The 268193-nt window shown below is 43.3% G+C and overlaps 1 protein-coding gene across 1 annotated transcript; it reads right to left on the minus strand.

Annotated features, from left to right (window-relative positions):
• Positions 1–41563: 41563 nt before the first annotated feature.
• LOC148538282 (outer dynein arm-docking complex subunit 1-like) lies at positions 41564–148915 on the minus strand. The gene is made up of 15 exons (XM_088457405.1): positions 148760–148915; positions 143457–143531; positions 126853–126952; positions 103112–103301; positions 101706–101828; positions 99775–99888; positions 99605–99672; positions 98707–98894; positions 97629–97763; positions 91306–91388; positions 88780–88948; positions 83553–83716; positions 81171–81274; positions 69015–69108; positions 41564–44037 (listed from the first exon to the last, which is right to left on the minus strand). Exons 2-15 carry the CDS (start codon positions 143521–143523, stop codon positions 43951–43953), a joined length of 1686 nt encoding a protein of 561 aa, XP_088313531.1. The 5' UTR covers positions 143524–143531; positions 148760–148915; the 3' UTR covers positions 41564–43950.
• Between the last annotated feature and the right edge of the window lie 119278 nt (positions 148916–268193).

Raw genomic sequence — 268193 nt, forward strand, 5'->3', positions numbered from 1 at the left:
AATACTGCGAGTACACCCGGAGGTGTACAGAAAGGACGCGGAGGGTAAGTAAGTGCACCTGGGGGTTACGGGACACCGCCCCGCCAGACACTGCTTACAATACCTCGCGTATTGACATTTGTTTCTACACCATTCAGTCTGATACCATTCATCAACATACTAATTAGTATTGGACAATATTACATTTCCTGACTCAAATACACTAGTATCCACCTGGAACTTATCCACCCCCACTAAGTGGGACACCTCATTTAAAAACACCCGAGGTTATTATTACCATCATTTTAGAATGAACTAGAACTAGTTTCCATTTACGGATACACATAAATTTAACTTTGCAGGAGCAGTGTGACTCCTAATAACAAAAGTTACCACCAATACACACAGTGTGATTGTCATTTATATATGCAGTATTGCAAGTTCATACAAGCGCAGTACCCCTCCCCCCTCTTTCAGTTTATTGCATATAAAGGTTTGGGTGACCTTTAAGGTACCGCAGCTGCATGAATACACAACCCCTATCAATTTAGTGAGAGCGCAGGTAGACACCTATAATTATATTCTAAGAAGTCTTGGTTTGGAAGCTAAAATCACTTCCCGATCTTTGTATGTTATTGTAGCATTTAATGCTGACAATAGATCTGCCTATAAAAGATTGGGGTAGGCAGTCATCTGAGACTATTACACTATTATTTACAATAAACTGCAATGGATTTGTCTTTTGTAAATTCTGTATTTGACCATCCAGGCTAGTGGCCGAAACTACAGTGGAGGTCAAACGTTCTGGTGAGATTAATTTGAACTGAATAACATTCTTAGTAGCCCCAGATAGATTCAATATATTGCGGGACTCTATGACTGGTCACATTGAGAGGTAGATGATTCTGAGGGCTACAGTATCTTCCTATGATTGTTTGGCTATGCATGTTCTATTCTAATACACATACACATAGGTTTACTTATGCTGGCCATACACGCTACAATTATCGGGGCGATCCGCCTGATATCGGCGGATTGCCCCGATAATTGTAGCGTGCGTGCGGGTGACCGAGGGTTAAATATTGCTCGGTCGGGCATGCAGGATTGTCCAGCATGCCCGTCCGATGTGATATTTTCCCGGTAACTGTCGGCCGCATCGGGCAGTGTATGCCCAGCACGGCCGACAGACAGACATTTCCTGTGTCTCCTCCCCCGGGGGCGGAGCGCGGATGTCGGGCTATACACTGTGAGATTTCTCTCACAGTGTATGGCGGCGACATCTGCGGCTGGCAGCAGGCCAGATAAAATGTCTGTCGGTCTGACAGACATTTTATCTGGCTGTGTATGCCCAGCATTAGATGAGGACAATCCTTATGTTGTTAATGTTACCTTCTCAATAATTGTTACATTTCAACACTTGTTGTAAACACTTCAATGTTACAATCCAATTTACTCACTGTGGGTAACATAAATAACAATAACTTTATAATTCCTTTTACAGGATTAAGGAAAAGGTGGACAGCATTACTTACATTGTCCCCTTAATACCATGACCATACAACACTCATTCGTAGTGTCACTAAAACAAATGTCAATAGCAAAAATAAAAACACTTTTTGCAGCAAAACAAAGGCTCATATTAAAAGTAAAAAACAATTGTGATTTGCTCCCTGGAACGACAAAACTCAGCATACACAGAGATTTTTCACTGAGCTTTTTGTGAACAATTATGTCATACTTTCAAATCTTTGAATATCTCATTAACATCATATTTAAATGTCATTGAATATACAGCTTAATTTAAGTATCTTTTGCGTTAACTACTTCTTAAGATCATTAATTCTCATTTATGGATTTTAACATTTTGGCAAATCATCAGCCATTTTCATTCTGAAGGTCCTTTGCATTGCCAGCTCCGCACAAACCTCTAAACACTCACTCCCCCTCCCTTCAGAATGTCTTAAAGGGAGATTGTATGTCTGAGATCTGACAAGTAAAACTTCAGCATCTGATTCAAAACCAATTTCTTTTAAAATTCAGCTATAGTGTTACTTGTATGGGCGCCCCACACACGTAGGATTAAACTGAAATATTTTTTAACACATTTCTGAAATCTACATTTTGCAATTTGTACATACACTTATCTTTACATTTAAAATCATAAACAATTTGGCACTCTTCATAATTTAATTGAGGATGTTCACATTTCTATGTAATTTTCTTCTAATCTTTGGTATCTTTTCTGGGATCAGTATATTATACTGTACTGTACAATTTACAACATCACAATTCCAAATCATCACAAGCTGTACAGTCTATATTTGGCATACAGTAGCTACTTATTTTTAGCAATATTCTTTACTGAACAATTTAGACCTACTGTCCTTACAGATGTTACTTCAAAATAATCCATAAGGTACATACAATTAATTTATTATTCCCTTTTTTTTTGTGAATCTTTGGTTAACAAGTTCTGTTTTACCACTTTTATCCAATTTAAAAGTTTGCTTTCTTGTTTGTTAATGCAGGGGCCATGTAACTTATGTATCTGTTGTAATTAAAATCAGATCAAGTGTGCCATTTCCATTCCTTCGCTCACCCCAAGACCTGACACTGTACGTATAATATCCATGGGAGTTTGATAGCTAGACCGATGTTTACTGTCCGCAATACCCATTTCTGTGGGTTTTACAAAACCCTCTCTGTGGGTCTACCAACCTCTATTCTGAGTGCCTACCAAACCCTATTCTGAGGGCCTACCAAACCGTATTCTGAGGGCCTACCAAATTGTATTATCAGGGCCTACCAAACCCTATTGTGCACCTGGTAGGTTTTACCAAAACTCTACCCAGTATGCGGTATGTTTACCCAAACTATACCCAGTAGGTTTTACCAAAACTCTACTCTGTACTGTGAGGTACTTCTATTTACAGGAAGAAACCAGACACAGATTCCTTTGTATACTTTTTGTTATTAAAGTGGGTCTCCTTAGTAATTCTGTGCACACTATAACTGTACCTTTGGGATGTAAATTGATTGGTAAGTAGTTATAAACAAATCCCACAATTTTCCTAGTCTGGAGATAATCTCCACCAATATGGCAATCTACCAACAAACAAAAGGTGCCTCTATTTCTATGCACTCTGTCACCGGAGGTGTAAAGATCACAAGATGTACATTACTTATGCTAATCAGGGAAACAAATTATTAGACTGATAAACACAATAACACATTTGTTCATATTCAAATCTATAAGGATTATAATCTGTATACATTTTTAAAGATTCATTGGACATGTAATTTCATAAAATAAAGCCAAAAAAAAACAAACCAAAACTAGAGTCTGAGATACAGATTTCTGTACCTTAATCCTCAGGCAGACACAGGAGTTTCCCAAAAAAGTGCAGTCCAGTTTGAGCAAAATTACTCCACTGTCCCAGCCACTCCCGACGTGTCCGCCCTCAGATCAGTGCAGGAAATCTCGGCGGAAGCTCCAAGTGATAGATCGGAACCAATCTATTGTGATGAATCACCAGCCCAAGTTCATTAGTGTATGACAGACTCTTGCATTACCGAGGCCTCAGAAGACAGAATCCACACACACACACAGTCAGTTTGGTGTTCAAGACCCGTCTGGCTATATTTTCATGTAGACAATATTTAAAAACACAGTGTTCATACTATTGCAACATATGATTACATCTTAACACAGCAGTCTTTGTTAGCATTCTATCTGTACATGTAGGGATGTTAGGGGGAGTTAGGGATACACAGTCTTATTCATAATGTTATCTGCATGTTTATACATTCAAGGTTTTTCGGCTCATAGCTCAGCAGAAATCAGTCTTTGTAATAATTATACATTTAAAGCTTATGAATATCTTTACAGGCTCAGATCACCCATCTTGTTACAAAATGGAGTCTTATATGGATAACAGATTTATTATCAGTATACCAGCTGCCTGTGCAACAAGTCACCTGCTGCCGTGCGTCCAATATAATAGAATAGATGCAGCTGGTGGGCGGTGATAGGCAGTGACTCTGCCAGCCTCCCTCATCCCCTTCTCGTTGTGCTGGGAGCAATGAGATGACATGGTGATGTCATCGCACGTCTGTCTCTTCTGCCGCGCGAAGAGGACAGAGGAAAGGAGCCACCATGAGAGGAGTTAGAGGAAAGACCCTGACACTGATATCAGTGATAAGCAGCAGGGAGTGGTGAAGGAACAGTTCTGAAGACGGCATGAAGAGCGCAAGAGAAGGAAGTTGAGTTGCATGAGGGGGGAAGCCACATGAGGAGATATAAACTGCAGAAGACAAATAAACTTTGTGAGGAGGGCCCTGGGGAGATGGTGTGCCAGGGGAATATGATGTGCCAGGGGGAGATGGTGTGTCAGAGGGAGATGGTATGTCAGAGGGAGATGGTGTGTCAAGGGGAGATGGTGTGTCAGAGGGAGATGGTGCGTCAGGGGAAGCTTTGTGAGAGATATGGTGTCAGGGGAGAGATGTGTGAGGGAGATCATGTCAGGGGGAAATGGTGTGTCAGGGTTAGAGCTGTGTCAGGGGGAGATGGTCTGTCAGAGGGAGAGCTGTGTCAGGAGTAGATGATGTGTCAGGGGGAGATGGTGTGTCAGGGGGAGAGTTGTGTCAGCAGGGGGAGATGGTGTGTCAGGGGGAGAGTTGTGTCAGCAGGGGGAGATGGTGTGTCAGAGGAGATGGTGTGTCAGGGGGAGAGTTGTGTCAGCAGGGGGAGATGGTGTGTCAGGGGGAGATGGTGTGTCGGGGGAGAGTTGTGTCACAGGGGGAGATGGTGTGTCAGGGGAAGCTTTGTGAGGAATATGATATCAGGCAAGAGCTGTGTGAGGGATACGGTGTCAGGGGGAGATGGTGTGTGAGGGTGAGAGTTGTGTCAGGGGGAAATGGTGAGTCAGAGGGAGATGGTGTGTCAGAGGGAGATGGTGTGCCAGGGGAGCTTTGTGAGGGATATGGTGTCAGGGGAGAGCTGTGTGAGGAAGATGGTGTCAGAGGAATATGGCATGTCAGGGGGAGAGCTGTGTCAGGAGGAGATGATATGTCAGGAGGAGATGGTGTGTCCGGGGGACATGGTGTGTCCGGGGGAGAGCTTTGTGAGGGAGATGGTGTCAGGGGAGAGCTATGTGAGGGAGATGGTGTGTCAAGGGGAGATGGTGTGTCAGGGGAATATGGTGTGCCAGGGGGGAGGTGTGTCAGGGGGAGAGCTGTGTCAGGGAGACAAGGGGTGTCAGGGGGAGATGGGGTGTCAGAGGGAGAGCTTTGTGATGGAGATGGTTTGTCAGGGGGAGATGGTGTGTTGAGAGAGCTGTGTGAGGGAGATGGTGTCAGGGGGAGAGCTGTGTGAGGGAGATGGTGTCAGGGGGAGAGCCGTGTGAGGGAGATGGTATCAGGGGGACAGCCGTGTGAAGGAGATAATGTCAGGGGGAGAGCTGTGTGAGGGATAGGCTTTGGGCACTATGGCTTGGTTTGCTCACCACAGGTTTATATTCCCCCTCTATGTCCACATGGATAGTAACAAATGACATTGGACAGTAACTGATGATGTAAGGGTACATCTGCGGAAGGGGATTTATCCACTACCTTGAGGGTTATGGTGTCAGGGAGAGAGATCTGTGGCATACTTTGTTATAAAGGGCATTATTGTAAGGCATAATTTTTTATAAAGGGCACTACTGTGTGGTATGTGTTATAAGGAGTACTATTGTACTGTGTGGCATAACATGAATGGGATATGTGTGGCATAAAGGGAATAGGCTCTACTGTGTGGCGTAACGTGACTAAGGGACACAACTGTATGGTATAATTTGAATTAGGGACACAACTGTGTGGTCATGCCCACTTCCCAGTGAGAACACCTGTTTCTTTTCGACGCGCGCCTTTGGCTTCCACTCTCCCTGCTGCGGTTGTGGATGGCGTCACGAATGCTCTTTATGTGCATAGGGCACAAAATGTGTAGTTATGGCTCTGCTTTGGTGTGCACAGATGTATCATTCTCTCAGCACTGTTTCTTTGTGTGTGACCTGCCCCAATGAATAGCCAGTTTTACCTCACAGAACCAACCAAATATTTGACTATGGCACATGTTTGAATCCCCTGCAGGATTTGCTCTATTGCATGTATTTTAATGCAGAGAATGATGAACTTCTCTGTATGCTGCACCAAAACCTTTTCTGCATCTGCTGATACTTCTCTGTATGCTGCACCAAAAGCTTTTCTGCACCTGCTGATTCCTCTCTGTATGCGGTACCAAAACCTTTTCTGCACCTGCTAATTCCTCTGTGTATGCGGCACCTAAACCTTCTCTGCATCTGCTGATACTTCTCTGTATGCTACACCTAAACCTTTTCTGCACCTGCTGATTACTCTCTGTATGCGGGACACAAAAACCTTCTCTGCACCTGCTGATTACTCTCTGTATGCGGCACCTAAACCTTCTCTGCACCAACTGATATCTCTCTATATGCTGCACCTAAACCTTCTCTGCACCTGCTGATTTCTCTCTGTATGCTGCACCAAAACCTTTTCTGCATCTGCTGATACTTCTTTGTATGCGGCACCTAAACCTTCTCTGCACCGGCTGATTCCTCTCTATATGCTGCACCTAAACCTATTCATCATCTGCTGATTCCTCTCTGTATGCTGCACCAAAACCTTTTCTGCATCTGCTGATACTTCTCTGTATGCTGCACAAAAACCTTTTCTGCACCTGCTGATTCCTCTCTGTATGCGGCACCAAAACCTTTTCTGCACCTGCTGATTCCTCTCTGTATGCGGCACCTAAACCTTCTCTGCATCTGCTGATACTTCTCTGTATGCTGCACCTAAACCTTTTCTGCACCTGCTGATTACTCTCTGTATGCGGCGCCTAAACCTTTTCTGCACCTGCTGATTCCTCTCTGTATACTGCATCTAAACCTTTTCTGCACCTGCTGATTCCTCTCTGTATGCGGCACCAAAACCTTTTCTGCACCTGCTGATTCCTCTCTGTATGCGGCACCTAAACCTTTTCTGCACCTGCTGATTACTCTCTGTATGCTGCATCTAAACCTTTTCGGCACCTGCTGATTCCTCTCTGTATGCGGCACCTAAACCTTCTCTGCACCTGCTGCCTACTCTCTGTATGCGGCACCTAAACCTTCTCTGCACCTACTGATATCTCTCTATATGCTGCACCTAAACCTTCTCTGCACCTGCTGATTTCTCTCTGTATGCTGCATCTAAACCTTTTCTGCACCTGCTGATTCCTCTCTGTATGCGGCACCAAAACCTTTTCTGCACCTGCTGATTCCTCTCTGTATGCGGCACCTAAACCTTCTCTGCATCTGCTGATACTTCTCTGTATGCTGCACCTAAACCTTTTCTGCACCTGCTGATTACTCTCTGTATGCTGCATCTAAACCTTTTCTGCACCTGCTGATTCCTCTCTGTATGCGGCACCTAAACCTTCTCTGCACCTGCTGACTACTCTCTGTATGCGGCACCTAAACCTTCTCTGCACCTACTGATATCTCTCTATATGCTGCACCTAAACCTTCTCTGCACCTGCTGATTTCTCTCTGTATGCTGCACCAAAACCTTTTCTGCATCTGCTGATTCCACTCTGTATACAGCACCTAAACCTTCTCTGCACCAGCTGATTCCTCTCTGTATGCTGCACCGAAACCTTCTCTGCACCTGCTGACTCCTCTCTGTATGCTGCACCTAAACCTATTCTTCATCTGCTGATTCCTCTCTGTATGCTCCATTAAAACCTATTCTGCACCTGCTGATTCCTCTCTGTATGCTGCACCTAAACCTTCTCAGCACCTGCTGATACTTCTCTGTATGCTGCACCAAAACCTTCTCTGCACCTGCTTATCCCTCTCTGTATGCAGCACCAAAACCTTCTCTGCACCTGCTGATTCCTTTCTGTATGCTGCACCTAAACCTTCTATGCACCTGCTGATTCCTCTCTGTATATTGCACCTAAACCGTCTGTGCACCTGCTGATTCCTCTCTGTATGCTGCATCTAAACCTTCTCTGCACCTGCTGATTCCTCTCTGTATGCTGCACCTAAACCTTCTCTGCACCTGCTGATTCCTCTCTGTATGCTGCACCTAAACCTTCTCTGCACCTGCTGATTCCTTTCTGCATGGTGCATCAAAACCTTTTCTGCACCTGCTGATACTTCTCTCTATGCTGCACCTAAACCTTCTCTGCATCTGCTGATTCCTCTCTGTATGCTGCACCAAAACCTTTTCTGCATCTGCTGATTCCACTCTGTATGCTGCACCAAAACCATTTCTGCACCTGCTGATTCCTCTCTGTATATTGCACCTAAACAGTCTCTGCACCTGCTGATTCCTCTCTGTATGCTGCACCTAAACCTTCTCTGCACCTGCTGATTCCTCTCTGTATGCTGCACCAAAACCTTCTTTGCACCTGCTGATTCCTCTCTGTATGCTGCATCTAAACCTTCTCTGCACCTGCTGATTCCTCTCTCTATGCTGCACGTAAACCAATTCTGCACCTGCTGATTCCTCTCTGTATGCAGCACCTAAACCTTCTCTGCACCTGCTGATTCCACTCTGTATGCTGCACCAAAACCTTCTCTGCACCAGCTGATTCCTTTCTGTATGCTGCATCTAAACCTTCTCTGCACCTGCTGATTCCTCTCTGTATGCTGCACCAAAACCTTCTTTGCACCTGCTGATTCCTCTCTGTATGCTGCATCTAAACCTTCTCTGTACCTGCTGATTCCTCTCTGTATGCTGCACGTAAACCAATTCTGCACCTGCTGATTCCTCTCTGTATGCAGCACCTAAACCTTCTCTGCACCTGCTGATTCCACTCTGTATGCTGCACCAAAACCTTCTCTGCACCTGCTGATTCCTCTCTGTATGCTGCACCTAAACCTTCTCTGCACCTGCTGCTTCCTCTCTGTATGCTGCACCTAAACCTTCTCTGCACCTACTGTTTCCTCTCTGTATGCTGCACCAAAACCTTCTCTGCACCTGCTGATTCCTCTCTGTATGAAGCACCTAAACCTTCTCTGCACCTGCTGTTTCCTCTCTGTATGCTGCACCTAACCTTCTCTGCACCTACTGATTCCTCTCTGTATGTTGCACCTAAACCTTTTCTGCACCTACTGATTCCCCTCTGTATGCTGCACCTAAACCTTTTCTGCACCTGCTGATTCCTCTGTATGCTGCACCAAAACCTTCTCTGCACCTGCTGATTCCTCTCTGTATGCTGCACCTAAACCTTCTCTGCACCTGCTGTTTCCTTTCTGTATGCAGCACCTAAACTTTCTCTGCACCTGCTGATTCCTCTCTGTATGCAGCACCTAAACCTTCTCTGCACCTGCTGATTCCTCTCTGTATGCTGCACCTAAACCAATTCTAGACCTGCTGATTCCTCTCTGTATGCTGCACCTAAACCTTCTCTGCACCTGCTGATTCCTCTCTGTATGCTGCACCTAAACCTTCTCTGCACCTGCTGATTCCTTTCTGCATGCAGCACCTAAACCTTCTCTGCGCCTACTGATTCCGCTCTGTATGCTGCACCTAAACCTTCTCTGCACCTGCTGATTCCTCTCTGTATGCTGCACCTAAACCTTCTCTGCACCTGCTGATTCCTTTCTGCATGGTGCATCAAAACCTTTTCTGCACCTGCTGATACTTCTCTCTATGCTGCACCAAAACCTTCTCTGCACCTACTGATTCCTCTCTGTATGCTGCACCAAAACCTTTTCTGCATCTGCTGATTCCACTCTGTATGCTGCACCAAAACCATTTCTGCACCTGCTGATTCCTCTCTGTATGTTGCACCTAAACCGTCTCTGCACCTGCTGATTCCTCTCTGTATGCTGCACCTAAACCTTCTCTGCACCTGCTGATTCCTCTCTGTATGAAGCACCTAAACCTTCTCTGCACCTGCTGATTCCTTTCTGAATGCAGCACCTAAACCTTCTCTGCGCCTACTGATTCCTCTCTGTATGCTGCACCTAAACCTTTTCTGCACCTGCTGATACTTCTCTCTATGCTGCACCTAAACCAATTCTGCACCTGCTTATTCCTCTGTATGCTGCACCTAAACCTTCTCTGCGCCTGCTGATTCCTCTCTGTATGCTGCACCTAAACCTTCTCTGCACCTGCTGATTCCTCTCTGTATGCTGCACCTAAACCTTCTCTGCACATGCTGATTCCTTTCTGCATGGTGCATCAAAACCTTTTCTGCACCTGCTAATACTTCTCTGTATGCTGCACCAAAACTTTCTCTGCACCTACTGATTCCTCTCTGTATGCTGCACCAAAACCTTTTCTGCATCTGCTGATTCCACTCTGTATGTTCCACCTAAACCTTCTCTGCATCTGCTGATTCCTCTCTGTATGCTGCACCTAAACCTTCTCTGCACCTGCTGATTCCTCTCTGTATGCAGCACCTAAACCTGCTCTGCACCTGCTGATTCCTCTCTGTATGCTGCACCTAAACCAATTCTGCACCTGCTGATTCCTCTCTGTATGCAGCACCTAAACCTTCTCTGCACCTGCTGATTCCTCTCTGTATGCAGCACCTAAACCTTCTCTGCACCTGCTGATTCCTCTCTGTAAGCAGCACCTAAACCTTTTCTGCACCTGCTGATTCCTCTCTGTATGCTGCACCTAAACCTATTCTTCATCTGCTGATTCTTCTCTGTATGCTGCACCAAAACCAATTCTGCACCTGCTTATTCCTCTCTGTATGCAGCACCTAAACCGTCTCTGCACCTGCTGATTCCTCTCTGTATGCTGCACCAAAACCTTTTCTACACCTGCTGATTCCTCTCTGTATGCTGCACCTAAACCTTTTCTGCACCTGCTGATACTTCTCTGTATGCTGCACCAAAACCTTTTCTACATCTGCTGATACTTCTCTGTATGCTGCACTAAAACCTTTTCTGCATCTGCTGATTCCTCTCTGTATGTTGCACCTAAACCTTCTCTGCATCTGCTGATTCCTCTCTGTATGTTGCACCTAAACCTTCTCTGCATCTGCTGATTCCTCTCTGTATGTTGCACCAAAACCTTCTCTGCACCTGCTTATTCCTCTCTGTATGCAGCACTTAAACCTCTGCACCTGCTGATTCCTCTCTGTATGCTTCACCTAAACCTATTCTTCTTCTGCTGATTCCTCTCTGTATGCTGCACCTAAACCTTTTCTGCACCTGCCGATTGCTCTCTGTATGCAGCACCTAAACCTTCTCTGCACTTGCTGATTCCTCTCTGTATGCTGCACCTAAACCTTTTCTGCACCTGCCGATTGCTCTCTGTATGCTGCACCTAAACCTTCTCTGCACTTGCTGATTCCTCTCTGTATGCTGCACCTAAACCTTCTCTGCACCTGCTGATTCCTCTCTGTATGCAGCAACTAATCCTTCTCTGCTCCTGCTGATTCCTCTCTGTATGCAGCACCTAAACCTGCTCTGCACCTGCTAATTCATCTCTGTATGCTGCACCTAAACCTTCTCTGCACCTACTGATTCCTCTCTGTATGCTGCACCTAACCTTCTCTGCACCTGCTGATTCCTATCTGTATGCAGCACCTAAACCTTCTCTGCACCTGCTGATTCCTCTCTGTATGCTGCACTGAAACCTTTTCTGCACCTGCTGATTCCTCTCTGTATGCTGCACCAAAACCTTTTCTGCACTTGCTGATACTTCTCTGCATGCTGCACCAAAACCTTTTCTGCACCTGCTGATTCCTCTCTGTATGCAGCACCTAAACCTTTTCTGCACCTGCTGATACTTCTCTGTATGCTGCACCAAAACCTTTTCTGCCCCTGCTGATTCCTCTCTGTATGCTGCACCAAAACCTTTTCTGCACTTGCTGATACTTCTCTGCATGCTGCACAAAAACCTTTTCTGCACCTGCTGATTCCTCTCTGTATGCTGCACCTAAACCTTTTCTGCACCTGCTGATACTTCTCTGTATGCTACACCAAAATATTCTCTGCACCTGCTGATTCCTCTATGTATGCAGCACCTAAACCTTTTCTGCACCTGCTGATTCCTCTCTGTATGCTGCACCAAAACCTTCTCTGCACCTGCTGATTCCTCTCTGTATGCTGCACCTAAACCTACTCTGCACCTGCTGATTCCTCTCTGTATGCAGCACCTAAACCTTCTTGCACCTGCTGATTCCTCTCTGTATGCAGCAACTAAACCTTCTCTGCACCTGCTGATTCCTTTCTGTATGCTGCACCTAAACCTTTTCTACACCTGCTGATTCCTCTCTGTATGCTGCACCAAAACCTTCTCTGCACCTGCTGATTCCTCTCTGTATGCTGCACCTAAACCTTCTCTGCACCTGCTGATTCCTCTCTGTATACAGCAGCTAAATATTCTCTGCACCTGCTGATTCCTCTCTGTATGCTGCACCTAAACCTTTTCTGCACCTGCTGATACTTCTCTGTATGCTACACCAAAATATTCTCTGCACCTGCTGATTCCTCTATGTATGCAGCACCTAAACCTTTTCTGCACCTGCTGATTCCTTTCTGTATGCAGCACCTAAAATTTCTCTGCACCTGCTGATTCCTCTCTGTATGCTGCACCTAAACTAATTCTGCACCTCCTGATTCCTCTCTGTATGCTGCACCTAAACCTTCTCTACACCTGCTGATTCCTCTCTGTATGCTGCACCTAAACCTTCTCTGCACCTGCTGATTCCGTTCTGCATGCAGCACCTAAACCTTCTCTGCGCCTACTGATTCCTCTCTGTATGCTGCACCTAAACCTTCTCTGCACCTGCTGATTCCTCTCTGTATGCTGCACCTAAACCTTCTCTGCACCTGCTGATTCCTTTCTGCATGGTGCATCAAAACCTTTTCTGCACCTGCTGATACTTCTCTCTATGCTGCACCTAAACCTTCTCTGCATCTGCTGATTCCTCTCTGTATGCTGCACCAAAACCTTTTCTGCATCTGCTGATTCCACTCTGTATGCTGCACCAAAACCATTTCTGCACCTGCTGATTCCTCTCTGTATATTGCACCTAAACCGTCTGTGCACCTGCTGATTCCTCTCTGTATGCTGCACCTAAACCTTCTCTGCACCTGCTGATTCCTCTCTGTATGCTGCACCTAAACCTTCTCTGCACCTGCTGATTCCTCTCTGTATGCTGCACCTAAACCTTCTCTGCACCTGCTGTTTCCTTTCTGTATGCAGTACCTAAACTTTCTCTGCACCTGCTGATTCCTCTATGTATGCTGCACGAAAACCTTCTCTGCACCTGTTGATTACTCACTGTATGCTGCACCTAAACCAATTCTGCACCTGCTGATTCCTCTCTGTATGCTGCACCTAAACCTTCTCTGCACCTGCTGATTCCTCTCTGTATGCTGCACCTAAACCTTCTCTGCACCAGCTGATTCCTTTCTGTATGCTGCACCTAAACCTTCTCTGCACCTGCTGATTCCTCTCTGTATGCTGCACCAAAACCTTCTTTGCACCTGCTGATTCCTCTCTGTATGCTGCATCTAAACCTTCTCTGCACCTGCTGATTCCTCTCTGTATGCTGCACGTAAACCAATTCTGCACCTGCTGATTCCTCTCTGTATGCAGCACCTAAACCTTCTCTGCAACTGCTGATTCCACTCTGTATGCTGCACCAAAACCTTCTCTGCACCAGCTGATTCCTTTCTGTATGCTGCACCTAAACCTTCTCTGCACCTGCTGATTCCTCTCTGTATGCTGCACCAAAACCTTCTTTGCACCTGCTGATTCCTCTCTGTATGCTGCATCTAAACCTTCTCTGCACCTGCTGATTCCTCTCTGTATGCTGCACGTAAACCAATTCTGCACCTGCTGATTCCTCTCTGTATGCAGCACCTAAACCTTCTCTGCACCTGCTGATTCCTCTCTGTAAGCAGCACCTAAACCTTTTCTGCACCTGCTGATTCCTCTCTGTATGCTGCACCTAAACCTATTCTTCATCTGCTGATTCTTCTCTGTATGCTGCACCAAAACCAATTCTGCACCTGCTTATTCCTCTCTGTATGCAGCACCTAAACCGTCTCTGCACCTGCTGATTCCTCTCTGTATGCTGCACCAAAACCTTTTCTACACCTGCTGATTCCTCTCTGTATGCTGCACCTAAACCTTTTCTGCACCTGCTGATACTTCTCTGTATGCTGCACCAAAACCTTTTCTACATCTGCTGATACTTCTCTGTATGCTGCACTAAAACCTTTTCTGCATCTGCTGATTCCTCTCTGTATGTTGCACCTAAACCTTCTCTGCATCTGCTGATTCCTCTCTGTATGTTGCACCTAAACCTTCTCTGCATCTGCTGATTCCTCTCTGTATGTTGCACCAAAACCTTCTCTGCACCTGCTTATTCCTCTCTGTATGCAGCACTTAAACCTCTGCACCTGCTGATTCCTCTCTGTATGCTTCACCTAAACCTATTCTTCTTCTGCTGATTCCTCTCTGTATGCTGCACCTAAACCTTTTCTGCACCTGCCGATTGCTCTCTGTATGCAGCACCTAAACCTTCTCTGCACTTGCTGATTCCTCTCTGTATGCTGCACCTAAACCTTTTCTGCACCTGCCGATTGCTCTCTGTATGCTGCACCTAAACCTTCTCTGCACTTGCTGATTCCTCTCTGTATGCTGCACCTAAACCTTCTCTGCACCTGCTGATTCCTCTCTGTATGCAGCAACTAATCCTTCTCTGCTCCTGCTGATTCCTCTCTGTATGCAGCACCTAAACCTGCTCTGCACCTGCTAATTCATCTCTGTATGCTGCACCTAAACCTTCTCTGCACCTACTGATTCCTCTCTGTATGCAGCACCTAAACCTTCTCTGCACCTGCTGATTCCTCTCTGTATGCTGCACTGAAACCTTTTCTGCACCTGCTGATTCCTCTCTGTATGCTGGACCAAAACCTTTTCTGCACTTGCTGATACTTCTCTGCATGCTGCACCAAAACCTTTTCTGCACCTGCTGATTCCTCTCTGTATGCAGCACCTAAACCTTTTCTGCACCTGCTGATACTTCTCTGTATGCTGCACCAAAACCTTTTCTGCCCCTGCTGATTCCTCTCTGTATACTGCACCAAAACCTTTTCTGCACTTGCTGATACTTCTCTGCATGCTGCACAAAAACCTTTTCTGCACCTGCTGATTCCTCTCTGTATGCTGCACCTAAACCTTTTCTGCACCTGCTGATACTTCTCTGTATGCTACACCAAAATATTCTCTGCACCTGCTGATTCCTCTATGTATGCAGCACCTAAACCTTTTCTGCACCTGCTGATTCCTCTCTGTATGCTGCACCAAAACCTTCTCTGCACCTGCTGATTCCTCTCTGTATGCTGCACCTAAACCTACTCTGCACCTGCTGATTCCTCTCTGTATGCAGCACCTAAACCTTCTTGCACCTGCTGATTCCTCTCTGTATGCAGCAACTAAACCTTCTCTGCACCTGCTGATTCCTTTCTGTATGCTGCACCTAAACCTTTTCTACACCTGCTGATTCCTCTCTGTATGCTGCACCAAAACCTTCTCTGCACCTGCTGATTCCTCTCTGTATGCTGCACCTAAACCTTCTCTGCACCTGCTGATTCCTCTCTGTATACAGCAGCTAAATATTCTCTGCACCTGCTGATTCCTCTCTGTATGCTGCACCTAAACCTTTTCTGCACCTGCTGATACTTCTCTGTATGCTACACCAAAATATTCTCTGCACCTGCTGATTCCTCTATGTATGCAGCACCTAAACCTTTTCTGCACCTGCTGATTCCTTTCTGTATGCAGCACCTAAAATTTCTCTGCACCTGCTGATTCCTCTCTGTATGCTGCACCTAAACCAATTCTGCACCTGCTGATTCCTCTCTGTATGCTGCACCTAAACCTTCTCTACACCTGCTGATTCCTCTCTGTATGCTGCACCTAAACCTTCTCTGCACCTGCTGATTCCGTTCTGCATGCAGCACCTAAACCTTCTCTGCGCCTACTGATTCCTCTCTGTATGCTGCACCTAAACCTTCTCTGCACCTGCTGATTCCTCTCTGTATGCTGCACCTAAACCTTCTCTGCACCTGCTGATTCCTTTCTGCATGGTGCATCAAAACCTTTTCTGCACCTGCTGATACTTCTCTCTATGCTGCACCTAAACCTTCTCTGCATCTGCTGATTCCTCTCTGTATGCTGCACCAAAACCTTTTCTGCATCTGCTGATTCCACTCTGTATGCTGCACCAAAACCATTTCTGCACCTGCTGATTCCTCTCTGTATATTGCACCTAAACCGTCTGTGCACCTGCTGATTCCTCTCTGTATGCTGCACCTAAACCTTCTCTGCACCTGCTGATTCCTCTCTGTATGCTGCACCTAAACCTTCTCTGCACCTGCTGATTCCTCTCTGTATGCTGCACCTAAACCTTCTCTGCACCTGCTGTTTCCTTTCTGTATGCAGTACCTAAACTTTCTCTGCACCTGCTGATTCCTCTATGTATGCTGCACCAAAACCTTCTCTGCACCTGTTGATTCCTCACTGTATGCTGCACCTAAACCAATTCTGCACCTGCTGATTCCTCTCTGTATGCTGCACCTAAACCTTCTCTGCACCTGCTGATTCCTCTCTGTATGCTGCACCTAAACCTTCTCTGCACCAGCTGATTCCTTTCTGTATGCTGCACCTAAACCTTCTCTGCACCTGCTGATTCCTCTCTGTATGCTGCACCAAAACCTTCTTTGCACCTGCTGATTCCTCTCTGTATGCTGCATCTAAACCTTCTCTGCACCTGCTGATTCCTCTCTGTATGCTGCACGTAAACCAATTCTGCACCTGCTGATTCCTCTCTGTATGCAGCACCTAAACCTTCTCTGCAACTGCTGATTCCACTCTGTATGCTGCACCAAAACCTTCTCTGCACCAGCTGATTCCTTTCTGTATGCTGCACCTAAACCTTCTCTGCACCTGCTGATTCCTCTCGGTATGCTGCACCAAAACCTTCTTTGCACCTGCTGATTCCTCTCTGTATGCTGCATCTAAACCTTCTCTGCACCTGCTGATTCCTCTCTGTATGCTGCACGTAAACCAATTCTGCACCTGCTGATTCCTCTCTGTATGCAGCACCTAAACCTTCTCTGCACCTGCTGATTCCTCTCTGTAAGCAGCACCTAAACCTTTTCTGCACCTTCTGATTCCTCTCTGTATGCTGCACCTAAACCTATTCTTCATCTGCTGATTCTTCTCTGTATGCTGCACCAAAACCAATTCTGCACCTGCTTATTCCTCTCTGTATGCAGCACCTAAACCGTCTCTGCACCTGCTGATTCCTCTCTGTATGCTGCACCAAAACCTTTTCTACACCTGCTGATTCCTCTCTGTATGCTGCACCTAAACCTTTTCTGCACCTGCTGATACTTCTCTGTATGCTGCACCAAAACCTTTTCTACATCTGCTGATACTTCTCTGTATGCTGCACTAAAACCTTTTCTGCATCTGCTGATTCCTCTCTGTATGTTGCACCTAAACCTTCTCTGCATCTGCTGATTCCTCTCTGTATGTTGCACCTAAACCTTCTCTGCATCTGCTGATTCCTCTCTGTATGTTGCACCAAAACCTTCTCTGCACCTGCTTATTCCTCTCTGTATGCAGCACTTAAACCTCTGCACCTGCTGATTCCTCTCTGTATGCTTCACCTAAACCTATTCTTCTTCTGCTGATTCCTCTCTGTATGCTGCACCTAAACCTTTTCTGCACCTGCCGATTGCTCTCTGTATGCAGCACCTAAACCTTCTCTGCACTTGCTGATTCCTCTCTGTATGCTGCACCTAAACCTTTTCTGCACCTGCCGATTGCTCTCTGTATGCTGCACCTAAACCTTCTCTGCACTTGCTGATTCCTCTCTGTATGCTGCACCTAAACCTTCTCTGCACCTGCTGATTCCTCTCTGTATGCAGCAACTAATCCTTCTCTGCTCCTGCTGATTCCTCTCTGTATGCAGCACCTAAACCTGCTCTGCACCTGCTAATTCATCTCTGTATGCTGCACCTAAACCTTCTCTGCACCTACTGATTCCTCTCTGTATGCAGCACCTAAACCTTCTCTGCACCTGCTGATTCCTCTCTGTATGCTGCACTGAAACCTTTTCTGCACCTGCTGATTCCTCTCTGTATGCTGCACCAAAACCTTTTCTGCACTTGCTGATACTTCTCTGCATGCTGCACCAAAACCTTTTCTGCACCTGCTGATTCCTCTCTGTATGCAGCACCTAAACCTTTTCTGCACCTGCTGATACTTCTCTGTATGCTGCACCAAAACCTTTTCTGCCCCTGCTGATTCCTCTCTGTATGCTGCACCAAAACCTTTTCTGCACTTGCTGATACTTCTCTCCATGCTGCACAAAAACCTTTTCTGCACCTGCTGATTCCTCTCTGTATGCTGCACCTAAACCTTTTCTGCACCTGCTGATACTTCTCTGTATGCTACACCAAAATATTCTCTGCACCTGCTGATTCCTCTATGTATGCAGCACCTAAACCTTTTCTGCACCTGCTGATTCCTCTCTGTATGCTGCACCAAAACCTTCTCTGCACCTGCTGATTCCTCTCTGTATGCTGCACCTAAACCTACTCTGCACCTGCTGATTCCTCTCTGTATGCAGCACCTAAACCTTCTTGCACCTGCTGATTCCTCTCTGTATGCAGCAACTAAACCTTCTCTGCACCTGCTGATTCCTTTCTGTATGCTGCACCTAAACCTTTTCTACACCTGCTGATTCCTCTCTGTATGCTGCACCAAAACCTTCTCTGCACCTGCTGATTCCTCTCTGTATGCTGCACCTAAACCTTCTCTGCACCTGCTGATTCCTCTCTGTATACAGCAGCTAAATATTCTCTGCACCTGCTGATTCCTCTCTGTATGCTGCACCTAAACCTTTTCTGCACCTGCTGATACTTCTCTGTATGCTACACCAAAATATTCTCTGCACCTGCTGATTCCTCTATGTATGCAGCACCTAAACCTTTTCTGCACCTGCTGATTCCTTTCTGTATGCAGCACCTAAAATTTCTCTGCACCTGCTGATTCCTCTCTGTATGCTGCACCTAAACCAATTCTGCACCTGCTGATTCCTCTCTGTATGCTGCACCTAAACCTTCTCTACACCTGCTGATTCCTCTCTGTATGCTGCACCTAAACCTTCTCTGCACCTGCTGATTCCGTTCTGCATGCAGCACCTAAACCTTCTCTGCGCCTACTGATTCCTCTCTGTATGCTGCACCTAAACCTTCTCTGCACCTGCTGATTCCTCTCTGTATGCTGCACCTAAACCTTCTCTGCACCTGCTGATTCCTTTCTGCATGGTGCATCAAAACCTTTTCTGCACCTGCTGATACTTCTCTCTATGCTGCACCTAAACCTTCTCTGCATCTGCTGATTCCTCTCTGTATGCTGCACCAAAACCTTTTCTGCATCTGCTGATTCCACTCTGTATGCTGCACCAAAACCATTTCTGCACCTGCTGATTCCTCTCTGTATATTGCACCTAAACCGTCTGTGCACCTGCTGATTCCTCTCTGTATGCTGCACCTAAACCTTCTCTGCACCTGCTGATTCCTCTCTGTATGCTGCACCTAAACCTTCTCTGCACCTGCTGATTCCTCTCTGTATGCTGCACCTAAACCTTCTCTGCACCTGCTGTTTCCTTTCTGTATGCAGTACCTAAACTTTCTCTGCACCTGCTGATTCCTCTATGTATGCTGCACGAAAACCTTCTCTGCACCTGTTGATTCCTCACTGTATGCTGCACCTAAACCAATTCTGCACCTGCTGATTCCTCTCTGTATGCTGCACCTAAACCTTCTCTGCACCTGCTGATTCCTCTCTGTATGCTGCACCTAAACCTTCTCTGCACCAGCTGATTCCTTTCTGTATGCTGCACCTAAACCTTCTCTGCACCTGCTGATTCCTCTCTGTATGCTGCACCAAAACCTTCTTTGCACCTGCTGATTCCTCTCTGTATGCTGCATCTAAACCTTCTCTGCACCTGCTGATTCCTCTCTGTATGCTGCACGTAAACCAATTCTGCACCTGCTGATTCCTCTCTGTATGCAGCACCTAAACCTTCTCTGCAACTGCTGATTCCACTCTGTATGCTGCACCAAAACCTTCTCTGCACCAGCTGATTCCTTTCTGTATGCTGCACCTAAACCTTCTCTGCACCTGCTGATTCCTCTCTGTATGCTGCACCAAAACCTTCTTTGCACCTGCTGATTCCTCTCTGTATGCTGCATCTAAACCTTCTCTGCACCTGCTGATTCCTCTCTGTATGCTGCACATAAACCAATTCTGCACCTGCTGATTCCTCTCTGTATGCAGCACCTAAACCTTCTCTGCACCTGCTGATTCCACTCTGTATGCTGCACCAAAACCTTCTCTGCACCTGCTGATTCCTCTCTGTATGCTGCACCTAAACCTTCTCTGCACCTGCTGCTTCCTCTCTGTATGCTGCACCTAAACCTTCTCTGCACCTACTGATTCCTCTCTGTATGCTGCACCAAAACCTTCTTTGCACCTGCTGATTCCTCTCTGTATGAAGCACCTAAACCTTCTCTGCACCTGCTGTTTCCTCTCTGTATGCTGCACCTAACCTTCTCTGCACCTACTGATTCCTCTCTGTATGTTGCACCTTAACCTTTTCTGCACCTACTGATTCCACTCTGTATGCTGCACCAAAACCATTTCTGCACCTGCTGATTCCTCTCTGTATATTGCACCTAAACCGTCTGTGCACCTGCTGATTCCTTTCTGCATGGTGCATCAAAACCTTTTCTGCACCTGCTGATACTTCTCTCTATGCTGCACCTAAACCTTCTCTGCATCTGCTGATTCCTCTCTGTATGCTGCACCAAAACCATTTCTGCATCTGCTGATTCCACTCTGTATGCTGCACCAAAACCATTTCTGCACCTGCTGATTCCTCTCTGTATATTGCACCTAAACCGTCTGTGCACCTGCTGATTCCTCTCTGTATGCTGCACCTAAACCTTCTCTGCACCTGCTGATTCCTCTCTGTATGCTGCACCTAAACCTTCTCTGCACCTGCTGATTCCTCTCTGTATGCTGCACCTAAACCTTCTCTGCACCTGCTGTTTCCTTTCTGTATGCAGTACCTAAACTTTCTCTGCACCTGCTGATTCCTCTATGTATGCTGCACGAAAACCTTCTCTGCACCTGTTGATTCCTCACTATATGCTGCACCTAAACCAATTCTGCACCTGCTGATTCCTCTCTGTATGCTGCACCTAAACCTTCTCTGCACCTGCTGATTCCTCTCTGTATGCTGCACCTAAACCTTCTCTGCACCAGCTGATTCCTTTCTGTATGCTGCACCTAAACCTTCTCTGCACCTGCTGATTCCTCTCTGTATGCTGCACCAAAACCTTCTTTGCACCTGCTGATTCCTCTCTGTATGCTGCATCTAAACCTTCTCTGCACCTGCTGATTCCTCTCTGTATGCTGCACGTAAACCAATTCTGCACCTGCTGATTCCTCTCTGTATGCAGCACCTAAACCTTCTCTGCAACTGCTGATTCCACTCTGTATGCTGCACCAAAACCTTCTCTGCACCAGCTGATTCCTTTCTGTATGCTGCACCTAAACCTTCTCTGCACCTGCTGATTCCTCTCTGTATGCTGCACCAAAACCTTCTTTGCACCTGCTGATTCCTCTCTGTATGCTGCATCTAAACCTTCTCTGCACCTGCTGATTCCTCTCTGTATGCTGCACGTAAACCAATTCTGCACCTGCTGATTCCTCTCTGTATGCAGCACCTAAACCTTCTCTGCACCTGCTGATTCCACTCTGTATGCTGCACCAAAACCTTCTCTGCACCTGCTGATTCCTCTCTGTATGCTGCACCTAAACCTTCTCTGCACCTGCTGCTTCCTCTCTGTATACTGCACCTAAACCTTCTCTGCACCTACTGATTCCTCTCTGTATGCTGCACCAAAACCTTCTCTGCACCTGCTGATTCCTCTCTGTATGAAGCACCTAAACCTTCTCTGCACCTGCTGTTTCCTCTCTGTATGCTGCACCTAACCTTCTCTGCACCTACTGATTCCTCTCTGTATGTTGCACCTTAACCTTTTCTGCACCTACTGATTCCCCTCTGTATGCTGCACCTAAACCTTTTCTGCACCTGCTGATTCCTCTGTATGCTGCACGAAAACCTTCTCTGCACCTGCTGATTCCTCTCTGTATGCTGCACCTAAACCTTCTCTGCACCTGCTGTTTCCTTTCTGTATGCAGCACCTAAACTTTCTCTGCACCTGCTGATTCCTCTCTGTATGCAGCACCTAAACCTTCTCTGCACCTGCTGATTCCTCTCTGTATGCTGCACCTAAACCAATTCTAGACCTGCTGATTCCTCTCTGTATGCTGCACCTAAACCTTCTCTGCACCTGCTGATTCCTCTCTGTATGCTGCACCTAAACCTTCTCTGCACCTGCTGATTCCATTCTGCATGCAGCACCTAAACCTTCTCTGCGCCTACTGATTCCGCTCTGTATGCTGCACCTAAACCTTCTCTGCACCTGCTGATTCCTCTCTGTATGCTGCACCTAAACCTTCTCTGCACCTGCTGATTCCTTTCTGCATGGTGCATCAAAACCTTTTCTGCACCTGCTGATACTTCTCTCTATGCTGCACCAAAACCTTCTCTGCACCTACTGATTCCTCTCTGTATGCTGCACCAAAACCTTTTCTGCATCTGCTGATTTCACTCTGTATGCTGCACCAAAACCATTTCTGCACCTGCTGATTCCTCTCTGTATGTTGCACCTAAACCTTCTCTGCACCTGCTGATTCCTCTCTGTATGCTGCACCTAAACCTTCTCTGCACCTGCTGATTCCTCTCTGTATGATGCACCTAAACCTTCTCTGCACCTGCTGATTCCTTTCTGAATGCAGCACCTAAACCTTCTCTGCGCCTACTGATTCCTCTCTGTATGCTGCACCTAAACCTTTTCTGCACCTGCTGATACTTCTCTCTATGCTGCACCTAAACCAATTCTGCACCTGCTTATTCCTCTGTATGCTGCACCTAAACCTTCTCTGCACCTGCTGATTCCTCTCTGTATGCTGCACCTAAACCTTCTCTGCACCTGCTGATTCCTCTCTGTATGCTGCACCTAAACCTTCTCTGCACCTGCTGATTCCTTTCTGCATGGTGCATCAAAACCTTTTCTGCACCTGCTAATACTTCTCTGTATGCTGCACCAAAACTTTCTCTGCACCTACTGATTCCTCTCTGTATGCTGCACCAAAACCTTTTCTGCATCTGCTGATTCCACTCTGTATGTTCCACCTAAACCTTCTCTGCATCTGCTGATTCCTCTCTGTATGCTGCACCTAAACCTTCTCTGCACCTGCTGATTCCTCTCTGTATGCAGCACCTAAACCTGCTCTGCACCTGCTGATTCCTCTCTGTATGCTGCACCTAAACCAATTCTGCACCTGCTGATTCCTGTCTGTATGCAGCACCTATACCTTCTCTGCACCTGCTGATTACTCTCTGTATGCAGCACCTAAACCTTCTCTGCACCTGCTGATTCCTCTCTGTAAGCAGCACCTAAACCTTTTCTGCACCTGCTGATTCCTCTCTGTATGCTGCACCTAAACCTATTCTTCATCTGCTGATTCCTCTCTGTATGCTGCACCAAAACCAATTCTGCACCTGCTTATTCCTCTCTGTATGCAGCACCTAAACCGTCTCTGCACCTGCTGATTCCTCTCTGTATGCTGCACCAAAACCTTTTCTACACCTGCTGATTCCTCTCTGTATGCTGCACCTAAACCTTTTCTGCACCTGCTGATACTTCTCTGTATGCTGCACCAAAACCTTTTCTACATCTGCTGATACTTCTCTGTATGCTGCACTAAAACCTTTTCTGCATCTGCTGATTCCTCTCTGTATGTTGCACCTAAACCTTCTCTGCATCTGCTGATTCCTCTCTGTATGTTGCACCTAAACCTTCTCTGCACCTGCTGATTCCTCTCTGTAAGCTGCACCAAAACCTTCTCTGCACCTGCTTATTCCTCTCTGTATGCAGCACTTAAACCTCTGCACCTGCTGATTCCTCTCTGTATGCTTCACCTAAACCTATTCTTCTTCTGCTGATTCCTGTCTGTATGCTGCACCTAAACCTTTTCTGCACCTGCCGATTGCTCTCTGTATGCAGCACCTAAACCTTCTCTGCACTTGCTGATTCCTCTCTGTATACTGCACCTAAACCTTTTCTGCACCTGCCGATTGCTCTCTGTAAGCAGCACCTAAACCTTCTCTGCACTTGCTGATTCCTCTCTGTATGCTGCACCTAAACCTTCTCTGCACCTGCTGATTCCTCTCTGTATGCAGCAACTAATCCTTCTCTGCTCCTGCTGATTCCTCTCTGTATGCAGCACCTAAACCTGCTCTGCACCTGCTAATTCATCTCTGTATGCTGCACCTAAACCTTCTCTGCACCTACTGATTCCTCTCTGTATGCTGCACCTAACCTTCTCTGCACCTGCTGATTCCTATCTGTATGCAGCACCTAAACCTTCTCTGCACCTGCTGATTCCTCTCTGTATGCTGCACTGAAACCTTTTCTGCACCTGCTGATTCCTCTCTGTATGCTGCACCAAAACCTTTTCTGCACTTGCTGATACTTCTCTGCATGCTGCACCAAAACCTTTTCTGCACCTGCTGATTCCTCTCTGTATGCGGCACCTAAACCTTTTCTGCACCTGCTGATACTTCTCTGTATGCTGCACCAAAACCTTTTCTGCCCCTGCTGATTCCTCTCTGTATGCTGCACCAAAACCTTTTCTGCACTTGCTGATACTTCTCTGCATGCTGCACAAAAACCTTTTCTGCACCTGCTGATTCCTCTCTGTATGCTGCACCTAAACCTTTTCTGCACCTGCTGATACTTCTCTGTATGCTACACCAAAATATTCTCTGCACCTGCTGATTCCTCTATGTATGCAGCACCTAAACCTTTTCTGCACCTGCTGATTCCTCTCTGTATGCTGCACCAAAACCTTCTCTGCACCTGCTGATTCCTCTCTGTATGCTGCACCTAAACCTACTCTGCACCTGCTGATTCCTCTCTGTATGCAGCACCTAAACCTTCTTGCACCTGCTGATTCCTCTCTGTATGCAGCAACTAAACCTTCTCTGCACCTGCTGATTCCTTTCTGTATGCTGCACCTAAACCTTTTCTACACCTGCTGATTCCTCTCTGTATGCTGCACCAAAACCTTCTCTGCACCTGCTGATTCCTCTCTGTATGCTGCACCTAAACCTTCTCTGCACCTGCTGATTCCTCTCTGTATACAGCACCTAAATATTCTCTGCACCTGCTGATTCCTCTCTGTAAGGAGCACCTAAACTTTCCCTGTACCTGCTGATTCCTCTCTGTATGCAGCACCTAAACCATCTTGCACCTGCTGATTCCTCTCTGTATGCAGCACCTAAACCTCTGCACCTGCTTAGCCTTCTCTGCTGTTGCACCTAGACAGCGTCTGCTGCGAGGTCAGGCAGGGACACCACTGGAAGTGCATGGCAGGCGGCTCGGTTCTCCTTCGCACTACGGGAGCGTGACATCATGACATCAGCTTCATGCTCCTGGCAGCCCTTACTGCAGCCAGACAAAAATTGGAGCTGTGAAGCTGCAGGGCACTGTGACTTGCTCGGCAGTACAGTGTATGGCAGTGCCGCAGCAATAAGGTAGTCAGACATTATGGCATACTAGCCCCTAATTTCTCTATGGTATGCTGTACCAGCACATACTGCCTTACTTTAACTACTGATAGTAACTACCAAAAGTGGTCCAAAGAAAGACATCCAGTGAACTGGCAACAGGGTCATAGTCGCCCAAGGCTCATTTGCATGAGAAGCGAAGGCTAGCTCGCCTGGTATGAACCCACCGAATAGCTACTGTAGCACAAATTGCAGAAACAGTTAATACTGGCTATGGTAGAAAGTTGTCAGAACACACAGTGCATCGCAACTTGCTGCATATGGGACTGTGTCACCGCAGACTGGTCAGAGTCCCCATGCCAACCCATCCACCGCCGAAATGAGCATCAGAACTGGACCAATGGAAGAAGGTGGTCTGAGGAATTAAGTTTTCTTTTACATCATGTGGACAGCGTTATCCCGTGTGCGTGTGGGGAAGAGATAGCACAAGGAAAGGCAAGCTGGCATAGGCAGTGTGATGCTCTGGGCAATGTTCACACCTCCTTGAAGAAGGCACCTGTGCCGAAACGCGTTGGAGACCCTCACATCAAACCCGACACCGATCCAGGCTGACCTCCACTAAAGATCCCCATCCCCACCAGGGACCACTAGTGCAGAAAGCTCTCAGCCCACCCGCCTGCTGGTCCGCACCGCTCACACCTCCAGTGACCAGCTCCACCCCGGACCAGCCCCTCTCCCCCCCTGCTCCCAGGCGTGCTCAGCAACTCACTCCTGGCCAGGGGTGTCTCCACCGTCGATCCCCATTTCCACGAGGGACCGTCAGTGATAAGAGCATCCCGCACATCCGGCCGCAAGTCCGCCCAGCCAACATCGCCAGTGACCAGCTCCATCCCGGTCACACTTTCCACATCCCCCCTCCTCAGTGGCTTTTTTTGAATCAGTATCCCGGGCAGACCACCCCCCAGGGGTGGTCCCAGCACACACGCTGCAACCCAGCCTCCCAGCAGCTCACCCATCCACACCTCTGGCTCCGCACCACCAGCGGCACGACCAAGAGCCAATTTCAGCTGCATATTACGGTCGCTGACCTCCGCAGACCAATCAGAACAGCCGTGCACTTGCAGCACACCAGCAACACGCTGATCCAGCTCACCAACAAACCTGCAGCTTCCAACCAATCTGCAACGGCCGCAACGTCGACCTACATCACCACAACATAAAACCTACCGATAGGTAAGTACTGCCAAGACTCACACCAACACGCGGGACGCCGCACAGGTGTTCCAACCCACTCTGCAAATCCCCCCACCCCCCGAGACTTCCTAGACTGTCGACCATAGGTCCAGCAGGGGTGACGTGCAAGGTCACTGAACCGCACGGGAAGGAGCCCCCTAAAAGGGTCCACCTACCTCCCCAGTCTCATCACCACTCATCACTGAACCCCACCCACCTGCCCGGGATCTTAACAGAGCAGCATTGTGCCTACTCAATAAAAGATTTTGCCCAAAATTACTGTGTCTCGCTGGCCTCATTTTGATCCTATTCCATTCCCCTTTTCACATTACTCCAAACTACACTCCATACCCAATCACACCCTCCTCACTCCCAAAACATCACCACCACCAGAAGAAACATTCTAATTAACACCACTCACAAACACACACAAGTCATCACCAATACTAGCAGGAAGAGCGCACCTTACCCCCCCTACCTCCATACGTTTTCAGTGCGGGAAAGGTACTCCCACACAAAGGTGCAGCACCCCGAAACCACAACACACCACCCCCTGGTCAACGAGAGCGCAGTTCTACCGCCCATCTTCAAATGTTCTGCTGGAAACCTTGGGTCCTGACATTCATGTGGATGTTAGTTTGACATACCCCAACTACCTAAACATTGTTGCAGACCAAGTACTCCCCTTCATGGCAACGGTATTCCTTGATGGCAGTGGTCTTTTTCATCAGAATAATGCATCCTAACACACTGCAAAAAAAAAATATTATAAGATGTTGACTTGGCCTCCAAATTCCTCAGATCTCAGTTGAATATCTGTGAGATATGCTGGAAAAACAAGTTTGAGCCATGGAGGCCCCACCAAATGGCACAGGAACCTACAGAGGTCTTGAGAAGTCCATGCCTTAACAGGTCACAGCTGTATTGACGGCACAAGGGGGGCCTGCACAGTATTAGGCAGATTATATTAAGGTTATGGCTGTGTATATGGAACATCAAAAGTCTGTGGTGTTTCGTCACTTTGACTCAAGAGGTGGAAATAGGATTCCTGCTATAATATTGTTTACAATGGTTTTTTGTTGTAATCCTAAAAAGATTAAAAAAAATAGATTTGATAATGACGCATCATATCTGTGCATGCATAGGTGATATTATTAGCCCACTTCCTTGTGATCCAGGGTTACGCTATTTTTTGCCACTAAAGATCCACATGGAGTAAAAGAATATCAGTTGCAGAGTAAACAGTACAATGCACTACTGTATTACTTCATTGAGATTTCATCTAGGTGATATACTGCTGCTGTAGAGGATGACTAATCCCTTCTAGTTCTGATATGCTGAGGACATAATGTAAAGCAACTTTAGGATTTTCTGGTGTATAGTGGAGAACTGTTTGCTTGCAGTAATTTGTGCATCTGTGGTGTGCAATTGTTACTCCATTTATTTATTAATTAATAGTTTCTTATATAGCGCAGCATATTCCGTTGCGCTTTACAATTGGAAACATTATAGAACAAAACTGTATAATAACAGACAGATATATAGCTAGGAAGGCCCTGCTCACAAGCTTACAATCTATAGGGAAACAGCCATGGATAGGTGCTATATATTGCAATTTGGTCCAGCCAGAATGCAGAGTATCTTGGTGGGCTGCATGATCCAGTCACACAGGAATGTCAGCCAAATGTCAGGAGGATGTGAAGGAAAGACTATATGTGAGGTTATGTGCGGACTGTGAAAGGGGATGTTATTAGACATAGAAGCTATGAAGGTTATGTGGGTGGTTCTGGAATCTGATAAACTTGCCTGAAGAGGTGAGTTTTCAGGGAATGCGTGAAGGATTGGAGACTAGAGGTAAGTCTTATTGTGCATGGTAATACATTCCATGGAGTGGGTTCAGCACGAAGAAAGTCCTGTAACCGTGAATGGGAGCAAGTAATGCGTGGGGATGAGAGACGCAGATCTTGTGCTGAGCGGAGAGGTCGGGTTGGGAGATATTTTGAGATGAGTGAAGAGATGTATGTTGGTGTGGTTTGGTTAATGGCCTTACAGTATGTTTAAGTAAAAGTATTTTGTATTGAATACGGTAGAAAACCGGTGACCAATGGAGGGACTGACAGAGCAGGGCAGCAGACAATGAAAGTTTGGCAAGGAAGATAGGCCTCGCAGCTGCATTCATAATGGATTGTAATGGCGACAGCCTGTTTTTAGGAAGACCAGTAAGGAGAATATTGCAATAGTCAATGCGGGAAATAATGAGTGCATGGATTACAGTTTTTGCAGTGTCTTGTGTGAGATATGGTCGAATTTTGGATACGTTTTTTAGATGTATGTAACATGACTTTGAGGCAGATTGAATATGGGGAACAAAGGACTGTTCAGAGATAAGGATGACACCAAGGCAGCGAGCTTGTGGGGCAGGGTGGATTGTTGAGTTATCAACAGTGATAAGAGATCAGGTTGGGTAACTGTTATTGGCCGGTGAAATACAATTAATTCTGTTTTAGAAATATTAACATTCTGGTGGCAAGATGACATCCCAGATGAAATGGCATAAAGACATTCAGTGACACGGACCAATACAGATGGTGATAAATCTGGGGAGGATAGGTAGATTTGTGCATCATCGCATACAGATGGTACTGAAATCCAAAAACGTGGATTAGTTTTCCAAGAGAGGTGGAATAGATTGAGAATAGCAAAGGACCTAAGACAGAGCCTTGCGTTTCTCCAACTGATAAAGATAGCGAAGAGGAGGTAGAATCCGAAAAACGAACAGTAAAAGAGTGATCAGATAGGTAGGAAGAGAACCAAGAAAGAGCTGTGTCCTTAAGACCTAGGGATTGTAGTGTTTGTATGAGAAGAGAGTGGTCAACAGTGTCAAAAGCAGCAGAGAGATCTAGAAGAATTAGGAGTGAGTAATGGCCTTTAGCCTTGCAGTGACCAGATCATTTACTACCTTAGTCAGTGCTGTCAAAGTGAAATAATTGGTTATGTTCGTTGTACAATTATAATCTGACGATCTAATCGTCTATGGTCTGACGATGTGTTTCCACGGCACTACTTTGCGTTGCGCAATCCGATGCACTAAACTGCGTATTCACAAACATACATACACTGATGCACATAAAGCACACACATATAAATGTATATATACACTTATATACACGGACGCTCATATGCGTATGCACAGACTTACACATAGACGCTCATTTGTATATAATTGCTACTAAAACAATGGCATGGACAAACACTGGCGCACCCTGAAAATAAGCTGCCACAATGTGAGACCTACTGTTCCCACCAACAAGTTTAGAAAAGATCATACAATACAAAAGGGTTGGTCACACATTAACGGTGCTAATCAGGAAGCTCATACACACAATAGAGAGCACATATATCGTCTCTGTAATATTTCTGTCTTCTTATTTGTCATCCATGTATTCTTGTATCAATCCAAAGTTGTCTCTCTCCAGAGTGTATATAAATTAGAAAGAAAAAAAGCACCATATAGTGTAGTAGCTTTTTTATATAAAAAAGGAGTTTAATGACACAAAAATAAAAGACAATATAATCATAAAAAGAAAAAAAAGGAGGAAATTTCTTCACATATGATATGTTCTGAGTTCACTCAAAAAATGGAAGATATGAAAGGTTAGAACCGTACCGTAAATAGCACCAGATTCGGTGCGTCAAGAGAGTATGTATGGGGAGTCTCCAGATAAACTGCCCTGCTCCCTTCAAGCCTCTGGCTGGTTCAACTAAATGCACACCATCGGATTGTTCCACTAGCAAATGAATCCCAGTTGCCAACGTGTTTCGAGTAGTTGTTACTCTTCCTCAAGGCTATGTGGGATTCACTGCTGTGACATCTGCTATTTAAAGGTCCTATGACCCGGAAGTGGAACAACACACAATCCCCTTTTTAAAAAAATTCACAAATAATCCAAACAATAATAAAAACGCTCCAAAACCATTCATTTGTATATTAAAATCATAATATAAAACGTCCTCATTAAAATTCCATATATAAATAGTTTTCAAAATCTGTTGATTTACTGCATTGCAACGTGTTTATATCTAAATCGCCGGCTTCAGACTTCCGGTTGTACCCGGGAAGCCATAGAGCCGCTGTCCACCCTTACCAGAGTGGCACGCTGATGGCGTCCCATGGTGTCCTGTTGGACCCCATGTGGCCTATCTCCAAACACTCGCCGCCGGACATCCCTCACCATGATCAGGTCACGGCCGGCGAGTACTCACTTCCGGTCGGAAAAACAGAAATGACGAAAGCATCCATGTAATGCACACAATACAATTAAAAAACTTTATAAAAACGGCAGTGACAAAAGCGTCCATATGATCCGTGCAATAAGACTTAAAAACTTTATATAAAAAAATTGCGTTGAGGACCATTCCATATAATTTATTATCAAAAATCATATATACACAATTGTGGTGCGCTCAGAGATCTTCCTAATAAGTCTTGTGTATCCTACTGTATTATGGTGAGAAGAAATGTATGCACAAGTCCAAAAAAGTCAATCTGTAGGTAGGGTGTTATTAATAGGAATTGAATGTAAGTTCAGTTTGATCTTTTCCCTAACCCGGAAAGTGTCACTGTTTATATCCCAGAGTCCAAAAACACTCTTTGGGGAGCAATATATATATATATATATATATATATATAGCAATATATATATATATATATATATATATATATATATATAGTTTGTGAATAGTTCCAGAGTAATAGCTCGTGATGTCTGTAGGAAGGGTGTTCTGATATCAGTGCTATGCCTCTTCTTCCTCCTCTCCACCTCTAATATAATACATACGCACAGTATCAGGAACTTTGAAACACGATATTGCAGGATAGGTAAGTTATGGTGTGTACTTGCCAAATGCGTCATCTATTCCTGCTGTCCCAGTGCTTGCAGTGATGGATGGTATGGAGGTGATGCTATGTGGCTATGCACTATACAAGACTCAGAACTCTGGTCTCATACAACACTTGTTTAATATTGCAAATAATCACAAATGACCAGTTACAAACTACTGGTAATAACAACAATGTCCACAGTTGCCTTGCACAAATGTTCCCATTCATGGGTCTCTATGTTAAAAAAGGGGGCGTCGCCCAACGCGTTTCATCCGAATCTCGACTTTTTCAAGGTGCCCTCCCTTCTGTAATTCACTCTCGTATATACCCTCTGTTGTAGAAGTCTTTGCCGTTATGATCGGCGTTACCCGCACTTCCGGGTTCGTGGGCGCGTCATCTCCCTTGTGCTGTGTCGTGTCACATGCACTAGAGTGTGCATTCATGTCTCTAAGTCTGTTGTGCGCATGCGTCGTTCGGCGGCCATTTTGATAGAGGTTTTTTATGTGAAATGTCATGCGGCGGCCATTTTATTGGTTATTTAGAGTAATCTTAGTGTAGGGTATGGTGGAAATATGTCCCTCAGTGGTGAGCGGCCATTATGTAGGTTATATATTCTCGCAGATGGCACTCATCTCCCCACATTGATCTTATTGGACCTTCCTAACTATATCGTATTTTCTCATTGTGACTCTAATATTTCTATCAAGCTAAATTATTCCCATCTCTCTACAGGGGATCTGACTTATGATCAGAGGTTTAAGATAATTACATTTCTCCCTTCAGTGATGATCCTAATGATAAATGCCAAACAACAATGACATTATATTTAATAAATGCTGTACATATATTTGTTTAACCCCATCCTGTAAAACCTATGCACTCGCTGCATGTTCCCTGCATGGTCAGTAAATTATTAGGAAGAATTCATATATATATATATATATATATATATATATACACATATATATATAAACCGGGAATGGGAACATTTGTGCAAGGCACCTGTGGACATTGTTCTTTTATTACCAGTAGTTTGTAACTGGTCATTTGTGATTTTTTGCAATATTAAACAAGTGTTGTATGAGACCAGAGTTCTGAGTCTTATATAGTGCATAGCCACATAGCATCACCTCCATACCATCCATCACTGCAAGCACTGGGACTTTGGATACCAGGAGGAATCGATCACGCATTTGGTAAGTACACACCATAACTTACCTATCAGTGTTTCAAAGTTCCTGATACTGTGCGTATTATATTTGAGGTGGAGAGGAGGAAGAAGAGGCGTAGCACTGATATCAGAACACCCTTCCTACAGACATCACGAGCTATTACTCTGGAATTATTCACAAACTATATATATATATATATATATATATATATATATATATATTTATTGCTCCCCAAAGAGTGTTTTTGGACTCTGGGATATAAACAGTGAAACTTTCCCGGTTAGGGAAAAGATCAATCTGAACTTACATTCAATTCCTACAGATTGACTTTTTTGGACTTGTGCATACATTTCTTCTCACCATAATACAGTAGGATACACAAGACTTATTAGGAAGATCTCTGAGCGCACCACAATTGTGTATATATGATTTTTGTTCTTTAAAGGGATTGGGATATCTCTATAGGTGGAGCGGCTGGAGAGATTCTAACCAAAAGATTTAGAGCGCTGTAATTTCTACCTATAATATAATTTATGATAAAATGTAAAAAATCTAAATTAGAAAACACACAAATGAGTGGTATTTGTTTACAATATGCAATGAAAAACTGATCATAGTAATAACACCATTATCCAAAATACTCTCAAAAAATAAACATAAGTACAGCATATCAGGGTTCTGGATTTACAGTTCTCATATTTATCATAGACGCATAATATTAAAATAAATGAAAAAGTATTTATAGAAACCATTTTAGTTCAAAATATTTGTTCAAACCTGCTGGTATAATAGTATTAAGTCTAAAGATCCAGGACATTTCTGTCCTGGCCAGGATTCTCTCAGTGTCCCTATCCTTCCAAGAGGCTCTCACACTTTGAATTCCCAGGAATAGCTTAACACTAGTTACCTGACATTGATGTATTGTCCTAAAGTGGTTGGAGAGACTATGGATCTCTAAACCTTTTTTAATGTTCCTAGAATGTTCAGACAATCTTTTTTTGAGAGCTTTGGAAGTGCGTCCTATATAAAATAGACCGCAGGAACACTCTATTAGATATATCACATTGCTTGTATGGCAAGTAATGAAATTCTTTATTTTATATTCCTTTCCATTCACCATAAAGCTAGTGTACTTAGAGACTTGACTGGGTACTGTTCTACAGAAGATACAAGTGCTACATCTATGAAAACCATGTGTTCTTACAGGATTGGTCAGTTCATAGTGTAGGGCACTTCTAACCAAATGAGTTTTCAAATTAAGGGCTTTCTTGTATATGAACTTAGGCTTTTCAGGGATCAGATCCCTCAAAACCGGATCCATCCTTAGCATATCCCAATGTTTTTTTATGATATACTCTAATTTTCTGTAATTCGAGCAAAAGATCGTAATAAAATAGAAATCATAATTTTTTCCATCATTATCCTTACATTTCTTTGGTCCCAAGAGTAATTTTCTATCCATCATCGAGACATCTTTTATTGTTCTTTCTAATTCACACTTATCATACCCCTGTTGTATAAATATAGAGTTCATGTTCTCACTCTGTACCATAAAATCATTTTCATTGCTGCAGTTCCTTTTTAAACGTATAAATTGACTCTTAGGGATACTCTTCAACCGATTTTTATGGTGCAAGCTACTCTTATTAATATAATTTTGGGAATCAGTGGGTTTAATTTACCTCTTAGTTTCTATTTTACCTTCCTTGATATATACTGTCAAGTCCAGGAAATTTATACTTTCTCTACTAATATTAAAACTGAGAGCAATATTAGCATTATTGATATTACATCAACTATATATCTGTACCATAAGGCCAAGTTTGACGCCCAGCTACTTCCCCATATCAACATTCCCTCCCAATATGCCATGAAAAGGTTGGCGTAGCTGGGTGCGAACTTGGTCCCCATTGCCGTACCGAATCTCTGTAAATAATATGTTCCGTCAAAAAAGAAATAATTATTATTAAGTATAAAATCTATCCCTTCCATAATAAAACTCTTCAAGATTTCTCAATAATCTGTTTGATCCAGAAACCATTTTAAGGATTCCAAACCCTTTGTATGGGAGATAATAGTATATAAGGAGGTTACATCCCCCATTATTAGAACCATTGATTCCTCCCATACTACTTCATTTAACTTATTAATAATATCTGTGGTATCCTTAATATAGGTTGTTTTGTACCACTAAAGGTTGTAGATAGTGATCTATCATTTCTGATAGATTTGTTGTTAGTCCGCCTACTCCCACCAGGATTGGACGTCCTGGGGGTGCAGTGGTGCTTTTGTGGACCTTTGGCAAAACATACATAGTCGGGGGTTTTCGGGTGCTCTATAGAGAGAAAATCCTATTCTGATTTTGAAATTGCCCCATTATCCAAGTGCTTATCTAAAAGCTTAACAAAATTGGTTTTCATTCTCTGTATTGGATCATTATTTAATTTCTGATACGTAATACCAGATCTCCTTTGTATAGGATTCTTTATCCATGACAGTGATCCCCCCACCTTTATCACAGGGTTTAATAATTATTCCTTTATCCTGTTTTAAATCTCTGACTGCTTTCATCTCTTTCCTTGTCAAATTATATTTCTTCACTTTATCACCTTTTAGTTTGTTTATATCGTCTATAACTAATTTTTGAAAGCAGTCACTAAAATTTCCTTTAACATGTGAAGGGTAAAAGGAAGATTTTATTTTGTACATTTTTTCACCTCAGAACTTCCTACTTCACTTTCCTCATTTTTGGATGCAAAAAACTTTTTCAAAGTCAATTTGCGTACAAATTTATGTGTATCTATAAAGGTTTCAAAAGAGTCCTGGTTCGTAGTAGGCGCAAACTTCAAGCCTTTGTTCAATAAATTAATTTCCGGTGATGTGAGTATTCTTGTACTTGAATGAAAAATTTTTGTCCTTTGGACCATTGTGGTATTATCATTCATAGATGATCTTTCTACCAAATTTGTTGTTTTTTTCATTTTTTTGTTCCTATGGTTTCCCCCCCCCCCTTTTCCTCTAAATTTCCTATTCTCTGTCACCATGGGTGATGAGATCTGTTTTTTCTCCCAAAAAAATGAGGTTTGGGGGTATATTCTTCATTAAGTGGACTATATCTATTGAAATGTGGATAAATAGTTTCAAATTGACCTGTCCTCTGATAGGGATGATGTTTAAATGTTTTTTTTAGGATAAATCCATTGATTTCTAAAATAGGGTTCTGGTCGTCTATTATCCCTGAAATTCCGATTTAGTTTCCATGGGGTTTCAAAGATTGGGTGATCATAATATCCCTTAATTGGAGATAAAATTGAATTGCGTTTCATGGGAGTTTCCAGATATTCCCTAAAAGGGAGTTGCTGCTCCCTACTTCCCCTTTTGTTACATTTGTCATCACCATTGATACGTCGATCAAAATCTATGTCATTATACCTAGATTCTTCAATCATTGATTTTGAAATAGTCTTTTTCTTCTTTCGTTTTTGTTTCCCCTCATTTTTATAGTGGTTATAGTCCCTCATCAATTTCTTTTGTTTTTTGGCAACCAAATCCCTGGTATTTTTTACTTTATTTTTATTTCAATGTCCTTCTCTAAGATAATAAACTCAGGTATATCCTGAAATGGACTAACCAAAGATTGTAGTTCCTCTATTTTCTCATTAATTTCAACCTTTTGCTCGAATTACAGAAAATTAGAGTATATCATAAAAAAACATTGGTATTTGCTAAGGATGGATCCGGTTTTGAGGGATCTGATTCCTGAAAAGCCTAAGTTCATATACAGGAAAGCCCCTAATTTGAAAACTCATTTGGTTAGAAGTGCCCTACACTATGAACCGACCAATCCTGTAAGAACACATGGTTTTCATAGATGTGGCACTTGTATCTTCTATAGAACAGTATCCAGTTAAGTCTCTAAGTACACTAGCTTTATGGTGAATGGAAAGGAATATAAAATAAAGAATTTCATTACTTGCCATACAAGCAATGTGATATATCTAATAGAGTGTTCCTGCGGTCTATTTTATATAGGACGCACTTCCAGAGCTCTCAAAACAAGATTGAACATTCTAGGAACATTAAAAAAGGTTTAGAGACCCATAGTCTCTCCAACCACTTTAGGACAATACATCAATGTCAGGTAAATAGTGTTAAGCTATTCCTGGGAATTCAAAGTGTGAGATCCTCTTGGAAGGATTGGGACACTGAGAGAATCCTGGCCAGGACAGAAATGTCCTGGATCTTTAGACTTAATACTATTATACCTGCAGGTTTGAACAAAGATTTTGAACTAAAATGGTTTCTATAAATACTTTTTCATTTATTTTAATATTATGCGTCTATGATAAATATGAGAACTGTAAATCCAGAACCCTGATATGCTGTACTTATGTTTATTTTTTGAGAGTATTTTGGATAATGGTGTTATTACTATGATAATTTTTTCATTGCATATTGTAAACAAATACCACTCATTTGTGTGTTTTCTAATTTAGATTTTTTTAATTTTATCATAAATTATATGGAATGGTCCTTAACGCAATTTTTTTATATAAAGTTTTTTAATCTTATTGCACGGATCATATGGATGCTTTTGTCACTGCCATTTGTATAAAGTTTTTTAATTGTATTGTGTGCATTACATGGATGCTTTCGTCATTTCTGTTTTTCCGACCGGAAGTGAGTACTCGTCGGTCGTGACCTGATCACGGTGAGGGATATCCGGCAGCGAATGTTTGGAGATAGGCCACATGGGGTCCAACAGGACACCAGAGGACGCCATCAGCATGCCGCTCTGGTAAGGGAGGACAGCGGCTCTATGGCTTCCTTGTACAACCGGAAGTCTGAAGCCGGCGATTTAGATATAAACACGTGGCAATGCAGTAAATCAACAGATTTTGAAAATTATTTATATATGGAATTTTATTGAGGACGTTTTATATTATGAGTTTAATATACAAATGAATGGTTTTGGAGCGTTTTCATTATTGTTTGGATTATTTGTGACTTTTTTTAAAAAAGGGGATTGTGTGTTGTTCCACTTCCGGGTCAAAGGACCTTTAAATAGCAGATGTCACAGCAGTGAATCCCACATAGCCTTGAGGAAGAGTGACGACTACTCGAAACGCGTTGGCAACTGGGATTCATCTGCTAGTGGAACTATCCGATGGTGTGCATTTAGCTGAACCAGCCAGAGGCTTGAAGGGAGCAGGGCAGTTTATCCGGAGACTCCCCATACATACTCTCTTGAAGCACCGAATCGGGTGCTATTTACGGTACGGTTCTAACCTTTTCATATCTTCTATTTTTGAGTGAACTCAGAACATATCATATGTGAAGAAATTTCCTCCTTTTTTTTCTTTTTATGATTATATTGTCTTTTATTTTTGTGTCATTCAACTCCTTTTTTATAAAAAAGCTACTACATTATATGGTGCTTTTTTTCTTTCTTTTTTATATACACTCTGGAGAGAGACAACTTTGGATTGATACAAGAATACATGGATGACAAATAAGAAGACAGAAATATTACAGAGACGATATATGTGCTCTCTATTGTGTGTGAGCTTCCTGATTAGCGCTGTTAATGTGTGACCAACCCTTTTGTATTGTATATAGTTGCTATTTCAGCACACAGACACACATATGCGGAAGCATATGTGCAAGATGGTTCCCACAGATTATAGTTAATAACAAGTGTTATTAAAGGTATTTTCAGCTAATAATTATGATGAAATTATAATTATAATTACTTAAACGAGATCTAAGGTTTAGAATATAGTGGACATGTCATGTTTGGTATCATACTAAATCCCTGTTTAATTGCAGACATTTGTATCTATCGGTAAAGAAGTCACATCATGCGTCCGCTAGTTATGGATGATAGGGAGTTATTGGATAGAATGTTTATAACATGCATGTAGTGTTGTAGCCAGTATTAACTAGTTGTTCGGCGGGAAGCTAGACAAAGAGACCGTTGGAGAACTGAGCCATGCCCCTGATGACACCGTATGAATTGACCAATGACCAGATCATCCAAAAGCAAGAACCAATGGAACTTGTCAACTGGTCCCTTTGTTAACTCTGAACTCTGTAAGGTATATAAGCTGTGTGTCTGATTCCAGTGTACAGACATCCTCTTTGATGACCACAGGCTTGTGGATTGATGATGGTATGCTGGGACCAGTGCGCATGCATATGTATCAGCTTGTACTTTATTATTGCTTTTTACTCTGATTGTTAAAACTTTCATCATGTTACTTTTTCTTTACATAAATAACTTTTTGTGCTTTGGAACCACATGATTGGACTGGAAAGCAATTCTTTATTAAGCAACTTGCAGCACTAAATAGCGACTAGTGACTATTAGGAATCAATAGTGCTGCCTCTGTGGAGTGTTGGGAACAAAAGCCGGACTGAAGTGGGTTCAATAAGTTGTGGGTGTTAAGAAAGTGTGTGAGGCGAGTGTAGACAAGTCTCTCAAGTAGCTTGGAGGGGCATGGGAGCTGGGAGATAGGACAGTAATTTGAGAGAGTGTTAGGGTCAGAATTTTTTTTTTTCAGAATGGGAGTAATCACTGCATGCTTGAACAGTGATGGAAAGATGCCAGTAGAGAGAGATTACATATTTTAGTTAGGGTTGGGAAGAGCACAAGAGACAGAGCTTTACTGATTAGTGAGGGTTTAGGATCTAGAGGAAAGGTAATAGAGTAGGAGGATGAGAAGCGTGTAGATACTTCATCTTCATTTGTGAAGTCAAATGAAGAGGGTTCAGGTAGGAAATTGTTCAGGTAGCTAGCTGAGGAAGAGCATACCATTTCATTTCGGATATTATCAATCTTAAAATAGGAAGCAAGATCATGCACACATGTATTAAAAAGCCGCTTGGGGTTAGACGCTTGAACAAAGATAAGAGATTGGAAAGATGTTTGTTTGGCAGCATCCAGAGCAGTATGATAAGAGTTGTAGATAGTCTTATATGTGAGGAAGTCACATGCAGTACGAGACTTTCACCACTGACGTTCTACTTTACGTGAGAGTTTTTGTAGATGCCTTGCTAAGTAACAATGCCACGGTTGACGTCTAAGTCTACGTGGTGTGTGATGGGTAGCTGGAGCTACTTCATCGAGGACTTTTTCTAGAATCTGGTTTAGGTGTGATGCAGCAGTCTCAGGAGAAGTGAATGTAGAAATTGGTGAGAGTCGTTGTTGTAGATAGTTGTTGAAAGTTAATAGCATTAATATTTCTGCGGGTTTTAGGAAGTTTGGTTGCTTGCAATGACATTGAGCTTGATGTACAGTAATGGAGGAGAGTGTGCAGGTGATAAGGTTGTGATCTGAGAGAGGGAAAAGAGCATTAGTGAAATCAGAAACTGAGCATAGTCTGGTGACAGTGGCCCTCCTGATGAGTAGAGGAGTCAGTCCATTGGGAGAGGCCAAGAGAGGGTGTTAGAGAGAGTAGTTTGGAGGCATGAGGAGATTGTGGACTGTCAATGGGGATATTGAAATCACCCATAATGATGGTGGAGATGTCTGAGGATAGGAAGTGAGGGAGCCAGGCCGAAAAATGTTCCAGAAATTGTTGGGGGGTCCAGGTGGGCGATAGATAGAAGCAACTTGTAGAGAAAAAGGGGTGAAAGTCCTGATAGAATGTACTTCAAATGATGTAAATGTGAGTGAAGGTGCCAGGCTGTGGGAGAACTATGTATGTAAAATATTGGTACAGTAATATTCCTACTCCACCTCCTTTACAATTACCAGGCCTGGAGGTGTGTGAGAAGTGTAGGACACCATGTGAAAAGTGCAGCAGGGGAGACAGTGTCTAATTGTGTGAGCCATGTTTCTGTTATTGCCAGAAGGTTATTGTAAGTAGTTGCACATGCATACCTCCCTGCACTGGTTTGAGGGCTCTGTCCCACCATCTTGTGGTGAGAAAGTTTGGAAGTCTGTCCTGCTCACTGCTGCTCTACATATGGGCCATAAAATGTGCACATTTATTAGGGCTAAATTGCTACATTATTAAAATAGCAATATGACTTTTGTAAGATTGACTAAATAATTTCTATGAATTTGCTGATGTATCGAAGGTAACATTGTTTCTGCACTACTTCTATAAACTGTAATTGATTATAATAATAATAATTTGTTATATATACTATATAGTATTATAAATTATCACAGTACAGTACATGCAATGACTACCAAATGTAAGATACAATATATACACAATATACTATATTATGTATATATTGTATCTTACATTTGGTAGTGCACTAGATAAAATATTAATGACTACCAAATGTAAGATACAATATATACACAATATAGTTATTATGTATATATTGTATCTTACATTTGGTAGTCATTAATATTTTATCTAGTGCACAATCCTTAGAATACTATTCCTCAAAGAGGGGTAAGACTTTTCAGTTGAACATTTTACTTTTATTTTGGGTTACTTCACTAGTAAACACACTGTACCAAAATAATAATCAAAGGCATAAGTAACAGTATGATATACTTTTCTTACAAAGTAAAAATAAGGCTCGACTCCATCACAGTAAATAGTCTGCTTACAACCTTACTTCTCGTGCTAGTTATTTCAGTTAATTCAGTAACATTGTCAGGAATGGAACACCTCAGTATATACACTGGGTGTCACTGTTTCTCCGTGTATACTTGACAGCATGCAAATATTTTTCTTTGTTGTTTCATCCTAAAATCCTAGATCCTCAAAATTTAATTGTGCTGCTGGTCCTACAAAAATACAACAGGGATTATATTTCAGAATAAATCAAACTCAAGAGTGCATCAACGTTTTATTAATATGCAGCAAACTAGTTGTTTGATCTTCTGATTCACTGTGTATTCGAATAAATAGAATGCATTTTTACAGTTAGAAAATTTTAGTCTTATGATTCAAAGTTGCCTTTAATAAGTCACTGGAGTATTTTTTATCGCAATGCACTTTTATTCAGTATAAAACAGGGACATTACAGACAGTGGCATTTGTTTTCTTTTAATACTAAAATATGAAGGACCAATTAGTGTTACTAAATACGCTGATTGTATTTGTGAACATGAAGGGTCCACCAGCTTAGTTTTCAAAGTATTTTTAAATAAATGTTTTATTACTTCTGAACCGGTGACAGTATTACCCACCTTCAGATTTTTACTGTTCTTTACAAAAGGGATACAATTAAATTAAACATACTGGAAAGTCAATATAGAAGTGATTTAAAAGGAACATATATATCAAGAGCTTGGAGGTTAGTTTTCATCCTTTCCCATCAGGTATAAGGAATATACTTGCATATTCTTTTTCCAAAATTCTTGACTAGACAGGAAAAAGGCAAAGTCTGACCCACTATAAGCAGTCACAAATTATGTGCTTTAGTAAATCATGTACTTGGTTCTTTACATAGACTGGGGCTCATTGTTTTTTTTAGATTGTTTGATAGGGTAACAATCTTTGATCTATCAATCAGTCTGATATATGGGTAAGTGAATATTTTTATTTTATGCGTTTGTCTCAAAATGACCATATTAATCACATTTTCCAAAACAAATCCTGCTAATATTTCTTCTTGGTTCTTCCTTGTCTTCTGTTTCCATTGCAATATTCTATTAAAAACCCTCGGGGGCTCTTCAATTAGCCCTGAAGCCTGCAGTTACCAAGGCAGGTGAAATAAAGTTTCCAACATATAAAAACATATATAGGAATAGGCTGGGAGGAGATATATGTAACCCATCAGCGAAACATCATTATGGTGGATCTGAGACTTAACCACAATGGAAGTACAAAGAGCATGATGAATGTTATTGCAAAGATGATGGGTATAAAGACATGGGGTGGATACGGTGCTGTAGCTGCTAAGAGCCAGTGACATAGATCTTAGCATTTTAAATAGCTAAAGGTGTGTATCCACTAGCAGATTGTTGAACGACAGTATGATTACAACATTGTAATTGTACAGTCGTTCATCTTCCCCTGCAGTGCCTACACTGAACGATATGTCGTTCAGTGTAGGCACCCTCACTCATCCCTGTACATGGTTAATCTGTCGTTATCCGCAGACTGACCAGCATGTTCAGGCGATGATTGACCGGTGGGTCGTTTTCGACATTTCCATGCCCGATTCATGCCCAATTGATGAGCGATTGAACGATAACGATACCGCTATCGTTCAATCGCTCATTTTAATCGACAAGTGGATACACGGCTTAAGGCACACTATAGAACTTAACAACTTACATATTGATAGTATATGTTAATGCACCAGGGATATCTGGTTTCTGGAGATCTCTCTAACATTAAATATACAAAAATATGAAAAAAAATAAACTTCTGAATTTGAAATACAGCTGAAGTTCCTATCAACATATTATATAATACTATAATTAATCTAAGAATTGTAAGAGATGGTCCAGACTAAAACATTCTATAGTGCTATAAACTGCACCAGAAAAGACAGCCTATAAACCATAGTACTCAACGGCATCTGTTATACTATTGAAAGCCATGCTGCAATGGTGTAGCAGTCATCTCGTGTGCATTGGAAAATCATGATTGGAGACAAGAAAATAATAGCTTGTACTATGGTGGTAAGTGAGTTTCTTGGAGTGCAAGGTGTCCCATGCATTCATTAGAATTGCCCTAACCTTACTTACAGGTATAACCCTTTACACTCAATAAGATTACAAAAGACTGAACTCAGATTTCATTAACATTTTATTGGCATAGATTATGCCCGGGTAAGATTGTGTATACCTTTTATGAGTTTGGTCTGGTATTGCGCTAGATTGTTTGTGCTTCATATTGAGTCAATGACCACATACTAAGCTTGGGGCACTGCACCTGTGAAATAATGTTATGTTGTGTATGTCTCATTGTAGTGTTTCTGGTTATTCGCTTTTCCAATTACTGTGCTTGCAATCACTTCTTTGCCGTTGTCCCCATCTTAGCAAGAGCACTTCCATTCAGATTCCCCTTCCTGCTGGCTTTCTCCTCTCTTTTCAGGACCTAGGAATAACATAATAAATAATAGTTAATTAAGTGTTTGCCTGACTGTTGAGAGGATGCTCATTACTATATATCAGACTTTTACCAATGTCACTTACTCTCTCTCACCTTTTCCACACTTTCACAATACAATATATAATGATAATGTAAGAAAATACGTGATATTAGAGAGGAGATAATGGGGGCATATAAAAGTTTCCTTTAGTTAATCATCAATCTGCACATTAGATCCTCCATTAAGGCAGAAGCAGCACCTTCTAATATAAAGTCACAAACCTTAAATAAAACATTGCTGTATGCTATGATTACAATAACATTCATGAATATAAATATATACATTTGAAAAGAAGGCACTAGCCAGTTTTTATAGAGATCTTTATCAAGATATCCTATCAGGATCCAACTCCTATTGTGACTGTGATCTTGATATAATTTCTTGAAAAAGGTCTTTGAAAACACACAAACAGCGATATCTCTCTCTCTCTCTGGTATGTATGTATATAGGATTATACCCACATAAACATGGGGAGAGTGTACAAACTCCACACAGATAGTACATTGGTCAGGAAATGAACTCATGACCTCAGGGCTGTGGGGCAGTAATGGGGGGCATCCACTAGACGATTTTAGCCCTGTCCAACCTCAACGATTTTCCCTTGAAGTTTCCCTTGAAATATGATCTTCCACTCTGAACAATTTGCAAAAGATTTGCAAAAGATCTAACAATAAACTATGTTGTTTTAATCTGTGATTGAGAGCTTTCAGCTATAGTGGGCAGACAGTGGTTCATCGTTTGATCGTTCAGCGTGAACGATGTGTAAACGATTTGTAAGCAATCAAGTGAAATTGACCTGCATGTTCAGTCGATGGAGGAGACGATCAAATGACCAGCGGGAGCGCGCATCGTTAGAAACAATTACTGCACGATTTGCAAACGATGTTCGAACGATGCTTGAACGATTATCGAACGATTTTATCATTATCGTTCAATCTTATCGTCTATTGGATACCCCCCTTAAAGCTAACCACTACACCAACCCCAGTCAATGAAAGTTTTCTTCATCCCCCATAGTGGGAAAAAGATCCATATTCGGTTTAAACAATCTTGTACCATGGACCATATTGTATATATATTGAAATGCAATGTGTCCTGACCTATATGGGAAAAACTATTAGAATTTTTCAAGAAAGAAAGACCCAACACCATCTTCAATTCGCCATTCATACACTATTATAGTAACTGACTAATTGTGACTGTTGCTAAATACTTTTTTGAATTTGGACATCAAATTTCAGCTCTTCTGTATGTGATTATCGAATGGGTTCCCCGTCTGGAAATTGTAGGAGATCTATATACTGTATATTCTAGTGTTCACTCTAGCTCCGGTGGCAGGCAGGGCACGAAGCTAGAGAGGGCACTTCCCGAAAAGGGGGAGTGACCATTGAAAAGGGGGCGTGTCTATAAGACGCGTCCCCTTTGCGTCACTCTTGGGGGTGTGCCCGGCACTTACGGACATGCCTTGCAGCCCCCAAGCGATGCCGACAGGGAGAATAGATGCCGGGCGCCCGGCATCTATTCTCCAGCGGTGACCGGGTCACTGCACATTTCCCCACCCGCGGGACACTGCGACCCGCTGGTAAAGACGGCACCCATAGGCTGTGAGGGCAGGGCGCTTTTTGCCCTCCTTCTGGAGGGCAGGGTGCTTTTTGCCCTCCAGAAGGAGGGCAGGGCGCAGAGCCCCGCTAAAACAGCCTAGCGGGAACGCTACATATTCTATGGACCAAAGTAAAATGCCTTATGGTGGAAAATAAAGATGTAATTTAGATATTTTTTAATCAAAAAATACAATTTATAAGGGTTCCGTGCAAAATGTCGACAATGAAAAGATCGACAGTGATTTGGTTGACAGGCACAAAATGGTCAACCTTTTGGTGTAAACCTGTCAAACTCATTATTGACAACCTTTTGTATCACACCTATTTTATAAGTCCCCACTAGCGCATAACTCAGATGTTTCTGAAAAGTTATATTAGTCACACCTGCAGTGTTGAAATACCCCCACTTGGTTAGATACAGTATGGTTTTCAGCCCTATTTGAAGTATGTGTAGAACTAATAAGTTAAAGAAAGCAGATTCTTACAAACAGAAATCAGTAGTTTGTACAGTTGTGAAGAGTGTGGGAAGAAGATGATTGTACCTTGGCTAAACCGCTGTGGCAGAAGACATGCTCACAGCTATAAGTAGTAGAGTGGCTGCCTGTCCATGTCATGAATGTACAGTAAATATATGGGCTCCCTAACATAATGAGGTGTAACCATGGCCCTATCTGCAAGTAAAGAATAGTTATCTGGGCCACCCACCACAGTCCTAAGAATTCAAGGTCAACAGTGTTGAGGAATAAAAGCTGTTTAAGCGTAGGATTGTGTGTATAGGTGCTAATTGCTTTCCAATTCAGGGCTGCAGGTTATGGGGACCACTGTACAACATTGTAGGCATGCCAGGAAGAGGAACTCAATCTACATTTTTATGTTTGTCATTATAAGGGCAGTCAGTCTTGCAGCTGAGTTATGTGAGTAGCTCAATCAGTGTATCAAAGAGACATACTGGTGTGGGCAATATTCCCTTGCTTTATATGTAATATCTATGCAATCTTCTCATGCAAGAAAGAGCCCATGGACCATGACAAGAAATAACTGATGGCTGTAACTCATGAATGGAAAGCAGAATACCTGAGGTACAGTGGCAACATATTACATATCAGTAAGGCGCTGCATAATAACGTCTATTGTTTAGTAAACACATTATACAATTATTGTATTTCTGTCAGTGTAATACAACATAAGGCAGCACTAAAGTTCTGTAAAAAAGTGTGAACATTAAAATATTTGCACTGCCCGAGATTCTGGCTAAGAGTACACAGTGCCAGCCTAACAATCATTTATATGGCCATTCATATATTGTAATGATTCAGGTAAATGGAGCTGCTTTGGAAACTTCAAATAATAAATATAAAAACTAGTACTTGTTTTCTTAAGAAACAAATAAAATCAGATTTGTTTCTCTAAAATATATAAGGATAAATGGCACATTTAACTATATAATAATATAGATAGGAGAAAATAGAAGCGTTGAAGAGAATCCATTACCATTGTTCATATTTTAGCAAGAAATGAACCCATGCATTAAACAAGAACTGCACAGTAAGGCTGCGTACCCACTGGAGATAAAGTTACACACTAAACATGCATTTTTAATGCAATTTAAATGATTGTTAATAGGATGTGAAAATAAAAATTCTACCAAATGAGAACATATAAACGTGTTTCATTTCAGTTGTGCTAAGTTATTCAGAAAGCTTCCCGATTCATTTTAATGCCTTTGACATGTGACAAAAACACACATTCATCACTTAGTGCATAACAAAAATATATAGCGGTTTATGGGCCTGATTCAGCAAGGAACGCAGTTGCTAATACACATGCAGTTGGCCGATTGTTGCGTCCTGTGCATGTGTTTGCATCGCAGTGTGCGTCTGAGAACAAGCCACTGCAATCAGGTTTTTGATCGCAGTGACTACGCAGACCCATTGCAGAGTGATTGACAGGAAGTGCTGTTTGGGGGTGGTGACAGGGGGTGATCGGGCGAACGCAGACGTGCCAGTGCGTTTCAACATGGTTGCAGGGGCCTGCATATATTATCCACTGCAATGCCCTACGCAGACTGATAGCATGTGTGGAAATTAGCAAGGTCAGGGCGTGTGTGCGTGAGGCTGCGATGGTACTCGATTGTACCGATGGTTTCACAGTCCTGCTAAACATTACGGATGTGTGTAAAGTAAAATGGGCGTCCTTGTGTAGTGCAGCGGCGTATTAGCATTCTATCGCAGCTGACCTGCGTGCGCAATCGCTATTGTATTCGCAGCTACGTTCCTTGCTGAATCAGGCCCACTATGCCCTTTTACAAATGCATTGCAAATGCCTGTAAGTACATACCAAGCACTACATTGCACATTAAAAAAGCATTAACACCACACAACAAAAGTCCTATTAGAACTGCATATAAAACTTAGTATTGCCAGCATAAATGACAAATAGGATGACAATAAAATACATTTGCGTATCTTCCGAGAGAAGAAAGAGTCCTCTGTCAGCCTATTCCCTCATACACTGGGCTTCAAGAAATGCTTGGTAGGAAAAATATCCCTCCAGGTCATTTCCCTGTATCAATGATGTATCAGCTTTTGTCCCCTGCTATACAATGTTTCCCTCATGTCATGCTCTGTACCGATTCTCTTCCAGGTTATTCCTCCTGTATTAATTGTTCCCAAAATCAAGTACACAATAAATCAGCCCTCCAATTTCAATCTCCACAGATTACGGGATTTATATAATAGGGTGCGATCTGGTGCCACTGCGGATACTCCTGTAAGTCTTCCCATTTTTTTTAAAGCAGCAATCATTTTAAAGGCAAAACTGAGAGAAGTTACCATGGACCAAAAATGTGCAAGTGTCTGCCTAAAGGTCCATAAACATGTGGAAAAGAGCATCTGCTCCGGTGTATGTTATGCTGGGTAAAATGTGCACAGATGCATCAGAGAAAAATGACTTGTCCACTTTTATTTTTATCCATTTTAAATAGCTCCAAAAGGCACAAGAGTTACTGACAAAGCGATTTAGATTACCGTTTTAGGGGTATATTTACTAAAGTGCAGTGTGGAGCTGTTGTCCTTAGCAACCAATCAGATTCTAGCTATCATATTCTAGAAGGTACTAGATAAATAAGTAGAATCTGATTGGTTGCTATGGGCAACATCTCCACTCTGCACTTTAGTAAATATACCCCTTAAACTTAATATTTCAGTAAAAAAAATATATATACATACAGTATATATATATATATATATATATATATATAATATCACAAAAATATCCTAACTCGCGCTATCTAGATAAAATCAGCAGCTCCCTTCAGTAAGTCCTCTGTTAGTAGGACTAGTTCAAGAATTGTTTAAGATATTTACTGATGGGGCGCTTCAATTTTACCACACTTTACCAATCAAACTATAAACATATATTTGTTTGTAAAATACAATATAGTCTCTCCAGAGACTTATAGGTTCCAATATTGTTTGTCAACAGTCATTGTCTTTGCATAGCTCTGAATAATATGTTTTAGAGAAACATAGCTTGATCACTATGGTCTATGGCCCTGATTCAGAACCGGACGCTCTTTCAGAGCGCTCGCTCTGAATGAGGGCGTTTTTTTTTTAATGGAGCCAGCCTCCTGGCCGCTCGCTAAGCTGTGGGTGACTACCCATAGCTTTTGCGAGCGGCCAGGTGATGGTCGCGATGGTAGCGACCATTGCGGCTTGCGATGAGACCCTCGTGGTAGGGTCTCGTTCCCGCAAGCCCCAGTGAGCTTCCTGCTCTAAATAGAGCAGGAAGCTCACCACTGACATCACTGGTGATGTCAGTGGTGCCTCCCACAAACGGCAGGCGTTCCTTCAGGAACGCCTCCATTTGTGTCGCCACCCCCTCTGCCCACCTCTAAAACAGGGGGAGCTGTCAATCACAATCGACAGCCACCCCATTTTGGTGCTAGACCCGTAGCGATGGAGCGCCCGTCGCTGGCCGGGTCTCGCGCATGCACACGCCGAAGGCAGCGCATGCGCAGGGGGCAAACATCGACCTGCTTGCGAGCACTTAGAGCTTACGAGCGGGTCTGAATCAGCCCCTATAATTGCTGTATCCAATTAATAAGTTGGGCTTCTTGACTGTTCTCTCAATAATTAACAAACAAAACAGCAGAACAAAATATGTAACATGGCTTAACACTGGATGTTATTGGCACACCAAAAAGAGTCATGTGCTAAAACTTAATGACAAAATTATAACTGAGCACATAAATCATGCAGGAAAAAAAAACATGAAAGCCACCAAGAGCTATTCCGGGCTTCAAACACTATTTTACTTTGATGCTCTCTCCATAGTGGTCTGTGAAAATAATATAACTATAATATAATTATTTTAGTACATGGCTTCTGAGTCATGCTGTACAATTATTTTATATTAGGTGACAAAATGGTCAATAATCTAAATTGAACTGCAGTGTCATCAGGATCACATAATCAAGCTGCGGAAGAGTAATGCTGCGGGCTTTCCTCGGGCTACAAGGGAACAGATAGATAACTGTTATCAGCTAGCTCATCTGTGTCATTGTCACATTAATATCGTATGACAGGGTGAATTGTTAATATGAGCTACAAGGCTAAAAATGTTATGCTAGATAATCCCAGGGAATTTGGAGCTGGAAAAGAAAAATGCTAAATGATGTGTGATGTTCATCCCCTCTAAATTCTTAGTTTGCATAGCTCGACTGAAGAGGGCAAGGTGCTAGCTCATTATTATTTCAATTAAGCAGAAAGAACACAGCAGGATTCAATAACATTGCAGTTATTTTAGACATAACTCTTTTATCTCTTTTGCTGTTAATACAAATATGTGGCAGTGATATTCCAAAAATTAAATGAAAGACTCAAAGATGAATGGAATTACAACATCGGTGGGCAACTGCCCTATGCACATGTGTCCCAATGGTTCCCGCCAGGGGATGTATATTGGAATTGCATGGAGATATATGTAATTTTAAAGGGCGTTCTTGGGTGGTGACTGGGTGGGTAACTATCGGCGGATGTGTTGGTGTCAGGGGTTGCATTGAAAGATACAGTTCCACTGGCATGGGCCGTCAGACATTCTAAGCAACCATAGGGCTCCACCGATAGTGAGTTTTGTGCACACATCAGCAGAATTGCGCTGCGGCCAGTGAGCGGCTCAATAGAGTGCCCATCAGCTACCGCATTACCATACAGCCATACTGCATCCACCTCTGAATCAGGCCCTTGATGAGTGTAATCCATACTTGCCGATATCCTGGCTGCCCCTCCTGGGAGGGAGCAGCCTGGTCGTCTTAGCAGGGGGCAGGGTAGGTAAAATTGGGCGTGGGCTGGACAATACATGCCAGTTAGGGGCGGGGCTAGGGGCTGAGTCACGTACTCGCGTCATATTTACGGCATTGTGGATCAGGGGACGGGGTCATGATGATGCGAATCTCGTCATCAGCCCCCCCGCTGCGGGAGTTTGGGTAGGTATTGCGAAGGGGGGGGGTGACAGGAGGGGCCGGGAGGCATGCCTACTTTTCCTGGGGGGCCGGGAGCAGCCCCCGATTTTCGGGTGGTTCCCGACCAAATCAGGAGAGTGGGCATGTATGGTGTAATCTGAAGTAAGGTTGTTTGCACACACCCCAGAAACATCTACAAACTGATATAAAGCAATTATCAAAGGCCTATGCACAGACCTTGCAACATGTGACCCCTTCCAGCTGGTACAAATGCTCTGCTCCCAGTCTATCCACTAAACTTACTTTTCCAGTTACTTGAGCCGAATCAATGAATTGATGATGAGGGTGTTTTATTTTATCAATCAATTCAGTTGATGTAACTATAAAATAAATTAAGTACAGGTTTGAGTCTCCCATATCTGTTATTCTGAAAAAACAAAATACTTCAAAAAACTAATATTTCGAGCGGAAGCTCAATGGTACTTCAATACAATACAATAAGTATATAAACAATACACCTGAGGAGGGCACTGCGCTCTATATAATAGAAAACTTAACATGGCAGAATCAAACAATTGAGAAACTTAATTAATGCTGACATAAAACACAACAGTATTTAAATATTATTCAGCATAATACAATCCTGACTTTTGCCTAATAAATATAAATGAATATGTATAGCTATATCTCTACTGGCAAATCCGGTATGCTGTCTGCAGAGATGTGTTAAAGCAGCATGGAGGTATAATGTGATTATTAGCAGCGATCCAATATTACAAGGAGACTAATACCAGTCAGTTCCGGCATCACTCAGGTGCTCCTATACTGAAAATCATGTATTCCCTGTGCAGTCCTGTCTACTGCTCCTCTGGAGTCCTGCTGATTGTACAAGTCACAGACCAGAGTATAGACAGCAGGTACTGTACTAATGCAGCTGCAGCAATGACCAAAAGCTGATTGTCCAGTCCAGTATTGCTGTTTTAAGGACCGGATCATATGTTACCAGCACAACCATGGAGATGCAGGTGGACATAAATGGCAGGTATATCAGTCTCTGACCATGGAAGCTTTATCAAAGAGTGTTTCCACTAAGGGCTCCTGCATTTAAATACCCACTTTTCAGGCTTCCTCCTATTAACCATTCTGTTCATACCTGTGCACTAAGGTGTGTTAATGATCATTGAATATCTCACTGAATAAGTATTGGCTTGTGCAAGAGTATAAAACGAACTCTAATACATAAAAAAAAAAAAATGTTTTTGCGTATCAGCATTATATATTCTTTATTGAGTTGAAATACCTAAATTACTATCATACATGTGCTAAATGTTTTGATTGTCTATAGAATAAAATATAAAAAATACACAGATTTGCTGTAATACCAGATTTGTCAGTAGAGATATAGCTATACATACACATTTATATTTATTTGGCAAGAGCCAGGATGTTATTATGTACACTGAACAATATTTATACGCTATTGTGTTCTATGTCAGCATTGATTTGTATGTAATATTTTACTTCTTTTTATGATGTTAGTCATCAATTAATTTTATAAGTGTCTTGATTGTTTGATTCTGCATTGTCAAGTTTTCTATTATAAAGAGCGCAGTGCCATCCCCAGCTATGTAAGTTCAGGAAAAGGTCATGTTAAAGGGTCAGTTTACAGAAATGGAGCACAAAAACTTTAATTATTATGCAGGGCGGCTAGAAGTTCCCTAAACGGTGAAAGGGCTTGTCCTTTAAGATCTATTAAATAAACAGAAAAAAGGAACATAAAGAGGAAAGGGAAAGACGCACACTCCCCAAATGTAAGCATGCTGAAATATCTTTTTATAGCACAATAGGATTATGGAATAATGGAAAATCAGATAAGGTGACCAGTCAGCATAATCTATCTATCTATCTATCTATCTATCTATCTATCTATCTATCTGTCTGTCTGTCTGTCTGTCTGTCTGTCTGTCTGTCTGTCTGTCTGTCTGTCTATCTATCTAGTACTTTAATATTGTATTAGCTATGGTTAGTACAGTAATCTTGATTAGACTAGGTAAAACAGGAATTACCAGGGGAAAAAGTTTTCGTGAAATCATAAAGCTAATTGTGATATCATAGACAGTATTTATATAGCATCTGCATATTACGCAGCACTTTACAGATAGTATTTAATCATTCACAAATTACTTGCTCAGTAAAAATATATTCCCTACCACACAGATATGCACACACTAGGGATACTGTTGTCAGAAACTAACTAACCAGTACAGTAAGTTTTTGGAGTGTGAGAGGAAAAGGGCCGACGCTACCACTAGGCAGGCTTAGAGGGCGCTTCTGTGTCCGCCTAACTGCGGAAGGTGCAGAGGGTTCGGTTGCTATGGGGCCCGCCGGCCCAGCGGTCGTACCCCCTGCACCCTCCGTTTGCAGGGCGCCCACTGAGATTGTGTTACCAGCGGCCGCCCAGCTCCTTCTCCCCCCCCCCGGAGGATGGAGCTCACTCCTTAGCTCTGGCTTCCGGGTGCAGCAGTGCACTATGGGAGTGACGTCACCCCGAATGGTTACGAGGAGCGGGCGCTGGGGACAGACGGCAGCAGGCACTGGAGCAGGGTTTAAAGTAAGTATTTTTTATTTTTTTTGGTGTGTGTATGTTTGTGCGTGGGGGGGGGCTTACTACAGGGGGCACTACAGGGGCATCATTTGGGGGAACTATTGGGAGCACTACAACTGGGAGCACTACAAGGGCCCTTACTACTGGGAGCACTTCAAGGGGCATTACTACTGGGACACTGCAGGGAGCATTACTTCTGGGGCACTGCAGAGAGCATTACTACTGGGGGCACTACAAGGGCATTACTACTGGGGGCCATGCAGGGAGCATTACTATTGGGGGCACTACGAGGGCATTACTACTGGGGGCACTGCAGGAAGCATTACTACTGGGGGCACTACAAGGGCATTACAACTGGGGGCACTACAGAGGCCCTTACTACTGAGGGCACTGCAGGGGGAATCATCCCTTTAATTCGGGTCATGTGAATATTATTAGGGCGCTGTGTATGTGTCTGTGAGCTGGGCGGAGGGTTTGGGGGAAAACAGGGGCGGCATTGTGAACCTTTGCCTAGGGCGCCCTGAAACCTTGCACCGGCGTGGAGAGGAAAATGAAGAACCTGGAGGAAAACTACACAAAGAGAGAACATACAAATTCCACACAGATAGTTGGAATTAGACCAATGACCATAATGCCCAACATTTCAGATTCATGAAAAGGTACAAGAGCCATGAGCACATCACAATATGGCTTATGCTCATGACGCACCGGGCATCCACTTAGTGACTACCCCTTCTCTATAAACACCCAATTATTGCTGCATGCACCAGCAACATTTGTAAGGTACCTACAGGTTCACATCTGGCTTACCCCATTAAGAGTTATGGCTGCCAAAGGTCAAAACATTCATGATGCCCCTAATCCCCCATTCACCCTTTATGTCTAAAGAGGGTTTTTCACAACATGCCATTAGGTGACCATGCAGTGGTGTGACTATAATTTTATATAGTGCTAAGCTGCTCTTTATTTCAGTTACTGTCATAAATTAAAATGAGCATCCCAGTGATCACAATACAGCACAGAGAGCATCCCAGTGACTGCTGTATAGTAAAGAAAGCATCCTAATAACTGACACAATTTGCAGAAAGCTTCCTAGTGACTGATATACAATATAATATATACAATATAAAGAGCATTCTACTGACATATATACAATACAAAGAGCATCTAGTGACCACCTTACAATACATCTGGTGACCACCATCCAGTACAGCAAGAATTCTAGTGAATGTCATACAATATAAAGGGCTTCCTAAGACAGCCATACAGTACAGAATGCATCCTAGTGACCGCCATACAGTACAGAGAATATTCTAGAAACTGCCATAAAATACAGAGCATTCTAGGCTTGTACACCAACCTAAGAACTATAGCAAATCTATAAAGGGTGTGCGGTGCACATGGGTCAGAAGGGGATCACACTGCACCCCCATGTTTAATACTTACCTCTCTGGAGTCCCACATCGGTGCTGCATGAACAGCAGGAATCACCAGGAAAATGGTGTGACGGTCATTTTTCAGGAGATTAGCGCATGTGCAGTAAAGGAGTTTCCATGACCATGGCCGGACACCATGTTACAGGAGCCAGCAGGCTATGGCACCATGCCAGAGTTTTCTGCACCGCAGAGATGAGGGGCCCTACACTGAGCCTGCACAGGGGTCCCCACCTCTCAAACAGCCCCGCTAAGAACTCTAGAGCCTGGCACTTTATACACAGACAAAATAAACTAATAGGAGTTATGAGTAGCTAGAATAACTTTATACAGTTGTACTATTTTGCTGTCTCTCTAGTAGTGCCCCCGGAGGCAAGTTAGTTGCCTTAATTCATGCTACACATAGTAAATGGCAGAAGTGACATTTATAGGTTTGATCAGGACTAAGGGCCTGATTCACTACGGAACGCTATTGCGATCACAGCTGCGATTACGCACGGAGGTCTGCTGCGAAAATATGCTAATGAATGCAATCGCAAAGCTGTCGCACATCAGCATAGAGACGCCCACTACCGCTATCTCACATACGCATGGCTGAAAGCACCATTGGCCGACGCTGTTGCAGTTGCGATCCGTGATGAATCAGCCCTGAGACTGCCTCACAATTCGGTGGCATTATCTTCAAAACATAGTCTGGATGGAACAAGGGCTTGACCTAATAGGATCATACTTTCAAACTGAGAATACTCACACTTATGTGGTAAAAAGATCCTGCCTCTCAACAAAACAAAACATTGTAATTCTCTAAATCACAGGTTCTCAAACTCGGTCCTCAGGACCCCAAACAGTGCATGTCTTCCAGGTTTCCTCACAGAATTGCAAGTTAAATAATTAGCTCCACCTATGAATCTTTTAAAATGTGTCAGTGAGTAGTCAGTGAGTAGTGAATACACTTGTGCAGCTGCTGGGTGACCTATAAACCGTGACCTGTGTGGGGTCCTGAGGACCAAGTTTGAGAACCACTGCTGTAAATGGTATCTGCAGAGGAAATAAATAGTCCTTAAAATTACTGTAGGATACTTTTTTTTTTTTAATCTTATAATTTTTATTACGTTTTTGAGACACACCCAAACAAAATAACAATAATTGCAAAACAGTAGTAATATCAGCAGACATAAAATATAGATCACATAATGATAATCAAATCAAGTGATACATGTAGAAAGAACATAAGTCATGGTAAATAACAAAAATATAAACCATGGCTATTTCAAACTGTACAGGTAATGCAGTGTGGACCCATAGGCGCCATCTGGGCCCACGTGATCTAAAACTATATGAGATAGGCTATATAAACAGACATACTATCTAGGCAGTATATAGTCTTCCAAAATACCACATAGCAGGAGAAAATAAGTACAGTAAAATTTGAAAAGAAAAGAGAGAAACCGTTCCATATACACCCCCAGAAAATCCCAAATCAACCCTCCCTTTAACCCCCCACCCTGTATGACCTAAGCCCAATCTAGGTATACTTGGATTCCCTAATTTCCTACCCCACTATTAACTAATCTAGCCTATCTAAATACCTAAATACCCCCCCCCCAAAACCAAGGAAAAAGTATAACAGGGGCAAAAAACTAGATGGCCTTAAGCTAGTGGAAGCTAACCCCTACTCACAACAGGCCTGCAAAATAAATTAAATCAAACACCCTTTCCCCCTCAGCAAAAAAACAAAAGCAAGCATATAAAGAGCATTTATATATCAGAAATAAAACCCTTACCACCTCCCAGCCCAAATAATAATAAAAAATAATTGCACAGGATAATTGACAGGGGCAATAGACTAAGTGACCATATGTCAGGCATAACCCGGCTCCCAGGCATAAGAAGGAATACAATTCCTCCCACATTGAAACAAAATAAAGTACATTTGTGACATGAGAATTATAGGCATTTGAAAAATTAGGATATATACTTATAGATCAGTGCGGAAAAATAAAAAAACATACAGAAAAGGCATCAAAAGTGCGACAAACACATTGGACTACGGGGTACTAATCAGGCCAAGCCTCGGGTTCTTGCAAAATAATATAGAAAAAAAAAGTTTCGGATCAGCCCACCCAAACACACAAAAAAGTACATATAATACTGAAATTTTGAACCTAGAATCTTCAGCACAGCCTGTAAAGCAAAAAGATGGGCTTTTTGGAGAGACAACATAGATTTGAAGTACCCATAGGCTGAGAAATCATTGGCCTCGGATGTAATTGCAACCTCTATGGAGGATAGAACCATATATTCAGCCTTTGTAGATAAAATGAGGCCTACAGAGTCAAAGAGCAGAGAGGGAGATAAAGTTTTAGCAAAGCAACCGGCAATGGCGTCAGGTGATGTCGGATATATCATTTTCCAAAACTTGAAAACAGTTGGACTAGCAACAACAGGAGTATCACCACCCTCCAGAGTGGGAATGCATGTCTCCATATCAGCGAGCCGAGTCTCGGTATAGGGAAAGTTATAACATGGAAAAGACAACACATCATGCAGGTTCGCCAGTCGAGCCACGAGCCTCTTTTCGCAATCAACAATAGCAATGAGGAGACGATCCATATTAATCAGAGATGGTATAACCACAGAAGGAGATACTAAATAGATATCAAATCAGGAGATTAGGATAGTACAAAACTTCCAGGAGATATAATATAGGAAGTCTCAGGGGCCAGCAGACAGGGTAATGAGGCAGTGGAGATCCAAAGAATAAGCCACAGCAGCAGACCCAGTTATCACACTCCCACTCCGGAGAGCATAGGAGAAATAGAGCACTGGAAGTACCTTCAGCCCAGAGATTGTTACCAACACAGAGCAGCGTTCCAAGATGGCGGCCGGGGCCGGGAGTTTCGGGGCTGTAAAAACTCTCAGAGAGCTGTAGTTTGCCTGGGACAGGATTTGCCACCTATCCAGCTATCCAGAACACAGACCGGAAACAGATGCAGCCAGTGCTGGAGTCTGGAGCCGCATCAGCCGCCAAAGCCGGATCCAAGATGGCGCCTGCGACGAGGAGTCACTGCAGGAGAAAACTGTCAGCATCTGTATCTCATCAGCCAAAGAAGACAGGCAGGCCGAGGAGCTCCCGGAATGTGGAAAGGCAGGTTACCAACAATATTCCAGCGTAAGGGTCCAGGCAAATGATCCAGGATAAGTGTGACGGATATTTGGGCCTAGGAGCTATGGAGTCAGCTTCCTATCACTAGCTCGTCCAGGCCACGCGCCCCCACTGTAGGATACTTTTATATGAATAAAGGATATTTTAGCACAATGATTGATCAGGCGCTGATTGTCTTGTTGACATTGGGACAATTGAGAGGCATGCCCACAGCACTATGAGACAACAATGCAAACCACTGTGCCACTGTATTGCTATTTGAAGTTGGATAGATAAATATATACTACACACAATATAATTTGCATAGAATGTACTTTTGTATTTGTTTCCAGTTGTTCCTTTTGAAATTTGTACCCACTATTAATCCATTTTTAAAGTTATGGCTTCGACTTGAAGGATTACTTATCCAATTGCAACTAAAAAAAATGGCAAATCTCCAAAGATCAGACTGTTTATCAGCATGGGGTCTCATAAATCAATTCTAAATCAGTAGTTGTGATTCCATCATGGTAGGTGTGTGTGTGGCACATGTACCTCACAGGATACATCTATAGGTCTTGTGCATTTTGAAAGCAATTACAAAAAAAATGACCAATAAATACTGATGTTAGAAACCAAATTAGATAATAAAAATGCCCAATTTGTATCATTCTGCAGCATTAGATCAGGTCCTATTTCCATGAAAAGCAAACCAATTTGTAGGTGCCTGTTTAATCCAACAATACAGATTTGTTCACGGTGAGATGTGTCAGACTGAGCTCCCAGTGACGGAGGCCATCAGCTACTAATGAGACAGGTTAGCATGAAGCCACATCACCAATTTGTCACTTTTCCTTTCTTACAGTAGAAAGAAACACTCAGTCTTGGATGAAGAATTTTGATTTATTTAAATTACATCAATTCCTTTCTGTTTTTAACCCTCTTGGATAAATTATAGATGTACCAAGTCACAAAGAACAAAATAGTCGCTGATCCCTTAAACAGAAAGTAAAGCCCATGTTGTACATTAAAATATACCAAAGGCTATAAATAAAATAAAAGTAAAATAAAATACATTAAGTCATTTGATTTTTTTAATATCTAACTAAACATGTCCACAATTCCTCTTCAGCAGCATGTTAGGATGTGCTACTCTGACTGAGCAGGCACAGACTGAGTGACTGAGCAACACGGTACTAACCCTAGTTGCTTACTCTAAATCAGGGATGGGGAACCTCAGGCCCGGGGGCCGTATAACGCCCGCTAAATCATTTGGTCTGGCCCTCTGAGCTTTTTTCTGCTAGTCTCATCTGGCTAGCAGGGTGCCTAGAATGGCACCCTGCAGTCAGAATCTACATGGCAATGTGTTGCTTGGAGCATCCTTAGGACACTTCAGATTGTCACACTGCTGCCCTTACAGCTCCCCGAAGCATTCTGAGAATGCTCCGGGCATTGCTGTAATCACCGGCTATTGTGGCCCCGCCCTCGTGTGAAGTCACGGAGGGGCATGGCCTGCACCAGGCCCACGAGTAATGTTATATATATTAAAATGGCCCTCAGCAGATAAAAGGTTCCCCATCCCTGCTCTAAATACTGAAGGGGATCTATACACTACCCTTACTCTATTCCCCACAACAACAAACAAAGCTATAAGGTTGCGGATGTAAGCTGTTTGGGTCGCTGATTGTCGCCTGACACAAAGGCACATGTAGTGTTGAAAACTATACTTATATTGAAGGATTCAGGACTGGATTACTTTTTGACTCTTTTTATTTGGGACTACTGTCAAATCATCGTTGTCGAGATTATCCAGAGGAAATTTCTTTCCTCAATCACATGACTACATAACAATTATTTTATTCTTTATTCTTATTATCTATGTGCATCAGAATTTTAAGTGTATATGGTTTTATGATTCTAGCCCGTTAATCTGGGTTTTAGTGTATCTTTTTGTTAGTAGAGCGCTTGAACCCGTCATTATTGCTATATTAGTTTCTGTGATTTGGTGTTTATCACTCAGGCCTTCCTTTAGTGTTAGTGCACAAGTTATTATTTATACATTTCTTTACAGACTGACTGATATACATCAGGTTTGCTTTGCAGAAATGCTGGTAATGTATTCGACTAGTCACATTAATGGGGCCCATACACCTGACTGATTCCCCTTTCTGCCGACTTGATCCGTGGATCAGCGACCAAAACTGCAGACATTGATGATCGTCGATCCATTGGCGGATCGGGTCAAATTTACATGTTGAAATAGCCTGACTCGCCGATTCTGACCATTTTTGGGTCGGGGTTGGCAAATCAAATAAGTTGGATTTCCCGATGTAGAAGCCGGATGGTTGGCTAAGACAGAATCTGTTAAAATCAAAATCTGCATGACGCCATTTTGCGAATGACTACTCAGTGCCATTTTGCGAATCCTACACAGTATACGGCGCTATGTTATTATTTAGCGTCGTGCGTTTCCTACGCAATAGACCACTGTTAAAAGTCCTTACAAAAACAATACGTACATTTATTAATACACATATATCAGTGATGGCAGACATGTCTTGTGGACATGTTTGTGACAAATAATTAAGAAAACACAAAGATACTGTGAGTGTTTACTTCACATATAGAAACAGTATGTCTGTGGCAATTGAAGTATAACACAGGCACTGATATGCTCAGAGAGAGTGGATTTAGAAACAATTGTCAAACGTTTAGCTATCATTAGAAATTGTAGGCTTTGTATCCAATGCTGATGTGGTTAAGAGGGACTGACAATTGTATTCAGAATAAACATAGGAAAGCCTTTTGTTAAAATTATCAGGCTCCTTGCCAAGGAACAGGACAAACCCCATTGTCTGTCATATTTTAGCTCATACAGAAGTAATATTGATAGTAGCCAGTTACTGGTTAAAACTGTATATATATATATATATATATATATACAGTCAGGTGCATAAGTATTGGGACATTGACAGAAGTTTCATATTTTGGCCTCTATTCACCACCACAATGGCTTTGAAATGAGACAAACAAGATGTGCTTTAACTGCAGACTTTCAGATTTAATTTGAGGGTAATTACATCCAAATCAGGTGAACGGTGTAGGAACTACAACGGTTTCTATATGTGCCTCCCACTTTTTAAGGGGCCAAAAGTGATGGGACAAACTAAACAATCCTAAATCTAACTTTCGTTTTTTAATACTTTGTTGCACATCCTTTGCAGGCAATTACAGCCTGAAGTCTGGAATGCATAGACATCACCAAACGCTGGGTTTCATCCCTGGTGATGCTCTACCAGGCCTCTATTGCAAATGTCTTCAGTTCCTGCTTGTTCTTCTCTAAAAAGTGGGAGGCACATATAGAAACCGTTGTAATTCCTACACCGTTCACCTGATTTGGATGTAATTACCCTCAAATTAAATCTGAATTGATGTGCTTGTTTTTAAAAAGGTTGGCCCATACCTTATATAGGAAGTCTATAGATAAGAATACATTATTGGCCACTAGTCATCATCCGGATGGATTGAAGAACAATTTAGCAATATCGCAGTTTATGCGTGTCTTCAGGAACAATTCGAAGCATGACCTTATGGAAGCACAACTGGTCAAAGATTTCTTTCACGTGGATATAGCAAACAAACTGTAGCAAGATGCCTCACCAGGGCACGTGAGTTGTCAACGGCAGGCAAGGCGATAAAACCAAAGGACACCAACACTCAAGGAGAGAGATTAATTTTGGGTACCAGGTGTGATACAGGTTTTAGAGCAGTGCAAAAATCTGTAAATAAACACTGGACCCTTTTAAAAACTGACCCTAGTCTAAAGGGGATTGGGTCTAAACCTCCATTATTGAGTATTCGCAGAGGAACAAATCTTAAAGATCTTCTCTACAGGATGAATAGATCAACTACGAAATCACAGCAGGAGAGTTGGTTATCTAAGAAGAACGGTTGCTACCGTTGCTTAGGCTGTACGACATGCAGAGCCTACCTAGTTGGGTCATCATTCCCTCATCCACATAGTGGGAAGCGGATTTCCATCAAGTATCGATTATCCTGCGAGATGGATCACATCATCTATATTTTATGCTGTCCATGTAGTTTAATGTATGTTGGGAAGACAGTGAGATCCTTCCGTGAGCGAATGGCCCAACATAGATACGATATTAGACTTGCACATGATAAGAAGGGCACGGATAAACCGGTAGCAGCTCATTTTTTGCTCAAAGGTCATCAAGTGGCATCTTTAAAGTACATGATGATTGATTGGATCCCACCATTGAATAGAGGTGGTGACCGAGGTCTCATGTTACTGAAGAAGGAATCATTTTGGATACATAAACTTGGAACAGTGGCCCCTAAAGGGTTAAATGAATACAATTACTTGAATCATTTCATTAGAAATTATATATGATTTTATTTTTAAAGGTTTTTTTGGATTAGTGTAAATTTATTGCTCTCAGGTGCCTGCTACACTTTGGTTTGTTTGCACGACTGTGCAATAATGTTATGAGTGTTTTTTTTCACATTAATGTTTGTCATGTTTGTATAGTTTATATATTGTTTATAGTGGTATGTCACCTCTGTGACCCTGTATATGCCCATTGGAACTGGTATCTGGGCGGACATGCGCACATGTGGGTGTGCTTGTATAAGCCCTTACTAAACGTAGTTTAATGGGCAGAGTTTCTCTATATATAAATATGTATTGCTTTACTATAATCATGGAAGCTAGTAAAAGCCAGGGAACTTTGATATGGTGCATCTGTTCCTGGGCGGATCACTCTGGAGACCGGTAGTGATGCAGTTGAACCGGTGGAACGCATGACTTCCGTATTGCTTGGAATGCATAGCGGAAGTCAGCGCTGAGTGTGGAGACACGGAGTGCGACTACAGTGTCCATGAGCTCGGTAAGACTGGGCTACGTTAGCGGGAGGTCCGCGATGCCTAAAAATGTTTGTGTTATCTCTGTATTGAGGCTAGATACGTGACTAACAGTTTTTCCACCCTCTGAGTATCACTTCCGGTCCCGGTGGGATTTTGGAGGTGGAGCTAAAGTCTGTGATAATTGAGATGGGTATATATAGAGGCTATATGAGTGTGTTTATGTATGTCCTGTGTCTTATGTGTGGTGTCCTGAAGAAGACTGCGTTTGTGCGGCCGAAACGTTGACCTCTTGACATCTGTTACTTTATATGATGTGAACATTAAAGCAGGTTTGTCAATACCTTGTTTTGAAACCTGAAGAGAAGCCCTGGTGAGTGCATTCTGTATGACTGGCTATATATCTATATATATATATATATATAATCGATAATCCGGCACTCAGTGGTAAATAGGCATAATAGTCCCAGGTGCCCTCCGCAGTGTCACAAATGTGCACCGAAACACAACAGTCAAATCAGCGGCACTCTGGTGAAATAAATGCAACTCACATAGCTGGTTAGTAAAGCAGCTTTACTAACCAGCTATGTGAGTTGCATTTATTTCACCAGAGTGCCACCGATTTGACTGTTTTATATATATATATATATATATATATATATGTATATATACACTTAAATGATCGCATGTGTATCCACAATTCGTGCACACATATATACAGTTGCAATTATAAATAGAAACACACAGCGCACCTTTTACGCTGCATGAACACACACAGCGGCGCACCTTTTACGCTGCATGAACACACACAGCGGCGCACCTTTTACGCTGCATGAGGACACGCAACGCATACGTACATATAATCATAAATATACACACACTCATAAAAGGTTCCTACACATTATGGTTTATATTAAAGTTGTTAATTATGATGTAAAATGTATGTATTTGATATTAAAGGTATACAACATGATAGACATGGCATGTTTGGTACTAAACTGACACACTGTTTATTTCCAGATATCTGAACCTATCAGCAAGGGAGTCGCATCTAGCGTTCGATGGTTATGGAATATAGGAAATTATTGGTTAGAATGTATACACTGTAATGTAGTGTCTCTATCTAGTTTAAATCAATTAAAGAAAGACAATGTAATCTGGACAATTGGGACATACCCCTAGTGGACTAGCCTATGAACTACAGCGTTGTTATCATAATCTGTATATGGGGCCTGATTCAGACCCACTCGCGAGCGGCTGTCCGCTCGCAAGTGGGTCGATGGTCTGCACTGAGCATGCGCACGACGGAGGGAGCTCCGTCGTGCGCATGCGCCAGACACGACGAGCGAAGGACTTTCCTTCGCTCGTTGTGTCCGATCAAAGGGGGCGTGCTGTTAATGTTGATTGACAGCACGCCCCCTTTGGTGGGCGTGCCGGGGGCGTGCCTCCCTGACGGGGGCGTTCCCACGGGAACGCCTCCCGTCAGAAGCCGGCCCACTGACATCACTAGTGATGTCAGTGGGAGTGATTTTGGCTCTGATAGAGCCAAAATCACTCCGGAGCTTGCGGTTGAAAACCTCAACCGCAGGCTCCGGCTCGCAATTTCGATGGTCGCGATGGTCACGACCATCGCGGCCATCAAAATGCACGCTCGTATAGCCTGTGGGTGGTGACCCACAGCTATACGAGCGTCCAGGAGGACGCTCCATGAAAATGGAGCCCGGCCCTCATGCAGAGCGTGCGCTCTGCTCAGAGCGTACGGCTCTGAATGAGGGCCATAGTCTGTGTCCCGGTCCCAGTCAGTAGCCATTCTTCTTGGATGACCATAGGCTTCTGGGTTGATGACTGTAACTGGGACCGGTGAGCAAGTGTATGTATTGACTGTACCTTGTTTATGTATAATCTTTTGCGCTAATTGTATTTAGATCACAGCGTGTAACTAAATGCTTTTTATGTGAATAATAACTTTTTGTGCTTTGGAACCACACTCAAAGTCTGGAAAGCAATTATTTCTTGTGCAACTTACAACGCTAAATAGTGACATTTAGGGTGTATAGATTATTAGATATTAATACCAATCAGGCGACCCAGGCGTTGAGGGATTGGGGAATTACAGAAATCAGTGGCAGATGTAAGGGCCCTTTACTCAAATGGCAGTTAAAAGAGTTGCAGCAGTGTATACTGGACTGGGAAGGTAACACCTTATTAACTGGGCTGCAATGGAATTTGTGCTAACCACTTAAGCCCTTAAAAACGCCATGCATCTAAGCCTAGGGGGTATATTTACAGTACTAAAGTGCGGCTTTTTAGAAATGAAGATATTGTCCATAGCAACCATTCAGATTCTACTTAACATTTAGCTAGCACCTTCTAGAACAGGCATGTCAAACTCGCGGCCCGCAGAAACATTTTATGTGGCCCAACAGTGTGGGCCCAAATACATATATTATGTGGCCCAGTCACCCCTGTCGCGATCGGAGCCACATAACATTTGTGTTTAAACTTGGAACGCTGGTCTCTGAAGCGATCAGACTAAAGAAGCCTCTGATCACTTCAGAGGCCAGCATTCCCAGTGATGTAGTTCGCAGGTGTGATGTGAGCGCCCTACCCTACTGGATCTAGTTAGATCCAGTCAGCGGCAGACGTCTACGCGGGAGCGGTGCCCAGCGGCCAGTGTGAAGAGAGGTAAGTAAGAGAGAGGTAAGTGTGGCCTGTTCTATACTGGGAGGGGGCACAGCATAAGGGGTACTACTAGGGACATTACTGGGGGCACAACATAAGGGGCATTACTAGGGGCACTGCTAGGGGCATTAATGGGGGCACTGCATAAGGGGCACTGCCTAAGGGGCTCTAATAAAGGGGGCTTTGCATAAGGAGCTCTTATCAAGGGGGCACTGCATAATGGACACTACCAGGGGCACTGCGTAAGGGGCTCTAATACAGGGGGAATTGAATAAGGGGCACTAATGAGGCACTGCATAAGGGGCATTACTGGGGGCACTACATAATGGACACTACTGGGGGGACTGTGTAAGGGGTTCTAATACAAGGGGCATTGCATACGGAGCTCTTATAAAGGGGGCACTGCATAATGGGCACAACTACAGTGGCATTGCATAAGGGGTCTAATACAGGGGGCATTGCATAAGGGGCACTACTACCGGGGGCACTGCATTGGTTTTTATTAATACTAACCATTTTCTAAATTGCGTATAAGACTTTTTTTATTCTTGCGGCCCACACACTCTTAGACCTTGAATATTCGGCCCGGTTGGTATTTTGAGTTTGACCTGCCTGTTCTAGAAGATAATAGCTAGAATCTGATTGGTTGCTATGGGCACTTCTCCACTTCTAAAACTCTCACTTGAGTAAATATATCCCCTAGTATTTTGTTTAGTAAATGTTGACCTGTCCTTGGCACATTATTTATTTCCAAGTAAAGTGGGTAAAAATAAAAACGTCCTAGCTCTCATTATAGCATGCCATTCAAGCGATAAGAGGAACATTGCATATGGGGAGATTTGATAAACTATATAGCCCTCTGAGTCTGTCAATCAGACATACATGAGAAGCACAGACCGTTTCACACATGCAGCTACATAAAAGAGCGGTTTAGCATTTCACAGTGAAAGGACCTAAATAACTATGATTAAAGTAACCTGCAAACATGAAAAGGAGCAAGACAGCAAATATATTTAGAAGTGACGGTTTATTAGAGTCCCAGGAGTAGGAGCCTGGGGCACTGAGGCTGCTGTCATCTCCAATGAGGAACTCCTTTATGTTTCTTGTTGACCTATTTGTCTTTATTTCTTAGGGCATCTTATCCTGATTGTCCCATAGAAATAGAAACAGATTTGGAAACTTTTCAAATAAAACAAATCAGTCCTCCCACAACTCTGATTAGCCTTGGGCTGTTAAAGAAGCCTTGGGGCTGTCCTACTTGCAGTCATGCAAAATGTATAACCAGATATCAAGCAGAAGTAAATACATCACAATATGATGAGCAAGTGGACTTAGTACTATCAGGTCAAAAATGACTTTTGCATTGACTATATTTAAGTGTAAGCGTGGTATGTAAAGTCTTCCCTCATGCCTATGCAAGTGTCTCAGCACTGCATTACTACTGTAGAAGTAAAGCACTTAAGAATTCTATTGTTACAAAAAAAGTATATATATATATATATATATATATATATATATATATATATATACATTGAAATATATGTAAATATTAAAATACACATATAGGGGCTGCTGCAGAGATGAACACATTACTGTTTGCAGAGTATTCCTTGCACGTTTTTACACTGCACATGCCCCGGAGCCCGCCATATGCAAGTACGGCAAATGCAGAGTTGTTACGCAATACAGTAGCATCCCCACTTGCGACTAAGAAGGCAAAACTGGGCTGTAACAGGGCGGAACCTCTGATATATTTATAATGGGTGCAAGGTGTGCGGTACACACGGAACCCTGGGTCCAACTGAGCCGCGCGCCCTGCTTCCATAGTATAGTTACCTTGTGCTGGAGAGCCGATCCCTCCTCCTCCTCCATGGCGCCATCCTCTTCAATTTTTGGCACTATAGCACCGTGCAGTGAAAGCAATGACTCTGCCACTGTGCCAGAGTTTTTGCTCTCTAGTACGAATGTGCCAACTTCCCGAATTTCCCTGAGATGGCTCCATGGAGGAGAGGAGGGACTCGCTTGCTAGTACAAAGCTTCGGGAAGGGGCGGTGGTGGGGCCTTCAGGTATTAATACATCCCTGGGCAGCTGTAGGCTATGCAGAGTTGGACATAAGTGTAAATACAGCTGTATCCAGGGCATCATTTGCACTACGTATACTCTGGTACGAGTGAGCGCTGATGATGACCAGTAGCAACCTAAGCGCACAGATTGAAGTCCGGTGATCCAATAACCGTACAACTCTGCATATGGGTGATTACTGAGCCGAACTGTGTCCATGGACGCATCATCAGTTCATCTGCATGATCACTCTAGCTGACTGATGCAGATGCACAAAAGAGGCCAGGAAATCTCCGTCAGTTGACAGAGATCCTGGTCTCTTCCCTCTCCTCCAACGGCGGTGATACATCTCCATTTAGGGAAACAGAGGACGGCCGCCGCTCCCTCCCCATCCAGAAACGGCAGCAGACTGTCAATCACTGACAGTCTGCTGCCGCCCTGCGTGCGGGATCACAGGCCCGTACCACACATGTGCAGTACGGGTCATGTGCCTGCATAGAGGTTAGTGCACATCTGGTTAGTGCACATCTCTGAATCAGCCCCACAGATAACAAACTGCACTACCCTCCAGTATGAAAGCCTTCCTTCCAGCAGCTATATGCTTACATGAGTGATTTCATGCATTTTAATACAATGTGTGATAAATGTAAATGGATTTTCTAAAATGTATTAGAAACTGTAGAAAGTAAACAACATCAATTTATGGCATTAACATTGTGTGAAATAATATTTTTCTGCCCTTTTTTTATTTTGCTCTATTTAACCAAATAGTGTAATTGACAAATGTATAGCTTCTCTTCCCTGACATGTACAGGAAATATGGAAGGACCATGTATAGTTATTTAAATTACTATACATGGTCCTTCTATATTTCCTGTACATGTCAGGGAAGAGAAGCTATACATTTGTCAATTACACTATTTGGTTTATTATTACATGCAACTCTGAGCAATCCCTAACGCCATACTGATTGAATTATTATGATACTTGCTGTACATCTCCTTGTCAGAAAGCTGCAGGAAATGCCATGTTTGCATAATAAATCTTACCCCCCTCATGATTCTTTCCCGCAGTTCCGTATGAGTTAGGGGTCTCTCATCTTCATCTACTGTTGGAGACTCGCTGTCACTGTCATATTCATCTCTGAAATAAACCGACAAAAATAATAAGACAACAATGAGCTACTTCTATGTTGTACAAACCTCTACAGATTTAGATTCGTTTTGAAATCATTTGTCAATCAAATTTCCTCTATGCAGCTCTTACCACCTTCTGCAAAATCTCCAATACTGTGGTCATGAGACCGGCAGCCACGATGCCGCCAGTCTCAATACCGACAGGAAAATCCCGACAAGGGACTTAAGATAGGCATCAAAATACAGACGCCTATCTTAATCCTGACGCCAGAAGGTTTAGGCACGAAGGGGGGGAGAGTTAGGTTTAGACACTAACAGGGAGGGTTAGGGTGCAGAGGATTAGGGTTGGCTACAAAAAGGGAGCATTAGGGTTAGGGGGGGAAGGGTAAGTATACTTACCCAACCATCGGGATGCCGCTGTCGGTAGTCTCAGACAGGAGGCATCTCGACAACCGGCATTACATACCCATTCCTCCCAAACTTGGTGCCGTGGCACTTGCAGGGGTGCCATGGGGGGTTGGAGGTCCACGACCAAATCAAATTATTTATGGTCAATGTGATAAGCCAAACCAGTGTTGGTGGCTACAATCATAAATATATGACAAACAGAAACGCAATCCTGCCCACCACATCATAACTGAATGTAAGGATGACGGGTAAGCACAATTTACTAAATTTATTTTTTTCTGAAACTCTCAATAAGAAATGTTTGGCCTAGGGGTGCTGTGAAAAATATGCTGATATTCTAGGGTGCCGTAATTCAAGGAAGTTTTGGAACCAGTGTTCTATTTCTGCCAATACCTTTAATATTATTAGTATACTAACCTCCCTATAGAAGAAAACCCTACCCTATTACTAGCATGCAGCTACTGTATATATCTACATTGATGCACTCTGCAGAAAATTATTTTTATACCTGGACACATTGCATTTCTATGTAGCTTGAAGGGGTTATTTGATAAGCTGTAGCACTATAGAATACCTGTTAGAAAATCAAAAGGGGGTTATGTCTTGATGCCTAGAGAGTTGACGTCCCTTCTTTTCATGGTGCCAAGAAGCAATAATGTGACTTTGACACCTTAGAAATAACGCCCCCTCAGGTTTATCCCATAAACTGTAAAATGAAGGGGTAATTTATCAGACTGCTGGATCAACCCATTATGATCATCCACCTACGAGTATTTACAGTTAGCCTGTACCTGCCATAGGTCCTTATATTTATTAGTACAATATAAATAGTTTCAAAAACATCTGCAGTATTATTATATATTTACTCTGAAATTTTGCAACGTTTGACTATCACATATAATACAATGTTTGTCTCCCATACACACTATACTGGTGCTGAAATGAGATACAGTATCATGGGAATAATCTCAATGGGAGCACAGGCATTGGGAGGAGACAATGTGAAGGCACATGCAGATGAGACAAACAAAGAATTAGAAGACAAGACACTAGTGACTAGAGGATACATCTGAAAATACAGCAGGGGCCAACAGGGCATACAAGTACAACTGGGTGAAAAACAAGGAGAGCACACAAGAAATAAGGGACAACCATGAGCGCAGGCAAAAAGGAGAGTTATGGTAAAACTTACCCTTGTTAATTTTCTTTCTTCGAAGTCCATAGGGTCCACAGGGAGACAATGGGGTGTAGATGGTACTTGGAGGACCGGAAACCAACAGCAAAGCTTTTTTCAATCCCAGTATGCTCTGGTCCTTCCCCCTATACCCCGCCCACAGCTCAGTTTTGTTAACAAGCCTAAAACAGGATAGGATTGAAGGAAGACAGGTACACTGAAGAATCACACTCACACACAGAAGGACCCTATGAACTTTGAAGAAAGAAAGTTAACAAGGGTAAGTTTTACCATAACTCTCCTTTTCTTCTTCAGGATCCATAGGTCTTCACAGGGAGACAATGTGGATGTCCCAAAGCAGTTGTTCAAGGGCCGTGGATGCTCCTGAGCTGAGAGGAGAACCCGGCGCCCAAAGGAAGCATCCTGAGAGGCAAATGTATCAAAGGCATAGAACCTAAGAAAGGTGTGGACAAAATACCACGTGGCCGTTTTGCATAGTTGTTCGGCAGATGCGCCAAGGCGGGCTGCCCACGTGGGACCCACAGAGTGAGTAGAATGAGCAAATACTGTAGCCAGTACAGGAAGGCCAGTTTACGTGTAAGCCTGTGAGATAGTCATGCAAAGCCATCTGGCCAGAGTCTGTTTGTTGGCTGGCCATCCCTTCTTGTGGAATCCATGTAGGGCAAAGAGTTAGTCCGATTTCCTGATGGCACTAGTACAGTCCACGTAGATCCTCAAAGCACGGACCACATCCAAAGAGGCCTCACCTGCCGAGAGGTCTGGTGATTGAAAGGCCGGAACCACAATTTCCTCACTGAGGTGGAAACGAGAGACCACCTTGGGAAGGAAGCCAGGGTGCATTCGAAGAACAGCCCTGTCTGGATGAAAGATTAGAAATGGGGAGTGACAGGAAAGCGCACCTAAATCTGAAACCCTATGGGTATTAGAAATGGGGAGTGACAGGAAAGCGCACCTAAATCTGAAACCCTATGGACAGATGCTATAGCCAGAAGAAACAGAGTCTTCACAGTGAGCCATTTGACATATACTGAATCCAAGGGGGTTCCTGAAGTGCGTGGAAAACCACTGACAAATCCCACAGAGCCACAGGAGGGACAAAGGGAGGTTGTATTCGTAGAACACCTTGCAGGAAGGTGTGAACGTCTGTTAGAGGAGCAATTCTGTGCTGGAACCAGATGGACAGAGCAGAGACGTGCACTTTCAGAGAGGCTAGGCGGAGTCCGAGATCCAATCCAGCTTGAAGAAAGGCAAGGATTCTAGAAACCCTAAAAACCTGAGGGTCATAGTATCTAGTAGCACACCGCTGGAAATATGTATGCTACACCCGGTAATAAATCCTGGCAGAGGCCGGTTTACTCGCTCTGAGCATGGTCTGGACCACAGAACTAGAAAATCATTTGGACCTTAAGAGGGATGTCTCAAGAGCCAAGCCGTTAAAGACAGACGGGCTAGGTCCGGATGTAGACAGGGACCCTGAGACAACAGGTGTGGTCGTAGAGGAAGTTGGAGAGGAACGTCTATGGAGAGACTTTGAAGATCGGAGTACCAATGGCGTCTGGGCCAAGCTGAAGCTACCAACAGGATCGTGCCCCCTTCTTGCTTGAACTTGAGGCAGAAGAAAGACTGGACGAAAGAGGTACGCCAAATGGAAAGTCCACTTCACGGATAATGTGTCCACAAAGGCTGTATCGGGGTACCTCGTCCTGGCCCCATACACTGGAAGCTTGTGGATGTATCGTGTGGCCATGAGGTCCACGTCCGGTAGACCCCATTTGTCCACCAGGAGCTGAAAGACTTCGGGATTGAGAGACCACTCTGCTGCATGCACGTCGTGACGGCTGAGGAAATCTGACGCCCAACTGAGAATCCCCGGATGAACACTGCGGAGATGGTTGGGAGATGGCGTTCGGCCCATGTGAGAATGGGGGACACTTCTGCCATTGCTGACCGACTTTGAGTGCCTCCTAGGTGATTGAGGTAGGCCACTGCCATGGCATTGTCAGACTGTACTTATACTGGCTTGCCCTGAAGAATATCCTGAGCCAGAGTAAGGGCTGTGTAAATGGCTTGGAGTTCCATGACGTTGATTGGTAAGATCAACCAATCCGTGGTGTGGAGTGCCTAGTTTGGGATCCAAAAGGGACGACCCTTGTTTAGGTGGAACGTCTGTAACTGCCAGGATAGGGACAGGTGAACCTCAGGAGAGAGGCCCATCTTCTGGGATCTGAGCAGATGAGGCAGCCCATTCCACCTGGAGAGGATGAGGTGAAGTGAATCTGAGTGAACCACCATGGATCCCAAGGTCTGCATCGCAGAGTGAATTAACACTCTGCAACTGTAGAGTAATCTGCGCACTCGGTGCTGTAATACAGAGATTTTGTGTGCTGTCAGGAAGATTCTCTGAGCCTGAGAGTCCAGGAAGGCTCCCAGATGTACAATTCTTTGAGAAGGGGTCAGGTAAGACTTTTTCCAGTTGATCAGCCAACCGTGCATTTGTGGAAAGGCAATGGTTACTTGAAGATGGCGGTGAAGAATTTCTGGGGAGCTAAGAGCAAGAGATCATCCAAGTATTACTAAGAGCAAGAGATCATCCAAGTATGGGAGCAGTCTAATCCCCTGATGACGAAGATAGGCCGCCATAACTGCCATGATCTTGGGAAAGACCCGAGGTGCTGTAGAAGCCCAAAAGGCAGTGCTTGAAATTGGTAATGTTGCTGTAGGACAGCACAAACCGGAGATACTTTTGAGTAGAAGGCTCTATAATTATATGTAGGTAAGCGTCCTGAATGTCCAGAGACACCATAAAGTCTCCAGGCTCCGTAGCCAGGACAATAGGGCGTTGGGTTTCCATACAAAACCTGGGTACCCTGGTAAACTTATTGAGATACTTGAGGTTGAGCATAGGCCGATGAGATCCGTTGGGATTTTGAACCAAGAAAACGGTAGAATAATAGCCTTTTCCTCTCTGTGATGAAGGGACCTGTCCCCTGCGCCAGTGTATTATACCCTAGTGGTCTAGAGGAGTCCCGGACGAACCGGTGTTCACATTAGCGCCTCTGGTCTGTCTCCTGAGACCGGAGGTAAGACTGCGCATAGACACAAGTAGGGACCCGCCTTACCTGTCCCCTTGTGTACCGGCTGCAGTCTGGGATCCGAGGAGCCCTGCTAGCTAGGTCGCCCGGAGCCCAGCCGAGTGTACCTAGCCAAGGGCTGGAGTCGCGGCGCCGCAGATAATGGCAGCCCCACTGTTCTAACGGTGACCCAGCTCCTGCCGGGCACCAACGAAACTGAGTTGCCTTCAGGCTGTGGGCGGGGTATAGGGGGTAGGACCGGAGCATCCTGGGATTGAAAAAGCTTTGCTGTTGGTGTCCGGACCTCCAAGTACCACCTACACCACATTGTCTCCCTATGGAGCCCTATGGACCCTGAAGAAGAAATATAAGTTTGAAGAATAAGGAAAGCTAACAATAGATAACTGCAGAAGACAATAGAGAAGGGAGATTGGCATATACAATAGGCATAGACCACGGATGGGGAACCTCAGGCCCGGGGGCCGTATAAGGCTCGTGGAATCATTTGGTCTGGCCCTCTGAGCTTTTTTCTGCTAGCCTTATCTGGCTAGCAGGGTGCGTAGAATGGCACCCTGCAGCCAGAATTTATGCAGCAGTGCCACCTGGAGCATCCTTAGGACGCTTCAGACGGTCACACCACTGCCCTTACAGCTCCCCGAAGCATCCTGTAGTCACCGGCGATTGTGGCCTCGCCCCCATGTGAAGTCACACGGAGGGGGTGTGGCCTGTACCAGGCCCTCAAATAATGTTATATATATGAAAATGGCCCTCGGCAGAAAAAGGTTCCCCATCCCTGGTATAGACAAAGAGAAAAGGCTAGCAGACAAGTGCCTAGGGAAACAAACAATAGGAGCACAACAGGGATCAGGCTAGCAAACATGAGACGAGGGAAACAATGGCAGGGACAAGGATAGCAAGAAGGATATGACGAAAACAATGGCAGCATACCAGTAAAGGCTAGCAGGCACAATGGCAGCATACCTGGGACAAGGAAAGCATGCACGAGGAAAGGGAAACAATTGCAGCATACCAGGGACAAGGATAGCAGGCAAGAGGTGAGGGAAACAATTGCAGCATACCAGGGACAAGGATAGCAGGCAAGAGATGAAAGAAACAATGTGTAGCAACTCTCAGGTAGATAATGGATGCAACCCGTACTGGGATTGGCGAGACCTATAACTGAGGCGAGGAGTCTAACCAGGGACCCCCGCAAGGAGGTATGGTCTTAGCTGCGTCCAACATGCAGGTCGCAGCACTCAGTCTAGGTTCCCTTATACAGGTGCTGGTGAGCTCTGGATGGAGCGGAGACTTTCAGCATAGTCGACAGGCCAGGTCAGAACCAAACAGACAAGATGGTACCAGGGAGCAGGCGTATACAGGTCAGGAAAGATATCCAAGGTCAAAACCGGATTACCAAGTGCAGTACCAGGGAGCAGACGAAATAGGGTCACAAGCAAAGCCAAGGTCAGGATCAAGCAAGGAGTTTTCACAGGAACGCTGGAGTAAGGTGTGGGAGCCTATACTCTGGCACATGAGTGCTTCCAGGGACTTCCTTATATAGGCAGGGCTTGGATTAGGGCGCCTCCTGTGAATCACCAGGAGGAGTGTATATCTCTTTAAATACTTTCAGGTTGGCGCGTGGGCCTGCAGAGAGCCAGGGCCGCCTGTACCATGCCGCCAGCGGGTAGGAGCACTACACAGCAGTGGGCACCGGGTACTCCAGTCTGCTGCCCTGCCATAGACCAGCACCGCCGGACCTGGTAAGTACATGCCGGTGTCCGGCGCGCTGTGACACAATTTCAGCATACCAGGGACAAGGAGAGCAAGCAAGAGGTGAGGGAAACAATGGCAGCATACCAGAGACAAGGATAGCAGGCAAGAGGTGAGGGAAACAATGGCAGCATGCCAGGGACAAGGCTAGCAGGCAAGAGGTGAGAGAAACAATGGCAGCATACCAGGGACAAGACTAGCAGGCAATAGAAACAATGGCAATATACCAGGGATAAGGCTAGCAGGCAAGAGGTGAGGGAAACAATTGCAGCATACCAGGAATAAGGCTAGCAGTCACGATGTTAGGGAAACAATGGCAGCATACCAGGGACAAGGATCGCAGGCATGATGTGAGGGAAACAATGGCAGCATACCAGGGACAAGGCTAGCAGGCAAGAGGTGAGGGAAACAATGGCAGCATACAATACCAGGGACAAGGATAGCTGGCAAAAGGAGAGGGAAACAACAAACACATACCAGGGACAAGGCTAGCAGGCAAGAGGTGAGGGAAACAAGGTGTCTGATTCAGAGCTGGACGGAATTGCACAGCCGCACACAAGCGGCTGTGCAATTCCGTCCATTTTAATGCAAGTGCAGGAGGTGTCAGATACCGCTTGTTGCATTTGCGAGCACCATCGCGACCAGGTTGCTCCTTTAGTCAGGCTGCTGGAGCTGAAGCTTACTGCAGCCTCACTGGGACCTGGCCTCGTCCCTCTTGGAAAACGGGAGCGACGCGTCCCTGTTTTCGGGACTAGTGCCCAGCCATGTCCCCACTCCACCCCCCAAACACGGCAGCATATCAATTATGCAGCAGCTTGGGAAGGGTCTGCAAGCGTGATCGCAGGACCGTTCTGCACATGCGCATCATCATCAGCGGATGAATGTACATCTCTGAATCAGGCCCAATGGGTAAGACAAACCAGAGACAAGGCTAGCAGGTAAGAGGTGAGGGAAACAATGGCAGCATACCAGGGACAAGACTAGCAGGCAAGAGGTGAGAGAAACAATGGCAGCATACCAGGGACAAGGATCGCAGGCACGAGGTGAGGGAAACAATGGCAGCATACCAGGGACAAGGCTGGCAGGTACAAGGTGAGGGAAACAATGGCAGCATACCAGGGACAAGCATCGCAGGCAAGAGGTGAGGGAAACAATGGGAGCATGCCAGAGACAAGGCTAGCCGGCAAGAGGTGAGGGAAACAATGGCAGCATACCACAGCAGGCAAGAGGTGAGGGAAATAATGGCAGCATACCAGGGACAAGGATATCAGGCAAGAGGTGAGGGAAACAATGGCAACATACCAGGGACAAGGCTAGCAGGCATGAGGTGAGGGAAACAGTGGCAGCATACCAGGGACAAGACTAGCATGCAAGAGGTGAGGGAAACAATGGCAACATACCAGGGACAAGGAGAGCAGACAAGAGGTGAGGGAAACAATGGCAGCATACCAGGGACAAGGAGAGCAGACAAGAGTCGAGGGAAACAATGGCAGCATACCAGGGACAAGGAGAGCAGACAAGAGGTGAGGGAAACAATGGCAGCATACCAGAGCAGGCAAGGGGTGAGGGAAGCAATGGCTGCATACTAGGGACAAGGCTAGCGGAGGAGATCAGGAGAGCATGCAATAAACAATATGACAGACAAAAAGGTAATAAAAATGAAACAGTGGAAAAGAAACACAAGAAGCTAGGTAACCCCTACCACACTGGAAAAGTTAAAATAGCTGTTAAGGACACAGTCAGTGTTATGACTTGTATGACTGTGTGTTTTATTTGTGTCATGGTTGTTATGAAGGGGTGTGGTCATAATACCGACCGCGGGCATCCCGAAGGTAAGTAGCAGGGTTAGGGTTAGGCACTAGTGGGAGGGTTAGGCACTGAAGGCGGGGGGAGATTTAGGTTTAAGGTGCGGGGAAGGGGAGGTTAGGTTTAGGCACTATGGAGGGAAGTTAGGTTTAGGCACCAGGAAGGGAGGGTTAGGGTTTCGGGTACGGAGAGGGGGATGGTTATGATACCGACCAACAGGTGTCGGTATCCTAACCCTGTCAGGATTCCGACCACCGAATCCCAAGCACCGGCATCCCGTACCCAACCTGTTATCTTGTTCAGATTTTACTCTCGAGGCTACTGGGATTTAGCTGCATCATTCACAGTGGATATAAAAATACTGAGAAAACATTTGGAATACTTAACTCTGATAGTCATGTGCAAATCACTCTCAATATATTTTCACATGCATTATAAAAACGCAGCGATGTACAAAATTAATGTAATTAATTTCAAAGACAGCTTCAGTCCACAAATGTGCAAAGCTTAAACATAAACTATAATTATGCTGTGTCTACACAGCAATAATTCTAAGCTTCATAAATCACTACAGCCAGCCCATCAAGTACTACAGGATAATGAACTGAAAGGCTAGCACAAATCTGTATTCTTGTTCATGCTGAAGTATCACTCACATAATGTAAAGGATTGTATTAACTATTATATCTAGCTATCTATCTATATATTTCTATGAAGTGTCATATAGACGAGAGAGTATCTTGACAGTAATTGATAAATGCAAAAGTTACATTTTCATTATGATATGATGTAATTACAAGTACAAAATATAAGTAGAAGTGAAGATTCATCTAAACTGCTGCTGTTTTTCCATTTGAAAAATGTAATCAAACTAATTTTTCCTGCAGTACATAAAATGTATATGTCAAGTACAGTAAGTAATGCAGATAGCTGCCCGAGACTACCTCTAATATAGCTGTAATGCCAATGATATAAGTACTGTTAGCCGGAGGGGTGAATCAGCAATCGGCCAATCAGAATCAGCTAGTAGGTACTGCTGATATTCAGCATCATTGAGTATCATTGCGTCTGCAGCAGCCATAGAGGGAATATGCAGATACTTCATCCATATAAATAAAGGATAATAATAATAATAATAATAATAATAATAATAATAATAATAATAATAATAATAATAATAATAATAATATCTTACTGTGATATATTTACGTGAACACAACCTTACCATACTGTGCCATGCTAGTACACCCATGACCACCCACATTCTGCCTATCTAGGTATAGGCAAATGAAACACAACAATACGAATAAATGTGAATGTGGAAATATGTGTATGCAGTGTTTGTATGCATGTGCAATATACTGTATATTAGACTGCAAGTAAGAAAAAGCAGACATGTAATAAACCCTGAGTGCATAATTTGGATAGTTTTGCAGTCTCTAACTAGAATTGGCAAGCAATCCCCTTTAATTACTGGCAATTAATTATACAAGTTCAGTGGCTAATTACAACCAGAAATAGGAATCTGTATAATGTGTGTATATATATATATATATATATATATATATATATATATATATATATATATATATATATACTGTATACACAATTAAAGGGAGGTGTTGACAAGACTCATGCCGGAAATGGGGATGAATATACTTAATCATACTTCAATTTTAATCAAAACTCTCAAAGTAAGCTTATTCGCTGGATTATAATATTATGGGTTATAGTGAATGGTTAACTTTTAGTTATCTCTTATTAATTATCAAATGGACATTTTAACACAGCTACACAAACCCTGGCTAACAGTAGGTAGATGTGAGAACCATGCTGGCGAACAATGGGCCTGATTCAGCAAGGATCGCAAGTGCTAGGACGCACGCAGTCTGCCGATTTTCGTGATCTGCGCACATGTATGCATCGCAGTACGGGAACTAGCCACTGCAATGGAAAAGATGAGATCGCAGTGTGTACGCAGACCCATTGCACAGCGATTGACAGGAAGTACCGTTTGTGGGTGGTGACGGGGGTTGTTCAAGCGAACGCAGGCGTGTGAGTGCATTTGACAACAACCACACCCGGGCGCTAAAGATATACAATAATGATAACAATTAAGTGTATGAAAAAGATATAATAAAGCTGCTTCCCAATTGTCAGCCTCCATTAAAACTGAAAAAACAATGCATAATATATAAGAGGTGAATCAATACATGAGTCACCTCTCGGGAGCGCTTAAATATAGACTTCATGATTAGTTATGTATAATAACACAATTTATCAAGATTAGGTAAAAAAACATGTAAAAAATCCTTCAAATCAGCAACTATAAAGCTGTATTTATGTATCCCACGCAATTAGTTACATTTATATAATCTGTTAATGTTTAAAGAAAATGCACTTAAATATATTGTTTCCTTAGAGTGATGTTGTTACCAGGTAGATAAATTGCCTCTGGTTATATAAAACAATGATAATAATTCCTCCTGAAGGTGCTGGTTATATAGGAAAAACTCCACTCCAGTGGTAATTGATTTTGTGAGCCACAGTCTGTTATACCCCTTTTCCACCAAAATTCCAGGTCTGACCCGGAGTTGGAACAGGATTCCTATCCGGATCAGACCCGGAATTTAGCCGGCATAGACCCGGCTCTTCCGGCGTGAAAGTGGACGCTTGGAGATGACGTCATCTCCAGCCGTCACTGAAGCCGGACCAATCGGCCCGTGTTAAACCCTGCTATTTACCTGGGTTGGATTGCCAGGTCACTCGACCCGGCGATCCAACCCTCACCCCTTTTACACCAAGGAGCTGCCCGGGTTAACCCTGCAATAACCCGGGTTTTAGCTCCGGTGTAAAAGGGATATACGTAATCAACGGCAGCCAGTTTAGGATAGTGAAGTAGTAATGATGAGTCCCGGTATAGTTACCCAGCTCTATCTCCACTTGGAGATCTGTAGGAGAATTGCCGGTCTGGAAACAGTGTGAGTGCATTTGAATGCTGTTACAGGGCTGTGCATAATTAAGTCCCTGCGACGACATATGCAGCCTGAGCTCTAGATACCGACAGGAAGTTTAGCAGTTTGTGAGTGAGGTCTGACCTGCCTTAATTGTGCGTGAGGCTCCGATGGTATTGATGTTTTCAGACTTCCAAGATCAATAAAGGGAATAAAGGGAAGTGGGCGTCTTTCTGTTGTGCTGTGGCGATATTGCGATTGCAGTGATTTGCATAATTTTGCAGGACTGCATACGCACATGCTGCCGCGATCGCATCAGCGATCCTTGCTGAATCAGGCCCAATGGTCTCTGTTTATAAAACACATAGACATCCTGAAAAAGATTTACAAGGAGAGCGCTGGAACTACACATCCCAGCATACCTTGCCATAGTTTTAGCATGACTAATCGCAAAACTGTGGCAGAGCATGATGTGATGTGTAGTTCCACAGCAGCTGGAGGACGACAAGTTGAATACCCATTTATGTCGTTCACCGACATATCGCATTGGCAGATATGTCTGCAGACCGCCCGTACACATACAGCGGTAGCCGTGGGGAGGGGGGCGGGACACATCCCCGACATGCCCCCTGGCCCCCAGGACCCGCAGCCAGACACAGATAATGGCCGTTCGGTGTGTATGAACGACCATCATCTGCAGATATATCTGTATAGTGTATACAATTATGTTAAACTTGTGGATATGCAAACAATATATTCTTCCCTTGTGGGCGATAAAAATAATTGATGCAGAATAAAGAAATAAAAAACAAGGAAAGGAAATTAAGTTTTAAAAAAGGAGATGTTGGCAAAACTCAGTCCTCACCCTGTGGTCGGCGGCTGGATGTCCAAGATTGGAGGGTGCATGTCTTCCAGCTGTCCCAGGAGGACACAGGCTGTTTTTTGAGGATCATAAGGCTTGTCATAGTTCTAGAAGAATACAAATAAGAAGAATAAAATAAATAGTTCAGGATTTTCAAACATAGGTCTAATATGTAGAAATTTAAATGCAACTATTAAATACAAATTGTAGCAATATATGTCAAAATGCACATCTACAGAGTTAAAGATACTATGATATGTCAAATTACTTTGCTAGCAAATCTCTTTTAAGCCTTTAGGATTGTCTTCTTTTGTTTCATCCATTGTATTAACACAGAATGTACACATGCAATGATTTTGTTCATTTTGGCCAAATTATTCTTGAGTCGATGCAGCAATGCTAATAATCTGCCAAGAGTCCTTCCTGAACGATAAGATTCTCCTTCTTGTGTTGCTGATCAGGACAACAGTAATCAGGGAGGTTGGGGGATTTGGTTGTTCACGTACAGCCCATACCAATCTATGCATGCATGTTATTGGGACTCTTCTTATGTATACCAATACATTACATACAGGCATGTTGAAAGTTATTTTAATGTCTCTTCTATATATTGTTTTTAAAATTGAGCAAAGATTGCATTCTTGTGCCATGGATACATCTCACCGGGGAATATATTAGTCTGAGAACACTTTGTAAAACATGCACCGGATCTTCTTTTCATTCAATCCCTCATATTGTACCTCAAAAGATGCATAGAAACAATCTCATAGTGTAAAACAGTCAAACTGGATAAAAATCAAGAACCTTCAATCAAGCTTAATTACCAGAAGAAGTGGTCTACCATATGAAGTAGACAATCAGGTGTATTCATATCCTCCCTATTTGGCATGTGTCACAGTCTCCCACATAACCTCAGATGTTTTTCAGGTATTTTTCAGAACTTCATGTTCATTCCATGTGAGGGATGGAAACAAATCTCCAATAGTGTGATATAGTTTATTAAACATAAAACATAATGAACAAACAGAGTAAAAAGTGGACTCTTACCAAGCAGAATGAGACCCATCTAGAGACCCATCTAATCTTCGGTACAACCTAATACCAGACATAGACCAACTATAAACTAATCCTATAATAAGGACCTACTCCAAACGGGGTCTATCTGGGTGTTATATCCATCTTCCGATCTCTATATATATTGGTACCGTTGTATTCACCACTATATGCCTTGAGGAAGATACAAACCGGATGTATCGAAACGCGTTGGAACTGTGGTGATTTGGACTTCTAGTGGACCTATCCTGGCAGAGGGTTGATGGACTCTGGGGACGCCCGTGCTTTCACCTTAGATTATTGAAGCTATATATGTCTGCCTTATCTTTATATTGGTAGACCATTCTGCTCGGTAAGAGTCCACTTTTTACTGTTTGTTCATTATGTTTTATGTTTAATAAACTATATCACACTATTGGAGATTTGTTTCCATCCCTCACATATGGAATGAACATGAAGTTCTGAAAAATACCTGAAAAACATCTGAGGTTATGTGGGAGACTGTGACACATGCCAAATAGGGAGGATATGAATACACCTGATTGTCTACTTCATATGGTAGACCACTTCTTCTGGTAATTAAGCTTGATTGAAGGTTCTTGATTTTTATCCAGTTTGACTGTTTTACACTATGAGATTGTTTCTATGCATCTTTTGAGGTACAATATGAGGGATTGAATGAAAAGAAGATCCGGTGGATACTGCACCAGTAATAAAGAATTGAACTGATATCATTGTTTATACAATTAGGAGCGCCTCCTGGATATACTTGGTGATATTTGGATGTTTATATGTTTCTTTGGGCGGAATTCAATTCTTTATAGCCGCTATCACGCCCGATGGAGCTATTCAATTCTTGCTCCTGTCGGGCACGATGAGCTGCCGACGCTTCATTTCAGCTCGCAGCCCCTGGGGGATGAGAGCTGAAATGTGCGAAAAGTGACATGTTTGGGCGCCCAAACATCACTTTTCGCGATCGCGCCCAACACTTTGGTCGGGTTTAGCTGCTTTACGCGGCTAAACCTGACCTCTATGGACGCGATCAGCACGAACATCTTGGACAATTGCATAGCGGCCCGCGATCTCCTGTCACTTTAGACGGGAGATGCGGGCCGCATATACAATTGAATTCCGCCCTTTGAGTGTTGGGTGACACTTCTTTCACATAAGGAATCTAAGGGGCTGCTTTCAGTGCGCACGTATCATTTTCATCACTTTTTGTTTAGATTACTTTGTAAAACATGCTTTGTCCTTGATACAGGATTATCAATTCTAACCATGGCTTGCACTTATTGGTGTTGCTGTTTGTTATAATGAAGTTATATCACCTACCTTGGAGTCGAGGAAAGACTGAGCGGCTAACAGCTCATTAGTTTTTTGTTCAATGATGCCAAGGTACTGCATTATGTTTGCCTCGCGAATACTGGATGAAGAGCCCAACATTTCGTCCAGGACAGAGCGGTCACAATTTGTGTTCCTGAACAGTGAATCAACACCTAAGTAATAAGAGTCGTCGTTTTAATAGAAAGCATAGTCATTTACACGTAATAGTTGTGTACTTCAGTAGCAAACTCCAAAAACAGCTCAAATAACTGCGAGGAAATAATAATAATATAACCAATTATATGATAGAGTTTCATGTTTTCAAAATAAATAAAAGTAGATTACTCAAACAGTAAAAATATCACAAACTCAAAGGAACAAATGTTACACATCCCTGACACAAAGAATTATTCAAATATTATTGCTAAAAGTAACACAAATACAAGTATTACATTAAAAAAAAAAAGATTAGGAAACAACATCTTGATTAATATTCCTGGCTATGGGGTTCATTGTAAAATTCATTTACATTAGTAACTAAACCATGTGCAACATAACATGGATACAGAAGACAATCCTTTGGAAGTAATTAAACTCTATTATTTAACAAAAATGTATGCACATCATTAGCAAGCACTCTTTAATCAAAGATTAATGAGGTAATTTTAACAGTCAACCATGCAGGAACTTCATCCCCCTGTACTCATTAAACAGACCCATAGATACATCCAGAGACTTAAGCTGGGTACACACTTTTACGATTGCAGGCTGATCGGGTAAAACTGTCCCAATCAGCCGTGCAGTCTGTCTGCAGTGTGACCCCATCACCCGCGTACACACTGTGCAGACATAGCACAGTGTGTACGGTTTCTATGGGATCGGGAGGTCGACCTGATAAATATTAGACTGTACATAAGATGCGACCTCCCGATCCCGACCATTGCAGGAGCATTAAAAAACGTTTATTGGCTAAAGCTCCTGCATCGGGACAGCATACACACCTATATAATGCAGCGGCCATTCTCTCGATATTGGATGAATGGCATGATGATTGTATAGGTGTGTACCCAGCTTTAGAACTATAGATACAACTTGCAGACATCTGTTTCGGCCTTGTTAGATCTCATCAGTCTAGCCTGTGTATTCTAAAAAGAACTCAACCAAAACACCCAAGTGTATGCGCTCTAATTTTTCACTTTTTTATTCTGAGAAGCTTGTGGCATGTGAATATGTTCTATATTAAGGAAGCTGTTACTGATTTATTTACAGTGTAGGGCATTTGGCTTATTTTAGTACACCTCACTATAGTGCTAACAGATTTCCTGTTCAATTCCACCACTATACAGACATTCTCAGATAGAGAGGATTATAGATTGTCGTTTAAAGATCCAACAATAAAAGTATTTAAATGAATGTGGGACTCAGCGGAGTAATTCGGAGATTAAAATATATTGTATTTACAGCCATGCTTATCTGCCTTGCCCATACTATGGGTAGAGCAGTCACAAAGTCGACAGTTCCCATGATGACATTCATAATGTCAACACTGAAATGTTGACATGGCTCAACATGTCGACTGGCACCAGGTCGTCATTCTCAGAATGTTGACATGATCACAATATCAACATCTAAAATGTCAGCATTCTCAGAATGCCATCGATTAGGGCTAGGTGCCACCGGGAGGGCAAGGATTAGGCACTAGGGGGAGGGTTGGCGAGTAGGGTTAGGGGGAAAATACTCACTGGAACACCGCTCAGTCAAACGTCTGAGCACCACCAGGGGGAGGTTAGGATTAGGCACCACTGGGGGGAGGTTACGGTTAGGGGAGGAAAGGGGGAGAGTTAGGCTACTTACCGGCCCCTGTCAGGATGTTCACCATTTGGATGTCACTGTCGGTCTTCTGACCACCGGCATTCCGTCCGCCGGTAAATCATACCAATTCCCTATGCAGTAACCCACAGCAACCAAACTTATCTTTTATTTACCACAAAAATAACTAGCCTCTGATTGGTTGCTATGGGTTACAGAACCTTCTGCACAGTTGAATTAAATAAGACTGATAATGATTTCCAGTAAGCATTTTTTTCAGTTTAATATTTTTTTTATACTATTATACTGAAATAAATCCCATCATGTCCCTTAAATGAATGCTTCAATAATTTTGTATATGAATATGCAGCTAGAAACAGTTACTAAGGTCTCATCCTCATCATTATTTTACTACTGATCCACTGAGATCCTGATATACAATTTACATGCCTCATAATCAGGGACAGAGGTACAGGGCTGCATTGCTTATTAGTAATCAGGACAAGTAGGATTACAATTCTAGAACAATGCTGAACAAAATACATATTTCAAATGTGTGTTTTACCATTCATAGTAGGAACTGCTGAAGGTCAAAGAGTTGTTTCATGCCAGTGATTTTAATGCTCCTTGTGTTTCTTTATGAATGCAAATGACTTGTCTACAACAAGAAAGTTATTCAAATGTATACCTTTGGCACTGTAGGGGCAACCGCACAGACACAAGATCAGGTTGCTGACATTGTATTTCAAAATTGAATTTTGAACTTTTGAAAGGAAAAACAGGATGGGATCTATTATGCAGAATGTTTAGAACTATGAGTTTTCCACACTAAAGGGCTTTTATCCAATTTGGAGCACTATGCCTAAAATATACTAAATAACTTTTGAAAGGGATTTAGTCTTTGAACACACTGATCTAGGCACCCTCTCCTGAATCATTTATTTAGCAGAGCTCATTATCATGTCTCTGGGTTATAAAATGATACTGCAACACTTCCCAAATTAACTCTTTCCCCACAACTACAGTATAATGGATAGATGTGAGGAAAGAGTCAATTGACAGTACTATTGCAGCAGTATAATTTGAAGCAAACAGCGACTACTGGACTGGCGCTGATACAGGCACCGGTAAGTAGCCACAACACACAAACACACACACATCTATTATATAATAAGCACATTGCTTAGAGCACTGCAGCTCTCTCTCACTTACAGTAATGACTGCTGCCCACAGGATATTACACACCCCTGTGGTGAGCCGTGCACAGAGAGTGGAAAAGAGAGAGCGAGAGAGAGAAGTAAAGGGGGATAAAGAAAGAATGAGAGATGGTAGAGAGAGAGAGAATGGTGGTGGGATGAAACAGAGATTGGGGGGAGGGAGAATGAGGGTAGAGTGGGGATAATAGGGAGAGAGAGAACGGAGTGGAGGGAGAGAGACAGAACAGGGGCAAAGGAGAGAAGGAGAAAGAAATTGGGAGAGAGAGAGAATGTGGGAGAAAATGGGGAAGAGAAAGAACAGGGGAAAAAGGGAGAAAAAGAAGGAAAGTACAGGAGAAAGACAGAGAGAGAGCGGGGTTGTGGGGGCACTATAGTTAGCGACCAGGTGAATGACGGGACTAAAATACTAGTGTGCAGAGCTGTAACTAGACATTTTGGTGCCCTGTGCCAGAAAGAGTATTGGCACCACCCTCATTTTTCAAAGGCCCAATAAAGGGCCATGGCTTCATGGGGAAGGGCCAGGGAAGAGATAGGAGAGGCCAGGAGATGCTGGGATAAAAGAAGGGGAAGCTACAAGCAAGAATGGTAATAAACAGAAATTTGACAGGCCCAAACAGCGCCCCCTGACCTGTGGTGCCCTGTGCGATGGCACTACCCTAGCTACGGCCCTGCTAGTGTGTATGTATATATGCGTAGCTGTTCTGGTGCGCTACAAACTGATGAAATAGGTGTATACAAGAAGATAAATAAAATACTTTCAAAAGTGCTGCAGGACAATTTAGACCACTGTACATGTAAAAACAAAGGAAAGTCTGGCATTCTGCAACAAATAATTAATTAATGTCAACATATATATAAATAGGTGATATTGTGCACAATATAGCTATAGTGGTAATCTCACCTGCCAACGTGAGGGCATGGTCCTGTAGGTAAGTCCCAAGCATCTGTGTACAAGTGTACTCAGGATGTCTCAGTACAGAACATTCTTATGCTGGCCATACAAGCTACAATTAGTGGGGCGATCCGCCCGATATCCGCGGATTGCCCCGATAATTGTAGCCTGTGTCCGGGCGACCAAGGGTTAAATATTGCTCGGTCGGGCATGCCGGATTGTCCAGCATGCCCCTCCGATGCGATATTTATGGGGAAAACTGTCGGCTGCATTGGGCTGTGTATGCCCAGCCGTGGCCGACAGACAGACATTTCCTGTGTTCCTTCCCAAGGAAGGAACAGGGAAATGTCTCCTCCCCCGGGGTGGAGCGCATATGTCGGGCTAATACACTGTGAGAAATCTCACAGTGTATGTTGCAGACATCTGCGGTTGGAATGCTGCCAGATAAAATGTCTGTAGGTCTGACAGGTATTTTATCTGGAAGTGTAGCCCAGCTTAAGTCAGGATGAGAGGGGTCTAGCTTCCCAAACAAATTAGAAATCAGTGCTAATTAGGTGCACTACTTTAGTGAATGAAAATGCAGAGGAACTTGCACACAGTGGTGGTGGTGCTTTTACAACCATTGCAACTGGACGGTAGCTGTACTGGGCAGCAGACAAATATATGAGTAACCACTGTGGTCCATGGATGCTTAAATCAGGCTTCAAGCAGTAATAGTGACTGACTGTGATAAAGTGGAAGTCAGTAGTTACACTAAGGGGTATATTTACTCTAATGCAGGTTTTTAGAGGTGGAGTTATTGCCCATAGCAACCAATCAGATTCTACTTATAATTTATCTAGCACCTTCTAGAAGATAATAGCTAGAATCTGATTGGCTGCTATGGGCAACATCTCCACTTCTATATACCCCTAAGTCTATTGCCAGAGATGGCTGACTTGGAGATAGAATCACATGAAGAGGAATATACTGTAAGTACACTGGTTGCTTAATCATTTAGAAGTTACATTAATCTTTAAAAACACACTATAAGAAATTATTTACAGCCAAAGATATTTAAAATGTTATTGTGAATTACCTTCACGTTAAGACCTGGCATTACAGGTCCCTATTCAATTCCCAGGGACGATCAGTGGCAAAGTTCAGCTGTGCCCATCCCCGAGAATAACGGTAGAGCTATATCACAGATTTTCTTGCGCAGCTCTGCAATGTTAGTAGCCGCAAGGTGCCGGAGAAAGGGTCAGAACACCAGCACCCCGTGGCCGTCGCTGTAACTGAATTGCCCCCCGTGTCCAGAAACACACAAAGCAACATGTACCTGCTTTCAGCTGATCCAAAACTTTCATGACTCCTTTCAGCTGCTGCTCATAGACATCTGCTTTTTTTACAGCCTCTTCCTCTTTATCTTCAATGTTCTTAAGGATTGACCGATGCTCCTGCTCCAGACATACTCCTTGTGCTTTGAATTCTTCAATATCTCTTTTTATCTGTGAAATACAGACACTCTTCACATGCTTCTATGTCTAAACCAACGGCCTTGCTCACAAAGCTACATCCTGGGGAAGGTGGATGGGTTCACAGAGGCTGTCATGTATTAGTGATATCTGGTTACAGACATCTTCAGTCATCTAGATTTGCCTTCCTGCATATTTGCATTTTTTACAGTTGGTATAGGGTATAAAATCTACAGCAACAGCCAAGCTAAATTTGTATCCATTAATACATTCATTAAAAATGGTGTAGAATATTACAATACAATTAAAAAAAAACAATGAAAAACATAGAACAAGGCAAGTAGTGAGAATGGTGACAAAGTGACACTGTTCTAAATTGTTTTATAGCTGATTTTCTCTATTTGCTCTAAGGGTGCTCACATATGTTTTTGGCCTGATCCAAACGTTCTGTTGTTTTACGCTGTCTTCACAGCATGGCGCATATAGAGATTATCAATCCCTATGGAAACAGACTGTGCATAGCATAGCTGCCAGTCTCTCTCACGCTGCACTATTTTGCCTTCACCCCTCTACCAAATACTTCACTGGATCCCAATACACCTCAGAGTACAGCTCAAACTCCTCGAATATAAAGCCCCTCATCACACCACTCCACTACATCTCCAACTTCATTTCTGTTTGTGCCCCTCCCGCCATCTTCACTCATCCACTGATGGCCATCTCATCTCAACTTTGGTCACCTCCTCTGATTCCTGCACCCAAGATTTCTCATGTGCTTCCCCACTGTTCTGGAACTCACCACCCTACCTGCTGGACTCTCTTCCAGTATCCACACCTTCATATGGGCCCCATAATAGTTACCTCTTCATAAAAGCCTATCAGCCTTTACCAAAACTCCATACTCTACCTCTCTGACCTCCCTCCTACTCTCTTTCCAAATTCACCCTACTGGTTATGTCCATCCCTTTAGAAAGGCAACCCTCACAGATAGGGTCCTCTTCCCCACTAATAGAACTATTCCTGTGTCCAGTGCACCTCTCTTCCACTGTCTCCCATTCCCCACCAGTGACGCTGATCCTATTTGTCTGCCCATTTGGGTACAGCATCATTGAAATGTGATTTACTTCCTCTCCTCCATCCTCCCCCAAGCAAATATTCTTCACTTGCTTTAACTAGCCATGAGTTGCACTACCCTCTCCAACTTCCCTCATTCATTCCACCCAGCCTTTGTTGTATAGTTTTGTTATTGTTATCCTACGTATTATTGTTCAGTTGTATTGTTGATCCCTGTATGGCACAGTGGACACCTTGTGGCACCATATCAACAAAATAAGATGATAATAATAACTAGGGATGTGCAGGCTCGGATTAGTTCGGATTTTCCCGCCAAATTTGGATTTTTCCCGCCAAAAATCGGGTCTCAGAAAGAGGCAAAACGTCATCTTTCATGGACAACCATCATCTTTCATGGACTTTTATCCAGGAATGATGATATTTGTCCATGAAAGATGACGTTTTGTCTCTTTCTGAGACCTGATTTTTGGCGGGAAAAATCTGAACTAATCCGAGCCTGCACATCCCTAATAATAACAAAAATAATAACACAAACTTTATATCATGATGGATAATAGGCCATGGAATAAAGAGTGTGTAGTCTTTGCTGTTTATCAAGACATTGTACATCCACCCGAACCTTCTTGATGGTGTTGGTCTGGTTATTAATTTAATATTTGTTATGTCTTTTTGTGACCCTTGAGAAGTTGTAAAGCTTGCCAAGTGTGTAGTAAGGAAAAGGCATACAAATTAACTGTTCTTGAAATATAAAAATACAACATGAAGTAATTTCTCTTTTACCCGTTTAACAATCGTAGCAATACAGGGCCTCCATGTGATGACACTAAGGGCCTGATTCAGAGGTGCAAGCTAATGCAGCAACGACTGCGACTTTTTATGAAGCATGCCTGCGGCTTTATGCTAATGCTGCTGCAGATAGGATTTCCACAGTGGTGCCCACAGGCTGCTGCGCTAATCCACTGCTTTGTGTATTAAGACATACTATCGGATGCACCATCAACACTGCACCAGCCCTATGGAGGCGCAGAATTTCCATTTGAACATGGCGGCTGAATTCAGTGCAGTTGCGTAAAAAGTCGCAGTCATTGATCGTGACATATACGTGACACACCCGCGACTAACTGGCCATCCCCCTGTTACTGCCCAGGAACTGCCTATGACATTGCCTTTCTCTGCGCACAAATTTGATCTGCATCCCCCAGTGACCATCGAGATGCATGAACAATGGGGTAAGTAGGGTGCACAACTCGTTGTGCAGGTACAAATTCCCTTTATACATTGAGGACAAGAGATCTCACAATATTGCCTGTTCTCACCTCTGCAATCTGCTCCGTCAGTCTCTCTTTCTCATTATTCTGCTCATTAACATAATTAAATAAGGCAAAGTTGCGATCCTCCACTGCAATAAACACAAAACAAAAGACTATTATATTGTATGAAATCCTTGACATCCCTCAAACAAGAAAAATCTACAGTAGTCAGCAATATCCTTACACATCTGCTATATTGGCAATACTACTGCAGAGCGGCAGATTGCTGCTAAGTAAGAAACACCAAGATATCTGACAGGATGAAAAATGAATTTTCACACAAATTTGTGCCACAACCTGTTATAACGTATATTCTCAATTAATGCTATGTTCTGCAAGTAGGAGATGTCAGTGACACTACACTCGCAGCCATGCTGGTCTTTCAAATTAAAGGAGGTTAAGGAAAGCATGAAAAAGTCTCAAATAAAGGATCATTTTCTTCCAATGATCAAGTTGTTCAGGTCAACAGCAATGTATCTCTGACTTCTTTGTATTCATTTGTCAGGAAATTAAAATGACAGTCATTAAATAATAGCTGAGTGTCCAAAGAGGACAAAGAAAAAAACATTAATTGACAGGTAGCTTTAAAAAAAATTTTGATGGGTTTCCGTGGTGTTCACAGATGACATGATAAGACTTACAAGGATTTCTCTTATTGGAACACACTCAAGAAGACAATGTTTCTTAATGTACATAATTTAAGACACATTAAGTATTGCATTAATAATTATCCGTGGCACAGAGCCGTATCACCAGCCTAGCAATCTGGGTTATCCGATCACCAACATGCATCAGCATAAACCTTTATATTACCTCTTTTTATATACCACACTGAGACCCTCACTCAGTCTGAGTGAATCCCAGTTTCAAAGGCCTAGGACAGGGGGTGAGTTGTCAGGGACCCTTGTCTGGTTACGTCAGGGTGATAAGGGCTGACACTGCTGTGCGTCCTAGTGGCTGACCAATTATTGTATATGTCATTTATTCATAAACCATCAGTGATATTGTGCAGCATTATACAAAGAGTCCTCTGAAACCAGCCAGCTACGACCTGCACAACGGATCCTCCCCTTCCAGTTTACCGTCTTTCCCTTTACAACCTTCGTCTCCCATTTCCCTTAATCTCATCTACCCTGTCTGCCCCTCTGCTCTGCACATGTGGCTGATACAGAGAGTTTGGGAGGTAGATGAGGAGTACAGGTGGGTTATTATTGTTATGTTGGGTTGGTGGAATTATAAATATATTGCAGATGCTATTAAAGCAATGTCGGATCTCTATTAAATGTGAGGGCTATAAATTTAATGTCACAGTTTATTAGGGAAATTGTCTTATTTATTAAATACTGATGTAACTAATCTAATATTGGTTTTGGCTGGGGGAGAAAAAGCCTATTTATTACATATGAATGCTGATAATATAAAGTCAGGGCTGATTGGGGAGAAGGATGACTTAAATGTTAATGCTACTGGGCTGTTTGGAGGGAAATAGGTCTGTCTATGAAATGTAAATGATATAAATTTAATGTCAGGGCTGGTTGGATGCCTATTTATAAAAAAATAAATATTATTAATATAATGTTGGAGCTATTTGTGGGGAAGGAGGCATAATTATTACATGTAAATGCTATTGATATAATGTCAGGACTAGGAGGCCTTTGAGCGTTTGGTCAGTACTTGGCTTTCCAGGAAGTAAATAGTACTTATCTCTATTCCAAACAAGACCCCAAAATCCCAGGATCCAGGACAAACACCAACAGAGCTTAAGACACCAGCAACGTCAAGTAGTCAAAGCTGCAAGAACAGATGGGGCAGACTGTGCTGCGCTCTCCTATCTGATTCTGGTGGTACAGTCTTGAATTTGGGGGATTGTACAGCATGACCAGTCAGTTGTCACTACTGTAAGAACAGTGGGGAGGTGTACTCAGCTTCATGATTCTCCGCCTGTGACAGGGGCCATGTGTACTTAAGCCACTCCTGGCAGTGGCTACACTTTACAATGCATACCGCATAGACCATGCACAGTGATGGCCTGCACTGGCCTCCTACCCCTGTTATTATGTTCTGGACTCCTCCAATCAGGACTCAGCCCTCACTCCTCTGATAGTGATTTGACTGAGGCTGAGTGTCTCATAGCAAGCTCATGGCTTCAATAACTAACTGCATTCAACCATCAGAACTGCATGATCAACCAACAGAGCTTACAATGAGTACTGGTAGAAAGAGCATTATTAGCAATAATTTAATATATAACTTGGAGGTGGAGCAACTTGTATTCAGACTAACAATGCCAGTATTATGCAACCTGTTACCCTCTAGGTGTAGTTCAACTACAAACTCTAACATGCTGGGGGCAGAGATGGGAGTAATTTGGGAATATGATGAAGTCTGAAAGGGCAAAAGACTGTGTCTATTGATTGAGTGAGGGTGGCGAGGGACGGAGCTCTGCGTTCACCCTTTCATGTGGAGATAAACATGCTCAGTGCTAATTGTCTAGGCCACTACTCACACACAGAAATATATGTTGAACATGAGGAGAAAAAAAGAGAATTCATGCTGGGGGCATGTATATGGTAGTTACTGTAAATACAGTGGTATGATTAAAAGGTGTCGGATAATGCCATGGTAAAACATTTGGCATGGATGGATTGGAGAGAGAGATGAGTGACTGAAATCTTGTCTAGGTGCCCATGGGTGTAAATCTGGCCCTGTGAACACTGATTTGTATTTTTCACCAACTGTATGAAACATAATTTGTTTAATAATTCATAGAAATTTTACAGTTCATTGAAGCTCTGTAACATACATACAAAAGCCATAAATGTTTCTGTGAGCAACAAAGACAAAAGTGTTGCAGGTTGAGTCTCCCATATCCAAAATGCTTGGGACCAGGGGTATTCTGGATAACGGAATATTCTGTATTTTGTTATATTTTCATATCATGTTGAAATATCTGGGGAATGGGATCCCAATATACACACAGAATGCATTTATGTGTTATATACACCTTATACACACAGCCTGCAGGTAATTTTATACAATATTTTCAATCATTTTGTGGCTCAAGCAAAGTTTGTGTACAGAAATGAAATTCATTTGTTTCATATACACCTTATACACACAGCCTGAAGCTAATTTTATACATTATTTGTAATGATTTGTGCCTTAGACAAAGTTAGTGTACATTGAACCATCAAAAATCACAGGATTCATTATCTCAGTCATGCCAAAATGATTCCGTATTTCGGAATATTCCGTATTTCGGAATATTTGGATATGGGAGACTCAACCTGTACCACCTTCCTTACAGATCTATAGGCTAACCTGTAGTGTTATTTCCTTATACCTAACCCCCAGCTTACAACATGGCCCAAACTGTTATAGCAAGGGCTGAGTTATGAGAGGATGTCACATGACGGATGTAAGACATTCTAATGCACGTTTGTGAACTGGTTGTCAGTGAAGGAGGTGTTATATAGGGAGGGGAAATATACAGGGAGAACAATATTTTCCCCAATTTAAAAACCTTTGCAATGTAAATAAAAATGTTTAATCACTTTGTTTTGCAATACACGACAGGCTGTAGATGCAGAAAACAACAATTATAGTTTTGCTGTCTAGCTTGTCTTGCATGTATTCAGCTAATAGCCGAAGTGCTTGTTATTGTAGAGCGCTTTATATTTAACAGTGTACTTTCTCCAAAGTGTGATAATCTAAATCTTCTAAGACAGTTTGCTTTTTTCTCTAGGGTGCTACCTTTAAAATAGAGGATAAAAAGACACTGCAATAAGCCCGAGGCATTTGTACGCAGGAAGAGGGATCTGCCATATTAAATTATAAGGACAAGTAAACGTATTTTAACCATGTGTTGTGTCTGGATTTTAAGAATTTAGGGCTCATTCCAATGTGAAACAAAAATGTGAAGTTAGGCTAAAATCTGGTTTTATAAATATATGTGGAGTACATTTTAATGGGCTGATGTATTTATAACTATAATGTAAATTTATCACCTAGAAATGGTAAGTGCCAAAAGTATGCTTTTACAAAGACATGCTCAAAGAAAAACCAACATCATTTCGTATTACAGATGTGTCCTCGCTCATCTTTGCTACAGTCACGCCAAAAAGCCCCTTTAAGCGCACCTGGTCCCGTGAGCCTCTGGTAGCGCCTGGAGCCTTTATTGCCAAAAATGCGTCAAAGTCGTAATGCGATGCGACTAGGACGCACCAGGAGACTGTGCTGATTAATTTCATATGTGACATTTGTATATCTATGAACGACTTAGTGGGGTAGATTTACTAAAACTTCTAAAACAGACAAGTGATGTTGCCCATAGCAACCAATCAGATTCTAGCTATCATTTCTCTATTGCATTCTAGAAAATGATGAACAGAATCTGATTGGTTGCTATGGGCAACATCACTACTTGTATGTTCTAGAAGCTTTACTAAATATGCCACTTAGTCTCTCAATCAGCACGCAAAGTGCTACGGTGCAGCGGCCACAACTTTTTTCAGTCTCAGTCACACACAGATATACAAGTATTGCATGTCACATTAGATCACATTAATCAGCACAGTCTCCTGGTGCGTCCTAGTCGCATCACATTGACGCGATGGCGCCCGATGCTAGCAGAGTTGCACAGGACATGACGGCTCACTCACGCCAGGCATCTCACGCTGCATGGCGTATTGAGGCTAGAAGTATGCGGACACATCTGTACATTGCATTGACAGGTGTCCATACAACCGAATGTGAGCGTTCACAAAATATATGTTTGTACAGGTTTGAAACGGTAATGCATTTGCCAAATTCAACTTATAAAGTTAAAGTTAATGTCCATTATAAGTTGAAAAGTATGACTAGTAAGTCAAACTGATTTGCGGCCAAATCTGTGCATCAAATTACATAACACTGAAGCAGAGCTATGCTGTCTTTATATATGAACATGTGACATGCCCCCTTTTATATACTACAGTACGTTCATATTTTTCCAGCTTGCATCAAGTTGTGAAGGCAAAGTAGAAAAAGAGGAGGTGGATGGGGCTGTGATGATGCAATCGCTGCCATCTAGTGGGACTGGACAGTGATCATGTCATCAAGCTTCACCCATCTAAAAAAACACTGAGGGGAGGATGTACTAATATCTGGAAAGTGATAAATTAGAAAGTGATAAACTACCAGCCACTCACCTCCTAACTGTCATCTTACAGGCTGTGTTTGAAAAATGACAGTTAGGAGCTGAGTGGTTGGCAGTTTATCACTCTCCAATTTATGACTTTCCAGAGCTTAGTACATCTGTCCCTCAGTGACAGATTCTCAATGATACAATTCTACCTTATGATTTCCCCGACCTCCGTATATATAGTTTATTCACACTCTTTGCTGACTAAGGAGCATATTTCCTAAATAGCGTGTCGTTAAAGACGCTGATAGAAATCAATGTATCATCAGATATATCTAGCATTAATTCTATTACTGTTTGAAAACTCAGTCAAAGCTACCGATGATCAGCTCCTTAGTAAATCTACCTCTAGGAGCTACCATTATTATCTTAAAGTAGCTCAACCCTGAATAATCTGAGTACAAAGAATATCCTATAATTATACAAATTATAATATGTAATACAGACGTTCCTCACTTAACTACAGAGTTCCATTTCTACGACTCGGTCGTTAAGCGAGGACGTAAAGTGGCCGGGAAGCAGGACCCAGGCTGAGGGTGACACGTGCCTGTGTGTGCCCCACCTCCTCCGACAGCGCAACGCATCCCCTTCTGTCCTTCCCCTCATGGGAGGTAAGGTCTCCTGTGTGTCCTGTGCCACAGCCATGACCCCCTCTAGGACAGAGTCTGTCTTTTTTTTTGTATCAGTGCAAGACACAGCTGGTCGGAGCACCGGTCGTAAGTCCGAACAGTCGCTAAACAGGTAGGTCGTTAAGTGAGGAATGTCTGTACTTTGTTTTTCTTTTCTTAAATGTGGTAATGCACAGGCAAACATTGTAGAGGTTGCTATATATATTTTTAGCAACTTTATGTACCGTCATACGTGTTTTTTTCTATACGTGAAATCTCACTTTTCTTTATATGGGAGCAATAATAAACTTTTTCCTAAGCCAGCAGCTTTTCTGACATCCAAGGAAAGGTAAAACAGTGTATTACACTATAAAGTGTTTTTTATTTTTGTAACATCGGGTGTGAGTTCCTGATGAATTAAGATGAAAATGCACTGACAGTTTTCTGTAAAATACACAATCATTAACATACTGAAACAATTCTATATATTATGTATTGCATTGTTTGACAAGGAACTGAATACATATTGGTGCGCTCACCTTCAATAAACCTGTTGACGAGTATGTCTAGGTTGCTCTCGCCAGTGACAGCTTGAATTTGCTGGAAAGCTTGTTCGTAGGTCTCAATAGTCTCTTCTGTTGGGTCTCGCTTTTTCCTTTCTATCTCTTCTTTTTCTGAATACAGAGCAATAAACAATATATGTGTCCCACACAGTAATCACAATGTATACTGTAACAATATATAGTATCCAGCTATTTTCTACAATACATATATAGGAAAGTCATGCATTAAACAAATGACCCAAGCGATCACCTTGAAATAAATCAAGTTGTAATATAATCTAAAAATGCTTGGAATGTCAAATGATTATGTGGGGAAGATGTATCAAAGAGTGCAGAAGTGGACAAATGGAGATGTTGCCCATAGCAACCAATCAGTGTCTGTCATTTTATTGATTGTACTTGATGAATGCTAGCTATTGGTTGCTATAAGAAACTTCACCACTTTTTAGATAGCTGGACACAACTCCCCCCATATCAATCAGAATAAACCTTAGCCATGTACCAATACAGAAACAAGGGGTAAAGTTAAATTATTCTGCTGCAATATATTTCTGTTTAGAATAATTCTGAATTAATTTGAATAATAAATTACTTACAAATCATACTAACAGTTATCTGTTATGTGTTATACAACTATGACGCGCCACTCTTATGTAATAAATTCCGGATAATAATGTGGTTGAAAAAATGCTATCTTCTGATACATATTTATGTAATTAAAGTTGGTTTCTTTTTTCTTTTCCTTTTTCCACAGTCAGCAAAACGTTGCAACTGCCGCAGTTGACTCACTGGTTGCCGATTATTGGGACACAGAATGCAGACGCACACTCTAGGCACTAAGAACAATGATAGACAAAAAAAATCCTGATAAACTCTACAATTTGGTTGCCGATTATTATCGCGTTCCCTGCTGAATTTCTGGAATTTAAACTATTTGTCTGCAGGGGGTGCTGTGAAGGTTCTCCAGCCATACTTTAGATTTCCCGCAGATGGGAAGCATTTGTTTGGCACTGAGTACTAAGCAACTCTTTGCAATGATGTAAGCGATGAATACCTCTCCTGCGTCGGGCGTCAAGAACTTCCTCGCTGATGGAGCGTTCCTGAGTCTTGGTTCCCATGAACTCCTTGAGTCTGCGGTCGTGATCAATAACGCGTTGGAGCTCCTTGATCTCTGCCGTGTGCTGGTTTAGGTCCTTCTCTGCTCTTTCCTTCATTTGCTGCATTTTTGTCTGCGCCTCATCTCTTCAAAACAAATACAATGTAGGAAGATAAAACAAGGCTCTGTAAGGCTTGGCTTATGTTGGTGATGCAGAATTCAAAAATGACAAAACTGGTAACCACTGCAGTGTAAATGGAATCAGTATGTAATGCCGTCGTATGTGTTCCCGGCGGACGTAATACCGACGCCGGAAGCCCGAACAGTGGAGAACCCGACTGGGGCTCATAAGTACCCTAATCCTCCCCTCACTCCCCCCCAGAACCCTCCCTTAGTGGTGCCTAACACTAGCCTTCCCACTGGTAGTGCTTAACACTAACCCCCCCTTCCCGCACCCTAAACCTAACCCTCCCGGGGGGTGCCTCACCCTAAGTCCTCGCCGGTGGTGCCTAACACTAACCCACCCTTCCCCTAGCCTGACGCTAACCCTACCCGGGGGGTGCCTAACCCTAGGTCCCCAAGGGTACCTAAAACTAACCCTCCCCCCTGCAGCTAACAGTCCCCGATTTCCTTCGTTCGGGATGCCGGGCGTCGGGATTTCGGCGTCTGGCTAATGATAGGCGTCGGGATTTAGGCGTCTATCTTTAGTACCAGGTCGGAGTTCCAGCTTCGGGATTCCAACGGCCAGCATTCCGGGCGGTAGTAAGTTAACACATCCCATGTAAATATAAAACTAAAAGGAATAACACAAAAAAAAAGTTATAGCATAATTTTATGTATTATTCTCCAGATGTACCTGGCATCATAAGCTGCAGATGACTCATCAATTACTGTACTAATCTCCTTTCGAGTTTGAAGCAGTTCCTAAGTAAAGGAAATAAATAATTATTAAGTAAAATGTTACTGTACATGGTATGGTGCTTATCCACTTTTTACTGCAGCCTGTAATCTTGTTTCTGTCCTCACCTTTTCAAGTTTCCTATATAATTGATCAAAACGAGACCGCTCGATTCTCAGTATGTCCAGCTCCTCCCTCATCTTTGCATTTTTTGACAGCTGAAGGTTGAACCTTGTCAGAGCCTAATTACAACATATTGAACAATCAGGAGAAACAAAATGGAGGCATAAATACGGGTTTGGCAATGTCACATGACTGAGAGAATGACAATGTAACAATAGTTCCTATCAGAATTTGTAGACATGCTAAAAAAACAGCTAAGCTGGTTTACAGAAACATAAGCAACATCTATCAATAGGGGTTGTAAATTTCAAATATAGTTTATTAATATTATTAACATTACTATTTATTATTACCATTTATTTGTATAGCACCGGGTTTTTCAATTGGCTCTACAATTGGGTCATTTGCTTCCAAAATATTTTTGTAAGATGCAAAGCTAAGAATCTGTTTGGTTTAAAGACATGACCTTGTGATGCTAATAACTGCAACATGGCTATATTCAGAGGAGATTAATTATCTTATGAATCTTTCCTTTGTAATGTCTGAAATATGATGTACACTATAATTCTCTGCAACTGAAAAGCATTTTACAGTGTTGGGGAAACATCTACATGTATAGCACATGCTATCAGTTCTACAAATACTAGACAGAAACATTATTATTTTTATTTTTTTTACTGATGTAGTCATAAAATGGGATCTCCTGCAGAGGGAAGTGGAGATGGCTGATGTAACTGATACTGAAAATCATTTGAGTTTCATACAACCATGTAAAAAAATAATTTTATTCCAGATAGGAAAATACATGCTTGACTGCTGGTGTGTAAAGTCTTGCTTCTTCTAGCAGGGAAGCCGGGCATAATGGGGAAGATCGTATTGCCAGATATATTAATAAGTGAAAGTTGGGCGTTATAGGAGACGGTGGCATTCCCAGTTTATGGGATGGCCACAGCCTCTACCCCCTGAGCAAAACAACCTGTTTTTTACACATGTTCAGTGGTGACAAGGACTGGGCACTGCTAAAGTATCAGCGGGATGCCTGGTGCAGAGTATGGGCCTAATTCATACTGGCATGCAGAGCGCCACAGCTGCGATTTTTCGTGCTGCACATACATCTGAGGCCGACATCTACAGGACCATTCAAGGTAGCAGCAGGGAAGTCAGAGGGTTCTCCATTTGTGGCTAAATGGCTGTAACTGGATGGTGCTTGGGCAGCGCACTTTGCATAACTTTGCCGTGGGCATGTAGACAGAATTGCGGCCTATTAAAAAGTGAATGGGCGTAACTAGATATTTGTGGACATCATAGCAACTGTTTCTAAGGTTCCTTATGTACTATCCAATGGGGAAAAATATATGTAACACATGGAACTTTAACAAGTAAGATGGGCCCTCTCAGCTGTGGGTTGCATAGCGGCTGCTCTCCCTGCATGGATCTCTTGTTCCCAGGATAGGGCTGGGCGAAATGTGTGCTAATAATGAAGACTCTTGCTGTAATATGCAGCTGTATAGGGGCTTGCAGCTACATAGTTGTGGCCATCTCTGAATACAGGCGGAGATCTGCAACTATTTTCAAGCACGTAATGCGCCTTTTTTGCATGTGACTCTGGATCAGGCGCTATACAGTATGTGGGAAATTACAGTATTATGTATACACACATAAAATAAAACAAAAACAATGTAATCTATAAAAGTGACACTTGTAATAAAGACAGTCCCAAAGCCTCCCCTCCCCTATTTTCATGACTTATTTCAGATATAAATGAAGCTGCAATGAGCAGAATATATTGAGAATTAGAAGACAAGCTACTGTAGGTTCAGTCTGATAGAATGGATCCAATTAGATTCCGATGTAACTTTCTCAACTTTTTGAACTGTCCTGTACAATTTACAGTTATTGAAAAGATCTGGAACAAAGACCATTACTTATTGCTCACCCGGTCCAAACGATTCTCCATCACCTTCACGTTTTTATGTGACTGCGCATTTTGCTTTGCAGATCCAGAGGAACCTCTCACTTGTTTTCTCTGATCAGAATTTTTTTTTTCCCAGGATTTTATCTACAAAATAGTTTGTTTATTATATTGACCCTAGATTTTAAAAAGACTGCTCTTTTTTAACAGAGTTAATATTAAATTAAATGGTGTTTTTTATCGGTATAACTTGACAACAAAGCATACAGGCTTACAGTTAAGGCCCCCATATATCTGCGAAGGATTGCCGCAATTCCCAGTTCTGCCGGCATTGAAGCTGGGGGATTGGGAATATTCAACATCTCAATTCCCTGATCCCGACCCAAAAACGGTCGGAATCGACTGACCAAGGATTTTTAACATGTTGAATTTCCCTGTTCCACCAACGGATCGCTGATCATCGATGTCCACGGATCTGTGTTTTGAGGTCGCCAATTTGCCAGAACAGAGAATCACAGATCAGGGGTATGGGTCTCTTTAGTTGTGGAGAGTTTGTATGAAACGCATCTTCCTCAATTTGTTGGGAGAAGTGGTAACTCTCCTTTAATACTAATTTATATTGAGTACCTTATATCATTTTAAGGTTCATTGTACTGTTAAGTGAATGACTATTAAATAAGACACTTAAAAGTTACTAAGACGTCTCTTTTCATATTAAAGTTGACAAATACACTATACAATATAATAACATTAGCAAAGAGACCTGGCATATGCCAGTTCATCATGGTTTACCCCGCCCCCTACTCTATACCACCCTGCCCACTCCTCCACCCCATCTCGCCTCACTATCTGTATGCCGCTCTGCCTCCCCCATCTCCGCACGCGCTCTGAATACTTACATCCTGGCAGGTGCGTTTCCTATCCTTCTAGGGTCTGTCCCATCGCTCTAGCAGTGAGATCCATTCTGGGAGAGGCGCGTAAGCCTAGGGATGACCATTGGTGAGCTGTCCATCGATGGGTCCATCACTGATTACCAATGATGGAACAAAATCATCTATGGTGGACCATTGATGGTTTGCATCCCTCTATGGCCACCGCTGCTGGGGGATATCAAGGGCTGCGGTACAATCGGATTCGGTGGTGGGGCTTAGCTGGCAGCTGGGGACATGACATCAGTGCCATTGGGAAAAAGAAAAACAACATCTGTTCCTAGTCGGTAATCAATGGTGGAGAACCACTGGATCTCTGTCATCAATGGCAAAACCATCGGCGATCAGTAGTTAATCATCGAAGGCTGATGGCCATCCCTACGCGTGCCCCGGCTACCACTAAATGTTAGAGATGGGATAGACCTTAGAGGAATTTATATAGATGATCGGGGGCTTAATCACTTAGCCTGTTCACATATTATTTTTTGCTTTAACTATTACCTCCTGCTCCAGATCACTAATGGTTTGTTTCTCCAGGGCCAGCTGCTCATCCAACTCATCCTTCTGCTCTAGTAGGGAATGCAGCTTTCCCTGGCTGTCCTGGTCACGGGACTGATTGCTTCGGCTCTCGGAGATCTTTAAATTCTTCAGCAGTTCATCTCTCTCTTTTTCCAGTACACTCATCTCTGCCCTGCTCAGAGACAAACGAAGGACGGCAGCTGAAACATACTATAGTTACCTGGTATTTTATACAACATACAACAACTCCTTTTCTTAATGAGAAAATAAATAAATAAGTAGTGCAATACTTGAGCATACATCCTCATTACAAAAGTTATTATGTTTGTTTTTTATTTGTGAAAACCTATAAATTTAAGAAAACCTTTTACGGTATTTGGTTATAAGTCTGGTACGCGTATAGTACATAATGCAGCCTTTAAGGTATATAGTAATAAATACCAGCATCTAAATTTCTACTACCCCTAAGTCACTGGGACAGGTATCACAAGCAGCAGTTTTTGTGGCAGCAAAATGCAACCATTTAATTTAAAGCTGCGATTTTTACTGTTGAAAAAGTCCAAACTAATGGTTTATACCCAGTTGATAGGGCTTATACTGATTAAAGTAACAGTATTTGCCTTTTATAGTGTACTCTATAATAATACAATATTTATGTAAGGAATAAGAAAGGTAAAATGGAAGCTCTTTGAGAAGATCTATACATTTATATAATAATAATAATTAATAATAACACTACATACGCAGCCATTGCTGCTCTCATCATGTTATCCTGACATCTCTGTGTGTACAGTGCCTGCTACCTACACACCTGCAGCTGCTGGCTCTATGCTGACCTTACATCTGTGTGTACAGTGCCTGCTACCTACACGCCTGCAGCTGCTGGCTCTATGCTGACCTTACATCTCTGAGTGTACAGTGCCTGCTACCTACACGCCTGCAGCTGCTGGCTCTATGCTGACCTTACATCTGTGTGTACAGTGCCTGCTACCTACACGCCTGCAGCTGCTGGCTCTATGCTGACCTTACATCTGTGTGTACAGTGCCTGCTACCTACACGCCTGCAGCTGCTGGCTCTATGCTGACCTTACATCTCTGTGTGTACAGTGCCTGCTACCTACACGCCTGCAGCTGCTGGCTCTATGCTGACCTTACATCTCTGTGTGTACAGTGCCTGCTACCTACACGCCTGCAGCTGCTGGCTCTATGCTGACCTTACATCTGTGTGTACAGTGCCTGCTACCTACACGCCTGCAGCTGCTGGCTCTATGCTGACCTTACATCTCTGTGTGTACAGTGCCTGCTACCTACACGCCAGCAGCTGCTGAGTCTATGCTGACCGTACATCTCTGTGTACAGTGCCTGCTACCTACACGCCTGCAGCTGCTGGCTCTATGCTGACCTTACATCTCTGTGTACAGTGCCTGCTACCTACACGCCTGCAGCTGCTGGCTCTATGCTGACCTTACATCTGTGTGTACAGTGCCTGCTACCTACACGCCTGCAGCTGCTGGCTCTATGCTGACCTTACATCTGTGTGTACAGTGCCTGCTACCTACACGTCTGCAGCTGCTGGCTCTATGCTGACCTTACATCTCTGTGTGTACAGTGCCTGCTACCTACACACCTGCAGCTGCTGGCTCTATGCTGACCTTACATCTCTGTGTGTACAGTGCCTGCTACCTACACGCCTGCAGCTGCAGGCTCTATGCTGACCTTACATCTGTGTGTACAGTGCCTGCTACCTACACGCCTGCAGCTGCTGGCTCTATGCTGACCTTACATCTCTGTGTGTACAGTGTCTGCTACCTACACGCCTGCAGCTGCTGGCTCTATGCTGACCTTACATCTCTGTGTGTACAGTGCCTGCTACCTACACGCCTGCAGCTGCTGGCTCTATGCTGACCTTACATCTCTGTGTGTACAGTGCCTGCTACCTACACGCCTGCAGCTGCTGACTCTATGCTGACCATACATCTCTGTGTACAGTGCCTGCTACTTACACGCCTGCAGCTGCTGGCTCTATGCTGACCTTACATCTCTGTGTACAGTGCCTGCTACCTACACGCCTGCAGCTGCTGGCTCTATGCTGACCTTACATCTGTGTACAGTGCCTGCTACCTACACACCTGCAGCTGCTGGCTCTATGCTGACCTTACATCTGTGTGTACAGTGCCTGCTACCTACACGCCTGCAGCTGCTGGCTCTATGCTTACCTTACATCTCTGTGTGTACAGTGCCTGCTACCTACACGCCTGCAGCTGCTGGCTCTATGCTGACCTTACATCTGTGTGTACAGTGCCTGCTACCTACACGTCTGCAGCTGCTGGCTCTATGCTGACCATACATCTCTGTGTGTACAGTGCCTGCTACCTACACACCTGCAGCTGCTGGCTCTATGCTGACCTTACATCTCTGTGTGTACAGTGCCTGCTACCTACACGCCTGCAGCTGCTGGCTCTATGCTGACCTTACATCTGTGTGTACAGTGCCTGCTACCTACACGCCTGCAGCTGCTGGCTCTATGCTGACCTTACATCTCTGTGTGTACAGTGCCTGCTACCTACACGCCTGCAGCTGCTGGCTCTATGCTGACCTTACATCTCTGAGTGTACAGTGCCTGCTACCTACACGCCTGCAGCTGCTGGCTCTATGCTGACATTACATCTGTGTGTACAGTGCCTGCTACCTACACGCCTGCAGCTGCTGGCTCTATGCTGACCTTACATCTGTGTGTACAGTGCCTGCTACCTACACGCCTGCAGCTGCTGGCTCTATGCTGACCTTACATCTCTGTGTGTACAGTGCCTGCTACCTACACGCCTGCAGCTGCTGGCTCTATGCTGACCTTACATCTCTGTGTGTACAGTGCCTGCTACCTACACGCCTGCAGCTGCTGGCTCTATGCTGACCTTACATCTGTGTGTACAGTGCCTGCTACCTACACGCCTGCAGCTGCTGGCTCTATGCTGACCTTACATCTCTGTGTGTACAGTGCCTGCTACCTACACGCCTGCAGCTGCTGAGTCTATGCTGACCGTACATCTCTGTGTACAGTGCCTGCTACCTACACGCCTGCAGCTGCTGGCTCTATGCTGACCTTACATCTCTGTGTACAGTGCCTGCTACCTACACGCCTGCAGCTGCTGGCTCTATGCTGACCTTACATCTGTGTGTACAGTGCCTGCTACCTACACGCCTGCAGCTGCTGGCTCTATGCTGACCTTACATCTGTGTGTACAGTGCCTGCTACCTACACGCCTGCAGCTGCTGGCTCTATGCTGACCTTACATCTCTGTGTGTACAGTGCCTGCTACCTACACACCTGCAGCTGCTGGCTCTATGCTGACCTTACATCTCTGTGTGTACAGTGTCTGCTACCTACACGCCTGCAGCTGCAGGCTCTATGCTGACCTTACATCTGTGTGTACAGTGCCTGCTACCTACACGCCTGCAGCTGCTGGCTCTATGCTGACCTTACATCTCTGTGTGTACAGTGCCTGCTACCTACACGCCTGCAGCTGCTGGCTCTATGCTGACCTTACATCTCTGTGTGTACAGTGCCTGCTACCTACACGCCTGCAGCTGCTGGCTCTATGCTGACCTTACATCTCTGTGTGTACAGTGCCTGCTACCTACACGCCTGCAGCTGCTGACTCTATGCTGACCATACATCTCTGTGTACAGTGCCTGCTACTTACACGCCTGCAGCTGCTGGCTCTATGCTGACCTTACATCTGTGTGTACAGTGCCTGCTACCTACACGCCTGCAGCTGCTGGCTCTATGCTGACCTTACATCTGTGTACAGTGCCTGCAACCTACACACCTGCAGCTGCTGGCTCTATGCTGACCTTACATCTGTGTGTACAGTGCCTGCTACCTACACGCCTGCAGCTGCTGGCTCTATGCTTACCTTACATCTCTGTGTGTACAGTGCCTGCTACCTACACGCCTGCAGCTGCTGGCTCTATGCTGACCTTACATCTGTGTGTACAGTGCCTGCTACCTACACGTCTGCAGCTGCTGGCTCTATGCTGACCTTACATCTCTGTGTGTACAGTGCCTGCTACCTACACGCCTGCAGCTGCTGGCTCTATGCTGACCTTACATCTCTGTGTGTACAGTGCCTGCTACCTACACGCCTGCAGCTGCTGGCTCTATGCTGACCTTACATCTGTGTGTACAGTGCCTGCTACCTACACGCCTGCAGCTGCTGGCTCTATGCTGACCTTACATCTCTGTGTGTACAGTGCCTGCTACCTACACGCCTGCAGCTGCTGGCTCTATGCTGACCTTACATCTCTGAGTGTACAGTGCCTGCTACCTACACGCCTGCAGCTGCTGGCTCTATGCTGACCTTACATCTCTGTGTGTACAGTGCCTGCTACCTACACGCCTGCAGCTGCTGAGTCTATGCTGACCTTACATCTCTGTGTACAGTGCCTGCTACCTACACGTCTGCAGCTGCTGGCTCTATGCTGACCTTACATCTCCGTGTACAGTGCCTGCTACCTACACACCTGCAGCTGCTGGCTCTATGCTGACCTTACATCTGTGTGTACAGTGCCTGCTACCTACACGCCTGCAGCTGCTGGCTCTATGCTGACCTTACATCTCTGTGTGTACAGTGCCTGCTACCTACACGCCTGCAGCTGCTGGCTCTATGCTGACCTTACATCTGTGTGTACAGTGCCTGCTACCTACACACCTGCAGCTGCTGGCTCTATGCTGACCTTACATCTCTGTGTACAGTGCCTGCTACCTAGACACCTGCAGCTACTGGCTCTATGCTGACCTTACATCTGTGTGTACAGTGCCTGCTACCTACACGCCTGCAGCTGCTGGCTCTATGCTGACCTTACATCTCTGTGTGTACAGTGCCTGCTACCTACACGCCTGCAGCTGCTGGCTCTATGCTGACCTTACATCTCTGTGTGTACAGTGCCTGCTACCTACACGCCTGCAGCTGCTGGCTCTATGCTGACCTTACATCTGTGTGTACAGTGCCTGCTACCTACACACCTGCAGCTGCTGGCTCTATGCTGACCTTACATCTCTGTGTACAGTGCCTGCTACCTAGACACCTGCAGCTGCTGGCTCTATGCTGACCTTACATCTGTGTGTACAGTGCCTGCTACCTACACGCCTGCAGCTGCTGGCTCTATGCTTACCTTACATCTCTGTGTGTACAGTGCCTGCTACCTACACGCCTGCAGCTGCTGGCTCTATGCTGACCTTACATCTGTGTGTACAGTGCCTGCTACTTACACGCCTGCAGCTGCTGGCTCTATGCTGACCTTACATCTCTGTGTGTACAGTGCCTGCTACCTACACGCCTGCAGCTGCTGGCTCTATGCTGACCTTACATCTCTGTGTGTACAGTGCCTGCTACCTACACGCCTGCAGCTGCTGGCTCTATGCTGAACTTACATCTGTGTGTACAGTGCCTGCTACCTACACGCCTGCAGCTGCTGGCTCTATGCTGACCTTACATCTCTGTGTGTACAGTGCCTGCTACCTACACGCCTGCAGCTGCTGGCTCTATGCTGACCTTACATCTCTGAGTGTACAGTGCCTGCTACCTACACGCCTGCAGCTGCTGGCTCTATGCTGACCTTACATCTCTGTGTGTACAGTGCCTGCTACCTACACGCCTGCAGCTGCTGGCTCTATGCTGACCTGACATCTATGTGTGTACAGTGCCTGCTACCTACACGCCTGTAGCTGCTGGCTCTATGCTGACCTTACATCTGTGTGTACAGTGCCTGCTACCTACACGCCTGCAGCTGCTGGCTGTATGCTGACCTGACATCTATGTGTGTACAGTGCCTGCTACCTACACGCCTGCAGCTGCTGGCTCTATGCTGACCTTACATCTGTGTGTACAGTGCCTGCTACCTACACGCCTACAGCTGCTGGCTCTATGCTGACCTTACATCTCTGTGTGTACAGTGCCTGCTACCTACACGCCTACAGCTGCAGGCTGTATGCTGACCTGACATCTATGTGTGTACAGTGCCTGCTACCTACAAGCCTGCAGCTGCTGGCTCTATGCTGACCTTACATCTGTGTGTACAGTGCCTGCTACCTACACGCCTACAGCTGCTGGCTCTATGCTGACCTTACATCTGTGTGTACAGTGCCTGCTACCTACACGCCTGCAGCTGCTGAGTCTATGCTGACCTTACATCTCTGTGTACAGTGCCTGCTACCTACACGCCTGCAGCTGCTGGCTCTATGCTGACCTTACATCTGTGTGTACAGTGCCTGCTACCTACACGCCTGCTGCTGGCTCTATGCTGACCTTACATCTGTGTGTACAGTGCCTGCTACCTACACGCCTGCTGCTGGCTCTATGCTAACCTGACATCTTTATGCACAATTCCTGCTGTCTCAATGCCCATTCCCTGCTCCTATGTCACCCTGCCATCTATGTGTGCGCAGTGGCTGTCCCCATTCTATCTGCTATTCCACAAACTTATAGTCCCTGGGCCTGATTCAGACCCGGTCGCAAGCGTTGAGCGCTTGCAACCGGGTCGATGGTGGCCCACAGCGCATGCGCACGACGGAGCCAGCTCCGTCGTGCGCATGCGCGAGACCCGGCTAGCGATGGGCAGTCCCTTGCTCTGGGTCTCGCACCAAAGGGGGCGAGCTGTCGATGTTGAGTGACAGCTCGCCCCCTTTGGTGGGCAGGCCGGGGGGGTGGCTGCCCAAACGGAGGCGTTCCCATATGAACGCCTGCCGTTTGGAGGCGGCCCCACTGACATCACTCGTGATGTCAGTGGAGAGATTCCAGCTCTGTTAGAGCCGAAATCTCTCTGGGGCTTGCGGCCACGAGATCCTACCACAAGGGTCTCGTCTCAAGCCCGATGGTCGCAATGGTCTTGACCATCGCGACCATCAACCTGGCCGCTCGCTATAGCTGTGGGTTACCCACAGCTATGCAAGCAGCCGGGTGGCCGCACAAAAAAAAAAATGCCATGATTCATAGTGAGCACTCTTTCATAGCGTCCGGCTCTGAATCAGGGCCACTGTCCTTATGAGAAAAAGGATTATTTTTAATAAAAAAAAACAGAACAGATCCTATTGCTGGAGCATCAATGAAACATCCACCATTGTCTGAGAAAGTGCATCTGTGTAGCATATCAATGATTAACTGTGTCATTGTCAACTGTGCATTGATGTATATAAAGACATATAGTATCCATCAGTATTGTTGCCATTTGATGTGAAATAAAGGTCTATTTGCTGCATTAATGACATTCACATCTACAGCATATTAACGATATTCAAAACCATTCCAGTAAATTCTACTGGAGCAGTTTCTGAAACCTTGTCATAAGTCACACATCAAATTCATGCTTAGTCTGTGAAAACTTAAAGAATCTTCCTACCACTAGTTGTGTCACTCATTAGTGTCTGGCAGCAGGGATGGAGAGAATGACATGTGCTGTTTAACTGGTGCTGATGCTGTCTTTAATTTAAACTTTAATGCAATCTGCTGTGCTAGCAAAAGCAGACAATGCATGTCACACAGCACAGCAGAACAAAGGCAGTGGATCTGGAATGTTAGGACTCTGTAAATTCAGAACAGCTATCCAGTCGTACTTATATAGATAAATGAGGATGGAGTGATGTAAAGTTTAGGATCACACGAGATGTCAATCATTGTCTAATTGGGATGAAAGTTGTAGATGGCCTCTTGGGATTGGTGCGTTTTGTGAAAGCTTAAACAAGCAAAAAAAACTGTACTGCATCTGGAGTAAGAGAACCTCAGACCAGAATACTATGCTGTTTGCCTAATAAGCAATCCCTTTTATATGTGTTATGTAAGCAGACCACATTAACAGTGTAAAAATAAGTATATGTATAGTCTCCAGCATCCACTACAATATATAGTAAGGCGTTAATGGGGTGGACAATACGTGGCCCTCCAGCTGTTGTTGAACTACAAATCCCAGCATACCTTGCAACAGTTTTAGCATAGCCAAATAGTAAAACTGTGGCAGGACATGCTGGGATGTGTAGTTCTACAACAGCTAGGGGGGCGCTTATTATCCACCCCTACCTTAATAAGACTGAGGTGATAGGATAAGGAGAGTTCCTGGTGGTGAGGCAGTGTATAGCATGAAGGAATTGGTGATGATGAATGAAGGACGGGAAGGAAAGGATGATGTAGTTACTACAGATAAATGGGACAACAAATAGAGACAACCAAATGAACAAGAGAGAAGAGGAAATTAGATGGAGGCGGAATCAGTGACAATGATGAAAACCAGCCAGTTGTGGACCATGTTATCATTACATATGAACTGTAGGCTACTCATTTTTAAGCATTTATAATATTCCCTATATAATTATTCCTCACCTTACTGAACCCCGAATGATAAGAAGGAACCCTGTTTATGCCTGCCCTCTAGCTAACCTTCTATTTAGATAACATGTATTTGGTAATAGTCACAGATTCACAATGAGTGTAACAAAATGTGTTCCCATTGGAACAGCCAGGACAAGAAACAGAGATGGTAAAAGTATGGGTACTAAGTACTAGAACTTATCCTCACTGCCTACAACGGCACCAAACCATTGGGTTCTCCGACCTGCTGCTTATTTGGGTTTTATGACTACTAATGCTGTAATGTTTATAAACCTTGTCAATGTCCTGCAATATTTTGTACTGTAATTCACTTTTTTTTTGTTTTGTTCCTATTGTTTCCATTTATGTACTTTGTAAGGCACTGCAGACCGCCTGTGGCACCATGAAAACGAAGGACAATAATAATAAAGTAACCAATCAGTCCACTAGAACATTTGCAGTACTACATCAACCTGCAGTAATCAGTGCACTAGAATAGTTGTAGAAACAGAACAAGCTGTAGTAATCAGTGCACTAGAACATTGGCAGAACTAGACCGAGCTGTAGTAATAAGTGCACTAGAACACTGGCAGAGCCATACTTTTTTAGCGAATAGCGCATTTTTAAATAAGGGGCAAGGACAAAATTACAAGATTCTCATAGAATCGCATCATTAGGTCACGCCCCTTACTCGCGAACCCGCCGGTCCGCAAAAATTTTTTCTTTATTCTGCCCACTTCATTAGGAAGTGGGCAGAATGCGGGAGAAGTGCCTACCCTTCTGTGGGTGCAGGGGTTACCCGACAAATTGGAAGCCTCCCGGTCAACAGGTAATACCTGTGAGGTCACTGTGGCGGGGGTGTCTGGCGGTGGCGCTGGTGTTTGGCGAGGGGCATTGGCTGCGCTTGGTTCTGTGCGGGCACATTGTCACTAGGGGCTTGTGAGGCCTGGCGGTGTTTCCGTTCCGCTCGGCATGGGTGCCGCCATCTAGCCTTCGGCCATGTGATTCAGTTGTCCAATCCTGGTGGGTCATGTGCTCTCTCCAGCCAGTCATAGCGTGGCACTTGGTATTTAGGAAGGTCCAGAGCCTTCCTTCCTTGACAGTGCAACAGCTGAGAGAGAGTACCTGTGCCTTAGCTGCCTCCTTGGAAATGCTACCTAGCCTGTTACCCTGCCTGCTCCAACCCGCTGGACCTACCCTGCACCTTCTATTTACCTTTCCAGTGCCTGAGTACCTGAACCTGCTGTCTCCCTGCACCTTGCCTCCACTTACACCCAGCTGGACTACATCACCTCTGCCTGCATTTGTTTTCAGATCACCATACCTGCATACTGGACTGCTCCTGCTTGTCACTTTCTGGACATTCTCCCATTTACTCCACTACAGTTATCCAGTTCACTTTCGTGCTATACCTGGACTATTTATTTTGCCATTCCCATGTCTACCACTTTTTTATTTAAATCTGCTTCTGTGTCTGCTCCTATCACCACCCCGGGTACACAACAAAACCAGAACCTCACAGTAGGCATGTATGGGCAGAGCTAGACCGAGCTGTAGCAATCAGTGCACTAGAATATAGGCAGAACCAGACCAAGATCTAGTAATCAGTGCACTAGAACATAGGCAGAACCAGACCGAGCTCTGGTAATCAGTGCACTAGAACATAGGCAGAACCAGACTGAGATGTAGTAATCAGTGCACTAGAACATAGGAAGAACTAGACCGAGCTGTAGTAATCAGTGCACTAGAACATATAGAACATAGGCAGAACTAGACCAAGATGTTGTAATCAGTGTACTAGAACATAGGCAGAACCAGACCGAGTTGTAGCAATCAGTGTACTAGAACATTTGCAGAACCAGACCAAGTTCTGGCAATCAGTGCACTAGAACATAGGCAGAATTAAACCGAGCTGTAGTAATCAGTGCACTAGAACATAGGCAGAACCAGACTGAGCTGTAGTAATATCAGTGCAATAGAACATCTGCAGATCCAGATCAATCTATAGTAATCAGTGTACTAGAACATAGGCAGAACCAAACTGAGCTGTAGTAATCAGTGCACTAGAACATTGGCAGAACTAGACCAAGCTGTAGTAATCAGTGCACTAGAACATAGGCAGAACCAAATCGAGCAGTAGTAATTAGTCCACTAGAACAAACTAGACCGAACTGTACTAATAAGTGCACTAGAACACTGGAAGAGCTAGACTGAGCTGTAGCAATCAGTGCACTAGAACATAGGCAGAACCAGACCGAGCTGTTGTAATCAGTGCACTAGAACATAGGCCCTCATTCAGAGCCGTACGCTCTGAGCAGAGCGCACGCTCTGAATGAGGGCCGTCCTCCATAACTATGGAGCGTCCTCCTGGACGCTCGTATAGCTGTGGGTCACCACCCACAGCCTATACGAGCGTGCAGTTTGATGGCCGCGATGGTCTTGACCATCGCGACCATCGAAACTGCGAGCCGGAGCCTGCGGTTGAGGTTTTCAACCGCAAGGCCCGGAGTGATTTTGGCTCTATCAGAGCCAAAATCACTCCCACTGACATCACTAGTGATGTCAGTGGGCCGGCTTCTGACGGTAGGCGTTCCCTTAGGAACGCCCCCGGCAGGGAGGCACGCCCCCGGCACGCCCACCAAAGGGGGCGTGCTGTCAATCAACATCGACAGCACGCCCCCTTTGATCAGACACAACGAGCGAAGGAAAGTCCTTCGCCCGTCGCGTCTGGCGCATGCGCACGACGGAGCTCCCTCCATCGTGCGCATGCTCAGTGCAGAACATCGACCCACTTGCGAGCGGACAGCCGCTCGCAAGTGGGTCTGAATCAGGCCCATAGGCAGAACCAGACTGAGCTGTAGTAATCAGTGCACTAAAACAAACTAGACCGAGCCATAGTAATCAGTGCACTAGAACATAGGCAGAACTAGATTGACCTGCAGTAATCAGTGCAATAAAAAATTTGCAGAACTAGACCGAGCTGTATTAATCAGTGCATTAGAACATTGGCAGAACCATACCGAGCTGTAGCATTCAGTGCACTAAAACACTGACAGAACCAGACAGTGCACTAGAACATTGGCAGAACCATACCGAGCTGTAGCATTCAGTGCACTAAAACACTGACAGAACCAGACAGTGCACTAGAACATTGGTAGATCCATATCGAGCTGTAGCAATCAGTGCACTAGAACACTGGCAGAACCAGACAGAGCTGTAGCAATCAGTGCACTAGAACATTGGCAGAACCAGACAAAGCTGTAGCAATCAGTGCACTAGAACATTGGCAGAACCAGACAAAGCTGTAGCAATCAGTGCACTAGAACATTGGCAAAACCAGGCCGAGCTATAGCAATCGTTGCACTAGAATATTTGCTTGTTTACCAAGCTATAAACAGTCAGTGCATAAGAAGATTCAAAAGGAGAGACTGACACCATCCAAAGAACGTGAATGAAAAAAAAACACATACAAGATGAAGATTTAGGATGTTTCTGTGAGGTTCCGGTTTTGTTGTGTGCCCGGGGTGGTAAAAGGAGCAGACACTGAAGCAGATTTCAAAAACAAACGTGGAGTTTTTAATGAGTGGTTTAACAGACATGAATGTGGCAAAACAAAAAGTCCGGTTATAGCACTGAAGTGCACTTGTGAAACTGTAGTGGAGCAATGGGAAAAAGTCCAGGTAGTGATAACAGAAGGTAGTCCAGTATTCCAGGGTTTGTGAGGCTGAAATGAATTTGCAGGCTGAAAACAATTGCAGGTTGAAATGAACTGCAGGCTGAAATGAATGGCAGACTGAAGTGAATTACAGGCTGAAGTGAATTGTAGGTTGAAGTGAGTTGCAGGCTGAAACAATAATGTCCAGAGGAAATGCAAGTGGAGGCAGGGTGCAGGGTAAAAGACTGACACAGGTACTCAGGCAATGGGAGAGGCAATGGGAGGAGGCAGGGGAATCCAGCAGGGTTAGGAGCAGGTTCAGGTGAAGCAGGCTTAGGCAGAAATCCAACAGGCAGGCGGATTAGCTCAGAAACTCTCTCTCAGCTTGTGCTGAGGAACACGTTGCACTGGCAACCAAAGGAAGCTCTGAACTCCCTTAAGTACCCAGTGCTCGGCCGTGACTGGTCAGAGAGTGAGCATGTGGCACACCAGGATTGGCCGACTAGGTCACATGGCTGAAAGCAAGCTGGCGGCGCCCATGCCGGAGCGGAATGGAAGCACCGCCAGGCCTAACCAGCACAGAGTGACAACATGCCCAAACAGGACCACGCACAGCCAATGCTCCCCACCAGGCACCAGCACCACCGCCAGATGCCCCCCGCCACAGCATCCTCACAGGTATCACCCGCCGACCACCATGCCGAGAAACCCTGGTCGTGACAGTTTCAACTAAAGGCACACATAAAGGACACCTAATGTGTACCTCTTACACCCGTGATTTGTGCACACGTCGATCCCGGGTGCGATCCGCCAGAGACCCCGATTAGACTGGCGGCCCGACCCAGCACTAATGCCGGGTCGATGACTCCATCGGTATCACTTGATGAGCCGACGCTTGGAGATGAGATCATCTCCAAGCACCGGCTCTCCCTATGCAGTGAACAGGACCCGGGTCGCCTCGACCCGGGTAACCCATTCACAAAGCAGCGCAAGCCGGGTTGAACTCGTGTTCAACCCTCCTCGCTACCCGAGTTGAAATGCTCGACCTGGGATATTTTAACTGGACCTTTTCACACTGCCCAGTAACCCGGGTTGCTGCGCGTTCATGTGTAATAACCCGGGTTACTTGATGGCAATTTGAAAGGGGTATAACTAGAAAAACAAAAAAAATAGCAAATAGAACTGGAAAATCACTGACCATAGCTTCACTTTTACTTATGGAATAATAAGAGAGACTGCTCCGCTGTGTCATTTTTCTTATGACAAGATGTGTCACATACAGGTACCTGTCACTACCACAACTCTTTTATTCTGTCAGCTGTAGTGATAAAAGAAATTTTTGCAGCACTAACATGAGGAAAAGAAGGTGCAGTATTTGTAATATAATGTAGCATTGTTTCTGCTGCGGGGTATTTATGTAGTTATGTCAGCAGGAAAGTATTTTCTGACAAAAGAAAAAGTTAACGGGCAGCACAAAGTATATGGAGTTATAATAACAGGATACATTTAATTTAACATATTCCTTCCTTCCTACTATGTTTTATGAAATTGTACAGATTGTACAGAAATATGTTATAGATGCTTCCAAATGACAACAGAAATTAAATTTTTGCACCTAAAAAACTAGTGATTGTGAATAGCAGTTGTCTGCATGGGTAATAAGTTACATAGTAAGGTACATATAACATCTGTGTTTGAAAGAAAAAAATGCACCATTTTTTTCTGGAAATTTATACCATTCTAATAATTCCTGGATTGGGTTTTCAAAGCTGCTGCACAAGAAATATAAATCTTTTATTACAAGCATAGTCGTTCCCACAGATGTAATCATTTCTGGCTTTGAAAGGTGAAAAACAAAGAACAATAGGCCTATATTAATATCCTCCTTCCCCTATTCTCTGCATAGCTCCAAAACTGAAGTATAAACATATTTAATTATCAAGCCATTACCATCATTCCTTCCACTACTTACATTGTAGTACTTCATCTTTAGGCGTATAGAATCTACAGTATTTAACGTGACAACATTAATTGTTGATGACTGGTTTCTTTTGCAAGTGACTGGCAGCAGAAGGATGGATCACAGCAGTCTGTGCTGCGGAGAAATGCATGTCATTGTTTGGGTATGGGATCCCGGTGGTCAGAATCCCAACGCCGGCATCACGACAAGATTAGGATACCGACACCTGACGGTAAATATCCTAACCCTACCCCTCCCCGCACCCTAAACCTAACCTCCCCCCTAGTGCTACCCCCTAGTGCCTAACCCTAACCCTCCGTCCCTAGTGCCTAACCCTCCCCCTAGTGCCTAACCCAAACCCTCCGCCCTAGTGCCTAGCCCTCCCCCCTAATACCTAACCCTCCCCCTAGTGCCTAACCCTAACTCTCCCTCCTAGTACCTAACCCTCCCCATAGTCCCTAACCCTCCCCCTAGTGCCTAACCCTAACCCTCCCCCTAGTGCCTAACCCTAACCCCCCCTAGTACCTAACCCTCCCCCTAGTACCTAACCCTAACCCTCCCCCTAGTGCCTAACCCTAACCCTCCCCATAGTCCCTAACCCTCCCCCTAGTGCCTAACCCTAAACCCCCCCTAGTACCTAACCCTCCCCCTAGTGACTAACCCTCCCATTAGTGCCTAACCCTCCACCCCTAGTGCCTAACCCTCCCCCTAGTGCCTAACCCAAAACCTCCGCCCTAGTGCCTAACCCTCCGCCCTAGTGCCTAACCCTCCCCCCTAGTACCTAACCCTCCCCCTAGTGCCTAACCCTAACCTTCCCTCCTAGTGCCTAACCCTAACCCTCCCCCTAGTGCCTAACCCTAACCCTCCCCCTAGTGCCTATCCCTAACCCTCTACTACTTACCAATGGGATGCCGGCGGTAAGGATGCCGGTGCTGGGACCTGACTGGTGTCAGGATTCCGGCGCCGGCATTGTGAGCGCCTGCGTCTCGGCTATCGGGATTTCAGCTACCTCCCATTGGTTGTAATGGTTTGTTGAGATGTGTGTTTCGTTTCTTCACGTACTCCCTTATCTACTTCTACCATAGGAAGTACCGATTACAATACTTATATTTAGCCATTGACAATCTTAAATTCTATCCCACTATAAGTTCCTATTCCTAACAGATAGTGGGCCTGATTCAGACCCGCTCGCGAGTGCTGAGCGCTCGCAAGCGGGTCGATGTTAGCCCAGTGCGCATGCGCACGAGGGAGCCGGCTCCGTCGTGCGTATGCTCGAGACCCGGATAGCGATGGCCAAGCCGTCGCTCCGGGTCTCGCTACAAAGGGGGCGTGCTGTCGATGGTGAGTGACAGCACGTCCCCACAGCTATGCGAGCGGCCAGGAGGCCGCTCTTAAGAAAGATAAGGTCGGCCCTGATTCAGAGCGAGCGCTCTGTCAGAGTGTCCGGCTCTGAATCAGGGCCTGTGTTCCTTGCTGATCTGCGATTTTTTTCTGGAAATTTATACCATGCTAATAATTCCTGGTTTGGGTTTGAATGCAGATGTGGTATCGGCTTTGCCGCAGTGGCGTCTGTATCTTTCTGCTAATAGGGCGTCTGATTATCAAACAACTGAGACGCCCACTTGCAGCATCTCAGGACAGTGGATTTCCATCTCAGAGCGTCTTTAGACGCACCATCGGTCGCATAATCGAAGCTTGTACTAGTCCTACAGCAGATGCAATTTCCCTATCCGAGTATGGCCTCCTGTGTGAGCGGCTGTGCGTCTTTAAGCGCCGCCTCAAACAGCGAAATGCACTAAGTATCTCAGACTCTGTGCGCAGACAATCAGGATGCATGTACAGTGCAACTCGGACACATGTGCGAACTTAAAACGTTGTCCGTTTGCGCTCATGTCAGAATCAGACCCCATTCCTTAGATTATCAATTACAAGTTATGTTTGTATATTATATTATTTTACAATTTATGTACATGAATTGTTGCTTTTTTCTGTGTAAGTTGTACATTGTGACATTCTCTATATCACTGTAATACATCACAGAGAAATGTAACAGTAGGAGGTATACAGTATGTAACAAATTCACACCACCTGATAACTGCATGGCCAAAGTGTTCATACAGCCTCACACCAAATGACCCATTTCTATTTATAGGCCCAGAGGCTGACTGAATTGGATTAACTCCCATTAGTGTTGCCAGAATTTAATTGGAAAGAGCCCAGAACAAGTGAGTTTTTTTCTTTTTAATATAGACCTTTATTATTTCTTCTATTGCCAAGTGCACAATCAATTAATATGCAAATACTTGCACCGTGTTAGCTCTGTGCGTATTGTTATAGAATATATAAATGAATGTGTAACACTTTTATGCACCATTAAACCCTATTTTTGTGGCTAATAGTTCCTGCAGGGGCAAAGATTGTTTTGGCAAGTCTTCTTTAATCTATTAAAGATATTGTTTGAGGTTTGTGTCCTCCATCATGATTGAGGCCAATCCATAAATAGTATAAATATTTGAATGACTGTAGGATAAACACATACATGTGGGCAGGGTTGAAAGGAAGTCAGTTTTGTAGGTGGATATTGCATATTTTCAAACTGTGCATTTTCTGGAGCTGAGCCCACCTAACTACAGGTTATATTGAGTCATACACATCTAGTCACACCTCCACCTGCAGCTAAAGGGGCATAACTGGGTGATGCATAGGCTAAGTTTGATGGTAGTCAAATCTGCCACCCCAGTGACAGCCTGGCAGTGGCTTTCCATTGGAAGCTATTCCTGCCATTCACATGCTGGACAGGAAGTCCCAGTGGGAAGTATTTTCTGCCCCTGGGACTGCCAGTTACAGTATGACTGTAATAACATAATGCACTTCCAATGGGAAGACACTCCGCTACTATCACAGCTGCCTTACCTGGCTTCTAGGGTCTGCAGTCGATGCAGTCCCTAGAAGCCAGCTTGTTGATTTGTGCGCATGTGCTGGATCACATCCCGCGCATACTCAGATATGCAGACCAGACCCCAATAGCTTTCCATGTGAGTATTTGCAACCCCATTAAATACTATCTATGATAGTGTTTCAAACCAACAATTTATTCCAGGCAAGTCATTATCTTACATATAAAATTAATTGCAAGCACAAAAACAGAGAAATCTCAGGTGCACAACCCCTAATTGTTAATAATATATAAATGCAATAAAATTTTGCAATCAATAGAGGTCATCAGGTAGCACCTCCCATTATATATATATATATATATATATATATATATATATATATATATTCAGGGTGTGCAGTCCAAAAATCTTTCCCATATGAAATTAATTGGTCTGGTTGTTTGTTTGCCTGTCCGGTTATGCATTCGGACACTCCTGCACCGATTGGGATGAAACCAATGCGAGGTTGTCCAGTTGGATCCTGGTCAGGTTTTATAGGCGTTAGGGTTCCGGTCAGGCCTCCCGTTGGTGTACGCTGGCCAGAACTTTGACTCTGGGAGCCTGTTCTGGGCCTTCCACTGTATGGATTGGCGGAAAACTTCAAAGAGTGGTAACATTGGATCCCAGAGGACATACTAGGGGGTTGAGGTCCTGGTCAGACCTCTCATTGGTGTACACGGCAGAAGTTTGACCCGGGGACACTGGCCAGAACTTTGATCTGGGGAGCCTTCCACTGGATGGATTTAAATGAGAACTTCACAGAGGGGTGGCAATTGGATATTGGATGCCTAAAGGAGTGGGTGGAGTTCCCGGACGGACTCACGGCAGAGTGCACTGGGCAGAATTTTGACCCAGGGAGCCTGTTCTGGGCATTCCACTGGATGGATTTGAACGACATAACATCATTTGGATGAAAACTTTAGTAACAATGGATCCCAGTAAACATACTAGGAGGTTGAGGTCCCATTGGTGTACGCTGGACAAAACTTTGACCCGGGGAGCCTGTTCTGGGCCTTCCACTGGATGGATTTGGATGAAAACTTCATAGAGGGGTGTCATTTGGTCCGGGATGCCTAATGGAGAGGTTGGGGTCCCCGTCAGATCTCATGGCAGAGTGCGCTGGGTAGAACTTTGACCCAGGGAGCCTGTTCTGGGCCTTCCACTGGATGGATTTGGACTACATCACATAATAAAACTTAATAACTTAAAAATTTAAACCCGGGCAATGCCGGGTACTTTAGCTAGTTTTATATAACTAAATGTTAGTATCTAATATTAAAAAACAATATATAAACACTTCAGAATTTTGGGAGCAAAGGGAGTGTTTCAGAAATGTAATTCTGTAGTCTCCTAAAGTTTTCGCTTAAAGTGAAAAAAATATTTGTACTGTATATTTCCTTAATTAGTTTTGGAAAAAACTGATACGTCAATATTAATTTATATGCTTTATTCCACTAATCTGCTCAGACGCCTTTTTAGTAGAGCTAGCAAGCTAACCAAATATTGATTGCACCCAGGTCTTAAGTACAGTATATAGTCAAGTGTGTTAACTAATGAGGCATTAAAGAATCAAACAAAAATAGAAAAGACAACAGAGTGGTCAGGCAGTCCAAGGTCACCAAAGAGCAGGCAATATAGGTTCTAGAACACATAGACAAGAAAATAATCAAGATCCAGGCAGAGATTAATAGTCAGTCAGGGGACTTCCAACGTCAAGGTCTAGTCAGTCTGATATACAAAGAATCTATTCAGGAAAGGTCACACCCAAGATAAGATTCCCTTAAATCTATCACAGACAGATAACTGATGCCAGCATTCGGCTTTTATATCTCAATTTGCTACAAAAACTTGGTTCATGTGAATAATGTTGTACGGATGGCTGCTGTCGCATGCGTGCATTATGGTGCTTATAAGCGTGACGATAATTATATATGTTGCAATCCTGTACACCATGATACTTTCAATAAATACAATATTATGGCTGATGTAACTGGTAAAAGGTATTATGAAATAAATCAATCAAAGCTGTCTCAAGAAAAGTACCGCTGCAATCAAATATTACTCATTATAATATTATATACCCTACAGCGTTTTAAATGGCAGCAAATGGATTTCTAAAAACACTTTTTGTATTTAAATCATGGAAACAACAATTTCATATGGTATCAAAAAAACTATACTAGTTTACATTAAGATCTTTTATTCTGAGGGGATTTAATGTATAAATCAATAGGAGAGCTTACCTATTTTTGCTCCTAGAGGTCTGTGTGATATTATATCCCATATAACCCCTTACTGTTCTTTGTAAATCCCATACATCCCCAGGGTTAATGATTAGCAAATACAGAGATGGAGCAACTGTTAAACAGTGCAACATTCTAAACTGATATTGCATGAAAAGGGGAGAGATGCCCCACACCATGGATTAGGTTTTGAGTAAAAAACACATTGGGAGGCCTCAAACAGTGTTTTTGGCATTTAGTGACATTTGCTTGGAATAAGATGGACAATTATGAATTGTTTGGTGACATTATGGACCCAATCGTGAACAACCAGGAGAGTGGGCCTAGTGATTCCCCTTAGCACGGATACTAGTTCAGATAAGCCTAAATTGTTTGTATTCTTGAGCACATATTATTTGGGGGTGCATTTTATGGGATAAATCTACATTGTTCTATGGTATTGTATAAGTGTGTGTTTATATGTCAGTGCACAACATCTACATGCTGAATTAACGGTTTGAAAGTTTTATCACATAAGCTTTCACTTCTTCAATTCAAAGTACGCATTTAAATGGCACTACTCTATAAGGATGAACTGGTTTTACTTGATACAATATGAAGGCTCTCCACTCTTATTTTAAGGATGGCTGGAAGGATGGACAGACAGGTGGACATGGGGTCTGATTCAGATGTGGATGCTATTTTGATGATCACACAGATGAGCGATTATTGGTGGACTGCACAGGTAACTTGCCTGCAATGCGCACGTGCAGAGATTGAATTGCGATCATATTCGATTACGGTTGTAGTGAGGATTTATTCGCAAGTTATTGACAGACAGGGGCCGTTTTGTGGGAGGTAACAGGGAGTGGTGGCAAAAACGCGGGAGTGTCGTGACCATTTTCGCAGCTTGTATCTGCGCCAGCATATCACTACCCACGGCCATGCTACGCGACAATAGATGGTCGATTATGGAAGGATCTGCAACCACTGGTACGTATTGATACGCAGTTGCTTGGATCTGCAAGGCCGCCGGTGGCCGTCTCAATACTTTTATTTTAGGAGGCTGTAACAGTAACATAATTTCGCATGGCAGCTACGTACAAAATTTGCAGCTGCTCCCCTGTATTTCCTGGGATTCCTGTTGAGCTTTCCCGCCAGAAGAGTGCTGACATCCATGGGAGTTGCCTCCTGTTCACAGATGGCATGTGGCTGAACGGGAACATCACGCTGGAGAGGGAGCACTTCATGGTGGAGTAGTGGTGGCCGGAGTAGGCCTGCAGGTTCAGCGTAGGGATGGACATCGGAATCTGATGGTTACTAACCATCATTTGTTTTGTTTCGACGGTAGTGTTTTTACCAATTCATGGTGCCAGTCCAATGTTTGCTACCATTGAATGGAAATCATTCAATGGTGTTCCAATGGTTTTTCTTTTTCAATGCCTGATAGCTCTGCCTCCCCATGCTCTTTCCTTGTGTCTGCATCAAGGCCTCTTCATGGGTTCATTGGTGACTGTCTCTCACTCTCTGTCTGCCTTGAACGTGACCCTACTCAGTCCTTGAATCCCTCCCCACCCTAGGTTGCTGCTAAGCAACAGGACACATTGCTATGTCTGATTGGCTCTCACTGTCTCTTGCTGTTTCAGCACCCTGGTCAGCTCCTATACAACATTTTGGTGCAATATTTTTTTAAGTGACTTTGTTTCACTAAAATCGTCACTGCTTGGAAATCTATTGTCAAAGATAAATGGTTCATACACCTAAACCTTCCTTAACCAATGCTGTATAGAATAGTGTCCAGTGGTTCAAGAGATTAGTCCGAATGAATAGATAGACCCCTAAACCGGTGACTTTATTTTATATATAGAGATACTGCAGTATTAGTTAATTGAAATTGTACTTACAGTATGTGTATGCAACTAAAAGGCCACTAAAGGGTTATTGAATCTATTGTCAGCAATTATTCAGTGACCCCTGTAGGTAAGGGAAGTTTTATGTATCTACCACTAGTAGCTGATTAATGTTTCTTTTCTCATTTTCCATTTAACTTCAGTTAGTAGCAAAGCTTAGAGGATTACTTGAAATCAGCCCCAGTCTAATTTCTATCTATTTTTTCCTTGCAATTAAAAAATCTACTCTTCATAAACACACACTCTTAACAGCTGGTAGCACAAATACAGTATTTAAGAAAAATAAATCTAGTTACAAAAAGCATAACAGAAAATGATCACACACAATAAATATGGTTTATTTGAACGGGCATGTAAACAACTTTATTTCAGTGCGATCCAGTGAAATATCGCATTTAATGTCTATTGCAGATTGTTAAAGCTGACGCATGTTGTCAGTGCCTGCAGCACAAGGAAGAACTCACACTCAGTAGAGCAGGGTCACCGCTGGTCATGCAATGACAGCTTTGGGAATATACAGTATCTGCTCAGTCCTTGCTAAGTAGATAAATTACGTAATGCATATCTGGTAACTAACACATTATAAACGATTTGGAGCTGAACGTATTCCTTGTTTCGTTTGCCTTAATAAAACATATAACATATATGTAGTATGATGAATACACATATGTCTACACATTTTTTTCTGTTTACTCAAAAAGATGAGGATAATACTACTAAGGTGAAAATATGCAGCAAAATTTAGCACCCAATCAAAAATTAGCGTTGAATCTTGAAATTTGCAATAGATTAATCAAAGCCAATAGCTGATTGGTAGCTCTGTCTTGTTATATAGTTGAAAGCAGAAAGTAAATTACCACCATAGTCTTTTACAGATGATATATGTTTATTTGTGACAGATGGCACAATGTTTGCCACAGGTAAATGTGTTTCAGCTTTACGTACTAAGGACCTGATTCAGAAGTGCAAGTGCACTGCTGATCACAGATTCCCTATTATTGGGAATGCGCAGAATGGGTGATTGCATGCAGGCCCCCGTATGCCTCTGCCTGATTGACAGGCAGAGACGTTTACAGGGAGGTGCAGGGACGGTCTGAGCTCCCGGAAACGGCCGTGTTGCGCCCATTTTCCGGAAGTGGCGAGGCCAGGCTCTGCGTCCATGGACACCGATTCCTGGCATCACATAGCTTCCACAACTTTCTTTGATTTTGCATACACCTGCCATTGTTTAAGCCAAAGCACTCTACACGCTGAAACCGCCAGAGTGAAGTTCTGGAGACAAGACTGCAAACGTCAGCCAATTGTCTTGCCAAAAGCTCAATAGCTTTGTTAGTCCAGCAGCTTACAATCGCAGACGCAGAGTCACCCCTGCAGCTGTATAAATGGACTTGAGAGTATTCTCTAATCTCCTGTCCGATGTCTCCTTCAAAGACGTGGCTCCCAGAACCGGTAGCTTAGTCTTTTTAGACAGACGTGAGACCGAAGTGTCTACTGTAGGAGGAGTCTCATAAGATTTTCTGCTATCTGCCGGAAAAGGATAAGAAGATAACTGCCAGGACATCTGACATTTTTTTCCGGATGTTCCCAAGCTGAAATCAGAATAGAATCCAGTTCTTCTGAAATTGGAAAAGTAGCTTGTCTTTGTTTCTTCAAAAAGAAAGACTGCCGTGCAAGACCCTTGTCCTCTTCCTTTATCTGCAATACCTGGCGGATTGCAGAAATTAACGCCTCTACCCCTTCAGACACAGGCTCAGGCTCCTCTTGGAGCTCTTCAGGCGAATCTGGAGCATATTTGCTCTCTTCTAGAACTGGCATATCCTCCTCCGAGGAGTCGTCCGAGGGTAACAGTCTCTTTTTTGAGATCTGTGGAAAGGGTCCCATTGCTGTAGCACAGGAAGGAGCCATGGCTTTTGTGAACCCTTCCATTGATTTAGCTAAGGACTGCGCCCATGCCTGTTCCTCTAGAGTAGCTGACCTTACTCAGCTGGCCGGCGCCGTCCAACATCGCAACCGATGGCAGTGACGGTGATCCCAGGCCGCAACCTTGGTCACAGCGATGGGATCGCAGATGCAGTAGAGGGTGTCAGACACCTCCTCTTGTATTTGCATTTTAGCAAGGACGGAATTGCAAAGCTGCTTGTGTGCGGCTTTACAATTCAGTCCTCTGCTGATTCACCCCCAAAATACATTTGCATCTGCATGCTGCACTTAAATTCTACATAAAGGAGCAGAAGTGGTCAACAATATGACGCGCTGCATATTGTGCGATCGGGCGCATTCTAAACGGCTCAGTGGTCACCTGATCACCTCCTATCTCCAAATGAGACATGTTTTAGCTGTGTCATTTTGTAAATAAATAAAATATCTGTGCAGAATAATGTGACTGAATAGTTAATGCTACATACTAATGTCACTATTTCTAATGCATATCAATCTCCATGTGTAAGTAGTAGCACTACTTAAATAAGCCTATAAGTGCATGCATATATTATTCCATCAAGTACATAATATGAGAGAAGTGGCAGGTGTCTTGTTTTGCTGCATGTTATCGGACAGCACAAAACCATAAGCTGCTAATGACATGACATTAGGAGAAAGCTCCCTGAGGCAGCAATCTGCCTGTGAAAGTAAATAAGAGGCCAGTATGCAGCAGATTTCTTGGTCACATTTTTGGTATACATACATCTGCCTCCTGATTTGCTCCTGTTTCCCAATGGTTGTTGCCTGACGCTGTCCCTCCTTCAGGCGAAACATGCGTTGTAGCTTGGCCAGTTCACTATCCGCTGCAAAACATATGTGTAAGTTAATATAAGAGAGAGGAAAATACATGTGGTCTGTAGCATGATTGCAACCCGCTAGTTGAATAGTAGCATATAATACCTACTTATTACCACCTCTTTATAAATAAAAGTCATAATTAAGCACATTTGTAAATGTATGATAAGCCATCCACCAGGTCATAGCTCTAATGCAATTAGGATGGTCCTAGCCCAAAACAATGAGACTACCCATATTGGGTTAGATCAGGCATGTCAAACTCGCGGCCCGCATGCGGCCCAAAGAAACATTTATGTGGCCCAACCGTGTGGGCCCAGTCACCCCTGCTGCTATCGGAGCTCAGCTCGGCTCTGATCGCGGCATGGGTGACTGGGCCACATAATAATTGTTTAAACTTGGAATGCTGGTCTCTGAAGCGATCAGAGAAGCCTCTGATCGCTTCAGAGGCCAGCATACCCAGTGATGCAGTTCGCGGGTAAGCGGTCTAGTATGATTAAGTCAATGGCATCTAGTGGCTGGATCTAGTTAGATCAAGTCAGTGGCAGGCACCTACGCAGGAGCGGTGCCTAGCGATCAGCGTGAAGAGAGGTAAGTAAGCGAGAAGTAAGTACTGCACAGGGGAGTGGGGCCTGTTATATACTGGGAGGGGGGACAGCATAAGGGGCATTACTGGGGGCATTACTGGGGGCACAACATAAGGGTCATTACTGGGGGTACAGCAAAAGTCGCACTACTAGGGGCATTAATGGGGGCACTGAATAAGGGGCACTGCATAATGGGCACTATTGGGGGCACTGCCTAAGGGGCTCTGATACAGGGGGCATTGCATAAGGAACTCTTATAAGGGTGCATTGCATAAGGGGCTCTTATAAAGGGGGCATTGCATTAGGGGTTCTTATGCACTACTAGGGGGACTGCGTAAGGGGCTCTAATACAGGGGGCATTGAATAAGGGGTACTACTGGGGGCACTGCATTAGGGGCATTACTGGGGGTACTGCATAATGGACACTGCTGGAGTCACTGCATAAGGGGCTCTAATACAGGGGGCATTGCATAAGGAGCTCTTATAAAGGAGGCATTGCATAAGGGGCTCTTATACAGGGGGCACTGCATAATGGGCACAACTACACAGGCAATGCATAAGGGGCACTACTACAGGGGACACTGCATTGGTTTTCATTAATAATAACCCTTTCAAAATTGCATATAAGACTTTTTTTTAATCTTGCAACCCACACACTCCTAGACCTTGAATATTCGGCCCGGTTGGTATTTTGAGTTAAACATGCCTGGTTTAGATCTTCATGAGTTTTTAAAATTTAGAGCAAACACATCAGGTGGTAACCCAAAGCTTCCAAAACATAGGCACTATAACGACCAACATTCGCTGTTCTCTAGTGATCTAACATACACCTTGTAAACAAGATGATGTGAAGTGAAAGTTGCTGAAACTGGTAATTGTCAGTGTACTAAAAGCTGGTAAATGTGAGAGTGCTGGAGGATGGGATAATGTGAATAGTCTGCCTGTTGGGATGTGTTATAAATTTTAAGGCACTGTTAGCATTGTAATGTTATAGTTAGTTGCTAGTGTGAATGTCTCTACTCAGTTAATACAGAAGGTAAGTTTAAGGAAGTGTGATCATTTGATGAGCAGGAAATACGGCTCAAATGGTTGTACGCTTACAGGCTCCAGATAAATTATTATTAACTTCTGTATGGCACACTATGACTCTGGGTACTATTGTGTGGCATACTATTATTAGGGGCACTAACTGTGTGGCATAGTATGAATTGGGGCACTATTGTGTGGCATACTATGAATTGGGGGCACTATAGTGTGGCATAATATGAATTGGGGGTACTACTGTGTGGCATACTACGAATTGTGGGCACTATTGTGTGGCATACTATGACTTGGGGGTACTACTGTGTAGCACACTATGAACTGGGGTCACTGTGTGGCATAGTAGGAATTTGGGGTACTAATGTGTGACATACAGTACTATGAAATTAGGCCAGGGATGGGTATTTCCTGGGATCAGATGGGCACGTTGGAGGTCTAAGCGGCATGTGTGGTGGTCTATACATATTTTCATATATTTTGCATGGCAATGATGGTCTGGCTCCTAAACATTTAAGATGGCTACTAGAGATAATTAAAATTTTGACCCACTGTAAATAGCGATAAGGCATTCGGATGCCGTCGGTCTGAATCCGACATGGGACTTAAGATAGGCATTGAAATACCGACACCTATCTTAATCCCAATGCCGGAACACAGACAGATGCCAGCCCGAACCAGATAATTCTGGGGCGTCCTAGCTGTTAGCCGTGGGGAGGGCTAGGTTTAGGTAGCATAGCGGGGTTAGCATTAGGTTTTGGTAAGGTTAGGGTTAGGCACCCCGGGAGGGGGTGGTTAAGGTTAGGCCCCACTGGGGGGGGGGTAGGCACTAAGGGTGGAGGGTTAGGTTTAGGCACAAAGGGGCCAGACTTAGGTTTAGGCACTAACGGGGAGGGTTAGGGTTCGGGTTGGGGAGGGTTAGGCTACAAGAAGGGAACGTTAGAGTTAGAGAGAGTAGGGAGAGGGTAAGTATACTTACCCGACCCCTGTCGGGATACCAACCATCGGGATGCCGCTATCGGTATTTTGACAGGAGGCACCCCGACATACCATTTTCATAAAGAACACATAGGCCGGTATAGTTAGACAAAGGAAAATTTAAAGAGCTGAAAAAGAATAATATGGACAATGTGTTCATCAGAGCCATAGCTAGCCATTCTGATGCCCTGTGCAAGAAAAAGCATTGGTGCCCCTCCCTCCCCCCCGCCCTCGCTGGTGCTCTCTCCTATATTCAGTCAGCACTCACCTGGTCAGTAATACACTATGACCAGGCACAGAGACTGAAGACTGTTAGTGTGTCTGAAGTGGACAGAGGACGGAATATGTCTGCCACCTTATGTATGGACGAACAGAGTCACACTGCCTGTCACTGGAGTACTGGACCCTGCCTGTTTACTCAAAAAAAACTGCTCCTCACTCCTAACCCTGCAACTGTGAGAGTGTGGAGACTGGAGAGGAGATATGTAATGACGTCTCTCCTGTCCATACAGAGAGTGCGCTGAGTGTGGGAGCCGGGGAAGGTGGAGCTGTTAGTGACAGGGCTGAGCCAGGGAGCCAGCAGGGCTGCAGTGAAGGATACGGGCACACCACTGCTGATATACACAGCAGCAAGCAGCCTGGCAAATAGATATTGCAGCGGGCGGCTGGTTCAGCCCCAGGGCACTCTGCGCGGTGGCACTGGCTGCACCACCCTAGGTACAGCCCTGGTGTTCACGATGATAAAAATTAACATCTGGGCAGTGATTTATGCAGATCTGCTCCAGGACAAGGAGGTATGTCTCTCTTCATACTGACCTTCCTCCTGCTCAGGCTTAGGTCCTGATGCATTCACTGTAGCCTGCACACCCCACTCCAGGCCCATACTGGCCTTCTGCTACCACTCTAGGAAGCATCCTCAATCTACTTATCTTTCTGGAACTGTCCGCTAGTTTCTTTAGTTCCCAGATCTGCCTCCCATCACTGGACTGATACAATTATGCTCCCCACTGGATTAAATGCTTGCTCCGGTCGTGCTCCTATGCTACAAACTGGGCCTAGTTACTAGACTGCTTACTTCTGCTGGCCTAGCATCTCCTTCGGCTCAACTACTCTAGCTTCAAGCCAACTGCTTAAAACACAGCCTGTCTTCAGGAAGAGGATGCTGAACCATTGCTCCATGATAAAAGCAGCACACATTATTCTTTGCAGAGGGAGACAGATAAAGTAGCTGGTAGCTATTTTTTTTTAAGGGCCCTAACATTTAAATATCAGCTGGTGACAGGTGAGTTAAAAACAGCATCTAAAATTAATTTCACACTGTTAAATCCATAAAGCTTCTGGGGGCTAGGCGGTCCCCATCCACTCACTTTAAGTTTCCATTATAACAGTGGATATGTGCATGTGGTATTCATCACTGTTGTAATGTTTTGCCTTGCTTCCTCATTTCCCTAATTTGTGCTTCATCTGCGTATTTGAGTACCAACATAAAATTTTAAAGAACAGTTTTCACAGGGCTTAATTTTTTTATTTGCCCTGGGCTCCATCAACTCTAGTTACACCTCTGAGTAAGATTTCAAAAAATCTCACCGGTTTCTTACACAGTCTCACTGTATTCTCAGGTTGCAACCTCTTTCAATAGGAGCAGCAAGCCACGGAGCAGCAAGTGAGACCACCAGCGCTGTGTAGTGCTATTCCCCGCTGCTCAAATCACAAGATGCGGGTAACAGAGGTAGCGCACTAAGGACCATCAGCAGGGACGAAGTGGACTGAGTGTTTTATCCCACATTGACTGATCGGCAAAAACACTGGGTAAGAGATTATGGGGTAAATTTACTAAGATACGTGTTGATCCGAGATTGCTATCTTGGGTGAAAATATCACTTTTTTTCAAATCGGGAATTTACTATAATTAAAGTCGGGTTATTTGTTCATCTTTTGGGGTTGAAATCAGGTGATTTAATGCTGCAAATTCTGCAATTTTTTTCAATAGAAATTAGTACTTTTCATTAATTTCTGCCAAAATTAGGAATTTACCATTATTCATGTTGCTATATTTCGGCCGTTTTACAGCCAAATCGGGGAGTCAATCGAAGTTTCAAATGCACCACCTCCTTATCTGTGAGTTGCCATCAAACATACACAAATCAATGTGATTTGTGTATGTTTACTAATGATTCCTGTGTTCAGCCAGTCCTGGTTCCTAAAATTACGGGGAACAAAACGTGTAGGGTTCCACCATAATTTAAGAACCAGCACTTGGCTGCAGGGCCAGTGTTGGTTTTAAATACAGGGGGGAAAAATTTGCGTAGGGGTCTCCCTATATTTAAAACCAGCACCGGACCCAAACCGACCAGGGTGTAATGCCACAGCCAGGAGACCCTATTACCGGGTCTCCAGGGCCAAAGCATTCTCACCCCAAGCCGGTCAAGCCAAGACGGGGATCTCAGGGGAGGTGGGGACCCCCCAAAAAAGGGGTCCCACGCTCCCAAAACCCCAGGCTAGATCTGAAGCCTGAGGCTCTTCCCCGCACCCCTGGGTTGTGAGTACGGGGGTAATAAATTGTAAAATATAAGTAAACTATTGTATAGCCTTTGGCTGGAGTGCCCAATCTTAGAAGTGCCCGATTTAAAGTGCCAATTACATTTGAAATCGATTATTGGTGCATTGTAATTGTATGTCCCTGCCTCAGCTGTAATAGGTAATTGACTACTGCTTTGAACAAATAACCTAGAAGTAATATTAAATTAAGTAGTTTTTCACTGCATACAATCTGTAGCTGATGGGTTTCAATATAGTTTTTTTTTCTTTTCTTTGTTAGCTTCTAGACATATAGACCCAGATGTTAGCTTAATGGTATGTGCTATTTGTTTGTTTAAGTTAATTTATTGCTAGCATTATTAGTGGGAATGTTTTGGGGGTAGTTAGTAATAAGCGGCTTCACATGCCAGGTCTCCTATGTAAGGTTCTTTAGAAGGCTGTATAGCCTTTGGCTGGAGTGCCCTATCTTAGAAGTGCCCGATTTAAAAGTGCCAATTACATTTTAAATCGATTATTGGCGTTATATCAGCGTTAAACAGAAGTGAAACAGAAGGAAACCCACCAATCTACAAACAAACATTACTTGGACAAAGTGGAACGAACTATTGTGAGTTCAGTCTCCATACTACTAGATCCTGTGGACTACATAACCAGAACTTTCATCACTGAACTTCTGTCTGGTGGCTACATAAACCTGGTGCCTCCCTTGCTACTATTTCTGCTGGCTCTGTGCTTTACATATAGTCCTAATGCATACGTATCTGTGTTAATGTCACTTTACCTCTATAATAATGTACTTTTACCTTAGCTCTTTTTCTAAGTCTTAAATCATCTAGCTCCTACCACTGTCTGTTTTATTATTTAATTTCTGCTCCCAAGAAATCTCCACTTTTATTATACTCAATAATAAACTTTTGTTTTACTGACACATTTCTCCCACACTTTACTCTTACTTGCATTTCTAGAAATCTGCACTTTTACATTCATTCTTCATTCCTACTTTCAACTTTTTCTTCCCCTATTTACATCATCCTTAGCAATACCATGTTTTCTTCAACTCCCACCTTCACTCAGTGTCTACCTAATCTTTTGTTCTGCCTCTTGCTTCCACCTTTATCCTTTCCCCCTTGTCTCTTCCATTTCCTGCTCCCCTTATCTCCTCTCCTCTGTTTACCTTCCTCCACATTTTCTCCCATTACTCCACTTTCATTCTCTTATACTCCACTAGGATCCTACTACCTCACTGCTAATCCCTCATCCCACCCCCCTCTCCATGTCACTTCACCCCACCTCCATCCACATATAATTAAGCTCCCTTCCTGCCCACCATCTGCTGTCTCCCCTTCTAGCACTGGAGACCGCACCATCGCTACACTCTATTCAGCTCAGTCCCCCAAATCAATCTCACCTCCACACTACAGCAACCCTGATAATCTCATACAAATCTCAACAAAAAACTTTGTCTCTCTATCCTGTGCCCTCTGGAATGCCAGGTCAGTCTGTAATAAACTAGTCCCAACCCATGACATTTTCATCTCCAACTCCCTGAATCTGCTAGCCATTACTGAAACCTGGATTTTACCCTCTGACACCACTTCTCCTGCAGCTCTCTCCTCTGGGGGACTCACCTTTTCCCACACCCCACAACCTGGTGGTCGCCATGGTGGTGGTGTTGGGGTCCTTCTATCCCCTGGTTACTCATACCAACCCATTCCCTCTGAACCATCCCTTACATTCTCTACATTTGAAGTTCATGCTTTACGCCTCTTCCACCCAGTACACCTCCGAGTAGCTGTCATTTACTGTCCCCCTGGCCCTCCCTCCAAGTTCCTTGACAACTTTGCTTCCTGACTCCCTCACTTTCTCTCCTCAGACCTTCCCTCCATTATCCTAGGTGACTTCAATATTCCAATTGATATCCCCACAGAATCCTCTGCCTCCAAACGCCTCACCCTCACATCTTCACTTGGTCTCTCCGAATGGACCTCCTCACCCTCCCATGTGAGTGGCCATTTGCTTGATCTGGTCTTCACTCACCGATGTGATATTTCCAATTCCCCTTTCCCACTTTCTGACCATCACCTTCTCTCTTTTAACCTGTCCCTCTCTCCTTCCCCTCCTCTACCTCCAAAAGCCACCATCACTAAGCGTAACATTGACGCTATCGACACAGTTTCCTTTTCTTCCCTGCTTGACTCACTTCTCTCCCCTATCCTCTCTCTCTCCTGCCCTGACCAAGCCACTTCCCTATACAGCGCCTCCCTTACTTCTGCTCTGGACTCTGTTGCTTCGGCGATCACTACTCACACTCGCAGATCTACTCCTCAACCCTGGCATTCCAAATGCACCAGATACCTGCAAAAGTGTTCACGAACCGCCAAACGACAGTGGCGAAGATCATGCTCTAAGGCAGATTTTCTCCATTTCAAATTTATGCTCTCATCCTATAGTGCTGCTCTCTCCCTCTCTAAACAGTCATATTTCAAGATCCTCATCTCCTCTCAGTCCTCTAATCCCCAGCGTCTCTTCACCACTTTTAACTCCATCCTTCGCCCACCCCCTCCTCGTCTCCCCTCCTTGCTCTCTGGCCTTGACTTTGCTACCTACTTTACATCTAAAATTGATTCCATACATCAGGACATCATATCCAACCAGTCCCCCAACTCTCCACCTCCTCCTTTCCTAGATGACCCCTCCCCATCAACTTTACCAACTCTAAAATCCTTCTCCCCTGTATCTAGAGAGGAAGTCATGGCCCTCATCCGGTCCTCCCCCTCTTCCACCTCCCCCCTTGATCCTATCCCCTCCCGCCTCCTCCGCTTCCTCTCTCCTTCTGCCTGCTCCCATCTTGCCCACCTCATTAACCTCTCCCTCTCATCAGGCACTGTTCCTTCTGCATTCAAGCATGCCCTTGTCTCCCCCATTCTTAAAAAACCTACCCTTGATCCTAACCATCTTTCTAACTACCGACCCATCTCTGTCCTCCATTTTGCCTCCAAACTCCTTGAGCAGATTGTCTACAAATGCCTTACTGCTTTTCTGTCCACCCACTCCCTCCTTGACCCTTTTCAGTCTGGCTTCCGTTCTCTCCACTCCACTGAAACTGCCCTCACAAAAGTCAGCAACGACCTCCTTGCTGCCAAATCAAAGGGCCACTACTCTCTTCTCATTCTCCTTGACCTCTCTGCTGATTTTGACACTGTGGATCACCCTCTCCTGCTGAATATCCTTCAATCCCTTGGTCTACGTGACACTGCTCTCTCCTGGCTGTCATCCTACCTCTCTGACCGATCTTTCTCAGTTTCCTCTCATGACTCCTCTTCCCCCCCAGTCTCTTACAGTAGGTGTTCCCCAAGGTTCTGTTCTTGGACCTCTCCTATTCTCCCTCTATACTTCCTCTCTAGGTGAACTCAAGAGCTCTTTTGACCTCCATTTTCATCTATATGCTGATGATACTCAAATCTACCTTTCCTCCCCTGATCTCTCCACCTCTCTTCTGACTATTATCTCCAACTGCCTCTCTGCTATCTCTTCCTGGATGTCCCAGCGATTTCTTAAACTTAATATGGCTAAGACAGAGCTGATCGTCTTCCCACCCTCCCACATAACCACACCTCCCACTATTTTTTTATCAATTGATGGAATAACTATTTCATCTAGTCCCAAGGTGCGCTGTCTTGGAGCTATCCTGGACTCATCCCTCTCCTTCAAACCACATATCCAGAACCTCTCACAGTCCTGTCATTTCCATCTCAAAAATATTTCTAAGATCAGACCCTATCTCACCCAGGATGCTACAAAAACCCTCATACACTCACTGGTCATCTCCAGATTGGACTACTGTAACCTCCTCCTATCTGGCCTCCTCAAATCCCATCTCTCTCCTCTCCAGTCCATCCTTAATGCTGCTGCACGGCTTATCTTCCTCTCCAAACGCTCTACATCTGCCTCCCCTCTCCTACAAGCCCTCCACTGGCTCCCCTTCCCTTTTAGAATCCAATTTAAGCTTCTCACGCTCGCTTACAAAGCCCTCACCCAATCTACCCCCATATACATTTCTGATCTCATCTCCCTTCACTCTCCTCTCCGCTCTCTTCGTTCAACTAATGCACGCCGCCTTTGATGCCAGCTGATTACTTCCTCCCACTCCCGCCTCTAAGATTTTGCCCGCACTGCTCCCCACCTCTTGAATTCTCTACCTCTCCCCATCAGACTCTCCACCTCTTTGCAGTCCTTCAAACGGGCTCTCAAGACCCACTACTTCATCAAAGCCTTCCAGCTATCATTCTAACTCCCTGCTACATGCTCCTTCCTCCCCATCTACCCCATCTGTGTCACCCCTGTTTGTCTTCCCCTCCCTTTTAGAATGTAAGCTCTTACGAGCAGGGCTCTCTACCCTCTTGTGCTTCTCCCTACTTTAGTTTCATCTACTTCTTACTCACCACTAGGGCACCTAACACTTGGTTGCTTATATTCTGTTGCTTATCTGGGTATTATAGTCACTCATGTAGCAATATATATTATCCATGTCCTGGTCCTGTATTGTATTGTTCTGTAAGTCACTTGTCTACAACTTGTTTATTTACTTTGTAAGGGGCTGCGGAACATTTGTGGCGCCATATAAATGATAATAATAATAATATTTTACAGTGGAACTGCAGGTGGCAGCATGCCTGCCTCTTTGGCACTTGTGGAACTACAAGTGCCAGCAGGCGGCCGGCACCCGTACCCCCACTGTAAAATAAATAGTTAAAAAAATACACAACACACACACCATATATAGTACAAGTTAATTACACACATACCTCAATCACACATACTTACCTGTACCAACTGGTCTGTCCTCTTCTCCAATGTAGAAATCCGAGTGGAATGACCTGCAAAAAAGATCCTATACTCACCTACATCCTGGCGCTGCTCTCCGTAGCATTCAGTGTCTTGTTAAAACAAGAAAACTACTTACCAGAACTAAGCTGAACATGTGTAAGTATATGCTGTTACATATACTTACACCTCGCAAAATGACAGATGACCAAAATCATCTGTAATTTCTCACGGGCCGCTAGCCAATCAGCAGCCGCTTTACATATAGCGGCTGCTCATTGGCTGGTCCCACGTGGGTCCCACACACAAAGGAGGAAGGCAAAACATGGGGGCAGGGAAGGAGTGGACCATAGTTATATTGAGCCAAGACTCTGGGCCTGATTCAGACCCGATCGCAAGCGCTGAGCGCTCGCAACCGGGTCGCAAGCGCTGAGCACATGCGCACGACGGAGCCGGCTCCGACATGCGCATGCGCGAGACCCGGATAGCGACGGGCAAGCCATCGCTCCGGGTCTTGCACCAAAGGGGGCGTGCTGTCGATGTTGAGTGACAGCACGCCCCCTTTGGTGGGCGGGGCGGTGGGTGGCTGCCCAGACGGAGGCGTTCCCATGAGAACGCCTACCATCTGGGGGCGGCCCCACTGACATCACAAGTGATGTCAGTGGGAGAGCTTTCGGCTCTGTTTGAGCCGAAAACTCTCTGGGGCTTGCGGCAACGAGACCCTACCACAAGGGTCTCGTCGCAAGCCCGATGGTCGCGATGGTCTTGACCATCGCGACCATCTTCCTGGCCGCTCGCTATAGCTATGGGTGGTCACCCACAGCTATGCGAACGGCCAGGAGGCCGTTCTAAAAAAAAAAAGACCGGCCCTGATTCAGAGCGAGCGCTCTGTCAGAGCGTCCGGCTCTGAATCAGGGCCTCTGTGTGTAGGAAGAAACAAGGAAGCTACACTGAGGAATGGAGGAGGGGATAAGGACGTATTGTTGCAGTCTGTGTAATTGGGCGCAAGCTGCCTCTCTAATGATACAGACAGTGCATGATGCAGCCCACAAAGATGCCAGTCCAAATAGTATCACTTGGGTCTGTAATACCAATCCATGGCCTCCCCCAGGGAGCTACAGCGCACAGTTTGGGAAACTCTGTCTTACTGTATTCAGTTCTAAGATCTTACAGATCCAGGCTGACACAACTGGTGATCCCTGGGCCCTCCTTTAAATTTTATTACAGCGCCTGAAAATGCTCTGTTGTGACCATGTAAAACATTACTATTATAGAGAAGAATAGATATCAATATAAATAAAAGCTCTTGTTGGTTTTGAACATTGTCACCAGAAGACATCACCCCCTCTCTCCCAAATATTCACAAGAAATAATAATCAGATGAACTGGTGTAATAGAGGTATATATACCTTATAAGATTAGATATATACTATATCAGTTACATTAATAAGTATTATAAATAATATTAATTTACTAAAAAAGGGGTAGTTAATCAAACATTACAGCTGTAGCTGTCATTACAACATGAGAATATTCAGTATAACATCTTCCATCAAATGCAATAAATGGTTACATTATGCTTACTATATGCAGACTAGTTAAAAAAGGAATCTCCTTTGTGTTATAATTATGTATTATAAGTGAAGTGCTATGTATGTACTGGAGAATAATGGTTATCCTGGTGCTAGTATATGAGATCTCAGCTGCGCCAATAACATCAGATGACAGCATCCAGGATAACAATATTCCAGAGGACAGTAGAGGACATCCTCACAAACATGAGGATTGGTCCATAAAGGAGGCAATATCCTGGCTGGCAAAATGGTTGCCAATAATTGGAGCTCTCCTGCTGCTGGTTGTTTGCGTATGTATGTGCTGCATACAGGGGATAATACATAGATATGGAGACCAGATTCCCATTGACCAGCTGCAGGTTATATTAGAGCTCTAAGCAGCAATACCGCCTGGGTATCAATTACAGCCTTGGAGTGGTACCTCAGGTTAGCCATTGGTTTACCTAGTCTATCACCTTAGTGATAAAGCACCTGACTAGCTATTACTACTTCAAGATTAAGGGCCTGAATCAGACCCGCTTGCTAGCAAGCGGCCGCTCGTTGCAGACGATGTTCGCTAATGTGCGCATACGTGTAGTTCGCAGTGCGCGTGCGCAAACTAGTACGAGCCATCGGAATGTGCTCGCTCGCCCTGCCAAGATAGCCCAGTGGAATGAGTGACAGGAGAGGCTGTTTGTGGGTGGTAACAGGGGCAGGGCAGCAGTAACGGAGGAGTGGAGTTGCGGACGCAGGCGTGCCAGTGTTTCAACGCCATTTCAGAGGCGTGCATAATTAACAGGCAGCGTCATAGTACGCATCACCTGGTTGACTTTTACACTGAACTGCTCGCCGTGCTTGCGGTAGGGTACAGTCAACCGCAAGCACTGCGGTCTGGTCCGATGGTTCCCGATGTACTGATGGTTGTATATACTTCCTCTAGATGTCATACGCTAGTGGGCGGCTAAAGACAGGCTGGTGGGCGTCTATAAACACAAAGTGATCGCTCGCCAAGACATAGTGAGCATGCGAATGCCTTGCCGAGCGAGCGCCTGCCTTGACGTCACTTAGCTGAATTTCCGTACGCTGGCAGCGAGCGGCCACATCTTGCGAGCGGGTCTGAATCAGGCCCTAAGTCCTGAAGACAAACAAGTAGTTCTATACAGAGGGCAATGATTAGATCATTAGAAGGACAAAGGCAAGCATTTTCTAGTGGCCTTGCGAAGATGGATGAACTTAAGCCATTGACAGAAAATGTAGAGTTAAAATAAAGTGCTTTGCATGGCCTGTAATATATACTCAAAATAGTAAGTAACAGCCTCAATTTTGCTAAGGTCAGCAATGCTGTGTAAAGCTATTGTTCGTTCTCCCAAATATTGACAATAAATAATATTTAACAATGTGTAATAGATGATAAATATATATAATGTATAAATTTTGATGATAAAGCTACACAATACATATATATGGGACCAACAAATAAAACCTGTAGCTGTGATTTCAAAATGAGATCAATCAGGAAAATGTTTCCCATCTAATGCAATAATTGTTTACATTATGATTAATTTATGCAGATTGGTTGAAATTTTTTTCACTAAAATAGTGCCCTCTGGGCCTGATTCAGAGCCGGACGCTCTGACCAGAGCGCTCACTCTGAATCAGGGCCCTCCTACCTAACATTGGAGCGGCCTCATGGACGGGCGTCCATGATGATGGTCGCGATGGTCAAGACCATCGTGACCATCGGGTTTGCGACGAGACCCTGCGGTAGGGTCCCGCTGCCGCAAGCCCTGGAGTGATTTTGGCTCTATCAGAGCCAAAATCACTCCCACTGACATGACTACTTATGTCAGTGGGGTCGGACTCAGACGGTAGGCGTTCCCATGGGAACGCCTCCGTCTGGCAGCCACGCCCCCGGCACGCCCACCAAAGGGGGTGTGCTGTCACTCACCATCGACAGCACGCCCCCTTTGGTGCGAGACCCGAAGCGACGGATTCCCCGTTGCTCGCCGGGTCTCGCGCATGCGCACTTAGGCACCATCGACCCGCTTGCGAGCGTACAGCGCTCGCGAGCGGGTCAGAATCAGGCCCTCTGTTCCAGGTAACACCTAAAGAAACATGACCACGGCCTCCTTGTGTGGTCCTCTAGATACCACTGCATCTAACCTGTATGAAAGCTCCTATACCTGAAGTATGGAAGGAACGTTCCAACAGCTCGGTGGAGAATCAAACATAGTGGCATATTCAATTAGCCGTGGGGTTTCAACCGCGGCTAATTGACAGGCAAAAGTCCCGCGACGCGGGGTTTAGCTATTCAATCAAATAGCTATTTCCCTGCGTCATTAGACCGGGACTCCTGCGCGAGAGCACACTAATTCCGCGAGAACTGCGGAATCAGTGTGTATTAACCTCTCGCGCGAGGCCAAACACGGCGGCCTCACGGTGATTTTACCTCGCACCTACATGAGGTGCGAGGTAAAATCAAACAGCGGGGACTCGGGCGCGGGGTCTCAGGGACACTCGCGCGTGGAATCCCCGCTAATTGATTCCCGTCCAGCGCGACAATTAGCCGCGGGTGAAACCCCAGGGCTAATTGAATATGCCCCATAAGGTTCTCATGAACATAAGGAATGGGCTAGGAAGGCTGCCAAGTGGTTGGATATCAGTGCAGCTATCCTGCTGGGGTGTATAAGCCTGTGCAAAGGTTTATGCAAAGGTTATATGATAAATATGGAGATAAGATTCCTCTTGAATAACTACAGGCTCTGTATACCATGCCATAAGGCGGAGAGCAGCACTTCCATATGACAGCTCCTACGGAAGCAGCAATCCAACATATGGTGTATGAATATAAATATAACATCTGAGTGTTGCGGTATTATATAGCACTGATTTACTAAATTACATTGGAATAAAAAATGTTTGTTGTCAATCTTCAATTATGTATGTGATTTATGAGTTTTCTATTCACTTGTCCGATTGATCTATGGTGGGGAACCTGCATATAGAAATTTGCAGAGATAATGGGCTACACACAGGGACGTATTAAGGGGCATGTTTGTCATAATCCGCATTTTTAATGCGGATGTGATAAATATTTTTTGTGTAAATTCGCAAAGTGAAAATTGAAAAGTGAAATTAATAAAGTGAAATGTAATATTTACACGCAAACTTACTAACAATCTCTTGCCAGCAGACGGGCTCTGATCTTGTGCTGGTGAAGAGCTGAAAGCAGTGTGATAGCGTAACACTAACACACTGCTTCCTGGTTGGGGTCCTCGGTGCACACCGTGCATGCGCAGCTGTAGGCCTCTGAATGCGTCACCCGGGGAACGACGGAGACTCCCTCTCCAAATAATAACGTGATTTAGTAGCCCATAGGCTACTATAGGAGAACGCCATCTGGGGATGATGTTATCCTATAGGGACCAAGCTCCGGAATGCTGTCGGAAATGGAGGAATACAAAGAGAGAAAGAGTCCGCACAGAGCACTTTCTCTATATCATGAAGTAATTTATATTATGTCCCACCCCTTACAAATCACAAGCTATTCTACTTATCTATCACTAAGGGGGGGTGCACCTAGGAATAAATGGATACCGAAAAAAAGAAAAAGAGAAAAGTATTCCTATCACAGGGCACTCCAGGACAAATATAATATAGTCAAATGAATCTGATTCCACCTTATCACAAACTATAACATTGACCCATTTAACAACAATTGTTTAAAACGTAACCTTTAATAAGTCCTTTAATAGGATGCTGCGAACTATTATTATATAATTTTAATAAAATTAATCAATTATTATTACCACCTTTACCATCTTATATAATATATATTTATTGGACTAACCACAATAAATTATGTGATATCACGTCTCAAAGGGGCGTCTGCAGAAACGGACAAATGTAACTTCAATTCCACTATATCTGTGTTAATAGGAGGTCCTATAATAGGATCCTAACTGTCCTATTGGCTGAATATTGGCATAGCCTACTGTGCATTGCACTGTGTGCTAGTGACATCACGTGTTCTCTTTATAAACAGTAAGTAAAAATTCTCTAACCTGCTACATGTATGACATCATTATCATATGCCAATAAACTGCTGTGTCTGACAGCCAATTACTTGTGTATGAAATCAGAGATAGAAAAGTGCTGTAGATTTCAACTGTTTTTCCACATACTAAAAAATTCACCAGCCATTGTTTTAGCATCCTGTATAACACAGAATTGCATTTTGTTTCTCCTCTACAAAATGGATCCTATATCTTCTTGGGTAAAAGGTTAATTTGTGCCACAATGATAATGGAGTGAAGTGTTTGCGTAGAACCATTATCTGAAATTGCAAGCTAGGTATGTTGCACTCCGTTTATGTGTTATTTTAGCAGGCAGAAACAGTCACTTATCCAGGCTTGCTGCCAAGGCTTCTGATGGAAAACCTACACTATGTCTTGTTTATATATATTTTTTTTTTTTATCACAATTTTCGGTTCCTTTTAGGGAATGGAAGATGGGAGATATTCCAGTGTAAAGACTAAACAACTCATCCTGTTACAATTTTTCTAAATTTACTGTTGTGCCAAGCTTCCCACACCTCTGTCCCATTATATAATAATGTAAGCCTTTGAGAGGCTACACACGATTAGGCCTCCACAATTTCAAGCAGGTAATATTTCGAGAACATTTATGACTAATAGCAGGCACACTGGTAGACTCCAAGGGGTATATTTACTAAAGTGCTGGTTTATAGAAGTGGAGATGTTGCCCAGAGCAACCAATCAGATTGTAGCTAGTGTCTTCTAGAAGATACTAGATAAATAAGTAGAATCTGTTGCTATGGGCAACATCTCCACTTCTAAAACCCCACACTTTAGTAAATATACCCCCAATAGTTTGCTGTGAACAAGCAATGTATAGACATTGACATTATTATACATCACAAAATTAAATGAAATAGTGTTATTCTTTAGTACGGTATAAAAGAAGATTAGTACCCATTCCTTCCAGGTCCACATCGCTGCTGTCAGACTTGATGCTAGAAGCTGATCTTCTATTAGGCATTGTTTAATCTAATTTAAAAGAAAAAAGAAAATAAAATGAATATGAGGAGCAATAATGAGAGGTTAATAAACCAACTAACGAATACAATCGGATTTATGTATGTAGCGCTGTAGGAGGAGAGCGTAAATTTCACATGGAGGAAGTCCTCAAAAGAGCCTGATTTCCTCCAGTTTCGCTCGGCAGTGCATGGACTATTTTGCAGGCATTTTGTGCATTTGGAAAGCCAGGGTTGAGGCATGAATCTGAGAAGGTGAGTAGCAATGAGATAAATATTGATAAATTAATGATAGGCATAGGGGTTGTTAGAAACATAGAATTTGACGGCAGATAAGAACCACTTGGCACATCTAGTCTGCCCCTTTTCATGTATCCTTTAGGCAATTACGTCTACTGCACACAAGTGGTGCCCATGTAGATCTGGAATTTACAATTTACACAAAAACCTTAAGCATAAATTGCATCTAAAAAAATACCTAATTTTTGTAATATGAAGAAGCACAGGTATCTCAACATATATGTTAGAAAAAAATGCATATTTTAAATATCTTAAATTAGCGGTTTATCAATTCAATGTATTACAGTGGGTAATCCAATAGTCTGACATGACACCGGGATAAACCCCATTGTATAAATACAAGTGATATGCTGCTTGTTAGACATTCGTGTCGGGGTTCTTTAAGGAGTTAGCGGACAATTGTTAAAAGTTTGGATGCCTACATGGACTGAAGAGGAATACCCTCAGGTGAGCAATAAATAGGAGAACGAGGGTTTGTGTGGGGTTTACTTAGATTATATTCCACAGTTTCTGTTTACTTAAATTTTTATTGGCACAATACAGGTTCCAGTGTGCCATGAATGACAGGGTTGCTGAAATGCCAGCATGCCTCTAGAGCCATGGGTATGCTGTGACTTGTACTTCAGTGTTCTCCCCAGGCTGCTTTCTGCGGGTGCACCACCCGGCAAGAAACAGCCTACCACCAGGCACTTTGGGAGCCTGCAGGGACAGTATCTGGGAGCTGTGTAAAAAGGACCAGATCCTACAGACTTTGCAGCTTTCTCATAATCAGACGACTGGGCCTCTAATAAGAATAAGAGAATGAATATATAAAATGTTATTTCAAGTTTAAATCATCATAAGGGCAGGGCTTAAAACATTTTATTATTGCTATTATTAAGGCCCCCCATCTGGCTACTCCTTGATACCACCCGGCTGAAAAAAAATTTCTAGGGAGAACACTGTACTTGTATCAGTGCCAGCATGCCCAACCACTCACAGCCAGTCTGAGCATGGTAGAACCCATAATGACTAGTCTAGGACTGGTTGGTACTATGGCAGGGGAACCTCATGCTGCCCAATTGTTTTCTATAGTGCCCAGAGGCACCAAGAGAGGGGCAAGTACAAACTACCAGAGTCAAGGAATGCCAATTGGCATGGCCACAGTCCCATCATGGAAGTGATCACACCATTTTCATATCTGTGGATGGGGTCCTGAATGTTCCAATGTGGAGTGGCCAAGCTCACACACCATGGCCACACCCCCTCTTCGTAGTGGGGACAGATATCTATTGGTGGCCCTGATAGTGCCACATTACCATTGTATGCAAATATGATGGACTACTCATGGATCGCCTGGCATTTTCAGCTACAGTTGTTCCCAGGCCTGGCAACCTACAGCTCCCCTATGGAAATGTACCAAACTTTGGAAAAAGATAAAGTGGAGAAGTTGCCCATAGCAACCAATCAACTATCTATCATTTATCTAGCACAGTCTATAAAATGGTATGCGTTCGGCACCCTGGAGGTCTGGATGCCGACACTCCTATTACTGGTGCCGAAATCCCGCCGCCGGTCAGAAGCCCGGCACCAGCATCCCGACCGCCGGGATACCGAAGGTAGGTATCTGGGTGTTAGGGGGGGGTTAGGTTTAGGCACTAGAGGGAGGGTTAGGCACTAAGGGGGGAAGGTTAGGCACAGGGGAGGTTAGGTTAGGCACTAGGGGGGTTAGGGCTAGGCAGAGGGGAGAGGAGGTTAGGGTTAAGCACTAGGGGGGTTAGGGTTTGGCAGAGGGGAGGGGGAGGTTAGGGTTAGGCACTAAGGGGGGGATTTAGGGTCGGGCACCAAGGAGGGGGAGGTTAGGCACTGGGGGGGGGAGGGTTAGGCACCAAAGAGGTGGGTTTAGGGTTACGGTAGAGAGAAGGGGAGGGTTAGCATACCGACCAACAAGTGTCGGTATGTTAACCATTTTGGGATGTCGGCGTCGGGATTCTAACAGATGGGATCCTGAGTGCCGGCATCAAATACCAATTTCTATAAAATGAAAGTTAAAAGCTTATTGGCTGCTATAGAGAACTTCTGCACTTTATCTCTCTATAAGGTTTGATACATCTCCAACCGGGAGTCTGATGATGGCAATATTATGGAATGGGCAGACATACTGTTAATGATTACAGTTGCTGTCTCAGTTATCCAGATATGCCATCCATTTTTTTTTCTATAGCTTCATCCTACACTTTGCAAATAAAATGAAATAATAACAATAGTAGTAGTATTAATAATGATGTTTCCAATAAATCTAATAATATAATCTTGTGAACCGTCTGTCTCATGCATGCGCAGTGTGCGGCAGGAGCAGACACGCGCACGTGACGCAGCAAATCATCTGCTCCCACTTGTACCGATGACAGGGCAGAAGGCAGTGCATAACTCCCCTTCTATCTATGACCTGCTGTGAGCTGCCTCTGATTGCTGGGATTTTGAAAGTAAATTTGAACGACCCCTGTGTTTGTCTCTATTCCCTATGATAGCAGGTCCTATTTAATGAATCATTATGATTCTCTTAAAGAAATCCATGGAGAATGTCCTGTTTGCATACCCCAGACCCCTGACCAGGGACCTGCAGTGCCAGGAGTCTGAGAGAAACTCACCCCAGTGTCTGCAGTCCCACAATGCTCTGGGGCCCAAACCTGGAGTTTGAATGCAAACTGACTGCAGTTGCTGTTGGTGACCCGGCTAAATGTACAGGGTCTTCCTCCTAAGCACTGCAGGGACCCCGGGCTTGTGAAGCCTGTGTTTCTGATACTTGTGGAGGGCAGTTTAGTTTTTTTTTGTTTTTTTTTTTAGTTTCAAAGAGATCATCTTTATTTCTTAAATACATAGAGACGCTTTCATATAAAACTATATGGTTCTTATGTAGAGTGGGACATGTGTCTTTTTTGTTTTTGTACGTAGAAAGTTCGTGTTTCTGTATCACACGCATATACAAGATTTAGGGGACAATTTATTAAGCCCCTTTTACCTTAAAATCATGCAAAAATGGTTACGGAGGTATTTAAGAAAAGCCAAAAGCAAGAAATACCAGATAGCTCCTGCATTAGGATAAACTAGTATACTGGACTCAGCGAATGCCGGGTCCATGGATCTTCCCTAACCACACATACATACACTTATCCTGGCTGCACATTCCCACAGTTACCACTGTGCATGTATACAGTATCTCAGGACATGCCACAGCTGCTTCTTATTGGGTTAAATAATATTGCAGATCACAGTCCTTATTATTCTCAATGGGGATTGCGATACTTCCCTAATTACCTAGCTTAGCTTTCTTGGAGTTGGGCCGTGTAGCCAATGCCATCCTTACACTACATTGTCATTTTTGTTTTGGGAAAGGAGTTCCTTAGGATGTCAGGGCTATCCTATGCTTGCCCATGCACAGGCTGACGGTGAGGGTGGGAAAACCACTGTGTAGGAGAGAACTTTTCAATGGGACTTTAAAGTGGAGACCATTATTGATAAATAGGAAATTTTAATATTTAAAAGAATTGCCGCAATAGGCGGTGATAGGAAATGTTATATTCATTATATAAATAGGTCCCTTACTCTTGCGTCCATTTGCAGATTCTCTCACATCTTACAGAGGAGGGAGGGGGACTGTAAGTGTAGGCCGAAAAGGTGTTTCCATGGAACTAGAATGTTTTTTTCCCCCATTCACTACAATGCACATGACATGAGTCATTTGTTACATTTCCAACAAATAAATATATATAGAGCTTGTAGTGCACGAGGTGAACAGCATGCGCATGCATTATTTTCCCCTTTTTACAAATACTGTATACTCTCAAAGGCATTCCGCCGCATCATCGCATGAAAGACAATTCTTAAGGGATGTAGTCTGGAAGCTGACGGTCTAAATGCCGCTTCCAGACTTTCTAATCCCGGCGTGGTACTAATGACAGGCGTCGAAAACTCGGCGCCTGTCATTAACCATACGCCAGAAGACCGACGCCTGGCATACCGAACGAAGGAAAGCCTGGCGCGGACAGCCGCGCGGGGGGGGGAGGGTTAGGTTTAGGCCTCCCGGGGGGACTTGGGGATAGGCACCCCCCGGGAGGGTTAGGCTTAGGCGGCGGGGAAGGGGGGGTTAGGGTTAGGCACTTAGAGGGGGGATTAGTGATAGGCACTTGGGGGGGAGGTTAGGGTTAGGCACCCCTAAGGGAGGGTTAGGGGGGGAATTAGGTTAGCGATACTTACCTTAGGGACGATCAGGATCTCCACCCTTGTCGGGCTGCCGTTGTCGGGATTTGAACCGCCGGCCTACTACACCCATTCCTAAGGCGGGTATCCACTACCGGATTAAAATGAGCGATTGAACGATAACGATATTGTTCATTAATCGTTCACAAATCGGCCATGAAAATGTCGAAAACTACCAGCGGTGCGCGCTCCCGCTGGTCGTTTTTGACATCTATCATCGCCGATAACGACAGATTGGCCATGTTCGGGGATGAGGGAGGGTGCCTAGACTGAACGACTGATCATTCAGTGTAAGAACAGCACAGACTGTGAAACGACTGCACGATTACAATGTCGTAATCGTGCAGTCGTTTCATAGTCTGCAAGTGGATGTGCCCCTTTAGTCAAGGCGCACTGTTCACTTCACTGCAATAAACTCTACTCTATCTGTATGAAGTCTGTCTTCTGTTGTAACACTTTCAGAAGAACAATAACACAACAAAAAGTACATTTAGTGTCCATGGGTGTATTTGCATATTTACGCTTGTATTTGCAAACAATATAACATTTTATTGCAACACAAAGATCAGCATAATGCACAATATTATTTGTATTTGGGCAATACGTCATACCCGTATACTTATTGCATAAATCGAAATATATATATATACACATATATATTTTTTGTGTTTGTTTCTGGAACATATATAGCACATTACTCACCCTCTTAGTTAATAAGCAATGAGAAGGGCTAATACCAGTCTCTTCCAGCTGTGATCGAGTTGTGCACAGTAGCCCAGTGAGTATTATGCCGTCCTGCAGTAACTGTACTGCTATCAGCAGCCCTGCAGTCAGTGTGCTCTGCTCTGTGTTGTTGCTAGCTTGGTTGGTGACCGTATCCAGGAAGCGGCGAGTGAGAGCGGTGAGGGTGGGATCATGTGGTTACCAGGCGCACATATACTCCTACTGTACACACACAGAGGAGGCCGGCTGCGGCGGGGGAGTAACCGCAGGTGTAGTGAGGTCGCTGCTGGCTATGATTGCCCATAGGGGAAGCAGTGAGGACTTATTACTGTACATCTGCCTCAGAGCTATCTGTAACTCTTGCTGCGATCGTGACTGAGAGGAAAACAATATAATAGTTAACAAGCTTTCATCGCACAGATGTGGTTATAATAATTGGAGCTCTCAATGCAGTTTCCAATGTATTTATAGATTTTTGTGTTAAGCCATATTATATACATATATATGTATAGTACAGGTTAACTAGCAGCATATATATATATATATATATATATATGTATATATATATATATATATATAGGGTGCTAGTTATCCTGTTCCATATATAATGAGCTACAGATGTGACCTTATTCACCTAGCATTTTTGCGCCATGTGGCACGTGATGCCTTGGCAGGAATTATACATGGGTACTTTTTCCCGGATTTTGCATTTTATTTATACAAAGTAACTCACAGGCACACTAGCTGAGTACTTGTATCGCAAAGTAAATGGAATAAAGTCGCAGATGGAACTCTGGGCCTGATTCACTACAGATCGCCACTGCGATTGCAATAGCGATTACGCACGTAGTCTCACTGTGATATTATGCTAATCCATTGCGACGGCATAGCGGTCGCAGAATAACATAAGGACACCAACTTTACCTTACACACATCCGTAATGTTTAGCAAGACTGCGAAACCATCAGTACAATCGAGTACCACTGCAGCATAACACACCCTTGCACAAGCTCTGACCTTACTCAGGAATTGCTAACTTCATTGCACGCTATCAGTACTTAAGCAGCGTATGGTATCACAGTGGATAATTTACGCACGCCCATGCAACGGCGTTCAAACGCACTGGCACGCCTGCATTTCGCCAACCACAAATAGTACTTCCTGTCAATCACTTTGCGAAGGGTCTAGTCACTGCTATCGCAATCCAGATCACAGTGGCCGGTTTGTGCACACGCAATGCATACGAATGCGCAGAACGCAGCAGTTTACCGATAGCGTTCGTAATCGCAGTTGCGATCGGTAGTGAATTAGGCCTTTTGTCTTTTTACCCAGATTAGTGACACACGGAAGCTACATGAAATGTCAGTGCCAGTGTTCAGGGTCCAATGGCATTGAACGTTTTTCGCATTAGTGATGCGAATAAAATGCATATTTTGTGAAAAGTCACTAGCGGAATGCGTGGGTAAGTCACAAAGTCCATGGTGCACCAACTGGGGCTGCATATTTGGCATTATTTGAAGATAGGTGTATGTGGTCACATCTGTACTAAACTGTAAACAAAATCCACCACATATCACTCAATCCATCTCTTGGTCCCTATTTCCATCCAAATTGTTCCTACATTATAACTCAGGATGGCCATCTTAAAAAACCTTTCAGTGCGTCACTAAGATGCAGAAATACAGTACTTGGGCTTTAACAATACAGGTCTCAACTAGCAAAATAAAGTATATTAAAGACAAACTGAAAAAGCCATACTCTGGCACACAGGTTCTCAAACTCGGTCCCCTGGACCCCAAACAGTGCATGTTTTCCAGGTCTCTTCACAGAGTGAAATAATTAGCTCCACCAGTGGTACTTTTAAAATGTGTCAGTGAGTAATGAACACACCTGTGCACCTGCTAGGTGACCTGGAAAACGCAAACTGGGTGGGTTCCCGAGGACCGACTTTGAGAACCTTTGCTCTGGCAGATTGTTGCTGCTAGACTGGAGCACTGAGTGGGAAGGCCCTGGATAATTTGACCACATACTGTATGTATGTGTGTGGTAAAATGAAAAGATGTGGCTAGTATCAGTCTGTGCTGGGGTTTAACAACCACATCCTTTGAGGAAGATTTTACGCAAATGAGTACAGTGATCAGTTTACCACATTTCTCACCACAGTTGAAAATCAGCATCTGCGTTTATTTGGGGGCATTTATATTTGGCAATTGCAATGAGTTTGGGCACCACCGTACTTACCTACTCTCTTGACTCGGCCAGGAGTCTCCCGAAAATCGGATGGCTCTCCCGGCCCCATGGAAAAGTAGGCAAGCCTCCCCCGCGATTTCCAGACAAACCCCCGCAACGAGGTGAGGGCGCAATGATGCGATTCACGTCATCATGACCCCGCCCCCTGCTTCACAATGCCGATAATCTCGGCCGGTAATATGCCCGGCCACGCCCCCCATGCAGCGAGGGGGCTGCCAGAATATCGGCAAGCATGGCACAGTCTCAGGGAATACAGTAGGAGTTCTATCAAATCTTGGACAGAGATGACGTACTAACCAATCACCTCTTAATTGTCATTTAACAGGCTGTTTGAAAAATGACAAGAGCTGATTGGCTGGTACTTTATCTTTCCCCACTCTATCTCTTTCCAAGGTTTGAGACATCTCCCTCACAGACACAGTTTGTGCATATCTGAGTGTGGCCTATTTATTCCTAATTTTTAAAAAGAGAATATTGGCAGGTATGAGTATATTGAAAATTATTTATGTGCATAGTGTGACAAAAAATAAATATTTTGCTCAAGAGACTCAAAATATCCATCATATTGTATATGATGTTCCCCAAATGCAGTACATGACAATACCGTACACATTTTTTACCCTGGTGTTTCATAAATGGTATCACTTACAGGTACCCTTTGGTGGGTTAGTTAGGGCAGAGAAATCTGCTAAAGGTTAGTTTTAAGGAGCCCACGAGTAAAATCTATCACCCACAGTGGTAGTTTCTTTCCATTGGAAGCGCACCCTGCTAATCACATGCTGGACAGGCAATTCCAGGGGTAGATGACACAACAGCCCCACCCCGTTACTAGGAGCGGTAGCTGATGCAGTCCCTGGGAGCCGGCAGGCTTGTTAATGTGCGCGCATGGGCGGGATTGCATGCGTACATTTACAGACACGCCCCCCCTCCCCGGCCAGTCACGGAATGAGCAACCACTGCAACTTACTAAACAAATACTGTACAATGTACTTTTTGCACCCCATAGAACCGAAAGCCTTGTACAAAGAACCACAAATCACTCAAAAAACTGCACAGTATATCGTATCAAAACGTTTTCTTATTTTTTTTTACTCAAATATTTTTATTGAAAGAAAATATTTTTTCATTACAGATCATAATCTGCAATATACAATAAAATAATCACAAAGAAATAGAAAAGCAAAAAGACATGAAAATCAAAAGAAATTAAAAACAAAAATAAAATAAAAAAGTAGGTAAAATTAAAACATAAAGAGAGTAGAACGGGAAATGGAAATAGCGTGAGGTACACACGCCTACTGAAGCACCAATAAAATGTCACCAAAATAAACAAACTCACATTTTAAAAGTCTATTTAAGGTGCATACACACGTAACGATTTTTTGAAAGATTTAACTATAACGACGTCGTTATCGTTCAATCGTTGAAAAAATCATTCAGTTATAACGATGAACGATTATCGTTCATGCGCGTTCCCGTTTGTAGTTCATTCTGACTGACCAACTGAACGATTTTCATTAAGGGAAGTTACAAAAATCGTTTGTAGTTCAAAAATCGTTCATTATACTTTAAAAAATCTGACAGATAATCTGACAGAAAATCGTTCATAAAATCGTTGGTAACAAAATCGTTGTGTGTGTATGCAGCTTCAGAAACAGTTATAACACCAATAACATCAAAAATAGTAACAACAATAATAATAACAACAACAATAGGTCCCCGCATAAAAATAAGGGAGACTAAAGGTTTTCTTATTTTAACTGCATAGGTCATAAAAGATGTGTTTTAAAGTAAAAAAAGGCAGATTAAAAAAGCATTCCTAAAATATAGCAAAATCTTTTATTATCTCGAACAGCTTACTGTGTGACAAGTAAATCCCACACTGAGAGGGCTCAGAGAACTTATAAAACAAATTCCAAATTGTGGCCTTGTTATAAATATGGAATTCTTTGGACCGTATAGTAAAAAACATGTTTCATTTTATGTGCACATACAGAAGAACAGGTAAATTGGAAAAAATATATATATATTTTTCCACAACTGTAACAAGTTACTTTTTTGGGGAAAAAAACAGTGTTATCCCAGAAATGTACTCCACCTCATAATGGACTAGAACAACATTTGGGGAAGAAGGAATTAGGACATAATAATCCATATCCTGATTCATCCAATCCATGCCCCAGTTCCATGAAACCAACCCACCCAAATAGGCAACAACACTTTCATGATGCAAAAATCAGAACAATCTTGCCAAATATTGGACCATTGGGAATATCTGAGTATACCACATATGCTCTTTCCAAGTAGGACACAACTCTATGATCAATAGTATATATTTTATGTATAACTATGCTTTTATGTGTAACTGTGATTTTATGTACGACTATGATTTTATGTATAACTATGGTTTTATGCATAACTATGCTTTTAATTACATTGTTATTGAAACATAAAGTGTTTTTTTTGCACTATTGCCAGTACCAATGAATTGACTTCATATCATAATCTAATGCTGGGTACACACCTGGCAGATCTATCTGCCGACCCGTCATCGCGCCGACCGAGTGGCCGGTCAAGAAAGCTATGTACACTTACCAATCGGCCGCTCGATGTGTCTGCGCTGACATCATAACTGGGCGGGCATTTGAATTTGCTGACCCAGCTGAGATGTCAGTCACCGGCGATCCCTGCAGTAAGTATACGGGTGGTTGGCGAGTTGCCCGTACACACAGCAAGATGTGCCAATATATCTGCAGATATATCGGGTATTGGCTGTGCTGCAGGGCTGATGCTATATGTCTGTGAACGATGTTATTCACAAACTTATCATCTGTACCCCCCAGCCAATCTGCAAACGATGTATCGTCCGTTCGATAGAACAGACAATATACCGTCCGCTGTGTACTCAGCTTAAATTGCAGAGGAGACATGATCTAGAGCAGTGATTTTCAACCTTTTTGAATTACCGGCACACCGAACAAGATTTTAAAATTGCCAAGGCACACCATCTGTCCCCCATGGAGAAAAACACTCAAAGTGGTCCCCATGGGGGGAAAAACACATTCATAAGCCTCCCCAGAAAACAAAATTAAGCACATTGGCCTCCATATAAAACAAAAATAAAACACATTTGCCCCCATTTAAAAAAAAAAACAATCACACTGGCCCCCACAGAAGGCAAAATAATACACTGGTCCCCCAGACAGCAAAATAAAACACACTGGCCCACAAATGATAAAAAAAAAAAAATCACACTATCCCCCTCAGAAAGCAAAATAATATACATTGCTCCCACATAAAAAAAGCACAATTACATTGGCCCCCACAGACAGCAAAATAATATACATTGCCCCCACATGAAAAACACAATTACATTGGCCCCCACAGACATCAAAGTAATATACATTGCCCCCATATGAAAAGCACAATTACATTGGCCCCCACAGACATCAAAGTAATATACATTGCCCCATATGAAAAACACAATTACATTGGCCCCCACAGACATCAAAGTAATATACATTGCCCCCCTACCTTTAGCTCCCTTTCCCTCGATAGCGCTAGATGCTCTTTTTCTGGGCAGATCTGACACCTTCAGTCCATCTGGTGCAGGCTTGCAGCAGCCTGTCACATTTACTGCTCATTAGCAGTGAGCAGTACTGTGCAGGCGGGGGCAGCGATGCGGCGTGCGTGACCTATGATGTCACACGGCCGCGTCTCCATTGGTACGACTCGGGTAGCGACTGAGCCACCTGGAAGAGCTCAGCGCTGCCCGAGCACAAAGTTAAAAGTTAAGCTGCGGGGGGCATCTCCGGGCGGCGATTCTCTCGCGGCACACTTAGGGACTGCTCGCGGCACACCGGTTGAAAATCACTGATCTAGAGTGACCTTCTCAACCCCAGGGTTACACAGAAAACATCACAGTTTTCATTTATATAAACAAATGCTTCAGCATTAGAAACACAGCTTTTAGCTTTTTAACTCTGCTTACAATTGTTACTGTAGGTTATCAGGAAGTTTAAACTTTTCATGACACCTTTACAGGACCACGGTCAGTTAGACCTCAGCTAACACAAATCCATCTGCTTTACAGACCATTTGCATATATAATATTTAGAAACTTCTTAATGCAGGATCAGATTGATCTATTATAGAGTATTTTTTATTGCCCATTTATAATTCTAAGGCATGACCCTAAAATTGTGTGTACCTCACCCCTTTTTATAATTTCAATAATCTTACTCTGCAAATTGTAATTTACCTAAGCAAAACTAACTGTATCAGGGAACCTGCTGTACTCTGCACCTTGTACAGAAAGCCCTCACATCACCCAAGGTCTCCCATCATATGGTGCTAATGTATGTTTCTCTATAAAAGTCACATTCAACTTGCTCTGGTTATCTAAGATGACTGGCATAATAAATATAGGTGCGTTTGCACAAATAAAGCTGCTCAGCACCTCAAGAATGTTTTGCGCTGCATCTAAGCCATTTTATTCCTGATAAGTGAGGCCTCAAATGTCTTTTCCTTTTGACTTTAATATCAAACTGTCTGTAGTCTTGTTGTATCAGCTGGATTTAATCATACACAGACATACCTTCCATCATTTAGTGTTGTGTAATAGATACCAGCGAGGCTAAAAAAAAGGGTATAACCAAGTGCCACAGGGGCTCGGCCACGGGTTCTGACGCACCGCTGGTCTGCACTGTTTCTTTCTCCTCCCTGATAAACACCATTTGCTATGCAGAGCGGTAAATAACATACTTCCATAACTGTTGGCCGAATGGGACAAAGCTGTTGAGTGAGAGGGACAGATGTCTCATATTCGGACTGTTCCACGTAAAGTGGAGGTACAGTATGCAGATAGCTAACACCTGCAGAAAAGGTAACACAAACTGAAGTGGGTGAGGGCAAGCCAGACAATCTCAAGGTCACATAGCAGTGTCTCCACCCAAAGCAAGACACTACTGGCTAAAAAACTCACATGCATGTATCAAACTCTTATTTCACTACTAGCTGTTGCCCGTGGCTTCGCCCATGATGAAATTGCTTCTGACAATTTTTATTTTCATTTGAGGTGTTTTAGTTGCTTTGCTTTGCATAGGGGCCCTGTCGCAGGAGTGGCCCACGTGACCAGCAGCGCTGTATGGATGCGGCAGCAGCGCCTTCACTCACCACTCACATCGTTGTCACTGTGTGCCCTGGGCCTGATTCAGACCCGCTCGCGAGCGCTGAGCGCTCGCAAGCGGGTCGATGGTGCCCAAGTGCGCATGCGCACGACAGAGGCGGCTCTGTCGTGCGCATGCGCGAGACCCGAATAACGACGGCCAAGCCATCGTTAAGGGTCTCGCACCAAAGGGGGCGTGCTGTCGATGGTGATTGACAGCACGCCCCCTTTGGTGGGCGTGCCGGGGTGTGGCTGCCCAGATGGAGGCGTTCCCATGGGAACGCCTTCCGTCTTGGTCCGGCCCCACTGACATCATTAGTGATGTCAGTGGGAGTGCTTTTGGCTCTGATAGAGCCAAAAGCACTCCCGGGCTTGCGGCAGCGAGACCCTACCGCAGGGTCTCGTCGCAAGCCCGATGGTCGTGATGGTCTTGACCATCGCGACCATCATTTTGGCCGCTCGCTATAGCTGTGGGTGGTCACCCACAGCTATGCGAGCGGCCAGGAGGCTGCTCCAAAAAGGAGCAGGGACGGCCCTGATTCAGAGCGAGCACTCTGTCAGAGCGTCCGGCTCTGAATCAGGGCCCCTGTGCACAGACTGCTATGTAGCCTATCCTATTCAAGTGCCCAATGCACCTCTCCCCCCAGCCCTTACCAGCCGTGGGCATGGTGACACACCTATCTATTGCATTGATGATGTCAATACATTTTGTTTTTGTTATTGCTCAGCTTTAACTTGACAGATCAAGATGAAACAAAGTGCAGGTTATTTCTAGAGTTTCCTCTACACAATGATGCAGTTTTCATGAAATAGGTTCAGTAGTTCTTGCGCCAACTTGGAACAAACAGACAGACACAAGGTTCTTATTATATTAGTATAGATAACTTGGAAGCAGTGCTCTCTCTTACTTCTTTGTCTATGTTTATACAGGGTATTGTTTTATTACTGTTTGTCTCCAATTGTGAAGTGCTATAGGAAACACTTTGAACCCTAATGCAATATGCACTGAGTCGCTGGAACAAGGTAGTTCATATAAGCTTCCATACAGAAAAACAATGCGTACCGTAAAACGTAGTGAGTGTCTATAAAGGTGAGGAAACAGGGGGTCCGGATAGCACCCTGGTCCAGACACTCACAACCTTAATGGATGTGATCCTGCAGACTAGCGCCGACGCGTTTCGAGCTGGAAGCTCTTTATCAAGGCCTTGAACTTAAGCTTATATGAACTACCTTGTTCCAGCGACTCAGTTCATATTGCATTAGCCTATACAGCTACATTGATTTTTGCTGCTATATCTTCACTCATTTTTGCTGCTATATCTTCATGTACTGTATACCTTGTTTTTGCTGCTATTTGTTTTTAATTCGTTTTGTGGGAAACCTTGTCTTTGTTTTGTTTTGATTTTATATTCATTATATATTTTACCTAAGCGCTAGTGTCACTTTAAAAGATTTTATATTGTGTTTTCTACCTTTGGGGAAAGGGATTACCCCATTTTTAAAGTGTCTAAGCTGCGGAAGGTTTTTTTTGCGCTAAGAGATCCACCTTCTTACTCTACTAAACATCAATGTACGACAATGACACATGAAATTAGGACAGTCTCAATGTTCTCTCACTCACAGGATTAATTTGAGACATTGACCAAAGAGTCCAAGAGTGGGCGAAGATTGGATTTTAAAGTTTAATTTGTACAGCACAGTTTTTAAAAGTCCATATTTTGCAGAACTCATGACATTTTTTTTACGTTTGCTGTCTAAAAGTAACAATACTTGTCAGTTCACTCATATGCATTTTTATTAAAACTACTGATATAGCAAGAGCTAAAATATATTCTCTTAATTATCACTAACAGAGTTGATCCTAGTAATTAGAGCACCTCACATACCTGGCATCCAATTAGGTAGAAGGGCGATAGAAAGCTGCAGGGCTTCCTCTGTCATCTGACAGCCATGAACAAAGGGGTGCTTTCTGGAGGCGTCAGTGTTTCTGACAAATACTATCTGCATAAAATAAAGGTTGCTAATTAGTAGGCTATTTATACGATTATTATTCCACCTTCAGTAGAGCAACCTGAATTTATTTTAACTTAAACAAGGAAGCCAAACTACCAAATGTCAACTTTATTCTGTTTGTTTTGCAGTGCAGGGGATACATCTGCTGGCAGGATGCTTTTCTCTTTCCCTCTCTTAGTGATGAGAATTCACAATGACAGCTAAACATCATCTGAAGACTACAAACAACGAAGTTTGGGCCTGATCACTACGGATCGCTATTGCAATTCCAGCTGCGATTACGCATGCAGGTCTGCTGCGAAAATATGCTAATGACTGCAATCGCAAAGCCAGTACAGAGACGCCCAAAGCCAGCATAGAGACACCCACTACAGCTTTCTCACATCCGTAACACCTTGCAATCCTGCATATACATAGGGAACATCGAGTAACATCAGCACCTCATGCACAATTACAACAGGTCTGACCTTACTCAGAAATTGATATCCTCGTCGCACGCAGTGAGCACACGTATGCCGTCGCAGTGGCTAATTTATAAACGCCCATGCAGCAGCGTTTAAATGGTCAGCCATCCCCAAACGCTCTCGGCCTGTCACTCCCTCTGCGATGGCTTTGTATCTGTGTGAGTTATTGCAGTGCGATCGCAATGCTAACTCATGCAGCGGACTGCGGTGCATATGCGTGCGGAGTACGCACCATTGACTGATCTGCCTACGCTGTTGTAGTTGCGATCCGTGATTAATCAGGCCCTTTATCTGCTAAATCCAGAAACCCCATTCAACATCTCACCGCCGTGGACAATATAATTTTATGTATTTATTTCTCCCTATTTCTTTTTGTTTACTTGTCTTAGGGCCTGATTCACTACAGAGTGCATATTCGATCACGACTGTGATTACGCACACAGTCTGACTGCGATGATATGCTAATCCATTGCGATCGCTATGCCGTTGCAGCACTACATAAGTACGTCCACCTTAACTTACACACATCCGTAATGTTTAGCAAGACTGCAAAACCATCGGTAACATCGAGTACTATCGGAGACTCACGCACAGTTGCACAAGGTCAGACCTTACTCAGGATTTGCTAACCTTTCGGTACGCAGTGAGTATTCATGCTGCGTATGCAGAGGTGTCACTTACCTGGGTGACATCTGATGCGGCACCTGGCTGGTTATAGCTCTTTCACGCGCCACAGACGTGCGTGCATAATGGGGGTGTGGCTTAGCTGAAGGGGTGTGGCATATCACAACAAGGCCACGCTCCCTTATGTGTGCCGATCTTGGGGGCGTTACCGTCCCCTGTTCTCGGCACACAGTGGGCTTACCCAGCGCTCCTGCAGCTGCTGGGGAAGCCCACAGTCTTTCCTCTGCCTTTCTCCGCGTACTGGCTTCTCGGTGACACCATCCGACGGGGTGACATCAAAATAGCAGATTGGTGTCACCTGGTGCGGCCCGCACACTCCGCACCCCCCTAGTGATGCCAGTGTGCGCATGGCATCGCAGTGGATAATTTATACGCACCCCTGGCGTTCAAACGCCCTGGCACACCTGTGTTTCGCCACTTCCTGTCAATCACTCTGCGATGGGTCTGCGTTAGTCACTGCGATCTCAGTGGTCGGTTTGCTGCCAAGATGAATGGACATTCTGGCCCCCATTTACTAACGAATCTTATCACCAAAACGAGTGATAAATGTCACTGTGTATGATAAATGGTGATCCAGCCAATCAGCTCCCAACTGTCAACTGTTAGAAAAATGATAGTTTGGAGCTGATTGACTGGAGCACCATTTATCATACACAGTGAAATGTATCACTCGTTTTGGTGATAAAACTTGTTACTAAATGAGGCCCTCTTATTGGTTAATTGTAACCTGTCAGCATGTGGTACTGTCCAATCCGTATGGCTGTTCTCAAGCTCTGAGCCCAATATTGCTGTAATCTTGCCGTGGTTTGCAGCGGCTGATCCATCACAGCAAATGTGCAGCCTTTTACATCCCGACCAGTAGCTTATTTGGTCCTTATTTGTTTGTATCAGTCCTCCAAGAAAACTTCAGATGGAGTTCTATTAGGCTTAGTTGTTGTACCTCTACTTCTCTCTACCACCTTCACTGCATGACCTACAGTAATAAGCTCAGCTTTACCTCCATGCAAAAGACATACAAATGCATCTGTCCTGAGATCTTTAACCATTTGTGCTGGCCCACGTTACTGAATGTCTTTCTGCCATTTTATCTTGGATATCATCTCATCTCCTCACATTTAGTCTTTCAAATGCTATTGACCTTTCCTCTACTTACCTGACATCTCTATTTCTTCTGACAGCACAACAATAAACCCTACTCTCCAAGCTTACTGGCTAAATGTCATCTATGATTAATAACTGTTCTTTGTTCCTCCCATTGAATCTGTCTCCATGGTTCTTAATGTCCATGAGACATCTCCAGAATATTTGTAAGTAATGCATACAAGACACTGCATAAATGACTAAATCATGGACTTAGAGGGGCTCTTTCAGAGATATTTTCCCATACGCAAAGTTGTACACATCAATACAGCCGCATCGTCCTTATCCATCCGCTTAGTGTCAGAGCCATCATCACTGTCAGTGTGAACTTGCACCAAGCTATACTTGGTGTAAAAGATCTATCTGAATTGAGATGGATTTCTACGTGTGCACCATTCAGCATAGTCCGCATTGGTCCATTGCCATCCAGTAATACTCCTTTCAGCTGCGAGTGAGATGTTCCTGAGAATGACTCATAGAAGTGTGCACTCCACTACGGAGCATGTGCAGGTGCTAAATGTCACAATATTCTGTCCATCAAATGGACCCACATGCAACTCACTATCAGCCTCCTAACCATCCTCATTGGCTATTACAATTCCCTTCTTACTGGTTTTTATCTAACCAGACCTCCATTGCCACAATCCATTTTAAGCAATAAAAGTTCTTCTACCTTTCCAGTTCCTTCGGGGGCGATTCAATTTAGCGCGATGCGAAAACCCCTGGAAAAGAGTTCCCAGAGCTATTCAATACACCTTTCTGTTAAGTCCAACTAAAACCACTTAAGTCGGAGAATGCCAGTTAGTGCGCCTAAAGCTGGTTGTTTAGTCATGCTAACTGCATTCTCTGACTAAAGTTCCACCACAAAGCTGTGAAAATCACTATTAGAGGGGCAATTACATTCAGTGCAATGTCCTTGAAGTGCCTCCAGAACAGTCAGTAGAAGGGACTCTGGTATCATTGCTAATCTTAAATTTTTTTAAATTAGCGAAGATGTTGTATTGTAATATACAGTAATATGCACATTCAGACATTTCAGGGATCTCTGGGAGCACAGGGTCCGATTAAGACCCGCTCGCTAGGCTGCGTTCGCACGCAGCCTGCCGATGTTTGCACTCTGCGCTTGCGTACGCATCGCAGTGTGCGTGTGTGAATCAGGTTGTGCGACCGTGAAGCGATCACCTCTTGTGTACAGACGCTTTGCTAGGTTGAGTGACAGGATTAGCCGTTTGTGGGTGGTAACGGGTTGGTCGATAGAAACGGGGGAGTGGTGGTGCGAATGCAGGCGTGTCTAAGGATCTTAACGCCGTTTCAGAGGCTTACATAATTAAGACGCATCGTCATAGTACACGTCAATTGGCTGAATTTTACACTGAAGCACTCGCAGTGCTTGCGGTAGGGCATGGTCTGCCACAAGTGCTATGTATGCATCCGATGGTTCTCAATGTTACCGATTGTTGCATATACTTCCTGGAGATGACGTGTATTGTGAAATGAAAGTGGGCGTCTTAAGACAGGCTGGTGGGCGTCTGCATACACACCGCGATCGCACACCAAGACAGTGGGCGTGCTAATGCCTTGCTGTGCGATCGCGGAATTTGCATACTTTGGCAGTGTGCAAACACATCTAGCAAGCGGGTCTGAATCGAGCCCACAGTTCACTGAATTGATGTCCCTTCTTGGTGTACTAATTGAAAAAGTATACATTTTGGAGGAATTGCAAAAATATTTAAACTGGAGGGAATTTTACCTATCATGAATAGCAAGGCAAGATGACCAATTTTTTTAATCAAATTTAAAATGTAAACTTAAATTAATTTTTAATACTATGAGTATTAACTGAAGTTGCAGTTTACCTGACTTGAGTCCCATTAGGTCATGTGCTAAGTAAGTTGAAGTCAGTAGCACAGATCAGGGACAGACTAGGGGCAAGAATCGCCCCCCGGCATTCTTTGTGTGCTCGCATGGGAAAAGAGATGTGGCCACGCGTCTCAAGGGTGTGGCCTCACGGCATGCTCTGCCTCAGCATGCCAGTCGCACTGAACGCCGGGAAGCGGAGCTGCTTGGCCAGCCTCCTGCTGGCGAGAGAGGCCTATTAGGTCTACAGCCCTTCTGGCATTTGCCAAAAGTGTCAGATGGCCAGTATGGCCGTGGCGCCAAAACAGAGATTGGGTGGCTTTAAGTACCAGGGCCTGTTAAGGAGACATAGCTACGTACACAAGTTGTTGTGGTCAAACCCCCTCTATTGGTAATTGCTTGCAACAGGAATCACCATGCTCCCTGCACCATAGCCATACCTCCTATGTACCAGCCCTGATATTTTTCTTGGTGCCCCTGGCTGAAGTAAATAAGTGCTTGTGCCATAAAACTGCCAGCACACACCAGAATCAAGATACTGTAGGTGGTGATATATAGAACTGCACATTGACTAATTTTCAAGTTACTGTCAGTGTGATTGACCAGCAGGGAGCATTTGGGGGTGGTAACAGGGAGTTAAAAAAACAGATGTGTCTTGACTGTTTTGGGTTGTGAGTGTGTCACATCCTGCATCTGCGATCCAGTGCACAGGAAACATGGCTCCAGTATCTCAGTTACGGCAGCCATTCTGAGTGACTATAGACTTACTGAAGGAGTCGATGTTTGTATGATCTGCATCAGATGCATATTTCTAAGCAGTTACGGACAACTGCGATGGCTCTGGTGGGCATCTCAGTACAAGTCCCAGCCGCTATGACATTAGCATATTTTCGCTGAAATCTGCAGGAACATTAGCGTACAACTCTGAATCAAGCGCAATGTAGTTTGATTAAGCATTGGCCACTGAAATGTGGCCGAACTAAGAGTAAGTCTGACAGTTCAAGAGGAGAGGTGAAAGAGTTGCAAACACAACAGCCCTAATTAGATCTGGAATCTAAACCCTGAATTGCAGGAGCAACAGAGGTGGATATCAAATATGGTGGCGAGTTCCCGCCCAATACAGTTGCGGCCTAAAGGAGCCTCCATAGTTAAGCTCTGTGCAGCACAGCAATAGTGGAGCAGTTGGCACCACTCTCTGGAAAACTGCCATTGGGAGCCAGAGGGTCCTCGACTCACTGCCAAGAAGCACCTGATGTGGTAGCCAGCAAACACTCTGGAGCAGTGTCAGACAGAAGGGACTGTCTATCCCCCAGGTGGCCACATAGGCTAGCATGGAGGCCGACACAGGAGGGGGAACACTCCTCTCGGTCTGGCAGCTCTTGAAGGGAGACGGAAGAGCAGAGTTACTCCAGGGTGTGAAAGCATCTGTTTAAGTGCCATGAGCTGCAGCCGGCAGCAAAAACACAGACTAGATGTGTTGGAAGGTGAGAGGACACAGGGAAACACTAAAATCACATAGTGTAGAGCTCAGGCCACGTGCCATAGAAGTATTAGCGCTAACCTTAATTAAGTCACTAACCATGCTATAAGCGTGTGTAGCACATTTAATTAGGGTGTACTGCCAGAGAAATCTAGACAGAGAGAAACTAGGAGGCGTGTCTAGAACTATTTGTATGTTATCAATCACCCATTTCTTCATTCTATCCCAGCCAATCTCCCCTGCATATCAAGTCCAACCTAATCTACCACATGTAATCATATTTCCCATTAGTCCCCATAACTCACTCATTTACTTTTGACCATATTGACCAACCAAATCACAAACTACATATTTGTTGAAATAATAATTCTACCCAAAAGGTAAGTTTAACTGTATCTGTCAGGAACCATATGGACCAACATAGCTGCGCCCATTCCCGGATACCAGGACGCATGCACGGAAACCCTAGCAGACCTTGATGAGAAAACACAGCACTCGCCTCCACTCCCAGCGACTGAACACTTAAGCCCAAGGACGCTGGCGCGGAGGTGAGTAGCGGCTGATCCCAGGCCGCATCCTGACACTATCCAGTGGCACTTTATCAGAGGAGGTGGCCAGTGTGCAATCTCTGGGCCTGATTCAAAGATGGACGGATTTACAAAGCTGCACTCAAGCGTCCATCTCAGATGCAAATGCAGAAGGAGGTGTCAGACACCTTCTTGCTGCATTTGCAATCCCAGGACTGTCGCAGGCTGTGATCACAATCGGAAACATTGCAACAGCCCCTTCGGTCAGGCTGCGGGAGCCAGGATTCGGTCAGGCTGCGGGAGCCATGATTCGGTCAGGCTGCGGGAGCCAGGATTCGGTCAGGCTGCGGGAGCCAGGATTCGGTCAGGCTGCGGGAGCCAGGATTTGGTCAGGCTGCAGGAGCCAGGATTTGGTCAGGCTCCGGGAGCCATATTTCAGCAACAGCATTGCAGTTGCAGTCAGAGACACGCCCCGAAAACAGTTGCCCTGCGTTTGAGTCACCACCCCCCGTTCCCGCCCACTAATGGCCCCTGCCCGTCAGTCACTTTGCAAATAAATCCTCAGTGCAAGCGACAATGAAAATGAAACTTAATGTATGCAGACTACCAATAATCGCTTAAACTGCGTAAACATCAGCATTGCGTCCAATCAGGCCCTATGTTATGAGGTAACCTAATAACTTGTTCAAAACTGTACAGCATGTAGCATGTCCATACATTTTCCAGAGAAACTTCCCAGGACATATGTATCAAACTATGGTGCACTGTGGTAATATATCCAGCAATATGTAACATGCCAACTAAAGTCCTGCAAGGTATAATATTCTAGTACTGATGCCCAGGAGTGTGAAATATTACAGCTATAAAAATGATGTGCCCAGTAAGGAGTGATATACCAGCGTGAGTGTCTAGTAGTATTCAAATAATAGTGCCCTGTAGTATGCAATATATGAAGTTTAATGATATGCCAGTGATAATGACCAGCATTAAATAATATGCCAGTGATAATGCCCAGTATCAAGATGATGACTGTTATTGTATAAGCAAAAACAGTATAAATACACTATGTTTGCGGGCAACTTTTTGTGGTGCAAATTATGCCCATTTTACAGATAACTTTGCATCAGGTCCAGTAGTGGAACTAGCGGCGGTGGCTTGCACCGGGGCCCGCTGTGATGCAGGGGCCCATAGCCGTCGCTGCACCCGCCATTAGTGTAGTGCAGACCGCAGTGAGCGTGGTCCACACTACACAGTAAGGCCAGTTTCACACCTGGCGGTTTTGGCCGTCCAGCCAAGAAACAGGCAGAAGCCTGACTGAGTTTTTCAGGCACTCAGTGCCTTTCACAAGCAGCGGCTTTGAGCTGCTCTTAATTTTTTTTTTATTATTTATCTACTGGGCATGCGCAGCAGCAGCTGCTGCACAAGCCAGCCGATGTGTATTGTTTGTAACATTGTTTCCTATACACCACTGGTGTGCAGGGACGGCACGGGCACGGCAGCCATCCTCAGTAGATATTTCGGGCTGTTACACGGCATCCGGGCCGTGTGAAAGAACCCACCTGCTTCCCTGCTTAACTATATTTCCAAAAAGGCGCCTGGTCAAAACCGGCAAGAGTGAAACTAGCCGCTGGTGGCTGTGTGTTTGTTATAGCAGCCGATGAGAGCCAGACAAACTCTCATTGGCTGCTGCGTCCACGGAGGGTCACGGTAGAATCGGGGATTCAGGTAAGTTGTGTTTTTTGGGGTTTTTTTGTGTGTGTGTGTGTGTAAGAGGCACTGCAAAGAGGGGGCACTACAGGGGGCACAGTATAGTGGGCCGCTACTAGGTGCGATGCATAGGGGGGACTACTACCGGTGGCACTGCATAGGGGGAACTACTACTGGGGGCACTCTATAGGAGGGACTACTACTGGGTGCACTGCATAAGGGGGGTTACTACTGAGGCCCTGCATAGGGGGGACTACTACTGGGGGCACTGTATAGGGGGGACTACTACTGGGGCACTGTGTAGGGGGGACCACTACAGGGGGCATTGCATAGGGGGGATTACTACTGATGCCCTTCATAGGGGGGACTACTACTGGGGGCACTGTATAGGGGGGACTACTATGGGGGGGCACTGTATAGGAGGGACTACTACTGGGGGCACTGTATACGGGTGACTACTATTGGGGGCACTGCATACAGGGGACAACTACTGAGGGCACTGCATAGGGGGGACTACTACTGGGGGCAATGCATAGGGGGGACTACTACTGGGGGCAGTGCATAGAGGGTACTACTGGGGGCACTGTATAGGGGGGACTACTGGGGGCAATGCATAGGGTGCACTACTACTGGGGGCACTGTATAGGAGGGACTACTACTGGGGCACTGCATAGGGGGGATTACTACTGAGGCCCTGCATAGGGGGGACTACTACTGGGGGCACTGTATAGGGGGGACTACTACTGGGGGCACTGTATAGGGGGGACCACTACAGGGGGCACTGCATAGGGGGATTACTACTGATGCCCTTCATAGGGGGGACTACTACTGGGGGCACTGTATAGGGGGGACTACTACAGGGGGGCACTGTATAGGAGGGACTACTACTGGGGGCACTGTATACGGGAGACTACTGTTGGCACTGCATACAGGGGACAACTACTGGGGGCACTGCATAGGGGGGACTACTACTGGGGGCAATGCATAGGGGGGACTACTACTGGGGGCAGTGCATAGAGGGTACTACTGGGGGCACTGTATAGGGGGGACTACTTCTGGGGGCAATGCATAGGGTGGACTACTACTGGGGGCACTGCATAGGGGGGCTACTACTGGGGGCAATGCATTGGGGGGACTACTGGGGCAGTGCATGGGGGGCTATTACTGGGGGCGCTACATAGGGAGGACTACTACTATGGGCAATGCATAGGGGGGACTACTACTGGGGGCACTGTATAGGGGGCCTACTTCTGGGGCCAATGCATAGGGGGGACTACTACTGGGGGCACTGCATAGGGGGCTACTACTGGGGGAACTGCATAGGGGGGACTACTTCTGGGGGCAATGCATAGGGGGGACTACTACTGGGGGCAATGCATAGAGGGTACTACTGGAGGCACTGTATAGGGGGGACTACTTCAGGGGACAATGCATAGAGTGGACTACTACTGGGGGCACTATATGGGGGGCTGCTACTGGGGGCAATGCATTGGGGGGACTACTGGGGGCAGTGCATAGGAGGACTTCTACTGGGGGAAATGCATAGTGGGGCTACTACTGGGGGCAATGCATCGTAGGGACTACTACTGGGGGCATAGGGAAGACTATTACTGGGGGCAATGCATAGGGAGGACTACTACTGGGGGCACTGCATAGGGGAGACTACTACTGGGGGCAATGCATAGGAGGGACTACTACTCGGGGCAATGCATAGGGGGGACCACTTCTGGGGGCACAGTATAAGGGGCACTACTGGGGGCACTGCATAGGGGGACCACTACTGGGGGCACTGTATATGGGGAACTACTGAGGGAACTGCATAGCGGGACCACTACTGGGGGCACTGCATAGGGGGGCCCAAAGCATATCCTTGCAACTGGGCCCACCACTCTCTAGTTCCACCACTGATCAGGTCCATAATGTAACAAATAATTACCCATTTGAAATGTGCTATCAAAAATGCTCAGATAAAAGGGTAAATATGCATGTAATGATCCTCAGTATAATGTACTGTAATAATGCATTTAATAATGTTAGTAACTAGTATTTCATAGGGGATATAGTCAATATCCCGGGCAGCCACGATGTTGGCACTGATATTACCACCGCTGGAATCCTGGCGCCTCTCATAATCCCAACGCGGGCATCCCAACCACCAGGATACCGAAGGTAAGTAGCAGGGTCGGGTGGGGAGTTAGGTGTAGGGGTTAGGGTTAGTCACTAGGAGTAGGGTTAGGTTTAGGGTGTGGGGAGGGAGAGTTTAGGTTAGGCACCAAAGAGGGAAGGTTACAGTTGGGAGAGGGGCAGGGTTAGCATACCGAACAACAAGTGTCAGTATGCTAGCCCTGTCAGGATGCCAGTGTCGGGATTCCGACAGCTGGGATCCCATACCCACACCATTTCATAGTATTTCAGTAGAAATAGGCAGTATAATGTGATATGGCAGTGATAATGCTTATTACAAATATTGCTTGGAAGTTGGAACACACTTGGCCTAATTCAGAGGTGCACACTATTATAGTGAAGACTGCGTCCTTTGCCATAGATCAACAGCATCTTTACACCAATGTCACAGTCAATGGGCTCCCTAATGAGACAGCCACTGGCTGCGTTACTAATCGTCCGCTCTGCATATTTAGACGCACCATCGGAAGTTGCACCTACTCTATGGCAGTTGCAATTTCTCCATCTGAATGTAGCCACCAGGGTCAGTGCAGCTTCGTCTTTGGATGCATTTGCTGACCGTGACACACCTACTACACGCCCACATCTGGCTAGCCACTCCCCTGTTATCACTGTGAAACACCCACCGATATTGCATCTCTGCATCTTAGAGCGGTAACCTTCGGTATGTATGAGCAGAGTGACTCAGACGTATGCATTGATTGTAAATTCTGTATCGGCCGCTAGCGTGCGGCATCAACGTTGCGTGCATGCGCAGTGATTGGTTAGCGACAGCGGTCGTAAAGTCAGTGACATGTAGTCAGCGTTTGGGGGAGGTAACGGTGGGTGGCCAGGAAAACGCAGGCGTGTCGGGACCACTTTCTGGGTGTTCCTAGTGAGCCTCTGCGAATTCGTATGCAGCTAGAGATGCCCGGCATCTAGGGTGAGACTCTCATTCTGAGACAGCATAGGCTTGCTCATAGGTCTGCTGTCTGATGTCTCCTCTTTGTACATAAGCAATGTATGTGAGACGCCAGAGGTGACCATCTCTTTGCACAAGAGTCATCTGAATCAGTCGCAAATTTACTTTACAGTACTTTGCTCCCAACTCTTAATCAGCCCCTGTAACTTCCCTCCCACTGCCATACGCTTTCTCCTCCTTCTTTGAAGTGCTCAAAGTAACATATTCTATGACATTGTGGTGTCTACTCTCAGTCTCTATTTAGCTAGCTGGTTACTTTGGAGATGATGGTAGTGCACCTAACACATTTGGGGCCGGATTCAGAGGGGCATGCAATGCCAATGTTAGTGCAGTTGAGAGATTATTTGCTATTGCGCAAATTATTCTGAAGACACTTATGGCGCATGCGTTCCACTGAGTGTAGGCTTTTGTGTGAGCGCTGGCATTCGGAATATTGGGGCAAAGCCATGGGCATTCCTGGGGGGAGACTGAGAGGTGGCCTGAAGTGCACGTGTCATGGGACTCTCATGAGTGCGTCCGTGAAAGTGGCTGCGTTCTCAGATGCAGACTCGCAGCCACAGAGTCCAGGTTCAAACTAATTTCAGAAAGCTAGGGGTTGTATTCCCATGGGCGCACAGGAAACATGTATGCAATAAGACTTAACTTTTATTAACATTAGTCTAAAATGATCCCAATCTGTGGGAGTTGTACAGTGAAATATACAGGTTAATAAATAAAAGAAACATATAAGTGAATAAAAGAAATAGAAATTATGTGAAAGAATATTATTTAATAACAAACAAGGCAAGATCCACTTATTAATCTCTGCTAATACTGGATACTGCCTATTAACTAAGACAAGATAGATATAAATAAGTAAAGGGAATAATATACCCTGGAATATTTAAGCCTAATATTGGCTAGTGTTATCTATCAGTATCTGCAATGGAGTATATAAGTTCAGATGTCAACACCATTTATATTTGATTCAATCACAGTGAACTGTGTATATAATGTATTCTGGCAGAACGAATTAGAGACTGCCAGCACTAGTGACAAAGTAAACACAGCTGGGATCGTGATTGTCAATATTTATTTATTTCAGTTACATCCTGGAAACACTTATGGATATACTGTAACAATGCACATAAAGACACTGCCTTGAAGAGTGACTGGCAAATAATAGATACAATTATGTGATCTCCATATAGTAATACGGCCGACTGAATAAGTATAGTTAGCATGTTTGATGAATTTCACTAGTCTGACCTATTGAATAATAATTTCTTTATAGATTGATACCTCTGCGGGCACTAATCATAATTACAATGTTTTTTCTATCGAATCAAATACTTTACTCGTACTTTACATACATATTTCCGGGATCCATTATCTGAAGTGTATCTTGTGAAGAATTCATTAATTTGTGATCACCCATAGATTCATCAAATCTTCTCACCCCAGGATGAGGCTGAAATCTAATGTGGTATCATTTAATGGTTATTTTATACCTGCCTGAATCATCTTAAGGATGGGGTGAGTATATACAGTATTTACCACCTACAGTAGTCATATTAGATTTTTGTGGGCAACATGCAAAAGCAGCCAGTATTTACCCCACATGCAAAATAATAAATGTATTTGCACCCCTTGCATTGTAACATGGGTTGTCCAGGTGCACAGTTACTTGCTCTTTTGTTGCTTTGCTCCCACCTCAGAGCTATGCCCAATGTATTTCTCTGTTTCATTTTTGGGTCCCCCTGCATCTGTAAACTATAAGTATTCTGTTTTGTAATTGCAGTGAGTGTGGGAGCTTCCTCTTTTTGGCTGCAAATTTGAAAACCTACTGATAACACAGGAATATGCAGACTGTACACGTCTCGTCAGCAATTCACGAATATATGCATGCTTATGTATATCACTATTACTTTTATTGCAATTAAGAATGTATAGAAATAATTGAGAATATATAAATTAGTTGTGTGAGTTGCAGAAGACCGTATTTGTCGAATGGCTTCAGCCTAGAGCGGATAGGGCCTTGTCTGTCCCCTTTAAAGTAGGCAAATCCTGTGTCTGATGCAGCAGCCATCTTGTTTAATGGTTATTAATAAGAATTGTAGCTTTAGAATGTCAGTATTTAGCGTGTACAGACAAGGAGGCAGCAAGTCTCAGATTTTATAAATAAAAAGAGTTAAATTAGATAGCCTTGGTCTACAAGAAGCAAGAGCTGAAGGCTAAATGAGAACAGAAAGAGAAGATAACATATTATATTGTCAATATTTTGGTTAGGACATATAAACAATTAGGGTCTAGTACGTATGAATATTAAATAAATTAATATTCGCCATTTTTGGGTTAACTGGAGGTATAGCCAAAAAATATAGCATAAAGCTCATGAGAGAAAGAGGGAGGGGGAGCAGTCGTCGAGCATTCAGAGGAAGGAGGAGGGAACACACAACGAGGGTGCTGGGTGCGGTTGCCATACGTATGTATGAAATTGACTGAATGGTATGCTGCACTGGGTGTCACAAATTTATTTTACAAATATTCCCTACTGCTGCTAATATAACCTTTTGTTGTAACTCTGCATTGGCAAAATACATGTATAATTACGCTGTCTTTAAGTAAAAGCATTGTCATTTATTTTAGAATCTGTATTGGTGTGAATTATTTAATTTCTACTTATAACAAGTAAGGTTTATAAATAAATCTAGAACACATCGCGTTATAAGATTGAAGATATTGTTTGGATTTGGTCTATAACTTGGGGCTGGTCATTTTTTTCTTTGAGCCTTGCACATAAGACTAGTATCACGGGACGTTTAATCTAAGGGCACCAAACCCCTATAGCCAGGGTTGGACTGGCCTGTAAGGGTTCAGGAGAAATCGCCAGTGGGCCCCATTGCCTGAGGGCCCCATCTTATCCTCTAGGTGACAGGTTCCAGACAATGCACTTGAGTTATACATTGTTACTCGATTTGAGTGTTAGTTACCTTGTGGAGCATCCGGGACCATGGATGAACATGGATGCTTGGTTAATTTAAAAGGAAACTACACCAACATTTGCTCTAGTCTCGACACCCCCCTATCCTCTCTACTGGTTGGTCAAGCCTCTGTGGAGGCTGGCCACACCTCCTTTGAAGACTGGCCACACCCCTTAAGTATGGGCCACTGCATTCCCCCGTGGGCCCTTCATTCCCCAGTCCATCACTGCCAATAGCTAATTTCAATGAGCATTTCACCCAGAAATAAATGACTGTATAACACACCCCATCCTCCACTTACAGATGTGTCCTCATACAGTGTGGCTAAAGTCGTGCCAAATAGCCCATCTCGGCGCGCCAAAACCTGTGCAACTTGGCCGCGACAAGCATATTTTTTTGCTCAAAATATGCATTCTATTTGCATAATTAAAACAACTAGAAGCATCAAAACTACATTGCTATCAGGCACTGACTACTGGGGCTTGCGACACTTGTACATCTGTGTGCTCGGATATGAGCAGCTTCGGCTTTTCCTAGTGCCATGTACTTACTGTTGTGTTTCATCTGACTTTGTACATATGTTAAACCAATTCCTGTGTGATTAAAGTCACCGATTAGCACCTCTGGTACACTGTGAGCAGCGTTTCACTGTGTCTGCGATGTGACAAAGAATCAAAATTTTAAGAAAAATACTGTACATTACTCATCTCAGAGCGTGTTAGATGCACTGTATGGCACAAAGACGGTCAATGTATGAGGACACATAATTAGTACCCATAGAGTTATCTGCAGATCCAGGGTGCTTGCTAAACAGTCAGTTCAACTACTATGAGAAGTTTACGTTTGAAGCACTTTGACAACTACTGTATTACAGCTAGCAAGTGATACTGCCTCCTCCCTCTGCAGGAGAAAATACATTTCAACAGGCGTTGAGAGTTAAGTGTCTTATAAACGGCAGGGGACCAAGACGCCAGACACCTACAGTGCTTCTACTTAGGGGAGGCTAGTGATACAATGCAATCTTATTTTTGTTTGGTCCCTGTATAAATAATGTCTGAGGCTAATGTCTAACAGGAAGTACAAGTGAGAGAACTGTTTTATCGCTATTTTCCTGAAGATTGCTGTTTGGTAATAACTGTACTTAAGTTGTACTACTTAATGCCACATTTTTCAGAAGTGCAATGACAGGTATACTTTTCATGCACAACACTTTCAACGGTAGCGGATAAGTTATTTATCTTACTGGGGTTTTCTGATTCCTGATTCTCAATATATTCTACAATATTAAAGGTAATATGACAGTACAGAAAAATAGACATGTCACTTACACCCTTATTAATATGGTCTCAAAACCTCAGATCTAATTTGATCCACAGCAAGCAATCTCTCTTCCAGTGTTCTATTTGCTACCCAAGAGTTTACCTCGTTGATGGACAGTTTCAATAAAGATGTAGATGTGTGACATACAGTAGCATATTGGAGCACTATACAACATTTGTGACAGGCAACAAAAATTGTGTTTATTTGGAAATATGCTGGAAGTGGAAATGTTTGACTACATTAGAAAACTCTGAACTGACGGAGATAAAACAAAAAACTAAAAAACTTTGTGAATGCCAAAGAACTAGTCAGTAAATATGTATGTATTTGAATGCGATGAAATAGTGAACAATGTATAAGACAGTATGATTATTGCTGGATGTGAATAGATTCTATTCAAAAGTCTGAGATTTAATAATAACACATTATTATATTATAGAGTCTCAATATTAAAGCAAGAGTCAAAAAATGTGATAAAACTTTTAAGATGCTTCAAATTTAGTTTTGACCACCATGGAGGTTCAGTGATGCTTGAAGATGACCATTTAGTGTCAGATATTTAGAAATTTACAAGTTTAAAATTTGACTTAACCCCCATTGAGTGTAATGTGTGAATGTCCCTCAGCATGTGCCAAACTTGCGCAGATCGGGTATGCAAGTCTATAGTGTTATTATCATTTGTTACAACAGATCATCAATTGAGCTCTTATGGGAGTCTAGTTATACAGCCAGTCAATGGTCTATTTAATGACAATATATTCCATTGGAATCAGAAAGGATCTTTTATTGTTGTTCTTAATTTCTTGCAAACAATCATGACGGTAATAGGAGTCCAACACAGAGGTTAAGCAATCGCAATTTGTATAGACAGTCTTAGGGATCTCCGGAGGCTTGTGATAGTCTAAGTGCAGCTCCTTGGCTTGCAGCTGAGGCCATCCAGTTAGTCAGTAATCCAATTCAAAAGTCTTTGACACAGAAATGGTTATAGTGATATATCCAAATGTTGAGAGACAACAATCTTTAGCTCATATGCTCTATCAATGACTATAAAACAAATATAGCGCAGACGCTGACAGGTTGATAAAGACTTAATAGGTTCAGTGTGGTTGTATGGGGTAGTCACTCCCACTAACAGAAAAAACATATAAAGTAAAAAGCAACCACAGAATCTGAGAGTCATAAATATAAATCACTCAAACCACTGCAGGTAGTTAAATTGATAAAAAATAGTTGTGTTATTATTACATAATAATCTAAAAAACATGTTAATAGGTAGAACAAACAAATATCATATGGCAATTGCAATATCATATGAAGAAAAGTCATACGGATAATACAATCTTAGAAGGTAGTGGTAAGGTCCCAGATTGAAAACATTAAAGTGTCAGTATCTAGTAATCAGCCCCTTGTGGAAGCATCTTGCTTATTCTGAAAGATTATATATTGATCTCTATGTATCATCCAGCAAATGGGTGTAAAGACCGAGTGTGGAAATTCAATTGACAGTTTGTGCAATGTTACAATGACTATCAATGACTATAAGCAGGCGCTAGAGCAGCAATTTATATGATCCTAATTCCACTGGTAACACTGAATTTAGACTATATACTCATACAATGAACCAGCTTTGTATTACTGACTGACTGGGGGGAGTCAGCTGCAAGTCGAGGGGTGGCACATGAGCCTGCAGAGCCAGCATAAAAATAATCTTTATTTACTATATGGAAAACTTTATTTAATTATTATTTTATTATTAAAGGCAGTGTTACATTTTGGAAGTTAATGTCTACAAAAGTTGCGCTCAGGCAGTGGTAGTCAGTAAGGTCCGGGGGGGGAATGATGAATGTGGTATCACTAATGTTTTTTATGTAAATATAGTCTAGAAAACAGTGTGCCCCCTCTAATTGAGTACCCAGCAACAATGTTCCAACTTGGACTGGTAAGGATAAATCAGTGGAATCCCATCTTTGGCTCTTCCAGGCTAAACTGTTGAGAATATATCAGGGTGCCCTGTCAGTATAGGACTGATTCAGCCAATTCACCCAAGACAATTGGCATATTGCTAAACAGCACTGGGACTCTCCCATGCACCCCTGATGCAGTAGGTAAGATGTTAATAGTCAAAAGTCAAAAATAGATTAAATACAACTGTGTGTCTAAAGCTGGGTATACACTATACGATATGTCTAGTGAGTACCTACTATGCACGCTCCCGTAAATCGTTCATCAGGGTCGTTCTATTGGCCTACATGCACAGTCGATTGAGCGACCCAGCTGCCAACGCCGGCAAGGTCAATGGTGCCGGGGGAACGATATATTGAGCGGTCGATCGCAGGATCGTGCATTGTGTACTGACTGCCCGATATATCATTCATCTGCACCATGAAGAGTCGCATTGGCGGGTCGCTAAGTGTGTATCCAGCCTTAAAGTCTCAGTAAGTCCTGGCAGCAATTGACTGCTTGGGAAATCTGGCACCTTTGGAGCTAAATGATAATGATTGCCAGAGATTGTCATACTACAAATAGCAGCATACCCTGGAAGATGGCTTACTGAAATGCGTTTTTTGCTAAATCCATCATTTTTTTTTTACTTAATAAAGTTTAAAAAGTCTCTTTAAATAAATATTTTTTTTTTTAAATAATATATACCTAGGGGGATTTTGAAACCCCCCAACCCCCGTGTCCATAGGCCCCTATTGTAATATTACTTCCCACCCCCATCAGAAATAGCTCAACCCCCCGGTGGCCAAAGATCCCCAGCATTATCAACACCCAAATTGTTGTCGTCATACATATTTTTTTATGAAATACAGTTTGACTTATGTCCAGCTCTAAATCAGCCCAGTAATGTGTCATTTTGTGCTTGTTCTTATAATAATATTTTTGGATATGAAGGACTTTGGAAAAAGATAAAAGTTATTCTGAATCAAAACACTTACCAGCCAACATCTGAATAAAACTACCCTCTCACAATTCTATATATCATACCACTTACAGTATAAGTCCTACTATAAGTAGCTATGTGCTGAGTCATCATAGCACAATGAAAATATATTCAGAATGTATGTACTCAATCATAAGGGACTTTCACAAGAAACATGAGATCATTATGATTCATCTTATTATCAACTATCAAAAACATTTTCTCAGAAAGTATTGGAAAAACATTTGCCACAGAAGCAGTGGCTTCACAAGGGGGGGTGCGGGCTGCATCCGAGTGTCACCCACCGAGGGGTAACACCAAAGTGTCAACTCCTCCTCAGTTAATGATAATCCAGTGAGCCACGCTATCTATGTGAAATGAATAGCTGCTTTGTAATTAGATAAAATAAAATGTTAAGATCAATGTTTATAGTCTTTTTTTACTTTTGGTGGTAAGCGGGTATTTTCTAGATCCAGATATATTGCCGGCGCTGGCGTTCTCTGTGAAGGATTAAATGGCCCATTTGTAATGGGAGGGTAGGTTAACTAACTGTCCTTACCTCTGCCTACCTCTTCCACGGCGCTTGTTCCCCGGTTAGAAAAAGAGCTAATCAGAGTCCACAGCATCCGAATAGTGTCAACGCGTTTCAGCCCAGTCCTGCCTTTATCAAGACATATGGATGTGGGAAGTTGGTGTATTTAACTGAGCAAACACCAATCATGGTGTGGCTTACAATGATATCATAATTGGATCAGTCTAATCAGATCAGGTGACCAGTCCTGGATGTACGTAGGCAGCACTGAGGAGAGAAGGAAATTGGCATATGCAGACAGAGGAAATACACAAAGGAGAAAAAGGTGAGGAGGGTCTGCTGCTAGGCGCAGATGTGTGTGTGTGTGTGTGTGTGTGCATGTGTGAAATCTTTTGTTCTAGAGGGAGGATCTTCTCTGCTAGAGGGAGATCTGTGTGTGTATCAGGGAAGTCTTTTGTGCTAGGGCTTCTGTGCTAGTGGGAGATATGTATAAGGATGTGTGAGGGGGATCTGTGCCACGGGGAATCTGGTGGGACCTGTGTCGGGGGAGATCTGTTCAAGTATGGTAGGTTCATATATGTGTGTATAAATTTGACTCTGATACTAGCCAGTGCCTCCCCATCCATTTACCTCACCATACTTTCCTGAGGTCTATATCCAGTCAGCCATGCGTGAAAAATTTGAGAATGGACAGATGCCTCAGGCTGGCTACTAGGTATGGAGTAGTTTCTTTACACACTAAGAATGCCTTCATGTAAACCAATTGAACAGTGCTGGAAGTAATGTTACTTTTTTTCTGTCTCATTCCAAGTGATTCTGGATATGGATGTTGATCCTGGCTTATGACACCTATGTTGACTCCACTGACTCCTGTTCAGCATAAATACAATAAGTTGCACAAATCCACTACGAATGTGATAGAATACACCTTTAACTATTGAAGAGCAGGTTCAGGTGTCTATATAAATCTGGAGGTGTACTCCTTTATACTCCCAATAAAGTTGGATATATTGTAAATGCATGATGTATACATCAGAATATTGCCCTACATCAGGATAGGGACAATGTGGGCAATTTTGAAGCATACAAAAATTTCCTGCGAAGTTTATCTTTGTGGAATCTCGTGTCTTAGTATTAGTGTTTTCATTTACCTTTTTCTGAACATGTAGGGATTTGTGAATACAGCATACAATCGGGAAGCCGGCTGCCTTAATACCGGCAGCCGGCTTCCCGACTGTCATATCCTGGCGAGGGTGAAATGCCGGGCGTCTATATGTAGACGCCTGACACTTCCCCGACGCCTGGAGACCGGCGCCCGGCATCCCAATCAAAGGAATGCCAGGTGCCACGAGCGGACAGCCACGGGGGGAGGGTTAGGTTTAGGGCACCCAGGGGGGACTTAGGGTTAGGCACCCCCCCGGGTGGGTTAGGCTAGGGGGAGAGAGGGTTAGGGTTAGGCACCCCCGGGGGGGACTTAGGGTTAGGCACCCCCCAGGGGGACTTAGGTTTAGGTAGCGGGGAAGGGGGGGTTAGGGTTAGGCACTTAGAGGGGGGATTAGAGTTAGGCACTTGGGGGGGAGGTTAAGGTTAGGCACCCCTAAGGAGGGTTAGGGGGTTAGGTTAGTCAATACTTACCTATCAACAATCAGGATTTCCAGCGCTGTCGGGCTTTGGTCGGCCAGGCGGCCGGCGATATTTCATACTGATTCCGTGAATACAGAGTACATAAATATATTTTTGTAAAAAGTGTTTTTTTAAAAAAAACATTTATTACTCACAAATATTTGTAATAAATAAGCATTTGTTTTTATTTTTTACATGGGTCCTCAACCTATGGACCCTTACCTATCCCTGTGCTCTGTCCTCTATGAGTTCTCTAGGTACAGCCATTTGTGGTTTTACCATTGTTTGTGGTTAAGGTACTAGCAACAGGTAAGTTCGGGTTTGGACTTGTTGGTCCCTATCCAGCATGACTTTAATCTGCATGTGTTTCTGAACTGTTTGTGTTAATTCAAATAAATATATATCTAATCTACTGTACCTAATGTCACTGCAATCCTGGTACAGGTAGCTGGGATTGCTTATGTCATTTTCCTTAGGTGTGATAGCATACTATTATATTGCAGTGTTTAAAGTGGAATTGCAGCTGCCTAAACCGATCCCAGGAGCCATACATAGATGATATTCTATATTTTGTGCCCAGGAGAAAAAGTCCTGTTGTGGCTCCTGTGTGCACTCAAACGTGTCTGCTGGTGTCTCCTCTGCAGGCTGAGGTTCTTCTATAACAGTCAGGATTGTATGCTCCTCCTCTGGCTGGTCCTCCACCATTACTTGTGTTCTAGATGCTGGTTTTGCATAAGACGAGTCCAATCATACCAGGCAGCTGATAATACATATGGAATGGGGGGGGGGGGGGGTGCACAACTGAGGATGTGAAGTATGTGGAAAAACCATATCAATGACAAAAATGTATAAAGTAATCGTGTTTATTGATAACAAGGATTAGAATCAGTCAATTATAAAGGGTCAATATTAAAATGTCTGAATCCCAATTAGGGATGATATAAGGCTGTGGGTACCCCAATCACCTTCTCACTGGGGAGGGGTAAGACACACTTTTAGGGATTGTCTCTCTCTAAGGTTTTTGATCTTGTCTGTACCATACGATACCCTGATGTGGTGTACTATGAGGCTATCAGTGAGGGATGTAATCTTGTGGGTGAGTGATACGTAAATGGAAGCGGTATCCAACGCATATGTTCACCCAAATCTCTATCCTAAATTACACTCTGGGATTTCTCCTGGGAATGTGTCCCAAATAAGGTGCAATATTGATGCCTTTTTTATCCCAGGATGTGGTCATATTTATCTGTTAGCTTCTCCCTGGGGTATAGAAGTATGCTCTGAACCCTGCAGGCTGAGCTCCCAACATCCCATGGAGGGTGCTCCTGCAGATCACTGTAACCCTCCTCAACAGGTAAATCCCGGAGGTCCAGGTGTACAGTGTAAGTGAGCACTGTCTGTGTCTTGTTCACAGTGCTGAGACAGGCAGCTAAGCTGCTGGATATCTGTCTCAGTCTGATCTTGTTTCTGTATTTTACCAGCCAGACTGGACAGCAGCGGTGTCTGTTGTAGTAACTATCAGGTCTGTAGCTCTGAGGTGTGCACTCTGGGGCTGTGGGAAGCAGATCTCCCTTCTATGTCAACAACCTTGCAGTTGTGTCATGCCTGGTTTATCCGGAAGTTCGGTACTGGTGCAGCGTGCAGTCCTCTGCTGGTAACCTGGCAGTGTGCGGGCAGGTAGGCGCACCTGTAGTAGGTGGGTCCCAACTTGTATCGGCCAATCACAGCTTCACCTGGGATTTTATGTGAAACTGCATCCAATGACCTGAAGTACGTTTCCTCCTTTTGTTGCTTCCATACTCCTCAGGACATTTTCTCGGGCTAGGTGCATGTGTTAGCCAAATATGAGGCAACCCACATGTTCTGTAAATGTGCAAGAAAAAACTTGAATTAGAAAAAAATACAACATCAAATTTCAATGTTTCCTATGTAATTATGTAATCAATGTAACAGTATAGTAAAAATATTTGCCAGAAGCCAATGGGAATAGTAAAATGAATCAATGGTAAACAAATTGCATGAATGAGATATGCTGGTCTATGAAATACGGTCCTAAAGAACACGGATGTTTTGCCGCAAATCCGAAGTACTCCTGATGCCTGTGGCAATGTGTAGGTAGTGTAGCAGATTGTGTTGCACTGGGAGAGATTTACACAATAAAAAATAAGAGTAGTAAAGTATGAGAGCCGAAGCCGTAAGGTCACATGACTGCCTTTGCCCATTCTGCCACTTAATGCCTCTGTGCACCAAATGTCACTGTGAGATGGCATTGTACCAAGTCTATGTTCTGGCTGATGACAATTTAGTTGTGGCTTATTATCTGATTGCAGTTTTGCTGGTCAGTGTGGCTTGGCTGTGTTGGCCTGTTAAGAAAAGGGTAGGAATGTCATGGTAACTAACTTTGTCCTACAGTATTTGTGTTTGCAGGGGCTTCACTAGATATCAGCAACCAGGAAATAGGTCCTGACTGTCATGCATCTTTCTTTTTAATCATATGGGTGTTGATAACATTATGTAACTTATTAAGTTTCCCAATGGTGAGATGTAGAGTGAAGGAGACTGTCACCATGCAGTAGTATACTCTCACAAGTGCACTGTCCATCTGCCATAGAGGGATCCCAAGATCCCTCTCCCTTGTCACTGTAGCTCATAAAGCACACAGAAACTGCAAATTCCACGTGAGGTCATCTTGGAGTGGGAACTGGGCAGTGACAATGCGATCACTTGTAACCTCCCTGATCTGGGGGAGTGTCATGGGATTGTTGTGGGCATGTATTAAAAGCCACATGTGATTCTGAGTTGCATGCATGGGGAACAGACGGAGGCGTCACTAGGGCTGGTGTCACCCGGTGCTATAACTCATGGTGACACCCCCCCCTCCAAAAAAAAAAAATTGATATGCAGCTCCACGAACTCTCCCCAAATACCAGTCCAGCAATCACACTTACACAATACCCCCAATAGTGGTGCCCCGTAGATTGCAGTGACCGCCAGATAATACAGAGAGCGTCGTAGTAACCGCCAGATAATGTAGAGAGTCACAGTGAATGCCAGATAATGCAGAGACCATCATTGACCCACATATAACACATAATATGAATACACCCCTTATACCCACTGAAACACAATAATTATACCCACGCACATACATTAATCACCATCCCCAGCATAGACAGTATTACCTCCCCAAGTTAAAAACAAATACACCCTCCCCCATTGAATAAGTATATCATCCCCCTAGGTCTGATGGGCAATGTCGCTGACGAAACGTGGGAGCAACCCTCGTCAGTGACATAGCGGGTACACACTGGCCGATATGCCCGATATGTACATATCTTCTAGTGTGTACCTGGCATTAGGTTTAGGGAGGGGAGGTTAGGTTTAGGCACCAGGGAGGAGGGTTAGGCACTAGGTGGGGAGGGATAGGGTTATGCACTAGAGGTGAAAGGGTTAGGCACTAGACGAGAGGGTTAGGGTTAGGCACTAGGGGAGAGGATTAGGGATAGGCACTAGGGGAGAATATTAAGGTGTGGGGAGGGGGAGGTTAGGGTTAGACACTAGGAGGGTTAGGGTTATGCACTAGAGGTGAGAGGGTTAGGGTTAGGCGCTAGGAGAGAGTGTTAGGGGGTGCGGGGAGGGGGAGGTTAGGGTTAGGCACAAGGAGGGGAGGGTTAGGCACTAGGAGGGGAGGGTTAGGGTGCAGGGAGGAGGAGGTTAGGTTTAGGCACTGGGGAGGGAGGGTTAGGGGTTATGGTTAGGGGTATGGAGAGGGGGAGGGTTAGGCACTGGGGGGGTTTGGGATAGGCACTAGGGGGGAGGATTAGGGTGCGGGAGGGGGAGGTTAGGTTTAGGCATTGGGGAGGGAGGGTTAGGGGTTATGGTTAGGGGTATGGAGTAGGAAATAAAGGACAGGGACAACACAGCCCCTGCAGGCACAGGTCTAACATAACAAACACACACACACAATGACAGGTAATGCCCCCCCTCCTCCCTCATTTAATTATTTACATCCCATTACACCTACTGTATACGCTGTGCTGGCTGCTGCTGTCTCCCAGTTCCTTCTCATCCTCGCTGACTGAGAGGTCAGAGGGTCACGCTGGGAAGAAGCAGGGGCCGTGTACAAACTACTTGTCAGTATTCAAGTGTAATCAACAGTGTCTGAATACTGGAAAAATGTTTTGTAGACTGTCCCTGCTTGTTCCCAGCGTGACGATCTATCAGACAGCAGCGAGGAGCAGAAGCTCAGCTGCCATCCATCCACCCCAGCGGCTTCAGCCAGGCTGATCAGTAATCAGCCCCCTGTCCTCTAGCGCTTGCACGCCCGCCCCACATGGAGGGGACTGCATGAGGAGCTCAGCCGCACTTACTGTATAGAAGGCTGCCGCTGGCTGTCTCACTGTGACAGGCGCAGCGGCAGCCGGCAGAAGCAAAAACTGTCTCAGGCAGCTGCTGCAGGGAGAGCGCCTCTCCAGCCTGGCGTCTCCCTGCAGTGCAGGACCTGCTGAGCGGGGGGTGGGGATGAGTCGGATTTTGGTGTCACCCCCTTGTAGGGTGACACCCGGTGCGGCCCGCACCCACCGCACCCCCCTTGTGACGCCACTTGGAACAGAAGTCTGTTTCTGTAGTATCTCTTGCACCTAGCATGCGTTTGGTGAAAGTGCAAATACTAATGATTCACATATGCTCATCAAAATCTCTGTCCTAAATTTCCATCTAGGATTTCTCCAGGGAGTGGGTCCCAAATAAGGTGCAATATCGATGTCTTTTACACCCAGGATGTGATGATCCTTATCTGTTAGCTCTGTGGCGGAACTTTTGATTGGTGGGCCCAGTTGCAAAAATTTGCTTTGTGCCCCCCCTCCTCCTCCCTACTCCAAGTTCAAAGTGCAGTGGGTGACAGAGAAAGGTAGAGGGTGACAGGGAGAGGCAAGAGGCAGACAAAGAGAGGCAAGAAAGTGACAAGGAGAAGCAGTGGGTGACAGAGAGAGATAACAGGCAGTGGGTGACAGGGAGCTGGAAGAGGCAGTGGGTGACAGGGAAAGGGAGATAGGGAGAGGTGACAGTCAGTGGGTGACAGAGAGAGGGAAGAGACAGTCGGTGACAGGGGAGAGGGTGAGAGGTGACAGGGAGAGGCAGTGGGTGACAGAGGGGGAGAGGGTGACAGTGATAGTTGACAGTGGGTAACAGGGAGTGAGTGATAATTAGAGGTGACAGGCAGTAGTGACAGGGAAAAGCAGTGGGTGAGAGGGAGAGGGTGACAAGCAGTGGGTGACAGGGAGAGGTGACAGACAGTGTGTGACAGGGAGAGGGGAGAGGCAGTGGGTGACAGGGAGATGCAGTGGGTGCTTGACACATTACACCCCCACATTATGCCACCTGTAGTGCTCACACATAATGCTACACTGTAGTGCTCACACATTATGCTACCTCTAGTACCCACATATTATGCTACACTGTAGTCCCCACACATTATGCCACCTGTAGTCCCCACACATTAAGCCACCGGTAGTACCCACACATTATGCTACACTGTAGTGCCCACATATTATGCTATACTGTAGTCCACACACCTTATGCCACCTGTAGTCCTCACACATTATGCCACCTGTAGTGCCCACACATTATGCTACACTGTAGTCCCCACACATTATGCCACCTGTAGTGCCCACACAGTGTACTCACCAGCAGCATCCACAGGCAGCCGGCAGAGCAGCAGTCACAGCCTCACAATGAGTCACACCCATGAGGCTGTGCTGCTGCTTGGACAGAGGAGCATTTGATGGGCTCCTCCAATCAGAGCTCAGCACATGCTCCTCTGACCTCACTGCAGAGACTACTGGGATTTATTACACAGTAGTGCACTGCAGTTCTGAGCCTGACTGCACTGTGTTCCGGTCCCCTGCGTGTAGCTGCCGGCTGGGTTGATGACTCCCCAGCAAGCAGCTGCACTGCACCTGCCATGCAGGCAGTGTGGACCCCTATATTTTAGCAGGCCCCGAAGCAGTGCATTTGCTGCACCGCCGGTAGTTCCGCCCCTGTGTTATCTTCTTCCTGCGGTATAGAAGTATGCAATTTTGATGCCTTTTTTATCCCAGGATGTGGTGATATTTATCTGTTAGCTTCTCCCTGGGGTATAGAAGTATGCTCTGTCCCCTGCAGGCTGAGCTCCCAGCATCCCATGGAGGGTACTCTGCAGATCACTGTAACCCTCCTCTACAGGTAAGTACCGGAGGTCCAGGTGTACAGTGTAAGTGAGCACTGTCTGTATCTTGTTCACAGCGCTGAGACAGGCGGCTAAGCTGCTGGATATCTGTCTCAGTCTGATCTTGCTTCTGCATTCTCCCAGCCAGACTGGACAGCAGTGGTGTCCGTTGTAGTGATAATCGGGTCTGTAGCACCGAGGGGTGCGCTCCAGGGCTGTGGGAAGCAGATCTCCGTTCTATGTTAACAACCTTGCGGTTGTGTTGTGCCTGGTTTGGCCGGAAGTTAGGCACTGGTGCAGCATGCAGTCCTTTTCTGGCAGCATGCGAGCAGGTGGGCGCTTCTGTAGAAGGTGGGTCTCAACGTGTATCGGCCAATCACAGCTTCACCTGGGGTTTTATGTGAACCTGCATTTAATGACCTGGAGTACGTTTCCTCCTTTTGTTGCTTCTATACTCTTCACTACGTTATGTTTTCCTAGTTTGGAAATGGTGTAAATTTTAAATTTTCTAGGCACTTTATGAGATGTTCCCTCATTAGTTTACAGTTGTAGCTGTAGGTAGGAACATCATCATTGAAGGGGATCTCCACAGCAGTTGCTATAGAATACACTGAGCAGTCCTCTGTGTTTTCTGGCTGTTGCTCCGCGTCCAGGATTTTGATGTTTTTCAGTGTGCCCTTTGGAACAACAGTCTGGTAGAGTAGAGGTCTTGCAGCTGTTTGAGAGCACAGGGTGTAAACTCTGACTGTTGATCACTGTCCGCAATTTGTATCTGCCCATTCCGAGAACAGGACGCGAAACAGTGTCTGCGACCCTTTAATCTGGGTGGATCTGTACTGCTGGCCCAGAGACGGGGTTGTAGGAGCTGTACATTCCTCCCCATGTGCATTGCAAGCCCTGCGTATAAAATTGTCGTCGCAATATGGACTGAGCAGCATCAATGATCTTGGCTTTCAGAGGTCCGCAGCCCTGCAGGCTAAGTCTATGTGCATGTGTTAACCCAATATGAGACAGCCACATTTTCTGTAAATGTGCAAGAAAAAACTTGAATTAGAAAAAAAATACTATATCTTTCTACCTATAGTACTAAACCAATGTTACTTAAATGTGCTTAAAAAAGACACAAACACGACAAATATCTGTACCCATTGCTTAGGACACAAGATAATGGTGTACAGGTGTGGTGTGGTAACCATGTAATCAATGTAATAGTATAGTTAAAATATTTGCCAGAAGGTAATGGAAATAGTATAATGAATCAATGGCATTTAACAACACAAACAGCATGAACAAGATATGCTGCTATGTGAAATCCGGTCCTGAAGAACACGTGTGTTTTGCAGAAAACCTGCAACTCATCACATAAGCTGAGCGCTCCTGATGCCTGTGGCAATGTGTAGGTAGTGTAGCAGATTCTGTTGCACTGGGGGAGAGTTACACAATAAAAAAATGAGTAGTAAAGTATGAAAGCCGAAGCCGTAAGGTCACATGACTGCCTTTGTCCATGCTGTGACTTAATGCCGCTGTGCACCAAATGTCACTGTGAGATGGCATTGTACCAAGTCTATGTTCTGGCTCATGACAATTTCGTTGTGGTTTATTATCTGATTGCAGTTTTGCTGGTCAGTGTGGCTTGGCTGTGTTGGCCTGTTAAGAAAAGCATAGGAATGTCATGGTAACTAACTTTGGCCTTCAGTATTTGTGTTTGCTGGGACTTCACTAGATATCGGTAACCAGGAAAGAGATTCTGACTGTCAAGCATCTTACTTTTTAATTGCATGAGTGTTGATAACATTAACTTATGGTGAGATGTGGACTGGAGTGAAGAATAATAAATAAATACATAAATAAGGTGAGGTATTAGTGATCCGAGTAAAGGTATTAGATTACCGCAGGGCCGTAACTAAGGATGTGCGACATGTGCCGTGGCACAGGGCACCGCAGGGCAGGGGGTGCTGTTTGGGCCTGTCAATTTTCTGTTTAGAAATATTCTCACTTGTAGATTCCTCTTCTTTTATTCTCGGCATCTCCTGGCCTCCCCTATCTCATCCCTGGCTGACTAACCCTCCTGTCATACCTGGGACTCGTGCCTATCACATCTCAATGGCGGTCAGTCACCTTACACATGGAGCTATCTGCCCCACAATTTCTGATGGCAGCCCTGAACACAGCCACCGATCGGTGCAGCTTCACCAGCACTCTCTTACAACTAGAGCTGGTGAGTTATACTGCATAATTATTGTGTATCATCACTGCAGCCATTGGCTTTACAAATGGACAACAGTGGCACAAAGGGATCAGTACCCCTTTCATCATCGTACGAGACAAATCAGATTTGTCATGGCCCTTCCCCATGAGGCCACACCTGTTTTCAGGTGTGCATCTTATGTCCCTATTTGACAAATGGGGGGAGGGGGAGCCAAAGCACTTTCTGGCCCAGGGCACCAAAAAGCCTAGTTATGGCTATTGATTACCCTACAGTCAGTGGCATCATGAGAGGGTGTGGGCCTTAGAGTGGGAGACACCAAAATGTTTGCTACTCTGAAGTGACAGGAGCCAGTCGCTGCAGTGTGACATTTTCCCGCATCACCCAGCTCCTGTCATAGAAAAGGAGGAAACAGTGCTGACAGCCCAGTCTCCAGGGGCAGCCCAGCAACTCTGGCGATGCTGAGCTACCCCCAGAGTGAAGTCATCGGGATCCCTCGCGAGGCCACGCCCCTCCGGTACACGGGGAAAGTCAGAGTTCACATTGGGGGTCACCAGACCCGGTGACGCCTCTGCCTACAGTGAATTCTATACAAGTCATTGTGTTAATGTAATTTGTGTTTTAAAAAATCCACATAGAGTTGATTGTGTAGGCCAGCATTCTCTTCCTTGGTTTTGCTCTTACGGCATTGTAAAACTGTGGCAGGGCATACTGGTATGTATAGCTCCTCAGCAGCTGAAGGGGTGCATGTTCGAATCCCCCTAATGTAGGCCACACAAGCCACAGAACCAGACAGACAGGACAGGAGAGCAAAAGAGAAATTATAATTCTGAAATTGATTAAATACATTCTAAGGCACATATTTATATTATACGTATAGAATGCCCAATTGTAGAAGAAAATATGATTGATGATGATTGTCAACAAAAATAATTTAGAAATAAATAAAGAAAAGATGACAGGGGAAAAAATTAGCCCACTCCCCCAACAATACAAAATAACTCTAAGCACCAATAGTCATAGCATTAGTCTGCTTAAAACTAATGCAGGGGAACAAATAGTGTTGTGAGGTCCCCCAAAGGCTACAACCAGCACCAGGCTATGCCAGGTTTAGATGGTCCCACTATAATATCCCATGCTATTAAACTATATTTTCATATTATAATTATATATGATTATAATTACATTAAAATGCTCTTACCTTAGACTCTTGTATCAGCAAAAAGCGTTAAAGTCATGAAAAAATGTGTGTATATAGCTATACCAATATGTAACTAGCATACAGCTCACTCTCATCCAATAACTGATTGTCCTGTACCAAGCAGGACCTTTTTTCTCACGCCTGAGTGACATCATTAAGGCTGTCTGTGGCATTATCAGCCTCACCCTGCCTGCTTTTCACCATTGCATGTAATAAATTACGTGCTTCATTATAAAGATTATTTAATACAAAAAGTTAGTGTAAACATCTTGTCACCTTATCTCTATTAGAGCACATACAAAATGTAGAATGCAATAAAGCAATAATCACCCTTAGTTTAGGGAATCTCTCAAATAAATGTCCCAATGTGGATATCAGATGAATAGAGGAGCCAATGTTTTATACCATATGTTTACAACAAGCGCCGTGGCCATGAGCCCAGTGCTTGTTCATTAAATACAGTGGTCCCCTATGATTTTTGGCCCTTGTATTTTGTGAACCATTGCCTACTCAAAGAGCCCAGCGCTGGCTATGCTCAGTGGGAGGGGTAACCCTATGCAGTTTAGATCTTAAAAGTTTCAGTTTGTTTGCTTAACAGTATAGAAACAAGCAGCGTGCACGTATCTCACTGATATGTGCAGGCTGCATGTTCGGGTGTGTTTGACTGTGGGGATCACAGGGAACACGGGTAGGAAACATGATCACATACACCATAGAAAAACAAGTTTCAGCAAAACATAATTCTTGGTAAATTTGAGGGTTTCAGCTGACAAAAGTCTCCCATGTTCCTGCAATGCTGTGTGTGTTTAAACTCGGACATTCTCAGATTTGGACATGATTCTTAGTAAATTTAACCCTCAGTGTGTGGCTTCCTGCTGCCTCCATTGCCCTCCTCACTTCATGTCACTGCACTTGTCACATGCAGCTAGAGTTGCCACCGTTCCTGTATTATATATCATACAATTGACAGGAACATGCAGTGTCCTGTATTGATTCAATACAGGATACAGGGCCTGATTCATTGTGGATCACAACTGCGATTACACACACAGATGGCCGATTGTTCTTTACTGCGTATCCGCCTTTTCACTCCAGCGGTGACTCCTGTTAAGTGTTGTTCGTTAGGGCTGTTCTGTGTCCATCCAGGGGCTGCTGTGTCCATCCAGGGCAGGGGGTGCTGTGTCCATCCAGGGCAGGGGCTGCTGTGTCCATCCAGGGCAGGGGCTGCTGTGTCCATCCAGGAGCTGCTGTGTCCATCCAGGGGATGGGACTGCTGTGTCCATCCAGGGGATGGGGCTGCTGTGTCCATCCAGGGGCTGCTGTGTCCATCAAGGGGCTGCTGTGTCCATCCAGGGGCAGTAGCTGCTGTGTCCATCCAGGGCATGGGCTGCTGTGTCCATCCAGGGGCTCTGCTGCATCCGTCCAGGGTCTCTGCTCCAATGTAAAAAAAAAAATGTTTAAATATAACTTTAAAAAAATTTATTTTTTGTACGGTCTCCTAGTGTAATATTCATACAAGTACTGTGATGCTGCAGGCCGTTCCACAGTGTAATATTCATAAACATATTGTGATGCTGTAGGCCATATCGCAGTGTAATATTCAATTTCATGCAATTTTGTGACGCTGTAGGTTGTACCACAGAGTAATATTCATTGTCATACAAGTAGTGTGACGCTGTAGGCCATACCATAGTGTAATATTCATACACGTATTGCGACGCTGTAGGTGTACCACCGTGTAATATTCAACTTCATGCAAGTATTGTGACGCTGTAGGTCGTACCACAGTGTAATATTCATACAAGTATTGTGACACTGCAGGCCGTACTACAGTGTAATACTCATACAAGTATTTTGACGCTGTAGGTTGTACCGCAGTGTAATATTCATATAGGTATTGTGATGCTACAGACCATACTGCAGTGTAATAGGTCATACCCCTATGCATTCACACAAGCGGTGTGACTCTGCAGTGTCATTTGTGAACAATTTTAAAATAAGGTTAAAGTTAAAAAAAAACATTTTGGACAAATTGTGGTGTGTGCTGTACCCCACTTCATTCATGTTTGTTGATATGGAGAACGATCAGTTGAGAGGAGAGCAGAAACCACAACTAGTGCTGGAGCTGTTGCCATCAGTCATGATGATACTAGTCCATCAACCTCATCTACTAAAGCCAATGCCCAAGGGCATAGAGGGCTCAAGTGTGGGCATCTAAAATCAAAGAACCAATATTTCACATTGGTAAAGAAAAAAACATCAAAGTTAGCTGCAGAAAACATAAAATTGCTAATATGCCATTCACCACACAAAGTGGCAAGGAAAAGCTAAGGTCTTGGCCTTTATTTATGTGTGGTGGTTCTGCAACTGTCAATGAGGTATGTTCTTCTACCTCTTATTAAGATGATGTAAGCCCTTCCCACTCTAGAAGAGGTGTCAATAAAATGAAAACCACTAAGGCACAGGAACCAACTGTGTGTTCAGAAACATCACAAATCCCTTAGAAGAGTCTAAAGCAGGCCACACTTCAGACCAACATTCCTCCAGCCATCAAACTGACCAACCGTCCAACTTATCCGTCCAGCTAAACTCTTACCCACACATACAACCAGCTTTTCATCCAACCAGCCAACTTTTTTTATCAGACCAGCCAACTTCTGTCCAACTTCTGATGTCACAAAAGTAGGCGGGCAGTGTTTGCCTGATTTGATTTCTGCATGATTTGATTAGCTTTTTTCCTACAAAAAAGTGGGAAGTCTTATTATTTCACTGAAACTGGTATATTTTTCTACTACAACCATACATTTCTAAAATAAATATCAATTATTTTAAAGTGAAGTATAGATCTCATCATGGTTGAGCTGCCAATGCAAGCTGGGACTTTGAGAACCATAGATACAACCTTCTTTATAAATTGTTTAAATGTACTCCTAGACAACGTGAACAAGTCTGACATAAATGCAGGATTAAAATTAACATATTTTGTGAGTTTACTGTTGTTAAAAAATATATAATAAAATAAATGTCAGTTTATTTTTTCTTTTGCAGCCACTGTTGTTTAGAAAGATATGCGTTCAGAATCCCGGACGTTGGGATGCCAACGCTTACATTACCTGCGCCAGAATACCGACACCAGTCAGAATCCCAGCATCGGCATCCCAACCGCTGGAATACCGAATGTAAGTAACAGGGTTGGGGGGAGGGTTAGGGTTTAGGCACTAGGTGGAGAGTTAGGGTTAGGCACTAAGGGGGGAGGGTTAGGTTCAGACACCAGGGAGGTAGTGTTAGGGTTAGGGTAGAGAGAGAGGGAGGGTTAGCATACCGACCAACAAGTGTTGGTATGTTAATCCTGTCGGGATCCCGGTGTCAGGATTCTGACCGCCAGGATCCAGACTGTCAGTATTTCATACCGATTCCTATAGAAAGTAGATCCTCAGACAAATGTGTTTGTTACTTATTTGTTATTTACTTTAACAGGTTATATTTATTGAAATAAAGGTTGTTTTCTCTCTGGCTCCATTTTTACCAAAAATAAAGTTTGCATATATACAAATGTGATCCTGTCTTCATTGTAACATGTTTATTACATTTGAATGCTGAACTTATTGATTAAACAAAACCCCCCTGTATGAGCTGGCACAATGGGGGTCATTCAGACCCGGTCGTTAGCGCCGATGCGCTCGGACTGGGTCAATGGCCCCCCACAGAGCATGCGCACGATGGCGCCGGTGCCGTCGTGCGCATGCGTGAGACCCGCTACGACCGACAGCGCCGGTTGTAGCGGGTCTCGATCCAAAGGGGGCGAGCTATCGATGTTGATTGACAGCTCGCCCCGTTTGGAAGGCGGGCCGGGGGGGTGGCAGCCCAAACGGAGGCGTTCCCATGGAAACGCCTACCATTTGGGGGAGGCCCCACTGACATCACTAGTGATGTCAGTGGGGAGCTTCCGGCTCAGACAGAGCCAGAAGCTCTCCGGGGCTTACGACAAGGGAGACCCTACCCTAGGGTCTCGTCGTAAGCCCCGATGGTCGTGATGGTCTCTGACCATCGCGACCATCACTGGAGCGGTCGTTAGAGCTGTGGGTGTTAACCCACAGCCTAACGACCGCAACAGAGGCGGGCGGTCAGGATGCAAGCGGCTGCCCAGTTTCTGAGCGACCGCTTGCATCCTCCGACCGCCTCTGAATGAGGCCCAATGTGTATTAATAAAATTAATTTAAATTTCAAAAGCTGCAAACAAGCGTTGGCCCACCATTGCAATGACTGCATTCTAAAGGATGTAATTCCAAGGATATACACTTTTCAAATCCTATCTTCACAGGTAAAAACATCTTGACCTCGTATATCCGAAGGTTTCAGTATACTGTCTTGGCAAGGGATGGCTATCGATTGTTGATGTTTGCCAATCATCAATGTCATTGAGTGGTATTACCATTCAATGACAGCATTCCAATGTTTGCCGTCATCAAATAGTAATCAATCAAAGAAGTTCAGATTGTCGCTTATTTTCTTTAAATGCTAAAAGCTATGCCTCCCCTGGCTGCTGTTGCACAGATTTGCCTTTGCCAAATTCACAGGCACAGCCTTTTTCAGGGAGGGGCGTGTATGGGCTGGCATTTCCAAAAACGGGGGGTATCACCCCCATTTTCTGGGAGTGGTAAGGATAGGATCTGCATCCACAGATGCAGTTTCCTACCATTTCAAGCTGGCCAGCCTGCATAGAAAGAGGCTTACTCAGCTGGCCGGTGCCGTACACCAGCCTGCGGCCTCGGTCATAGTGCTGAGATTGCAAATGCAGCAGAGGCTGTCAGACACCTCCTGCTGCTTTTGCATATTAGCATGGACGGAATTGCAAAGCCGCTTGAGCGCTGCTTTGCACCCCCAAAATGTATACAGTACATCAATCATTATAGTGATGAACTCAATTGTCAACCTCTGCACTAATTAAATAAAGAGAGCAAACATGACTGAAAACATTTTTTAAATTTTATACTTATCAAGCATACATTTAATATCCTAAAATATTAATTTGACTGGTCAAGGAATATAAAAAATAATAAAAAACTTCAATATATCATATAGATAGCAATATTGTACAAAAATTCATATGTTGTATGTAGGTAACAAATTTGTACTCTTGATGTATCTAGAGGAGGTGGATCCTGAAGTCCACATCTGCAACATATCACAAGTCTCATTATCATTTGATGTTAATCAATAATATACCTCTGTATACCATGTATAGTTATACAAAGTGAGTAATAGTTCCAGAGAAAATCTCTTGTGTTTATAAGTTAAAAAAATATATGGAGGAGATGCAGTAAAATCACTTCTCCGGCAAGTATGTGCCACTTGTAGTAACCGCATGAAAAATTGATGTTTTAGGATATTACATTTATGTTTTATAAGTATAAAATGATTTAGTAAAAAAAAATTTTTTTCAGTTATGTTTGCTCTCTTTATTTAATTAGCACAGAGTTGACAATTGAGTTCTGTGTTGCACCTGTTTTACAAGTGCTTTTTTGGTGTGCTATCACAAGCAAATTTTTCTTTCCTGCTGCTTCAATTATTTACTTACCTTAGTGTTTTTATTGTTACTTAGAACTGTATAATTATTAGCGCTTGGGATACTCTCTTTTTTGTTTATTACTGTGTAGATGTGAATACGATCAAGTGTATTCTTGATTGGTTATTATCCTAGCTGCTGTTGTTTATCCATTCTAGCCATTTAGAGCTGTTAGCTTTTAATCGGGTCTCTAGAAGAGAACTGTACATACAATCAGAAGTTGCTATAGAACCCAACAAGGAAATTAATGCCATAGATGGTGAAGTGATTAAGGGTTTCTATAAACTAGAACAGCTTTTAAAAGATAAAATGAGACACTAGAGGGACAGTGTCTCTCTTAAGAAATATCTTACCAATAAACAGATACCACAAGGTCTAAGATTAGTTAAAGCATTAGCGATTCAGGATGACCCCAACCTAATAGCTACATGGAGTAATACTCTAGACAAGTGTTCATTTAGATTAATAGAGCTCCTAATATCATATAGGGAGAACAAAGTTATAGAAATAGGACGGAAAATAGATGAAATTAAAGAGACACCATTATTCACTTAGAGGGATTAGAGTACTAAAAAAAGAGTTGAAATGTTTGAAAAAGAACTAGTAGAAAATAAAAATAGGAAACTGGAGAGAGATGATAGGGATTACAAAAATGACATAGTTAGAACGTATAGAAAATGGATCTACTCTATTCCCAAACCAAATGATGTTTCTGATACAGACCAAGGGACCATTAGGATGTACAGGATGAAGGAAGTAGGGAATAGATATAGCCCACGACCCAATAAGAAGTTCCATTCTCGAAAAAATATCATACCTAAATGGAAACAGTCTCCTAAGGAGGGAGTTTTTTCACACAACCCCCACCACTCCAGGTTTCTAGATACTAGATCCAAAAAGGAACATTATCAGAATGAGACTAATACCCCTAAAAGGTTTTTTTTAGGAGAGAACAGATTGGGGAATTTCAAAACTCAAAACAGATTCCTCCCTCTATCCAGAGATACCCCCAAACATATAAGATACTTGAGGAAGAAGTCGGGGACAAATTAGGGAAGGACCCCACCTTTGAGTACTTATTACAGTTTAAAATATTATTAAATGAGGCGGTTGTATCCAAAGATGAATATACATTTTTATTTGTTGAGTTTCCCATTATCTCTTTGTTTTATCACTTACCCAAAATTCACAAATCCCTCATGACACCCCCGGGACGCCCTATCATTTCTGGTATAAAATCCCTCACTTCTAATTTATAACAGTTTATTGATCACTTTTTACAGAAATATGTAGTTTCCCTGAAATACCACATCCAAGATAACACATGGTTATTAAATTCAATCAAAGATATTAGTTGGAGACCGAATTATGCTTTTCTGTCACTAGACGTTCAAAAATTATATACACATATACCTCATGGTAGAGGAACTAAAGCTACAGAATGGTATCTAAACAATGATGTAGGGATTTCAGGGGAATTTAAACAATTCCTTATTTCATCCATTTTGTTTATATTAGAGCACAATTACTTTATTTTTGAGGGTGAGTTTTTTCTTCAAGTGTTAGGAATGGCCATGGGCTCTAGGTTGCACCTACCTTTGCCAATCTATATATGGGACACTTCGAACAAGAATACATCTGGGAGGGACCATTTGGTGCAAAGCTAGTGTACTATGGCCGTTGTACTGATGAATTATTTATTATTTGGGATGGTGATGAGCATATGGCACTTGATTTTGTCTCCCACCTTATTATTAACAATTATAATTTGAAATTCATACATACGTTTGATCACGTTATGGTCAATTTTTTGGATCTGACCATCTCAGCTGTGGGTGAAAATATTGTAACAAAAAATAAAAAAAACAGTGGATACAAATAATTTTCTACACTATACAAATAGCCATTATAGACCCTGGCTCAAAACTAACCCTTTCAGACAATTTGGGAGGTTACGAAGGAACTGTTCCTCTTTGAAAGATTTTAAGGCACAAGCAGTTATTATGCTCCGGGATTTTACACAGACAGGTTATCCTCAATCCTTACTACAGGCAGCCTATGATAAAGTAGAGAAGAGTGATAGATCTGAGTTGATCAAACTAGAAGCAAACCTTTAGAAAACAAAAATGATAAAAATTCTGATTCTACCCAAATGCATTTTATTTCCAAATTTAATAGCCAATCGATCAATATTAAAAATATATTGAAGGATAATTTTAAGATTTTGCAACATGATCCCATATTACAATCTACTCTTGCACCACAATTAAAAGTAGTCTTTAAGAAAAACAAGAATTTAAAATACATATTAGCTCCCATACATGCTGAGGACAGTAAGAACAGATTCTAACAATGGTAAGATTCATACTTGGTTATCAAGCCCTAGTGTGGGATGCCACAAATGTGGGAAAACAAGATGTTTAACCTGTGGATTTATTTCAAATAGAGCTGTGGAAGTAGTATCTTATGTTACTAAGGAAAGATTTCCTATATGAGAATTTATCAACTGCTATACTCTTTTATGTGTATACGTACTGCAATGCCCCTGTGGTTTGCAGTACGTGGAAATAACTACTCGTCATTTTAAAAACAGGTTTCGGGATCATAGACTAAAAATTATGAAAGGGTATTCTAAACATAGTGTATCCCAACATTTTTCTATGAAACATAATTGTAACCCAGACGGTCTGTCCCTGATTGGAGTGCATCATATTGCAAAAACTATTAGAGGAGGGGATAGATTTAAAAATCTATGTGCTGCTAAAGCATTATGGATTTTTAAATTTAAAACATTATTCCCATCAGGACTAAATGATAACATTGAGTCATTTGCACACTAGATTAGTATTAGTAGCAGTTCTGATATAGATCAACCACGGTTGACCACTTCCCATTAAAGCCTTCCTGTATGTGATTGCTTGGTCTAGCTTCATTAGATATAGTTTGCTAATACCGTCTAATGGTATAGATAGTTTGGATTTAGTGTGTGGGTAGGTGAAAAACCAGCAAAAATACCTATTGGGACATCAGAGCATAGATTTGCCTCAAATCGCTGCCCCATGAGCTACCTGTATTCAGAGGACATTTGTTCCTATTGAGATTATTTATTGATTTGGAGTTATGTAGCCTTTAGCAGGCAGTGGTAAGAAGATAGAAGCTGGATAAAGTAGTGGTAGAGCAACAGATTTGTAAGTATTTGTATTATTCATACTTCTATAATATTGGGTAGTTCTTTCGACTACACTATTGGTAGTGTGTAATTTGCTAGATATAGTTATGGTTGTTTTTTTTGTTTATCTCTGAGAGGTATCATAAACTAGAGCACACAAGATGTATGCTACTGAACACTGACAGTTCACATTCAAATATTTGAAATTGTGTAAGGTTGGATAGAGTAGGGGTAGCATATCGGACTGGGATCTGTAAGGTCCTGGGTTCTATTCCCATTAGTTGCAGTCATTGTTATGTGTATTCATGTCCAACATTTGTATATTTATAACAATACTGATATTTAACATTGTACATATATACAAGCCTAGATAGAGTAGAGGTAGAGGTAGAGCAATGGACTGGGATCCGACAGGTCTTGGGTTCTATTCCCACTAGATAGAGCAAGTTTTTTCTTTATATATATATATATATATATATACATATATATATGTCTTCTATATATATATATATATTTATGTCTTCTATATATGTCTTGTCAGATTTATTATTTTCAGTTAATTTATATTTTTAATGTGATATAGTAATTGCTGAAGAAATATGATTGATTTGGAAGATTGATTTGTGGAGAATATATTCTATCTTGAATAAATAAAATATTTTTTTTAGAAACAAATTGTTTAATCAGGAAATTAGAGCTGGATCAGGAGGTGGAATCCAAACAGGTGCAACTGATGAAAATCAATCAAGGACCAATGAGAAGAAACTTGTACAGACATAAAAAGGGTCCATGTGGAGAAACACACTAATTTTCAAAAAGCCACCAAGTAGTTGTGCGAAACACGTCAGACCCGGTATATTGGACCCGATTTGATACCCTTAGTTACCTGCATACATCTGTGGAGACCCAGAGAGATGGACGCTGTATTGTGCAGCCGGACGCATCTACTATATTGAGGTTGAGGCTGGGATATAGACACGATTTACGGGACTCTGTGCATTTGAAAGGTAGTCGCGGCCCCTATCTCTCCTGCTGGAGAAGTGCCTTCCTTCACTATATTTATGTCTGCTCTGTGCGGTTACTACAAGTGGCACATACAGCTGCTGCTTGTTATCTCCTGCCGGAGAATTTTACTGCATCTTCTCCATGTCTTTTTTGAACTTATAAACACAAGAGATTTTCTCTGGAACTATTTCTAACTTTGTATAACTATACATGTTATACAGAAGTATATTATTGATAAACATCAAATGAAAATGGGACTTGTGATATATTGCAGGTGTCGACTTCAACCATTGATTATCTTTTAAACTGGTATATACCAGATCATTCAGGATCCACCTCGTCTAGATACATCAAGAGTACACATTTGTTACCTCATACAACATATGAATTTTTGTACAATATTGCTATCTATATGATATATTGATGTTTTTTATTATTTTATTTTTTTATATTCCTTGGCCGGTCAAATTGATGTTTTAGGTTATAAAATTTATGTTTGATAAGTATAAAATGATTTTGTAAAAAAAATGTTTCAGCCATGTTTGCTTTCTTTATTTAATTAGCACAGAGGTTGACTATTGAGTTCTGTGTTGCACCTGTTTTACAGATACTTTTTTGGTGTGCTATCACAAGCACATTTTTCTATCCTGCTGCTTAAATTATTTATATTCACACTTACCTTAGTGGTTTTATTGTTACTTAGATCTGTATAATTATTAGCGCTTGGGATACTCTCTTTTTCATTTATTACATTATAGTGATCAATCATATCCACTGGCATGAAGAACACACAACAACAACTGAACTTGAAAAAAAATAATTTTATGCAAATGCAAACACACAGGTTCAAATGGTAAAAATAATCAGCACAAAATAAAATATTCAGCAGCAAATATCAATATACTTAGAACATAAGATTAGGAAGAAAGCAACATCGATTGTAATTTAATATGTCTGTGTGTGTGTATGTATATAGATATATATATATATATATATATATATATATATAAAACCTGTGAAGAAAGGCACGGCACGGATTTTGTATGTGAGTGATTCACATCGCACATGGTTCAGGACACCTGGGCACGTTATTATGAACAAGTGAGTGCCAAAACCATGCAGTTTATATATATAATATATATAGTTCCCAATTATGCCAGCACTCTCAATATTAGTCAGTATGCTCCGGTGCTCTGTCCAGTAGTAAACACAATATTCAAATGAAGAGACAGCACTCGGAGACTATCACAAAACCAAAACTATATATTCAAGGTGTCATTTCGGGGTGCAGCCCCCTTCCTCAAGCCCGCACCACAGATACAGACAAACATATATAATACACTTACTCACACTTAAATAACCCTCAAAACCATCTGGGTCCACGCTGTCCGTCCCGCAGCCTCCTTCAAACCGGAAGTCACCGGTGACCCACTTACGGGTCCTATGCACCTCTGTTGCCCATTAACAGCCACATGCATTCCAGGCCCAGGGTGTACCTGGTGAAGTGATTTGGAAATGGTGGACCTGCACAAATCGTGTAAATGGAAACCTCTGCTGCACTAGGGGATGTCTGACTGCATCCAGTAATAATATAGAGGAAAAGTCTAGATGCTGTGCACAACCTACTCCCTATTCTTAATATGATATGGAGCCTACTCACAAGTATGGGTCTTATGCACAAATGTATGAATAAAAAATCAATTTACAGCAGTAATACATAGATACATACATATATTGGCACATATAATGATAGATAGGGAACTGTTTTCCAGCAAGGTAGTGTATATGAAAGTCAATTGTTACAGATAAAAATTGCACTATCATCGGTCATGTACAGTAGAAAAAACAGCAATATGGTGTAAATGGTGGATCAAATCTGCTGATGATTACTACTCAACATCTTGTCCTTAGCACACCCTTAGTAAAGAAATGTCAAACAGGAAAAATTTGAAAAATATGAAACTCAGTCACTGGGTATAGATGCTGTAAAGAGACTGTGGTGTCCCGCTAGTCTCTGTGGTAAGTGGACCTGTGGGAGGTTATTGAAATGGATTACCCCAAAGTCTATGATGTCTTTGTGTTGCCCGGGATGTCTTCTTGAGGTCCGGGGATGGCTGGCTAAAGTGTGCCGCAGGGATCTCTCTGTGCTGTGCTGTTTCCAGTGGCGCCGGTGATGGGCAGTGCTCCTGCAACCAGGGGCAAGCCCGTGTCCATGCATCAAGGTGCACCTGCAGTCACGGAAAGGGGTACCAGCGACCGAATCTCCTGGGAACCGGAGGCCGCGGACACCACTCTACTCCAGAGGATACTTACCTGGGAAGCCCAGCTGCCGTTCTCCGTTGCCCTCTTGGTAGTTGTGTCGGTGCACTTGTAGGGGACTTCCGGTTCTGGTCTTCTCGTGATGCTGGTGAAGTTTCTAGTGGCGTGGACAAGGTGGATCAGGTGCAGGATGATAATGCAAAGAAAAGAAGGGGGTCTGTGTTTTTCCCAACAAGGTTCGACCTAGGTGGTCCTCTTCTGGGAGCATAAAGTATTAGTTTGTGTCACCGGAGACTCTTTAAATGGTCTCACCCTCTTTGATTGGTTATGCAGTGATGTAATTGTTTATTCTGATTGGTTCTTGGTTGTTATGATGATTGTAAACATACAGTTCTTTCCTTATGCAGAATCTAGTGAAGAAAATGTATGAGCTTCTATGATGGCCCTATATTGTCTCCAAACTTTATAGAGCAGATAATAGTGGGCTTAATAAGTTGAAGTATATAACCCTACCATCAAAATACATGTATATTGAGTTTTATTGTATTAGGTTATCCTTTATGAAAAATTATTATTTTTATTTGATATGAGTAAATTATCTCCAGATATTTAAGTTAACTGCGTTCTTATGATGTATTTTGTTTGTGAAATACTGTTGTCATGGGTACAATCAAAGACTGTGTGTATTGACAATGAATTATTAACACACAGGGTCAGGTATCAATTCTGGGATCTTGGTACATTCATACATTTTGTTAAGTATGAAATGTTAATAGATTGTTAGGGTCTAGTTGTGGTATTGGCATCATTTATTGATGGTTATTTGGATTATGATTTCACTTTTTGCATATTATGGATTTTATCTCATTATCTCGGCTTAGGCCCTTCGGGTGAAATGTTTGTAACTTGTACATCCATTGTAGTTCTAATTTGTTTATGCGGTAGTCAAACTCACCGCCTCTCCAATTGGGTTTTACAGATTGTATAGCCATGAAGCTTAGGTCCTTAGGATTGCTGTTATGATATTCACTGAAATGCTTGGATAGATTGTGACTATCCAAACTCTTGTTGAAATTTCTAATGTGTCCTGCAAACCTAATTTCAGTGGTCTAGTTGTTCTGCCTACATAGTGTTTTGGACAGGTACATTGTAGGAGGTAGATGACATCTTTTCAATATTTTCTCCAGCTCTGTACGCTGTTTGGAATATTGTGTGATAAATCTGACTTCATCATTCTGTTTTTCATTGGTTCTGATATCTTTGTGGACCAATAGGTCCTTTCTGTTTTGATGTTGTACTACCTCAAGTAATTGTTGTACTAAGCTATGGGCATAGTTTTTTTCTTGGAATTGTGAGGTAAGTTCTTCACTTTGTTTGAGAAAGTCCGTATGTTTGGAACAATTCCTCTTTAATTGCAAAAACTGTCCTTTTGGTATGGCAATCAGCCAATTAGAGTGGTGCCAGCTGGTTGAGAGGATGAAACTGTTAACATCCACTAATTTCTAGTGAGTGTTGATGTGTATCTGTCCATTGTGTAGAAAAACGTTAAGATCAAGAAAGACAATGTTGGTTTTACTGTAGTGATCTGTAAAAATCAGATTATTGGAATTGATGTTAATGTTATTTAGAAAGATTTTGAGGGTGTTTTCGTCTCCTTTCCATATAAAGAATACATCGTCTATGTATCTTTTCCAGAGCACAAGATTTGCCCCAAGTTCCTGAGAGTGCCGGATGTTGTGCTCCTCCCACCAAATCATGAAGAGGTTGGCATAATTTGGGGCAAATCTCATGCCCATTGCTGTGCCAGTGATTTGTAGAAAGAATTCATTATTGTACCAGACGTAGTTGTGCTTTAGGATAAATTCTATACTTTGTAACATAAACTCAAGTTTTTGTTGAGGTAGATCGGGGTCTTTAGCTAGGTGAAAACGGATACTATATATCCCTTGTTCATGATCTATAATGGAGTATAATGAAGTCACATCTGTGGTGACTAGCCAATAGTCATCGTCCCATTGAACATCCTGTCGAAATCAGATTATTGGATATGATCGCTTGAAATTATTATCTGATGATTTAGTCATCTATTGTCTGATGATGAATTACTTGGACGCTACCATGCGTCAGCACAATTTGTATATGCACAAATATATATTTATTTCATATATTGTTAAACCTCCACGCTTCCTCAATGTGTTGGGCAGCAACTCAATCCAAGGATACCCAAATCCTTAACAGACATAGACTAAAATACAGTAAGTTGACGAGTCGCGCCTGACATTAGTTAGTGCAATTGGGTTAAATATGTTAACTCACAAATATGTTAATCCACTCTAACTTAAATGCAATATTGTGACATATAAACCATGAGGAGATAGTAGTAATAATATCTTTTTACTGGTATAAGATGCAAAACTGAATAGGGTAACAATACAACAAATAACAGATATAATGCATACAAGACAAATTACACATATTGTGTGCCTTTAAAAATAATTGTATTATCCTTAATGATCGATACATGAAAAGATAAAAAAGTTTCTAGAGGTGTGGCGTCCCACACTTCTGACCTGATGATGGAAGAAATTCCTACATATGAATAAATGATCTTAGTCCAGATAAATCTTCTAATCAGTGATCAAATAGTGTTGCCGTTGGCATGCATACATCTTCACACTGGTGGTGACAGTATGGTACCTGTGCAGTATGATAGAGATTTGGGATTGCGGAAAAATGGGGAAAGGAAAAAACAGACTCCGGACTGTGCTGCCCAAACTAGCTGGACGTACGGCTGTTCACCTCTTCCAAGGATCTGTCCGTGGTCCTGCCAATGTTGCGGCTATAGTCTGGGGAGGATACAACCTCGCCTAAGGACTCCTAAAGGAATAACTCAGACGGGTGCCCCTTCCTCTCATGGAGTCTTATCTTACTCCTCTGAATTCACGCGTCCCGTACTCACATCTAGCCGCGTCGTCTCCTCACCGTGCAGGTGTCTCTAGGTTGCTGGTTCTTTTTACCCTTCCATCCGTCCTTTCTTGGGGGTATAGCAGCCCCATGGTCCTCACTCCTATCCGGTTTGTCCTCCACGCACGCTCCGGACCATGTACATCCTCCGACTTTCGGGTCCCGTGTCAGTCTCGTAACAGCCGGCTATTAGGAGCGAGGACCATCGGGCTGCTATACCCCCCGGACAGGACGGAGAAGGATGGGCGGAGGAGTAAATAGAACCAGCAACGTAGAGACGCCTGCACGGTGAGGAGACGACGCGGCTAGATGTGAGTACGGGACGCGTGAATTCAGAGGAGTAAGGTAAGACTCCGTGAGAGGAGGGGGCACCCGGCTGAGTTATTCCTTTAGGAGTTCATAGGCGAGGTTGTCTCCTCCCCAGACTATAGCTGCAACATTGGCAGGACCACGTACAGATCCTTGGAAGAGGTGAACAGCCGTACGTCCAGCTAGTTTGGGCAGCACAGTCCGGAGTCTGTTATTTCCTTTCCCCATTTTTCCCCAATCCCAGATCTCTATCATACCCGCACAGGTACCATACTGTCACCACCAGTGTGAAGACGTATGCATGCCAACGGCAACACTATTTGATCACTGATTAGAAGATTTATCTGGACTAAGATCATTTATTCATATGTAGGAATTTCTTCCATCATCAGGTCAGAAGTGTGGGATGCCACACCTCTAGAGACTTTTACATCTTTTTCATGTATCGATCATTAAGGATAATACAATTATTTTTAAAGGCACACAATATGTGTAATTTGTCTTGTATGCATTATATCTGTTATTTGTTGTATTGTTACCCTATTCAGTTTTGCATCTTATACCAGTAAAAAGATATTATTATTACTATCTCCTCATGGTTTATATGTCACAATATTGCATTTAAGTTAGAGTGGATTAACATATTTGTGAGTTAACATATTTAACCCAATTGCACTAATGTCAGGCGCGACTCGTCAACTTACTGTATTTAAAATATATATATATATCACTAAAGAATTTGGTCAGAGTGTGGGAGACAGGTCTGGTGTGTATGTTTGTGGGTGTTTGCATATGTATTGAGAAGACTCCGCATACTGAAACTAGTATGCCTGTAACAAATAATTGAAATATACATAGAAACTAGCATGCTCAAAAGAAGTTATCTAAATGTGAAATTAAGGTTTATTGTCAAGAACCGGCAAGTCATTTGCAATTGTAAGCCTCTTTTTTTAGTACTAGTTTAGTCTAAAGGAACTGGAATTTAGACGGTGAATAGGTAGAGGAAAAACCATTGAATTAGTTCATTAGAATGTGGCACCTTTAAGCAGATGTGGCTCTCTCTTCCCCCCTGCTTGTAAGTGAACTTTGCTTTTTGTAAACACATTGCACTGTAGTTTTAAAATATGTCAGAAATGGATAAAATATATATTCATCACAAAATACACGGCATTACATAAACGCACAAACATAGACACATATTTACATATAATCATAAATATACACGCATTGATAATTGTATATATACTTATTTAAGTACCCATGGACGCATGTGACCTTAGTGAGGTATATACACCTTCACGAACATTTCCTTAGTTTAAATACAGACACACATTAGTGACCACAATCGGATCATAGAGAGATTATGGTTTTATTTGGAAATGTTGTATTCAATAAAATGGCTAGTTTAGATTAGTTATGCAGAGGGAAGATTACACAAAGAAACAACTCCAAGACCAAGCCATCCCCCTAGTGACATAATATGAACTGTCCAATGAGAAGATCAAGCTGGAACAAGGACCAATGAAAAGTGTTTGTCTGTCCCCATTGTGTTGATACATCCTGTACGAGTATATATGATTGCGCAATGGACTAGGCCAGGTGTTGTTACCTGTTTGATGACCGCAGACATCACAATTGATTGGCTGGGAAGTGGTACCAGGGCGCAAGCGTATGTATTTGGCTGTAACCTTGTATGATAATTGTACTTGCGCTCATTGTCTAGATCAAAGCGTGTATTATTTCTTTTTATTGAACAATGTAACTTTTTGTGCTTCGGAACCACAATTGGGCTGGTCTACAATTATTATTGAGTGCAACGCTAAGCAGCGATTTTAGGGGTATAGAGATAAGTAGGATTCCATAATCCTGTAGTAGTTTGAGGATCTGTGTGGTGTCTTTGAGATATGCTTTTTGTTTGTGAATATATGGTTGCAGTATGGAGTCCAGATATTCTGACAGATTGGAAGTTAATGATCCTATCCTGGAAATGGTAGGGCTGCCTGGGGGATTAGTCAGATTTTTATGTATTTTTGGTAGGTAGTAGAATACCGGAATAATCGGATGCTTGGTTTTTATGAAATTGTGTTCTGATTTTGTGAGAATTTCGGTTATGAGGCCTTTATGTATGTGGTTTTCTAATTTATTTTTAACATTACTGTAGGGTCATGATCCAGTTTTCTGTATGTAGTGGTGTCTCCTAGTAGTCTGGTAATGTCAGTATGGTAATCCTCTTGGTTTAAGATTACTACACCCCCTCCCTTATCAGCTGGTTTGATGATGATGATGCTGATTGTATGTTCTGTAGGTCTTGTAATGTATCACATTCTTTTTTAGTGAGGTTATTAGTTCTTGTTTTGTCAATGTTTAGTCTTTCAATGTCCCTCTCTACCAAATGTGTGAAAGCTTATATTTGGGTTCCTTCAGATGGCTTGGGTAGAAGTTAGATTGTGGTTTGTGATTGGTGTGTTTGAAGGGATCTGTTTTGGGTTCAGCAGAATTCCTGATTTCTACCGGAGTGGTGGACATAAAATATTTCTTTAATGTGAGTTTACATTCAAACCTATGTGGGTCTAAGTAAGTATTGAATTTATTGATGTTATTGGTGGGGGCAAATTTTAACCCTTCGTCTAGTAGTTGCAGGTGGTCATCTGTGAGTGTGGTATCGCTCAAATTGAATACTCCCTGTCCGGGTTTTCCTTGTTTATCTATGATTTTCATCTTGTTTTTTTCCCCTCCCCTACATCCCCTTCTGGTTTTTCTAATTTTCTTTTTGTTGCTTTGGGGGTTGTGGGGTGTTGTTCCGTCATCAGAGCAGTTGGTGCAGTTGGAGCCTGATCTAAAAAAAGTTCCCGTTCCTGTGAAGTGCATGACTGAAAGGAACCAAGTGTGTTTCTATAGGTTATGTTGTTCCTGGGTTGAGTGAGTATTATGTGATAGTCTTGTGATGTGGAACTAATTATAGGGGGTAGTTCACTGGTGTTGCTGGTTGTCCAACCTATATCTAGTGACTGTCTGGCTATTGCATCATAATTGGGATCGTCATCTATTTCATAAATGGAAAATGAATGATCAGATGCTTCATCTAGGCTGTACGTGTATAATGTCACTGACTGGTTCAGATTGGAGTCTGGTTGTCCTATTTGAAGTGTTTTATTGTGTAGTCTGGTCATGTATTGTTGATAAGTTAAGTTGAGGTTTTCATATATTGTACTTTGTCTAAAATGAAGTGATTTAGTGGATGTTTTGTTTTTGTTTTTATTTATATTTTTATTTTAAATTTGTGTTTTATGTCTCTTAAGAATTTTTCCTTTTTTGGTTTCTATTAGATTATGTTCCCTGGTGAAGCTCACAGCCACCACTAGGGGCAGCGGACCCTGTAGTTCCCCGTGCTGTCATCCTGGTTACATCCTGGGAGGCATATGCTGAGGGAGGTCGCTGTGGGGGACACAATAAGACAGAACACATGATATTAACTCACCACTGAAAATAACAATTACATACATTAAATATACATACTTTAAAATAAAAAAAGAAATAAAGATATAAAAAAAGAAATAAGCTATCATACAGAGAAGCCAAATATGAATCACACGATTTTTCATTCTGATGCGTTGGAATCGGCCATATTGTGCTAAATATCATCTAGTGTGTAGGTACCTTTAGGGTGATAGACTGCAGCTTGACTCAGGCAGTGTAATAGTCTTCCTGGACCTGAGTGGTCCTAGCAGCAAGGAAGCTGAGACGTGCTTGGCTACTTTATTATTTTATTACATAATATTATTTCATTTATACAAGGCAACTGGATGATTTTCCAAGCTGACCAAATTCTATTGATAAGAATGTTGACATAATTATTTATTTCAGCAACACTTTTGCCAGTTACTCTGTTTAATTCTACATTTTATCATATTGTTTCCAGATTTGCTACCAGATACAATTTTTTTGGATTATGTATAGTCCAGCACTTGTTTTGCACAAGCTCCTCACTTGTCTTTCTCTTGTTTAAATTTGTTGCTAATTATTTTTTTTATATAATTTTATCAAGATGTTTAACATTTCTCTTGGCTGCATGATCACAATTACAATTTAAATAAATCTCATACTGTATGTTTGATCTGTGAGTACTCACTGCCTCCTTTTTGTCATAGCATTCACCTGTCCTCACACTGTACCTCTCCTCCCAGCATCACTCACCTGTCCTTACATTGTACCTCTCCTCCCAGCTTCACTCACCTGTGCTCACATTGTACCTCTCCTCCCAGCATCACTCACCTGTGCTCACATTGTACCTCTCCTCCCAGCATCACTCACCTGTGCTCACATTGTACCTCTCCTCCCAGCATCACTCACCTGTCCTCACACTGTACCTTTCATCACCTTTTCTTACACTTTACCTCCTCTCCTAGCTGCATTTGCCTCTCCTCGCAGCAGCACTCACCTCTACTCACACGTGACCTGTGTGATTCATATTTGACTTGAGTGGGTTGGCGGCTGCGAAGTCTCCCGTAAAATGGTGCCTGTGAGGTCACTGCTACCAGATGTGCGGAGGAGGATTTTGAGGCTTGCGGACACTTCCTGCTGGTCACTTGAGGCAGAAGGACACTATGCACCAGGGAGCAGAGTCCTGGCAGTGTGCATCAGGGGGCACCGGAGTTCCTGCACTGTGTGGCAGGGTTAGCCAGAGTCACTGCAGTGTGCACTGGGGGTAGCCAGAGTCCCTGCAGTGTGTGCTGGGGGTAGCCAGAGTCCCTGCAGTGTGCATCTTATTTCAGAGGAGACGATGTGCGTGGGGGTCATATGGATTCGGTGTGTGCCAGAGTTTCTTGTAAGTAGCAGGGATAGTGTAAAAACTAGCAGCCAGTGTCCACCTACTTATCGTTCAGTTGGGGGGAAGTTCCCCCTACACTAGAAAGATTAGTTGGTGAAAATCAAACATGTTTGATTTTCACCAACTATTTGGAATGACCGTTTCTGGGCGTTTTTCAGCGTGTGGGAGCAATTATCGGATAATTATCGTTTGCTCCCATGCACTAGATGATTATCATTCCACCATGCCAACTAGTTGGCTGGTTGGAACAATATCCTTCTAGTGTGTGGCCAGCTTAAGTGTGTCCATGGGTGCAATGTATGAGCCTGACCTTTCTAGTACTGTACTCAAAGTGGAGCCTCCTTCCACCATTTGTATGTTTGATCTGTGAGTACTCACAGCCTCCTTTTTGTCATAGTATTCACCTGTCCTCACACTGTACCTCTCCTCCCAGCATCACTCACCTGTCCTTACATTGTACCTCTCCTCCCAGCTTCACTCACCTGTGCTCACATTGTACCTCTCCTCCCAGCATCACTCACCTGTCCTCACACTGTACCTCTCATCACCTTTTCTTACACTTTACCTCCTCTCCTAGCTGCATTTGCCTCTCCTCGCAGCAGCACTCACCTCTACTCACACGTGACCTGTGTGATTCATATTTGACTTGAGTGGGTTGGCGGCTGCGAAGTCTCCCGTAAAATGGTGCCTGTGAGGAGGTCACTGCTACCAGATGTGCGGAGGAGGATTTTGAGGCTTGCGGACACTTCCCACTGGTCCCTTGAGGCAGAAGGACACTATGCACCAGGGAGCAGAGTCCTGGCAGTGTGCATCAGGGGGCACCGGAGTTCCTGCACTGTGTGGCAGGGTTAGCCAGAGTCACTGCAGTGTGCACTGGGGGTATCCAGAGTCCCTGCAGTGTGTGCTGGGGGTAGCCAGAGTCCCTGCAGTGTGCATCTTATTTCAGAGGAGACGATGTGCGTGGGGGTCATATGGATTCGGTGTGTGCCAGAGTTTCTTGTAAGTAGCAGGGATAGTGTAAAAACTAGCAGCCAGTGTCCACCTACTTATCGTTCAGTTGGGGGGAAGTTCCCCCTACACTAGAAAGATTAGTTGGTGAAAATCAAACATGTTTGATTTTCACCAACTATTTGAAATGATCGTTTCTGGGCGTTTTTCAGCGTGTGGGAGCAATTATTGGATAATTATCATTTGCTCCCATGCACTAGATGATTATCATTCCACCATGCCAACTAGTTGGCTGGTTGGAACAATATCCTTCTAGTGTGTGGCCAGCTTAAGTGTGTCCATGGGTGCAATGTATGAGCCTGACCTTTCTAGTACTGTACTCAAAGTGGAGCCTCCTTCCACCATTTGTGCGCTCTCTGCATATTTGGTGATGAGCAGCACAAGTCAACTTGCTGACATAGTAATTGAGGATACCGATGTGGAATTGCACCAAGATGAGGAGGATATTTGTGTAGCTGACGCTAATAAGGATGTTGATGATGAGGATGTTGTTGATGAGGATGTTATTTGTGTAAATCAGTCACCAGTGGAAACAGTTGTTGCCGATGATAAGAAAAAGCCTATTGTCATGCCTGGGAATAAGGCAGAAAAATCCACTTTTTATGTGTGGAATTATTTCTTCCCAAATCCAGTCAACAATTGTCAAGCCATCTGTAGTGTTTGTAAAGCCATATTGAGTAGTGGTAGGGACCTTATCCATCTAGGAACCTCCTACATGTAACTTCATCTACAGTGCATCCATCAAAAGTTTTTGCCAAATTCAGAAACTTTGGATAAAAAATAACAACAATCAGTCCAGCATCAGCTAGCTCCCTTCTCTCTGCTAGATCCAAGCACCTGCCATCTCCACCACCAACACCTTCATCAACAATATCCTCAATCATGATCAGAAGTAGTCCTGCAACTAATTTGATAAGGCTAACTGAGTCTTCCGCTATCCAGGATTCCTCAGAAGAATCCTTGAGCATTATGCCTGCTGCTGGGAGTGGATCTTCAGGAAGACTACTAGTAGTAGTTCAAAAAACAAACTATTGACTGTTAAACAGTCCTTTGCAAGAGGGAGCAGTATGACAGCAGTCACCCAGTTGCACAGCAGATCACTGAGACCATAACATCTATGCTGGTATTAGATGTGCGTCCAATATCCACCATTAATACAGTGGGTTTTAGACAGTTAATTGAGGTCCTGTGTCCCTGCTACCAAATCCCATCTAGATTCCACTAGAAAAGCAATTCCCAGCCTGTACAGAGACATTAAAAAACTTAGTGTCCTCCAAAATGCTGTTATACCCACTGTCTACTTAATAACAGATATGTGGACAAGCAGAAAAGGGAAGACTCAAGATTACATGACTGTAACAGCCCACTGGGTGGGTGTATTAGCTTCAGCGGCACCAACAGCAGCAGCATCTAAGAAACAGCAGCTCATTCAGAGGTAGGCTACTCTGTGTATCACTGGTTTCACTAAGCGGCATACAGCTATAAAACCTCTTAGAAAAACTCAGGGAAGTCATTTCAAAATGGCTTACACCACTTGGACTCTCCTCGGGATTTGTCATTTCTGACAACGCCACCAATATTGTTAGAGCATTACAACTGGGTGAATTCCAACATGTCCCATGTTATGCTCACACAATCAAATTGGTAGTGCAATTTTTTTTAAATGACAGGGCCATGCAGGAGACGCTCTCTGTGGCCTGAAAAATGTCAGCAAGCGCATGTAGAAGATTGCAGCACCTGCAAGAAATGTTGTATATGCCCTACCACCAGCTGAGGCAAACGTAGTAACAAGATGGAACTCCACCCTTTATATGCTTCAGGGGATGGAGGAACAACAAAAAGCCATCCATAGCTACACAACAACCTATGACATATGAAGAAGAGTAGGAATTACTCAAGCTCAGTGGAGAATACTTTCTGTGGTGTGCAAGGTGCTGAAACCCTTTGAAGTAGTCACCTGTGAAGTGAGTTCAGACACTGCTAGCTTGAGTCAGCTAATTCCCCTAATTAATTGTTGGAAAAGCAGCTTGAGAAACTGAAGGAGGAGCTGGAATGAAGTGATTCTGCTAAATATGTCAAACTTGTAGATCAAACCCTTTATTCACTTCGCCAGGATCCAAGGGTAGTCAGGATCTTCCAATCGGATCAATACATTTTGGCGACCGTGCTTGAACCTAGGTTTAAGTCATACGTCATGTCTTTTTTCCCAATGGACACAGATCTGAAGAGATGAAAAGAGCTGTTTGTAAGAAAATTGTCAGCTCATGTGGCACGTGATGCAGCGATAGCTCCTCCTTCAGTTTCTCCAGCAAGTGCAGCTGCCAGGAAAAAACTAAACTTTCCCAAAAGACCACTGGTGATGCAAATGAGTCAACACAACCCAGTTTTGACATCTGGTCAGGTCTAAAAGAATTGCTTACAATTAAAGAGACCTCTACCATGACTCCATCTGATATGGTCGCTATTCAAAGATTGGTTGAGGACTATTTTAATGTTAGCATCCAAATAGGCATTTCAGACAGTCCCTTTGACTACTGTCAGGAAAAAAGACAATTTGGAGGCCCTTGCACAAACTGGATTTGCTCTACTTGAGCTGCCCTCCCTCCAGTGTGTACTCAGAGAGAGGTTTTCCAGCAAAGCCGGGAACCTTGTCAGCGATCGGTGTAGGAGGCTACTTCCTCAAAATGAGGAAAAGATTATGTTCATCAAAATTAACTACAAATTCCAATAGGAAGACCTTTACCACCAATTACATCCAAAAAATACAGAGGCACCTGTAATGGTGGATTCCAGCGGGGATGAATAAATATTGTGTGAAGATTATGTACATAATGTAGAGCCAGTTTGTGCATGTAGAGATCTTTGTCAGCAATGTCAGCTGCCCATTGGTAGCTTGTTTTTTTGGGGCCCAAACAAACCAATCGCTTCAACAATCAATGCAGTCCCTGTCATTGAAGTGATTGCTTTGTTAAACTGTGCAAGTCCTATTTACTATATGCAACATAAGGGTGGTTGGAAGGGCCCAAAGACAATTCCATATTGCACCTCTTTTCTTTGCATTATGTGCTGTTTGGGGCATTGCTGACTGTCTTTTTGCATAGATGACAAACATTTTTTCTAGTTTGTTAAACTGACATCCTGACTGCCACAACTGCCACTCTTGTTTCCTAGATGTGCCATGTTGAAAGTCGCACTGCCACAGCCGCTGAAATCTTCTACATGCGGTTGATGAATCCTAAAAATGTCCAGAATTTGTTATGGCCACAGACAACATCTCCTCTATGTAATACTAATATATTGTGGATATAGGATCAAAGGCACTGTAGCACCTCCTCTATGCCCCTTTCATTTTTTAAAAAGAATTCCGAACCACCAAGTTGATTGGGTGAGCAAAACATGGTAGATTTTCAAACTTAGACAGTTTTTTCATTGCTCCCATGTTTTTTCATTGCTATGGGCAACTTCTCCACTGGTTCACTTCACACTTTTCACTGCTTGATAAATAGACCCCTTAAGCTGTTATAACAGTTCAGCTCAATAAACACCTGTCTCCTTTGTATCTATGTGACTCTAAGTGGAATAACTGGATAAAGTAGATGGTGGTTGTCATGCGAGAGACCAGAAATATTTGAAGGATGTGAGCAATAAAGTGCAAATACATTTAATACAAAATCATTAGCTGTGTATATTGGTCACATACATACATATTTACATGGGACATATCGTGCGTAAAGCAGGCTAAGGTAACCTGAGGCACATCACCCGTTGTTGACAAACGACTTCCAGCAGGCCCGGCAAACAACACGGATCCTAGGAGTTATAGTTCAGCCAGAGAGCTACAGGCTGCTTACCTCTGATGTAAACAGCAAGTCTTGGTCCCACTATTCCTAACAACCTCCCTGAGCACAAAGTAAAAGTCTGTTTACAGTGTGTACTATTTAGCAGCACCTCCACAAGCAAGGCCACCACATTTCTATTAGATGTATAAAAACCTCCTTCAGATCAAATATGTCTTTTAGGAACTGAAGAACTTGATCCTACATTGATCCTCCCTCATAAATTGTCTTCAGAATCAAAACATTAAAATAAATAAATTTACAAACGAATCAATCCTTTCGTCCTTTCCCTGTCTTCAGTCCATAATCATATTCCAACTCCTTTGGGCCTCTGACCTAGTTCTTGATTAATTAAAACTTTCTTGATTTTTACATTTCCAGTTTATTAAACTGCCATCCTGTCTACCACTGCAGTGCCACTCTGTGCCATGTTGGAAGTTGAACTGCCACATGTCGCTCAGCTTAGTCAGCCAGTGAGCTGTGAGGTGGTCAAAATTGACTGGAAATGACTGGAAATAAACGTTATTGAGGTTAATAATACTGTAGGAACAAAGTATGTGATTTCAGCTGTTTTTATGATTTTTTGAAACAAAAATCCAGATCCAAAACCAAAGGGCGGTTTTGACAAAATCAAATACAGATCCAAAATACGAAGGACATACAGATCCAAAACCAAAACATGGGGGTCGGCCCACATCTCTAATTTAAAAACAACATCCAGGATGACAATAAAATGTATGGAATAATATGATGATAACAGAACTGATAATTATTGTAAGCTATGTACATGATGTCTCTCCCATCACCCACTGCGAGAGCCGGAAGGCGGAGTTCATGAGTGAGCTCCAGCCTGGCTCCTGTAGTGGGCACAGCAGTCAATGAACATCTGTCTGACTCTCATTGGCTGCCAAAACAAACGGCAGCGGTGTGTTTATCTCTGTGTAGTGCAGAGCGCATTCACTGCTGTCCGCACTACACTAACCATCAGCGGGCCACGGGGAACGGCTCCGCTGGTTGAAGACCCACGGTCTAAATGTTGGGAGGTATGAACTACGACATAAGTAATAAAAGGAACATGGTCCTCCAACAAGCCACAAGCTCTTCAGCTAGATGCTAGATCCAAGGACCTCTCATGACGTCACAATCATGTGACCCAGTAAGGATTAGGGTTAGGCTTCGGGGTTAGATAGGTTTAGGCTGTGTATGTGCGGGGGGGAGGTTAGGGTTAGGCTATGGGAGAGGATGGTTAGGGTCAGGCTGCGAGGGTAAGGTTAGGGTTAAACTGTGAGTGGGGGGCTGTTAGTGTTAAGCTAGGTACACATCAGATGATGTGTACCAAGCCTGATATTGTGGGAGACGGGTCCCAGCATGCGGCAAGTGAATACACACTTGCCAATGCCCAGGCCGATGTGGGAGGGATGCATCGCTAGTGACATCCCTGTTGGCCCTGCAGTAGAGCCGACAGGTGATGGCGCTAATGACCAGTGGCAGCACACATATCATGGGTGCATACTAGATAATGTACCTAATATGTCGCTCTGATCCACTGGATCTGATGACATATCATCTAATGTGTACCCAGCTTAAGGCTGTGGGAGGGCAGGGGTAGGGGGAGTGGCAAGTTCCTTTAGCCAACCTGGATTTAGACTCAACTCTTCCCCTAAGTAATTAGCCTCCATGCTGTAATTTGGTCTGAGAAGATAACTAAATATGAAGGGGAATGCTGCTTCAATGTACAGCTAGAATTGTTTTACACATGGGTGTAGGCTACAACACAGTAGCATTCAGCACATTTAACAGTATGCTAGATGAGGAGTGCTCAGCGCTACCAGGGCCGGCTCCAGGGGGATCCACGCCCTGTGCAGGATGGGTAAATGATGCCCCTCACTCGCGTGTGGCTTAAAATGGGGGTGTGACCTAATTACCATAAGCCACGTCTCCTAAATGACGCTATTTGGGGGCATGCCCATGTGACACCCCTAAGGTGATTGAAAATCTTTAGTATTGGTTTTCGCACCATTCCAGTGGTTCCTGCTGCTTCTTCCTTCCCACGTCACAGCAGAGAGGCAGGTGGTCCCCAATCCCAACACAACATATTGACAGTAAATAAAATAAAACAACACATATTAGTCATTCCGTTAGCTAAATTTACAATTTGCTCCCTCAATGTGCTAAAAGGATCCACCAATGCGGTTGATTGGACATGTTGCAGTGCCAGTTCTGATTTTGCAATTGCTTGCTCCTGCTTGGAAGTGGTCCCCAAAATTTTAATTGCTGTCTCTTTGAACTCCAGGAAACTGCTGGTAGGATCCTGGAGCCGTATCATCTTCAGCTGAGTTTTCATATTGTGGTCATAACCTCCCTCGATAAACTGGCTAACCAGCGCTTCATTTTCTTGTGTTATTTCCCCTGGATTGCAGATCTCAATGGCCTGCAATGCTTCTTGTAAGTCAAGAGCAAAATCACGTAGAGTCTCACTTGGTTGCTGCTTCCTGGCGTAGAACCGCATCATCAATTCCGATAAAGTTTTGGAATCAAAGATTTTAGCTAATCTATCAAATATTTCTTCAACTGTTCCTTTTTTACTGGTGGGCCATGAATTTACCTCTCGAAGGGCTGAGGCTTTCAATTGTCCAATCAATATCTCAATGTTTTGCGGTTCATTGAGCGGATATAGACGAAACATAGCTTGAATTTTTGCTTTGAATTCATGAAATTCACTTTTTGTTGTTGTATGGGCCTCTCCGGAATAAGTAGGTAGCCAAGGTGCCCCAAAATAATACGGCATAGTTATGGACGAGGTGATTGCCATTGAAGGAGTTCCCTGATTGCATCCATGTTCTTGACCCATTGACGCGGTGAAGGTTCGATGACCGGATTGTGACATCTTGTTGTGTGGAGGGAGGCCGCCTGCTTTTGACTCTGTAGTCGATCCTGTTCGGGGATGCCAAATGTGACACCCCTAAGGTGATTGAAAATCTTTAGTATTGGTTTTCACACCATTCCAGTGGTTCCTGCTGCTTCTTCCTTCCCACGTCACAGTAGAGAGGCAGGTGGTCCCCAATCCCAACACAACTTATTGACAGTAAATAAAATAATGCTCACTTTATTTAACTTGAACTCTTTGACAGTTCTGGATCTTCCCATGCATATAACTAGCAATAATACATTACACTCTAAAATATATTTATCCAGCACAGTATAAAAGTATGGCCTACTACTGATACTGCTTTGGAAATTACCAGCATCAAAATCCCTAACAAAATCAAGGTTAAAACATATAATTCAGTGTTTAATAACATTCAGTATTGTTCACTACCTTTACTCTTCCTTATTGGTAATACCCTTAATGGTGATTGCACTAACTCATGCTCCACCCTTACCAAATTGGTAGCAGTAGGTTAATATCTATAAGCTAATATCATACTAGCAAACAGTCCTAAGCATAGCTATAATAACATAAACAATAGATATCACTGTGGATACATTATTAAGTCAGTCTGTACTTTGTTGCTAGAACCAGAACAGCTACTGCACCTGAGTTCTATGTCTCATGTAAAAGTCTATCTCCTTGGAACAATATCCTGAAGAGCAATACTTGGTGGTCTGCACTCTCTTAGTTATATATATGCATATATATGTATTTTCTTGTAATTTATTTCTGTTTTATATCCTGGTATATTAACCTGTAATTTCGATGCTTAGTCATTAATTGTGCCTGCCAGAGTCAAGTGGTGAAATAAGGTTTTGGTATTTGGATGTGATTTCCTGTGTTCACTCCCAGTGCTGCCTCAGGGGCTGTCTGCTGATTCTGTAGCACAATGAAGGGGAGGCCGGCCTAAAGTCTCTGTATAAGCCCCTGTGGGCCATCCTCCATCTGCCTCCTCACACCATCACTCTACAGGTCCATTACCTCAGCTCAGCTCCAACCAACTGTCCTTCCCCTGTAACTGTCACTGACCTTACCACCTGACACTGGTCATGTGACAAGCTCCTGACCTCTTCAGCAGCTGCAGAGACTGCTGAGAGTCGTGGTCTGCACAGTCAGACGTAATACCTCGCATAGAAGGGTATTACACCCATATGGCATGCCTCCCATTTATGTCAGGTTGGGGGCGAGTCCAGCACTAAGTCAGTAGCTGGGATGCCTCCAACTCTCTTCTGGCACTGAATGGTTGCCACGCGCATGTGCGCAGCACCCATTCCTCTTCTGTGGGGCCGGCACCGCTGCACAACTGCGGCGGTGGAGGTGCCCAACCTCCTGACCGCCTGCGGGACACTTCGTCCCACGGGTGGAACAGCAGGGCAGTGCCCGAAAAATGGGACTGTCCCGCTGATGTCAGGAATGGCTGGGAGGGGTGCGCCGTCTATGGGATGGCACCCCTCAGGGCCGGATTACAGGGAGGGGGTGAATGTCTCTGCCCCCATCCCCAAGATTAACTATTTTTTTTGTGTTTTAACAGAGCCGCCTGCAGGGCCCGCGATTAAGCCCCGCCCTTCTCGTCATTTGGCTCCTTCCCTTTCTGCTGCTGCTGGCCTGCTTTCTCTGAATCAAGCAGTAATGTATATATGTATATGTGTATCGGTGTCTATTTCTGTGTGTGTGTATATATATATATATATATATATATATATCTGTCTTTATATATATATATAGAATTGTTCAGCTGTGGCACCCCACGCATAAAAGGAAAACTTCACACAAAGCTTGAAGGTGTCAACGTTTCAATGCTTCAATGTGTGAAGTTTTCCTTTATTGCGTGGAGTGCCGCACCTGACGAATTCTATGTTATTGGACATTGTGGGGGCAACCAGCTAAGTAACCATCATTATACAGAGTGCCGGACCAGTGCAATATATAAATATATATATATATATATATATATATATATATAATGTACATATATATATAAATAGAAATGTCCATACCAATAGACGACCAGCACACCAAAATAAATGCAAAAAATAAATAAATAAATGCCAGTGGGCGAGGCAGGCCAAAAAAGAACTACATTCGGAGGAAATAGTATACAATCTTTCCTCTAGGTCCCTCACTGATGTTGAACGGAGGGTCCTGAATAAGGGCCTTTCCTTTGTTCTCACTCAACGACCTAACATCTTTTAAAGTAAAATTGATTTATTTAAATTTGATCGACGTAGCAAGTTAAAAGATCACTTTGGACAAGTACAGGAATTAGATGTTTCAAGTATTCTCATACATGTTCTAGTAGATTTATTGTATCAGGTGTCCCTGCATCCTACTATATGTGGGCAAAAAAAAGCGACAGATGAAGGAAAGGATCGCGCTACACCGTTCTAATATACTGGCAGCCTTGGACAGAAAGAGTTGTGACCAACCAGTTGCGCGTCATTTTCGTGTCTTCCAACATAATTTGTCAAGCATCAGATATAAAATCATTGATTGGGTTCCTCCTAGTACCAGAGGTGGTAACAGAGATCAGATCCTGTTACAGAAGGAAGCCAAATGGATCTATACATTGCAAACGGTTCATCCTTTGGGCCTTAATGAAAATGTATCTCTTACTTGTTGTTTTATGATTGTCTACATTTCTGCATTTAATTGGGTATAGTTATATATAGGGCTTGATGTCGAGTTAGAGTTGCATCATATATATTATCTTTTCTTATGTTCTAATGTTGATAGTCTTCTGCTATACTGTTATATGTAGGACTCAGGGCCTGATTCAGACCCGCTCGCGAGCGCTGAGCGCTCGCAAGCGGGTCGATGGTGCCCTAGTGCGCATGTGCATGACGGAGGGAGCTCCGTCGTGCGCATGCACGAGATCCGCATAGCGACGGCCAAGCCGTCGCTATGGGTCTCGCACCAAAGGGGGCATGCTGTCGATGGTGAGTGACAGCACGCCCCCTTTGATGGGCGTGCCGGGGGCGTTGCTGCCCAGACGGAGGCGTTCCCATGGGAACGCCTACCGTCTGGGGGCGGCCCCACTGACATCACAAGTGATGTCAGTGGGAGAGCTTTCGGCTCTGTTTGAGCCGAAAACTCTCTGGGGCTTGCGGCAATGAGACCCTACCACAAGGGTCTCGTCGCAAGCCCAATGGTCGCGATGGTCTTGACCATCGCGACCATCTTCCTGGCCGCTCGCTATAGCTGTGGGTGGTCACCCACAGCTATGCGAGCGGCCAGGAGGCCGTTCTAAAAAAAAAAAAAACGCCCCTGATTCAGAGCGAGCTCTGAATCAGGGCCTCTGTGTGTAGGAAGAAACAAGGAAGCTAGTGATGTCAGTGGGAGTGCTTTTGCCTCTGATAGAACCAAAAGCACTCATGGGCTTGCGGCAGCGAGACCCTACCACAGGGTCTCGTCGCAAGCACCCGATGGTCGCGATGGTCTTGACCATCGCGACCATCTTTTTGGCCGCTCGCATAAGCTGTGGGTGGTCACCCACAGCTATGCGAACGGCCAGGAGGCCGCTCCAATTTTAGGTAGGAGGGCCCTGATTCCGAGTGAGCGCTCTTGTCAGAGCGTCCGGCTCTGAATCAGGCCCTCAGTTTTGTCTATTTGACCTTTTAGGTAGGTGTTTTATAGTGTTATACCCTCTCCATATGATATATGTTTTCCTGCATAATAAGCGGCGTTGCCCAAATCTCTAGAATTTTAATATATGTGCACATAGAACTTATTTCAATGGACCCATCTGACTAGATATACTTAGGAGATGGCAAATTTGGTGTTTTGGTGTTTTGTGAAAGAAGAAAAAGAACGCTAACTACGGGGACTTCCGCCCTTAACCAAAGTCACTTCCGTCAATGGTATTCAAGTCTCCGCGCTATTCCCGTTTTCACATGAGAACTGCTTCCGCCCTTCCTTTCTACGTCATCCATCTTCCATCCATGTTTGCGGGGCACGTCACTTCCCCTCAGCGTCTCCTCCTGATCATCCTGGCTGTGTCACTACCGCCCATAACATCCAATATGTGTGTTAAAATATATACATACATACATTACATATATATATATACTTTCTGACTTTGTCCAGGAATGATGATGTTTGTCCATGCAAGATGACGTTTTGCCTCTTTCTGAGTTACGTTTTTTTGGAGGGAAAAATCTGAACTCGGCGTGCAAACTCGAACCTATCCGAGCCTGCACATCCCTAATATATATACACATATATTTGTATATATATGCATGTGTGTATGTATATACATATATATATTTATGCATGTATGTTTGTATATATAAATATATATATATATTTATTTATATACAGTATACAAATAGAAATCCTTTGGAGCAGCTTGGCCCGCAGAGAAGAAAAAGAATAGGCGGCACTCCTCCGTGATAATCATAAGAAAATTGTATGCACAGTAATAAAGTCGACGTGTCAAGGCTGTGCAGGGCCTTTTCATCAGGACAAGTGCATATAATACTATATATATATATTATATATATATATACATATACATTTATATATGTATATATATATATATACACACAACTTTTATTGATAAGTGCCCCCACACATTTGTTGCCCAGGGACCTACACAGACCTTAATCCATCCCCGGCGCCCCTGTTCGACTGCACTGGTTGAAGATTTATTATTATTTATTACCAGTTATTTATATAGCGCACACATATTCCGCAGCACTTTATAGAGAATATTTGCCCATTCACATCTGTCCCTGCCACATTGGAGCTTACAATCTCTATTCCCTACCACATGCTCACACACATACACACTATGGTCAATTTTGTGGGGAGCCAATTAACCTACCAGTATATTTTTTAACATGCCTCGAGCCGGCCCTGAGCGCTACCTTTGTTCATGGCTGAGAGCTGGCAGTCACTAGGACCCTCCGAAGCTCTTTTCCGGAGGTCTACGCAGGCGCACCTTTACCCCGCTTCTTTCTCCATTAGTGTTCATGCTATATGGATGCACTCCTGAGACTCTCGACTCCACAGAGCCATATAAGGTCCTACAGTGTGCCCCATTACTCTGCGCCACCGCCGCTTACTATAGGGAGCATACCACTACACAGCACCATGGCATATGCGCTAATATTAGCTAGCACACTACAACCCCCAACATACCCTATACCAAGGACATGCAGTCAGAGTAGGCAGAGGAGGCATAGCCTCCCCTGTCATACTCCTGAGACTTGAAATAAAAATGATTAGAATAATACAAAGAAGATATGTAAAACTTATAAACATCTTCTTTGTTTATTGTAATTATTTTTATTGTTAACAATCACCAGCTTTGTGGAGCTCCCTGGGACTGCATGGAGATGAGAGATGAGGCAGTAACAGCTCAGCCTCGCTTCTGTATAGTCATACACTGCTTGCAGTGCTGGAGGCAGGGCCACACCACGGGCAGTAAGATGCCCAGAACAAAAGCTGATAAGGCATGGGGGGCATGAGTATGGGGAGCATGCCTTGAGTACTGATGGACACCATGGATGTGTCATGTGACCAGGAAGTGCACTGCAGTGTTTAGAGATCGGAGCTCAGCAGCAACACAGTGATGCAGGTAGGAGAATCAATGGACACTTAGTGTAGTGAGGGGAGAGTAACAGTAAGTAGAGGGTGAGACAGGCTCCCAGCACTGAGACCCTTCTCCATGTGTGCCTCCCCATCCACTGACCTCACCGCACGTCACTGCCCTATACGCTCCAGGCTTTATCTGTCACCATATTTGCAACCTGTCTCTGTGATAAACCTTGTGTCTAATGCCACTTGTGCTTCCCCTGCGCACCCAGCCCAGAACCCTAGCACCCTGCTAATAATTTCCAAGCCCAAGGTCACTGGTGCTATCACTCTGCTAATGTTGTAATGGATGTTCATCTTGCTATATACTTAATGCAAGTTTGTGTCTGTCATTTGAATTTATATACAGTTAATTTAGCCATTTAAAAAAAACTATTCTTAAAAGCGATTTTCTAGAAGAATTAATATATATGGCAACCATGATGATTTATCATACTGGCTGTGCTTATCCAGGGCACTGTAATAGAGACAATCAGTCATTTAGAAATAATAATTGAGAGTTTTACTACTTCAACTACAGCATTAAACTCCCACAACTGTTTACCTAATAAACAAAAATGATGTATATTTTTTATACATATGCATCAAATTAATACACTGTTTTTTTATTTTTTTAAGAGGAACTATCAGCATTCAGTTCTTTGTTTTGTTTGATGTGTTGCTTAGCAAATATCCTGAGACATCACTTTATGATAATGTCTGTCTTCCTGTTTGCTGAGCTGTGTATTTACATGAAAGAGTTACATGCAGAAGTGTTCCAGCTCCGCTGAGATAAATTCTGGGAGATATTGGGGCCTATTCATCATCATTTCATTTTTACAAAAGCAGGTGAAAATGAATATTTTTACCTGCAAATGTAAAAATTAAGTGTTCGGGCCATTCATCAAGAAGGTAAAGCAGGATATATCACAGGTATCTCCTACTTACCTTCCTTTTGCAGAATGGCCCGCTGTCCCCATACACTAGTATGGGAACAGAATTCATCAAGCTCCGGAAATACAATATTTTTGGAGCCTGAGTGCGGTAGCATTCACCATCTTCAGATGGTGAATGTTCCCGCTTGTGGATCGCAACCCGCCCCTGTCTGGCTCCTTCCGCTGGACATCGGGGCTATTGTGCGCATACATGACCTGTAGGTCATGCATGCGCACTACCGTCACTGCTCCGAGAGGAGCAGTGAAAAGATTCACTGCTCCGAAAAGGAGCAGTGAAGCCGCTCGCGGGGACAACTGATTTTGCATCAGCTGTCACCACACCGGAGCAATGATTAATTGATCCGGATTCCGCGGCTAGTTAGAATGTTAATTATCGGGGTCCGATAATCCGATAATTAACATCAAGAATAGGCCCCATTGAGAGAAAAGATAAAAATGAAAAATGAACATTGTCAAGGTACAAAACCTTCAAATACTAAAAACATATGTAAAAACAATAAAGCTAGTTAATATTAGTAGCAGCTTCACATATTTATAAAAGAGAAGGAAACATAAGTAAAAATGAATGACAATCATCATGGCTTAACCTCCCAAAAAAATTGCCATGTGGCATTTTTGCAAAGGTAAGTCATTGCACTCCAGCAAAATATATACAGGGTCGGACTGGCCCACAGTGGTACCGGGGAAATCCCCAGTGGGCCCCACTGCCTGAAGGCTCAACCCCTTCCTCTAGGGGTTATGTTCCAGACTGTGCACTGCATTGTACATTGTTACTCTATTGAAGGGTCAGTTACCAGGTGGAGCAGGACCACTGAAAAACATTTTTTCTTGGTTTTCTTTTATAGAAACTACACCAATATTTGCCTAATGGTTAGCCAAGCAACTGTGGTGGCTGGCCACACCCCTCTGGTGGATACCCACACCCCTTAAGCATGGGCCCCTACTACTGCATTCCCCAGTGGTCCCTTTATGCGCAAGTTCGAAACTGAATATATATGTCCTCTTGCAATGGAAGCATACTTACCTACTCTCCTGGAATGTTCAGTATATTCTTTTTTTGCTGTGAATATATGCCAAAAATGACTGTGATATGAAAACATTGTTACTATCACATTTCAATGATACCATTATTAACTACTGCTAAGAGGTATATTCATTTGGGCGCGAGGTTTAGCGAGGAAAAAACCTTGCATCCTTCACGCCCAATTTTGGATTACCGCGGGTATGCGCGCTCCAGATGCCCGCGGTATCCAATTTTTTAAAAAGTGGTCGCAGGGTTTTCAGCTCTGAAAACCCTGCACTGCATAAAAAATAGAAAGAAAATGTCTGCACTCACCTGCCCGAGGGTCTCCGCGGCTCCCGGTGGACTCCCCTCAATCTTTCCACTGGAGAGGGGGCTGCAGGGAGTACTGAGGGCTGCTGGGAGGCTCCAGGGGCTGGTGGGAGGGGCAAGGGCTGCTGGGAGATGTAGTTCTCCCAGCGCCCATTCCGGGGGGGCACACTGAGCTTGGCGGGGTACATATACACCAGGGGTCACACACACTCATGCACACACACACTCACTCACACTACATACTCACCGCTGCTGCAGGAGACCGGGTCCCGACACTGGATGCAGAAGATAGCACTTCGGATGGTGAGTATTACTGACTAATTAAGCTAATTGGAAACTTCCAATTGCTTAATTAGTCATTAGGAAGGGTGCCGCCGGGGTCCCAGAGCATTTATCACCCTTTTTTCCTAAAATTGGGGATTTTAGGAAAATTGGTCATGCTCCGTAGGTGCGCAAAAGAAAAAACATCCCGGCGTGCAAAAAAGTAAAAAAAAAAACGCTCCTAATTGAATAGCAAAAGTCACGAACCTGCAGGCAAAACCCCGCAGATGTGGGATTTTTGCTATTCTCGCACCCAGTTTATCTCAGGAGTATGGTTTATTGATTTATACTTTGGGTTAAGTACAGTATGTGGAATTTTTGTGCTTGCTTTATTTTGATATTTTTTACTCCTTTTTACTAAACAGAAAAAGCTCTATCCTTTTGGACACAGTTGTTTTCATTGCAGATTGGACTTCTCGATATCTATCTCTTTCTGTAGTGCAATACATAGGGGGTAGAACATACAACAAGATTACTGTTCATATGTAACAGGTAATCAATTTAGACAGTCACAGACAAGTTTGCAAATTTATACATACTTTTGGAGCGGTATTGTGTAAAACAATACGTTCTAAGGCAGAGGTGGCCAACCTGCGTCTCTCGAGCCACATGCAGCACTTTCTTTGTTGTGATGCGGCTCGGCAGCTTGGGGGACGGGTTAAGGGGGGGCTCAGGGGCCGTTGCTACACCACTGCAACTGTGAACGTTGTCCTCTGAAGCGATCAGAGGCTAAAGAAGCCTCTTATTGCTTCAGAGGCCAGCGCTCCCAGTGATGCAGTGCGCGGGTGATGTCATGACATCACCCGAGATGTGAGGAACCTGCGAGCCTGCTGGATCCAGTTAGATCCAGTCAGTGGCAGCGACAGCAGGAGTAGAAGCCCTGATGGCATGGAGCCAGCGATGGCCAGCATGGTCAGGTAAGTACTGGGGCACTGCATAAGGGGCAATACTTTAGGGGGCACTGCATATGCGGCACAACTACAGACACACTGCATAAGGGGCACAACTGCAGGGGCCACTGTATAAGTGGCAAGACTACAGGGGCACTGCTTAATGGGCACTACTACAGGGGGCATTGCATAATGGACACTACAACAGAGGACATAGAATAAGGGGCACTACTACAGGAAGCACTGCATAATGGGCACTACTATAGGGGGCATTGCATAGGGGCACTACTACGGGGGTATGACACAAGATCAAGCTACTGCAAATGTCATACTAAAGGCGTGCACACAAAACTTGGGCATGCTCTTTGCGCGCATGATATTGGCTTTTAACTTGACTACAGATATTTTTTGGCTCTTTGCCTCCGATTGGTTGGTCACCTCTGTTCCAAGGCATGTATAAAGGCTCCAGATGCAAGTCTATTTAACAAGGATACAAGCGGTACAAATACTGCCCCAATATTTCTTCTGCTGTCACCATCTCAGGAGGGTGATAGCAGATGATATTCAATGAAAAAATGCTTTATTATTATTAATAAAGTATTTTTTTCATATGGGAATAACTATATTTTTAATTTTTTTTTATTTCTGTTTTTTAAACTCTATTTTCTTATGTTATTTTTAGCAACAGATGGTAAATCCAAGCTGGCTAACCAGGTCACACATGTGCATATCACTCTGTACCGCCGAAGCAACAAATTAAGTTTACCAATCCCAGACAGTTTTGCCACCATATCAGCTGAAGTTTTGTATTGCTTTTATAAACGGTATTAGGAATCAGTCTCTGTCTCCTGTTTTCTGGTGCTAATCCTTCTGCCATGTCCCCCCACTGTTCCCATCAATTTAGCAAATAGAGTCCCTCTACAGCAGTAAGTAGTCGTATCTTAGGTAGTTTTGAAATCCGGGCAGAGGAAAAGCTCTTCAGTGCCTCGGATGGATTTTCCATAGCTCATTTTAATATGTCATTCTCAAAAATGATCTCAACCCTAACCGTGAACCTAAAAATAACACAAAAATGTACTGTGGACATTTTGGCGTCGACACATAAGATGTCGACATTATGGACAAGTTGACAATCTGACCATTTCAACATTTTACATGTCCACACTGAAGACATTGATAAGAACCTAGAGATACCTCTGAGGAAACTGCCAGATGACTGATGGCAGAGAAACACGTTAGGTAAGCCTACTTCGATTCATCACACAGACTCATTGCCGCACAAGACAGCACAGACGGCTATCAGCTGTCCCAGTGTCGGTTTCCACTCACCCCGGCAAGCAGGATTAAAGTACCAGCGGATCGGTCTCCTCGGCCTGTCTCACCACTACTTATTGGAGACAGAGGAGAGTCCTAGTGTCGGCTTCCATTCACCCTGGCAAGTGGGATCAAGGTACAGCGGATCGGTTTTTCCAGCCTGTCTCATTGCTACAAACTGGAGACAAAGGAGAGCCCTGTCAGTGGCAATCGGGACACTGCCCTCTGTATACAATCAGATGTGATCAGGAGGATCATTTCAGAGCCATCTATGGATGGGAACATCCTACTTTAAACCAGCTAAGTAATAATCACTAACACAGTTCTGGTACCAATCTGTTATTTACTCCAATCCGCTAAACCACCGGTTCAATCTGAACTTTATCATTTAAGAGCACAGAATTAATAAAGAACGCACTTGCTATGGATTGACTATTTGCACACCGGGTTTGCCTGGTTTTATGCCCTATGAAATTGCATATCCTCCATTGCAGAGATTGATTAATATATATCCAATTCTTTGGGACATTGGTGTGGTACCCCAAGTTTGTTCCCAAATAGGGGTCCCCCAATTTTTTTTTATTCTATATAGAGATTACTGATCCATTCACTTTAATAGGCAGGGATATACTGAACTTTGTGTGACCCCTTCTCCCTGAACCCCACTGAGCATGTGCAAACAGGGAGGTAGAAAGTGCCCCTTAGTCAGCGACCCATTTAGGAGGGAAAATCTTGCCCTTTTGATTGGTAGCCTGGATGTCCAGGCAGAGATCCCTGTAGGCGGCCTGTTGCTGGGTCCCCCCTGTCCACTCATAGATGCCAGACCGACAGGGAGGAGAATATGGAAGAGTTTATAAAATACCCTCCCGAGGGCTGTCAGTTATGAGTCTGGAAGGAATTTCTGTAAAAGGAGTCTGGGAGGAATTTCTGTAAAAGGAGTCTGGGAGGAATTTCTGAAAAAGGGATTGTCTGTGAGGAGTTTCAGTGGAGTGTCCCTGGGTCTGTACAAATAGGGGTGCAGTAACCCCTCTCATTTATCCTGGATTACAAATACTGCACCTGGTGCTCTCTGTGAGGTGTTTCAGTGGAGTGCCCTTGGAGCTGTAAAAATAAGGATGTTATAACTCTTATGTTACCCTGGATTACAAATACTGCACCTGGTATGCTGTCTGTAAGGAGTTGCTGTGGAGTGCCCTTGGATCTGTAAAAATAGGGGTGCAGTACCCCTTTTTGTTTGCCCTGGATTACAAGTACCAGACTTCACATTAACCTGGAGGAAGCTTGCCTGGGGATTTGCATAGAGGACCCTGCTTTGGAAGAAGCCCCCTCTGAATAAAGGACTGCCTTCCTAAGTGTCTGTTATCAGGAGGCGCCGCATGTGGAAGTCTGCACATGCTGGGAGAGAAGAACTGCCTGGGAAGGAGGTCTCATCACTCCATCGTCGCAGATGAAGCCCCAGCTGAGGAAAAGGTCCCACCAGTGACGAAAACCCTGCTGGCACCCGCACGGGCAGAAGAAAAGACAGCCCCAGAGGAAGAGTGCTTCAGGACCCCTCCTGCTGCTGTGTTTGTTTGTCGGACAGAGCCCCTGTGGAAAGGGATTTTGCACCTGTTGCCCCTTGTAAAATACCTGCTGGAGGCCTGCAGCTGGGAGCTCTGGTGCGGTGCCTAGCATCCCGGAGCTTCCCTGGACATCGTGGGGGGGCTGAACAGCCACAGCCAGGGGTAAGAACACCAGATCTCCCTCTGCTAAGCTCTTGCCTCCCTTCTTCCCCTGAGTGCAGCTCTTGCCTTTAGATAGTATCACCCAGCCAGGACACCCCCTCACCCTCTTCCCTTAGTGCCTTTTAGTGGGTCCCCAGCCTTTTTATTAGTGGGTCCCTTCTCCACTCCTAGGAGCTGCCGCCGTGCAGTTGTGCCCAGTACCTACTCTTAGGCCCACACAGGGGTTTATACTAGCCTGCCATATGAACTCTTATTGAAAGTGTCTTTAAATTAAGTAAAGTGTTGAAATAGGGGGGAAGTGAAAGATAGGTCACCTCTTCTGTCCCCCTAGAATTGTATTGGTGGTTATTTTCTTTCCTGTGAACCTCTGGCTCATGTCCAGGAGGGGACGTGATTTATGGGTGTTGGCTCATGTCCGATGCCACCGTGGGTGATGTATAATATGTCCTATGTTTATCTTTATACAAAATCTAATGCCATGTGATATGTATTTGGCTCTGTTTACTGTTTGACTCGTGTGTTAGCTAAAGTGGTTGATAGTGGCCCTACGTGGCCCTTTATCTGTTATAACACTCTGTAAAGCTGTTCACCACTCGCTGTGTTATTGTTGCTGATTATTATTTTGCTTGTCATGAAATGTTTCATCACTTGCTGGTATTGGTGTTAATGTAAAGTGACTTTTATACACTGCTTGTTGCCGGTATCCATTTTAAAGTACATTTTAAAGTACATTCATGCTGATGTAATGTATACTACCTTTGCTGTCATCTCTTAGCACAAGGTGCATGTCAGCTGTGATTTTCAACCCTTGTCAATTTCTGTGGTGTAATGTATACTAATTGTTTATTTAGCCCTGTGTAACCCCGGCTGGCAATTCTGGTGGTAGTAATTTGTGGCATAGGCGTTTAGCAAAACTACGTTACATTATAGCTGCCGGTGAACTACTGCTATCAGCATAGCCTCAGTGTTGTCCTTATTTTTCTCAAGGCTCAAAGACTGTGTTACATTATTGCTGCCGGTGAACTAATATTATCAATATAGCCTCAGTGTTGTCCTTATTTTTCTCAAGGCTCAAAGACTGTGTTACATTATAGCTGCCGGTGAACTACTGATATCAGCATAGCCTAAGTGTTGTCCCTATTTTCTCAAGGCTCAAAGACTGTGGTACATTATAGCTGCCGGTGAACTACTGTTATCAGCATAGCCTCAGTGTTATTCTTATATTTCTCAAGGCTCAAAGACTGTGTTACATTATTGCTGCCGGTGAACTACTATTATCAGCATAGCCTCAGTGTTATGACTATTTTCTAAAGCCTCAAAGACTGTGTTACATTATTGCTGCCGGTGAACTACTATTATCAGCATAGCCTCAGTGTTATCCTTGTTTTTCTCAAGGCTCAAAGACTGTGTTACATTATTGCTGCCGGTGAACTACTGCTATCAGCATAGTCTCAGTGTTATCCTTATTTTCTCAAGGCTCAGAGACTGTGTTACATTATTGCTGCCGGTGAACTACGGTTCTCAGCATAGCTTCAGTGTTATCCTTATTTTTCTCAAGGCTCAAAGACTGCATAAATTACTGCAAGTTGCCGGTGAACTACTGCTATCAGCACAGACTGTATTTCAAAGCTATAGGCTGCTGGCGGATTATTGATACAAGCCTGACCTACATGTGTTTTTCCCACGTTATCCTCAGCAAAAAGAAGCGTAGCACAGACTGTATTTTAAAGAGATAAGTTGCCGGTGCATTATTGATACAAGCTCGACCAGCAGGTTTCATGTTTAGGTCTCTCATTTGTTTTATATAAATTAAATAAATAAATAAATACTTTGACATTGAAAATTGTAATTTATTTCATTCAATCTGTGACTGGTAAACATTTCCTGTGTTAATTGTTAATCTTTGATTGGTTACAATGAAATTGCGTTGCACCTTTTCCTCCTGACTGGTCATTGTGTCTGCAAAAGGGGAATAGAGGCTTGCCTCTCTGTCACGGTGTGTCCTATCTTAGCGAAGGGGAAATTGGCCACCGAAGCATTCCGAAAACACCTGAACCCGGTGCTAGTGGTGCAGCACTGTACAAACTTTCAGAGCATCACATTGGCAACATTGTATATTCATTTTTATGCACATCATGTTGGTTCAAGATTTTTTATTGTGAGATTCATGTGATACTTTTATTTATTCCCTTTATACCATTGTGCATTTGTTGTTAATTGCTTTTTAGTATTCCAACTATACCAATTGAATACAATGCTTTATTAAATATTCAATTTATCTATTTGACTGGATACCGTAATAAAACATTTCCATTCTCTGCTTATTTTTGTGATATAGTTAAACTACAAATAAGCCTAATTTGAGCAATATTTAGGAAACATTTACTTAATTGAATGGGGTAGGAGGCTGGTTGTCAATATATTGTTTACTCTTTACCACAGTGCACCTCCAAAGTATGGCACAGGACAGGCTATTGTGCGGATCACCTAATGTCCACTATGCACTGTAAATGACATCTTGTGTGTTCTTATTAATATAATTTAAAATCTATCTCTATCTACTGGTATTTTTCCATCACTGTTCAAGTAAGATTCAAGCTTGATGACTCATTTTCTAAAAAAACTAAGGCCCTCATTCAGAGCCACTCGCTAGCGGCAGTACGCTCGTTCCGAGCGATGTTCGCACATCTGCGCATGCGTACGGTTTTTAGTACGTATGCGCAAACCAGTCAGTGCGGCCGAAAATTGTTTGTACGCAATATAGCGAGTGCCTGCTATTTTGAGTGACAGAATGAGGCGTATGTGGGTGGTAACAGGGGAAGGTGCTTGAAAACGGGGAGTGGAGATCAGAACGCAGGCGTGCTTAAAGGTCAAAACGGGCGTTTTATGGGTGTGCATAATTAATATAGCAGCGTCAATGACCACGTCACTTGGTTTTTTTTAACTCAGAACTGCTCGCAAAATAGCGGTTGAAAAAACCAACCACAAGAATAGCGAGCAGTTCATATCCTGTTCGATGTACTCGATTAATCTAATAAATAGCGGACATAACGTATGGTGGCGTTTTTAAGAAATAAAAGAGCATATGTTTTGCTCGCTCGTTCAGACTTAGAGGTGTGAACAGACTGCAATGTGCGAACGGATCATTTGAATAGCCACCCCTTGTTTTTGAACGAACGCAAATAGCGAACGGCTCTGAATGAGGGCCTAAATTCTGACCCAAACTCTCTCAAAAATTACTGCCCCAACTCCCAGCTCCCATGTCCCTCCAAATTACTTGAGAGATTTGCTTACACCCCTCACACACTTTCTTCACACACACAACTTGTTGGATCCACTTCAGTCAGGCTTTCGTTCCCAACACTCTGATGGATCGGCATGATATAGGTGCTATATCGTGCCGAGTACGGGCACAATATCGTACCTGATATCGTGCTGCGCGCTCCCGCGGGGTCGTACATTGCATCCCCAGATCTTCCTGCAAAACCATCTGATCTGGGATGCGATGTACGATCCTATTCAGATGAAGGAGGGGGAAGCCGGCATATTGTGCTGTCTGCGGGGACCACACGGTTGCCGGCGGTGACAGCACGATCCATCTGCCGACGGATCGGCAGACACCCTACACGGTGCATCGCATGGTGCATTATCTGTCCAACCAGCCTACTAGTTGATTGGTTGGAATGAAAATCTGGTAAGGTATGGGAGTAAATGATGATCAGCAATTTGCTCCTAAATGCCAGAAAACAGATGAAAATAGTCGTTCAGACAATTTTGTTAAATGTTTGATCTAAACAATTTGTTCAATCAACAGTTTTTGTCCATTTTCTGGCCTTTGGGAGCAAATTGTTGATTGTCATTTGCTTCATTCCAACCAACCAATTAGTTGGCTGGTTGGACAGATAATCTTAGATGTGTGGCCAGCTTTATGTTGTAAATGAACTGATTACTGCTAAGTCTAAAGAACATTACTCACTAGTTATTCTTCTAGATCTCTCTACTACAATTGACACTATTGCCAACTCTCTGCTCATACAAACACTACAATCCCAAAGCCCTATCCTGGCTTTCATCCTACTTATCTAATCGCTGTTGCAGTGTTCGTTTCTCTGAATACACGTCCTCCTTGTTACCTCTACTAGTTGGAGTACCGCAAGGTTCAGTCTTAGGGCGCACATCCACTTGCTGATTTCTATGAGCGATTGAATGATAATGATATCATTATCTTTCAATCGCTCATGAATCGTGCATGAATCGGGTACATTAAATGACCAGCGATGCGCGCTCCCGCTGGTCATTTCTGACATCAATCATCGCCCGAACATGCTGGTCAACCTGACGATAACGCTTTTCTTATTCTAGACCACATCTTTTGGCAAACTATGGGGTCTATTTACTAAGGCTTAGATGGAGATAAAATCGATGGAGATAAGGTGCCAGCCAATCAGCTCCTAACTGTCATTTTTCAAACACGGCCTGTGACATGACCGTTAGGAGCTGATTGGCTGGTGCCTTATCTCGGTTGACTTTATCTCCATCTAAGGCTTAGTAAATAGACCCCTTAGAGCCTTATTTATCAATGAGTTTTATCACTCAAAACAAGTAATAACACTCGCTGTGTGTGATAATGGTTCTCCAGCCAATCAGCTCCTGTCATCTGTTTGAATAATGACAGTTGGGAGCAGAGTGGCTGGAGCACCATTTATCATACACAGTGAGTTTAATCACTTGTTCTAAGTGATAAAACTCGTTGATAAATAAGACCCTTAGCTCCTTCAGATTTCAGTATCATCTATATGCGGATTATATTGAAATATACACATCCTTCCGAGATTTGTCACCATCTGCATTGGTCCGCACCACTGAATGTCTCTCTGCCATCTTGGATGTCATCTTGCCACCTCAAACTTAACATTTTCAAAATAGAATTAATAATATTTCAACAGGCCAGTAAAAGGTACAGTACCAACCTGATATCTCTATCACTGTTGATAATACGACAATCAAACCCACCCCAAAAGCTCGCTACTTAGGTGTCATTCTTGACTCTGAACCAGAGCTGGATTAAGGGGGGCACAGGGGGTAAGTGCCCCTGGGCCCCAGTCTCTTGGGGAGCCCCCTCTTTCAGAAGGCCCCTCGGCCTTTGATCACCGCAGCGGTGGAAGTAGTAGAGCACTGCGATTAGAAAAAATTGAGAACAGGAATGGTGAAGGCGGAGTCCATGTAGGGGGCTGGGCTACACAGCAGTGTCTGCTAGCAGCATGGATGGGAGAGAGGACGTGAGGAGCAGCAGCTGCAGCCAGTGTACCAGAGTGGGAAAGAGGACACAATATTTTCTGTAGGTATATAAAGCATGTGACTAATGCCGTGTACACACTAGACGATATGTCTTCGGATCTGAGCAGATCGAAAGACATATCTGGCACATCGTCTAGTGTGTACGCTCTATGTTGCTGACGATGCAGGCTCTGTCAGGTGGATGCAGCATAGCCCCTGCTGTCGCTTCGTCGCTGCCGGCATCGGCAAGAGTGTACGAACTTGCCGATATCAACACCCTGCCGGGTCCCTTCGCTTACAAGGTCGGTACACACTAGACATCGTTTAGAGTGTACCGCCATAAATGTGTGACTGTATGTGTGTGACTATGTGATGACAGTAGGTATGTATGTATGTGTATATGTGTGTGACTGTGTATGTGACTATATATACAGTATGTATGTGTATATGTGTGTTACAGTTTTATGTGACTGTATATGTGTTTGACAATATTTATGTGTATGATTATATATGTAGTGTTCCCTCTAGCTCCGGCGGGAGGCAGGGCGCCGGAGCTAGAGAGGGCATGCCTGTGCGCGCGCCGAAGGCTCGGAGGCACATATAGAAACCATTGTAATTCCTACACCGTTCACCTGATTTGGATGTAATTACCCTCAAATTAAATCTGAAAGTCTGCAGTTAAAGCACATCTTGTTTGTTTCACTTCAAAGCCATTGTGGTGGTGAATAGAGGCCAAAATATGAAAATTCTGTCAATGTCCCAATATTTATGAACCTGACTGTATGTAGTGTATGTATGCAGACCTCCCAACCACCACGATTGAGGTGCGACAGTCCTGTTTTTTAAGTGCTGTCTCACCCATGAGCTGAAGGAAAGGCAGGGAGGGCAACCCAGCGTCTAGGGAAGTGATGTGCATGTCCCCAGTGTGAAATGAAATGGGGACGTGCTATGTGGCGATGCCCCATTTTTGTTAGCGTGCCCAAGGCTTGCACACAAGAACTTGATCCCCATGTCCCAAATGTTGCCCTCTAGGGCCCCTCAGAATTGATTGATGCAGGCAATTTGATGCAGAGTTTGTTCAAAGGGAAACCTTACAAAAAGGGTTAGACTACAGTATGGGAGGGTTAGGGGGAGAAGGGGGGTGGTAAGTATACTTACCTGACCCCTGTCGGGATACCAACCATCGGGATGCCGTTGTCGGTATTGTGACAGGAGGCAACCCGACAGCAGGCAGTACATACCCATTCCATACCGTCCACACATAACTTTACATATTTTCTATTTCTTCACTTTCACATCCTCTGTGTAACTGAATCATACAGCCCACCAAAAACCTCTGCAATCTGGCTAGACCATTATGCAACAGGTATTGTAGCACCTATCCTTGTGTATTAATGCCTACAGTATTTCACTATAGATTGTAAGCGATCAGGGCCCTCTTACCTCTATGTCTTTATTACCCAGTCTTGTTTTATTACTGTTTGTTCCCAATTGTAAAGCGCAACAGAATATGCTGTGCTATATAAATAACGGTAAAAAATAACAATGATAATAACATAAAGGATTTATATGCATTATCTCTAATATAATGATGAATAATGTACAATGTTATGATGTTTAGGAATAATAATAATATACATTTCTCTTAAGCATTTTATAAAGCAAAACAGTTTATGGAAAATAATTTTTATTAAAAGCAGTTAGTTTAGTATGAAAGCATATATAACATTTTTAGAAATAGGGTTCTTACTTTAAACGTCAGTGAATTAAAGATGCACATTAATTAAAATCAGAATTGATTGATGCAGGCAATTTGATGCAGAGTTTGTTCAAAGGGAAACCTTACAAAAATAAATTGAGTAAACGTCAGAACAAGACTAATTTAGCAGAGACAATTATTTAGGACACCTCTCATGACTTTGAGAGTATCATTTTTGTCAATTTGCAAGGTCTTATGTGCTTACTTAATGCAATATTGTCACATTCTGCAAGTTTATTTCCATAAAACAAATGCCTGACCCTGGAAAGTCTAAACAAAAACATACACTTAGCAAAACTGTATAATTATCCGGCCACATAGCAATTTAGCTCATGCATTTACATAGCATTTGGGACCAAGTCAGACCACACCAGAGTGATGGAATGCCAGAGTCCCCCAGCCCCTTCACCTACTGGTTTCCCACTCCCAAAACAGGTTGCAGGTTATATTGTATGTTGACAAAAGGTAGTTCTCCTGGCTACTACCTCAATCTTGTTAACCATCTCCTTCATCTAATCTTATGAATACATCTAAGTGGTATAGCTTTTCCGGTGACAAGTTAAGGGTCTCCAGTCAATAAGCCACCATAGTTGGCTCAATGTGGGCACCCAGCATCAGCTGTTTGCTGTGGTAGCATCAAGCTCTGGAGCTCATATACTTGGCGGTGAATGAGGGCTGCTGGGTGAAAGCACAGAATGCATTTCCCAAAAATGGATCTCAGGATCTCAGATGACGTTGATCCGCTGTTGTGCCCGTCTAATTCTCTCCATCTAGGTCTGTTGGATAAAAACTCATCAGATAATTTGTCTGCTTGCTTAGTGATGTTCAAGTTACAATCTCTACAGATAAACTATTTCTCGATTGTCCGTTATTTCTCACCATTTTTATTGTAGAGGATAACTTCAGTCAGTATTCACTATTCATGTAATGTCACATGATCCCAAAGATGCCTGCTTGCGTAGAAATACAACCAAATATCATTATCATGATACCTGCATGATAAATTAAGCTCCTATGAGCAGCACTTTAGGAGAAATGTTAATAAAAAATTATAGTTTATTATGGTAGTCATGACTGGATTGGCCACCTGACTATCCTGGTAAATGCTGATGGCATGGCTTGTTGGGCTGGTCCGGCCACCTGAAGTCATTGCTGTGCAGCTCTGCCTCCCAGCGCTCTGTTTAGCCAGCATGAAGCGACAGGGCATCTGCGAGGCCACGCCTCTGTGACTGATGACATGCTCCTATGACACGAGTCTACATTTGTATCAAGTGGCCACCTCTGTTTTTCCAGTGCGTGCACCTAATGCCAGGGCTGGTTCTTGCTCCCAGTCCGTCCCTGATGGAAGTAGGAATAGTGGAATTTAAAATGATGTTTTATCATTTTGTACTATGCACTCTTTCATCTGGATCTGTAGTTTTGCAAAAGGAACAACAAAGTGCTTTAACTGCATCCTGAAAACAGACTGTGAGTGTCCACCTGTGTGTGTGACAGATAAGTATATTTGTACCTAATCCTCATCATCATCTTTGTTTAATTGTAAGGACTCGGAGCCACAAAACTCTGCAGCATCGGACGTACGAAAATCAGATAATACAAAATACAGTCTTACATAAAAGGAAATATAATTTATATACAAGCACATACAAGGTTAATGAAGGAGGTGCAAATGATAGAGAGGTTCCTGCTTGTGAGAGTTTACAATCTAGATGAGCAGGAGAGACATGTTAGATAGCTGCACTTTTGTAACTGACCTTAAGGGGCACATCCACTAGCAGACTGTGAAACGACTGCACGATTACGACATTGTAATCGTGCAGTCTTTTCACAGTCTGTGCTGTTCTTACACTAAACGATCAGTCGTTCAGTGTAGGCACCATCCCTCATCCCTGAACATGGCCAATCTGTCGTTATCGGCAGATTGACAAGCATGTTCGGGGGATGTCAGATGTAAAAAACGACCAGCGGGAGCAAACATCGCTGGTCGTTTTTGAAATTTGCATGCCCGATTTATGCCCTTTTAACGAGCGATTGAACGATAACGATGTCATAATCGTTCAATCGCTCTGTTTAAACAGGTAGTGGATGTGTGCCTTAAGTGTTTGCATTATGAGTGAGTGAAGAGAAGTGGGAATAGAAAATGTGTCTCGTATTTGGGTGGGGGACTGAGTTTGCAATTCAATGTGGGTCCTGGGTACAACTGGATAGTTCTGACCCTTTTTGCCTGTGAATGCATTAGAATTATTGTTGTCACTTATACCCCTTTCAGACACACAACCCGGGAAATTTCCTGCTCAGACTCGGGAATTTCTCCTGTGCAAATTCCCGGGTATTTGGTCGAGACCCCACTTTCACACTACAGTGTCTACCCGGGAAATTCCCAGGTAGACCCCTTTCAGACAAGAGCAGGGTTTTTCTGCTTACCTGCCTCTTCTCTGCCATCTGCTCCTCCTAGCCTATCCACTCTCTGACTGATGATGATGATGTCATCATTCAGCAGCCAAAAGCCAGCCAATCGAAATGCAGTTTTTTTTAATTAGAATTTTTTTAACATTTATTTTAATTCCCTGGTGGTCCAGCGGGAGTGCGGGCGGCCCGCTGTGGCACAGTCGGCCAGTGCTGGGGGTGGTGAGCAGCAGCGCTGAGCATCCTACAGGACGCTCTGCGCTGTCAGCTCAAAGCAGCAGCGCTGAGTGTCCTATAGGACACTCTGTGCTGTCAGATCAAAGCAGCAGCGCTGAGCGTCCTATAGGACGCTCTGCGCTGTCAGCTCAAAGCAGAAGCGCTGAACGTCCTATAGGACGCTCTGCGCTGTCAGCTCAAAGCAGCAGCGCTGAGCGTCCTATAGGGCGCTCTGCGCTGCAAGCTACATGCAAAAGCTGCTTGGTGCTGCTCGGGAGTAGTAAATTCCCGGGTAGCACCATTCAGACAGAAGCAGGGTAATTTCCCGGGACTTAAGTCCCGGGAAAAACCCTGGTCGATTGCAGGGGCGGCTACCCGGGAATTTTGGCCAAGGCAGGCCAAAATCCCGGGAATCTCAGTATGTCTGAAAGGGGTATAATATTTCTCTGGGTCATACGGGGGTGGGGTGTTCACGGGATGCCAGTGTTCAGGATCTTGGTGGTAAGAACCCCGACGCAGGCATCCCGACTGGGTTATATGGCCGACACCTACCAGTTAGTAGGCCTACCCTAATCCTACCGCTAAACCCAACCCTCCCTCCCCGCAGCCTAAACCTACCCCCCAGCCTAACCCTAACCCTCCCCCCATAGCTTAACCCTAAGCTTCCCCTAGTGCCTAACTGTATCCCCTAACCTTCCTCCTAACCCCAATACTTACTGTCGGGATGCTGGCTACGGGATTCTGACTGGTATCGGGATTCTGGCTCCAGCATTCTAAGCGTCAGCATCCTGACCTCTGGGATTATAACTACATCCCATACGGGGGACACCATTTGTTTTATCCCATTTTTGGTGGATATCTTTGAGTTATAAGAATTGATAAACTGAAGTGGTGACATCTTTCAAATCTGACTTACCCAACACTACATTCAGCATCAGCTTGCTAAAGCAGCCATCGATGCAAACATTATCTAACACAGACGGGTGCATTTGCACTATTTAACTATTATTCTTCAGTGCAGAGTGTACATTGCTGTATTATTTTTTTAATTTTATTTTTTATTTCTGAATAATATTAAAGAGTACATACACATAAAAAAAGAAAAAAGGAAAGAAGAGAAAAAAAGAGAAAAATTCCAGGAACTCATACTATCTCACTTTTCAATATAAATACATATAGGTTAGGGGTGTGCACCGGCCACTTTTCGTGTTTTGTGTTTTGGTTTTGGATCTGGATCTTTCTTCGTGTTTTGGATCTGGATTGGTTTTGCCAAAACCACCCTTCCGTGTTTTGGGTTCTGGGTTTTGTGTTTTGGATCTGTATTTTTTTGAAAAAAAGCATAAAAACAGCTAAAATCACAGAATTTGTAGGTTTTTCTGCTCCTATGCTATTATTAACCTCAATAACCTTAATTTCCACTCATTTCCAGTCTATTCTGAACACCTCACACCTCACAATAGGGTTTTTATGTCCAAAAGGTTGCACCGAGTTAGCTGGATGACTATGCTAAGCGACACGAGTGGGCGGCACAAACACGTGACCCATCTAGGCATGATACTGCAGTGGCAGACAGGATGGCAGTTTGAAAAACTAGGCCCCAAACTGTACATAATGCAAAGAAAAAAAGAGGTGCAAGATGGAATTGTCCTTGGGCCCTCCCACCCTTATATTGTATAAACAGGACATGCACACTTTAACAAACCAATCATATCAGCGCCAGGGTCTGCCACACAAGTGTGGCTGAAATGATTGGTTCGTTTGGGCCCCCACAAAACAAGCTGGCAATTAATCTGTCCCTGCACAAACTGGCTCTACGGAGGCAAGATGTCATCCTCAACCTCCTCATCCACCGATTCCTCACCCTCTTCAGTGGGTACATCGTCATCCTCACAAAGTATTAACTCGTCCCCACTTGAATCCACCACCACAGGTCCCTCTGTACGTTCTGGAGGCTGGTCTCCCTGGAAGAGCTGATAATTAATTTTGATGAACATCATCTTCTCCACATTCTGTGGAAGCAACCTCCTACACCTTTCGCTGACAAGGTCCCCGGCTGCACTAAACACTCTTTCGGAGTACACACTGGAGGGGGGACAACTCAGGTAAAATAGAGCCAGTTTGTACAGCGGCCTCCAAATTGCCCCTTTTTCCTGCCAGTACAGGTATGGACTGTCTGACATGCCTACGTGGATGCTGTCACCGATGTAATCCTCCACCATTCTGTCAATGGTGACAGTATCATATGCAGTGACAGTAGACATGTCAGAAATTGTTGCCAGGTCCTTCAGTCCGGACCAGATGTCCAAACTTGGTCCTGCCTGCCCTGCATCACCGCCAGCGGGTTGCTTAGGATACCTAAGTTTTTTCCTGGCAGCCCCAGTTGCTGGAGAAAATGAAGAAGGAGCTGTTGACGTGTCACGTTCCGCTTCAGCTGACTGTGTGTTCACCAGCAGGTCTTTGCACCTCTGCAGGCTTGTGTCGGCCGGAAAGAGAGACACCACATAGGCTTTAAACCTAGGATCGAGCACGGTGGCCAAAATGTACTGGTCTGATTTCAACAGATTGACCACCCTGGAATCCTGGCAAAGCGAATGAAGGGCTTCATCCACAAGTCCCACATGCCGATCGGAATCGCTCCGTCTTAGCTCCTCCTTCACTTTCTCCAGCTGCTTCTGCAAAAGCCTGATGAGGGGAATGACCTGACTCAAGCTGGCAGTGTCTGAACTGACTTCACGTGTGGCAAGTTCGAAGGGCTGGAGAGCCTTGCACAACACGGAAATCATTCTCCACTGCGCTTGAGTCAGGTGCATACCCCCTCCTTTGCCTATGTCATAGGTGGATGTATAGGCTTGTATGGCCTTTTGCTGCTCCTCCATCCTCTGAAGCATATAGAGGGTTGAGTTCCACTGCGTCACAACCTTTTGCTTCAGGTGATGGCGGGGCAGGTTCAAGAGTGTTTGCTGGCGCTCCAGTCTTCGGCACGCAGTCGCTGAATGGCGAAAGTGGCCAGAAATTTTTCGGGCCACCCAAAGCGTCTCCTGCACGCCCCTGTCGCTTTTCAGAAAATTCTGCACCACCAAGTTTATTGTGTGAGCAAAACATGGGACGTGCTGGAATTTGCCCAGATGTAATGCCCGCACAATATTGGTGGCGTTGTCAGATATCACAAATCCCCAGGAGAGTCTAAGTGGGGTAAGCCACTGGGCGATGATTTCCCTCAGTTTCTCTAAGAGGTTGTCGGCGGTGTGCCTCTTACTGAAACCAGTGATACACACCGTAGCCTGCCTTGGATCGAGCTGGCGTTTCTGAGATGCTGCTACTGGTGACGCTGCTGCTGTTGCTGCGTAAGGTGATACATCTACCCAGTGGGCTGTCACAGTCATATAGTCCTTAGTCTGCCCTGTTCCACTTGTCCACATGTCCGTGGTTAAGTGGACATTGTGTACAACGGCATTTTTCAGGACACTGAGGACACTTTTTCTGACGTTTCTGTACAGTCTCGGTATCGCCTGCCTAGTGAAGTGGAATCTAGATGGGATTTGGAACCGGGGACACACTACCTCCATCAATTGTCTAAATCCCACTGCACTAATGGCGGATACCGGACGCACATCTAACACCAACATAGCAGTCAAGGCCTCAGTTATACGTTTTGCTTCAGGATGACTGCTGTCGTACTTCATCCTCCTCGCTAAGGACTGTTGGAGGGTCAATTGTTTAGTAAAAGTAGTGGTGTTCCTACTTCCTCTCTGGGATGATGAATGACTCCCAGCAGCAGCAACAGCAGCAGCGGCAGCAGTAGGCGTAGCAATGCAGGATCCTCCGGAGGAATCCCATATAGGAGAGTCAGTCATGCCAGTGACATGGCCTGCAGGACTACTTCCGATCCTGACTAAGGAGGAAATTGACGAGGAGGGAGTTGACGGTGTGGTTTGCAGGCGCTTGGATACAACAGGACAACGGGATTTAGGTGTCCCTGGACTGCTTACGGTCTTAGCCAAAGTTTCTGAACTTGACAGTAACTTTTTATGAACGCGCTGCAGGTGCCGTATAAGGGAGGATGTTCCTAGGTGGTTGACGTCCCTACCCCTACTTATTTCACCTTTACATATGGTACATATGGCAAGACAGTTGTTGTCCGGATTTGGATAGAAATATTGCCAGACCAAAGAGGTGGAATGTTTGGTCTTCTGCCCAGGCATGACCGTGATGGGCTTTTTCATCCCACGGACAACAACTGTCTCCCCCGGAACCTGATTTAAACAAACCACATCACCATCAGAATCCTCCTCGCCAACTTCCTCCTCAGCGCCAGCTACACCAGTATCCTCATCCTGTTGTACTTCAACAGTGACATCTTCAATTGGCATATCAGCAAGTGGACTGTGGGTGCTCCTTTCAGCACTTGCAGGGGGCGTGCAAATGGTGGAAATAGCCACCTCTTCCCGTCCAGTGCTGGGAAGGTCAGGCATCGCAACCACCACCACACTTGGACTCTCCTTGGGGATTTGTGATATCTTCTTAGAAAGCACAGTTCTTCGCTGTGCTTTTGCCAGCTTAAATCTTTTGATTTTTTTAGTGGGAGGAGGGCTTCCATCGTCATGTGAAGCTGAACCACTAGTCATGAACATACTAGGGATCGACCTTAGCCGTTCCATGCCACTCCGTGTCGTAAATGGCATATTGGCAAGTTTACGTTTCTCTTCAGCTGATTTAAATGTTTTTTTCAAGGTCATTTTCCTGAACTTTGTCATTTGGGATTGTATGTGCCCTCTATTATGACATTGGGCATCGGCCTTGGCAGACGACGTTGATGGCATGTTATCGTCTATGTCATGACTAGTGGTAGCAGCTTCAGCACAAGGAGGAAGTGGTTCTTGATCTTTCTCTATTTTATTTTTATCGGAGAAAGTTTGGTCCTCCATTTATGTTATATCGATTTGATATATACGTGCGACTAAACACAGAAAATATTTTTTTATTTTTGCTGGAGTGTAGTGCACTTTGTGGGTTACACCAGCCTTTAAGAAATGAGCCATCCGGCTCTTTACTTATGGGACACAGGCGCACGCTTGGTGCTGCTCCTTTGTTGATGCACGTGCGGCTACTGCGCACACAATTCACAAACAGAAAATATATTTTTTTTTGGTTTGGACTGGAGTGTACTTTGGGGGTTACAGCACCCTTTAACGGTCAAGCCAGCCGGCCCTTTACTTATGACACAGGCGCACGCTTGGCACTACTTTGTTGATGCACGTGCGGGTACTGCGCACACAATTCACAAACACAGAAAATTATTTTTTTTTTGGTTTGGACTGGAGTGTACTTTGGGGGTTACAGCACCCTTTAACGGTCAAGCCTGCCGGCCCTTTACTTATGACACAGGCGCACGCTTGGCACTACTTTGTTGATGCACGTGCGGCTACTGCGCACACAATTCACAAACACAGAAAATAATTTTTTTTTGGTTTGGACTGGAGTGTACTTTGGGGGTTACAGCACCCTTTAACGGTCAAGCCAGCCGGCCCTTTACTTATGACACAGGCGCACGCTTGGCACTACTTTGTTGATGCACGTGCGGCTACTGCGCACACAATTCACAAACACAGAAAATATTTCTTTTTTTGGTTTGGACTGGAGTGTACTTTGGGGGTTACAGCACCCTTTAACGGTCAAGCCAGCCGGCCCTTTACTTATGACACAGGTGCACGCTTGGCAGTACTTTGTTGATGCACGTGCGGCTACTGCGCACACAATTCACAAACACAGAAAATTATTTTTTTTTGGTTTGGACTGGAGTGTACTTTGGGGGTTACAGCACCCTTTAACGGTCAAGCCTGCCGGCCCTTTACTTATAACACAGGCGCACGCTTGGCACTACTTTGTTGATGCACGTGCGGCTACTGCGCACACAATTCACAAACACAGAAAATATTTTTTTTTTTGGTTTGGACTGGAGTGTACTTTGGGGGTTACAGCACCCTTTAACGGTCAAGCCAGCCGGCCCTTTACTTATGACACAGGCGCACGCTTGGCACTACTTTGTTGATGCACGTGCGGCTACTGCGCACACAATTCACAAACACAGAAAATAATTTTTTTTTTGGTTTGGACTGGAGTGTACTTTGGGGGTTACAGCACCCTTTAACGGTCAAGCCAGCCGGCCCTTTACTTATGACACAGGCGCACGCTTGGCACTACTTTGTTGGCGCACGCTTGGCTACTGCGCACACAATTCACAAACACAAAAAAAATATTATTTTTTTAGCACTTGGGGGGAGCACCCCTGATGGACAGAGCACCCCCTGGACAACACTACAGCACCCCTTTATGACTGGGACACTGCACAGGACTTTGGAGTGGACACAGCCCCTATGGACAACTGACTGCACAACACAGTCCAGCCAGCCCCTATGGACTTTGAAGTAGTGGACAACAGCAGCACTACACAACACTACACTACACAGCCCAGCCAGCCCTAACTCTCACCCTCCCTCTTCACTGTCCACAGCCGAGTGAGAAAATGGCGCCGACGCGGGTACCTTATATAGGATCCAAAACCCGCGAGACTCGGAAGGCGGGAAGATGACGTTTTGCCTCGATTTCAGAATCCGAGTCAGGCGGGAAAAGTCGAGCCTGACTCGGATCGGACTCGGATCGGGGGGGCTCGGGAAATCCGAACCCGCTCACCCCTAATATAGGTACAAATTTCTTGACAATGTATATCTTAACACTTAACACAACTCCTCAGATAGTGTTTATCTGGTCCACATATATCTGCCATTTACTCCATTTCTTTAGCATTCAAGTTATCTGAATTATCCATTGTTTCCATCAAGAAGCTATAATTTATCTTATTTATTATTAATGAAATTGAAGGAGGATTTTCTTGCTTCCACTGTTGGGCAATTGCTGCTTTGGTGTTATGTTTACAATTAATTCCAAGACTTGATATATTAAACTCTGCACTTCTAACCATATAGGACGAATTTGAACACAATTCCCAAAAATATGTCAAGTATTGCCAATTTTTATTGTACATCGTCAACAAATATTAGTCTGGGCTGGCCAAATCTTATGTATCCTATCTGGAGTTAGATAAATACAATAAAACAATTTTATATATTTTTCTAATGGAGTATACACATGGTCAGATTTGTCACATGTGTCAGATGAACGATTGAACTATTTGAACGATCTGAATGATTTGAACGATTTGAACTATGAACGATTTTTCACTGCATTAAAAAGAATGGAATCGTCCAAATCTGACTGCAAACACAACAGATGTCAGATATCTTAGTTCTTTGAGCCTAAGTGGTGGGGTTCTGCTGTAATCGGGATAAGCTGGCCTCCCTTGCTTGAGGTGCAACCAAAAGCTTTGCCTGGTGTGGCTTGACTGTTGGGCAAATTCAACTCTTGCCGGGGTGCCTGCTGGTTGGATCGGAGTTGTGCGGTGTCGCCTTGTGTGGGCTGCATCGCAGTGCCTCTTCTTCCTTCCTGATGATGGAACTTTGTTTACAGCATGGGACCGCTGCCTGCAGTGTAGCGGTCATACACTCAGTTCCGGATTAGCGCCCGGTGGCTGCGGTCATGTGACTCAGGTAGATATGGTCACGTGACACGGATGGTGCTGGTAATCGGAGGTTGTTGTTGCCATCTGGATTCTGCTCAGTGGTCTGTGCCCCAACATGTTTCTGCCTTGCGGCCTTTCTCTGGGGTAGTGTAATACACTGAAGTCTGAAGGTAACAAGTGTTGTCGTCTCTCCCCCCCCCACCCCAGGCTGGGACTATTTTTTCACCTAACAGGACTACCTCCCCATTACCCAGCCTCATATGGATAGAGAATCCAGCAAGTAAAGCAGGACGCCACCTCTTGTTTGACTTACCACTTGATAACACACCCCACATCAGTGCATTACCAATACAAGGATCTACAAGGCACAAGCCATATGATTTACAGCCATTTATGTTTCATGACTGTTTGTACATTAACTGTTGATCACACCATCTATTAGATATCTGTTATCATTTTTATCTATCTGTTATACATTGTTTTGTTATGTATGTGTGTTAAGTTACCGACATTGAACCATTGTGTTATATATCTGAAGTTAACATTGTGATTAACCATTAAACAGACTTCCATGATTATCTAACTTAGCCTTTATTAGACGCACGGACTTACACCACATATAGGGGTCCTAGCACGGTATAAATCTTTATTCTTTGTTTGTATCTGAGTGAACAACATCAACTTATTATTTAAATATAAATCTTTAATTGTATGGATTCTGTTAGATATCCATAGATCTAAATTTAAATTTGGAATATAATTTTTTCAACGCCTGAAGTGATAGATGGACAAAAGGTACTGAAATTTGATCCTGATTGCTCACTAGTTTATCCCATGCCTTAAGAGCTACCTTTGTTGCTTTTACTGTACTTTTTGACAGTATTCTATGATTAGGTGGAATCCAAATTAAATCTTTTATTGGAAATCTACCTATCAACCCATCTTCCAACTCTACCCAAGGTTTAGGGAAATCTTTTATAAACCAATCGCTTATCAGATTAATCAATGTAGAAATTTGGTATAATTGTATATTAGGAAATTGTAGTCCTCCATGTACCTTAGGTAAAGTTAAATATTTTTTTGCCAATCTAGGGCCTGATTCAGAGCCGGACGCAAGTGGCTGCTCGTTCGCTCCGAGCGATGTTTGCCCAACTGCGCATGCGTACGGATCGTAATACGCATGCGCGAACCACTCAGTGCGGCCGAAAATCGTGTGCTCGTAAAATAGCGAATGCCTGCTATTTTGAGTGACAGAATGAGGCGTATGTGGGTGGTAACAGGGGAAGGTGCTTGAAAACGGGGAGTGGAGATCCGATCGCAGGCGTGCTTAAAGGTCAAAACGGGCGTTTTATGGGTGTGCATATTTAAAACAGCAGCGTCATTGACCATGTCACTGGGTTATTTTAGAGCCAGAACTGCTCGCAAAACTGTGGTAGCAAAAACCAACCACAAGAATAGAGAGCATCTCATACCCTGTTCGATGTAGTCGATTAATCTAATAAATAGCGGACATGACGTAGGATGCGAGCGGCCAGGGGGCGTAGTTTCCCAAAAAACGAACGCAAGTTTTGTTTGCTCGTTCAGACCTAGAGGTGTGAACAGACCGCAAACAGCGAACGGTTCATTTGAATAGCCACCCCTATTTTCTGGACGAGCGAGCGCAAATAGCGACCGGCTCTGAATCAGGCCCCTAGATCTTTAATTTCCCCAGATATATCTATTCAGTACAGCATTAAATCTAAATAACCAATTTTAGGAAGAAACCTTGGTATGGAACGAAATAAATATAATACTTTAGGGAGAAAAAAAACATTTTAACCGCTGCTATTCTTCCAACCCATGTTACTTCATAATTCATCCAATTCCTTACAGATTTATTGAGTTGATTTAATAAAGGACCATAATTATAATCTAGGACAGTGGTTCTCAAACTGTGCGCCGTAGCACCCTGGGGTTCTTCGGGACAATTGCATGGGTGCTTCAGGTTGGTGGTCTAGCACCAAATCAAATTATTTATGGTCAATGTAATGTAAATATGTGGCAGAAGCTCAAACCTGTAACCACCACCACATAACTGAACATAAGGATGACAGATAAGCACAATTTACTTCACTTTACTACTTTCCTACATTTTTTTCTGAATTTCTCAATAACATACTTTTGGCTTAGGGGTGCTATCAAAACATTGCTGATACTCTAGGGTGTTGTGATTCAAAAAAGTTTGGGAATCACTGATCTAGGATATTCTTTTATTTTGCTACTAGCTGAATCTCTAAATATGAATCAGTTTTCCAAATAAAGTAAAATTTGGTTTTAAGATTTGCCAAGTCTAAAACATCGATATTTATCGGGAGAACTTCAGTTTTATTATTATCTAATATATAATAGGAAACATTTGTATATTTACGTAGAATATCCAAAATGGCCAGGAGATAAACTTTTGTATTGGTGAGAAATAAGAAAACATCATTAGCAAACAGAAGGATCCTATGTTGTATAGTATTTATTAAAGGTCCTGTTATTAATCGATTAATTGCTGTATTATTTATTAATGTTTTTAGTTTCACACTGGAATTTACGGATCGAAGAAGCCACATATTCTGATTGACGCATCAAGAAACCTTCAGAGAGGGTGTGTCACCACTTTTTTCTGTTTTTTTAAATGAACATATACACTATATATTTATGTCCTCAATACTTTTGAGTCCATCTGCTTATTTTTTTCCTGTCTACAAAATTTGGATAGCACAAACAAAAGCATATGCCAACACAGTAAATATATGTAAATGTAAAAATAATTATCTATACATTTTTATACATAATGGTCCAGCAAAGGGGAAATATGGTTCACAATGGATCTTACCTCTTTAATATATTATTATCCCAGACATCTAGGTTCAAATGTCTGCGTTATGTGAAATATCTTTTTTCTACAGACTGAACTAAACCTTATATGTGGGGGGGGATGAAAAATATTTAAGTAGATTTATTTTAAAACATGAGAATTGTGATATGTCATACACAATTGTTTTCTATTACTGTGCTATATATAGGATCCTTATATTTTTTCTAGTTGTTATGTGTCAGTTTTTCTCTAAATGATTGATATTCAGAGACAGATTGATCTGTATGTTTTATCTTGTAAGTATATTGCAAAGCGATTTAGTTGAAGAAACATGTATCAAATGCTTTCTCACTTCAGAAACAACACTGTCTAAATAATCCTTTGTTTTTCAGCAGGGTATAACACTTGTGCACAGTATGTTAGAATAATTTAATAAGAGTAGATTGCTTTCTCAATTAATTGGAAATATATAGGTTAATTGGCTTCTGACAAAAAAATTAACCTTAGTGTATATGTGTGTACAGTATTTATATGTGGTAGGGAATATAGATCATAAGCGCCACTGGGGAAGGGACTGGTGTGAATGACTAAATATTCCCCATAAATAACTGTTAATAAATAAATAAATAGCAAATATAAGTCAGAGATCCATTGTTACTCAGCAGTTTATCCTTTGTGTGTAATAAGTTTTCTTTTTAATAACAAGGGTGAATAAATTCTACTGTTCATTGTCTACTTGATCACCTTCGTGTGTCCACGCAATTTGTAAATTCAATTTTTACACTTTGCATAAGATATGTCTGTAAAACAGGTGTTGTTACGCTTCCAGACTATTGTGCATAGCCCACAATTCTGTGGACACATCCTCTCTTAACTTTGCCTGTGTGAGAACTGATAACAACCCATCATAGTCTATTTATGTTCCTTCAATGGCAAGTGTAGATGTGAGTAAAATGCGTAGGTCTCTGTATCACCTGTACTTGCATTCTCTTGGAGCATGCTCAGTGTGAAAACATGGAAGAGACACTCCGCAAAAGGGTTTTGAACTGATACATTTACTGTAACGTAAAGTAATGCACCAATGTTCTGCCTATAACTTTCCTACTTAGACATTCAATGAAATACATGGAAAATGGACATGGAAAAAGACTTGGCAATACTACTTGATAGGAGGTAGCAGCAGCACACATTGCAAGGCAGTGACTGCAAATGCAAATAAAATCCTGAGATACTTTAAAAGGGGCAGTAGACGAAGTAGAAATGTAGAAGTGTAAATATGGAAATTGTAACTTGATGGTTGAGGCTAACTAGGTCCCCAGAAGCTTTAGGAATTTATTAGTTTGACAGTAATTTTAGATGCTATTTCAATACAATGTAGTAAAACACAATGATAATAAATGGTGCATGTGATGCAAACAAACTGGTGAATGTACAATTTACTAGCTAAAACACATCTTAATATGGGGTACTATATAATATAAAGTTTTTTTATACATACATATACAGGTTGAGTCTCCCATGTCCAAATATTCAGAGATATGGAATATTCCAGATACAGATTTTTTTAGCATGACTGAGATAGTGCTAACAGAGGGAGACATACACAGCTTCAGAATGGATTAAGCTTCACCTGGTTCTTCTACCTGCTGGGAATGTAGGACACATCCTCATACTTAAAATTTTTATAAAAGGACCCGGCTTTACCAATTGGCTGGCCTTTAAGAGTCGATTTAAGATTAAGGGACGGAAAATAGGACCACATCGCTGAGTATGTATTCAGACCAATTATATTTGAAGTTTTGTACACCTGAAGAAGTCCCTTAAGCGGACAAAATGCATAAAGTCATCGATTTGATAGCACACACCCATCACATGAGAGGTCCACCTAAGGGCTCACACCCGTAAGGGTGCAGGTGGTGCATAAAATCATCTCTTAAGTATTGGGGCAGGTTATAAAGTCATTTTATGCTACTCATGTATTCATCTATATTGTATATTATGTAAACAATTTGACCTCTGTTGATATACCAAGAATAAAATAATCAGGTATAAGACTCTTTGTTGCCATATGGCTTTTACTTTTGGGTGATGTTTTCAACAAAAAAGGGTGTATCAGTTAGTTATTAGGTGACAACTTCTTATAAAAACTCCCCTGTAGTGGCTATTCTTCCTACAGAAAAATATTAGCGCAGCTAAGGTACCCCAATCCTTGTATTTCTATTTTATGGCCTCTATTAGCTGAGGTTCACCTGTAAGGTGCTGGTCGTGATATATGTTAGCACGATATAAAGGGTTTTTTTTCCATTATTTATTTATATATATATATATATATATATATATATATATGAGATACAAACAAATGGTATAAGGCGCTGGTTCACTATCCGCTAAATATTGTTTGTCTGGCCCAAGTGTGGCTACTCATCAGTCCTGGACAGTCCTTTATGTCCCAAATATAAGGCACTTCCCCTAGTTCAAGGGGGGCAGCTATTCTCCAAACAACCATTGTCCCAACAGTTCAAATAGGTCTCTAAAAAAGAGGATGAGAAACAGCGCCTCCTAGTGCAATAAAGACTAATAATTTTTCCACCACCAATCAATGACCACCCTTGAGGTAAGATGTGTATTGTGCTGGACTTCATCAGGATGAAGTCCAGCAAACAATACAAGGACGAAACGCATAGAGGTGTGATACTCTATCCTGGAGACACTGGAAACTCCGTGGGTTTTGGGAAAGGTTCCCCTCCAGATAAGCTGACATTCTTTTATTTTTATGTATTAAGCTTTGTGTGTAATAAATGTTTTTTTTAAACTATATCACACTATGATGTTTATTTTGCTCATTCGGGCCACATAATCTGATGGTATGGAAACATCCCATGTGAATATTATTGAAGGAGAGCCTTCTTACTGGGAAGATACTTCCAACTGTGATCAAGATAGTGGTTTTTGCCACCGTAATAAGTACACCTCTTACCTCAAAGGTGATCTTTGATTGGTGGTGGAAAAATTATTATTGTCGTTATTGCACTAGCAGGCACTGTTTCTCATCTTCTTTTTTAGGGCTATATATATATATACAGTCAGGTGCATAAATATTTGGACATTGACAGAATTTTCATATTTTGGCCTCTATTCACCACCACAATGGCTTTGAACTTAAAATAACAAGATGTGCTTTAACTGCAGACTTTCAGATTTAATTTGAGGGTAATTACATCCAAATCTGGTGAACGGAGTAGGAATTACAACAGTTTCTATATGTGCCTCCCACTATTTAAGGGGCCAAAAGTAATGGGACAAACTAAACAATCCTAAATCTAACTTTCACTTTTAAATACTTTGTTGCAAATCCTTTGCAGGCAATTACAGCCTGAAGTCTGGAACGCATAGACATCACCAGACGCTGGGTTTCATCCCTGGTGATGCTCTGCCAGGCCTCTACTGCAAATGTCTTCAGTTCCTGCTTGTTCTTGGGGCATTTTTCCTTCAGTTTTGTCTTCATCAAGTGAAATGCATGCTCAATCGGATTCAGGTCAGGGGATTGACTTGGCCATTGCATAACATTCCACTTTTTAGCCTTAAAAAACTCTTTGGTTGCTTTTGCAGTATGCTTCGGGTCATTGTCCATCTGCACTGTGAAGCGCCGTCCAATGAGTTCTGAAGCATTTGACTGAATATGAGCATATAATATTGCCCGAAACACTTCAGAATTCATTCAGCTGCTTTTGTCAGCAGTCACATCATCAATAAATACAAGGGAACCAGTTCCATTGGCAGCCATACATGCCCACGCCATGACACTTCCACCACCATGCTTCACTGATGAGGTGGTATGTTTTGGATCATGAGTAGTTCCTTTCCTTCTCCATACTATTCTCTTCCCATCACTCTGGTACAAGTTGATCTTTGTCTCATCTGTCCATAGGATGTTGTTCCAGAACTGTAATGGCTTTTTTAGATGTTGTTTGGCAAATTCTAATCTGGTCTTCCTGTTTTTGTGGCTCACCAATGGTTTACATCTTGTGGTGAACCCTCTATATTCAATCTTGTGAAGTCTTCTCTTGATTGTTGACTTTGACACATATACACCTACCTCCTGGAGAGTGTTCTTGATTTGGCCAACTGTTGTGAAGGGGTTTTTCTTCACCAGGGAAATAATTCTTCTGTCATCCACCACAGTTGTTTTCCGTGGTCTTCCGGGTCTTTTGGTGTTGCTGAGCTCTTCGGTGCGTTCTTTCTTTTTAAGAATGTTCCAAACAGTTGATTTGATCACGAGACACAAGAAACGATAGGGCCAATATATTATTCTCAGAATTAGGAGATAAGGAAAAATTAGAACCAGAGAATGATACATTCTTTCATTCCTTCCTTTCACTTGAAAAGCTTCTAGCCAAAGAAACCAGACTTTGGTGGGATTTAAATACATTAAAATGGTATCGGGAGCAAAACATCATACCAAAAGGACTTAAGATTAAAAAATCCCCAACACACAATCGAGATAATAATGATTTCATCGATAAATGGGAAAGTATTCTGCAAGATTGCTCATATAAACTTATAGATTTGATTATCACCACTACAGAAAGGGAAATAGAAACAATAGATTCAGAAATCGGGAGATTAGATCAGAAACTAGAACCACATAAAAAAGATGAGGAATACAAAACCTTAGAAACATTAATCTCAAATAGGTTAAAGAAAAGAGAGGACGATATTGTAGAGACGAAAAAATCCAAAATCCTAAGGGACAAATTTGGAGTCCGCAAACCTTCTCGACACCTATTGGGAAATCAACAAAAAACAAAAAAGAAGATTTCAAGTAATAAAAACAAAAGCAAAAACATTATCAGAACAAGGGATGAAGGAACCCCCATTTATAAGAAATTACGCTTAACGTATCAACAATATATGACTAAATTACATGCGAAACAACCAACAGAAATACCAGAAATAGATTTACTGAATCTTACCACACACAGTGAAGATGAAATAGACAGTTTTTCTATTTATACTATAGAGGACACCAGAGACAATGACGATGACTATGTAAACACAGTTAGATGTTCATTTGAACAAGGATGGAGGGACCTTCCAATTAACAACATTGAAAGAGGTAATAAAAGACAACTAGATGAGATTGGTAAATTTGAACACGACATTCAAGGGGTCACTAACAAAAACACTACGCAAACCCTTTTTGAAACCATACAAGAAAATTTGAACACAGCCACAAAATGGTCGGATCATTTTTTAGAACTAGGGACCAGCATACACATGATGGATCAAAAAACAATAACACCAAACAAAAGGAAATTAGAGGACATAGAAGGGGATGTAGGGGAGGGGCAAAAAAGCAGAACAGAAACCAAGGACTGAACAGCCCCTCACCAATAGGTATTTTTAACTTGAGCAAGAAAACATTGACACCTTCCCAGATCACACTACTCAACAAAGGGTTAAAATTTGCCCCCAGTAATCAATTAGATAAATTTGCTACATATTTAGATGTTAAGAACTTTACTCGGAAATTAGCTTTAAAAAAATATTTCATGGATCAGAACACAGGCATTATGAGTAGTTATCAAACGATTAAATATCAACATACAAGTCTACGGCCCCAATCCAAATTTAATCCATGCCATCTAAAAGGGAATTTTGTACAGACTTTTGAGAAGATTTGCACAGATTAAATAATAAAAAAACCACAGGAATGGGTAACAATTTAACGAAAGAAGAGCTCCATGCATTACAGGAATTAGAAAAAGATAGTACAATAGTGATAAAACCCGCAGACAATGGGGGAGGAATTGTGATACTAAATAAGGAGGATTACCTCAAAGAGGCTTACAAAATTCTTACAGACACAGATACGTACCAAAAAATTAAGGGAGACCCCACATCCAAATTTCAGAAAGAATTAGACAAAATTCTGCAGGATGGCAAATCGATCGGTATTCTAGACAAACATGAGTTTGAGTTTATTAGGAACAATCAACCCGTAATCCCCGTGTTTTATTATTTGCCAAAAATACATAAGGACAGCAGCAACCCCCCAGGCAGACCCATTACATCAGGGATAAACTCGTTAACAGCTTCACTCTCACAATATATAGATTTTTATCTGCAGAAATATGTAAAGAAACAGAGGTCATATCTTAGGGACACCACTCAAACCTTGAACATATTGCAAAATCTGGAATGGAAGTCAGATTACTGGATAGCAACTAGCGATGTCACATCTTTATACACAGTGATCGATCATAAACAAGGTATAGAGAGCGTTAGATATTTTTTAGAAAAAGATCCTGATCTCGATGAATTGCAGATTAAATTTATACTACAAGGCATAGAATTTATACTCACCCATAATTATATGTGGTTTGAGGAAGAGTTCTATCTACAACGCCGCGGCACTGCGATGGGGACCAAGTTTGCACCAAGCTATGCAAACCTATTCATGAGCCTTTGGGAGATCAGGAATATATGGGGCGCACATGAGCTTGGTGCAAACTTGGTCCTCTGGAAACGATACATTGATGACGTGTTGTTTATATGGCGGGGAGATGAGGAGTCACTACAAGAGTTCACACGATACATCAACTTAAATACTCAGAACTTGATTTTTACCACCAAATACGATAGAGAGAAAGTAGAATTCCTTTATCTGGATATATACATCGAGAATGCATGCATCAAAACCAGAACACACTACGAGAAAGTAGATGTGAACAGTTACATCTTGGCTGCAAGTAATCACCACCCAAGTTGGATTCGCAGTATCCCCCAGGGTCAATTCACATGCATCCGTAGAAATTGTACAGACATAAAGGAATATGAAATACAAGGACAAAAATTAAAAGAACAATTTTCAGCAAAACAGTATGACAAAACTCAAGTGGAAGAAGCGTATGAGAGTGTAAAAAAGAGACCAAGGGAGAAATTACTAATATACAAGGATAAAAAGAAGGAGGAGGACATTAACAAGAGCAAAGTCTATTTTGTTACCAATTACAGCACGTCAGCCCCCAAAATAAAAAATATACTGAAAAGGCATTGGCCAATTTTGCAATTGGACAATACACTGTCAACCATTCTGTCTGACCAACCGAATGTAGTGTATAGAAAAGCCCCTGATTTGAAACAAAAATTAGTTAGAAATCACTTAAAGAACACTATATGTGGAATGCAATCCACATTGGATGGCAAATCCATCAATACCGGTTTCTACCACTGTGGACAATGTCAACCATGCAAATCCCAAGGGTATCGCACCACCATCCCGACCAACAGTTTTTCCAGCAACATAACTAAACAAAACTACAAAATACGACATAGTTTAAGCTGCAATAGCAAAAACATCATCTACATTCTAGAGTGCCCATGCCGGCTACAGTATGTAGGACGCACTACTAGAAGCTTTAAGATGAGGGTTGGAGAACACATTCGCAATATCAAGAAGGGGTTTGAACAACACAGTGTGTCAGAACACTTTAAAATAAAACATAACATGGACCCAAAGGGACTGAAATTAATAGCAATAGATCAAGTAGCACCAAACTGGAGGGGTGGTGACCACAATGCTAGAATTGACAAAATAGAAAGCAGGTGGATTTTCAACTTGCGGACTTTAACACCAGAAGGTTTAAATATAGATCCATAACCTGAATCAGTAATCCATGGTGGTCAGTATGCAGAAGATCATTAGAATAATATACACTGTGGATACATATACATTTTATACCTAGCATTCAGTTTCTGGTTACGTTTCTGCACTCATCCCATTAACTAAATGCACATTTTACAATATTGTGATCAAATCCTCCATATTTCTTCAGAGTCCTGCATTGTACTATATCAACCACACCATATAACCAATTTGGTTGTGGTGGATATACTTATACTTATACAATAGAAACCAGGCAACCAATTACAAATTAATTAGAAATAATTATTTATTAATTTACATACAAGTACAATATGGATTTATATGTCTAACTCCTCTTTAGAACATAAGGGGACAGGTTCATTAAGAAATTACCCACTATATTCAAGCACAGTGATTGATTGTAATCATGAATATCACCATTAGGAAATAAAGAGGATGAAAACAACACTATAATAATTTAATAATTGCAGTGTAATCAACCAATATGATAACTACTGCATACACATCAGCAATGATTTTATATAAGACCAATACATTAGGAAGATGGTCACTATATGAGCACAAGATGTATTGTTAGAAACAAGGCCACCCTCTGGGTATCCAGCTATATTAATGATAGTAACCACAGGCAAAATGGCCGCTGGAGTCGTTTGGGATAACCTACTAACTCTAGTGCCAGTGTAACATCATTAACAAGATGCACAGCGTTAAACATAGCAGGGACAACAACAAAATGGCCGCCGGAGGCCGCGCATGCGCGATAGCTTAATGGGGACTCCTATGCACACTCTAGTGCCAGAAATCAGACCAGCGCAATCAGGCTATGACGCGCTTGCGCGCGCGACCTGGAAGTGCGCCCAGCGCACGCAGAGGCCCTGGACACTGCTAATGAATTGATGGATGCAGACCTATATAAGGACACTGGGAAGAGGGGTGGGCACCCTTGAAAAAGTCAGCGAAAACCGGATGAAACGTGTTTGGCCACGCCCCCTATTGACAGAACTTTCATGAGAGACTTTTATGAGAGACTTTATTCTAAATAGTCAGCAACACTGGTTATGTGTATAGCCTATGTTCCCTATGTATGGGAAGTTTTTATAGATGATAGGACTCCTCTGAGTCCCTATCCTACTTGCAATAAAGCAGTTTAATCAGACTAGAGTCTGTAGTTGTTCACAGTATGATTCCATGTGCAGCAGCCATTCCTACCCAGAATATCCCCTCATAAGCATCACACAAGCACCGGGACAAGGAGAACCAGCAGGAGCGACACAACATATGGGGTAAGTACAATCCAACCTTACCTACCTGCATTATAGCGTACCTAGTTCCCTGATACTGTGCTATTATTATATTTGAGGTGGAGAGGAGGTAAAGGCACTTCTAATACCTGGAACCTTACTGTAAGAACACCCATCCTACAGATATTACACTTTGTTAATCACTGAGACCATTTAAGGACAATTCTTTATGAGAGACAGTAGTATTTTCAGACATACTTTAACCCGGTCAGGGAAAGACAACGTATACCATCCAGCAAGTAATTTTTCTACGGTTTTAAGAACACCCTGCCTACAGTCTGAGAGTTTTACAGTTTGAAAGTTGGGACTTTAGAATTTAACTACGGGACACTGTGCATTCTAATTACCAGCATAGTGTATCCTTCATTCAGCCACATTTGCATATTAATCATTGCTCCAGAGCGCACCACTAATATTTGTTTATTATTGCTCAGAGAGGACGGGATACCTCTACTAGTGGCGCAGCTAGGGACAATTCACAGATAAGACCATGAGTGCTGTAAATCCCCACTTGTTTATATAGTTGATTTGGCCACACCTAATGTTTTTGCTATCTCGCTGATGGGTTTGTTTTGATATTTCAGCCTAATGATGGCTTGCTTCACTGATAGTGACAGCTCTTTGGATCTCATATTGAGAGTCGACAGCAACTGATTCCAAATGCAAATGTCACACCTAGAATCAACTCCAGACCTTTTGCCTGCTTAATTGATAATGAAATAACGAGGGAATAGCCCACACCTGTCCATGAAATAGCTTTTGAGTTGATAGTCCCATTACTTTTGGCCCCTTAAAAAGTGGGAGGCACATATAGAAATCGTTGTAATTCCTACACCGTTCACCTGATTTGGATGTAATTACCCTCAAATTAAATCTGAAAGTCTGCAGTTAAAGCACATCTTGTTTGTTTCATTTCAAAGCCATTGTGGTGGTGAATAGAGGCCAAAATATGAAAATTCTGTCAATGTCCCAATATTTATGCACCTGACTGTATATATATATATATATATATATATATATAAATATTATATATATATATATATATATATATATATATATGCAGCTACAAAAAACGGCGGCATTCAGAGACTTGTTCGACACCAACATTTCGGGACCACAATGTCCCTTTGTCAAGGTAAGTGACAATGTCCCTTGACAAAGGAACATTGTGGTCCTGAAACGTTGGTGTCTAACATGTTTATTTGAATATATTATTTTTCGTGGAAGTCTCTGAGTGGCGGTGTTTTTTGTAGCTGCTTGTGGACTTTATTTATGCGGAGGGCAAAGGAGTTGCTGAACACTATTTAAAGTGAGTGCCAATCCAAATGGGAATCTATATATATAAATATATATATATATATATATATATATAAAATAAAGAAAATTGGGCACTCACCGTTCAGTAGAAAAATGCTTTAATAGCTCATAAATATCATACCAAAGCCGACATTTCAGTCCGAAAAGGACCTTTGTCAAGACAGTTCACCGTCACACAGCTACCACCAAGTAGACCCATAACCATGCTGTCCACCAGCTGCCTTGAAATAGCCACATCAATTAACAAATACTCCGCCCCCAATCTAGCACAGGAAGTCACATGAAATGCATTTAATATACACAATACCAGTATGTGCTGAGGATAATCAGGCCACTCAGTGCTGTAGAACATCACAACACCTATAAGTGGGGCGCGATAGTTCCCAAAGCATAATAACTGGGACTAGACGATCGCGGCAAAGCAAACCAGAAGCGCCATGCGTTCCAAGCAGTGGAACGCATCACAACCGGATATGACATAGCCGCATAGACAATGAATGTTCAATAGAGATCCAAGAATCTAACTAAATGGACTGGATACCAGTATAATGAATTAGGACTGCGCACTTAGTACACAAGCAATGCACCATATTCATAAACAAAGTAAATGAAATAATGCATAATGGAAGGAAGTGCAAAACCGGAAGTACCATGCGTCCCACACTGTGGAACGCATCATACCCGGAAATAATGCGACCACATGGAACAAATGATTTGCTAAACACAATCAGAAAGATCATAGTCGAAATAAGATATGCATAATATCAGCAGTATGTGCCGGAAGTGACAAGCGCTCCACACAAGAGTGCATCACGCCCGGAAATGATGCAGCCGTCCAAAATTAGTTGCTAGGTAACGCACACAGACAATGTTGATAGCGCTGACAGGTGCATAGACCCAATAGTAAACAATGCACATAAAAGTGTAGATATTAACTGGTAACAACCACCAGCCTACATGATCCCAAACAATAACGAATAGAGCAAAGTGGCTAAATCAATCAGCTGGAGGAAGGATGGACATACACCTAGATACAAACAAGACATATATCATACATGCAATAATGTCCACTAGACATACTTATAACATATCAAAAACATATAAATTGCATTTCCCATATGTTTATAAACAAAACATGTTAAGTACACAATAGTACCCCATAATACAGAAAAGCCTATTATCTATGTTGGTATATAGGGGAAAAATCATATAATCAACAAAGATATATCAAAACAAAATAAATTAACTGAATGTGCCAAACTCTTATTAGACGCCTCACTGCAAAAAAGGAAAAATGACAAAAAAGAAAAATAATACTGAAAATGGTACTTCAACGCAGGAAAATGTTATAGGGATGGTATTTATTAAGGCCTTTAGGGGCCACAGTGTCTAATCTTGTGTATCCAACGAGCTTCACATTTCAGGAGCAACTCCCTATCACCACCACGGGTAGGCTGCGGAACATAATCAATCAGCATACATTTTAAAGTAGACGCAGGGTGGCCCAAGGCTGAAAAGTGTTTGGCCACTGGCTTGTCCGAGGTCTTTGATTATATAGCCGCCCTAATTGTGGAGCGATGATTGGCCATGCGATTCCTAAACGGTCTAGTTGTCATACCCACATAATAGAGACCGCATGGACACATCAGAATGTATACGACAAAATCTAAAGTACAATATAGCCTATGGCGAATGGCTATACTCTTCCCAGTATGTGGGTGAGGAAAATGAGTCCCAGACTCATTCCTCCAACCACATGTGATGAGTATGGAGAGCTTTGTGCGTGACACCACTGACTTCCTGGACAAAATTTTGGTACTTAATGATCTCACTGACGATATGTGGTTAGCCACTATGGACATATCATCATTGTACACGGTGATAACCCACTCTGATGGTATTGAAGCAGTAAGAACCACACTGATGGCTGGCAGTCATGTTGGACCACCGATCAAATTCCTCTGTGAGTTGATTGAATTAGTTTTGGGGTCTAACCACTTCTGTTATGGTGGCGACTACTACATTCAGTTGTCTGGGACGGCGATGGGGTCTAATTTGGCCCCATCATATGCCAACCTTTACATGCAGGTATATGAACAGAAGTACATTTTAAGCTGTTTTCGCTCTAAGATTATATGTTACAAGCGTTATATTGACGATTTGTACCTCATTTGGAGTGGAACGGATATTGAGTTCTGGGATATGGTCTCGTTTCTTAATGCACTAGACAGCCCAATACGTTTCACTGCCAGTGTAGATACATTTTCGGTCAATTTTTTGGATGTGACTATTACACGCAAAGGTGTTGGCTTAAGTTCTACTTTGTTTTGCAAAACTACCGATCAGAATACACTGCTCCATGCCTCTAGTCATCATGCAAGTACTCTAAAGGAGTCTCTTCCGATATCACAGTTTGTTCGGGTTCTACGCAACAATACGGCCCTTGATGTAGCCGAAAGACAACTGTTAGAGATGCGGACTAGATTCCTTTCAAGGGGTTACTCACCCTCAGTAGTTGATAGATGCTTGACTAAAGCACGGCTGCGGCATCTTCAGATTACCACTAAGAAATCGGTTGACCACACAAGAATGATATACCCAGCCACCTATGATTTGGCAGCGATGGCGACCAATAAAGCTATAAAACGCCATTGGCCCATTATAGCTACTGATCCGGCGCTGAAGAATATTAGTAAGCAACCACCGATGATGGCATATCGCCATGGCCCGAATCTACGTCAATTATTAATGCGGCCTACAAAACAGCCTAAAGAGTTACAGCAACATTGGCTGACTACTCGCCATTATGGCTGTTATAGGTGTGCGGATTGCATTACTTGCCGCTTAATGACTACTGGGACTCATTTTCCTCACCCACATACTGGGAAGAGTATAGCCATTCGCCATAGGCTATATTGTACTTCAGATTTTGTTGTGTACATTCTGATGTGTCCATGCGGTCTCTATTATGTGGGTATGACAACTAGACCATTTAGGGATCGCATGGCCAATCATCGCTCCACAATTAGGGCTGCTATACAACCAAAGACCTCGGACAAGCCAGTGGCCAAACATTTTGCAGCCTTGGGCCACCCTGCGTCTACTTTAAAATGTATGCTGATTGATTATGTTCCGCAGCCTACCCGTGGTGGTGATAGGGAGTTGCTCCTGAAATGTGAAGCTCGTTGGATACACAAGTTGGACACTGTGGCCCCTAAAGGCCTTAATAAATACCATCCCTATAACATTTTCCTGCATTGAAGTACCATTTTCAGTATTATTTTTCTTTTTTGTCTTTTTTCCTTTTTTGCAGTGAGGCGTCTAATAAGAGTTTGGCACATTCAGTTAATTTATTTTGTTTTGATATATCTTTGTTGATTATATGATTTTTCCCCTATATACCAACATAGATAATAGGCTTTTCTGTATTATGGGGTACTATTGTGTACTTAACATGTTTTGTTTATAAACATATGGGAAATGCAATTTACATGTTTTGATATGTTATAAGTATGTCTAGTGGACATTATTGCATGTATGTTATATTTCTTGTTTGTGTCTAGGTGTATGTCCATCCATCCTCCAGCTGATTGATTTAGCCACTTTGCTCTATACGTTATTGTTTGGGATCATGTAGGCTGGTGGTTGTTACCAGTTAATATCTACACTTTTATGTGCATTGTTTACTATTGGGTCTATGCACCTGTCAGCGCTAACAACATTGTCTGTGTGCGTTACCTAGCAACTAATTTTGGATGGCTGCATCATTTCCGGGCATGATGCGCTCTTGTGTGGAGCGCTTGTCACTTCCGGCATATACTGCTGATATTATGCATATCTTATTTCGACTATGATCTTTCTGATTGTGTTTAGCAAATAATTTGTTCCATGTGGTCACATTATTTCCGGGTATGATGCGTTCCACAGTGTGGAACACATGGTACTTCCGGTTTTGCGCTTCCTTCCATTATGCATTATTTCATTTACTTTGTTTATGAATATGGTGCATTGCTTATGTACTAAGTGCGCAGTCCTAATTCATTATACTGGTATCCAGTCCATTTAGTTAGGTTCTTGGATTTCTATTGAACATTCATTGTCTATGTGGCTATGTCATATGCGGTTGTGATGCGTTCCACTGCTTGGAACGCATGGCACTTCCGGTTTGCTTTGCCGCGATCGTCTAGTCCCAGTTATCATGCTTTGGGAACTATCGCGCCCCACTTATAGGTGTTGCGCATGTTCTACAGCACTAAGTGGCCTGATTATCCTCAGCACATACTGGTATTGTGTATATTAAATGTATTTCATGTGACTTCCTGTGCTAGATTGGGGGCGGAGTATTTGTTAATTGATGTGGCTATTTCAAGGCAGCTGGTGGACAGCATGGTTATGGGTCTACTTGGTGGTAGCTGTGTGATGGTGAACTGTCTTGACAAAGGTCCTTTTCGGACCGAAACGTTGGCTTTGGTATGATATTTATGAGCTATTAAAGCATTTTTCTACTGAACGGTGAGTGCCCAATTTTCTTTATTGGATTTTGGACTTTATTGTCTTTAATGGAGCACCCTGGACTTTACACTCTCTCAAGTGAGTGCAGCTTATCTGGATTGATATATATATATATATATAAATTCAAGGGGTGCACTCACCAGTCTTCATACACGTTTGTTTTAATCCATATTGATCTTTAGAGCAGCATCGACGTTTCGGTCCTGTGTATGGACCTTTGTCTCGACCACCCCTGGAATTTATTTCTATTTTTGTAAGGATTTTTTTGTCCTCTTTGGGTAGCTACCCCAGCGCATTATGAATTATGACGTGAGTGTGGATATATATATATATATATATATATATATATATACATATATATGACCCATATCCAAATATCCTGTATTTCGAGATACGGAATATTCCGAAATATGGAATTTTTTGAGCATGACTGAGATAGTGATGCTTTTGCTTTCTGATGGTTCAATGTACACAAACTTTGTCTACTGCACAAGATTATTAGAAATATTGTATAAAATTGTATTCAGGCTGTGTGTATAAGGTGTATATGCAACATAAATGGATTGCATGTGTGTAGACAAACTTTCTTTAATGCACACAATTATTGTATAAAATGACCTGCAGGCTGTATGTATAAGGTGTATATGAAACATAAATGCATCCTGTGTTTAGACTTTAGAAATTATTATTAATTATTTATATTTACAATTATATATTATTATTAATATAATATTGTTATCATAAAAAAGTTAAAAACTATTTGAAGCAGTACTACACAAATAAAATCTATAAATACTTCAAAACTCCAATGCCTCATCACAGCTTTTGATTATTGTCTCAGATCCTGATGTAATGAAGTGGCTAAAATAGAATCCGCCCTTAATTTTGCACAACTTGCAGGAAACTTTCTTTCCAATTTTTTTTTATAATTCCAAAACACTGTGTCACTTAACCAATGTACTAAAAAAACCTTGCTTAGTCACATTACCAAAGCTTGGAAAAATGTGGTTTGAGCTATAGTTACAGAAATGTCCATTAATTCCAATAAGCAAGCTCGATTTATGGTCTATGGCACATTTTTATATACTCCCAGACACAGTGTAGTACTAGCCCATAAGGTATTCATAGCAATAGACTATACCACAATATTACCTGCAGGAGCATCCATAAGAACAAAAAAAATCAATGAAAATCCATGTTGTAGTTCATCAATTACTCTCACTCAATAAAGTGCCTTTAGTGTAAATCTAGTGCTATAACTTTACCTAAAGATTTAAAACTTAGGGCCGAATTCATTTAGAGGTGAAAAGTCGTGGCCGGCGAAATGCATTCGCTGCTGCAATCTTTTCGCCTCTTTCGCCTGTTTAGACGCAAAATATTTGCGCACTTTCACAATGCCCACACCTGCCTTTCGCCCTATTCAATTCCAAAACAGGCCAAAACGCAGATGTGCGAATGCAGTGAATGGTGAAACTAGCGAGAAGGACAGGATATTTTGGGGAAATCAGTCTTTACCCTATAAAAAGCCTAACTGACCCTGGAAATCAATATAGAAGTGTATTAACCGACCTACTAAAAGTATTTTGTGTTTTTAAACTGAGTCAAAGGGCTGTTATTTGTATATTTGCATAAGTGTAGAGAAATTATCTAAAGCAATTTCTTTTCAGAAAAATAATTGCTGTAGTTAAATTGGGGGTTCATTTGAATGGGTAGTAGTATATTTTGGGTCTCTAAAGTGCCTTTTAAAAAAAAATTAAAAAACACCTGCTGCAACTTCCTGCAATCCCAAAAACACCTGTCCCATCCATACAGCACCCCAAAAATACCTGTCCCATCCATATAGCACCCCAAAAACACCTGTCCCATCCATACAGCACACCAAAAACACCTGTCCCATCTATACAGCACCCCAAAAACACCTGTCCCATCTATACAGCACCCCACAATACCAGACCGTGTGCTTTATACCCATTTTCAAACACTTTTTACATTTTCACCCCAAAAATGACAAGACTTTTTTAGGGGGAATTTAGATTTATATATTTTTTTTGCCTATTAGTCATTAGGGGGTGTCCAAAGGGTCCAGAGCCAAATCCTAACATTTTTAGTCAAAAATAGGGATTTTGCACATCTTTTCTCCTACCTTTGGGTGGTGAAACTTTTCAACAGTTTTTGACTATGAAGTTGTCGCACATGCGAAAACATCCTGGAATTGAATAGGGCGATACGCGGAAATGCAGTGAAAACCTCAAATCGGCGAACGCTTTTCACCGATCTCGGCTTTTCGCCTTTAATTGAATACGGCCCTTAGTTATAGAAAAGAACAATGGGAAAATATACTATACATTATTTTTGTATGCAGTCTGCGAATCACCATACATTGGATGCAACATCTGATATATATATCAATTAACAAAGTCCCAAATGTTTTGCGGTATAGAGCAAACAATCAAATCTGAAACCACACATCAAATATGCGAATATCTGTCAAAAATGATATGTTTTGTTAGTATTGTTCCAGCGTCTTAGTCCTGCAGATGGTACTTCAATGTACCCATTCTCCTTTTTTACTGGAAAATATCAACAATCTATTGAGTTAATAAAAAAAAATACAACCAGAATGGCCTTTGCATAACCATGGCTGTAACTAGGGGTGTGCCATCACACAGGGCGCAGGGTCCTGGGGACAGCACCATCATTGCCACACAGCACCTTCATGTGGCTCGCTGGGTGCCTCAAGTGTATGCTGCGCTACCGCAAATCCACCTGGTGCATCCTAGGTATGATCCAGCCGGAATGTGTATGTAATGTCGGCTGTCGGGATGCCTCGTCAGAATAGCGACAGCAGCATTCTGATGGTTGGTATCCCAACAGGGGTCGGGTAAGTTCACTTACCCTCCCCCCTTTCCCCCCTATTCCTAACCCTCCCATAACCCTAACACTCCCAACCATGCACCCTAGCCCTCCCTGTTAGTGCCTAACCCTAACCCTCCCCCCTTCATACCTAAACCTAAACCTCCCTCCTTAGTGCCTAAACCTAATTCCCCCCAGTGGTGCCTATCCCTAACCTCCCCCTGGGGGTGCCTAACTCTGACCTCCTCTTCGGCATTTCAGCATCGCGATTAAGATAGGTGTTGGTATTTCGATGCCTATCTTAAGTTTCTTGTCGGGATTCCCCAGTCAGTACTGAGACCGATGGCATCACGGCCGCCGCTCTCATAACTACATCCGATCCGGCCAGGCACTCTGCAGCCTGTGGAACTGCCGTGAAAGTCCTTAGGATGCTCCAGGCAGTGCTCCACTTCCAAGACATGGTGGCCCTGCCCCCTAGGCATGACATCATTATGTCAGTGGTTTAGGGGGTGGGGACGGCACAAGGCACACTGCTGCCCTGTTACAGCACTGTGCATAACCTCTTGATTTTGTAAAGGACAAAGTCTAAGGTTTGCAGGGTTCTTCAGTGTATACCAGAAATACATCACTCTACTGGGAGAAGCAGATGGAGGAAAAATAAAAGGTTAGGAGAGGCAATAAGAATTTAGAGAAATATTATGAACTTCATCTAAACAGCAGAGTTATGATGCTATATTTGTTGAAGAGGCATGAAACAGCCTCCTCCACATCACCAAATATGACAAAGCCACCTCTGATTACTTTCACAGTATGAAGACTGGATCATGGGGTATGAAGTTGGATAGTGTATAGAGAACTGGCTTTTCAAAATAAATTGGAGGCATGGGCTTTCATTCTTACCTTACTTATACCATGATCTTCCAACCGCCACCAGCTGCTCATTTCTGTACAATTAGGATTCTTTCACAGGGCTGAATAATAATTCTCAGGAGACCCACATCATATGTCCTTACCCCCCTCAGTGCCAAACCCTAACCCGCCCCTCCCATAGCCTAACCCTTCGCTGAAGCATCCTAACCCTAATCCTCTGGTCCCTGCAAAATGTCAACATTTCTCATGTTTACATTTTGCAGATGATGTCATGTTCAGTGTTGACATTTCAACTTTGTCGATATCATAACTGTCAAGATTGTGGTGTCAACATTATGAAAGTCAACATTGTAAATGTTGACATTATGAACACATCCCTCTAATTATGGGTATATTCATTTACAGACAGGGGGGTATTAAGAGAGGAGGGGGCCCGTGTTCACTCCCCGCCGGGCCCCCTCCTCTCTCCCCGGCTGCCGTCAGCGAACTGACAGCAGCGGTAGACTCCGGGCACTAGAGTGTGTCCCCTGAGCCTACTGCACATGTGCACATCACTGGTAAAATGGTGCGGCAGCCATTTTCCCAGTGATTTCCTACTGCGCATGCCTACTGTAAATCCAACAAAGGCTCCGATGCAATGTGAAATTGTTGATTACTGAATTTGTTACTGTTAAAAATGTCTGTATTTATGTTGTAAAATTGTATCAACATTTTTTATGGGGATACTGTTGCTCAATAATGTTACGGATTATAAACTAATAAGATATTAATGACATTATACATTTTTGTCTCTGTCCCCTTGGTTATCTGTCCATCTGGCCTTCCTAACTCCTGTCTTTCCCACACATACTACATACAATTGTGACACATTTTAGTTCGTTTTGCAGTTTCTATTTTTTGTTTACAAATCCTGGCAGGTCAAAGTAAACTTCTGTATGATTGGCCAATTTTTTAGTCACACCAGGTTGTCATTTGGTGTATACAGTATATACAGTATGTAGGTTTCTGTCCTTTATACTTCTGTTTATATTTCTTATTATCATTTATTTATATGGCGCCACAAATGTTCCGCAGCGCCTTACAAAGTACATAAACAAGTTGTAGACAAGCGACTTACAGAACAATACAATACAGGACCAGTACATGGATAATATATATTGCTACATTAGCAACCATAACACCCAGATAAGCACAGAGCATAAGCAACCAAGTGTTAGGTGCCCTAGTGGTGAGTAAGAAGTAGATGAAACTAAAGTAGGGAGAAGCACAAGAGGGTAGAGGGCCCTGCTCGTAAGAGCTTACATTCTAAAAATTGATTCTATATTGATTGTATGTGTATTTATATATACTTTCTGGAAACCAATTTGTACAAGTGTAAAATACTCTATGTGCCACAAAATGTTTAAAAAACAAAACA

The sequence above is a fragment of the Taudactylus pleione genome, unplaced genomic scaffold (genome assembly GCF_031769625.1).
Source record: "Taudactylus pleione unplaced genomic scaffold, aTauple2 ptg000041l, whole genome shotgun sequence".
Taxonomy (NCBI): Eukaryota; Metazoa; Chordata; class Amphibia; order Anura; family Myobatrachidae; genus Taudactylus; species Taudactylus pleione.

What these genes read in the sequence shown, in the direction of transcription:
- LOC148538282 (XM_088457405.1), bottom strand. Translation starts at nt 143,523, where the DNA reads ATGCCTAATAGAAGATCAGCTTCTAGCATCAAGTCTGACAGCAGCGAT. An exon ending in TGTGGACCTGGAAGGAATGG is followed by an intron (nt 126,953 to 143,456) that starts GTACTAATCTTC and finishes TATGTTTTGCAG; the next exon opens with CGGATAGTGAACTGGCCAAG. An exon ending in AGTCTTTCCTCGACTCCAAG is followed by an intron (nt 81,275 to 83,552) that starts GTAGGTGATATA and finishes GTATTCTTCTAG; the next exon opens with AACTATGACAAGCCTTATGA.